This window comes from Dysidea avara, chromosome 11 (assembly GCF_963678975.1).
Source record: "Dysidea avara chromosome 11, odDysAvar1.4, whole genome shotgun sequence".
NCBI lineage: Eukaryota > Metazoa > Porifera > Demospongiae > Dictyoceratida > Dysideidae > Dysidea > Dysidea avara.
This window is the reverse complement of record NC_089282.1, coordinates 13,993,127-14,281,484: the sequence shown is the minus strand read 5'-3', so window position 1 is coordinate 14,281,484 and position 288,358 is coordinate 13,993,127. Positions and strand designations below refer to the sequence as shown.

Here is a 288,358-nt window from a genome sequence, read left to right as displayed (position 1 = left end):
TTGGTCATTTAATTATTGTAATTTTACATAGGAAATTGTGGTACCGATGGCTATGGATTCGAGTGATCGTGAGCGTGACCGTTCCGTGCACCACTACACTGGTGGTAGACAGGTGTGTACTTCAAAATGTATACTATGTATAGCCCTTTCAAGTTGTGCAGTTCTTGGTTCCTTATGTTGCACAGCAGCATAACATGTGAAATTATGGATGCTGACTACTGTCTTGTAACCATTTTAGTTGGCAGTAAGTCACACGAAACGTGGCATTTTATAGCATGGATCTTGAAAATCTGTGATAGCTGTGCAACCTGAGGTACTTTACTATTATATCTATCATAAACGTAGCTCTATTAGCATTAGGATTATTAGTATATTTGAAACTCACTTGAATACTTGGCTAATAATATAATAGTTTGAGCTAACTTTATTACTCAGTATGATAGGTGCAAGACTTGCATAACCAGTCATACGCTAAACATCATGGATGTATAACTTATTCTCCCTTAGAAAATTACGTATAATTTCTCTAGATGCTTAATAAGGTTACTAAATCCAATAGAAACCTGCGATGGGGTTACTAACCACTTAGTAACCTGTGGTCTCGCCAGTGGTTGTTTACTACATTCATCAAACAAAAGTCGGCAAAAGCCAAATACACAGTACCTTCACTGTTAGCTTACTTTATGGACAAGACACACAATATTTGGGCTGATCGTTCTATTGCCACATGGTGGCGTGGCTGACACTTACTATCAGCAACTCGACTCTGACAACTACAGCTACAGAGTTTGCTACTTTCTTTTACTCTCCTGTACTCACTTCACTCGATCAGAAGTTTCTAAAGGCTTACAATACTGGCTAGCCAACACACCACTTCAGTATAACTGGGCACAATGCGATGTTAGTGTGGCGCTGCCGATTAACAAACTTAACAGATATCTCATAATGCTAACAGCCATTTTGCCACTTGTTATAGCTTACTTTCTACACTAGACAATCATCATTGGCGCCGTTCTTCTAGGCATAGTAGCTACTATGGTATGGTGTTGACACCTCGAAAAAATCTCGATTCGAGTACCCTTAGTGCCACTTTCTCTCAATCTTTCTTTGCCTGCTACGCTCAGAGAAACTTTCTAAACTACTTAAAATGGGCCGACTTCAGTTTCTATGATTTAGTGCCCCTCTGATGATGTGGGCTCAACTACCCATAAATCAGGTCATTAAATCACGTAGAAACCTTGTCGGCTCGTTCTAACTATAACTGTGGAAAATTTGAGTAGTCCTAAAATGCTTCCATTTACATAGTTACTTTAGTTACCGTTGTTAATTTTAATTTTTTCCAGCAGGAATTAGATATTCATGAGCTAAAGAAGGAATTAAAAATTGAAAGCACTGAACAGGTAAGAAATACATACTTGTGCTAATGCTTGTGGGGAATCAAAAGTATGCATATAGCTACAATAAATTTCACTGATGTCATCCTGAACAACATCAGTGCTTAGAACAAATACAGAAAAAAGCAGAAGCTAACAAATTTTTTTTGTATGTAAAGTACAGTCATGACTACCTTCTTATTGCATATATTTGATTCTCTACATGCATTAATAATTTTTGTATAGACTCACCCATTCACTAATATTAATTAAAAGCATAAATCATGACACAACTTATAATATTGGCACACTAATGTAGTTCAGTTTAAGTAGCTAAGTCTCTGAAAAAATCATAAAACTTTTTCTTTTTTATAGAAGAAGTCTTTAGTGGAGCTCAATTCAACTGTTGGGAAGCTGACAAAAGCAGTAGAGGATTCGCAAAAAACTCTTGCGTCTATTCTTACGAAAATGTTCAATCCCACCGATACCATATCAGTTGGATTCAATTCGTCAAGTGTACAAGTTCCATCCCCAACAGAGTGTATTATGATACCACCAAGTCACCAGTCATCACTTAGTCCACTTACTACCACTGCAGAGCCTTATCAGGGGGAGCTACCGCCAAATGCTGAAGAGAATATGATACCACCTAGTCATGAGTCAACTATTGCTGAAGCCAACCCTACAATTGATCAAGGGACGAATGTTACAGTGCCTGTGGTAATTACACCAAATTCTGTGAGGACCCCTCCTACTCCTAATCGTATGGTACCAGCTGGAGTACTACTTGATCAAGGGACAAATGCTACGGACCCCATTGCAGTGAATCCGAATTCTGTACAGCCTTTAGTGAGGACCCCTCCTACCCCTACCTGTATGGTATCAGTACAAGGGACAAATGCTATGGATCCCATTGCAGTGACACCAAATTCTGTACAATGTTTTGTGAGGAACCCTCCTACCCCTGCCTGTTTGGTACCAGATCAAGGGACAAATGCTACAGATCCCACACCAAATTCTGTGAGGACCCCTCCTACCCCTAACCGTATGGTACCAGTTCCAATGCCCACTACGGCTTTATCAAACATGGAGCTCACATCCATTTACAATACTAGTTGCTCTAGGCGCAACTTTTCTGTCAACTTAGTCAGAAGATTATTCACTGTTTCGGTGAGGTGCTCATCCAATGTGTCTGGAAAGGGTAGAAAATCACAGTTAAATCCTCAAATGATTCAATATATCCGATCTTTGACATTCCAGTTCTTTCCTCTCCAGGGGTATGAAAATGAAAGAAAAGAGTGGGCTGCCTGCGTCGTTTCTATCGATGAAAGTTGTAGGAGGCTGATAAACAAACCTAGTAGACAACAACCACCACAGTGAATACTTCAGAAACGTTAGTAATAACTATCTAGATGATTACTGTTATCCCAATTAATAAGTGATTACTGTTTCCTTTTCATGAATAATTCATTTCTGCTTAATTATTACTGAAGTCAATGCATAAAAAATGTATATAAAGTATAGCTATGTAGTTAAGTATTCTACAGAACTTAATTGTATCAATATCCACTTGGATTTCCCTCCACCTCTATAATCCTTGGTATCACTTTATGCAAATGCCCAATGTACTTTTTACAAACAGTTGGAGTCAGTGTCTGCCAAAATTGCTGAATGCCCTCCTTTAACTCTTCAAGGTTTAATGGCTTGTAAGAGCTTCTTAAAAACTGTTTCAGTGATCCCCATACATTTTCGATGGGGTTAATGTCAGGAGATTCTGCAGGCGTTTTCCACCAATTAATCTTCTTAGCTGCAAAAAACCTTCCAATGTACTTGCTGGTGTGCTTGGGGTCGTTATCTTGCTGTAGTCTATGACCCCGTGGATAGCACTTTTTCAAAAATAACAGCAGTGATGATTCCAATACCTTGCGATACCTGCACAAGTATAATATTATGTTAACTAATACCTGCAATTGTTATCTACAGCTATGTAGCTGTACATACCTCACAGCGTTCATAATCCCAGTAAAGATAACAATTTGGGTTGCTCCTCTAACCGAAATGCCACCCCAAATGTGAACCTTTGCAGGGTGTTTTGGTCGTTGTTTCAGTATCCTCTTTTGGTTTTGCTTTCTAAAGCACAGTCTACCATGGTGATCTAATTGAACTGTGCATTCGTCACTGAAGATAACATCTTCAAACTGCTCACAGTTTTCTAATTGCTTTTTACACCACGCTACTCTTTTTGCTTTATTAGCTTCTCGAATCAGCTGGCAATAATGGGGACGAGTACATACCCAACCATTTTCTCTACGAGACCGCTTTACTGTAGCTAGAGAAACTCGCAAAGATGGAAACTTCTTTTCTAACTTTTCACGAATCTGTCTAGCAGTAAGTTCATCATTGTCCTGTAGCATACTATCAATCATCTTGCTCATATTTGCGGTTATTTTACGGGACTTATGTTGTCGAGGCAAGTCGGTGATAATGTGATGCTTCTTAAATTTTTTCAGCAACCGCTGCAAGCTTCTGAGTGTTACTTTAATCCTTTCTTGTTGCAGTCGTTTCCAAATGGTTCCTAGGGTATATCCAGCTCTATGCAGTACAATTACTCTCTTCCTGGTTGCTACATCCATACGAGGCATTTTGCAAGCTACGCTTGAATTATTATAATTGTGCCATTTATATAGTCTGGCGGCGCCCGACCACTCTATGCAAAGGGGCGGGCGCCGACAGACTACCATATAGGTTGTACACAAGTTACTTTATTGTCACGTGTGTTTTCTACTGTCACAGCGTCGAGGACTCACTCAATGGGTAGCTATAATATTTTGTAACACAACCTTGCTATTCGTAAATATTGATGGTTTCTCTCCCTCTCTTATAGGCTAAGAAGTGCGGTATTGGATCACGTTCCCCGGCCAGTGGCTAGCCACGCCCTCGGCCACGCCAACGCAAGAACATTATGCTAATTAAAAACATCCTGCTCTATGATTAATATAGAATATAGGTTATACGTAAACACTTAAAATCACATTATACAACGTTGAAGGTTCTTCTTTGGAGACTTCACCCGTCGTCTGGCTAACTTGTAGACCGTCAAGCTATCTTCGCGTCCTCAGGCATGGCTAGCAACACCTGTAATATTGATGATACGCAACAATAATTATATTTGCATGTCAAGTCTATACATATAGCCTATATAATATAAACAACTTGATTAAAATCCGCATGGTAGCTTAACATACGTAAAGACTGCGGCTTTTAATCAAAACGTCGTAAGTGAACGCGTGTGAAAATAAACCAGGCTACAAAATTGTTTCAGCTCTCTTGAGCACTGGCAGCCTAATTTTCCTGGTAAGTATAAATTTATGTTCAATAGTTGTCGTTATTATAATGTAAGTTAATAACATTAGCTGTGCTTTTGTCAACCACCTGCTGGGTTTTCCCCACGGAGAATTATAATTAGCTAGCTGAGAGCACTCGAGTGGACTCGATCGCCCGGATAGTGACTCAACACGTGACGTTCTTGTTTGCTTTTCAGTAGTCCAGGAATGGTCCTTGAAACAACTTGAAGCATTTGTGGCGGTCGACAAAGGCGCAAAACCTACTATATATTCATGCTATACTAAACGTAAAACCTACTATTCGTGCTATACGCAAAACAACCGGTATTGTTGCAATGGCTCTGTTTTCGCTAACATGCTTGCATGGAGTAGCGATTGTGCAGCTAACATGCAAGTGTATTAATTATTAAGAAAACCGCTGCCATTGACGTGCGAGTCTGCGCTGGGGCTGTGTAAGCTTGTGCACGAAAGTACTCCAAAGTCATAGCGTAGTCGCTCGCGTGCACCCCAGGGTTTCGTGCGACGTTGGCTTTGAGCGGTACCGTACATACAGTATGTGTCTGCCTTGGTTGAGAGGTCAGCAACCAAGTAATTAGCTGGAGTGAAAGATTTCAGATTTCAAGAATTGAAGTACAAGATTCAGAGCTTGTTGCTGACCCCTCAGCACTGAGTAGTTGCAACTGATCACACAAGCTGTGATAGATGCGATTGTAATGCTGTGTCAATTTCATTATCCTCCCGAACTAGTGATTTTTCTGTAACTATGAAATCAATTCTAAGAGGGAATTCAACAAATCCATCTATGACATGTCTACATTTCATGGCTGTTCCTTAAGAGTACATGGCTATATTGATCTGAATAATATGTCAGGTTTCATAACAGAGTAACAGCATCTTAAACAGCAATTTGTATTATTGTTACAACAATATATAACCATGCACTGTTTGTCACTTTTCTAGCATTTTTTACAGTCTACAAAAGGATGGAAACATGCTATCAACAATAGTTGGTATGTGGTTGTGCTATTCAGTATACTGTGCTTATTTTGTACTGATACAGAGTCTGAACTGCAGTGACCAATACTGAACATGATGTGCCGAGGTAGTATCAGGCAAACTCATTTCGGTTCATGGCTACTAAATAACAGTTATTGTATTTGTCTATAATGTATGGTGTGTGTATACATTTTGTTCATGATTGATACTGGCGATGCCAGGTTTGTATGCTACCTTCAGTGTGACATGGGTACATCAATTCGATATCCAGTGGACCAACTATATCAATGTAGGCTCTTGATTGACTACTGTATGCACCAATATAAACTACGTTGATGTCTCACATATAGTGTGCTTCACTACTAGCAGCTTCATTTTGCTTCCATTACTGTCTCCCTCACTGCGTCTAGATAAAATGACCATCTCAACCAAGTGGTGGATGGCTATACACCAATGACTGTGACTTCAGGGCAATACATTGAGCTGCTGGATCACATGTATTGATGGCTAATGCCACATCTGAATTTGAGCTCATGCATGTTTGCATTCCATTACCATAACATTAAGCTCTCTTTTGCTGTATAGTAACTTACTGTTTCTTCTCCCACTACTACGACAAAACTCCACAAATCAACATAACGAAATGACTTCAAAATGAGCTTCAAATCACAACTTAGGAAATAATTTTAGCCTCTATGAAACAAAGCAGTACACTTTACTAATGGTTTCAAGTATTCTCTTATAAATTGTGTTCAACAAAGCGGTTGTGTTTCTTTGTAAAAACTCCACAAGTGTGAATAGCCATGAGTTTTGGAACTTCTTTACACGCTAGGTTGATGTTTTAGGGTGTGTTACGCTATTTTCCTTTATCAGTTACTCACCTAGTAGTGCTGGGCTCTTTTGAAGAAGGTTGTACGTCAATAGAGATAACTACCCGTGCTAAGGAAGAAGAAACTAAGAATCTTGTGCGTCTAGTAACCGGGCAGAGGGCGCGTAAAGACCATAACGAGGATTGGATATGACGTCACTATTGTTTTGATCGCGCGTTGCCAATCCTTTGTAAGTATAGTATCTGTGCTGACATCCAGCGCTGCAGTGTAGCTAGGTTATTAAAGGAGCACTCTAATGACTAAACGCTTACAAAGTGCGTTATTATTTTGAGGCGCCACATCAAGTTGGGTGAATATACCGTACGCAAGGAAATTTAGACGTCACAAAAATTTGACGAATTCAGACTTCAGCAGATTTGACGAATAAAATGTTGACGAAAATGAAGAAATTGTAGGCAAAACCTGTACTTTTAAAGGCGCTTATAAACATTTGACGAATTTAAATTTGATGAATTAAACCGATTCGTCAAATTTGTCAATTTTTTTTGACGTCAAAATTCCTTGCGTATGGTAGCGTTACCCTAAAAGGTAATAGGCGCTTCGCGCGCGCTGGCAGCGCGCAAAGCGCCTATTACCTTTTTGCGCGCGCGAAGCGCCTATAGTTTTGGACATTGGGATTAAGAGTGGCGGAAAAGTACACGGACCCTGCACACTCTCCTTTTCTCTGTTGCACTCGACAGTAGTGTGTATCCGTGGTAGCAGATCCATCTTGCTATGATCTGCTGACATCTCTCCATAGATGGGCCACTGTGATGAAAACAGGGACTACTGAGTCCAACCTTCTCTCTCAGTTGTCCAGCACATGCCAACTAGTGTTGGGGGTGGTGGCAAGGGCAGTCCATCTAGCCCGGGAATAACAATAAAAAACAATAGTACTATAAGTAACACTTATTTACGTTCCATTCAGCCCAATTCGGGTTAATTAATTACCTTGCCTCAAGCGGGCAACTCCGAAAGTAACACATCTAATAACTTGGTTAAATACCTTGTTGATGAAGTAAGAGCCGAAGAGAAAGTGGTTGTGGAAGCAACTCAGTATGGCCGAGTGAGGGTGGACATCAGAGTCAAGGTCGACTGTTGGATCATGGATCCAGTCTGTTATGCACACTGTGACGTAGTTGGTCCTGCGCTATAGCCCCAGCGTATGTTAAAAATGCTTTGTTCCAAAGCTTGTGTGACCCGGTAAGACCCGCTTTAAAAGCTACACGTGCAAAGCTTTATTCTACACGTGTGCAAAATTATTTTATCGATTACTGAAAATCGTTACCAAACGATAATATCATGTGGTCGTGATTGCTTATTGAAATACTAAATGCCTAATAAATCATGTTTATAAATTATGTTAATAATTTAGAAATTACGTGTATGATTTATAAAGTATATGCATGATTTGTAAAGTATAAGTATGATTTATAAAGTATATGTCTATGATTTATAAAGTATGTGTATGATTTATTACTTTATAAAGTAGTGTATTGATTTATAAAGTATGGTTATAGTTTATAAATAAGGTGTTTTTGTACTATTTTGGCACAAATGGCACCCCATATAATAACAACACACAAGTACTGAGCTACAGTAAACAAAACTTTGAGTAAAATCAGCTCCTTAAGCGTAACTCCACCCTAACTAGATCCATTGGAGGTGGAGTTCTGTCAAAGTGACCAGATGATGACCGAGCACCACGGATACATGCAATAGCAGAATGCAGCAAAGACAAGGAAAGACAGCAACGGAGCCAGCCCAGAGTAACCTATTATCTGATATGTTTAGCTATCAACTCACACTTTAAGTATTAAATTTAGCTACGTATACCACTATGGTGCCAGCTTCCTAGCTAGCATACAGTAAAACTTTGATTCAGCCCCCAAGCACCCCCGTCTTTCATTAGTGACTCCATCTTCTTGCTAAAACATTAAGTAGCTACTAAATTCCGGTAGCTATTTAAAAAAAACATAGCTAGAAGAACCAGCCCTAATGGCACGGCACCCATGACCCATCCACACTGTTAACTCTAAGCTAAGATGTACTAAATCCGCCAGGTGCATGGTCTTCCATTTTGTGACTGTTCTATTTTTTTTTCCCCGGGCTTGATGGACTGCCCTTGCCTACCACCCCCAACACAAACCATTTCGTCTTGAAGTCTCCCTTTGCCTGAGTCTTGTAGACTAGTGTATTTAGGGGTGGGCGTGGGAATTGAAATTTCATGACGTCGTAGCGAAACTCAGTACGTCGTCGCAAAACTCAGGATGTCGTCGCGAACTTTCAGGACGTCATTGCAAACTTTCACTACGTCGTGGCAAGACTCAGGACGTCGTCGCGAACTTTCATGACGTCGTCGTGAAAATTATGTCGTCCGGTACCGATGGGCACTTGATCCGAGTAACCGAGTAATTATCCCCCCACTTATTGGACAAAATAGAAGCCAGACGTTTGTAAAAGATAGTGGCTTCATGAGCCAGACCTCCAGTAGCGGAAAACATTAACTTTGTACAATTTTTCGACACTCGGTCGTAGCCTTCACTCGCGTACCTCACAAATGTCTGACAAGCAACGGTTGTTAAGCATTTTACGAAAATACGTCACAATGCATTACGCGCGCAATCCCTCTATGGGTGGATTCAGAGGGTGGATTTTGTTTTCCTAAAGTTGATCACGTGAGCACTGACAGGAAATAATATCTATGACGCGGGACGGGCGGAGGACAGGAAACGACCTCATTTGGAAAGGCCCAGCTCTTACTGTACAATTTATGAGAGCTGAAGCTGAGTGTTGCGATAAACGGTGTCGATGTCGTCTTTCTTCTGTTGTTGCAGTGCCAAGTATCGGGCTCTTCAGAACGAGGAATCGGATGAGGAACTCAACTGCGACGATGTTAAGTCGAAATTTTTATCCGAGTTGGACGACAAACTGAATGGGACGGATGAGAATGGACAGGTAATTACATTTCAAAACAAAGGGATTGCGTTTATAGTATCGAACGACGACAATGGAAATCTACACTCTGCCAAGAGGGATGCAGAAACAATGAAAATGCTTTTTCAAGAGCTAAAAAATTATATAGTGATAGTAAAAGAAAATTTATCTGTAAAAAAGTTTAATAAGATTTGCACCTATTTGGCCAAACCAGAGTCGCCGCCACATGCATATCCTGATGTATACAAAAGGCTTGTTTTTTACTTTGCTGGTCATGGTGGAAGTGGGTATATTTGTATGAAAGATGGAAGGGTACAAATCAAAGATATACTATCAGAGTTTGGCCAATCAAGCTGTTTAAAGAACATGATCAAGCTACTTTTTATTGATGCATGCCGTGGAGAAATTAAATCAAAGAACTGCAGAGGAGGAAAATCAGAAATTTCATTGAGTTATGACAATATGTTAGTAGCATATGCAACACTAAACCACCAAGTGGCTTACAGCTTTGATGATGGCATTTGGACAAAACAGTTGTATGAGTACTTGTACTATTCAAAAGATCACTTAAGCAATTTGCTCCGTTTGGTGAACAAGACCTTAAAATCAATTCCAATTGAAACAAATAATGAAATCTTTTACCAAGTTTCAAATCATATGACGTCACTTGGTGATGATATTCACTTTTGGAGAGAAGCAGGTAGGCAGTATGCAAGTATAAGAAGTTTGCAGATTAAATCCTTACTTTATCCTGCCTTACTAATTGTATGGTCTAAAGTAGGGATTATATATTTTATTTGTGAAAGACACAAGCTTGAAGTAGAATTCACACCGCAGGTTTAGCTGTTGTGATGAGGACCAAAGAAGGCATACAAATAAATTATAGTTGACAATTTATACATAAATCATAGGAATCACCGTGGGTACGACTAGAACTACCAAAATCATGCAGTAACTAAACAATTGTTATGTCATGTGGCCTCTGCTGACGGCCTATTCTATCATACTCGTGCTTTGTTTTAGAAATCGCATACAGCAAACAAATAGAAAATTTAAAATCTACATGGTACAAATCTCAGCCTCACTGAAAGCATTCTGCCTTGATAGTATGGGCTTGTACTAGTAACTATCACATAGAACTTCAGGCAAATTGGTGGAGTAGATTAATTTGTTGAATGCTTGGGCATTACCTACACTAGTAGATAATTATTTAATCTTTGCTATTGCATCCTTTTTGAGCAATATATATATATTCCCAAAACCTGTCCCCAAATTTTACCAATAATATTTTATATATGGACTTTATAACATTTATAAAGTAAGAGGTACTGGCCTATAGTAGCACTTCCATATACCACCACTATACTCTATAATACTAAAAAACCGGTTTCAGATTAATAATGTTTCCTGTTAAGCAAGTGGGAACATAATTTGAATAATTATTTCGGGGGAGTAGTTTCTTCTGATCATTGAAACAATTGTTGCTGATGTAATATAAAAATATGCTTGAAGGGGCATATAAAATTCTTTGGCACGGAAGTGATTTTGAACAAAAACCTTATTTACATCACTCATGTAGTTGGAAAGGTAAAGGTGGTTCACATCGGTAGTCATCGGTAGTCACAAAGTTGCTTGGATTTGACCAATTAAATGTGAGGAAAATCTTATTTCAGATTTTGTTCTCATTGGCTAGCTTGGCCAACAATCACTGCCCTATGGAGATAGCAAGTAAAAAGGTTTGGAATGTTTACAACAAAACCATGCACAGAGCAACAACCATAAAAGGTGATTGTCTACTTTGAAATGTGAGGTAAACAAGAAAACAACATCCATATTTGGGGTAAACAGGATGATGTGTAAAAACCAAAATATGCACAGGTGTGACATTTCTGTAGTCCAAACATGCACACTCGATTTCAGGTTTGTTGTCAACATAGGCCAAATGCAGAGGAGATTGGTCACGCGTCATAAGCCTATGATGTAAAATTATGCAACCAAACATTGTTCTAAGTGTTAAGACTTGTGGAATGTTTACAACAAAACCATGCACAGAGCAACAACCATAAAAGGTGATTGTCTACTTTGAAATGTGAGGTAAACATGAAAACAACATCCATATTTGGGGTAAACAGGATGATGTGTAAAAACCAAAATATGCACAGGTGTGACATTTCTGTGGTCCAAACATGCACACTCGATTTCAAGTTTGTTGTCAACATAGGCCAAATGCAGAGGAGATTGGTCACGCGTCATAAGCCTATGATGTAAAATTATGCAACCAAACATTGTTCTAAGTGTTAAGACTTGTTTAGCAGCTAGGAAAGCAGTGCATTGCACTGAGAAGGTTTTTAAGGGTGCTGGGACACTGGTATGGATATAAAATCTGTCTTTTAGAATATTAAAAGGTGTGAAGGTTGAACTAGTTCAACCCTTTCTTTGAGATCACGAGATGAATGATGATGCGTGACCAACCTCCTCTGGGCCAAATGAAATATCATGTAAAAAGAAACCAATGAAATTTCATGTGCTAGTTTAAACTGAAGGTTACTGATCTCATTGGTTACTTTTAAGCATGTGACTTTTAATGCTTCGTTTCCATAGTCAACTAATTGGATAGACTGTATACATGACGTAATCACTGGACTGGTGGACAGGACTACGTACTTCTGTTTTGGCACATAGTTAGGCAATTGGTTGTAGCTATTGCTACATTTTGCTACATTGAATGTAAAATATGCATGTGAACCTGTCTACTTGGTGCTGCCTGTTCATCTTAAGATTATGTGTAATTTTCCTTTCTTGGCATAACCTATATTGTATATATGACTACCACTCACCTTATCTTGAAGTACAAACTATACAGTACATGTGTACGTAGTGTTGTAGTAGCCATGGATCCTAAATACAAGTTACAGCTAACTTGCTGGTCTGAGTAGTTGGAGTAATGAGTGGGGTAGAAATCCCCTTTTAGGACCTATAGTAGATGCCATAAACTTCCTTGCTGACTTTTCCTCTCAAGGTTACCAATATCAGTCTCTTAATTGGTAATTACCGCTCAGCAGTACATGAAGTGGTGGATGGAGTCAGTGTAGGATCACATTCTGTGGTTGCGAGGCTGTTGAAGGGTGCTTTTCATGAATTCCATTGAACACCATCCATGCCTAGATATTCATTCTTTTGGGATGTAAGTAGTATGTCTGGTACACTAATTAACTACCTCAAGAGTTTGGGTAACAATAACAGACTGATCCTTAAGCAACTAACACTTAAGACTGTTACGTTTTTAGTTCATACTGCCTGACAAACGATCTCGAAGAGTCATCCTTGAAGCAGCATACTGCTCTGAAGCACGCTTAATGTTGCTATGCTTTTGTATAGACTGGTTTTTAGAGTGCACTGTTGATTGAATTTCGGCAGCAGGAAAATGCCCTCTGCCAAGCTGTGTCTTATCAGTATGTCACCTCATAAATAAAGCATAAGAAGTGTGGTTGAGAGATCAAACCTCATTAAATTTTGTTTTCACAACACAAACTTGAAGGCATAAATTACTGGGTTTCCTTATTTATTCATGTTGCTGTCCATTACACTTATAGCTTTCCTGGCCAAACCTCCAAGGAATCTTTGATGTAACCATTTCAACAAAGTGCCTGACTTTGAATAGTTTTGTGAATAGTTTACCATCATTGTTTTGTCTCTTGAGTTATCAGCCAAGTGTAAAAAGTTGATGAATTTCCTCAAACTGTATGGATTGTGGTCATTAATGATACATTTCCTCTGAATGTAAGTCTTGCAGCATGGGAATTAATGGGCTACAATGTGGGCAGAACTTGTCCACAAACTCTTACGACATTGACATTATATATAAACATAGGCTCCAACAGTATACTAATTTTGTGCTTTGACTTGCCAATCAACCTTGGTAGCTTTTCTCCCATTTAGTGCAAGTACTATATATCATTCTTTCAGTATAACAATCAAAAATTACTATTGTTCATACAAGATGGAAAGTCTCTCATTTTGTACATACCTGTACATGCACAATTGTTGCAACTTTCTCCAACTTATTATTTGAAAACAGAGTAGGGATGGTCATTCTAGTGTATTATTTTTCCTTTATGGTATGTGTTTTATTAAAGTGAAATTCGGTATCATTCTAATGTGTAAGTCATTCTGCTTTTTACCCGGTTTGAGATGTAGAGTGTTTGCTTAGCAGCTGCTTGCAAGCGGTTAAATGGTAAATACTTCTAGAACCAATGCTGCATTATCTTTACACGTAATATTTGTGTTTTTAAAGGTCAGATGCCAGAAAAAATTGATGATAGTAAGTTTTAATGTGTGTATAATATTATTATGTGATCATATTGTAGTCCAGCTGTTAAAATGTTTATGGGCAGTTGAGCCACAGTTATCTGAACAGCAGTTATATACTAATTTACAGTTAACCAAAAGCTGTTTCTATTATAATACAAAAATCGTATTTGTTTACAAAGACCTTAAGACTATTCAGCTTTGGCTCAAGTTTGTAAACATGTCTGCAAAGATAAGGTCTATAATTTAGTACCAGGGATGTGCTCACAGTAGACAGTACCCAAATAAAATAGCCACCGCTACCACTCAACAACCACTACAGAATCACCTCTAACAGTACCCAAATAAAATAGCCACCATTACCACTCAACGACCACTACAGAATCACCTCTGACATACACAACTTGAAGACTCATGCACCATTTCTGGGCTCAACCTTATTTCTTGTAGCCACCACTATTCTAAACTTGTAGTATAGTGTATAAGATTTTAGTGCAATAGATACTCACTCTGTGTGCGCGTGATAGCCTCTTCAACTTGTATAGTGGAATCTGAGTATTCTGGTTCACTCTGCTTCCCGTGTCTCTGATCATTCATATGAAAAAGTGATTGACCATGCATCATAATCCCTATGGATGTGATTGCACAACTAACCTAGAATTGACAAAAGGTTTGCAAAGGTTCTGGGATGCATATATGGCATGGTTACATATGTACATGCATTTCACACATCGGTATTATTGATGTGAATTTTAGACACACAGTAGTGTGTCATGCGGCCCAAGAAGCCGACGCGCCACACCGTGAGTATATTTACAGGAAGAAAGAAAACGCGATTTTCACACCTTTGTAGCTCCATGATCCCTTATCCAATTGAAATCCAATTTACTACAGAAGTGCTGGCTAAGTAGGGGAGTCAACATTCCAAATTTGAAGAAATTCGCTGCAGCCATTTCCGAGATACGAGCGGCCAAAGTTTGGGTTTTTTTTCTTTTTTTTCTTCTTCATTTCGCACACTTTGCAAAATCCGTCATAAAACTCGAATGTGTTCTCCAATCGGGCTGAAATTTGGCACACTCAAAGGACTCATTACGGCGTATCTCAGTACCAAGTTTGGTAGGAATCCGATGAACATTCACGGAGTTATGACCGATTATGTGCGTAAAATAAGGTCAAAGGTCTGTCACGCCCACAGGGTAAACCCTTTGAAGGAATGAGCTGAAAATTGCTGTGTAGATGGAGTAACTATCGTAGGAGTGCCTTTTTGTGGTTTGAAAGGAATCCAGTTAAAGGTCATCGAGATATGACACTAAACCCAACCTGTGTCACAATTACGCGATCGATTTTTATAAATAAAAAACTATTAGTTTTCACGCCTACCAGGCAAACCCCTTAGAGCAATGAGCTGAAAATCGGTGTGTAGCTGGAATAATAATCATAGAAAGTCCTTACAGTAGTACAGAAGAATCGGATTGCAGACCACTGAGTTCTGATTCCAAAACCAACTACGTGTAGCATATGCGAGATCGAGATACTCTAATAGAACAGTCACCCTGTAGAGAGATCAGCTAGAAGAAGTCCTTCTAGAGAGTTTAGCTACATACAAATCACCCTGCAGATAGTTCAGCTACAAACAAGTCACCCTGTAGAGAGATCAGCTAGTAGAAGTGACCTTGTAGAGAGTTCAGCTACAAAGAAACCATCACGTAGAGAGTTCAGCTGCAAACAAATCATCTGTAGAGAGTTCAGCCAGAAACAAGTTCACCCTGTAGAGAGATCAGCTACAAAGAAACCATCCTGTAGAGAGTTCAGCTACAATCAAGTTACACTATCGAGAGATCAGCTAGAAACAATTCATCTTGTAGAGAGTTCAGTTGCAAACAAATCACCCTGATGTAGATAGTTCAACCACCCTGTAGAGGGTTCAGCTACAAAGAAACCACCATGTAGAGAGTTCAGCTAGAAACAAATCATCCTGTAGAGAGTTCAGCTAGAAACAAATCACCCTGAAAAGAGTTCAGCTACAAACAATGAGAGTTTCAGCTACAGTTCAGTTATGTAAGAAGTCACCTTATTAACTACAGTATATATGTGATAATCATCATTCAATGTTAAATATACAAATATTTCATCAGACAAAAGCTATACACACAATTACTTCCTTTGTTCCACAATTCTTGTAGTAAAGAAAAAAAAAGTTAAAAGGAAACACCAAAGCCAGTTTATATGGCCAGCTTTGTGGCTTGCAATACAAAAAGAAGTGATATCTAAACCAAAACAGCCAAGCTGTAAAAAAGAGTGCGGCCCCCAAAAAGGCCAAGGTAAAAAAATATGTGAAATCCAAGGTTGCGGCCAAGAAATGGCTGTGATGGTAGGTTAATGGCAAAATTTTAATTACAACAATTCAGGTAAATTTGGTGCCGAATCCTAGTGGAGGAGGCAATGTAAGAATTGTCGTAATTAAAATTTTTGCCATTAACCTACCATCATAGCCATTTCTTGGCCACCACCTTGGATTTCACATCTTTTTACACCTTGGCCTTTTTGGGGGCCACAGTCTTTTTTTACAGCTTGGCTGTTTTGGTTTAGATTCTTAAAATCACATAAAATTGATAGCGATACATGCCCAATGTTATCTGGTCTTACTGATTAATCATAAACATGTAGAGGGCAAGAATAGCTGATTTTATGGTTGTTAGCTTTAGTTACACACACACACACACACACACACACACACACACACACACACACACACACACACACACACACACACACACACACACACACACACACGCACACACGCACACACGCAGTGCCATGGCCGTAGTACATGGTCAGGCCAGTCAGGCCAAAGCCTGACCACTTTTCCAGATACGTACTACCAGTATATATATTCTTAAAACTGACAACATATAGTACTTAACAAATCATTCACTACACTACTACAGTGTAACTCACAGACTAGTGCTACTATATTGGCCTTTGGCACGAAGCATAATGCCTTGTCACGTGATCCACACGGATATATTATTAGAATTACATGCTTGAAAGTTGGCGGCTAGTGACGGTACTGCTTCGAATTCAAGAGCAGTATTCTCTACGATTTCACTCCCAGACGTTGGGGAGTAGTCTGGCGCCGCCCGCCCCTTCGCATAAAGTAAGGGTCTGGTGAAATACAGATACTAAATCATTTTCTAGCACCCAGATTCGGCGCTAGCCAATTAGTGCATGCCAATGACGTTCACACAGAAATCGCCTTGGCAACACAATGCTTTTGTTTGAATTGAAGTGCAATCATCTGACGTAACAAGCATTACGTACGCTGTCTAATTGAATTCCTTTTGAAATGATTAGGTATTTGTATTTCACCAGACCCTTACTTTTTGCGAAGGGGCGGGCGGCGCCAGACTAGTTGGGGAGATGCCAAATCAACCTACCCGCTGGGCGTTTCCACAATGTCAGTTTGGTAAGAAAACTGTAGTGAAGCATTCGTTTCAACAGCAGTGGTTTCAGAAGTGGCGCTGGCTCCACTATGATGTAACTAATGACATAGTGTTTTGCCACACATGTGTGAAAGCTGTTCACCTTAAAAGGCTAAGTTCAACAGGCAGTGTTGACTTTGCATTTATTAGTCGTGGCTATTCTAATTGGAAAGACGCTGCTGGAAACACAGATACATTCTACAAACATGAGTCTAGTAGCTGCCATAAAGAGGCTGTCCAAGTTATGTATACTTTGCCACAAACAACAGGAGATGTAGGAAAGCTTATATCATCCAACCATGCTAAGTCAAAAGAAGAAAATAGAAAATACTTGCTAAAAGTAGCACAGAGTATATGTTACTTAGCAGGGCAAGGGCTACCACTTCGTGGAGATGGTAATGAGGTTGACGGTAATTTTAACCAACTTCTACTCCTTCGTGGAATTGATGTTTCAAGGATTTTAGATTATCTCGGGAAGATAACAGATAAATACAACAGTCCACAAATCCAAAATGATATTATTGAAGCGATGGCAGATTCAGTCTCTACTACTATATCAAAGCCCATTCAAAAGAGAAAGTATTTTTCACTTATGGCGGATGAGGTAACTGATTCATCAAAATTTAATAGAGAACAAGTAGTAGTTTGCCTCCGTTCAGTTGATGACACATTTGCTGCTCATGAAGATTTTGTTTGCATAGAGAAAGTTGACTCCATCAAAGCTAATGTTTTAGTAGGCTTGCTGAAACGTGTGTTGAAGGATATGAAATTGTCTCTGATGGACTGTCGAGGCCAGTGCTATGATAGTGCAGCTAACATGGCAGGAGTTAGGACAGGGGTAGCTACCCAAATTTGTGAGATTAAGCAGAGAGCTGTTTTTACTCATTGCTACGGTCATGCTTTAAATCTGGCAGCAGGTGACACCATGCGACAGAGTAAGCTATTGTGTCATGCTTTGGACACGGTTGGTGAAATCGCTAAACTCTTGAAATATTCACCACGGCGTGACACTTTGTTTGAAAAACTGAAAATGGATCTTGCTCCAGCTGTGCCAAGTTTTCGAACTTTGTGCCCAACCAGGTGGACTGTCAAAGCAATGTCTTTGCAAAGTGTCATTGATAATTACAGTGTATTTCAGGAATTATGGGTTGAAGCCATGGATATGACCAAGGATTCTGAGGCACGCTCTAGAGTGTGTGGAGTTGAAGCACAGATGACAAAATTTGAGTTTCTTTTTGGCCTCCTGCTTGTAGTGTGTATCCTACACCACACAGATAATCTTAGCAAAACATTGCAAACTCCAAAGCTCAGTGCATCGGATGGTCAACATGTGGCTGAATTAACTTGCAAGACCCTTGATAAAATGCGTACAGATGATTACTTCCACCTATTTTGGGAAAAAGTACTTCATTATCAAAATGACTTAGGTGTGGATGAACCAGTACTTCCTCGAAAAAGGAAAGCCCCAAAACGATTTGAGATAGGCACTAGTGAAAGCAGTTTTTCTACAACCCCAGAGGATTTGTATCATCAAAAGTATATGGAGGCAATAGACTTAGTAACAAAATTCATCAGAAGTCATTTTGATCAGCCAGGATATAGAATTTATTGTAACCTGGAGAATCTACTATTAAAAACTGCCAAAGGAGAAAACTACACCATTGAGATTAAATTTGTTGTCCAGTTTTATGGCAGTGACTTTGATGGTGCTCTTCTTACTACTCAACTTGAACTTTTTACATCTAGTTTTTCCCAGGGTGACGATCATGATCGGCTTACATTGCATGATGTCAAGGCTCACATATGCAGCTTTTCAACAGCAGCTAGATGCAGCATGTCAGAAGTTTGTAACATTTTAAAAATCCTTATGTTTATGCCTGCAACTAATGCTGTGAGTGAAAGGAGTGCCTCAGCCTTACGTTGAGTTAAAACATTTTTAAGAACAACAATGAGCCAAGCATGTCTCAATAATTTGATGTTATTACACATTCACAAAGAGGAACTGACAAGCTATGCTTAGAGCACTGTCTTAATGAATTTGTTACAGGTAATGAACACAGACTGACTGTCTTTGGTAAATATACATTACAGTGATGATACACTCTATGTATGTCTTGTTTATATACTTTGTAATCAATACAAGTTCAATATTTCAGTACAAAAATTTTACATGCAGTGTTGTGCTCCAATTCGACATCCTCTGGTAGATGGAAAAATTAATGATGGAGATATGATTATATATAAGGAGCCAAGGGCAAGGGGCCCAAATTTCATTTATACATTATACTACATACATGTTTTGTTTTACTACAGTATACATCATTCAGTAAGGATCACATGAATGTATGCATATTCTTTATTTAATATACAGTAACAAAATTAATTTGCTGAAAATCACTCTAGATGCTATCTTGATACATGTAAATTTCAAAATTTTCCTTGGGGGGGGGGGGGGGGGCATGCCCCCAGACCCCCCTAGAAAGAGCTGCTTTGCAGCTCCATTGTCATTGGTATTTCAAACTTTGAAAAAGGTAATGCCTAATTTTTTGATAGTTCTCTCCTCCCCTGTTGTGTGATGGATGGCCTGACCACTCCTAAATTCTCTGCTATGGCCCTGCGCACACATGCACACACACACACACACACACTAGTGCTGAAACAAGTATTCGAATATTTGACTATTCGGTCAGCATAACACGCTATTGGAATATTCTTTAGCACTGTAGTAAGCTGTAATCAGATGAATAAAGCCAACCTAGAAGCTTGAGATTGTGAACAAAGTGGCATATTCATACTGAAAATTTTCATTTTAGAAAAGATAGAAATAACTCTCAGGTTTTACCTTACTGCCCAACAAAAATGTCAGTGTTTATTCATGCTTAACAAATAGTTGGTCATTTTGTTCACAACTAATCGAATACTAAAAATTGCTATTCGTTTCAGCACTAACGCACACATGCACACACACACTCGCAGACACAGACACACACAGTCATATTTATGAGGCATTATCATAAAAAAGGAGAAGTGTATGCACACAAGGCATAAAACTAGCTGTGCTATCATGTAAACAAAAGCTGGTATGCATGCAAATCTCTAAACACAATATACCTACTTGTAGGAGTCATCCCTGTAGTTGAACATCATTACATCCTGTGAAATCAAATGAACTTTCCACAAGAGCAAACAATTCATCATATGTGACTGGGTCCAAACAAAGGCATTGCATTGCCAAGGTGATTTCTGTGTGAATGTCATTGGCATGCATTAATTGGCTACTGCCGAACCTGGGCAGTAGAAATGATTTAGTATCTGTATTTCACCAGACCCTTACATTTTGCAAAGGAGTGGATGGCACCAGACTACATAGCTTGGTGGTAAAATCCCTACTTTGGTATTCAACAAAATGATTATGTAGGGATTTTATCACAGTAATACCATCATTTATCTGTTTCACTAATTTTTATTTCATTTTTAAATATTATTTTTAAATATTAAGAATAAGTAAGGACCCCCTAAACAAAATAGAACTCTGCTGTTTAGAATTATCATTTAATGTCTTCTGCAACAATGAATATCTGTCACAGAAGCATCTCATTGTATATAAACCTACATGTAGCTTTTACCCAAAGCACTATTGTTGATTGAAAAAGAAATGAATTTTGGTCTGCTATAGCCTATCCATAGTTGGCCACAGCTGAAAAATTAGATGTTTACTAAAATTAATGTTGCATTGCTGAGGTATATACTATCTATTGTACAATTAAGTGTACATGTTGTGACAATTGTTGTGTGTGTAATTAAAATCAGCTGCTCATATTTTCAATATCTACTATCACAGATATAGCTGTAAAGAACACCAAAATTCACTTACAATCTTGTTATCTTAAACGACCAGCTGATCCTACCAGGTGGCCTAATTTAAAAGGACCTGCACAGTACTTAGATGTTACCATAGTAAAGTCAAAGGAGGACTTAGGTGCAGACGAAAACATAACAGTTGATACTATACTAACTAATGGGAAACAAAACATCATACTGATTGAGGGAGATCCTGGAGTTGGTAAAACTACATTTGTAATAAACATTTGCAAACAGTGGGCTAAGGGTGAACTGCTGACAAAAGACTTGGTGTTTTTAGTTTCCCTTCGTGACAGTGACTACCAAAACGTGAACAGTCTGTATAAACTATTTACTAAACTTGGTTGTCCTGATATAGAGGGCTATGCTCAACACAATCATGGTAATGGGTTAGTTTTTATACTAGATGGATGGGATGAGCTTCCTGTTCACTTGCAATCAAAATCTTTCTTTCATGACATGATCTTTGAAAAGAAGGCACTTACTTGTTCTACAATCATAGTTACTTCTCGACCCTCTTGTTCTAATTGCATATCTGAGGCAGCAAAAGATCACTATTACCAGATACTGGGATTTACTGAACAAACTGTTAATGCATATATCAATGAATACTATAAAAGTAATGCGTTACGTTTGCAGTGTCTCCGTGAAACATTAATTATTACAAGACAAAAGTTTTATATTCCCATTATTGTGACCATATTTTGTTTTTTATATAGTAAAAATGCTAACGAATTACCTAAAACTGCTAACAAATTACCTAAAACTGCTAACAAATTACCTAAAACTGCTAACGAATTACCTAAAACTTTGTCAGAACTTTATGGGAAGTTTGTATTGCACTGCATCCGCGCTAATATTCCTGACAATTTAAAGGAGAAATTTACAAGTTTACAATTTATACCTGTTGAATTGAGCTCAGTTTTCACTAAGCTATGCAGAAAAGCTCTTCATATGTTAACAGTAACAGATGAAACAAAAATAAAATTGGAAGATAAAGAATTGGCAAAAGAATTAGAAGATCTTAAATTTAAAAGCAATGATGCATTTGGACTTTTAAGTATTGAATATGTTTCAAATGATCTTGATGACCAGGAAATTCGTTACAGTTTCCTTCATCATTCAGTGAAGCAATTTTTGGCAGCCATGTCAATATTGAGCCCAGAAAACACTGTTATAAACCATATCGATGACTATTTTGATCAAGCTTCTTGGACAAATGTGTTCCAATTCATGTTTGGTTTGATAAATAAACCACTCCTGAAGTCGTTGTGTTTAGCTAAAAAGTTACAAGAAGTATTTGCAAAAGATAATAAACTACTTACCATCATATTGCACTGCTTATTTGAAGCCCAAGATAAAACTCTTTGTCATGAATTTGGTCAGGTACTCGATGAAAAAAAGGATGTTAACCTAACATTAAAATCAGATGTAGAGTATGAGTATACTGCTTATTTCCTTTCAGTCTGTGGATGCAAAGGATTGAATGTGACTGGTTTATCATTAACAGATAATCGAATAGAGATAATGGCTAATTATTTAAGCAGCAGGTCAGATGGAATAGCATCCTTCGGTTGTAATCTTCACTTATCAAAATCTGGGTTTAAAAACTTGGGTAAAATTCTTGCAAATCTAAGTGAGACTATAACTGAACTACTGGTGAGCTATAACTTGACAGTAGACAACCTCGATTTTATTGGGTATCTCACTGAATCACGGCGTCTTAGAAGATTATCCATTGAATGTTGTGCCTATGATAAGGAATATTCAACTACTTTCGTTGATGCATTGTGTAATACTACATCACTTGAGGAATTAAGTATTGATCTTCATCATCTTGACAATGGCAAAACAATTTCTAAAATATTGAGATGCAATAATAGTATTAAAACTTTTTTGGTTAGGGCGGATTTTATTTTACAGCTACCAAACATTTTTAATGGGCTGTCATCAAACGGATCGGTAAAAACATTTATAGCAAGTTTTATATGTGGTGTTTCCAATAAACTTATGAATAGCATTAAAACCTGTCTTAAAACTAATCGATCATTGACCTACATAGATTTTACTACTGAAAAACCAGAACATACACGTGATGCGAAATGGGGACAATATGCGGTGCAGTGTTTCTGTCTTGGCCTAATGGATAACAACACTTTAGAAACACTGAACATTTCTGGTTGCTACCTAGATGAGGTAGCCAGTAATAATGTGTGTACAATGTTAACACAAAATGCATCATTAAAACACCTAATCCTTAATCCCTTTCACATGGAGCAAGGAGCGGCTGCTGATATTATTGAAAACTACAACCAAAATGCTACACTAGAAGTATTGTCATTAGTTCAGTGGACATGGCAAAACAATCCATTTACATTTAGTCAGGAAATTAATACAACTAAACAGGTTATCTGGTGAGTATACTATAGTTATGTGTATAATTTTGTAATTGCTCTTGTGTAGGACATATGAGGAATACCTTATATTAAGGGAAAAATTACCCAAGACAATAGGGTATTACTGGAAGAAAGGTTATAAGTACGAAATGACAGTACATATTGTGTGAAGCTGAAATCATAATATTTGTCATTTTTGTAAAAGCACATACACTGTAGTTAATGGTACACAGTCATATATTGGAAATGATCAATTACCATCAATGCTGCTAAGAGAGTATATAACTGCCAGCTAGGGAGACAAAAATTAATTATAAACATATCTTTGCCTCTGGCCATGAACATGTACAGTAGTTACATACTCAAAAGTGCTCTAAGCACAAACGCAGAGCATGTTTTGGTGCTGCCAAACTTCAACATCCACTAGTAAAGCAGCTTCTAATTAATGAGTGGAAGTATAGAGTCCAGACACAAAGCACCATTTTTTTCTATGATTATATGTCTGCAACTTCCATTTTTTGTAGGAGCTACTTCGTAGATTCCCTAATAGAGAGTTGTGTAATACCCTGTACTTAGTGTTGTTTTCAAGAGAAACCTTATTCTCAGATTACAATTGCAGTGAATTCCGTTAAAACATGAAAGCTATGACTGAAGAAGGCTGTGGACAAGTTGAAAACTTTCTATAACATAGCACAATGATAGAAGCTCAGGACAATCAACCAACAACAGAACTTGATGATAACTTATCAACAACAGAACCTGACGGCAACTTATCAACAAGAGAGACTGAGACTGATTCACCAATGATAGATAATTAAGTCACCAATCATGTGCACAATGATAGACTGCCATTAGTTTCAATAACAAAACACTTCTCATCAGCTTCTATCATTGGTGATATGTGACCCAGTCTGAGAAAATCGGTCTTATCGCCCATGTCAGCAGATTCAATTTTTCACCCAGGACACAAAGCTACATGAATAAACTATCTAATTCCACAATCAAAATCAGCTGGTCTGGTTTTGCTGGCTGCTTTTCTCAAGCCCAGTGGCGATCCGTACGTGCGGTGTGGGGCCTTAATGGAGCTCTGGTCAGCCTGGGGATGTCTGTACAGCTCTGTGGTGTTGAATAAGCACCTCTGCTGTGAATTTCCTTTCATTTTAGCCAGTTTTGAGACCTAAATGGCCCAAAACTTGACCTAATTCATCCCTTGGCCTTCCCTTTCAATTTTTGAACACCATCTTGCCCGCCTTCCAAGGCTCCCACCTCCCACCCAATTTGCAGCTCGCCTGATAAAGTCAACCTCGGTTTAAAAACTATCTAAAATGGCAAGAAACTTAGTTGTTGGCTACTTGCACAGTGGATGCTCTGGAAGGTAAGGAATTGGGATAAAATGTGTGAAAATTTGGTACACATAACTTCAACCATTGGCGAGCTACAACACACTAAATACTTAAAACTGGCGGTTCTTGATACTTTTAAATAGGCGATAAGCCCGGTTTTCTCAGACTGGGTCACATATGTTGTCAGTCTCTGTCATTGGCATAATGAGGTCGCTGCCTTGTCATCCAATGTTCTTTGCCACTTGTCATCACCAATTTTTGTCGGTGTCATTGTTGACTTGTCATCCATTGAAGTATTGTCCTTTGTCTCCATTACTGGTGACTCGTCACCCTCTGTCATTGACTTGTCACAATCAATCTTTGTTGTTAGTGACCCTAAACTGTTCTTGGTCTCTAATGTTGGTGACATGTTATCAACTTCGATCATTGTTAACAGGTCCCTGGCCTCCATTGTTGATGGTTCATCCTCAGTTTCTATCAATGGTGAAATGTTTTCAGTTTCTGCCATTGGTGGTTTACCAGCACTAATCTATGTTGTCAGTAACTTGACCCCTAGTTCCAATGTTGATGACTTTTTGTCAATCTCTGCTGTTGGCAATTTGTCTCCCTCAATCTCTACACCTGATTTTTCATCAGTTTACACTGTGGGTGACTTGCCAAGAGACTTTGAAACGTCCTATCAATACTTGATTCCTTGTAGGTAAAGAATCTTTCTCATTGCCTGTTGATACATGTCAAGCAATCATAATCAGTTTACTACAGCCAATTACTGAGGTACATAGCTGATACCGAACCCTCAGTATACAGCATTCCACCAACAGGCTTGGCAGCCAGAAGGCCTCAAGGACTGAATAATATTGTAGCACATGTGCACTCACTTCTAGTACATGATACACTTGTAGTCAGTAGGATTTCTCCTTTTGGGGGGGATCAGGAATTTGGGGGGTTGACCAGGTGAAAGCTAGCTAAGTACATGTTCAAGTTCACAACTATGTAAAACAGTTGCTAAACTATTTAGTCATATAAAGCTTGTCAAGAATGTTGATTTTAATTTGTGATTAGGTGTAGCCAGATCAGTAGAGCTTGATACATGAGTTTTGTGTAATGATGGCAATAATGTTATATTTAGGAAAAGTATGGTGTATTGTAGGCAGATCTCTTATATAATTTTTACTTTTTAAGTCTATTATGACATCAAAATGAACAGAAGAGCTATAGCTATTATGTGCCAATTGCATACTGTATGTGTAAAATTTTTTTCTTTGAAACTTAGGTTAGTAGATGCTGCATAACATATCCCATGATAATCTGTTTTGCTGGGCTTTTCTGTCAAAACATACAAATCAGTCCCATAAAAATTTCCAGCAGCTTGTAGTTCAACTTGAGTTGCCCAAGTGCTAGGTTTGGCAATATGTTTCAAGTGACAAGCCATGGAATTATTGAACAAAAGGGTGCTGTACACCTTGATTGGCAGTGATATGAGAGCATAATTTCTTCCGCACATTCATATGATAATCTTCATTTCCATGTACATACACTGCTACAATTCAAAAAAAGCACCTTACCTTCTGTTAGCACTGAAGTTTCTGGTAATATTAGATACATTTGCTGATGACAATATCTGGGTGGAATTGGATCATCAGGACAGTTTTTAAAAATCAAACAGTATAAACTGCCAATAAATTTAGTAAATTAAGGCAATGTTGAAACTTTATAGTAAAACACCTTCATGATCTCATCTTTAGAGAGTGAAACTTCGCCTGCTTTAATTTGTTGCCAGAAATGCTTTATTCCCTACAGAAAAATAATTTAAATATGCACATATAGACCTTACAATTAACTTAAGAAGATTTTCTATTTATTTTCAACAGATGCAAGTGCTTCAGTAGCATGTGGTTTACTCTTTTGAATCACATTCTGTTTTTCATTACTATTGTAAGGGCTTCTGGAGGTAATAAATTTACACTGTCTCTGAATACAGCACTTAAGACATTCTGGTTCCCCAATTTCTTTTTTGTCCTGGAACTTTCCACAATCAATAAACTTTTATAGATATGCAATTAAATAATATGCACACAATGAAAGCAATGCCTTTAGCTACTGTTTAGGTGTGGTCTAGCCTGCCCAGTGAACCAACAATGGGACATCTGTGCACTACTCAGGTGCTCTTGGGGTAGGGCTTGTAACCCAAGGAGGCTGTACCATGTATATATTAGGCTAGTGGGACACAACACCCCAACGTTGGTCACATTGTTTAGAACTAAGTCTAACAGTTTTTCATGAGGACAACCATTGAAAAGTCTGTAAGATAATAATCAACTTATTGGCACTTTTGTATATACATGTAACACCCCATTTAGACCACTCGGATTCGACGACTACATTCATTTAACACTGGATGTAAGTAGATTAACTACAACTAGAGAACTTTTTCGTGTGCCTCTCTCCTCATCAGCTCCTGGATATGTATATATATATATTCTTGTAATATCAGTTACAAAAGTCTAGAGTTTTTTTTTAAGCTCTTTTGAAATTGATTTCAAATTTTTAATGTACAAAGAATGGCATGTCAGATTGTTTGGTATACGTTTTAATATTAATATGGATAGAAGATAAAACAAAAACTACAATTAACCGTTACCTACCATGCTTGTTAAGCCATCCGGAGTGAAGGATTTGATTATCTTCTGCATATAGTCAATATAGCTAGCGGAATCTGATCTATCATCTCTTGTTGCATTGCTGTGTGTTTCATCATGTTCATCCGTGGTCTGGTTGGTAAACTGCATGAAAGGATGCAGGTTGCCTTTACTGTGTACATATACAGTAAATGACCTTCATTTTAGCAGCACAGATACTCTCCAGCCATTTCCTAATCAGAAACCAGATTTTTAATAATTAGTACTAAACAATCGAAACAATCTTACGTCTTTTCTTCCTCAGTTTCTGCTATAAAGTGGTACTGGTTTTTACGTGTAGCTACCACAAAACAGCTCTTCCCATCTGCATCAACTGGCCAGTCAGAAAACAGCATGGTTTCATCATTCCTGCTCTTAGCAAACGCTAGATGATTACTAAAGAAGCTAACTCTTGTGAATGGTCTCTTGCCAAATTTTGGTGGTTCGCCTGAGTATACCCGAAACATTTTCCCCATTTTGTCTAGTGATACCCAAACATGGTTCCATGTTTGGAAGAATGGAGTACCACCAATCCCACCTATCAAATAGATACTTACAATGACTACAACAACTTCAATCCATCACATACACATGTAAATGAATGTACATAACATTATTTGAAAAGTAGTGCAGATTTATTATATACTGGTATCTATTAACATTTTTACTATATTTTCCAGTTTGAAAATTGTACTGACTGATTATTCAGCACAAATTGCCTGCTACAGCTGTCAAAAATCAATTCATAGAGGTAGCTACTATATATTCAGTAAGATACATATTGCTATATAGACGACCAACCATATTTTTTAAGCCAGCCAGCATGAAGAGGTTGCTCTTCTTCCTTTTCTGATGGTGGCTCATCACTCTGTGTTGACAGCTTGTCATCTGTGTATCCAGTAGAGGACTTGTCATCACTTTCTGCAGCTGGTGATTCACTCTTCTGTTAGTGGCTTACCATTGACATAATCTATTCAATGGCGGATCCAGCATGGGGCATTTGGGGCAAATGCCCCCCCCCCCCCCCCCCCCCCCCTTGTGGAGGAGGAGCCATGCAGCCATGTTTCTGATTAAAATAGCTACTAAACTTGTGTCAGGCCAAAATCAGTTTAACTCATGAAAATATGCACATTTTACTAGCATTTATTACGAATTAAAAGCAAACCAGTCAAACTGGCTGTGAAATTGCCACCCAGCACCTTCGTTCGTGTTAAGCGCCTCTAAATTTAATTATCGTGTTGCTGTTTTAAAGATATTCAGGGCCTTTTAAACAGCCTTAAGACTTCACAACCATCTGAAAAGGCCAAAATGACGAAAATCAACTGTGAGACACTACTAAGAGGTGATTATTTGTTGCTTCAAATATGCAGCACTGAACTAGAGAATCTGGCTCTCCCCAATCACCTACAACTTAGCCTGTGTGTGCCCCTCCCCTTGCCAGCTCCTGGATCCGCCCCTGCTATTTGTGACTCATCTTTTGTTTCTCCATTAAGTAAGCTGTTTATATTTTTATTATCCATGTCTGCAGTTGATAGTTTGTCATCAGTCTCTCCTACAACATTCACATATACAAACATATGCACATCACTAAATTCTGCAACACACAAGGCATCCCTCCAATTCATGATCAACACTTGATGAAAACTAGTTATCTACTGCTAGCTGTCATGTTTGCTTATCCATTCACTCACCATTAAGGGGTTGTAATTTATCAAGAAGAAGTTGTGGATCATTTTTCATTTCTTTTGTTCCTGCAGTTTTAACCATATAATTTTAAGCATTATTTTGTTTGCCTTTCTAGCTAGTTCACCTATTACAGACAGATGGCTTGTTTTTGGTTTCAACCTGTCTTCTATTATTTCTCCATCTGTTAGCAGGGAGTCCTCAAAGTCTCTTGGTTTAGTGTTGCTTTCCATTTTATCAGTTTTCTCTGTCTGCAAGGTTTAGCTACGTACATTACATAACAGTAGCAAGCTACAAACATCAGTACATTTGACATATACAGTAACTATCTGTGGTAGCTAGCTAAGAAAACATACGTACCTCCAAAACTCTGAACCAGTGAGCACTGCTTCAGTTGAGTTGATAATTCAGTTACAGTGACTGAGACGATTCAGCGCACTATAGCTATAGCTAGGTCACACAGCTGCAGTAGTCTATAGCTAGACTATAGCTTGCACTGCATACCCCGATTTTATAGCTTTGAGCTCATGGGTGTGGACGTGTCATTACGTCACAGTTTAGTATTTCTCATGTGATCACCAAGTAACGTGAGATGCAGTACTTGTCACGGTAAGGCCATACCTATTTGAAAAATTGTTGCTCGGATTTTTTAAGGAAAAGTTAGGGTCGGTAGGTCGGGAAAAAAAGAAAAAAAACCATTCCAAACGTGTCACTCCATTGTTGACAACGAATTGTACGAGGGTACACAACAACAGCTCCTTTCTTCGCTATAACAGATAACCACGCATTAGCCGCCATTTCGGCTACAAGTCAGCCAACATAACAATCACGTGAGTTTTTTTTTTTTTGGTCTTTTATGAAAGGCCACTCCAAGTCATACCTTAGTTTCTGGTCACTCCCTAGCCAACAAAAGGATTCGGGCGGGCGGATGATCAGGACTTCAGGACTATCATAGACTCTTACATATACACCACTAATACTGTAATGTTATTAATTTTGCTAAATTTACCCATTTCATATTGTCAATGAGTTTACAACCAACATTCTTATAGCATAAGTAGTTAATTATGCTTCTGCAAAATGCACCAGGAAAATTGTTGATGGCTAGCTACACTGCTGAGCACAACAATGTGTAGCTAACACTAAGGAAAGGTCTGCTCATGTAGCTACTTTTGCTTTACAAATGAAATGTTTCATTAGCTATGTCAGGAAATTATTATTTATTAGCTAGCTAATAATAATCCAAAACTATATTAACACATCATCAGAAACTCTTTCAAATGTGAAGTCTTAGCCAACTATATATGCATGCGTTTCCAGCCTTCTATACAATAACCCTTGAGTAAAGTAGCTGTCAAAGTTTTGAGTTGAGTTGTTGAGTGCTCCAGGCTAGTGTTTTTTAATGATCGTGTGGGAAAGCTAAGTTAATGTTTTAACTAAGGGATGTCATGCACTTGCTAATTTAGGACCATACTTGCAATTATGTAACCATGGAAAAGTTGAAGTTTGAGCTCACCAAATGTTACCGGATTTCTAGTCAGTATATCAGTGATCAGTGATAAGGAAGTCCAAGTTTAGATCCACTATAAGAGTTACTAGACTAATCATTAGTGGTGAATTGTTAGGAAAGTTTAAAGCTATGGTATATCTGATCATTAGGCTAGTGATCAATGCTACATACATACTGTACTGAAGTCACTTACTGGCAACAGAAGCATTACTAATAGCTAGCTATATAGCTAATCAAGGACAAGTCAAAAACGTTATAGTAGTATCTGTCTATTCTAGTATTAGAGTTAAGGGTAGTGTGACTGCTCTATTAGAATCCCTGAATGCTCTATTAGAGTATCTCGATCTTTTGCAGTGTTTAAAAATCACTGTCCTTGGTCACGTACACTTAAGCGCTTGTAATATTAATAATAGTCCTCATAAACTGGGGTTCCAGTTTTCCATGCGGGCGGGTGACCAGAAACTAAGGTTTGACTTGGTGTGGCCAAAAGAAGGTCGGTCGGGTCCGAGCAACAACTTTTCAAATAGGTATGGCCTAACCGAGACAAATATAGCACCGGTAAACTGAGTGTGCATGTGAGTTTGAATATATGCCAGTAGCTATGTGAATATGTGAGAAATAATTGCTGCTATTCCACAAGGGGGACACTTTTAACACAGAGTAGCTATCGAATGTCTTCACATCAAAACTCAATGCAGAAAAATCCAGACCAGGGTGATTTAGCTAACGCATCTATTACAACATGCAGTCTAGGTACATATGCATGTAGCTATTAAGGAGCTGCAAGTCACTAGCTGGGATTTGTAACCACATATGCTGACATACCCCACAGAGTATATATAGCATTCCACAAGTTTTTGATGAATTTATATGTGGGTCCCCAGTGAAATTAGCTATATAACAACTTTCTGAATCATCTCTACACCAAATGAAGCATTATTGTGCACGCCTTTTTTAGACATAGTGCTTCTAATGGCTGAAATATGAGGAAATTTCTAGAGAACTGTACAAATTTTTGTAAAGTAAACTTTGAGCTTTTGAAATACAATACATGTACATAGCAAGGATATTGAATTACTTAACTGTCACTCTCCTTTGCAACATGCATTAAACAGCAATAGTAAATAGTAATTAAAAACAAGTAATGGTGTATAATACTATGCCAATCAGTTAACTTTCCATGATAATCAATCACACACTATACAATTTGATTTATCTGATCAGTTGTGCATAACAATATACCATGGCTAATTTAAATTTCAATACAATCAAGACTAGCTGTATACTATTGAGCAAAATACAAAATATTGGGAGTAGCTATGATAAGATTATCTCTTAGCAACACTTACAACATATTTTATTTGCATGTATATATCCTAATGATAAAGAGCTTGTGGAGAAAATATGTGACTGCATGGATTTGCAAAATGGTACCTTTTACATGTGAACAAATAAAATGTTATAACAGTAGACTCCTTATGCTGAGTAGGCTGCTTTTGTATCAAAACATAGCCAGATATACTGTAGCTTCACTCATGAAAATTTCAGACAGTTACATGCAGTGATAATAAAGTAATGAAGTTTCAAAACTCAAACTATGGGTCTAAATTTTGTGTGTGAAAATGGTACATTTAGTCACATGTGCATATAACATTATTAAACTGTTAGCTATTGCATACGATCAATCATACCTGGCAGTATATGCTGGGATTGCCTATATCTTGCACTGCAAAGATGATTATATTGTTATTATGTTGTACGTATGACACACAATATGCATGTACTGGCGATAGTAAAGATGTTCTTGCACCCAATGTACATCTTAGTCCAGTGTGCTCAGAAATACACTGTGATGACGTACCTGACCATAATATGTTATATCATGTGATGCACAAGAACAGGATTAATTTGTAATTTATTAAGGCTTTACAACACAAGTGCTGAAGGTCTGTAGGACACCTGGTCCTACAGTGAGCCTGTTTAAAGTTGTTACATAAAGTATGTTTGAAAAGGTCACAGGAGATAGGAGAGAAAAAATCCATGACTGGGCCTGGGCATTTGTGGTTCATGTAGCTAAGTAACTTGTAAATAGACAATTTTATAGTTGCTGTGCACTACAGTTGTATGCATACTTAATTACTCAACGTCTAGTTCAAGGATGGTTTCAGGAAAAGGTAATTTTTACAACTTTCCTTAAGGAAGCCTGGTGTGCATGTTCATCAAGACACACGGTAGTGTGCATGTTCATCAAGACACACGGTAGTGTGCATGTTCATCAAGACACACGGTAGTGTGTCGTTCGGCCCAAGAAGCCGGCGCGTAACACCCGTGAGTATATTGACAGGAAGAAAGAAAACGCAATTTTCGCACCTCCGTAGCTCTGTGCTTCCTTGATGAAACAAGACGATTTTTGCTGTGGACATGCCCTCCCACTGCAGTACTCCACATTCCAAATTTGAGCGAAATCGCTTTGCGCGTTCCCGAGATATGCGACTTCAAAAATTGGTTCAGTTTCTTCGTTTTTTTTTCTTCTTTTTCTTGTCGCACACTTACAAAAACTGCTATAAAACTCGAACGCCATATCCGATTGCCTTGCAATTTGGCACACAGAAGGGGGATATAAAGGCGCATCTCGGTACCAACTTTCGTTGAAATACGATAAGCAGGCAAAGAGTTATGAGCGATTATTCACGAAAAATAACACCAATATGTTGTCACGCCTACAGGGTAAACCGCGTATGGGAAGAAGCTGAAAATCGGTGGGTGAATAGGTTAACTATTGACCCTCAAACCTTTTGTGGTTTGAAAGAAATCGAGTTAATAAACAGGAGGATACAACGAAAAAACCAACAGTGTGTAACAATTACACAATCGAGATTAGCTAATAAAAAAACGACTGCTTGCCACGCCTACCAGATAAACCGCTTGGGATAATGCTTTGAAAATCGTTGCACAGATGGAGTAATCATCTTAGAAAAGCTCATCAATGGTGTAGAAGAATCAGACTTAAAGCCACGGAGTTATAACACGAAATCCAACTTGGTGCAGCAAGTGCGAGATTGAGATACTCTAATAGAGCAGTCATCCTAATAGAGCAGTCACCCTGAAGAGAATTCAAGAGATCAGCTAGAAACAAGAAACCTGTATAGAGATCAGCTACACACAAGTCACCCTGTAGAGAGATCAGCTAGAAGAAGTTACCTTGTAGGGAGTTCATGCAACTATGGAAAGGGATAATTCAGCTAGAAAAAATCACCTTGTAGAGTTCAGCTACAAAGAAACCACCATGTAGAGAGTTCAGCTGCAAACAAATCGCCTTGTGGAGAGATCAATAGAAGAAGTTACCTTGCAGAGAGTTCAGCTACAAAGAAACCATCATGTAGAGAGTTCAGCTACAAACAAATCTCCCTGTAGAGAGATTAGCTAGAAGAAGTTACCTTGTAGAGAGTTCAGCTACAAAGAAACCATCATGTAGAGAGTTCAGCTACAAACAAATCTCCCTGTAGAGAGATCAGCTAGAAGAAGTTACCTTGTAGAGAGTTCAGCTTCAAACAAATCACCCTGTAGAAAGATCAGCTAGAAGAGGTCACCTTGTAGAGAATTCAGTTACAAAGAAACCACCATGTAGAGAGTTCAGCTACAAACTAGTTACCTTGTAGAGACATCAGCTAGAAGAAGTTACCTTGTAGAGAGTTCAGCTACAAACAAATCTCCCTATAGAAAGATCAGCTAGAAGAAGTCACCTTGTAGAAAGTTCAGTTACAAAGAAACCACCATGTAGAGAGTTCAGCTACAAACTAGTTACCTTGTAGAGACATCAGCTAGAAGAAGTTACCTTGTAGAGAGTTCAGCTGCAAAGAAACCATTCTGTAAAGAGCTCAGCTGCAAACAAATCACCTGTACAGAATTCAGCTACATACAAATCACCCTGTAGAGAGGTCAGTTAGAAGAAATTACCTTGTACATAGTTCAGCTACAAAGAAACCACCAAGTAGAGAGTTCAGCTGCAAAGAAATCACCCTGTATAAAATTCTGCCACAAACAAATTGCCCTGTAGAAAGATCAGTTAGAAGAAGTTACCTTTTAGAGAGTTCAGCTACAAAGAAACCATTCTGTAAAGAGCTCAGCTGCAAACAAATCACCTGTACAGAATTCAGCTTCAAACAAATCACCCTGTAGAGAGATCAGCTAGAAGATATTACCTTGTAGATAGTTCAGCTATAAACAAATCACCCTTTAGAAAGATCAGTTAGAAGAAGTTACCTTTTAGAGAGTTCAGCTACAAAGAAACCATTCTGTAAAGAGCTCAGCTGCAAACAAATCACCTGTACAGAATTCAGCTACAAACAAATCACCTGTAGAGAGTTCAGCTACAAACAAATCTCCCTGTAGAGAGATCAGCTAGAAGAAGTTACCTTGTAGAGAGTGAAGCTACAAACAAATCACCCTATTGAAAGATCAGCTAGAAGAAGTTACCTTGTAGAGAGTTCAGCTACAAACTAGTCACCTTGTAGAGACATCAGCTAGAAAAGTTACCTTGTAGAGAGTTCAGCTACAAAGAAACCATTCTGTAAAGAGCTCAGCTGCAAACAAATCACCTGTACAGAATTCAGCTACAAACAAATCACCCTGTAGAGAGATCAGCTAGAAGAAATTACCTTGTAGATAGTTCAGCTACAAACAAATCACCCTGTAGAAAGATCAGTTAGAAGAAGTTACTTTGTAGAGAGTTCAGCTACAAAGAAACCGTAAAGAGCTCAGCTGCAAACAATCACCTGTAGAGAATTCAGCTACAAACAAATCACCCTGTAGAGAGATCAGCTAGAAGAAGTTACCTTGTAGATAGTTCAGCTACAAACAAATCTCCCTGTAGAGAGATCAGCTAGAAGAAATTACCTTGTAGAGAGTTCAGCTACAAAGAAACCATCATGTAGAGAGTTCAGCTGCAAAGAAATCACCATTGCCCAAATTTCAAGGCAATAGCTCTTTCCAATCTGAAGTTATCAATTGTCAAAGTTGGAACATTGGATGTGTTGAAGGCCCCTTTTCGCAAATCCGGTCACATATGTATTATATGTGACCGGATTTACGAAAAAGGGTCTTCCACACATATCCAATTCTATGGACTTGAATGACCATACCTTTGTGCTCAAAGAAGATACTAACCTGACATTTTGTTCATGTATTAACCTATGTTGTTACTCATCATTGTCCAAATTTCAAGGCAATACCAATTTCCTATCTGACATTATGAACTGCCAAAGTTCGTAAATTGGATGTGTGTGGAAGACCCCTTTTCGCAAATCCGGTCACATATATATAATTTGTACATTTACTGATAAAATATTTAAAGCACATCTACTTCATCTTTTCTTCTTCCTGTAGTAAAGAAAAAAAACATAGGTTAAAAAGTTTTAAAAAGTCCCAAAGCTGGCCATAGGCCGGCTTTGGGGTATACAAATACAAAAAGAAATGAAATCTAATCCAAAACAGCCAAGCTGTAAAAAAAGTGTGCGACCCTCAGAAAGGCTATGGTGAAAAAAGATGTGAAATCCAAGGTGGCGGCCAAGAAATGGCTGTGATGGTAGGTTAATGGTAAAAATTTTAATAACGACAATTCAGGTGAATTTTTGTGCCGCTTCACAAAATTTACCTGAATTGTCATTATTAAAATTTTTACCACTAACCTACCATCACAGCCATTTCTTGGCCGCCACCTTGGATTTCACATCTTTTTTCACCATAGCCTTTCTGAGGGCCGCACACTTTTTTTACAGCTTGGCTGTTTTGGATTAGATACCAATATGCTTACAATAACAGACATTTTAAAACACAAACATGCACATAGCAGGATTCAGACATTATATGTGACTGAATTTGACAAAACAAGGCTTCGACGCACAAAGCTTTGTTAGGAGATATGGCGATTTTAAGGAATCATCGTGTAATAACTTCCTAGTGCCTACAGCTGTGCAAACAAAATTTGCACCAATTGTTCATCTGTTCACTAGCTATCACTGAGTGGGTGTATACATTTCTGATATGGGGTGCCATTTGTGCCAAAACTCCACTTTTTTAAGACATTGTGTTTTTCATGGTTATTTACAAACAACTGTAGAACATGCATGGTTATTTACGAAAAGCATGATTATTTATGAAAAGCATGGTTATTTACAAAATCATGGTTATTTACAAAAGCATGGTTATTTACGAAAAGCATGGTTATTTACGAAAAGCATGGTTATTTACAAAACCATGGTTATTTACGAAAAGCATGGTTATTTACAAAAGCATGGTTATTTACAAATGCATGGTTATTTACAAATGCATGGTTATTTATGAACAGCATGGTTATTTACGAAAAGCATGGTTATTTACAAAAGCATGGTTATTTACGAAAAGCATGGTTATTTACAAAAGCATGGTTATTTACAAATGCATGGTTATTTACAAATGCATGGTTATTTATGAACAGCATGGTTATTTACGAAAAGCATGGTTATTTACAAAAGCATGGTTATTTACGAAAAGCATGGTTATTTACAAAAGCATGGTTATTTACAAAAGTATGGTTATTTACGAAAAGCATGGTTATTTACAAAATCATGGTTATTTACAAAAGCATGGTTATTTACAAAAAACATGGTTATTTACAAAAGCATGGTTATTTACAAATGCATGGTTATTTATGAACAGCATGGTTACTTACGAAAAGCATAGTTACTAAGTTTTTCGTGCGATATCGATACTACAAACTAGCAGTTATATATATCGATAACTTAGTTAATAACGGTGCGTATATATTTGCACCGGATGCAGTCTATAACTAGCGTTCCCCGGCATGGGCTAGCTAGCTGTCTGTAATATTGGTAGTTTCAGTCTGGTGCAAATACACTAAGCGCGGGATCGGCATACACCGAAACTGATGGCCAGTAGACTACATTCAGTTAGGAGTCAGTTAGGAAATGTTTTGCTGGAAGCATGGATGCATGGAAGAACTGGATACTTTTTAGTTTTGATTTCTTTATACTTAGCTAATCAACAATGATAATAATAAAGGGTGGGCGCTGCCATACCAGTCTCAGCTACGCGGCACCGAGTAGCATAGCTAATGAGTGATTTAGTGACCCCTCAGTGGCTAGACAGCCATATATATAACTTAGCTATACGTAACTACCTACAATTTTACCTTTGATCACCATTGTCATCGTCATCATCCATAGCAGTGATGAAGCCTCTTCTCACCAGTTCTTCCATACATGCTTCCAGCAAGCATTCCCAACTGACTCTTAACTGAATGTAGTCCACTGGCCATCAATTTCGGTTCCGGTATGCCGATCTGCTTAGTGAATTTGCACCAGACTGAAACTAACAATATTACAGATAGCTAGCTAGCCCGTGCCGAGGAACGCTAGTTATAGACTGCATCCGGTGCAAATATATACGCACCGTTATTAACTAAGTTATCGATATATATGATATATAACTGCCAGTTTGTAATATCGATATTGCACGAAAAACTTAGTAACTATGATTTTCGTAAGTAACCATGCTGTTCATAAATAACCATGCTTTTGTAAATAACCATGCTTTTCGTAAATAACCATGCTTTTGTAAATAACTATGCTTTTCGTAAGTAACCATGCTGTTCATAAATAACCATGCTTTTGTAAATAACCATGCTTTTCGTCAATAACCATGCTTTTGTAAATAACCATGCTTTTCGTAAATAACCATGCTTTTGTAAATAACCATGCTTTTCGTAAATAACCATGCTTTTGTAAATAACCATGCTTTTCGTAAATAACCATGCTTTTGTAAATAACCATGCTTTTCGTAAATAACCATGCATACTCTACAGTTATTTGTAAATAACCATGAAATGTATGTAAATAACCATGAAAAACACAATGTCTAAAAAAAATGGAGTTTTGACACAAATGGCACCCCATATTCTGATACCCAAAATTTGCCCTGTTTTGAGCAGCTTTTTTCGAGCGGGTAATAATATCACAGATGGTAGTAATAGGGTGGGAGGGTGGGGGTAGTAATAGGGTGGGAGGGTGGGGGTGGACGGTGGTCTTAATATACGGGTATAAAATGGAGTAAGAAGACGATTGGAATCCAGAGGCCAAGTTTGGGCTCTCCATGACCCTCCATGGCCCTCAAATTACTCCAAATTGACTGAGAACACTATTGGCGAGCTCTCTGTGAAGTCCCAGCTCACTACACACTATTATCACAAAGCCATGGCCATTTAATGGTGCCAATCTCACACTCGTGGCTTTGACAGGGTCGGAAGAAAGCTGCTACAGAAACCAGACTTGTCAGTGCTGAAGGAAGTACAGTGTGAAATATGATAGTGTATTAGACCAGCAATCCATTTCTGGTAAAATCGTAAGTTTGATTTTGTGTGTGTGGAAGCCTTGTTATGTGAAATCCGGTCACATATCAACAATGGCTTTGCTTATGTACATCTTGATGCAATCTCAGTTTGATGCTAAGATAACAGTGCTATATATATACCTTTCTCCTGACATTAACTGTGTCTACTCTTTAGGACTACTTCTTTGGTTTTCTTGTATATTTCTGCTGATTATTGTTCTCTTTTGTGATTGTTAATAATTACAGTGTATGATATGTGCATGTGCTGTGTATCTATACACGTTGCTCTATATAACACTTACTGTTCTATACATTCTGTGAATGGTACCCCACTAGGTACATGTAAGATGAATACAGGGAGTCTTGTCAGTCTGTTATGTATACTGCCACATGCATGTGTAGAATTGGCAAGTCACTACACTTGTGTACGTACTCCAGTCTATAGCTAAGTCTAGTCTCTTCACCTTTACTGTAATCAATAAGTACTACCATGCATGGAAGAAAAGCTCTACCAAAATGTGCTAAATCTGTACACCCTCATATCTTTTATATATAGCAGATGTGAATATTGTACTTATTGGTCATGGTAAAGGTGAAAAGCAGGAAGGAGTAAGCCTAAGTGTGCATTGTACACTTAGGCTGGAGTACACAAGTGTGGTGACTTGTCTATTCTATAAAGTGGTCAAGATGGCAACCCAGGAAAGCTATGCCTAGAACATGTATGGCGCACTAACAACTGTTTGCTCTCAGATTATGATGAGTGTTTAACTCACACACTTTATACTTATGGATATTTTAATAGTGTGGGCTAGATAGCTACATGTTTAGGCCATTCATATGAGAGGATTCTACTATGACCAGAACATGCTATTAACCTTGTTATCATTTCTGCATACTGATGTAGTATATAAAGCCCAGTGTTATGCTTTGTGGTCTAAAAATTAAATGCACCACCATATCTGCATTCCAATTACCAATCCATAGTACAAATCCTGTACATGTAATTTGATAATACTGTAGGATTTATTCTGGTGAGACAAAATGTGCATCACATTACCTAATGAGACTATAGCACTGTACATGAATAACATGCTGTATGGTGTTGATGGGCACTGACCTGAATAGAGTTCTACCAATATTTGGATTGGTAGCTGATAACTGCTTTACCATAATCAGAAATTTGGCTGTGCATGGTTAGCTGAATATTAGTCTATTCAGCTCCAGCAGCTGCAGTACTGCTGAAGGGCTGGTGACAAAGGCTCTGGCATGTACCACCACCATCATCATCATCGTTCGGTTCAAGCCTCTAGGGACCTGCAGGGAGGCAACAAATTAGCCTGTGGCACAGGGAGTTAGAAACCTGAACCTGAAAACTATGCTGAATGCACAGACCAGGTGGTGACTTGATCCACAGACAGCTTGCAGTCTAGGCAAGTGTCTGAGGAGCCACACAGCCCGGGATCCAGGATCTCCTCTGCGTACTTAACAATTGTGACTTCACGTTATAGGGTTTATCATTGTTCAACTATCTATGTACATGGATAATGTTGATGGTTTGTGGTAACCACAAGCTATAGACAACGACTGCATGTTTGAACCCTATTCCATTTGCCTGATCTGCAGCGTATGGCATGTGCACATGCAATCTCATAGCATTAACATCACAAGCATTACTTTAATGCACAAGTAAACCTTGTAGAGTCCGACAATCAGGCATCGGTTAACTATTGGTAAAACAGAATAACAAAATATTGGATATCAGCTCAGCCTTAAAGTGCATCAGTACAATTTTAAAGCCAAAAGCATCAACCCAGAAATGGGTTAGAAACTCAACAGTATCCCATCCATCCATTGTTCATACATACACAGCTCAAACAATACAACGTGTACAGTAGTGACTACTACTAGCAATAAATTCTGACCATTTGAACAGTTGATTAGCATTTCAAAAGTAAGCTTGAGTCCTCTGCAAACTTCAAATGTTGTACATACTGTACTATACTGTATACTGTACTGTGCCCATGCACAATACATAGCTAGATAGTGGCTACAATGCAATTAATTTATTTAGAAAGAAAAAGTACTATAGTTATACATTGCTCCCTCAATTATCTGACCCTCTTGGAGCAAGGCATGTTCAGATAATCAATCAAAGCCCATTCAATTATATACCAGACCCCTGTTCAAATACTGTAATAGTTAGACAAAATACTCTAATAGAGCATTTATTTCTACTGTTTGGATAACTGAGGTTTCGAGATTCAGATAATTAGCCTAAACTGTAACAAAATAGCCCTCACTGCTTGAAGTATCTAGTTTACTACAGTGGTATATCCCCAGTACATGGAACAGTTAATTGTTTGTTATTTTAGTAGTTTTTCAGTAAACCCGCATTCACTGATGTTTTACTGAGAGTTTAAAACTTAGTAAAATAATTATGTTCCATATACTTAAGTCTACTGACACTTTACTATCAGTATATCTACAGTAAGACATCTTAACAAATTAGTAAACTAAGAACCTTCAAGCAGTGCCTGTTGCTTCATCATTTGTAACAAACAGTACATGCAAATATAACTTACCTATATACAATAGACCTAGTTCTCAATTTGCATTGTGCATAGATACACTCCAAGGTTCATGTATGTTCATACATGCATACCATTTTCTCAGTGTTTGATGCGCAGCAAGAGTTTACATTCTTGTGGTATTTATTACATATTGCTAGCATGATACAAATCTATAGTATGCCTGGAAAGTCAGTCAATTTTTGAGTGAGCACTTTAAACCAGTATGGAGATCAAGTTCAGTTCTTCGGATTTTTACAAATAAATTTAAACCATAATAGTTTGTACATATGTATATACAGCAATAGCTACAGAGTCTCTGTATTTCAATGTGTCTGCAGCCTTAACAGCAATGCATGTTCATTAGGGTTCTGTATACATTAACTATGTATATTATGCTTCACAGCACAAATATATGTACTTCTATATAAACTAATAGCATGTAACATATAGGCAGTATAGCTATGCTATAAAACAATGAAGTTACATATATGTATATATGTTTAAAGTTTTAAAGGGATAAATATATAAGTTGCATTATAAAGTACAACTGTTAACTGCTTTAGTTAATCACTGTAAGTTATACTAGTTGCTGGCGTTGCTGGCTCCTAATCCTATTTTTTGTTATAACATGAGAGGTAAAGTGTACAATAGTAATTGGCTAACCTCTGATGATACACTGCTGTCCAAGTCACTGTGTTCTTCATCCTCTGCAGTGGGTTGGCTATTCACAAACTGCATGTATAAAGGCATGCTATATAACTGTATACTGAAGCTATTATCAAAATGCTGACCGTTGTTTTAGCTGTGCTGATGCTCATGAGCCATTTGCTATTGAAATGAATTATATTCAGTTCACTACCAAACCAACAAAATATATTTACTTCTTTTCTTCCTCAGTTTTTGCTATGAAGTAATATGTACTTCCATGAGTGGCTACTACAAAGCACCTCCTCTCATCCACATCAACTGGCCAGTCAGAAAATGAGATGGTTTCATCATCACGATCTTTAACAAATGCCAGACGATTGATGAAAAAGCTGGTCTTAGGTCTTGTGCCAGGTTCTGTTGGTTCATCTGAGTATACTTGAAACATTTTCCCCATTTTGTCTAAGGATACCCACACTTTACGCCATTTTTGAAAGAGTGGTATACCTAATCTTCCACCTATCAGGCATATAGTTGTATAAAACAAATAGAAACTCAATGCATAGCAAAATTCTACATACCAAGTTTTTCAAGCCAGCCAGCATACAGAGGTTTCTCTGGATCCAGTGGTTGATCTGTTTGTGTACATATGGTGTCTGTCAGTGGTGGCTCATGCAGTATGAATTCCAAGATGGTTGGTTGCATATCTGGAAACTGCACATGTACATATATAATATATAGGAGTTAACAATAATATTTCTATGTTATTTAATCTATAGATTCTGTACTTGTAATATGTCTACATACCTTTTCTATACCTTGACTAATTTTTTCCACCCATGTACCATTAAAATGAGCAAGTACATCATGTAGTGTACTACAGTGATTTATTTGCCCTTACTGTTTATCTTCTTCTGTTTCTGCTATAAAATAGAATGAATTCTCAAGTGCAGTGACCACAAAGCATCTGTTTGTATCAACACCATCTGGCCATGAGAATGATGCATCTTCATCACTTCTTTTCTCCACAGACAACATATAATTCATGAAAAATCTTCCACTTGTGAATGTCAGCTTGTTGGATTCAGTTAATGACAACTTGCTGGATTCTGGAGGCTTGTCTGGGTATATTTTTAACATTTCCCATGAATTGTTTAATGATACCCACACATGATGCCATGTTCTACCAGGTTGAATACCACCAATTCCACCTATATAATTATAATTTGTTGACTTGACCACTGCAGACAACAATCACTTACAGCTTTATAGTATTTGGGCCAGCCAACATGCACTCTGTAAGCATACAAACATGTATAGGGGCGGATCCAGGGGGGTTCAAAGGGTTGCATGGAACCCCCCTTTTGAAAGAGCCTCTCTTACTCGAGATACTCTAATAGAGCAGTCAAATCGAGATACTCTAATAGAGCAGTCACCTTAGTCTTTTGAGAAGCAGTGTAGCAAGCTATGTATACAGTTATAAATAAGGAAATGTAGCTGGTGAGGGCATCTATGGTGAGGGGCAGCTATTGCAGGTGATGACCTTTGTTTTTTTTTGGTCTTCAACTTACAGCTAGGCTGAAGTTGCAATTCCAAAATGGAACCCCCCTATTTAAAAGTCTGGATCCGCCCCTGATGTATATATGCACACCACAGCAAGAACCTATATATTTCCTATATGCTGTAGTGTTGGAGATTCTATATTAGTCAGATTAAGAGGTTTTAGTCCATACTGGGAAAAATAGTGGCAAACTTTAAGTGTTTCAATAGACTTTTGTGGAAAAGATAACTGTAGCTATATATTTTTTCGTTTTATTTATTATTGCTTTACAACACCAAAAATGCATCAAGATTACAACAGAATTGTTGGGTACAAAAATATGGGTGGTGTTGAGGATCAGTGCCATCTACCCAAACTAATCACCTACAATTACTGATTACTTAATTACTTAACTACTGTATGGGTGTATATGTAACAACATACAAAGACACTTATGTAGCTATATACAATGACATTAAAACATTAAATTAACAGGACAGGAGAGTTAAGAGCACTTGAAACAGGGACACAAATAATGGAGGGTACAATTATTGTTTGAGTACATCAAAGTTTGTAACAAAATGATTCCAAAGATATGTTTTTAGCTTTTTCTTGATTTGATAAATAGGGAGGGAGATGTTAATCACTGGGAGAGAGTTCCATAATCTGGGTAATCTGTGAAAGCAAGAATTATTGAGAGAGTTAGTACAAGAAAACTTGTGATAAAGTTTGGAACCTGATGATCTGGTATTATAAATGGTATGAAACTGAGGATGGTAAAGCTACTATCAAAGGACTTTAAGTAATTTGATTAAAAAAAAAACAGGATATTGGCAAGTTCATACACATACATTAAAGGCAACATTGTGCTTTACAATATCACATTTACAACAACATTTTAATCTAACCACATTTGTTCAGCCAGCCGCCATGGAAGATTTGATCTTTCTCTCCTGGATCAGTTTCATCATCTGGTGCAAATATTCCCTTAGCAGCATTGATCTTCTTTAGCCATTCACTATATAATAATACATAAAGTACAGACATATTCAATAGTAAAGAACAGAACACAAAGTTATGAAATGGAACTACACAGGCATATAGCTATACAACATGAGTAATATAGTAAGCCATGCACTGAAGGCTAGCCATTAGGGAATGATTGAACAGGAGGTGTAGAATGATGGAGTATTAACATACGGACGTAAAACAAAACTGAGGCATCACTTTTCTCACTCGGGCCGAAACCCTCTTACAAATCACATACAACTTGCTTTACAATTTTAATTAGTTATAAGAAATTTTCCAACTGCTATAATTTGATAAAATCTCACAAATTTCCAAACACTATATAAAAATTCTATGCTGGTGATCTAGTTACATTCAGTAGATATGCACAGTGACAGCACTATAGTGTGGTGTAAACACCTCAAAATTATTTTTAAGAGCTTAATAGAATGACTCCTAACACTAAGATACAAACCAATCTCATAACCTAACAATTTATCTGAGTTATGACACTAGTTAAATAGCCAAATATGATGAAAGCCTTCAAAATATAATTATAATGCATGCAGGTGCTGGGTGACAGGAACAAGCAACATAGTAATTATCAATGCATGGCCTGACTATTATAATGGCTTAGTTGTAAATCAGGTTTCTGTATCCAGTTGAAAATATTTATACAGAACTTTTACAAGTGCTTTGACTTGGCCCCTCCCTTTAGCAGTGTATATTGCTTATCAAAAAGTAGCTAATCCCACTGGCATAGCTTGTGCATAATATTCATATAGCTAATGGAAGCTAGGAGTCAGCATTAAATTTTCATTGTGTAAAAAGAATATTTTGTGAACATATCAGCTGTGCTGCATATACACTCAGTATAATAATTTATAGTACATGACATAATTACGTAGTCTGTATAATAACATTATGAACACTGTGCAACTTATACATCATGGATATATAGTTGTAATCAAATGAATGCCACCATGCAGTGTCTAGCTACGTATTTGATAGTGCAATAATAAGTGAACATATATCAAGACACACGGTAGTGTGTCGTGCGGCCCAAGAAGCCGGCGCGCCACACCGTGAGTATATTGACAGGAAGAAAGAAAACGTCATTTTCACACTTTTGTATCTCGGTGATGGCTTATCCGATTGAAACCAAATTTGCTGCAGAGTTGCCCGCCAGCTAGGGGAGTCTACATTCCAAATTTGAAGGAAATCACTCAAGCCATTTCCGAGATATGAGCGGCCAAAGTTTCGTTTTTTTTTCTTCTTCTTCTTCTTCGTCTTTTCGCACACTTGCAAAAATTGCTATAAAACGCAAACGCGTACTCCGATCGCCTTGAAATTTGGCACACAGAAAGGGAGTCCAAAGGCGCATCCTAGCATCAAATTTGGTCCAAATCCGATGAATGGTTCAGGAGTTATGACCGATTATTCGCGTAAAACAAGATCGATTTGTTGTCACGCCTACAGGGTAAACCGCTTCATGGAATGAGCTGAAAATTGCTATGTAGATGGAGTAACCATCGTAGGAGTGCCTTTTGGTAGTTTGAAAGGAATCGAGATTAAGACCACGGAGATATGACACAAAACCCAACCTGTGTCACAATTACGCGATCGATTTTTATGAATAAAAAAGTATTAGTTTTTACGCCTACTAGGCAAACCGCTAAGAGCAATGAGCTGAAAATCGGTGTATAGCTGGAACAATCTTCATAGAAAGTCCTTGCAGTAGTATAGAAGAATTGGATTACAAACCACTGAGTTATGATTCGAAAGCCAACTCTGTGTAGCAAATGCGAGATCGAGATACTCTAATAGAACAGTCACCCTAATAGAGCATTCAGCTAATCTATTTACTCCATTATAGAATTCTATTACATTACAAGTTATTCTGTAGGGACTTCAGCTGCAAACAGTTAATCTTATAGACAGTTAAGCAAGAAGCAAGTCACCCTGTGGAGAATTAAGCTACAATTATATCACTGTAGAGATTCAGAACATTACAAGTCACACTAAAGAGAGTTCAGCTATAAACAAGTCATGCACCCTGTAGAGAGTTTACCTACCATTAAATCACTCTCTAGAGAATTCAGCTACACACAAATCACTGTGCAGAGAGTTCAGCTACAAACAAATTATCCTGTAGAGAGATCAGCTACAAACAAAACACTTTACAGAGAGTTCAATCAGCTACAAACAAATCAATCTTTAGAGTGATCAGCAACAAACAAATCAACTTGAAGAGAGATCAGCTAGAAACAAATCAACCTGCAGAGAGATCAGCTACAAACAATCAGCTTGTAGAGAGATCAGTTACACACAAATCAACCTGTAGAGAGATAAGCTAGAAAAAAATCACCCTGTAGAGAGTTCAGCTAAAACAAATCAACCTGCAGAGAGATCAGCTACAAACATATCACCTTATAGACAGTTCAGCTACAAACAAATTACCCTGTAGAGAGATCGACTACAAACAAATCAACTTGCAGAGAGATCAGCTACACACAGATCAACTTGTAGTCTAGAGAGATCAGCTAGAAACAAATCACCCTGTAGAGAGTTCAGCTAAAACAAATCAACCTGCAAAGAGATCAGCTACACACAAATCAACTTGTAGAGAGTTCAGCTACAAACAAATTAATGTGCAGAGAGATCAACTACAAACAAATCACCCTGTAGAGAGATCATCTAGGAACTAGACACAATGTAAGGAGTTCAGCTACAAGAAAATCACCCTTTAGAGAGTTCAGCTACACACAAATCAACCTGCAGAGAGATCAAATCACCTTATAGAGAGTTCAGCTACAAACAAATTGCCCTGTAGAGAGATCAGTTACAAACAAATCAACCTGCAGAGAGATCAGCTACACACAAATCAACTTGTAGAGAGATCAGCTACAAACAAATCACACTGTGGAGATCAGCTAGAAACTAGACACAATGTAAGAAGTTCAGCTACAAGCAAATCACCCTGTAGAGATTTCAGCTGCAAACAAATCACCCTGTAGAGAGATCAGGTAGAAACTAGACACCATGTAAAGAGTTCAGCTATAGAAGAGGTCACCTTATAGAGAGTTCAGCTACAAAAAAACCATCATGTAGAGAGTTCAGCTGCAAACAAATTACTCTGTATAGAGTTCAGCTAGAAAAAGTCACCTTGTAGAGAGTTCAGCTACAAAGAAACTGCCATGTAGAGAGTTCAGCCTCAAACAAATTACCGTGTAGAGAATTCAACAACAAGCAAATCGCCCTGTAGAGGGATCAGCTAGAAGAAGTTACCTTGTAGAGAGTTCAGCTACAAAGAAACCATCATGTAGAGAGTTCAGCTACAAAGAAAGCACCATGTAGAGAGTTTAGCTGCAAACAAATCACCTGTAGAGAGTTCAGCTAGAAACAAATCACGCTGTAGAGAGATCAGCTAGAAGAGGTCACCTTGGAGAGAGTTCAGCTACAAAGAAATCACCACCTAAAGAGTTCAGCTACAAAGAAATCACCCTGTAGAGAGTTCAGCTAGAAGAAGTCACCTTGTAGAGAGTTCAGCTACAAAGAAACCATCATGTAGAGAGTTCAGTTACAAAGAAACCACCATGGATGTAGAGAGTTTAGTTGCAAACAAATAACTTGTAGAGAGTTCAGCTAGAAACAAATCACCCTGTAGAGAAATCAGCTAGAAGAGGTCACCTTGTAGAGAGTTCAGCTACAAAGAAACCGTTATGTAGAGAGTTCAGCTACAAAGAAAGCACCATGTAGAGAGTTTAGCTACAAACAAATCACCTGTAGAGAGTTCAGCTACAAAGAAAGCACCGTGTAGAGAGTTTAGCTGCAAACAAATCACCTGTAGAGAGTTCAGCTAGAAACAAATCACCCTGTAGAGAGATCAGCTAGAAGAGGTCACCTTGTAGAGAGTTCAGCTACAAAGAAACCATCAGGTGGAGAGTTCAGCTACAAAGAAATCACCCTGTAGAGAGTTCAGCTAGAAGAAGTCACCTTGTAGAGAGTTCAGCTACAAAGAAACCATCATGTAGAGAGTTCAGTTACAAAGAAACCACCATGGATGTAGAGAGTTTAGCTGCAAACAAATAACCTGTAGAGAGTTCAGCTAGAAACAAATCACCCTGTAGAGAAATCAGCTAGAAGAGGTCACCTTGTAGAGAGTTCAGCTACAAAGAAACCGTTATGTAGAGAGTTCAGCTACAAAGAAAGCACCATGTAGAGAGTTTAGCTACAAACAAATCACCTGTAGAGAGTTCAGCTAGAAGAAGTCACCTTGTAGAGAGTTCAGCTACAAAGAAACCATCATGTAGAGAGTTCAGCTACAAAGAAAGCACCATGTAGAGAGTTTAGCTGCAAACAAATCACCTGTAGAGAGTTCAGCTACAAACAAATCACCTGTAGAGAGTTCAGCTAGAAGAAGTCACGTTGTAGAGAGTTCAGCTACAAATAAACCGTCATGTGGAGAGTTCAGCTACAAAGAAAGCACCATGTAGAGAGTTTAGCTGCAAACAAATCATCTGCAGAGAGTTCAGCTAGAAACAAATCACCCTGTAGAGAGATCAGCTAGAAGAGGTAACCTTGTAGAGAGTTCAGCTACAAAGAAACCATCAGGTGGAGAGTTCAGCTACAAAGAAATCACCCTGTAGAGAGTTCAGCTAGAAGAAGTCACCTTGTAGAGAGTTCAGCTACAAAGAAACCATCATGTAGAGAGTTCAGCTACAAAGAAACCATCATGTAGAGAGTTCAGCTACAAAGAAACCACCATGGATGTAGAGAGTTTAGCTGCAAACAAATCACCTGTAGAGACTTTGTAGAGAGTTCAGCTACAAAGAAACCATCATGTAGAGAGTTCAGCTACAAAGAAAGCACCATGTAGAGAGTTTAGCTGCAAACAAATCACCTGCAGAGAGTTCAGCTAGAAATAAATCACCCTGTAGAGAGATCAGCTAGAAGAGGTAACCTTGTAGAGAGTTCAGCTACAAAGAAAGCATCAGGTGGAGAGTTCAGCTACAAAGAAATCACCCTGTAGAGAGTTCAGCTAGAAGAAGTCACCTTGTAGAGAGTTCGCTACAAAGAAATTATCATGTAGAGAGTTCAGCTACAAAGAAACCACCATGGATGTAGAGAGTTTAGCTGCAAACAAATCACCTGTAGAGAGTTCAGCTAGAAGAAGTCACTTTGTAGAGAGTTCAGCTACAAAGAAACCATCATGTAGAGAGTTCAGCTACAAAGAAACCACCATGGATGTATAGAGTTTAGCTGCAAACAAATCACCTGTAGAGAGTTCAGCTAGAAGAAGTCACTTTGTAGAGAGTTCAGCTACAAAGAAACCATCATGTAGAGAGTTCAGCTACAAAGAAAGCACCATGTAGAGAGTTTAGCTGCAAACAAATCACCTGTACAGAGTTCAGCTAGAAACAAATCACCCTGTAGAGAGATCAGTTAGAAGAGGTCACCTTGTAGAGAGATCAGTTAGAAGAGGTCACCTTGTAGAGAGTTCAGCTACAAAGAAATCACCACCTAAAGAGTTCAGCTGCAAACAAATCACCCTGTAGGGATCAGCTAAAAGAAGTCACCTTGTAGAGAGTTCAGCTACAAAGAAACCATCATGTGGAGAGTTCAGCTACAAAGAAATCACCCTGTAGAGAGTTCAGCTAGAAGAAGTCACCTTGTAGAGAGTTCAGCTACAAAGAAACCATCATGTAGAGAGTTCAGCTACAAAGAAACCATCCTGTATATAGTTCAGCTATATTTTAAGTCACCCAGTAGAGAGATCAGCTGCTAAAAAATATACTGTGGGGAATAATGGGCATGTAATAAATATATGTATATAATTTGTATAATTACTAATAAAATCAAAAATAATTGAAGTATTAAAAATCTTCTATAAGTTCTTTTCTTCTTCCTGTGGTAAATAAAAAAACACATGGGTTAAAAAAGCCCCAAAGCCAGCCATAGGCTGGCTTTGCAGTATACAAATACAAAAAGAAGTGATATCTAATCAAAAACAGCCAAGCTGTAAAAAAAGGTGCGGCCCCCAAAAAGGCCATGGTGAAAAAAGATGTGAAATCCAAGGTGGCGGCCAAGAAATGGCTGTGATGGTAGGTTAATGGTAAAAATTTTAATAACGACAATTCAGGTGAATTTTGTGCCACTTGGTCTTGGCATCAAATTCACCTGAATTGTCGTTATTAAAATTTTTACCATTAACCTACCATCACAGCCATTTCTTGGCCGCCACCTTGGATTTCACATCTTTTTTCACCATGGCCTTTTTGGGGGCCGCACCTTTTTTTACAGCTTGGCTGTTTTTGATTAGATATATATACCTATATAATAATGGTATAATACTCACATCTTTTCTTCCTCAGTTTTTGCTATGAAGTAGTATGCACTTCCATAAGTGGCTACTACAAAGCACCTCCTCTTGTCCACATCAACTGGCCAGTCAGAAAATGGGATGGCTTCATCATCACGATGTTTAGCAAATGCCAGACGATTGATAAAAAAGCTGGTTGTAGGTCTTGTGCCAGATTCTGTTGGTTCATCTGAGTATACTCGAAATATTTCCCCCATTTTGTCTAATGATACCCACACATCACGCCATGACTGAAAGAGTGGAATACCATAAAATCCACCTAACCAAAATTTATACACAACTTCAGTACATAATAAGAGATGCTACATTGATACAGCTAGCTATAGTTAGCATGCATGCATTGCACAAGGTTGTAATTTCTGTAAGGATCACCTATTTTGTAGACATTGTACTTAAGCTTCACTGAAATAGAAAATTCACTTGCCATTTTATTATTTTATTTATTTATTTTTTTTTACAAATTAATGACATAAGATAAAACAGTACATAATAAACAAAAACAAATTATCTTACATATGGGCCTCAGCGACCTGCACAGCAATCGGTGCCTCAGCAATGGGACAGCGCAAACTGGACCTGGCACCGCGAATGCACATAATTGCAGACCTCAACAAAGAGAAGCTCAATTTACATCTCAGCCATCCCATCACTATTCCATAGGAAAGACTGTGCTTTGCACTCAAAAGGTTGGTCAATCTCTTATAAAACTGAGTAGCAGCATCACCCATTCCACCATTTATAGAATATATAGGTACCATGCCATTTTATATAGGTACCATGCCATGCCATAATATATAGGTACCATGCCATTTTACCATGCCATTTTACCATGCCTCCTTGCCATTTTATTGAATATATAGGTAGTTTATATAATGCAATGCACAAAAACACCCTTTTAATTAATAATTAAATTTTTTCTGCATTCTTCATATTTTACTTACACGTTTCTGACTCCCTGTATTCACAGGCTTTAAACCTTTGGCCCTTAGTGGGCTATATAGCACTCACAGAACAGAATAATCGTTCATTATACACTTATTCAATTATATATAATTATTCATCGATCAGTTCAATAATTCAATATGCATTAACAGCTGCCTGTATGATTGACTGACCATAATTTTCAAGCCAGCCAGTATGAAGTGGCTGCTCCTGTGATTGTATTAATGCATTAGTATCTTCTGCTGGTTGTTCAGTCATCCTATGCCAAAGATCCTGAGTTCATCAAGTCCTTTTTGAATTGGTATCTAATATTAGCTGGCTATGTAGATAGCTACGTATATCAAACAGAAAGTATGCGTTAAATAGATATGTATGTCAAATTCTATGCCAAACTAACCATGCAAGCTGTGAAAAAGGGTGTGCATGGCTCTGCTCATGATGAAAAGTTGTGAAATCAAAGGTGCATGGTGGCCAATCAATGGCTGTGATGATGTATATCAATCAATTTTAAATGCTGTCATGATTGGCACTAGCTAATATCATTGCAGCCATTTCTTGTAATTTTTATAGCTTTTCGCCTGGATTTTTCGGGGGTCACACCCTTTTTCACAGCCGGCTTTGCTGTTTTTTTTTCTTTCTTTGAGGGAAAGACTGCATCATTAGAAAAGCTACTTTTCCAGCAGTGCCTTAATTTTGGCTTAGATATCACTTCTTTCTGTATTTAGAACTTAGAAGCCCCAAAGATAGTTTACAAAGTGCGCCCACTGCACTTATAATTAGTCATCAATCAACACAATTGAATCACCGAGTCCGGTTTGAACGATGCCATAGGACTTTACGGGCTCATTTTTCACAGCATATAGCGTAGTTCGATACTCTCCCTCCCCATTATAGTACTCTTGGTAGCATTGATTACTGAGAGCTAAAAACAATGCATGACTCGTTTCAGTTTGTGCATCCAAGCCTGGCGTAAACATGTATCACAGTCTCGCACAGTTTAGCTTAATAAGTATAATATTATAATTATAGCTAGGCTAGCTACCTAACTTAGTATGGTCACTTACAAAACTCAGAAGAGTGCCAGTGATGCAGGGTTGTTTCTATGACGTGTAGCTATACGGCTAGTACAAAGTTGTATACGCAGATAGCTAATAGACACTACTTATATACTATTGCAGTGCGTGTTTGGCCTTGTGAAGTCATATAGCTACTGTGACGTATACATACCGAGACACTGCATGAATAACTGGAATGTACATTTTCTTACTGTCGCCTATATATACGAGGTAAACTGTGACTAGCTGCGTATTATATAGTTATAGCTACGTTCAATCAATCAGTTACACAGTAGCTATAACTCACTGTAAAAAACAGGTATTGAAAATTTGAATTTATGACAAGATAATGCATGCATGATGTTACTGCAAAATTTAGTGACCGTACAGTGACGGGACCTGTCATGCGACAATTGGTCCCCCCAAAATCAGTCCCCCCGGACTAGTTAAAGCCGCGCTATATGGTCCTCCCGGACCACTTGAGACACTTCAACTTGTCCCCCCCGGACAACCTAGAACGCCACGGTTGGTCCCCCTCTGCTACAAGTGGTCCCCCACGCTGAATATGATCCAGGCGCGGCAAGCAACACGGCCGGATCAGTTTCTTCGTACAGCTTGTTTTTAAACTATAAAGCTACAGTGCCAGTGATCGGGTATGAGGCTACAGGCTGTGCCTTGTATGCTCGGCTAGGCCTGTGCTTCGTGGATTCTCAGCCATGATGCCGGTGATCAGTCTATGTTGTCAATTCACTACTAATGTATTCACTGACATGCGTCATGCCAGGCTATATAGCTAGCCATAAAAGCGATGCAGCTAGCATAATTAATGTATGCCATGAAATAGCTAACTAGTTAGCAAAGTTTGCCAATATACATCAACAATTGTTAGTCATTAGCTAATGTGTAAAGTCTTTACGTTGTTTGACACAATCAATACAGTTAAATTCATAAGAGGGTGCTGAAGGGTCATCCACAGTTACTCCTGAGCAGATTACATGCACCCACGCATTACAGTTACCACACTGGATCTACATACACAATAAATATACATAAAGTTCTCACATGAATAATATATGTGTATAGCATACCCAGCGATCAGTATAATCTTCATGCTGAAAACTTTCTTCAGATCGTCCACACATGATGCAGCGCTCAGTCATGTCAACTGAATTTGAAACACACGTATATATGCACACTTTAACGCAGAGCAAATTATTTGAATTGGTGAGGAGTGCTGTGCCTATATCTATTCTGGCTTTCTTCATATTCATTTGCAAAATGGCATCTTCGTCGATACGGTTAAAATTTAACAATTGTTCAGCAATCTGTGTATAATACACAAACTTTATAGCCTTAGCTACAAAAGCGAGATGTTATACCTTTAAATTCAAAACACCACAGTTGAAGCTGTCTCCTGGCTTTTGCACACTTTTCTTGAGCTGAATGAGCTCAAAATTGTCCAATGAGATGTTGTCTTGACCAACGCAGTTATATCTCATAGCAAAGAACCTTCTATGGAGCATATAAAACTAGGTGTAAAAGTGCATTGCATCAATTTAGTTCACAATGATGCACTGTATAATTATGTTAACAGTCAATGTTACAGTATTGAACATACTTCAAACCTGTGTATGCTCCACGTATGGCTCGCGATGGTCCAAGAGGATCGATGTAGTAAAACTTTTTTTCTTCCATGTTGATTGCCTACAGAGCAGCACAACAAGTGTATTGGTATCACCCTATGCAAATTGCTTACAATCAATATCCAGTGGTTTTCTCCACGATTGTACATTCCAACAATAAACACTTTGGTGCTTAGCGTCTCCTATAGTATGAATAAACTAACTCCTCCACGTAGCATTTGTGATCTTACCTTGCTTAAAAGGTGCGATGATTTCCCAGATTTTGAGCGATTAACCCAGGCAGTGATGGTTTGTGACAAGACAGCAAAACTGTCATTCCTCAATTCAACTAGCATGCGTAAATATCCATTCACTATCTATAACATTAATTTTAGTGCATCAAATTTAGAGGTATATAATACAATGCACTGACCTCATCATTTAACCAGTTATTTCCTTTCAAGTTGTGAAAGCTACCTTGATGTATAGCCAAATGTCCAAACCTAGCTTTAATTACATAGCACGGCTTTCTTTTCCAGATAGCTTTTAGCTGATCCTGTATGTATATATATGAGTCATATGTACCACAGCACAAAAACATACATAGGCTGTAAGTGGTATGATGCTTCCATTGTTGGCTCCGGCTGTATTAATCATTCCTGTTACTGCTGTAGACATTGTAGCTGTTACGTTAGGTGTGGCTGTTATCTTGGATTCCACTGTCTCTGTTGTTGTCGCAATCATAGGTGCTACCACTGATGGTTCCGCTATTGTAGGAGGCTTTGTTACGGTGTTTTTCTGAAACTCCTCACATCTCTGTGTAATGGTAAGCACACAATAATTACAATAGCTGTCAAGGAATTATCACAACAAAATACAACCTTTATAAGCTTGCGACGTCGTCTCAATGGCTTAACTGAATTCGTATCAGGACTATCAGAGAAATTCAGCTTTCTCTTGGTAACAATGTGCTTTGGTGGTGAGAATATCATATCAACAACCCTCTTTCCTATTGGAACTGTTGTGATGTTTTTCCAGCTATCACAATTTACCTTTATCAGATGTAGGCTTTATTTTAAATTCATTGTGTTCCAGTTTTTGGCTGTAAATAGGTGATAGCGCAGGTGCACTAAAACTGCCAAACTCTGGGAAGTAGCCTCCTGCTTGTTTGGGGGAACTGTAAACCAATGGGCAATTCTGAAAATAGACATTAGTAAGATATGTGAAGAACGAATTGGAGGAACCTCTAACCACATTAATAGCAACTGATACATTGTGCCCTTGCTCCTTATTCATTCATACTAGATCTTTACAGTGAGTGATATCTTCCTCATCCCATCGTGATATCAAACTGGGATAGCTGGGTTCCTATTACATGTACTCATATAGAATTCCACGTGGGTGTATATAGTATGCTACAGTAGCTATGTAACCAGCAAATCAGTGAGCTTATTAAAACTACTCAAAGTATGTATGCTGGCTGCACTACAACCATAGTTACCATGCTTGGCAATAAGCCTATACATTACTTACTTTGTCACTCATGATGCTGCTAGGATCATAAGAAATGGACGTTCTAGAAGAAGAGTCACTCTGATCATGAGATGTACGAGCATGTAGGAGCACTGATATGTTGCCATCATCCATTTGGTCCAAAATTTTGGTCTTAGTATCTTCATCACACTGAGATGTCAAGATGGGATCCTATAACATGTACATGATATAAATATTACAGTATAGTATCAAATAATCTTACTTTATCACTTTTGGTGGCACTAGGTTCATGTGAGATAATGGACACTGTTGGGTTGTGAGATTTTGAAGTATGTGTACAAGTATTGTGAGTAACAACTGATGTGTTGTCCTCCTCTATTTGGTCAGTCTTGATATTGTCATCATACTGGGATATCGAGTTGCATGGTTCCTATGTATTGCAAGATAATATTACATCAATTAACATGCAGTTATAAGTTCTTACTTTGTCGCTCACACTGGCACTAGGATCATGTGAAATGGATCCTTTTCCACTTCTGACAGATGTGTTGCCACTATTATCACTTTCGTCATGAGATGTTGAGATACAACCAGTTGCCTATACAATTATAACTTACATAAACACACACCTGTGTGCCGCACATACATGCATGTACCTTCTTGGGTGGATAGAACAATTTCAAATGTGTACCATGGACTTTTAAAGTCTGTTTAATGTCATTAGTATTTAGGATCTGAAAAATTCCTTTACCAACAGACTTCACAACTTTATAAGGACCCTGCCACTTATAATCCATTTTTCCACCAGCCCGCTTTTTCCTCTTCATATATTTTCTACGAACCAATGCTCCAACTTTGAATGTAGCTGGGTTATGGTGCTTCCTGTCATACACTTGTTTTTGACGCTTTTGAGCGGTGAGTATGTTCTCCTTCACAATTTGTGCTACTTTTGTTTGATGAATGAAATGTTGTTCTATAACTTCATCATTATGATCCAAGTGCTGTACAATATCTTCTTCTTTGGGAGATTGAATTTCAACAGGTAACAGAGCTTGTCGTCCAAACATCACAGCAAAAGGGCAATATTTTGATGACTCGTGTTTAGAAGTATTGTAAGCAAAAACACAGGTGTCTAAATAATCTTCCCAGAGTTCCTTTTTCTCATTAACAAACTTTACCAGCATATTCTGGATGGTCTGGTTAAAACGCTCAACCAAGCCGTTTGCCTACAACAGACACATAATACAGTTGTATCTACTTAAAGTGCATAAGGTAAATATGCATATTATAGCACTATGCATTTCTTTACCATGCAACTATTAATGTTGATTAGTTACAACATAGCATATAATATAGGATAGTAGAGTAGTAGTTACCTGAGGATGGTAAGGGGTAGTCAAACGGTGGTCAATTTTCATCATCTTCATCAATTTCTTGTCAAGGCGATTGTTAAATTCACTTCCTTGATCAGAAGTAATTACTCTTGGTAATCCAAACTGCATGAATAACTGTAAAGTATGTAATATGCAAGTAAATAACATGGTACACTTTGAATTGCATGGTTCTGGTGGCTGCTTGGGTTATAATGACTACTTCATTCTGTTAGTATTTAATTACATTTTTGCAGCACACTATAATACATTGCTTTGTCTTGGGTGTGTGTGTGTGTGTGTGTGTGTGCATGTGTGTGTTCATGTGTATGTGTGAACTTTTCCGAATGTATTAGTAGATTTTATTTTGCATTGTTTTATTGTTACTGCATGAAAACAGAATTAGATGCAACATACAAAAGTATTCTTTAAGTCAATTTGGACACCTGTGGATGTTATTAACTGCATGCACAGTTTCACATTAATGACAGACAATCAAAGTACATGTATTACTTCTGCACGGTTATTCTGTATTCCGTAATCTCCCAAATATTGTGCAGTTGTTTTACATACTCCTACATACAATAAGCAATCAAGTTGAAATTTTCAGCACCTAGCTGCTTCTCTACCATCTCTATCTAGCTACTTTTCTACCATCCAGTAACCAAGTCAAAATATTTTGGTGATCATAGCATAGGATTGTGATAGGCTTAATTATAAAGGATCCTTTATGATGAAGCTATGACAAAATTAATAAGTTTCAGCAGCCGCGTGAAAGGATAGGAATACTAAAGCTAATCTATTGACATCCAAGTAAGCAAGATTCACATCTTGCTAAGATAAGTGATTTAGCCAAAGGTTTTCATACAGCTATACAAAATGTTTCAATTAGACGTAGAAAATGAATACTGGAATTGGTATGCTGGGAGAATACAGGTTAAACGGCCCACATAACTGGCTATACAACTCTTTTCCGACCCATATTATATAGCTGCTTTAACAAACATATACTGTAGTTCTGTATTAGTCTATACGTCCAAGTGTTTGCAAACTGTAAGTAAATATGTGCATTATACACACAACATATATATATATATACCTTAAACAAAGCACTAAACACGGTTGAGGATTCCTTATTGCTGCAAGCAAATGCCTGCACAAACTTGCTAAAGTAGTCTGCTACTGTCAGAATATAGCAATTTCCTTGAGTGGACTTGTGCTTTAGTGGTCCGACAAAGTCTATTCCAATGTGGTACCAAGTTGCTACAACTGGAATAGGGTTAAGTTCTGGTACCCCTGTGTCCATTTTCTTTGTCATCCGTTGGCACACATCACATTCCTTCACCTTAGATGTATAGAAAAATGTGATGATGCAAGTTTATTACTGATGAAATATTTTGCATCTTGTGCAAAGGCATTATGTATACGTGCATGGTAAACCATTGTTCTTTACAACCTGAAAGCATATAAAATTAATAGAGTTTTGCAGTACAGCTCTATAGCAACTCCAACATGTTGATTGATATAATTGGGTCATTTTTCATTTATGTAGCTATTTAGAAAACAGAATACTGCAGTTGCAAGTGGTATAGAAGCATGCAAGCAGGATAAATTTTCAACATAATCATAATTATTATATATGTCTACAACATTATCATAAAGTAAAACTGACAAGACCAAAAAGATGTAACAGGGGCATCATACTGTAATAAGCAACCAAATTACATAGCTGTTTGGTATACGTATTGTGAAAGCTGAGTATTAGTCTGCTATTCTAAATTGCAAGGCATCAACTGCATGATATACTTCCGCATATATGTATACCCCCAAGGTATAGCTGTATAGGTATGTACTTACAAATGCTTTTACATCCTTTCCTACTCCTTGCCACATGTAGCGTTCTGTAATCCTTGCCTGTGTCTTCTTTGTCCCCATGTGACCTGATGTAGGGTGTACATGACAACCTCGCAATATCCGCTCTTTCTCTTTCGGGTCTAGTATGTATCTGACCTATACAAACCATACACTTGTATTACCAGTCACATACACTGCATTATAGTATGCTGAGTCAGCAGCTATATATGGCCCTACAGCTCTATACAACTTAGAATTAGAGAGTCAATAGGGTCTTGAACTAAAAGAGAAATTATCACACCAAGCAATTTGTCCATGTAGACAACAGCAGGCCATGCAAACTAGGTGGCTACCAAGTACCGGAACCATAACATCCTGAACGAAAAGAACTTCTTATTTCAGTGGAAACTGAATCAGTTCTGTTTCATTTACCAGAGGTTGCACTATATGTATGTTTTGCATTGATTTTGCAAAAGTTCAGAAATACTCTATAGCAGCCAGCCACTCCAACAGAACAGTGACAATTTTGTTTATTCAGCTGTGCATAGCAATTCACTAAAATGGTCCAAAACTTTATTTCAGTTGACCCACCCTGTTTAAGTGAAAAGTTTGGAAGCCATATAGTCACTGCTGCAAAAGTTTATTCTTGACTCATAGGTTTGCTTTCTGTACTCAGGGTTACTGTGATTAAACAAATAATAAATATGGCAGGGAGACAGAAACATAACTGTATGTTTCAGTTTTCATAGTACAATTATCTGGAAGCTAGCCAGATGTAATAAATAACAGAAAGGAACCATGGGACACATGGTAGACTGTAAATACAATGGCTTATACGTTGGCAGCTGCATTCGCAGTTTCTAAGTGTGACTGCTCTATTAGAGCAACTGACTGTTCTATTAGAGTAAGTGGCTGAGCCACTTTCTTTCTACAATTATAGAAAGTAAGCCCGACTCGGGGAGTCTATGCCACGGCCTCCTAATGCTGGCTTCTCCACCTCCATCCTATGCATACATGATGCATTATAATAGTAAATCTTTACCTTGGTCTTGTCCTGTTTGGTGTACAGAAGCGCTCCATCTTCTAAAGTGTACCTCATTGCCTTTCTTCTAATACACCTCTTCTCGTTCTTTGTACACTCTTGTCTGTACCTCTGCTCTTGAAGAAACAGTAAAACATCCTCGTGCAGTTGTCTCTCAATCTCTCCACGACTATCTTCCGACTCCGTACATTGGCTGCTGCTACTGTGACCAGCAGGGTTAGCGGAGCCATCCGCCATCATCCTTAAACTGAACTGTTACAAATACTGCTCTAAGCGTCCTTAAAGTGCGAGTTAAAGTGACGAGCCCTCAGCCGAATCAGTACAGCTATAAACTTGAATCAAGTAAAGTCACGCCAACAGTCGCTGTTCAGCAACTGACACGTGTTTAGACTGTAGATCAACCGTATCAATATAAAATATGGCTGAGTCGACAGCTGCCAGTCACCTTTGAACTCCTTTCGACACGATCATCAAAGGCAGCGGTGTGCCGGAAAGCTACTGATAACATCCACATAACTGAGTTTTCCGGTAACGAACAAGTAACCCATATCTAACCGGCCTCTATACAGCTGTTTCATTGGGGGGACCAATTGAAGCAGGGCGGACCACTTGACGCAACTTCACATGGTCCGGCCGGACAGCCTGAAGTGCGCTAGTTGGTCCGGCCGAACCACTTGGGGCGGGGGACCATCTGTAGCGTGACAGACCACGTGTATTACCCCATATCAGGTGTCTAAACAAAGCGAGATTTTGCAGGAAGCTTACTGCCAAGTTCAAAACAGAATGGGATTACAACAAGATAGACAGAAGGAGGTGTATGATAGAAGGAGACATGGAGAGCCCTTTCAAGAGGGTGCCAGTGTGATGCTGTACAGCCCTGTTGTTCCTCGTGGTCGTACGCCGGCGTAGTAAGAAACTTCACTGTCCCTAGAGTGGACCGTTCAAAGTTTTGAAAAAATTGTCTGAGGTGACTTACAGAATTCTCCGTTGTCAGGGTAGTAGGCAAAGAATGGTAGTCCACTTTAATAGGTTGAAGTTGTGTCCTACTAATTTGCGTAGCCAATTGCAATCATCACAGGACAGTACACATTATCAAGTTGATGATGTTGCCAGTCACCCAGAAAGAAGTGGGAGTGCTGGGACACGACTTAAAGTGCTGGGGCAAGAATGTGGAGAGGAGGCTTCTATTCTAGACACAGATGAAGAGATGCCAGCTGAAGAGACAATAACTGAAGAGACATTGGACACTGCAGAGCAATTAGTTACTGATCAGGAATTATCTAATGAAGAAACCCTTACTGCTGAGCAGGAATCGATTACCCAAGAATCCTCAACAAGGAGGTAGTCTACCCTAGTAGAGAGCACCGACCACCTCATCGATACGATAATTAAATTCCACAATAGTATGCTGATTTCAAAAGGAGGGGATGGTGTAATGATGTAATCATAGAAGATTCTGGAACTTTCGAGACTGTGATATATGACGTCATTAAATTGTAGTATAAAAGAACTGTTTTTAACATAATGCTCTCTAGTCACTGTACGTGCTGTACAATACTCGCTTGTTTGATATTGAATAAAGTTGATTTAAGATATAACCGACCTGTTACAAGTTTACAAATGTCTAGCTTCCCTCATTTCAGAGAAGAGGAGTGGTTACTATGTTGCTGTAATGTAACTAATTAGATGTTGCTTGTCATTTTCTCTACTACGCTCTGCAATTAGATGTCTATGTGGTCCCCGTTCTTCTGCTGGCAGATTCATTTGTGAGAATCCAGTTGCTGCTGTTGATTTGATCCAAGCAGAGACTGGGCTCTCTCCATATATAATTATTAATTGTATTTAATAGCAATGGTTGTTATTATTACTAATAAAAAAGAATAAAAATATTATGTAGTTGTTGACATCAACTGTACATGTGAAGCATTACATGAGCTGCTTATCAGTAATTAAGCTGGCCTTTTAGTGCTTCTGTAATGGCTAAAATATGAGGAAATTTCTTAAGAAATGCTAATTAAATCCCATATCTCCATTACATTAAACTTACGCTATCATAACAACTCTACAGATTGTTTTTACTAGTGAGAAAACTGTGAAATTCATACAACCAAAATAAAGCTAGATCAAAAATCAGATAGTAACTCAAGAGTTCTTATTACCCCTCCTGATAACACAGCAATTTTTAACACATGCATGCAATCATGTATACAGAAAAACAGAGAGAGAGAACCATCATCTTATAAATGAGAAAACACAATAAGTAGAGTTAGCTTACAGTAAGTGCGACCTCGGTCTTGTGCGACCACAATCAGATCGTAGTAAAAGATCTGTGTGGGCACGGCAAGGTAAATACAAGAACAAATGTGACATACATACATACAGAAAACAAAAAAAAAGTGATTAGTAGTTACAAATTTAAAGAGACCACTCACTGCAGTTCCTAGCCAAGATAATTCGTTGTGAGCATGTAATGCAAGTGTTGGCTGCTCTATCTATAGAGTCTGTCTTATGTTAGATCACCCACGATGTGAGAAAATTGTTCAGCAGCTTCACTCGGAGCCAACACATCACTGCCAAGTGAGTGGTGTAACCAACCTAAACGATCACGAAGAATCTCATCTAAACGTATGCAGCAGGGCGTTGTAGCATATTGCTCATCGGAAGTAAAAAAAAATACGCCATACTTCCACGTCACGTGAGATTTAGTTCATCTTTAGTCGTCATAGTTTTCTTGTAACCTCGCTAAGGCCACTCCAAATGCGACTGTAGTTTCCCGTCCTAATGTTTTCATTATTCAGTGCGGGCGGGAGGCTTATTATCATTATTCATTGTTAAAGGTGTGACTGCATGTTCTATTAGAGTATCTCGATCTTGAGAGGATTTCAAGGCATGAAAATGACTTCTTTGCAAGCTAGCAACCACCAGAACCATTCATTTTTAAGTTTCGTTGTGCTTTTTAGCATTGCTAAATAAAAGGCTCCGTGAGAAGTTTCCAGAAAGCAGCACAGGGAGCGATTTTGGAAAAATAATGACAATAATGACATGTAATGCGGGTTCCCAGACGTGACGCGGGCGGAGGACGGGAAACTTTTTTCTGGCTGTGGGCACCAGTTGCCCACAGACCCTTGCCTGCATTAAAAAGCAGTTAAAATAAAATAAAATAAATAAAAATAACTACAATCTCATTTGGAGTGGCCTAAAATAAAAATATATTTCCGTATTTAGGCATAGCTATTTCACTTTATTTCTCTACCTTGTGTTACACTTATCGTCAGTCAACTTATCCGTATTTGTACTGGCCATCTAGGCCCGACACTATTATCTAGCTAGTTCTGGTTGGCCCTACGCGTATTTTCTCCATTCAAACCTGTAATCCCTACAATAGGAGTCCACAATGAAAAAATCGATAATCACGAAATTACTCCACTGCTATTCAACGTGTAGGGTATGTCAAAGTATTTTCTATGTACCACTAAACCTTATTTATCTTTCTCCATACGATGGGAATTGCGATTGTTTTGTGCTGGAAATCGTGAAAAATTGCGCGCTCTCCGGATGAAGTATGGGTTCCTTCCCATACTTGGCATATATTTTTTTCAGGTCTATGCCTGACTAAAACCCACAGCAGAAATAAGTTGATTTAGTACAGAGCTGTTCTTTGCCGAAAATCGGCTGAAATCACGTATTTTTGGATTCGGAGCGACCCAGCAACCAACAAAAGGAAAGCCAACAAATCTTCACTATACAGCAATCTAGTTTGGTTGTCACTTTATGCACAGCGCAAGTTTCATATAGATCCGAGCTTTCCTTCCATCAAACTATGCGGCATGAAATCTCTTTTTCTCGTCTGAGACTAAAATTGGAGGCGTGGCTGTAATAGCTCCAAGTTTTGGACCATCTAGCAATTTAAGTTATTTAGACTTCAACATTATGTTATGATCACCCAGTGGTATTGGTTTCCAGCTAGAAGTGGATCACGTGATCATCGATTTATTTCCGCGCATCATTAGCTACATAGTGGAAATATTGCAGGAAAAATTTTACTAGCATTTTTATGGTTAGTGTCAATAGCTTTTGGTGGTGTTTTTGACACCGACGGTCAGTGTCAGTATCCACTGTGTATAATCTACTGTGACACCACTGACAGGTAGAGCTAGGTATAGTTTAGTAAAACTTGGGTCCTACCATAAAACGCCAGGGTTATTTGTATGCAAGATCTAATAGAATAGTCATGCAAACAGTCTCAGTCTTTCTCCAATGGCGGATACGGGGGGGGCTCTTGACCCCTCCAAATTTTTTTAGTATACCAAGATCGAGTAATAGCAGTCATTCTAATAAAGCAGTCATGGTATTAGAGCAGTGGGTTGCGAGCTATGTAAGGAATTTATGTACTTTATCAGTGATAAATGCATAGTTGGTGGGGTGGGTAGCTATATTGTCAGCAGGCTGAGGCCTTTTTTGGTCTCACCTTACCAAACTAAATGTAATGCCATTTCATTTTGACCCCTTTTTTCATGAAAAAGGTATACATCCAGTCACATGTGCATATAACATTATTAAAATTGTTAACTATTACATACAATCAATCATACTGTTAGCTATTACATACGATCAATCATACTTGGCAGTATATGCCTATATATGCATATGTGTGTGTGTGTAGTAGTAGTAGTAGTTGTAAGGCCATCATCATTAAATTCCTTGTTTCCTGTCACTGCCTGCATCAATTTTTTGGTAGCCGCACCAAATATTGATTATAGATCACGTGAATGCACTATTTCATGATAGAAGGAGGCACAGAGTGACCAAGTTTTAAGGTAAATGCATTAGCTGTGCATATAAACATAGCAAAAGAGTGGAAGACCCTCCACAGCCTTCAAGATCAAGATACTCTAATAGAGCAGTCAGAGACTGAAATAACAAGAGTCAAGTGTATAATCAATAATTATCTCCCGCCCGCATTAGTTTTTGTTCCATTGGGTGACGGAAAACAAGCAATATAATAATGATGGCCTAACATGGGCACAAGTGATTTGCCTGAAATATACGCACGAGCACAAGGGCCCGCAGAGCCCAAGTGCAAGTGCGTATATTTCAGGAAAATCACAAATGCCCATGTTACAATTCCTCTTGGGTGAGGCTCACCTGCAAGTGTGGGAAACTGCAGAAATGCTTTGCGAGTGTGTTTTATGGGACCATGTGATGGATAATGTCATAAGAGCAATTTCAAGGCATTGCTGAGAGGCCGAGCGTACGTAAGTGTATCAATACGAGCATGCAGATAACTTCAATTGTGGTAAACGCAGGAAGTCCAAAAGCAAGCTGAACAGCTTCATAATGAATAAACTAAAGCAGTGAATATGTTTACATTGCTATAATAGCTTAGTCATTAAGTGCCATGCCCAGTCACTACGTGTGTGACATCATGCCAGGTGTCAAAACAGCAATATAAAGGCAATTCGAGTGCACTAAAGTACTTACTTTACTAGCCATGAATAAGCTAAAGTGATGAATATGTTAACACTATTTATGGCCAAATAAATTAAGCGCTACGCCTAGTGTCTGGACATCGCCACACAACTACAATACAATCAAAACAGCAATATAAACTAATCTGTGACCTTCTTCATTCAGTAAAACAATGAACTCTATCTTCTTCCCCAAGCCCATGATCTATGCTTTGGCTCACTTTACAAAAGTAAAACCCACCCACTATTGATCCTGTGAAGTGTCACTATATCAAAGCAGAGGAGACCACACAGTTTCATCAAAGAAATAGGATGATTTCTGAAAATGCTTGGAATGCATTAATGAGAATAGGAGGTAGTATATATAAGTTATATGGGAGGTATTATATACAAGTTATATCCCTCCTATAAATGGAGGTAGCAAGGGCGGATCCAGGAGCCAGCAAGGGGAGGGGTACAAACAGGCTAAGTTGTAGGTGGTTGGGGAGATCCAGATTCTCTTGCTAGTTGCTGCATTTTTGAAGCAGCAAATAATCACCTCTTAGTAGTGTCTCACTCATGATTTTTGCCACTTTGGCCTTTGAAGATGGTTGTGAAGTCTTAAAAACTGTTAAAGGGCTACAAATGTCTTAAACAACAGCAACACGATAATTAATTTTAGAGGCGCTTAGCACGCACGAAGGTGTAGGGTAACAATTTAACAGTTAGTTTGACATTACTTTGCTTCAGTTTCATGCGAAATGTATCACCACAATTTATATCACAATTATCACCTCTTTACACTGGTGCTGTGCCGTTATATCAACTGGTCTTCTTGTTCACTATTTACAGCACACCATGTGCCAGTTGACTCACTGATGTTCTCACTGACACAACAATCCAATTGCCTGCACTTCATGATCACATAGATACAACCCACAGTCAATTCACCATTGGGTAGTATATACAAGTTATATCCTAGGAGGGATATAACTTGTATATACTACCTCCATTTCTCGTTAATGCATTCCTGAGCACTGGTAGCAGTGCTATTATACCTACTTATACACCTTCTCTTCCCTTTGAAGTGAGGTGTGAAAGTGATATATATGTAATAGTTATACCACGGGCACGAGTGCTTTGCGGCCCTCGGGCACGTGTGTATATATCAGGCAAAGCACAAGTACCCATGGTATAACTAATATGCTCTACTTTAGCATGCAGACTTACCTAATTGGCAACATCTCTAGTTGTTATACCCTCCTCTTATATAAGGAACCAAGTAAGCTGTGATTGTGGGATTGAATTTTGCCAAACAAGCTGTGATTGTGTGATTCAATTTTAATTGCTAATATAGTAATTTTAAGAGATTAGTGTTAATTATGTTTCTTTAATTTACAAAAGTAAAAAACAACTACAGTTGATGTATTAAAATTGAATCCCACAATCACAGCTTATTTGGCAAGTTCAATCCCACAATCAGAGTGTACTTGATTTCCTATATAAGAGAAGAGAGTAACAGTATAATATCAAAGAAATCTAATGATTTCTGGATCTAGTGTGCACTCTTATTAGGTGTGCAATGTCTCGAGTTAACAAGATATATGCACTGGTACCAGTACGTATATCTCGTTAAGGCAGTGCATTTATCTCTATAACATTTTGAGTCAGTACAATATATGATATATATGTACTGGCTTTCCTTTGATCTGAGGTGTTAAAGTGGTACACATATATTATATATATGTAATAGTTATACCACAGGCAAGAGTGCTTTGCCTGATATATGCGCACAAGCACGAGGGCTGCAGGCCTGAGTACGAGTGCGTATATACAGGCAAAGCACGAGTGCCCATGGTATAACTAATATGTTCTACTTTAGCATGTAGACCCACCTAATTGGCAAAATCTTTAGTTGCTATACCCTTCTCTTATATAGGGAACCAAGTAAGCTGTGATTGTGGGATTGAATTTTATCAAACAAACTGTAATGAGTGATATCCGCAATGACGTTTTTGACGTTGTGATTACAAAATTTGATGTCATAATTGACAAAATGGCCGTGTTAGTGTGGGGGATTTAAAGAATTTGGCACACATTCGAAATGAATGTTGTCTGTAGACTTTTACACATGGAACCACGAGATAATAAAGGTAAGAAGTAGTACACACACCGTGACAGCACAAAATGAGCTCCAACAAGGAAAGCAGACCGAAAATTTTAAATTCGCACACAAATAGGCTTCTTTGTATTGCCTTATATACTATAAGCCTCACCTTTGGCCTTATTCAAATATATAAACGCTATCATAGGGAAACACCATCTTTCCCAATACCTCCATGTACAAAGTCCCCACACTACGGCGGCCATTTTGTTTTGTGACATCACAGACAATGCATGCTATGTCAAGAAACGTAATTGCGGTTATCGCTCATTGTGGGATTCGATTTTAATACATCAAACAGTAGTTTGATTTTATTTTTGCTATTATAGCAATTTTAAGAGACTAGTGTTAATTATGTTACTTTAATTGCTATACATTTACAAAAGTAAAAAACAAGCTACTGTTGAGGTATTAAAATTTAATCCCACAATCACAGCTTTTTTGGCAGAATTCAATCCCACAATCACAGCTTGCTTGATTCCCTATATAAGAGAAGAGGATAACAGTATAACATCAAAGAAATCTGATGATTTCTGGATATAGTATGTACTCCTATTAGGTGTGCAATGTCTCAAGTTAACAAGATATATGTACTGGTACCAGTGCGTATTTAATAGTTATAACATTGCCACAAGGGATTTGCCTGATATATATGCCCAAGCCTGAGGGCCGCAGGTCCGAGGGCGAGGGCATATATATCAGGCAAATCCCGAGTCGCCATGGTATAAGTAATATATACCACTCTGGCATGCTCACCTAATAGGTGAAGGAAGACAAACCTGCACCCACCACATTACTTTTAACATTACTTTTATATAGAGGTTTGCAAAAATCGATTGTGGGTTTAAATTGTGGGCACAAAAAAGAATTTATTGTGGGTTTCACTGGTTGTAGTGATACCATTTTAAACCAAATAACCACTTTGTAGATGAATAAAGTTACCTAAGGTGCTAAAATAAACACTTAGACATATAGGTTGTGAATGTTTGAGACATTTGTTCATGCAGTTGAAATGTACTCTGTAGAAAAACAATCCCCACATTGCAAAAATGATTATTTAGTGATGCTTAGTAACTGAACTATGCAATGCTGACTCACTCAATTCTTTTTACTTCACAACAATGCCCCTACCTAAATCAACATGTTTAACTCAAACCCACAATGCAAAACTTTAAGCAGCTCTAATTCAAACCCACAATGCAAAACTTTAAGCATCTCTATATAAATAATCAAAGGGAACTGATGCTTTGTAGCTACTTCAGCATCAAAGGCAGTTGTGGTCAAGGCTATATCATGATATCACTCTAACCATAGCAATATCTAGATATTGCCATGTGGTCAGGGCAATATGTGATATATAACCCTGTGGTTTCCTTTGATCTGAGGTGTCAAAGTGGTATACATCTCGTTAAGGCAGTCCGTCTAGCTCTGTAACATTTTGAGTCAGTGCAATATATGATATATATGCACTGGCTTTCCTTTGATCTGAGGTGTGAAAGTGGTACATATGTGACCCGGTCTGCGAAAAGGGCTCTTATAGCCTTTCCAATTATCCATGTTTGGCTAATCGTACCTCCTAATCTACTAACGCTATCACCATGTAATTACACCCACAGCTACTGCCAGGTTAGGGTTGTTGAGTGACCAAATTGTAGGCTTGTACCATATTCACCAGTCAAGTTATGGGTTACCGTATATATGCAATTGGAAAGGCTATAAGAGCCCTTTTCGCAGACCGGGTCACATATATATATATCAGGCCTGCCAACCCTCATGGATTTACCGTGAGACTCACGATTTCACTACCAAGCTCAAGGTCTCACAAGCAGTAGCTCTAAACTCATGGATTTTTAGTTAAGCCTACCAATTCTCACTGATCATCACCGTAAAACTCACCGGATTTCTTTCACTTTCAAGCTCAGGCCAGAGTTAAAGCTCTCAGAATGCCCTTTCCTAGCCTTTTCCAGTTCTCAGGGGATTTACCCTGGTACGTAATTGTGGTACAACTAATAATAGAGGCAAGATCACGTGATTATAAAGGTGGGCATTGTGGCAAGGATTCGCCTTCAGCCTTCTATTCAATACCAATACATTGGAGAGTATATTTGGAGCAAGATCTGGAGTTGATTTTAAGCGGTCAGAACTCTGATCAGAATACCAACCCTGAAGCGCTTGGTTTGCACATCACACAAGAGGCTCTCCATACAAAAGCACCTGCTTTCCTGGGTTTGTAGCCTATACAAATGGTATGTGTTTGGAGTATTGTATTTGCTTTCAACCTCTAGGATGAAATTTACACATCTCTAAGTCATCATGTGATATTATAAGCACCTAGTGGCTTATATCAAGAATACTCCATAGCCCAGTTACGTGTTGCAACTTCACAGCAATAAAAGAGTAACTGTTTCAACACAGTGGCCACAGTGGCTTCAGAGTAAATACATTTAGCTAGCTGGTAAAATAAGACTCGTGCACACGTTTATTGCAGGTCTAGCTATTCCATGCATAGATTAACTAGTGATGCACAACATGTTTTAAATACTGTATAGTATTGATGCCCAGTGTTGGGAGTAACGCGTTACATAAGTAACGCATTACGTAATATTATTACTTTTATGGCAACTAAGTAATATAACGGAATACGCTATAAAAACGGGTAATATAACACAAGTTACTTTACTTACAAATGTAACGCGTTACCTAAGTAATATAGTTACTGTAACAAGTCTAATATTACATATTACGTAATATTATTACTACAAGTAACGAAGTTACTAATTTCGTTAGTTATCCTCTGAGTAACGCATAGCCACAACGAAGTAACGAAGCCTACTAAATGAAATTTATTCACCAGCTTCTTACTTAAAACCAAGATTTGCACATTGTCCCACAACGCAATTATGTCACGTGATAAAGTGGTACTTTCACACGTGACAGCTTATGGCTGTGGACACATAGTAATATAATATGTAATATTATTATAGTTACTTTATTTTATGAGTAATATGTAATATGTAACTAGTTACTTTTACATAGTAACTTGCCCGGCCAACACTGTTGCTGCCCATATGAAGATGGGCATGTGTATATGTGTTACATGGTAAAGGTGGCCTACCTGCCCATTGTATGGGCGTGGGGGCTGTTGCAACTTGTTGTGTCTGCCTCATAATGTGCAGATACAGCAGGATGTCAAGACCAGATCTCAAGGTTTTTCTGTTTCCTAGGTTGGCAGGCCTGATATATATTTATAATAGTTATACCATGGGCACGAGTGCGCATATATCAGGAAAAGCACAAGTGCGTGTGGTATAACTAATATGTGCCATGTGGGTTAATCACCTACACGTGTGAGAAACCGCTGGCATGCTTCGTGAGTGTATTTATATTAGGATTTGTGAATTTCGATAGTGGACACTAGAAACAACGTAAAAATAATGACAAGGCCAGGGGCGTAGCCAGGATTTTTTGAAGGGGGGTTCCAGCACCAGCATTGAATTGCTGTGCTAAGAGTTCAAACGTACGCGCAACGACACGAACATACGAAAAGTTCGATTGTGGCTTTTAACGCTGTTATAAGTGCTTCCATAATAATCGTGAATAAATTGCAACCATGAATAAAATTACAGTCGCGCATGAATATCACTTCACCTCTAATGGCTCAATTTACTTAACGAGCATTATGTAACATTGAGACAGGTGTCTAGAACTTATCAAAACAGAGCTCACTTGCATTAGAAACAGCTCCATTTCAGTCAGAGAAATTGTTCAACATGCTTTTGAGAAACTACAAATAAACCTAATCCCACAATCAATCTTAATATGTGTGACTATAATTATAATGGCACAAAGAGATAGCAAAGGACATCAAAGAAATCTGAGGATTTCATGGAATGGGTTAACGAGATATACGCACACCAGCGTTGAAACCCGGTCGGTTCATCCGGGTCATCCGGGTCTGACCCGGTTTACAATTTTAACCGGGTCTGACCCGGATTGGATCACGTGAGAAACGAAATTGTTCGTTTGACGACGTGGAAACTTATAAACGTTATCGCGTAGCTCTTTCGTGAGCCACGCCCACTTATCGCATTACCAACATACGCTCAGCCACGCCCATTTGTTAGTAAGTGCAGCATGTAGCACGAAACTAAGCCGGGTATCTATGGTGAGGGGTAGCTATTGTCAGTAGGTGAAGACCTTTTTTTTGGTCTTCAACCTACAGCTAGGCTGAAGTTGCAATATTTACTCAACACGAATCGAACGCTCAAAATGTAGACTCGTTCGCTCGCTCGAGACTAGCCGAAACACGTCTCGGCTTTAATTAATCCGGGTCAAATCCGGGTCAGTGGGTCATCCGGGTCAGCAGTAGTGACCCGGTTTCAACGTTGACGCACACCTAACTGTGCAATATCTTGAGTTAACGAGGTAGCAGTGCGTATATCTCGTTAACATTTTGAGTCAGTGCAGTATGTGATATATCAGGGGTTAATCTAGGGGGGGGGGGGGCACAGGCCCCCTCTGGGTTAGCTATTACCCCCCCTAGGTTTATACTTAAAGCCTTGAGAAATGGAAAGGTTTAATTGATCCCAAAGTTGTATAATCCAATGGTCAATATTCAATAGCATCACAGTAAAATTTCACCAAAATTGAGTATATTTACACCTAAATTTTCAAAATTTTCCTGGGGGAGCATGCCCCCAGACCCCCCTAGAATCCAAAGCGACTTACTTCGCCCCCTCTAGGTTTATATTCTGGGTTGAGCCCTGTATATATGCACTGGCTTTCCTTTGATGTGAGGTGTGAAAGTGGTACATATATATTCCACTGTAAAGATGATTATATTGTTATTATGTTATTCGTATGACACACAATATGCATGTACTGACGATAGTAAATTTCTTTAAGGGATGTTCTCACACCCTCCCCAATGTATATCTTAGTACAGTCTGCTCAGAAATACACTGTGATGACATACTTGACCATGTTATATCATGTGAGCATCACATGCACACATGTGTATGCACAAGAGCAGGATCAATTTGTAATTTATTTATTAAGGCTTTACAGCACAAGTGTTGAAGGCCTGTAGGACACCTGGTCCTACAGCCAGTTGTTACATAAAGTATGTTTGAAAAGGTCACAAGAGAAAGGAGAAAAAAATCCATGACTGGACCTGGGCATTTGTGGTTCATGTAGCTAAGTAACTTGTAAATAGACAATTTTATAGTTGCTGTGCACTACAGTTGTATGCATACTTAATTACTCAATGTCTAGTTTAAGGATGATTTCAGGAAAAGATAATTTTTACAACTTTCCCTGGTGTGCATGTTCATACCAACATGCTTACAATAACAGACATTTTTAAAACACAAACATGCACATTGCAGGATTCAGACATTACCTATATCAACAATTGATATAGCTAATGTCTGAATCCTGCATGTAAATTAAACTTTGACCTTTCGAATGATTGAGCTTTGAAATGATTAAACTTTGTGCTTTGAAATGATTAAACTTTGAGTTTTTGAAATGATTAAACTTTGAGCTAGGCATTATTATATCAACAATGATTGTTGGTATAATGTCTGAATCCTGCAATGTGCATGTTTGTGTTTAAACATGTCTGTTATTGTAAGCATATTAGTATGAACATGCACACCTCAATGGCTTTGCTTATGTACATCATGATGCAACCTCAGTTTGAATGCTAAGATAATAGCGCTATATACCTCTCTCCTGACATTAACTGTGTCTACTCTTTAGGACTACTTCTTTGGTTTTCTTGTATATTTCTGCTGAGTATTGTTCTCTTTTGTGATTGGTAATAATTACAGTGTATGATGTGTGCATGTGCTGTGTATCTATACACAATGTTGCTCTATATAACACTTATTATTCTATACATTCTGTGAATGGTACCCCACTAGGGAAAATACAGGGAATCTTGTCAGTCCATTATGTATACTGCCACATGTGTAGAATTGGCATGGCAAGTCACTACACTTGTGTACTCCAGTCTATATAGCTAAGTCTAGTCATCCTGTTTTACACTTTTACTGTAATCAGTAAGTACTACCATAGAGGAATAGCTCTACCAAAATGTGCCAAGTTTAAATTTATCTGTACACCCTCATATCTTTACATATAGTTTAAATAACAGATGTGAATATTATACTTATTGGTCATGGTAAAGGTGAAAAGCAGGAAGGAGTAAGCCTAAGTGTGCATTGTACACTTAGGCTGGAGTACACAAGTGTGGTGACTTGTCTATTCTATAAAGTGGTCAAGACAGCAACCCAGGAAAGCTAATCCTAGAACATGTATGGTATGCTAACAATACTTCGCTCTCAGATAATGATGAGTGTTTAACTCACACATTTTATACTTACGGAATAGTGTGGGCTGGCTAGCTGCATGTTTAGGCCATTCAGATGAGACAATTCTATAATGACCAGGACATGCTATTAACTTTGTTATCATTTCTGCATACTGATGTAGTATATAAAGCCCAGTGTTATGCTTTGTGGTCTAAAAATTAAATGCATCACCATATCTGCATTCCAATTACCAATCCATAGTACAAATCCTGTACATGTAATTTGACAATAGGGTTTATTCTGGTGAGACAAAATGTGCATCACATTACCTAATGAGACTAGTACTGTACATGAATAACATGCTGTATGGTGTTGATGAGCACTGACCAGAATAGAGTTCTATCAATATTTGGATTGGTAGCTGATAACTGCTTTACCATAATTAGAAATTGGGCTGTGCATGGTTAGCTGAATATTAGTCTATTCAGCTCCAGCAGCTGCAATACTGCTGAAGGGCTGGTGACAAAGGCTCTGGCATGTACCACCATCATCATCATCATCATCATCATCGTCATAGGACCTGCAGGGAGGCAACAAATTAGCCTGGCACAGGGAGTTAGAAACCTGAACCTGAAAACTATGCTGAATGCACAGACCAGGTGGTGACTTGATCCACAGACAGCTTGCAGTCTAGGCAAATGTCTGAGGAGCCACACAGCCTGGGATCCAGCATCTCTTCTGCATTCAGCAAGTACTTAACAATTGTGACTTCACGTTATAGGGTTTATCATTGTTCAACTATCTATGTACATGGATAATGTTGATGGTTTGTGGTAACCACAAGCTATATAGACAATGACTGCATGTTTGAACCCTATTCCATTTGCCTGATCTGCAGCGTATGGCATGTGCACATGCAATCTCATAACATTAACATCACAAGCATTACTTTAATGCACAAGTAAACCTTGTAGAGTCCTACAATCAGGCATTGGTTAACTATTGGTAAAACAGAATAACAAAATATTGGATATCAGCTCAGCCTTAAAGTGCATCAGTACAATTTTAAAGCCAAAAGCATCAACCCAGAAATGGGTTAGAAACTTAACAGTATGTTCTGTGACTCCCATCCATCCACTGTTCATACATACACAGCTCAAACAATACAACGTGTACAGTAGTGACTACTACTAGCACTAAATTCTGACTATTTGAACAATTGATTAGCATTTTAAAAGTAAGCTTGAGTTCTCTGCAAACTTCAAATGTTGTATATACTGTATACTGTAGTACTGTACCCCTGCACAATACATAGCTAGATAGTGGCTACAATGCAATTAATTTATTTAGAAAGAAAAGGTGCTATAGCTATACATTGCTCCCTCAATTATCTGACCCTCTTGGGGCGAAGACATGTTCAGATAATCAATCAAAGCCCATTCATTTATATACCAGACCCCTGTTCAAATACTGTAGTAATTAGACAAAATACTCTAATAGAGCAGTTATTTCTACTGTTTGGATAACTGAGGTTTCAAGGTTCAGATAATTAGCCTAAACTGTAGCAAAATAACCCTGTTGCTTCATCATTTGTAACAAACAGTACATGCAAATATAACTACAATAAACTTAATTCATTGTGCATAGATGCACATCAAAATTCATATATGTCCATACATGCATATCATTTTCTCTTAGTAAAACTGTTTGATGTGCAGCAAATGCAAATGTTTGCATTGTTGTGGTATTTATTACATATTGCTAGTATGATACAAATCTATAGTATGCCTGGCAAGTAAGTCACTTTTTGAGTGAGCACTTTAAACCAGTATGAAGATCAAGTTCAGTTCTTACAAATAAACCGTAATAATTTATACATATATACAGCAATAGCCACAGAGTATCTGTATTTCAATGTGTCTGCAGCCTTAACAGCAATGCATGTTCTTAGGGTTCTGTATACATTAACTATGTATATTATGCTTCACAGCACAAATATGTGTACTTCTAAAGTAATAGCATGTAACATATAGGCAGTATGGCTATGCTGTAAAACAATGAAGTTACATATATGTATATATGTTTAAAGTTGTAAAAGGGTAAATATATAAGTTGCATTATAAAGTACAGCTGTTAACTGTTTAGCTAAGTTATACTAGCTGCTGGCGTTGCTGGTTCCTGATCCTGTTGTTTGTTATAACACCTGAGGTAAAATGTACAATGGTAATTGACTAACCTCTAGTCTTCATAACTCGGTTCTGTTTCACCTGCAATGACATAAAATAATTTATGCTCACTATTATTTTAGAGTATAGATAATACCTATACTGAAATCAAAGACCAACCTCAGCTAGTGTTTCCTCTTGTTTATTGTCTTTGAATTCTGAAGATAATCTAATTCTCTTCGAGCTGACGCTAGCAAATGAGGTGTCATCTGATACACTGCTGTCCAAGTCACTGTGTTCTTTAATTCTCTTGGAACCGGCAACACTAGCAAATGATCTATCACCCGATGATATACTGCTGTCCAAGTCACTATGTTCTTCATCCTCTGCAGTGGGTTGGCTATTCACAAACTGCATGTATAAAGGCATGCTATATAACTGTATACTGAAGCTATTATCAAAATGCTGACCGTTGTTTTAGCTGTGCTGATGCTCATGAGCCATTTACTATTGAAATGAATTACATTCAGTTCACTACCAAACCAACAAAATATATTTACTTCTTTTCTTCCTCAGTTTTTGCTATGAAGTAATATGTACTTCCATGAGTGGCTACTACAAAGCACCTCCTCTCGTCCACATCAACTGGCCAGTCAGAAAATGAGATGGTTTCATCATCACGATCTTTAGCAAATGCCAGACGATTGATGAAAAAGTTGGTCATAGATCTTGCACCAGATTCTGTTGGTTCATCTGAGTATACTCGAAACATTTTCCCCATTTTGTCTAATGACACCCACACATCACGCCATTTTTGCAAGAATGGCATGCCTTTATATCCACCTATCAGGCATATAGTTGCATAAAGCAAATAGAAACCCAATAACAAAATTCTGCATACCAAATTTTTTAAGCCAGCCAGCATACAAAGGTTTCTCTGGATCCAGTGGTTGGTCTGTTTGTGTACCTATGGTGTCTGTCAGTGGTGGCTCATGCAGTATAAATTCCAAGATGGTTGGTTGCATATCTGGAAACTGCATATGTACATGATACATACATATATGCATAGTGTATACATACACTATACTTATCAGTCATTAAGGGGCCTTACTTTGGCTCCTTTTCTGTTACACCTTAAGTCAAGTCAATAAGTCTGAAATTAGGTTAGGTAATCCTAAGGCTATGTTGCTGTCAGACCTTCAATGCTGGTCACTGTAAAGTGTTAATAATAAATACTTTAGGTTTAAGGAAGAAAATCTATCTCTCCTGGAGGAAGACTGAGTGTGGCCCCGACTAGACATTGGGTGACCTGCAGTTCAAATCCTGGGGTTGGAGTGATTTTTTTTCCTTCCTTTTCTGTTACACCTTATCAGTCATTAAGTCAGTCACTAAGTCAAGTCAATAAGTCTAAGTCCTTGAAATTAGGTTAGGTAATCCTAAGGCTGCAACACATGTTGCTGTCAATGCTGGTTACTGTAAAGTGTTAATAATAAATACTTTAGGTTTAAGGAAGAAAATCCATCCCTCCTGGAGGAAGACTGAGTGTGGCTCCAACTAGACATTGGGTGACCTGCAGTTTGAATCCTGGGGCTGGAGGGATTTTTTCCTTCCTTTTCTGTTACACCTTATCAGTCATTAAGTCAGTCACTAAGTCAAGTCAATAAGTCTAATTATAAGTCCTTGAAATTAGGTTAGGTAATCCTAAGGCTGCAGGCACATGTTGCTGTCAGACCTTCAGTGCTGGTCACTGTACAGTGTTAATAAGAATAACACAGGAGTTGACATTACATACATTATCACCCATACTTCAAAAAATTTACTTAGACAATATGGTAGTTATTGCCCAGGAAATAACTGCCATATTGTCCAGTAAAGTGTTAATCACCAAATGTGCAATGTTGACACAAAATGCAATGTCAGCATAACATGTTTATGCAAACTGAACATGAAGCCATATACATCAAAATACTTTATTTGGTCAGTTATATCACAGTAGCCTTAGATATTAATAGTCATCCTTGGCTGTATATGAAATCATATACATCATCAAAGTACCAACAATCTTTTACTTGGATATAAGTCAGAGCAATCATAGAATATCTTAGTTAATAACACTCATCCTCGGCGTCACCCTGGACTCGACTAAGATATTCTACTCCTGCTGTGATACAACTATATGTACTTGTAATATGCCTTCTCACCTTTTCTATACCTTGACTAATTTCTTCCACCCATGTACTATTAAAATGAGCAAGTACATCATGTAGTGTACTACAGTGATTTATTTGCCCTTACTGTTTATCTTCTTCTGTTTCTGCTATAAAATAGAATGAATTCTCAAGTGCAGTGACCACAAAGCATCTGTTTGTATCAACATCATCTGGCCATGAGAATGATGCATCTTCATCATATCTTTCCTCCACAGACAACATATAATTCATGAAAAATCTTCCACTTGTGAATGTCAGCTTGCTGGATTCAGTAAATGGCAACTTGCTGGATTCTGGAGGCTTGTCTGGGTATATTTTTAACATTTCCCATGAATTATTTAATGATACCCACACATGATGCCATGTTTTACCAGGTTGAATACCACCAATTCCACCTATATAATTATAATTTGTTGGTTTGAGCACTGCAGACAAGCCCTTAAAACAATCACTCACAACTACATTATAACTATAGTATGTGTGCCAACCAACATGCACTCTGTAAGCATACAAACATGTGTATTATGCACACCACAGCAAGAACCCAGCTTGATTATATTTTCTATATGTTGGTAATGTTGGAGATTCTAAGTCAGATTAAGAAGTTAAATGGCCAAGCTAAAGTGTTTAAATAGAGGAGAAAATAACTGTTACAGTATATAGTTTTTCTTTTTTAAATTTATTATTGCTTTACCGGCAACACCAAACAATGCACCAAGATTATAACAGGATTGTCGTGTACAAAAATAGTGTAGAGGGTCAGATGGCCACATGTGCCATCTGCCCAAACTAATTACCTACAATATTATATACTGATTACTTAACTACTGTACACGTAACAACACTTACTTAGCTACACAAAACATTAATATATTGTGGGAAGAGTTTAGAGCACTTGGAACGGGGACACAAATAATGCATGGAGGATACGATTATAAGTTGTTAACAAAATGATTCCAAAGATACGTTTTTAGCTGTTTCTTGATTTGATAAATAAGAAGGGAGGTGTTAATACCGGGAGAGAGTTCCATAATCTGGGTAATCTGTGAAAGTAAGAATTATTGAGTGAGTTAGTAGAAGAGAACTTGTGATAAAGTTTGGAACCTGATGATCTGGTATTATAAATGGTATGAAACTGAGGATGGTAAAAAAAAGCTATTATCAGAGAACTTTAGTAATTTGAGATATCGGCAAGTTCGTATACACATATATTAAAGGTAACATTGAGATTTATAGTCGGAAGAGTAGTCGTTAAGGATAAACTTGGTAGCTCTTAATTGGCTTGACTCACTATACCATGAGACTTGATATTTAATCATGTAACATTGTGCTCTTATTTACAACTTTTTAATAACTAACCACATTTGTTCAGCCAGCCACCATGAAAGATTTGATCTTTCTCTCCTAAATCAGTTTCATCACCTGGTGCAAATATTCCCTTAGCAGCATTGACCTTCTTTAGCCATTCACTATATTATATGCAGTTTTAATCATAAAGTACTCAGTATATAGTAGGGAACAGGAAGTTTTGAAATGGAAACTACTCCCCCCCCCCCCCAAGCATATGGCTACGCAACATGGTAAGCCATGCACTGAAGGCGTGCCATTAGTATCTGAGGGGAAATGATTGAACAGGAGGTGTAGAATGATGAGGTGTAGAATGATGCAGTGTTAACATAAAACAAAGCTGAGGCATCACTTTAATACATACTTTGAGGTTCAAAACTCTCTTACAAATCACATACAACTTGCTTTACAATTTAATTACTTACTATGAACTGCTAAGCTCTAAGGAATTTGATAAAATCTCTGAAAATTTCCAAACACTATTTAATTATTAAAAAAATTCTATGCTGGTCATCTAGTTTCATTCAATAAATCTACATATCATGACCACCATGCAACTGATACATAAGGTTTGGTTAGAATATATAGTTGTATTCAAAGAATATTTGAATGCCACCATGCATGCAGTATCTATATTTGATAGTGCAATAATAAGTGAACATATTATTATGTACTGGTATGGTACTCACATCTTTTCTTCCTCAGTTTTTGCTATGAAGTAGTATGTACTTCCATGAGTGGCTACTACAAAGCACCTCCTCTTGTCCACATCAACTGGCCAGTCAGAAAATGAGATGGTTTCATCATCACGATCTTTAGCAAATGCCAGACGATTGATGAAAAAGCTGGTCGTAGGTCTTGCACCAGATTCTGTTGGTTCATCTGAGTATACTCGAAACATTTTCCCCATTTTGTCTAATGACACCCACACATCACGCCATTTTTGCAAGAATGGCATGCCTTTATATCCATCTATCCAAAATTTACATATACACAGCTTCAGTACATATCACAATAGCTTAGCTAGTAAGTATGCATGGATTACATTTAATCCTACCGCAAGACAGTAATTTTAATGATAACCTATTTTGTGTACATTGTACTTAATTAAAGGTTCACTGAAATGGAAAATTGACTGACCATTTTATTGAATACATAGATGGTTTATATCACGCAAAGGGTTAATACAAGAAGTCAGAAACATGTACGTAACTAAAACATGAATTAAGAATGCAGAAAAAATTAATTAACAAGGTAATTTGTGACCGGATTTGTGAAAAGGGGTCTTCCACACACATCCAATTCTATGAACATGGAAAACCATAACTCAGTATTCAAGAAACCTATTAATCTGCAACTTTCTCCATCCACTAAGCTATATTGGTGCTCACTACTGTCCAAATTTCAAGTCAATAGACATTTCCAATCTGAAGTTATGAGTTGTCAAAGTTGGTAAATTGGATGTGTGTGGAAGACCCCTTTTTGCAAATCCGGTCACATTTGTGCATTGCTTCTCACAGGTCCCTAGTGTGATATAATTGCTCAATACACACTTACTCAATTATTCAATTCAATAATTTCAATTCAATAATTCAATATACACTAACAACTGCCTGTATGATTGACTAACCATATTTTTCAAGCCAGCCAGTATGAAGAGGCCGCTCCTGTGATTGTATTAATGTATTAGTATCTTCTGCTGGTTGTTCAGTCATCCTATGCCAAAGATCCTGAGTTCATCAAGTCCTTCTTGAATTGGTATCTAATATTAGCTGGCTATGTAGATAGCTACATATATGAAACAGAAAGTATGCGTTAAATAGATATGTATGTCAAATTCTATGCCAAACCAACCATGCAAGCTGTGAAAAGGGGTATGGCTCTGCTCGTGATGAAAAGTTATGAAATCAAAGGTGCATGGTGGCCAATAAATGGCTGTGATGATGTATATCAATCAATTTTAATAACAAAATGGCAATGCTGTCATGATTGGCACTAGCTAATATCATTGCAGCCATTTCTTGTAAATTTCATAGCTTTTCGCCTGGATTTGTAGGGGCCACTCCCTTTTTCACTGCTATGCTTTTTTTTGTTTTTTGTTTTGAGGGAAAGACTGCATCAGTAGAAAAAACTACTTTTCCAGCAGTGACTTAATTTTGGCTTAGATATCACTTCTTTCTGTATTTAGAACTTAGAAGCTCCAAAGACAGTTTATAGCCAACTTTGGAACTTGCTTTTTACTAGAATATAAGAAAGAACATCCATGTATACACTCTAAAAATGAAGTGTACTTTGCACACAAAAACAATGTCATGGTGCACACTTTGAGGTATGCACCATGACACCATATGCAAAGCACACTTCATTTTAAATACATTATGTGTGTTTATTAGCTACATATATAATTATATTGTTTTAGTGATATTTGAAAACAATTTTACAACAGTAACCAATTGTGATTGTATTGCTGCACTATTTGTTCTGTGAATGCTATCTCACTATTGAGACCTGTGAGAAGGCTAATAATAAGACAATGAAATTGTCACTGATTTAACTGCCAATCTTAATTTTGACATAGGTGGACCATGAGGCGGGACCTCACCTCCAGCATTAGATCACAGGAGAGCAATTTCCTTTGCAAGGTTGAAACTGAGTCACTGCATGCATGCTGCTGACCCATATAACCATCTGACCCTGATGTGATCCTGTAAAATTTAACCAAGGCATGTATCAAAGGCTATATACATTTTGGCTGCTTCACTAGTGTATTAGCTATTAACCTCACATATACCTGGAATGGCTAATCAAAATTATATGATAATACTATACAGTAGGACCGTCATAGCTATAAGTTTTGGGTTACAGTGCAGTGGATGGGGCTGATTCCTCTGTCTTTAAACTACTAAAAAGTAACTATAGCTATTGCTCAAACACCAGCCTCATTTTTTCTTTCATGACAACTTGGCAGTGTTGGTCAGGCATCTAAATGTGGGATCACCTGTATGCCATTAGGCCACTCCCTCGGTCACCCCAAATAAATTCTCTGTTTCCCATCCTACACTCAGACATATTCCAATGCAGGCAGGTGGTCCATTTCCATTATCATGAACTACTACTGTGGTTTACAATAGAGATCTCCTATGTTTTTGCCAAAATCCTAATAAAATACTCACCTAAATACCACCTTAGAAAGCACAAAAAGTTAATTAGGAAGAACTATAAGTCCACGGTAAATATAAAACCAATAAAAGTACTTTTTTTAAAAACTGAAATATTATGAACCACTGTAGTGGTTCATAATAGAAATCACCTAGCTAGTCTAATCGTCCGTTGCTACAAAATTAGCTGGTGATAACTAGCTAGCTAGATCTATTATTGTTTACTGAGCATACAGTCAGCCATGCTGGTGTGCTGCAGGAATTACATAAAAATACACAAGACAAATACATCATCGGAAGTTAGATACAATACACCACACTTTATTTATTTTTATTTGTATTTGTAAGGAAATAAAAATGGATGTACTGGCTTGCACCAGTACATCCATAAAAAATTATACATTATGTACTTAGCTATACTAATTATAATTATATACAAAATCAGATAAACAATTACTGTTACTGTCCAGCAGTGTGTGGGTGCTTCGTAATTATACTAATTATTAAACCAGTTTCACCTTGACTTTTTCTTTCTCTGAGTTGAATGACCAATCGTTGATGCTTTTCACGTTCAAGTACAGTTCTATCTGGGACTACAAAAACTCTTTTAAACTGATCATGACGATGTAATAAGTACGAACAGGAAACAACACTAGCCTTGTCATCAGCAGACTCAAAACAGACTAACAAAGGTCTGTGCTTGTTTTCAGCCTTTCTTCCCAAACGTACAACTCTATTAATTGGGGTTTCAAGATCATACACAGTTTTGAGTAAGGCCAAAACAGAGAGTTTGTCAGCCACTCTGTCTTCAGCTTCTGGTAAGTCATACATGACAACATTCTTTTTCCTTCTCTCCCTGTCAGCTAATTCATCTACAATATTTTGTGCAGCACTCAACACAGATACAAGTTGTGGCTGGAGTAGTTCTCACAATAGAACCGCCAACAGGAACAGTGGAATCCTGGAGGGACTTTGAAGCTTGGTCAACTTCCATCTGTAAACCAGATTGACTTAAAGCAAATTCTCTATCTTTGCACCAAGATCTTCAATACACTTTCCAACTCGAGCTGTCAGGGTAGATGCAAGAGACTTGTCAAACCTTTGAAGCGAGTTTTCAACTACATTGGAAATTTTAGCCGATTCGTTCACTGATGATCTTACAAATTCAGCAACTATGCATTTCATTCGTGCATAATGCTTGTTATAGTTGCAGTAGTATGCAACATTTGGTATTAACTTTGCAAGGGAGGAAAATGATTTGTAACGTTTACTACCAATATTCTCACACAAAGCATGAAACCAACCCTCACACAAATCACATTGAAATGCTTCACCCTTTACACCATCAGCATCACATGTTTCATTACAATGACCACATATATCTACTGATATCTTGTTTACCGCAGTTAACTTATCTGATAGTGAAGGGAGACTCTGAGTGACAGAATTATCCAACTCCTTGGTGCTTTTTCGATTGACTGGCGTCTGGAGACAAGAATGCTTCATCCATTGTCCTCTTAATAGCTCCATTTGACATAGTTTAATCTAATACTTGCGCACCAATCACTATCACAAAATGGAGCGGACACAAACAAATCAAACCAAACATTTTCTGGTACCGTTTCCAGACTGTATCAGTTCCGACAGCTTTTAGATCTAAGAAGCAGAACTCATTTTGTATTGTTCATGCCTTTTTCATTAATAATGATGGTTTCTCTCTTATATGATTTGAGTCTAGCCTATCTACATTTTCTATTGTATAGACTCTATCAGTTGGTAGACCATGTTTCAGCTAGTTATTTATTTAGTCAGTCAATTTCGATTGTATCTGACTGCGATTTTAGTCTATCAGTTGATATAGCATTGATTACTGAAAGCTAAAGACAATGCATGACTCGTTTTGTGCATCGAAGCCTGGCGTAAACATGTATAGTCTCGCACAGTTTAGTGTATAGTTATAGCTAGCTAGCTAGCTAGCTACCTAACTTAGTATGGTCACTTATAAAACTCAGAAGAGTGCCAATGATGATGCAGAGTTGCTTCTATGACGTGTAGCTAGCTACACAGCTAGTTAATAGAACAAAGTTGTATACGCAGATAGCTAATAGACACTACTTATATACTATTGCAGTGTGTTTGGCCTTGTGAAGTCATTTACTGTGACATATACATACTGAGATACTACATGAATAGCTAACTGGGATGTACATTTTTCTATAATACTGTCGCCCATATACGAGGTAGCTGCGTATCATAGCATAGATAATATAATTTTATACCTTACACATAGTATCTATGGGTATAGCTATGTTCAATCAATCAGCTACACAGTAACTATAACTCACCGTAAAAAAACAAGTATTGAATTTATGACAAGATAGTGATGCATGACGTAACTGCAATTGTAGTGACCGTCAGCATAGTGACGGGACCACATGAACCCATATCATGTAGTTGTTGACATCAACTCTACATGTGAAGCATTACATAAGCTACTTATATCAGTAAGCAGACCTTTCAATGCTTCTATAATGGCTAAAATATGAGGAAATTTCTTAAGAAATGCTAATTAAATCCTATGTCTCCATTAAATTAAACTTTGAACTGTAACGTTATCATAACAACTCTACAGATTGTTTCCAGTATGCAGTGTGAAATTAATACAACTAAAATATAGCTAGATCAAGAATCAGAGAGTAACTCTGGTCAAGAGTTCTTATTAAAATTATATACGCAGTGGATATTCGTCCCAATCGTCCGGCAGCCGGACGCTATCCGGGGTTGTTTAGACCTTGACGTAAAAGGCACTTAATCCCATGGGGCTCCCATGGGAAGATTTAACGTGAGCATGCAGCCCCATGGGTCACTCATGGGAAGGAATAACGTCATTATACCCTTGGGTCACTTATGGGGAGATTTTACGTACTTTACACACTCACGTAAAATGCTGGTAGAAGGTAGGAGATCCACTTGAGAGCCTTACTCCAGTCCTGGGAAGATTTTACGTAACTTTGCAAATCATGTGATACTAATGTTACGTGATGCGAACTAATCACGTGAGCATTGTTAAACAATAATCGTGAGCATTGTTAAACAATAATGTTGAGATGTGTTCTCTGTGGAGATCAAGATCTACATGGATTGTACTACTGCTCTACTTTGGAAATCCTCTTTGCTTCGCGCAACCCAGTAGCTCTGTGGATACTGAGCCATTGGCTGCTGGTATCATTCTCGGAATAGCTCTTCTAGTTATTGTAGTGGCTGCAGTATACTTACATACAATTCCCTTAGTCGTGCGAGGGTAAGCTAGCTACTATTGTATTACTTCAATGCAACTACAACTAGCTATTTTTAGATTGTACACTACTTTCTACCTGACAGAAGCATGGTGAGCAGCCACTGAAACAAGTGGCGGAAACAAACCCCTACCAACACTTCTTTCATTTTTATGAATTTGAGGTACGTGTTAAGTTATAATTTTTTACATAATTATATAGCTAGCTTGTCATGTAACACCATGCATTCTGGCGGAGTACATATACCTGGAGCATGACCTAGCCTATAGCTTTCACACATTCTTATCAAGATTCACTTGAGAGTCTTACTCCTGGGAAGATATTTGTTACAAACATCTATGTAGCTTGTCATATTTATTTATTTATTTATTTTAATACTTTTTAATGCAGTTCAGGACTGCATTAAAGGTCAGTGGGTAATAGATACCCACTGCCAAAGAAACATACATACAATACAGAGCAATAACTAATAATTACAACTGTATATAACAAATATGTAATTGTATAGCTGGAGCATGGCAGCTCAATTTTGTCCAAATCATAGTTATCACACATTTTTACAAGTGCTGAGTATGAATCCAACTCAAAATTTCTCACATTTATGAGCATAATAGGTGCCTGAAAGCATTGAGCATAATGCTAGCTTAATAGGAAGAATATTTCAGCCATACTACAAATCCTTGATCAAACTACATATCATAGAAAAAGATCGATATACTCTAGTAGAACAGTCTATAACTCTAATAGAACAACCAGGTACCTGACTGTTCTATTAGAGTATATCGATCTTTTCTGTCACATGCAGTTTTGAAGAGCAAAGATGTGCTTCAGCCACTTATTATGTGCACATAACTGCAAATTTATTAGCAAAACATGGGAAATGCTTGAGCATAATTTGAGCACAATAGGTAAAAATTTTGAGCAGCACAGCATAGCATAATAGGTAAAATTTTGAGCATAATAGGCGGGTGCCTACACAAGTGACAACATTTTTACATAAGTGCTAAATCAGTGGCGTAGCTAAGGTGGGTACTGGTAGGTAGCAGGCCCAACCAATCATTTCCAGTGCCCTACCAACTCAGGTACTCACTGTACGTAGCTAGCTATAGCTAAATTGTGCAATACTGGGTGCAATATGAAGCTACGTAACTAATAATAATCATATTGTAAACAAAACATACGTACAGCTAGTGTCTTACTAGAGATGACAAATTTTAGCTGTAAAATTCCACCAAATTGAATCTCAGCATGTAATTTTCAAAAATTTGCTGTGGGGGCATGCTCCCAGACCCTCCTAGGTACAGCATGCTGGATAATGTGCTTCGCACATCATGGTTGCTGCAGCTTGTATGGATACAATGGTGCCCAACCAATCCTTCTGGGCTAGCTACGCCACTGTGCTAAATATATATCCAACCCATAGTTTAAGCATACTTTTCTTATATGCTGATAGAGGGTTGAGATTTGAAGAAAGCTTTTTACAGTTCCTAAAAACCAGGCGGATATTTTTGATTTTGCATAATGATTTGGTGAAGGATGATGTTTCATGTTGTAGGTGTGATCAGAACTTGACATTTCATGCATTTACTGAGCTATACAAGTTAGCATAAAAAGTTCTATTATCATCAATGACTATCACATATAACACTACCAGTTATATTTAATTATATCCAATATGTACAGGCACAAATCAGTTAGTGTCCTATAAGAGTATGCTGTGAAAAGGATTTATACAATGCTTATGGTACGTATGTTCCTTTCCTTGTGTAATAGCTAACAATGATATCCTGTACTGCCACTTGTACTTAGATATGTACAGTAAGTGGGGTTTAACTGACATGTACTAAGGGGCAACCACCCACAAGATGCTCAGTATTGTGTGACAGCAATGGTTGAATTGGGGATGGACAATTAGTGGTGGAGAAGACAATTACAGTTCCCTTCCCCCTCTGTTGGCTATGCTACTGTTCCTTGTAACTTATGTTGAGTTAGACTTTGGTTTCATTAGTGCTAAAGTAGTTTCACTACAGCAACAATCTGAATAAAAGTCTTTCAAGCAACAGTTAACAGGCTTGCACAAACATACAAAATACCTACTGTGTTGGCTTCAATGGCACGAATCTTGTTTAAAATGCTGCGTAACTGACAAGTCATGATACTGTGTTTCGTAGAGTAACAAGAAAGCTGGATGATAATTTATTAATATAGTCCATCCAGTGGTCATCATCTAGTACTTTCCTCCTTTGATGTGTGGCTGCCTTGAAATGATGTATTGCTATTGTATGATGTTGTAGCAGAACAAAATAATTATGGTGAATTAATTCTATTTTGTGTACATATTTCTTCTGCAGATGTGTGTATCAATTTTACATGGTCCCACCTCTGAGTTATTGGTTTGCAATCTTACATCGACTACAAATGTTTCAAGTACTATGAAACAATTAGCAGAGCAAGAATGGGGAATTCATAGCAGCCAAATTACTCTTACTAATGAAGGAAAGAAGATGCCCCATTGTTTTTACATGATTCAAACATATATGTGTCAATCAAACAATACTTATCTGGTGGTGCTAAAGAGTGTGAAATTTGTGGTGAGATGGCTCAATACAATTGTGATGAATGTAAGCAAGAATTTTGTGGTGATTGTTGTTCAACGGTGCACCAACACAAAAAAACAAAGATCACAAACCCTGCCTAATAGTATGTATGATGATAGTGGGCCTATGTTTCATGTAGTGAAAGAAGTTGATGGAATGGGAAGTAGTGGCTAGGTACATCTTTCCCATCAAAATAGTGATGCGCGCTCATGCACTTGCTTTCACCAAAATGTTTAAAAATGCAAAGCGAATCATCCCAATTTCCAGCCAACTGAAACCCTTTTGGAATAGTGACAGATTTGTCAGATGCTGAAATAAATGGATTAAAAAGGAGCGTTGGAGAAGATTCAGCCATGCAATTACTGAAAGGTTGCAAGGTGCATTGGATCAGATCCTGGCACCGTGTACGTGACAGAGTTGTTCATAGTATGCAAAAGGTTAAAGAAAAGCAAATATTCACAAAATTGCTACAGCCATTACACACTGCGATGGCCCTAGTGCACTAGAATACTTTACAGTATTGTGCTCGCAATCATCTGTAAAAACTCTACTTACTGTTATAAAAAAATGTCATTGAAAGAGGTGGAATTTCTGGACAAAAACTGCAATTGGACTGCTGCTAAGAAATAGGTTGAATGGTGGATCAGGTTCCAACACTTCAAAATGCTATATAAAAATCATTCTGACATGGATATTAATACTTGGAAGAGATGTCCATCATCAGCCAATGCTGTTAAATGGAAGATTAGAGATTGCAAAACTGTTACTCCACAATCATTACTTCCTGCTTTATTTAATCTATACAAAATGGACAAAACCATTTATACTAAATATGTTGTTGCAAAGCAGGGACATTCAGAGTCCTACAATGACCAAAAGTGAGGCTAAAAAGCAAGAGACTGCAACCAAAAGGATGACATCAGCAAGAAGCAGAATGCACCGGTCCACCAGATAAGCAAGATGACTTTACCATGACTAAAAAAAGGTCTGTGTATAGCTTCAATAGTGGGCCAATTTATACTTTACGGGGTTTTCATTGTTATAATAGACTTTAGGTAGTGGCTGCTTTTGCTTTGAGTGTGTCTCAGTCCTTGGCCTGATGACTCGATGAGTCTTGATATGCTGTGTTGCTTGATTTAAAAATAGTTACAGAGTTGCATATTATTATTATTGCTATTTATCTTACGCACAGATCTAAATCTTCGGTTTCCAGTAGACCACATAGTAGCTTGTCAAGGCATGTATATCATAAAGTATGTTTATGCATGTATATCTCATGCATGGACTTATAGTGTTCAATGTACATAGTTTGACATGGTAACTACTACATAATTACGTGAGTTATATTGTAATATAGCTTGAGTAGTGAAGTCAAGAGGGTAATGCTGCCTGCGGTCTCAACAATGAGTACTCTACAGTATCTTTTGTACAGTATCACTAAATGGTACTTTAACTGGTACATAGTATTTTTAAATGTATGATGTCTTCAATGTAAAAAAGTAAAGGTAAGCATGTTAAATAGTGTAAAGGAAGAAAATATTTAGCTTTGTTCTTCAAAGTGTTAAATATTGGGTTTATACATGATGTTTTTCAAAAGAATGCTGTATTTTGTGGAACATAAACCTCAGTCAATGCCTTTGATCCTCCCATACAAAATACTTTATAACAGTTAGCTATTATTATTCAAACTTACAATACTGAAAGTTTGAGGTTTCCTGGCCAAGACATCACCCCAAAACCTGCCCCACAAATATACCTGCATGGTGCCTTGGCGGTATTGGTTACATATAGTCAAGCCCAAAAGCCTTCAGTGCAACCTGAAACAATTCCAATAGCGTAAGCCACCAACTATTGGCACCGTTTTGTCTAGCAATTGTAATTCTTTTTTGGAGTGATGTATTATATGAACTTCCAGTTTGCACTATTCAATAGAGCTGTCTCTTAAAATTTGATGTTCCTTAGCACACCAAATTTTAATAGCTCATGTGAGTGATCATCATGTTGTGAGTGAAATTGCAAAGCGTATCATGTGCCAATTATCGGAATGGGATATGTATTATCGGCATTCTGTACTTTGGTGATTGACCAATTATCGGCAGATTTTGCAAATTCGTCAATACCTTTCTGGTGTCTTGTTGGTTCATTGTGAAAGTTTTGTGGGATATACAGTCCTAAGATAACTCTGTTTCACACAAGTTTTACGAAGATGGGGCCAGCCGTTCGAGAGATATTCAGGTAAGAATCAAAGCATACTGGTTTTCAATGCATAATTATTTTTACGTAACTTCATATATTCCATAGTCTGTATAATTTACAAGTGCCGATAATTGGTACCTGCTGATAATTGGTGACTTATGCTAGGTTGATATGAATTTTTTATCCAGTAGAACTTTCTACTGACTGGCTAACTGACTGATTCCTTCAATCAAGTAACTTGATAACCGTTAAGGCTACAAGCTTGCGCTGTTAAACATCATTTCAGCCCGACTAGCTGGTGCCTTTGGCATACCACAGTACCTACATACAATGTATGCAAACATCATGGATTATGTCCCATTTCTTTTCACTGGCAGTGCAAAATGTCAGTTTGTTAGCACATACAATTTCTTCTATGCTGATTATCATGTTTATCTTGAACAAAATGGTATGTATTTCCATAGTGGCCAGATTTACTGCAATGGTGTTTCTCGTATCTGTAAGGCTGTGTAATGGTAGAAGAAGGCATATCAGTTTGCACATTTTATACAATAATTATGTTTTGTACAACTTAATCAGTTATGTCTTATGCATATGGCTAGTTATGTACATGCATGTTTCACACGAAACATAGCAGTGTATTGTAGCAGGTGGTTTTATCTGTGAACTTACGGGCTATCATTTTAAATTTACAGCAGTAGACATGCCAGAGAAAGGGCTTCAGCCCAGATCCAGCCACATATGGCATAATTCTCAATATTGTATAATACAATGCATGTACATTTTGATAAATAATTACATGCATATAGTTCACAGAATGATATTGGTGTCATCTACAACCCAGAGTTTGGTGGGGAAAAGCATTAAAATGAAGTTTTCTATAAAAGTGATACAAAGGGACAGTAACTTCATATGATGGAAGAAGTGGGAAGTATATGGTGTATACCTTCCTTGTGACAAACAGACTGTTTTTATTTTACCTGATGATCCTGACATAGATTGCAGTAACTAAGAAGTGGCTGGGGTAGATCCAGACTTTTTAAAAGGGGGGTTCCACTCTGGAATTGTAACTTCAGCACAGTCATGAGTGGAAGACCAAAAAAAAGTTCATTACCTGCTACCCCTCACCAGCTAGCTATATTTATAACTACATAGATAGCTTGCTACACTACTCCTCTAAAGAATACTGTGACTGCTCTATTAGAGTAGTAAGAGACTTCCAAAAGCCAAAAGGGGGTTCCATGGAACCCTTTGAACCCCCCTGGATCTGCCCCTGAGTGGGGAAGTGTAGTATATACTTTCCTTGTGACAAACATACTGTTTTCATTTTACCTGATGATCCTGACATAGATTGCAGTAATTAAGTAGTAGGGAAGTGTAGTGTATACTTTCTTGTGACAAACAGACTGTTTTTATGTTAAATACCCGGTGATCCTGGCATAGACATCCAGTGTTGGGCAAGTTACTTTGTAAAAGTAACTAGTTACATATTACATATTACTTGCAACTGAACTATTTAGTTACAGTTACATATTACCCATAAAATAAAGTAACTATAATAATATTACATATTATATTACTTTGTGTCCACAGCCTTAAACTTTCACGTGTGAAACTACCACTTTATCACGTGACATGATTGCGTTGTTGGACAATGTGCAAATCTTGGCTATAAGTAAGAAGCTGGTGAATAAGCTTCATTCAGTAGGCTTCGTTACTTCATTGTGGCTAGGCATTACTCAGAGGCTAACCAACGAGATTAGTAACTTCGTTACTTGTAGTGATAATATTATGTAATATTAGACTCGTTACAGTAACTATATTACTTAGGTAACGCGTTACATTTGTAAGTGAAAAATTTGGTGACCATCTTCTAGAATGTTCTCATAGTCCTATGAGAATTCGTCGCGGCCACTGATGCTCTAGTTGACATTGTTTGTCATGCTTTGTCCCAGAGTCACTCAGGAGTTTTGAAGGAACAACGTGTTTCTTATGAAGATAATTCTCGCCCAGGTGATGTGTACCACCCTGACTTTCAGCATGGTCGTCCAGCTTATTTTGATGTGTCTGTTCGTAGCACTACCCAGCCTTCTCACATTTCTTTTTCTTCTTCTTGTGCTGGGGTAGCTGCTGCAGCTGGTGAGTTAGCCAAGGACCAGAGATATCAAGATGCTGTAGAGGAGGCGGGGTGTGACCTTGTCCCACTTGTAGAAACTTTTGGTTTTTGATCACCATTTGCGCTTCAAACCCATCGTACCATCGCTGAACGCACCACAGCCAGAAGTGGTGCATCAACCAAACAGGCTCGTAAACATTTGTTACAACAACTTTCATTTTCTTTATGGACGAACAATGCCCGTATGATTTTACGGTACTGGGCTTTGCAGTGTGAGGACTCTGATTTTCCTTTCCCCAAACCCCTGTTGTAATTAATTGTGTTTGTAGTTTAGTTGTAGAGTAATTTGTATTGTAACTGTATTATTTAATATTAGCAAATCACGTCAAAAAAAAAAATTGTATTACTTTGTTACCACAAAAGTAATAATATTACGTAGCGCGTTACTCCCAACACTGTAGACATCATTAATATAGCTGCATGCATGCAAAGCTTATATATTCAAAATAATTTCCAGCTCATTCACATGTAATCATGTTGCATCACATGACCTTTGTATCACAAGGTTTGCAACATGAGGATTTCCAAACCAGAGCAGTACCAGGCACACATCACAATAATATAATTGTTTAACAAGAAATCTTGTTTAACAATGCTCACGTGATTAATTTGCATCACGTTACCTTAGTATTATGTATCAAGTGATTTGCAACATGAGGATTTCTTAACAAAGAATCTCGTTTAACAATGCTCACGTGATTAGACTGTATCACGTGATTAGATTGTATCATGTGATTTACGAAGTTACATAAAATCTTCCCAGGAATAAGGCTCTCAAGTGTATATCCTACCTTCTACCAGCATTTTACGTGAGCGTAAAGTACGTAAAATCTTCCCGGGCATGAGTGACCCAAGGGTATAGTGACGTTATTCCTTCCCATGAGTGACCCATGAGACTGCTCACGTTAAATCTTCCAATGGGAGCCCCATGGGATTAAGCAGAGTTTGCCTCTCTGCCCACTGTTTAAGTGTTTATTTATATTATCATTGTCTTAGTATCTTAAAAAAAAAAAGGGATTAAGTGCATTTTTACGTCAAGATGGGTATGACCCGCTATCCGGTAGAAGAACGTAACCTGAAGGTGAAGAAGAAACCAAAGCTGAACTCGAGCCTAACCCTAACGCTAATGTTACTTTTCATGTCCTCTAAAGTCGAATGCTCGGGGAAACTAGTAGATGAGTCCCCTAAAGTTGAATCAGTGCTCGGGGAAACTACTAGACGCGAATATAAAAACCTTTGGGTTCAGTAACCACTTCCTTTTTTTTATTCACGTGACTGCTGGACGGATATCCACTGCCAATAATATACCCCTCCTGATAACACAGCAATTTTTAGGGACATTGGAAACAGCTGAAATGGAAAAGAAAACTGAAACTGAAAAACTAAAATTGGTCAAAACTTCATATTAACCAGTACCTTTTAACAAATACCACCTCTGTAATAAGACCACCTGTAGCTATAATAAGACCGCCTCTAATAAACCACCTCTAATAGTTATGTCGAGTAGGTCCAACAAATATGGCCAAGATGTACTCATAATGTAATAAAGTATCACTGAATCAATAAATCAGTCAGTACTTAAAACTTCATAATTTAACTATGCAACTCTTAAATCATACACAATTCATGAGAAATCCATTATCAATTCAAGTATCAGCAGAGTAAATTATGCATGCAATTGCTCCATTTTCATTTGTGACATGACCATGGACTTTAGGCCTTGGCACAGTAAGATAGTATATCCTTTCGTACAACCCTGCAGCTTTTAAGTACTGACTGATTTGATTGATACTTTATTACATTGAGTATACCTTGGCCATATTTGTTGACATAACTACTATAATGAGGTAGTTTTATTAGAGGCGGTCTTATTATACAGGTGGTCTTATTACAGAGGTGGTCTTATTACAGAGGTGGTCTTTGTTAAGAAGTACCTCTTAATATGAAGTTTTGATCAATTTTAGTTTTTCAGTTTCAGTTTTTCAGTTTCAATTTTCCATTTCAGCTGTTTCCAATGTCCCCAATTTTAACACATGCATGCAATCTCTTGTATACAGAAAAACAATTATAAATATCAAGACTCACAGTAGTGAGGCACGCGGCCAAGAAAATACGAAGCGCACGCCCAATTAAAAGACGCGCTGCCACTACTGTGAGTTTGTTAGGCGCAATCTGTGAATTTGCGCTGCGCATTTTGTGAACGTTATAATAGCTATGTAAGGAACATGGGTCAAGACACATTAGTTCCGTTTTCTATATTGACTATCTCTTTCCTTTGCGTACTCTACAGCTGGCCTGGATAAGGTGCACTGTCTTTCTCTCTGCTGCCCTCTGCTATACTACAGCATTTGTGGTTGCAGGTTCATCTGGTTTTGATCAGCTGATATCTCTCCATGTGGGTTAGCTTTGATGGGCACAGGGACTATAGCTACCGAATCCAGCCTGTTATACTTTTTCTAGCAGTTGTCCAGCACATGCATACAAACACAGTGCATGTGCTGCACCATGAAATGTGTATCAGCACATAAGGTTTGCATGGTGCATTGTAACTCGTGTCTAACATCATATATGTATCTCTGATGTCCAAGTCTTATCCAGTCCAAACGGTACATGTACTTATAGTTTCACTCTCACATTATCCCATGCATGCAGATGTAACACAATAATTATGTGGTAACATAATGCCACCTCTGTGTGATACAGTTATTAGTGCAAACATATAGTGTTTGGAATCAGGTACGTATGCTGTGTGATACATATCATTATACTCCAATACATGAGTTACAAAGGCGCAGCTCCATTTGATGAACAGCAAGGCCCAGAAAAGGTATATCCATTTTCATCTTGCCTCGCTGTAACCACATGTCTTCCTAACCATCATTCATGGTACCCCCATGAGCAACTATTGCACCCGACCTATGCATGAAGTCCACACATAAATTTGTTTATACAACTAGACCTCACCAATCAGCTCTATCATCATCCAAACTAACCATTCCACAAGAATGACAATAGTCATCCAATGATTCTAAATAAACAAACATCATCTGTTAATGCGCATGACACATCATAACTCATTGGTACAACAGACAATGAAAAGAAATTCACTAATTAACCCATAGAAATCCAACTATTCATCAAGAAGGTAGATACACATGAACAAACACAATGTGAACAAACGTGCACATGTTTACTTAATGGTACACAGAATGTGATGATAGGCATGCCCCTACAGGAAAATTTTGAAATTTTAGCCTTTCAAGATCACTTATACTGACTGCTCTAGAACAAGTGACTGTTCTATTAGAGTGTCTCAATCTTTTTGTTATCAGAAAATTGATGGTGGGCTCCATAAATTGATAGTATGTTTAAAAATTGTTAATTTAAAAATGAAGTAGGGATCTATGCAATAAAAAGTAGTGAAACAAGAGATGAATGCTGATATTACAGCATAGCTCGGTGAGAAAGTCCCTACTTTGGCATTGAGCAAACTGACTATAGCTAATGTGCCAAAGTAGGGACTTTCCCATCGAGCTATGCTGTAATACTATTATTCATCTCTTGTTTCACTACTTTTTATTTCATAGATCCCTACTTCATTTTTAAATTAATAATTTTTTTAAAAAATACTAGTTTGTTTAGTTTTTATTGTAGCACAGCTAGTTATACAGTGTAACTTGAGAGCTTGCTATTAAGTTCCTGTACAGCTTATTAAAGTACATACTATGCCAAAATTGGAAGCATAGTAGCTAGCATGCATAGGCCCATATAGTAGCATGTGTGTGTGTGTGTGTGTGTGCGTGCACGTGCATGCGTGCATGTGTGCGTGCATCTGTTACTAAGAAGTCAAGTACCTGGGTGGTGCATGGCATTCTGGTGCTGGTTTGTCAGGTGGCAGTAGAGTAGAGGCTATGCTTTTGCACTCTGTGTGTGTACTGTGTAGTATATAGTTAGTACATATCCCTACTTATAACTCATATATAGTATCATTTTTAATAGGGTTGTACAAATATATGAATCGTTAGTTGTTTGCTTGTGCTACTTTTAAACCGATTAATACCTTACACATATTTAATTTCAAGAATTAAGTGGCAATAGATAATAGATATCGTATGTGGCAATATATACTATAGTTGAATTCTGGCACATTTTGCATGATTCAAAATTTTACCAAATTGTTCAGTAATTCATTCAGTTAGACATCCAAATATCTGGGTACTTAATTTGACATTCGTTGCAGGCCTAAAACTACAGATTTAGGCACATACTGATAACAGTGGTATAATTTTAAGCATAATACTATAAGTGCTTGAAGAGTGAAGCTTAATGTTAGCTTAATAGGCAGCTTTACTATAAATTCTTTCCTGGTGTCATGGAAAAAAGAATAGCATCCTCTAATAGAACAACCAGTAACTCTATTAGAGCAGTCAGATAAGAACCATACAACAACAAATATTGGCAAGACTAATATTTGGTGATTTACTAAACATTTGCAGTGAAATACTCTTCATTTACTTATACATTAATGCTGCACAGTTGCACGTGAAGCTGTAAGCAGCTGACCAAAGGACAAAGTGTGCATGCTGTATGATCCTGAAATGTCTGCCTTGTGGATTTAGTCATGATCAGTTACTGCATGCATCAGCCTGGTTACCCTGCACCTAATCACCAACTATAGTCCATATAAGTTATAGGTCTGTCCCTGGTAGAGTAGCTATTAACAAACATTCTTGAATGCTCTATTAGAACATTAATTGAAGTGGTAGGGTGACTGCTCTATTAGAGTGTTACAGTCGTTTAGCGGAAAGATCTAAGAATGCTGCAAAGAAGCATTGTACTGTGGCATAATGACCTTTACTAGGTATTTTTTTCATCAGTTATTCCTGTTTCTGTTTTTCACTCCCATCACGTTACCATTTTTCTAGAATTCTACATACCCCACTTTACTGTCTGTAATGAGCAGTACTTCAACAAGTAATAGCTCTTTATAATCCTTAGATGCAATAAATTAAAAACTTTAATTGTGGGTTTTAATTATTGCAAAATGTTGCAGCTTTTCATTCAAAGATTCGAATCTTTCATTTATGTTATAAAATGTATATACATATAAACCACTGTACAACCTGTATGCATTAATTGCATTGAATGAAAAAAATAGTCTATCATATAGTTAATTGCAGATCAGAGGGATCTAAATTTTAAAGCAACCCTTGCATGCTTCGTAATGATACCAAGTCATTTAACATATTGGCAGTGTTGGGATAGTTGCTTTTTAAATGTAACTTGTTACTGAACTATTTAGTTACAGTTACATATTACCCATAATAAAGTAACTATAATAATATTACATATTATTATTACTTTGTGTCCACAGCCTTAAGCTCTCACATGAGAAACTACCACTTTATCACATGACATGATTGCGTTGTTGGATAATGTGCAAATTTTGGTTATAAGCAATTAAAGCTGGTGAATTAAGCTTCATTCAGTAGGCTTCATTACTTCGCTGTGGCTAGGCGTTACTCAGTGGATTACTAACAATATTAGTAACTTTGTTACTTAAAGTAATAATATTACATAATATTAGACTCGTTATAGTAACTTCATTACTTAGGTAATGCGTTACATTTGCAAGTAAAGTAACTTGAATTATATTACCTGTTTTTACAGCATAATTTGTTATATTACTTCGTTACTACAAAAAGTAATATTATTACATAATGCATTACTTATGTAGCGCGTTACCCCCAACACTGCGTATTGGAAATTATTAAATTATAATTATACATTTACCACTTAATAGGTTGATAAGAGCATTCTACATGTAAAACTGATATGGGACCAGAGCTAGCTAGAAGGTTGGGAGAAATCTATAAAAAATATTAATATTGTACACTCCATAGTACTACTGTGCTAGAAACATTTTTGGTCAAGTTGATATGACACATTTGGAGCTTTGGTGTTGTACATTTGGAGGAAAGCACACATGGGGAACAGTATAAAGCACTACAATGAGCCGTAAGGAAACTGATGAATATAATAAAGTGCTACCTCTTGTAATGTCACTCTATAGCACCATACTGGAAGGACTTTTGTTTCCAGCCGACCCAGTGAGTTGCATATAATCTCTATTACAGAACCTTGTAATGTCATCTCTAGCACCAAGGAGTTTTGTTCCCAGCCAACCCAGTGAGTTGCATATAATCTCTATTACAGAAAACCAATAGACTTTTGAAAGCATTCAGCAACACCCTAGCAGTTATAATGAAGGACAACTCAATTATATAATCCAATGATTATTGTTTTTATGTTTGTACATGTAGTGTTTCAGTATGGTTTTCTGATTGAAATGCATGGAACATTTGATTATTTAAACTGTGTTCTTTTGCTGACACCATATCTTTGTAGTAATGAAACAACACAACAGGGGTGTAGCCAAGAAACTAATGCTATATTTCCATCTGGTTCCAGCTCTGATGGGCGTGCTGAGATCTATAGGAAGGGATGAGCTTTAGCGACTGGAGAGCAGGATACTTTAGAAATGTAAGATACAAGGGGAAATTTAAAAGCTTAGGCATTAAGATCAATTGTCGTAGTGATTAGTCTAAGTTAGAATAGCTGACTGCTTTATTAGAGTTATTCTAATTTTTATCACTATCCTTATAAGCCAAATCTGTTAAGTAATCATTGATGGGTGATAGCACTCAATTGCTCAATGAGTGACAGCACCGGCTCAATTATCAGTCATTTGCTCTTTTAAATGTTTAAGGATAATGTAGTTAGCTACTAAATGATTGGGTAGATTGTTCCAAAGTTTGATTGTTGATGGTAAAAAGGAGTCTAGCAATAGGTTAGTTCTGGCTTGTGGAATTCTGTATTGTTTAAAGTACAGGTGTATCGTCTGCACCTGTACTTAAAAACATTAGAGTACCCCAAATAGAGGTAGCCATTTTTGCTCTGACGTCATTATGGAAATGCTTGTTGCACCAGACTCCTTTTCCCCCACCCAATATACGGAAAAAAGCGGTCTGGCCACTCGAGACTAGGCGGGAAGTGGATCTACCCGGGTAGTTTGAACATGGATCAAAACTTTCAAAAGAATTTAGAGCAGAGTCAAGAGCCTGTGAACAACCTTATAACTCTTTCTGCTGAGTTGTTGGCGTACATACTACCGTTTTTGAAAATCGCACGTGACTTGATGAAAATGTGTTATGTTTCAAGGTTGAATCAAGAAGATTTCGAAACCCCGTCGTTGTGGAGAGATTTCATCTGGCCACCTTTTGATAGTCGCGAGGAGTGAAGAGTCTGTTGAAGTCAAGAGGACAGTACGTACAGCGACTTTGTTTTCCTAATCACGTGATGCCGTCTAAGTTAATGTCGATGTTACGACATTGCAATAACTTGGTACAACTTAGTTTACCAACCACCAAGTTGAATCCTGACCAATTGGGAAAGGTTTTACAGTCTGTGGCGATGAGGAAATTAGAGTGTCTGGACATTCCATGGACAAAAGAAATTTATCCGCTTCTTGAGACTTGTGCAAACCTGAAAGAACTTACTGTCAGGATAGATGCATATAAACAGATTGACAACAAAATGGTTTTTCGATTTCATTGTTTAGATGTAGCACTTAATTCATGGTTGAATGAATGGATAATGAAGAACTGTCTTCCACAGATTTTAAACATTGTCTGCAATGAATGTGTACCAACAGCTACTCTAGCAAACTTGATAGATAGTTGGTTACGTTTAAACCCTAGTGCACCTGCTGACCATACTGGTTGTGTTAAAGTGTTTAACCGTTTTAAAGTCCCTATGGATCTTTTTCCTGCTCTACCAATCATTCAGTTGCAGTTTGGACAATCATGTACCCTACCATGTGTAAAAGCCGACAAATATGGATTGTTAGGAGCAAAAGAGGATATTATATTGACCAACTATACATATGGAAGTAAACCACTGCATAAGGCAGTGATGATGGATAGTATTGCTGGTAGCATACACTATTACAATGATATCAGCAATCTAAATTTTGTGACTCAATTTGATGCTGTGGATTGTAGAATGCATTCTGGACACTTAGAACAACTAGCCTTGGCTTGTCCTAACTTACAATATCTTGACTTGCAATGGAATTTTAATTGTTTACAGAGCTTACAAGGTTTACATGTGATTGCTGCTTGTTGTCGAAGTCTACGAGGGCTAAACTTGTTAGGTATTTCAATTAAAGCAGTGGAGAGTCGTGTTAAGGTGTGGGAAATCTTGGCCAGTTTAAGGCTGTCTTGTTTGGTCGTTGAATTGTGTGTTTTGGTGCCTAATGAAGAAGACGAGCAAACTAAGCAGCTGCTTTTCAACCTGTATAAAAAGTGTTCAAGTTTGATGTTACTTGAAGTACATTGTTGTACATATTGTGCTATATGCAGATTTACTGGTGGAGAGTCTGGAGACCTCATATTATTGACATTATCCAACTTTCCATCTCTTGTTCGCTGCTCTCTCAGCAGTATTCATGTGGCTGTTGGAGATATTGTCAACAGCTGTGCCAAGCTCAAGTAGTTGACATATTCAAATGACGGTTATAACAATAATTTGTGGATGTTAGTACAAAATTGCAACTTACAACAGTTGTGCATTAGATCAAATGCACTTTTGCCTGACACTTTTATGGACTCTGTATCTACTCATGGCATAGGCGGCGGAAAGGGGGGGGGGGGGGGCTAGGGGGCTAAAGCCCCCGTCGGTCTGCTGAGGGGGAGCCTAGCCCCCCCTCAGAATGATATCACACCGAAATTATCTTTCTTGGAGTGGGGCTGAAAACCGTGATAAAGATCGAGATACTCTAATAGAGCAGTCACTCTAATAAAGTAGTCAGTGTGTAGCGAGCTATGTAAGGATTTTTATGTAGTTTATCAGCTAGAAATGGTAGCTGGTGAGGTGGAAAGCTCTTGTCAGTTGGTTGTGACCTTTGTTTTTTTTGTTTTTTTTTTGGTCTCACCTTACCAAACTATAGAAATAAGTCTGGGTCAGCCCAGCCCCCCTCATATCAACTACTTCCTCCGCCGCTGACTCATAGTAGTCTAACTTATGTAGTTTTGAGTGCGAGATCAGTAACAATTGATGGTATTGCTTCTCTCATTAGAAATTCTCCAAAGCTCATGATTTGTCATGTCTATATGCAGATCACATCACTTCAGACACTCATCAGAATCTGAAAGAACTCAGAACAACACTAAAGAACAAATTTTGTGGTAGAAAACTCTTTTTGAGTGGAAATTGTTATTTGTCTAAACATCAGCTGGATCATGAGTTGTTGGTGGACACTGACCTTGGTCCATTGTGGTTCCTTGAATATTTGATCTACTAGTATCTTTAGTACTACAAGTGGCTATACAACAAAATGTTCATTGTTTAGTGGAAAGTTGGGCTATAAAACATTATGCAGGACAAATCCAAATATTTAGTTGAATGTGTGGTCATCCCATAATTAAAGCAGATATCAAGAACTCGAATGATGCATGCAAAGTAGGGGTACCCATTTTGTTGACTGTTCAAGCTATTCTAGTGTCACCTCCATGTAAAACAACATAAACCATTGTTTAGACTTCACTTTGTATCATGCATATGGTACACCAGAAGTAATATGTGACTGGGCATGTGAAAACAGGGAATGTGGGAACATGATTTTTGCCTACTTTTTCACACTTCCTTGACTCATAACTTTTTACACTATTAAGCTATGGCAATGAAATTTTTAGCCTTAGTAAGCATTTAATAATGCAAGTTCCAGAATGCAAATATTCTGTTCCAGTACTGAGATATGACCTGTAGTGTGACAGGGTGTAGTTTGTGCCCACATGCCCTGTTTTCGCAGGCCCGGTCACGTATATCAATATGTCTAATATGTGATATTTCGATACAGTTTGACTTTGTATCGATACAGCAATATTGTCTTATAACGATAAGATATGCAACATATCGATATATGGTGTATTGTTGTATCTCTAGTCTCCACTGTGGGTGACTTGTCAAAAGACTCTGAATCTTCAAAACTTCCTATCAATACTTGTCTCCTTGTAGGCAAAAAATCTTTCTTCATTGCCTGTTGATACATGTCAAGCAATCAATCAGTTTATTATTGAGGTACATAGCTGAGGGTTCTGTAGCTAGGCTACCAAACCCTCAGCACCACCAACAAGCTTGGCAACCAGAAGACTGAATAATATTGTAGCACATGTACACTGACTTCTAGTACATGATACACTTGTAGCAGCAACAACAGAAGCCAGCCAAGAGCTTGTGGACTCATCATGCATACATCTGCATTAACTATATTATTGTGTTTTATTCATGTTGTACTGATATAGCTATTTTTAATCAGTTGTGCTATACTACACTGGTTATAGATAGACAGCAGACTTGCTAAGGCGAGTCATCTGCCCAGCTATACCATCATCCTCAACGGCATACATAACAGACCACACTTACGAAAATAGTTGTGACGATGGTGATGACAGTTGTGAAGATAATAGCTAACAGCGAAAGTAAAATCTCCATGATGACTGGCTTGACTGCTACACATGCATGTTGATAAAGCACTATAATATAAGTGACAACAGGACTACACACTGCAGTAGAGTGTCACAATTGTCGACCAACATTACTAGTAGGAACTTGCTTGAGAACCGGACCAACTTCACACTACTCACATGACTGCCGCTGTCACGGTTGGTCACTGCCAGATTACTGGTTCCCAAGGATTTCAGGAAACCTCTGGATATGCAAGATAAAAGCAGTAACAGTTGGCATGTGCTGTAACACTTACTTTGGCAGTGCAGAAGCTCGAGAATAGTGAATAACAACATGTAGTACAGCTATGAACAATTTACAAAGATCATTTAACATTGATCCATATCAGTCTTGCTGCATTCATTCCTAGTGGATTGCTTAGAACTCCATGTGGCTAGTAATTTGGTCACATTTTTCAATAGCCAGTGTAGAGAAAAAGGACGGCCAAAGTGATTCACTAGGAATGCAGCAAGACTGCATAAGTCAATGTTAAGGACAAATGTTGATGATCTTTGTAAATAGCTGTTAGATGTATTGCCATTCATTCTTGGCCACACCAGATATCAACTCTTTTAATTGCCAGTCACTTTTACTTTCTTGGATGAATCTTTTTTTTACAGCCATGTTTTTGGAGTGGTTTTCATTCATTTTTGTGGAATCTTTGGTGAACTAAACCATGAATGCAATCAGTATGACAATTAGCTATAGAATAGTTTAATAATATGCACATTTAAAATTTTATGACCTTTAGTAGAGAGAAGGTTGGAGAGGAAGCACATTAAAGAAGATGCTAACAACTGGAGTAATTGTAGTTTGAAATTGGCAGAATGTCCATTGGTAGTCTTCAGATTGGTCTTTAGAGCCAAACAAAATCTGTCCATAATTTATATTAATCAAACCATTCAGTGTAGCTACATTTCATGTTTAGTTGTACTTACACCATGACTATTAATGTGTTATAGTATCAGGGTTAATGTGTTATAGTATCAGGGTTAATGTGTTATAGTATCAGGGTTAATGTGTTATAGTATCAGGGTTTAGAAGCCTGTTTTTTAAACTTGGTCACTTGGATGCTAAAGTTTACAGTAGGAACCAAACACATCCTTTAATTTGGTAAAACAAAAGTAACCATAGGCTTTTAGCTGGTAGTTGGTTGCTGGACTGCTCACATCTTGCTGCTGGACTAGTATCTACTGTGTAGCCAGATCCGTGATCTCCATTAACTTCAGGTTAATGTGACATAGGTGGTGCTCACTATAATTGTATTTCTTCCTTCCAAAGGGCGATTGGGTTATTCCCGGAACTCTCAGTAGTTCATAGGAACTAAGAGAAGCTTGCACTCCTTTGGGGTTGCTTTGAAGTGAGTGCATAAATGTTAGGAATGCTACCTAGGGGGCAGCTAGTCAAACTGGTTTAGAGACTCCAGACCTGCCCTGCTAGTTTACCTTGACCTACAGTTAAACTTGCTTTAATCGATGGTTTAAGCTGTTTTCTTTCACAACAATTATTTGTAGTAGAAATTTGAATTGTTACTCTTCCCCAACTATCTGCCATCTCCATCATCAGTAGGCACTACAAGTCTCACTCTCAAATTGAAAAGGACTTCCCAAGTTGCCTGAAGCCCGTGGTGGGGCAAGGCAAACACTGGGTTGAAAAATGTCAAGTCCTAGGTATGAAGTAACTCACCAGTGGCTGTAGGACTCATCTCCATTGTTAAGTTGGTCACTTCACTGAATCTCCAGGCTCCCCTCACCCATCATCTACAATCAGCGAGCCTGACAGGTACTAAGTGGTCTTCTCCAGTCTCAGTTGAAAGAATACTTGATTTGGAATGAGCGGTGAATCCCCCTTCTTCTGCTGCTTTGGTCCAAGTCTGGATTATCATGGACTTCATAGGCACATATTATAAGCATTATATCACAGAGGTACCTGGGATTAGACTACTCAAAGCCCACAGGTTTAATTGATCTTGCGGTTAGATGTATTATGTCTTCCACAAACAATAAATTCTGCCTAGGCATAATATCCATCATCATAAATTATGAATACACTGTGAAAGTTTAAAGGAAATATGATGATTGCATGTGGAAGGAGATCCAGTTAGCATCTTCATGAAAAATCTGCCAAAATTTTAGTTCCTGCCTATACTAGCACTTTGCATCATAAATAAATGGCTCATAGCAGTTACATTGTAACGATGATATAGGAGAGGTTGAGAAATGTAGTGCAAAATTGTATGACTTTATAATTTCAAATCTTGCGAAGAAAATGAAACCAACTAATCAGGGCATGCATGACAGCTTTCAATTGATCAAGTTCCTCAGTGCCAATTCGTCTCATATTTGTTTGATGTTGAAAGGTTGTCATAGGTCTGTGAGCTAAGGTGTTTAATATGGTACAGATCACGTGAATTATGGTGAGGATTGCAAAACCGTTGCTACATGTAAATAACTTACTGTAGTGGTCGCACTTGTTTATTGCGGTGTACGCTTTTTACTTTCTTGGCCGCACGACTCACTATCGTGAGTCTTGATAATGCCGGTGATCTGTCAAGTATATTCCAACATTTTATTGCAACTAATTGTGTCTTGCACCACAGAACACATGAAAAAATTAAAAGTGCAATTGTCATTATGTTCAGCATTAAATACACTTCATATAGGGAATTTGTTAAAGCACTGCATGTTGACAAGATAGACAGGATAGAGAGACAAGAAAGATAGATAAACGTAGACAGGATAGAGAGATAACAAACAAAAGTTAATGGATAACAAATATAAACAATTTTAAACATAGTTATAGCAGTAAAATGAACAACACACTGACAACAATTTGTCATTAAGTTTGTCTATATGCACGTTGTAGATCATAGTACAAGCTGCTGGCACACTCTAAAGGAGCACCTAGCTTCATCGCCTCTTCGCCTCCAATTTGTTTATCATCATCAGACCAGCTCAGTAGGTAACTATTTTTTGCAGTAAGTAACTTAGTAATTTGAATAAAATTTGGTCGCAGTTTTGGATCTGGATGCCTACATCATGTAGTATTTGTATGAGAACATCTAAACTAATACAAATGATTGGTACTCACCAACACTTGATTGTCAGCTTATATATTGCCCTAGAACAGCCAGGTGGAGGTGGTAGTCTGTAACCACTATCCACCTTTTCTAATGCCTTAAAATGTTAAAACAATCATGCATATACATTAAACAGGTACAGTACATATACCTCAGCATTGGTAAGGTCTTCAAATGGCTTGCGCCCCAAACTCCACACTTCATAGAGTACACATCCATAACTCCAGACATCACTTTGAACTGAATATTTTCTGTAGTGGAGGGCCTGAAGTATGAAAGGTGTACATGTATTGTATGATTCAAAAATGTGTTAATTAATATGAATTAACAGTATAATCATGGTACTTGCTGCTTAATCACAAAGCATAAGTGTTAACAGAGTTACCAGTTATGCTCTCAACATGGAAGACAGAACTCTCTTAGTGTAGCTATATGTATTCATTACTTTTGCTAGATTGTGTCAAACATAGTATGCTTTGAAGTTGAATATTGTTAATGAGGTATTTATATAAAACATATGAGTGTAGGTACCTAGATACCCGTGACAATTTTTTTTGTCATGTGTGTCACGCGCTTTTCTGAATTACAGTCACAGCTATCACCAGAATCATCACTAGTGTGTACAGTTGTCATCAGAAATCATTGCTGGCTATTGTATTAATCTAGGTAGCTTATTTAAAACTAAGTAGGTACTAATTTAATCAGGAAGCCGCCATTACTGGTAGCAATCATAGCTGCAAGAGACATATAGTATAAAGAAGTTACTACACACACCCAAGTATCGGCGCTATTTAGAAACCTCTGGAATGGTACACTAGACACCTCAAGAGTTGGGCTTTCCCTCAGCAATTGTTGTACCATTCCTCAGGTCTCTGAAATAGCAGAGATGCTCAAATTTGTGTGATAACCTTACTTGGATGAGTTGTAATATTTAATGCATACTACACCACAGCTTAAAATCTAAACTAGGGTTTTACCAATACCATAATAGAATTGGTTTCAGATGTTATGTGCATTCTGATTTTTATCAGCAAAATTAATCTTGATCCCATAAAACCAATATTTATTGTAGAAGTAACTATTTCTCTAGTTTTCTTTAGTAAAGGACAAGTTTGGTAGCAAATTAGGGCACCTAAAAATCACATACAATTCCCATTTTTACATGATAAACCAGAAAAAAATATTATATAGCATCCTTTAGCTGGCAAGAAGTCAATATGTTCAAGTCTACAATGAAGGCAGAAGAAGTTCCAGATCTCAGCTGTTGTGGCTTCTTTAATAGACTACATGTTGCTGGAGGGGCCTGCATTTACAAGTTTTATAGCCCTTTCACAGGCCCCTAGTGGGATGGTTATTTCAATAAAACTCTTAACTGGCAAGAAGTCAATGTGTATAAGTTTAGTTTGGAGAAGGTTCTATAGTAGTTCCCTTACCCAGTAGTGACAATAAACCAGCCTCACTTTTCCGCATGACAACTTGGCAGTATTGGTTAGGTACTAGATTTTTAATGTGCCTTAAGTGTGACTCAAAATGTAACCCTTCCCATATGATATTTACAACATTACCTCAGGGGCTGTCCATTTCACAGGTATTTTTCCTCCTGATGTAATGTAGTAGTTTTCATCAATCAAATCACGAGACATTCCAAAATCAGCTATCTAAATATGTATAACACATATCACTATCAAGCATCATCATAAAATTTTACCTTGCAGACACATTCTTCAGAGACAAGAACATTTCTTGCTGCCAAATCTCTGTGAACAAACTGTTTTCCATTAAGGTAAGTCATTCCTGCTGCAATCTCATGGCAAAATTTTACCAACAATAGTTGTAACTTTGGGTGAACTGACTCTCCATCTCTTCAACATACGTAAAATTTAATATTAATGCAAATATAAGCAAACACTAATACTTACGATGGTTGTAGTGTTTCTAGAAGGTTTTTCAAGTCTCCACGAGACATGTACTCCAACACAATCATAGCAGGAGTATCTGTCACTATACCATGAAGCTTGATCACATTTTGGTGATTAAATTGGCACATAATGGCAGCTTCCTGGAGAAACTGTAGCTTCTCCTTAGCATTAGCATCAGTGTTTAATGATTTTACTGCTACTTCTACATCACCATATACAGTATTCAACAAGCCTTGGGTAACAACTCCAAATTCTCCAGATCCAAGATGCTCAAGAGTCCTGTGGTCATGTAAAAGGAGCATCCAGACACATGGTAGTACTAGTGTGTTGTGTGGCCAAGAAACCGGTGTAATGACAGGAAAAAAGAAATTGCACTTTTCATGCATTCATGGCTCTGTGTTTCCTTCTATAAATGGGGGAATGATTTTACACTGCAAATGACCCCTACTTTCAACACCCTACATATGCACCAAATTTGAGCAAAATCTCTGTATATATGCATTCTTGAATTATGTGCCCCTAAAGTTTGGCTTATTTCTTTGTTCCAGGGACCTATATTTATATTCACACTTAACAAAAACTGTTATATGTAACAGGCTGGGGGCCCACTACAGCACAAGGACTGGACCACACGTTTCCTTTACTACAATTCTTATAAACGTGTCTCAATACTTCTACACGCATGCATACAATTACACACTATATTATAGTAATGTACACAGTCCAGTCTCATTATCCATCACTATTACATATAAACTATATATAAAATATTAAAATGCATAACTACTGTATATTACCTTGAAATTAATTGGTGCAAGCGAATTAACGTGAATTCATGCAATATGTTTGGTGGGAGTCCTAGTAACATTTACAGATTATTATTTGCATAAAATAACCAATTTTTTGTCACGCTTACAAGGTAAACCAATTGCAAGAGTAAATAATTGAGAAGACAGAATCCGACTGCCACATACCAGGTCAAAAATGAGCTAACTTTGCCTGTAAAAAATATCCTCAAAGAAATTAAAATTAGTCTATTAACAAGTGGTATCACTTGAATACACATGGCCTTCACTTTTATTGTGCATAAGTAACTGTTGAGTGACAATTAGTATAGATATCAGCGCTTCTTCTAAATTTAACTGAGATATGCTTAACAGACTCATTACACTCTCTTTCCATTATAAGAATTTTAAAAACTCAGTACGTATAAAAACTCAGCAACTATCATAGCTCAGAATTTTTGCTGTTTGAAAGGAATTACAGTGACAGCTACAGTTTAGGAGAAAACCACCCTGGTGTATAACCATGGGAATCCCAATAAATTCTTAACCACCGTCGTCAGCTGTTCAGCTCACTTAGTTTTAAAATGAAAGTTCTAGTTCAATAGTAGAAATTGATAATTTCATAGGCCTACCAATTGAAAATCTAGAATATTTTATGTGTGTTTCATTAGTAGTCCTCAAAAAAGTGAACTCTAACAGAGTATTACACAATAGCCAAATAAATAGACAATACAATACAACTGTAACTTCTGTCTTCCATATAATCATCACAATATTGTATCTGCAGATAAGAAGAAATGTGGGTAACACTATGAATAAGCCCCATATCAAGCTAATGGGCACATAAAATACAAAATATCCATACAAGCTGTAAAAAAGGTTTAGACTACCCCTCGTGTCCATGCATGCGTATTTATACATTTAATTGATTCCATAGATAGGGCTTCAGCCTTATTCTTTTAACATTTAAATTCTATACTGTGTTTAAATGTCTGTTTCACTGTGTATCATTATGATTATGATTATGATTAAAGTACCGGTAAAGGCACAGCCTGTATACCGGATCTGTATCATAAACTAAAATCATCTGTAACAGTTTTCTGAAAGCAACTACTGTATTGGGTGACTGCAGGTGAATCTGACATACATTAAATCTTCCAGTAAATGAGCTTGTCCTCCAAACATGAGATAAAACAGTATTGTAGAATTTATGCTGCCATGTACACTTTACAGATATGCTACTCCTAATTCCATAGATGATCTTTGCATTGTGTAGCCAGCATGTTTACAGAGTTGCATTTCAATGTTGCTACTAAGTCATTATACTAAAGTGGTTCTTTTTTTCTTTACGTGAAGCAGTTTAAAGACCTCACTGACTAGTTTTCCTCACATTGTGAGCCCTGGTCAGAGTGTAGCTGCTATATATGGGACTGAGAATCTCATAAAGACTTTATCCTAGGCAGCTTGCTACTGCAGTGACTTGGAAATGGGATGACCTCCACCCATCTTTTAAAGTAGTCCTCCCAACCACGATGTACAAGTTCTTCTGCTCACTCTCTGGTAAGGGACATTGCAATGTAAGTCAACTTGATGATTTGAGTTGAGTAGCCTGTCTGTATGATACAGAGTGAATTGGGAGACTTGCAAGTGAAACACTCTTGGCAGCAAGTAAGGCACCACTTTCATTCAGTTTACTCAGACATAATGTCTTAGCTCACTGAATAATATGTACATTTGATACAAACATTAATAATATCAATTTAACTACATACAATCCTCCTACCACGTCCGATAAAGCCTGCACATGACAGGACATAATGGTCGGTCTACTACAAAATGTTAGCTCTGCTCCATTGCATCTGTTAATTGCTGACAAAATGTTACCATCTGCTCTTGCTGCTCCATTGGTTAAACTGCTGCTATAACATTGTGAGCGTCATCCTTCATAGGAAGGTATGTATGTCTTTAACTTAATAGTTACCAGCACTACTTCAGCTATGGTCTGGATAAGCCTTGTCAACTTAACTAATAGAAATCAAGCCAGTCTTCCAACATTCTTCTATGTAGCTATCTCCTGCATGGAGGATCAAATCTTTGCTGTACAGTTTCAATGGCTTGTTGGTACGTCAACGATGGACTATGTTGGGCCAGTCTCGTGAGCATCACACATGCTTTACCGGTCACACAAATAATTAGCCAATTAATTCTATCACTGTTACTCCAACCAATTATCACACACATACACTATCAAATGTGTAACCCACTCACTTATACCTTCCCTCAAACATATCAGGAAGAATCAAAGGACACAATTCTGCCAATCCATTTACCTCATGACTAGAATTATGCATCTGCGATATACAGTGTCTATGGTCTAAAGAAACAAACTGCTCTACTTCCCAATAGTACCATCTATGGGAGTACAGTTAATTCAATATGTTTCCATGGTAATATGGCATTTCAGTTTACAGTTAAAAGTTCTCTAATGCTGGGTGGCGATGTTGCAACTGTGGTGGTAGAAATCATGTCTGCTAGCAACAATATTACTGGTAACAATTCTATCTCTCTCAAAGCTACTTACAAGAATAGTGTTAATTACATATTGTTCTGTCTGGCTTTCAGTCTTAAAAAAGCTGGCAGCCAAGAATGATGTTAAAGCCAACCAATACTAGAATTATTAATTTAAAATGAAGTAGGGTTCTAGCAATATTAAAATAAGGGTGGTAGTTATTACAACATAGCTTTGTGAGAAAATCCCTACATTGGCATGTTACCACCACCTGTTCAATGCCAAAGTATGAATTTTCCCACAAATTTACTTGACAATAGCTACCATCATTCATATATGTGACCCAGTCTGACATAACCGGGCTTATCACCTATTTATAAGTATCGAGAAATGCCGATTTTAAGTATTTAGTGTGTTGTAGCTTGCCAATAGTTGAAGCTATGTGTACCAAATTTTCACATGTTTTACACCAATTCCTTACCTTCCAGAGCATCCACAGTGCAAGTAGCCAACAACTAAGTTTCCCGCCATTTTAGATAGTTTTTAAACCGAGGTTGACTGTATCAGGCGAGCTGCAAATTGGGTGGGAGGCGGGGGCCCTGGAAAGCGGGCAAGATGGTGTTCAAAAATAGAAAAGGAAGGCCAAGGGATGAATTAGGCCAAGTTTTGAGCCATTGAGGTATCAAAACTGGCTAAAATGAAAGGAAATTCACAGCAGAGGTACTTATTCAACACCACAGAGTTATACAGCCACATATAGTCATTCCCAGGCTGACCAGAGCTCCATTACGGCCCCACACCACACATACGGATCTCCACTGGGCTTGGGAAAAGCAGCCAGCAAAACCAGACCACTCAAGTCTAGCTGATTTTAAATGTGGAATTAGATAGTGTATTCATGTAGCTGTGTGTCCTGGGTGAAAAATCAAATCTGCTGACATGGGCGATAAGACTGGTTTTCTCAGACTGGGTCACATATCTTGTTTTGGTACTTTTTATCACTGGAACCTTACTTCATTTTCTTTAATTGTGCTAGTTTGTTAACTTCTTTGCTAGCATAGCTATAATACACACAAGTGGCTATGATTGATTTTTGAGTGTCTTGAACTTGTTTATCTTGAGTGAGCTATGCGATGGATTAAGAGGTAGGGTTGCCATGTACTGCTCTCTATAGCAAAACTGCAGCTAATTGTAGCTAGATCATTAAGAGGTGTAGTAACCATCCGCTGATCATTAAGGGCATGGTGGCATGTTCTGACTGGTTAAGGGTGAGATCAGACTGTGTGATTATTACAGTAAGTGCAGTTGCAGGTATCTACTGCCTCTTAAGATTTAAGATTAGGTGCTGGGCAGTCAGCTCAGCTGGTTTGCCCAGAGGGTGAAAACCCCAAATGGTACAAACAAATACATATGTACATACAATTTGATAATTAATTACAGTACACTGTAAAAAATGCCACAAAAAGCATATTACGTTGTTTCAGCAGAACTGTTAATTGCTGTTTTAACATTCTAGATGTTTTAACGAAAAGTGACTGCTAGTGTAATGACAATTTTTTACTTTAACAAGAAAATGATGTTACAGCAACAAGATTCCCCATTGTTATTTTAATAAATGAAGTGTTTGCTGTTTTTTGCAGCAGGGATAACAAGTTTTTTGTTAAAACGAAAAATCCTTTTTACAGTGTAGTGAAGGTTAAGTACGTAAATAAATTCATCCAAGTTTCTTGATTCTATTATATTAATTGGCAACTCATTCCAGTCTTTAACAGTTCTAGGATAAAAACTATATAAAAGCTTCAAATAGTTTTGTGGCATCTAAATATGCTGCTCTGATTTTCCTAACCCTAAGGTATGGTTTCCTTGCATGAAGAAGAAGACGAACATGTAATTGAAGATCTAAGGAAAGGCAAAACCACAGAAGGTAGACAAAAAGGCCAGCACAACCACAGAAGGTAAACAAAAAGGCCAGCACAACCCACATATCTGTTTGCTATTGTGGCATGAAATGGTGGCTGTGCACTACTTCGTTTGGCCTCTAGCTTTGCAATGATGACATTCTGGGTGGTGCCCATCATTTTAGGGGAGAAACCTACTAAACAGTAGTACCGCACTGTTTGATAATAATGGCTGTGCATTATTAAGATTAAATTATTGGAATTAACATCACTGCAGCCATTTCTTGGATGCCACCATCTTTGATTTCACAACCTTTTCATTTTGAAAGCTGTACCCTTATTACAGCTTTGCTGTCTTTACATGGATAATTATACTACATGCTACTCTACATCAATTATGAAATACTTTATTTCTTTGTGGTGTAATTTCTGAAATCTCTTTCCCTCAAAAGTTGCATAAATCTTTTCCACTTCAGTTGGTGGTTCAATATAAATTGGACCGTAGTCACTTGTATCAATGCATGTAGTCTCATAAATCTTATTTTCTTCTATTGAGTCATTCAAGTGATTAGCTTTCCCACCAACCTCCATAGAAGAATAGCCAGATGTGTAGTCATAAATCTACATAAAAGTTATGATAACGCACAAAGCGTATAAGTAACCAATCACGTACCTTATTCATATCACCATTAAAATTAGAAGACATTGTATATTCAGCTTCCATAGAAGAGAACAGCTTATTAGGAACAACAAATGTGTTTAGTCCAGCTGAATCTGAAAGCACAACATTGTTGTTAACTTTCCTTTTCATATACTTGTGCAAACCTGTTTTGCTGACATCAGAGTGAGCATGCTCATTGGAGTATATTGATGTGATGGGATAAGACTTTCTTTTTTGTGATCGTTTTACACAGAATATCACAATAACACAAACTAGAATGATCACAAATAGTACAGTTCCTCCTGCTGCCCCAGCTATGACCGGAATGGATGACTGACTGCTGGAATCTCCTTCATTGGAGTTACCTACAGGTTGCATTTATTGCTTGTTTACGTTCACCTGAGTCCATGCAGATTTTCTTTAATAAGTAATGCTTGCTATGCAGGCCACCTACCAAAACATTTAGTCACCATCTAAATACCTAAACCATTAATCAAAAAGCAATTCAATAAAAGCAGTTGAGATATAATATCTTGTACAATTAGTATTGGACAATTCAGATGTAGTACATGTATATTTTAACAAGGGAATATGCATGGGTTGTTTCAGTACAAACTTATTTGGAGAAAACACATACCACTTCTTTGCTGTATCAATTTTTGCAGGGTTCAGCTACAACTTGCATATATATGCAGAATATGCTTATGTAGTTACGTACATACCGACACAACTTAAAGCATCTCCAGTACTTTTCCATTCTACAGCACTCCCTTCATCATTCACATCGCACACATATTCCCCATTTCCACTTATATTACTTGCACTGTAACCACTTGAACAATTTAGGGAACAGTGTGAGTTATAATCCATATTACAGGTGCTGAAAACTTGGCTATTTTCAATCTGCAGTGTTGGATCATCGCATTGTAGTATAGTGCATGTCACTGGATTGCTGCTCCATGTCCCATCAGCTTTACATGTTACTTGTCTATTACCATATAATTGATAGCCACGGTCACAGTAATAAGCACATGTATCTTCAAATCTACTTGTGTTAGAAACACAAGTTACATTTCCATTTATTGGGTTGGTCAGACTCTCACATGGTACTATCAAGAGTAAAAAAAAGAATAATAAACATGTATCCACTAAATAACAAATATATAATTTAGTGCATGAGTATTTTTAGCAAAACAAGCACCAAAAATACTTACTCCTTTCACACCTCCACATTTCTCCATTACTTAGCCATGATACTGATTCAGTACTCGATACATTACAAACATATGAAGGATCTCCACTACCATTAAACCCTTCTTCACACTTCAGATCACACATTGACTGGTAAGTGCTACTACAAGATTCAGCCAACATGCTGTTCATTGGTAGTGAAGATGAGGGACACTCCATGATGGTACAGGACACTGGTGATCCACTCCAGCTACCATCAGACTGACACGTTCTCTGAGGACTACCAGTTAGCTCATAACCAGTGTTACATGTGAAACTACAAGTATCTCCTTGGTAACCCACTCCTGGACTACCAGAGCTACATAACACCAATCCTTCATAGATAGATGTTGGCAAGTCATTACATCGAATATCTGTATACAAAGATAACAAGACATACAAATAGTTTAATTTACTAAATGCATACCGACAGTAATTTGGATCAAAGGCTGTCTGAAATCAAACATAGCAATTGCCTCAGTAAGGTTAACTGAACGTATACCAGAAATTTCATTAAATTGATACAACGTGTATCCCTCAGTTTGTATGTCTTGTATTATAAAATGTGCATCAAGTGTGTGATGGTATCCAACAACATCTCCTGATTGAAACTTCATTCTTCTATCACCAGTAAGAGTAATACTTGTCTCATAGTTGCTATTACCTTGAATAACTTCACTGTTCACTTGTAACAGTACTTCACTGGTTTTGTTATAAACAACTGAACCAGGTGAGGATGGTTGCCATACATGAATGAATGTACCACCATTGTTGTTAATATTTCTAGAAACTCCTACTTTAATATTGGTAATTCTCCCATTACAAGAAAAATTTAGATAAGGAACAATAGCAAGTTCTCCCTGATCCAATGCATTGTCTGCTTGTTGTAAAACATTGATACACTCAACACATCTTGTCCCACCTATAAAACCACAATCAAGTTTAATGCTTAATACAAAATAGTATACATCTTAGATGATGAAAATTACCTGGACAACAGGTAACTCCTCTACCAGTAAACGTCCATGCAAGCTCTGTACCATTTATACCACATTGATACTGCGAAGGATCTCCTGATGTGATATACTCATCCTCACACTCTACTATACATGTACTGGTGTAATATGTATCACATGGTCTGCTGTTAGCTATCAACATTGTGATATCAGGACAATGAAGGATGTTACACTGTGTACTAGTGCCACTCCACTGTCCATTAGCCTCACACTGTCTTATCACACTACCTTGCAGCTCATACCCATCATTACAATGAAACGTACAGATATCTTGGTATTGTAGCATCTGTGTGGTACTACAGTTACTACTACCATTAGGCAGTGCTCCAAGATTTTCACAAGTTACTGCAACAGCACATATATACAACACATGTAACAGATAAGGGTCAAATTAGGCCACTTCAGAATATGTACAGTTATTTTAAGTAATTACACATAACAGGTGATGTGCAGTATAAAATGTATGTAGGCCATACAGATATTTCAACTTAGTGAGTTTTACAGCAGCAAATTACGTAAATGTATATTTGCTATTGACGTGTGTGTTTGTGTTGCATTGTGTGTGCATGCATGGTGTGCGTTGTGTATGTCCTTGGTGAATGCATCTGTAACAATAGTCATGGTCATCACCCATAATTGTACCAGTAAAGGCAAAACACAAATGCCCATTCCCTATAGCCAGTGGACCTACTTTTGCATATTACTAACAAAGAAAAAAATGCACAATTATTACATGTTTGATTATAAACATCAATTTGTAAACAAACCTCTCTCACAGACCACATCCAATCCACCAATTGGTACCCAGCTAACTTGATAAGGATCATTAGTTACATTACAAACATATGTAACATCAACTCCAGTGTAACCTTCCACACATGATACTGTGCACTGGGACTGATAGGCTAAACTGCAGGACATTGGAGGTGGTCTAATTCCTTCAAAGTTTATAATTGACATGGGGATATCTGTACAGTTTAATGGTATACACAATGGTAATCCTCTACTCCAGTTTTGATCAGCTAAACAAGTTCCATTATTAGGTCCACGTATTTCATACCCTGGACTACAGAAAAATATACAAGTGTCCTCAAACACACCAAAAGCACTTCCATTTGGACATCGAATATTTCCATTGTTAAAATCTGGGCAATGAACTATTAAAAGCAGTAAACATAATATACAATGCATACATTTAGGTGACAAACCTCTCTCACACATCACATCTATTCTGCCTATTGGTACCCAGTCAACCAGAGTAGAGTCATTTGTTATATTACACAAATAAGTGACATCATCTCCTATGAAGCCTGTATCACATGATACAGTACATGTTGACCAGTACTGTGTGGTACAAGATGATTCTACCAATGAGCCACTAGCAACAGGTAGTAATGTAGAACAATTCAATGGTAAGCATACTGGATTCCCTTCACTCCAACTTTGATTAGCTAGACAGGTTCTATTACTTGATCCTTGCAATACATAACCTGGATTGCAGGAGAATGTACAAGTTTCCTCAAAAACACCAATAGTAGGTTCATTAGGACATTGAAGCACTCCATTGATCAGACGTGGACACCGAACTGTTGTAATAATTGATGCATGAACAATTTAATGATTTAGTTAACATACCTCTCACACACATCACATCTGCTCCACCTATTGGTACCCAGTCAACCATATTAGGGCTCGTTACATTACACATGTAAGTGACATTATTTCCAGTAAAACCTGCATCACATGATAAAGTACATTGTGACTGATATGACAAGCCGCAAGATGGTGTTTCAATTATGTTGACTCCTTCTGGTAACACTGTACTCCTGTTAGAACAATTTAGCGGGACACAAACTAGTTCTCCTCCACTCCAACTTCCAGTGTCATCACACACTCCACTACTAAGACCTCCTTGTAGTATGTACCCAGGATGACATGAGATGGTACAGTTCTCTCCTTCAAGGCCTATGTTCACTACTCCACTACCACAGTCCACTTGTCCATTGGGTGGAGCTAAACATACTATAAAAAAGTATTGCAAATACATTTGTTATAAAAGAAATTTCATTTTGTGCTTCAACTAGACTTGACATAAGAATATGTAGCATAACTAATCGATTATCAACCAATGTCTATTATCAGCCAACTCAACGTCTGTTGCTGTTGTATAAAATCTGGATTCAAACACAGAACTTTGAAACACTAAGTTGCCTTGTGATGTCCTGTTCTGTTGTCCTACTGGCTTAAATCAACTTCTATCACATGGGGCTCTTGGTGAATAATGAGAGTTGAGTGATTGTTTATACATTAGTTTGTATACCATAGTCTGTCATTCTTGGTATGAAAATGATGTACTGAACTTTATCTATGCTGTTTATTTCTTATGCTGTAGCACAAGCTACAAACCTTTGAAATGTTGCTGGAATTACAATTAGTATACTGGTAGATTGTTTTGTACTATTGGCAACATTTAGTAAAAAATTGTGTGGGAATGCCATCAAACAGGAAAATAATTGATTCATGCAGGTTATCGTGAACGATGATGCTTTGCAGCACTGTGTTTGGCTTGATACTGCTGAGGAACTCTGCTGCTTTGGAAATTGGTATATATATTGTGTACATCTGCAGTTAATTAAGTTGCCAATCACTTGGTATAAAGACTTGTGTATACTTTGTTCTTTTTATTTATTTAATTTATTAATGCTTTACAGCACAAGTGCTGAAGGTCTGTAGAACACCTGGTCCTACAGACTTTAGCTACTTAAGGTGTGTTTGAAAAGTTGGAGAAAGGAGAAAAAATCCATGACTGGACCTAGGTGGCCTCAAACCTGCAGCCATCCGATTTACGCTCGAACGTTTACAGGAGTCTATCAGGTGGTCAGGATGTTTTCTCCTTGTTATTTTCATGTAATTATATCCATAGGAATTCTAGAAACCTGTAGGTTGGTGCAAAACAAAGCCGATAAATGATTACTTATGCTGCCTCACAAAATTAATTGCTGTTATTACCAGTAAAGTATAAAATAATTCAGATGAGCAACACAATTAAAATTATTAAACTAATGATTCTTCCATTCAAAGAAATGGACCAATTTTCTGCAATTTTTAAACCAAGCACATGCCCACAGCCAGTCAAAGGCTGGCTGTGGGCACGTTCCTGGTTTACTGAAATTATTTTCCCAAAAACATGTGTTTTTTTTTGTATGATCAGTATGTTTGTCTTTCCGCACCCATATGAGCAAAGTGGCACATGCTAAAAGCAGCTTGTAAGTGAGAAATGAAGGCTGCACAGAACCAGTATAAACCTTCCTCGTGGGTAAGGTTTTGCTTTGAGGTGGTTTATTTGTGCCAGCTTGAAAGCGGGTGAAGCAAGTTCCTGAAGAAGTTATGAATACCTTTCACAATGGGCTATAATGGGCGCAATACAACTGAAAAACAGAGTATCTGGCTTTGTAGGCTACCAGAAATAACAAATTCCTTTGAATAGAAGGGTGTGTGTCCCGTACTTACGTGAAGGGCAGCCTTCATGTAAGTATGAGACACACACCCTTCTGTGGTTTGTTAGCCTCGTGAAATTTTACCCATTTTGAATGCAACACTTGTGGTATTTATCCCAAATTTCACTACTACCCATGCTATTCCCAGTTAATACCATACTCCTACATATACGTATGCTGTGCATTAGCATTGCTATGCACACAATTTGTCACTATGTACTAAACACGCGTCAACACTAATTGGCGCTACATTGTTAACATAAATTCTAGCCAATGAAATTGCAATTACAACATTTTCACTGCTACCAATGAAATACGGGATAAATTTCACTGCTACTATTGAGACTTTTGTATGGGCAATGAAACAGGTATGGTATTAACAATCTAATTATCTAGCTGAAGTAATAATAGCATTGAATAGCATGAATATAAATTAAATTGTATACATTATTGATAAATTACCTATTTAGTTAGAATGGGATAGTACATTAACTGCTTTGGCACCTGGTTTTTAGAAGTACCATAACATCAACTTGCTTAGATAGCTCATTAACCACTATTAGTAACTTGAACAGCTAGCCAGGGATCGTAGAAATAAATTAATGAAAAGAGGAGGTATATAGTATACACCCTGTAGCTATGTACGTATGTCAGTACGCATTATTATCTTTACTTCAACATGGCTGATCATGAAAAACTAACATGAATTTGTAATAAAATAGCTAGCTGCAGGTACGTATAAGCAATCTACTTTGTTTCACTACTCAAAACTTGAAATTCCTGATTGTTCCTTACATTCAGTTATTAACTTTTCATAACCTAATTAATGATTAGTGAGCCCATGAAATCTGTATCAAAAGAAAATAGGGTATATTCAATGTGCACCCCAATTATTAGTTAGTTATATTGCTATTTTGCTTCTTGTCTTACCCACTACAAGCAATTACGTATGGAGGAAGCACCTCTGCGATTAATCCATTCACTTTAATTACAATGAAAATTATGGATAGTAATATGACAACTCAAGAAGTTGACACGCTAGCACCCATTAATCAACAAGTAAAACAGTGAAAGCATAAGTCCATGATGGATGTATTGTAGCTATGGTAGGCAGAACGACATGCCTTGGACTTAAGAGACATGGAACAATAAATATTCAAACCTGTAGTGCTAACTGTATTGATTTATGCTTGGTTGAAGGAATCAGTCATGCAGTTAGTTAGTCTATGGATAGTTTTGGAAATTTGGAGAGGGAGGGGGTCTGATTTTGAGTCAATTCTCTACTAAAGGTAGCAATATAGTCTATCTAATTAGCTATTCTTAGCATTATAGTAAATCCTACCATTTACACCCATCTACACAAAGAATTAAAGTCCTTTTCAAGATAGTTTCAAGATGTAAGCATTGCATCTTAAAAAGTTGCTGAAATAGTTTCATGAGAAATGCATATACGCATTATCAGGGTACAACTGAACTTATTGCATAAATTGAAGGGGTCAGTGGAAAGGGGAACATGTGCCATTTCATTTTTAAAAATTCAATTATGTCTCAAAACCACATGGCCACATAATTTTTCAAATGGCATTTATTATACGTACCTTTGCCACTGACCCCTTCAATTAGGGTAAAGTGATTTAGCTTTATAATTGAGTCACAAATGAATTTCTTCTCCATTGTGAGCTGGCTAGCACTGTCATTTCATTAATGGATGGAACATAGCTACATACGTAGCAGTATAACTACATTTCAGGATTTGACATTATGCTAGAACAGGCCTAATATTGATCTGACAAAATCTGACATTGCTACGTATAAGCAATTTTGGTGGAATTCCCTGGGGTACCCAAGGAAAATATCGGAGTTCTTTGCTCTGAGATTGCACTTTCAGCTAAAATTTATTTCGATGGAATGTGTGCATGGGCTCAATTTGCAACCAAAATCTCTAATTGTTGTGGCAGGTATATAAGTGAGATAGGTTTCTAGCTCATGTTTTGGAAGAAAATTGTGATCCCAATTAATGAGAACAACCACACTTAATGGGAGACACAACTTACCTCTTCTGCAAAATGTCTCAGTACCATTCCAGCTTCCATCACCCTGACAGGTTCTTATATTACTACCAACAAAGTTATAACCAGCATTGCATGTGAAATCACACGTATCTTCATATGAAAGAACATTGTCATCTCCTATTTGACAATTTGCCATTCCGTTGTCAGGATTAGGAAGAACTGGACAAGAAACTAAATGATGATAAGTATTATGCATATTTAAATTACACAACACAAACCTCTTGTACAAATTGCATCAGTACCGCTCCAGCTACCATCACCTTGACAGACTCTAGTGTTACTACCAGTTAACACATAACCGATGTTACATGTAAATCTACAACTATCTTCATAAGAAAGAACATTATCATCTCCTAATGGACAATCAATTATTCCATTGACAGGAGTGGGAAGTGATGTACAATGTACTATAATAAGAAAGGTACAATAATTTTATGGTGAATTTAACATATTTCAACAAACCTCTTGTACAAATGGTTTCAGAACCACTCCACTGTCCATTAGATTGGCATGTTCTAGTAGTACTACCAGTAAGGTCATAACCAGTATTACATGAGAAGCTACAAGTATCTCCCTGATAACCCATTCCTGGACTACACAACATTGCTCCATTAGATAGAATGGTGTCACATCGAATATCTACAAATGAAAACAAATTAATACTGAATTTCTACTACACGTACTGCTACTCTGCAACAAGTAGAACCACACTTTAATGTGTATACACCCTGAAAAGATCTTAATACAAGAGGCCATTGATTCAAAGCAATCACAATTAAACATGTTTATAGACAAAATTCATCATTTGGGGAAATAAAATAACAATAACTATCTACAGTACTTGGTTTACTTCTATAACGTAACTCATAGAAGTTAAGTGTCAATTAAGTCTCAGCTAAAAGCCAAGGATATAGATACCACCATAACTTAGAATGATCATCTGACAATTATACAAAATTGTAAAAAGTCACTTTGAATGTATAAAATTTTCCAGAATCCAGAATATTAAGAACTGGGGTGGGGATGCAAAGCAAATGTACATGCTTTGGCTGTATTGGGATTTACGGGAAATGGAATCCAACCAGATGTATATACCCACATATATATGGAAACACAGAACCAACCAGGGATGTAAATGACCACACCTTGATACCGTAACAGCATACCTCCATGGTTCCCCATATACTATGCCCCTCTTTTAGGCCTAGAAAATGGGAGTAACTCTGCTTACCAACAAACAAGATCCAATTTTTTCCCAAAGAACAATCTTCTGATCACACACAACTCTGATTGTATGCACAGGAGTACATGAATACTATACATATGTATGTGGGTACAAATTTCAATTACCCAAATGGTTTATTATACAAATGCTAGGTAGGTATGATGTGGATTAATTTTAGTACACTGCATGATTAAATGATGCCCGGGGAAGTTTAAAACTTAGGGTGTGATAAGGAAGTGATAGTATCAGTTAGCTGAGCTCAGCAGATTTGAGCGACTATGGTTTGCTTGGTAGTACTGTCTTGTGTTCATTGGATATTCTCATTGTTACACCAGGAATATGTTGATGTAGTGGAAACATTGCCAAAATATGCCAAACAGGTTGTATACACAGGCTGCTAAACTAATACAACAGGTGAGGCATTTCAAGGAGCAATTTACTTAGCATCATGTTTTAACGGGAAAAGGTGTATGTATGTACAATACAACAAGAACATATCCTACAGTTATTAATGGAAAATATATGGTATTTTGTTAATTCTCCACCAACCATTACACTAAGAACAAGTTATGCACAAGTTGTTCTACAAGTTAGATAAAATTGAATGGATGTATGATGTGGTCATTGGACTCAAAGGTAAGTGCATCAGAAGTGCTTTGTCACAAATCATCCCACAACCACTTCTCCAGCACCTTCAAGTAGAGCTTTAAGTGCCCCTAAATATGATGACTGTTGCAGTGATTTTATCTATTGTAGCTGCTTTTTAAAGGCTTCAATTCTCCCAAAGCCTGTGAATGCATATGATTTATTGGCTTTAGCTACCATGCGTCAAAGTGGAACTCTCCTCTCCCATTAGATATAAGTGCAGAAACCACTATGTGACTAGTGAATTGTGTAGCTTGAAACACATAGGAAAATAAATTCTCATCTGCTACAGGTATTTTAATGGGAACAATGAAACCATCCACTTAAAGTGTATTTGCTATCAGTTTTAATGGGAACAAAAGACACTTCAAGTATAAGTCAATGTCATGTGTAAAATTTAATAGTAAATAAAATTAAGGTGATATTTACATCTAAAACTACAAAAGTATTGCCAGTGGTAGGGTGTTACACAAACACCAAGGTCTGCAAAATTGATGGAGATTATATTCTATTGGAGACAGTTGCATAATTTCAGAAAACAGAGATCAGGGTTGTGAAGCAGGCTGATGTTGCTGTTGTGAGCAGTTGGAATGGTGTGCAGAAAGACAAACTGTAGAATGGTTGATGCAGAAGTAAGTAGTTGCCTAGTGGCAGGTGGGCTAGACTGTTGGCTGGCAGAAGTGGTGGTGTGTTCTATTTAGAGTGTCATTCAAACATTAAGCTTACATACAATTAATATAGTGTACATCAGTTGTGGGGTTGCGGCTTTGGCATGGCTTGTGAAGACATCTTCATGCCCCTTGAGTGCTTTAAACTATTAGTTGCAAAGTAAGTAAAATGATAGAACAAGAAAACAATAATGTCAAGCAGTACAGTAGTATTCTTTAGTAGAGCTCCCCTCTAAAGTGACAGGCACTGCCCAAAATGCTGCTGGTAAAAACCATCATAAAAACATGATACGCAATTAAAATCACTTTTACGAAATAGCATTAGTGTATTAAACCTTGAAATCCAGTGTTAAAAACAAGAAAACACTCACAGACTGCTGGATATTGATTATTTTACAAAAATCACCGAAACCCGATTTCCTACCTTCCTGCCAGCCTGACCACAGTCACAAGGCTAGGGGCCAATCAAAGCAGCATATGGCCACCATTCCATTCCACCATAACTGGTGGCATGTGCTTTTTCTGATCCGACAAATATCTACTTCTCTTTTGTTTATCTTCAATTACATGGTTATCTTCTTCTTCTTCATGCAAGGAAACAAAGCATTCATTTTCTGCGTCAACACTTTCCTTTAAGGAGTGTATTCAGACGCCACAAAACTATTTGAAGCACTTAAACTATTGTAGGTGGAGTAGATGCATGTAGGTGCACTTATACAACTGAGTATAAAATGATTGCTGATCCAACCATACCCCTAAATGACCAGAGCGTGTGCCTTGCACTTAACAATCAGTGCACACCATGACTATGCCCCTTTATGACTTAACTGCAATCAGCTGTGGTTTTACTGTAGAAAACTAGACATGGCAAACCATGCCCCTCACTCTATTACATAGCTCACTCAAAACAAGCAGAAATCGAAGTACTCTAATAAAGCAGTCACAGCTACACGTGTATGACATAGCTATGCAATAACATATTAACAAACTAGTACAATTAAAAATTAATTTAAAAATGAATTAGGGTTCCAGCAATATAAAGTAGTGAAACAAGAGATGTGACTGGATCTACAAAAAACCGGTCTTATTACCCAAGACAGGAATTTTTCACACAAACCCATAGCTTAATGAATGCACTATCAAGTTTCACTGTCACAGTTGACCAGAGTAATGTGGTCTGCTTTTGTTGGCTGCTTTTTTTAAAGCACAGTGGTGAGCCATAAAAGTGGTCTGGGGCCTTGATGGAGACCTGGCCAATCAGGAAATAGTTGTGTGTGGCTGTACAGCTCAGTTGTGTTGGACAATGACCTGTTCTGTAGATTTCCTTTCATTTTAGCCACTTCTGAGCCTTGAATGGCCCATAACTAGGCTTAATTCATCCCAACATGTTCCTCTTCAATTTTTAACACCATCTTTCCCGCCTTCCAAGGCCCCCGCCTCCCAGGGCCCCCACCTCCCACCCTTTTTGGAACTTGCCTGATACAGTCAACCTCGGTTTAAAAACTATCTAAATGGCAGAAAACTTAGAGTTGTTGACTACTTCTTCAGTGGATGATCTGGAAGGTAAGAAATTGTTGTAAAATGTGTGAAAATTTGGTATGCGTAGCTACCACCATTGACCAGCTACAACACTCTGAATATTTAAAACCGACATTTCTCGATACTTTTAAATGGGCGATAAGACCGGTTTTCCCAGAGACAGTCACGTATGTGCATTGTAAGTACTGCAGCATGCCAAATGGAGATAATTAGCTTTTATTGGCATTAACGTAAGTTAGGTTGCCAGTCAGTCAATCAGTAAAGTCAGACAGTCAGTATGCAGTAAATGTTTTTATAAATTTTGTAGCAACCTATTGGAAGCATTTTGGGTCACACTGAAGGCATTTTTGGGCTTTGTTGTAGCTAAACAATATTACCAACCAAGGCTTCATGAAGGTATTGTGGGGCTAGTTTCTGGTCAATATAATGTCTGGGGAGGTGCAAATTTCATGATCCCAACTATCAGTGTTGGGACAGTTACTTTTTAAAAGTAACTAGTTACATATTACATATTACTTGTAACTGAACTATTTAGTTACAGTTACATATTACCCATAAAATAAAGTAACTATAATAATATTACATATTATATTACTTTGTGTCCACAACCTTAAGCTATAACGTGTGAAACTACCACCTTATCACATGACATGATTGCGTTGTTGGACAATGTGCAAATCTTGGTTATTAGTAAGAAGCTGGTGAATAAGCTTCATTCAGTAGGCTTCATTACTTTGTTGTAGCTAGGCATTACTCAGTGGATTACTAATGAGATTAGTAACTTTGTTACTTGTAGTAATGATACTACATAATGTTAGACTCGTTACAGTAACTGTATTACTTAAGTAACGTGTTACATTTGTAGGTAAAGTAAATTGAGTTATATTACCTGTTTTTATAGCGTATTTTGTTATATTACTTAGTTACCACAAAAGTAATAATTATTACGTAACACGTTGCATAAGTAACGCATTACCCCCAACACTGCCAACTATACAGTACTACCTTACAGTATGATATGTATATAGATAGCAACTTAATTTTGGTAAAACCTTTTCTTAGTACCTGAGTGCTTCATATGCAGATACAGTTATTCATTGGTATGTAAGCACATTAACAGGTTATGCAGGTAGCCTTACCATATGTTATTTGTATTAATGGTTGCTGATTTGCAACAGTATACTCTGCTGAACTGATATCAAACATGTCAGCTTGATCTAGAGCACTGTTACTGTAAGTGGTATAGCCAGTGGTTGAAATGCTCCATAGGCGAAATCGTGGATCAGGCCCAGGATCAAAGTGTCCAATAACATCTCCAGCTTGAAATTCAATTCTATCATTACCAGAAAATGATATATCTATGATCCAATAACCAGATTGTCGTGATGCATGAGAATTAGTTAACCGTACTGAACCAACTCTTGTGTACACATTAGGATTTGTTGATGAAGGACGCCACAACTGATAATAAGGATCTTGATCATTGTTACTATGTTGTGATGAACTTGCCCTGATACGAGTTATTCGTCCACTACACGTAAACACAGAATTTGGTACAATTGCTTGTCTCCCAAATTCAGTTCGAAGATCACCTCTCCTTTCAATATTATCAACGTTAATGTTACTATCACAATTCTGACCACCTAGCATATCATACAATAGTGAAAATCAAGCACTACATAGTAGATCACCTGATAAGGTAAAACATCGTAGCATTAATAATACCATCAGGAATACGTGGTGGTAAACAGTTGTGGCCATGATGATCAGTACTGAAGTGAATTAATCACCTGCATGAGTAGAAAGAATAGCTAATATGTACATAAAAATGAAGAAAAATCATATTTAACTTTACAGAAAAATTGTATACACTGCTAATTTGAAAGAATAAAAGACAACATACTATACTAGCTACGTACCTGTATTAAAATACCCTTGGTATAAAAATGATGAACATAACATGAATAAACTTTTAGATCCCAAGTAAACATAATGTTACATCATTGTCTGGATTATGCTAAGTAGTAATACCCGTTTCATTTTTTTTGTACCACCGAGTCTGTAAATAGGATTTCCCAGAGGAGGATTTCAATTTATAGAGTGGGAATCAAAGATGTAGAGATTGGAGGCTGTGCTTCCAGGCACTGATAAATGTTCAGTATTACTGTTTAATAAGGACCCCTTCCCCCTAAAATGCAGGGCATCCACCAAAACACTGTAATGACAGCCATTTCTAGCTGCATTTATAGTGATCTAACACAATGATCATGCTCCTTGATAACTGCATTTTCCCCTAGGTTCATAGTATATAAATTCTTTATAATAATTATTATGCTCTTAATTTACACCAAAGTTCAAGGCAATCAAGTTGCACATAAAAATATTTGCAAAGTGTGTGAAAAGAAATCTAAACCCCCATAGACCCCTTAAGAGTTAAGAAGAAACAAACGAAAAAAAATCAAAACTTTGAATCTCATACATGTATTTTGGTACAAATTTAATCAAATTTGCTGTCCTACCAGGAGGACAACCACAATGCAAAAATGGTATGCTTTGGAGAAGGGGCCATGGCGCTATGCATGCTTGAAAATTTGTCTTTCTTCCCATCAATACATGCATGGTGTGGCTTCTTGGCTGCATGACACACTACCATGTATCTTGATAACAGCAGCTTACTAAATGTTGTAATTATCTTGATACAATTCAGGCATTAAAAATTAAACTAATACTGATTTCTGGCTATAGCTATCCTTCAATTTCTGATACCCTTTCAGTTATCAATTCAACTTGTACTTGATCTATATAACTTGTTATTAAATTATGCAGGACTGATGTGTTTATTAATGAAACTTGAAACTAAAACTGCAGAAAAAATCCTAGACCAGGCAGTGACTTAATCCATAGAAAACTTTATTTTATAAAGAAAGAAATCTGTTAGAGCCTAGTGTAGCTTTATCATTGTAATGGACTTGCTATTGAGCAGTTCACTGACATATCTTTGAATGAAGAAATGCTATGCATGTGTGATAGTGAATTTGTACAATAAAAATAAAATTGTTTGAGTAGCTGCATTGTTTTGGGACATATCAACAGTTAGTTGTATATGTATAGTTACGCTGATAAATGCTGTAAATTGCAATTGACAATTATTTTATTTTACTGCTGTAATCAAAATGGCTTAGTATTAATATCAGCTGGTAAAGGGCTACAAAAGGGTTTCATCTGCATCAACACTCTAACCCCCAACCCACTTCCCCTGTTTAAGGACTGACCATATAATAACATATTTGTGCACTGCTGTATACATTTCAATTTGAGTACACATTTTATTGTGTACATTACCTTCTGTAAGTCATTGATCCTGATGGAAAACTACTGTATATGCTTTTAAATGCCTGAGAACTTATTGGAGTGGACATTCACAACATACAGTAATAACTTGTGAATATACTGCCACGACACGAACATGTGATTATTTTAAGGCTTACAGTTGTCTGTTTCAGTGATGTACAGGTATATTATTAAACCAGGCACGTGCACACAGCCAGTTGAAGGCCAGCTGTGGGCGTGCACGTGCACCTGGTTTACTGAAATTGTTTTCATAAAAGTGTGTATATCACCTACATATCTACCTGTCTATGTTTGTCTGTAGTCTCACATTGCCAGACCAATACGCAGGCGCTCATTGATATTCTGATTATAAGCGCCGGCTGTAATTGATCTGGTAACATTATGATCCATTACCAGTTCAGTAGTACAGCATACAGTGTGCAAGCAATTAGTACAAATGGCACATGTATTGGCGGGTTTACTTCTGATTGGCAACGAAGAGCCACCGTTGCTATGGGATAATATCGCTGAGTAATAAATATAATAACCTGTCACTTGTGCCAGCTGTGTTATATAGCATAGCAGTGGCAGAGGAAGTAGTTGATGTGAGGGGGGAGGGGCTGACCAGAGTATAGAATCTCTGGTGGCAGGGGGTCTGGAGGCCAGTGGGGGGTGCGCCTTCCCCCCCAGAAGCTGTAGCCATTTTAGGTTTTACAATATCACAAAGTTCACCAGAATTAAGTATAGGTATAATTTGAAGTATACCAACTAAACACAAACTATTTTAGTCAAAAGTATTTAAAATAGGCTATTTGCAGTTTATAGAATCTCTTTTGGCAATGTTGACTACAGGATTAATAAACATACAGTATTTATAAGCAGTACAAATCAATAGCCTAGAAGCACTGGTACAGTGGTAATACACCAACTCTGAGGTTGGTGGTTCGATTTCTGCTGTAGGGAAAATTTTTTATTTCATTCTTGACTACTTTTAGGAACATGTTTATGAAGCGTTTTGACTGTTATTAAGGTATTTAGAGTGTATTGATCTTTTAATGGCTTTCAGCCCACTCCAAGAAGGATAATTTTGGCAAGATATCAGCTGAGGTTAAATCTCTCCCCCCCCCTTTCCACTACCTATGGAGCATAGTCCCAACACTAGCATAACAAAATGAGGTATCCATGGAAACAGCTGCTGCCACAGCTATACTGTGCATGCCGCTACATTCCAGTAGAAATGGTAATGTCACCAGACCAATTACAGCCGGCACTTATAAAATTAGTATATTGATAAGCAGCTGGCATATATTGGTCTGGAAAAGTGAGACTAGTTTGTCTGTATGCACCCATGTGAGCAAAATCCTTAAATGGTAAAAGCAGCTTGCACGTAAGAAGTAAAAGCAAACTGAAGTCTGTATTAAACTTCTGCACAGGTAAATTTTGCTCTGAGGTGGTTTGTTTTTGGCAGTCTGAAATACAAGTGTGGTGACTCTCCTCAGATTTTGTGAATTATTTCCCTTCAGATTTTACAGGCATTTAACAACTGAAAAAACAATGGTGCAGGCCAGGAATGGCCTATCCCTTCAAGTTGAAATAGATATGTCCCCTACGTACGCAAACGAGGATGAAGAGCAGTTTTGAGGCTTTGTCAAGATAATTTGTGAAAAAATACAACATTCAAACTATAAACAGTTGAGCAAGTTGTGAAAAAAGCGCAGCCTAAAAAAGCAAAAGTTGTGAAATCAAAGGTGGCGGTCAACAAATGGCTGCAATGATGTTAATACTAATAAATTTTAATCATGTACACAGCCATTATTAAAATTTATTAGCATTAACATCATTACAGCCATTTGTTGGCCATCACCTTTGATTTCACAACCTGTTTTCACCCAAGCTTTTTACTTTTTTTTACAGCTTGGCTGTTTTTGTGCAGATATTGTTTCATTTTGCAATTGCACGTTCCAAAGCTAGCCTGTGGTTAGCCTTGATACTTCCTTTTCCCCCTTTACTATACACAGGAATCATCGAAGACTGTGTGGCTGTAGTAATTTTACAAAGAACTGAAATAAGACAAATTCTGAAGGCGCATATATCCAGATGATAGCTGGGCTATGGAGCTACGGATACATGAAAATGGAATTTTCTGGTTCCGTAAAATGAGTATGTCGCCCGCCCACACTGGCTGCATGACACACTTGATATAGGCTATTTTCATAATTTTGTAGTACTCTAATAGAGCACACATTTTTTCTGAGCACTTCAATTAATACAACACATATAAAATGTTCTAGAATTTCCACTGATAGATCTACAAGTTATCATTCTAGTATACTAAACCAGAACTTTCATTTATAAGGTAGAAATTAAGTGAGGCGAACAACTGACAGCAGTGGCAGAGTGACAAAGGGCTAGAGTGTACGTATAGGTGTGGAGGTCCCTGGTTCAAAACCTGGAGAATTTTTTCTGACATTTTTGTGCACGTTTTTACTTGCAGTGACTGTTCTATAGAGTATGTCAATCGCACTTTTATTACATGTTTGGTGTTTCTTTATATATCCTTCTCTAAGCACTTTGAAACCAAAAAAAGTTTGCACTAGCAACTTCATGTACAGACCGATTTTCAAGTTATTCCATCAAGCAGATTACCCTGTAAGCGTGACAACAGAGAAGAGAAGATTTCAGATCAGAGAAGATTGAATGCAGAGAATATCTCAGATCCTGGCTGTTGTGGCTCCTTTAGCGCATATCTTACAAGAGTTCAAGTCACCACTGGGTCTGGAATTTTTCTGCATTCTTCAACATTTTAGCTACATGTTTCTGACGCCCTGTATTGACAGGCTTCAGCCTTCTCACAAGTCCCTAGTGGGATAGCATTTAATAAACCCCTGCTAGTGAGATATTTTAAGGTAATTTTGAAGGGCAAGATAGCCGAAAACTCCATGATTCCTAATATACAGTGCTTCTACTGTACTGTATGATAATTGAAGGGGTCATGGCAAGTGCCATTTGAAAATTTAAGTGATCATGTGGTGGGCATTAAACAGAATTTTGGGACACAATTGAATTATTATGATCATATGAAAGTTTTGCTTAAAGACGGAAATTTGAAGTCAACTGCAGGTGATTCGCCTAATTAAGATCAAAGCAATTAAGCAGGTGCAAATAGGCTTATAATACTGTTGCTGTGTTTTTTAGGTTTTGAGGTATTTTTGTTTAAATGAATCATCACAGACTGGCTATGCTGTGTATAGTGTATTCATGACAGGTGTTGTGGAGCATTGGAACATTAGTACACATACAGAATTTCTAATTTAAAGCTCTGCATGTATTAATTCTCTGGAGTGATTTACACCTGTAGTTAAAGCTTTACTGTACATTACTAGTCAGACCTAACCAGATACTAAGAGTCTATGCCAAATCACAGCAATAATCTCACTTAGAATCGCTCACATATTTAACCTCCGACTTTGGCATCATTATGACGAGCAATAGTTTATGCTATAAGTGCTCACTATGGCTTATTGGAATTGGCTAAAATAATCTAGCAGCGAATCCGAGATAATCCAAACATGTCACGAAATATGAATGAATCTGTTAGAATCATCAAGATGTTCCATTGGAAATATATTGCAGACAGTTGCATTGCTGTATGAATGACGAGTGGATTTATTGTGTATTGAGGTTCATTTGGCATCATCCTGTTTGCCAAGAGTTGCTCTTTCTCATGCATAGTACTTGCAAATCTGAAATTCATATTTTAGTGAAAAAATATGTGTATAAATGTCACTACAATAGAAACTATCACTTTATAGTGAACAAATCAGTGCCGCTGGAGCAAAAACTTAGCAAATCTCCGCAAACTTCTCAGTCCATATGATTTATTTTGAGACTGCAATGAACTTTAAAACTGATTGCTTATTGACAATATTGTTCACATGGCTAAGCCATTCCAATTTTAAGAAATGAAAAATCTAGAATGGCACCGACATGTCCCCTTTTCAACTGACATACTCCTTCAATTATAGAATTTTATTTCAATACTAGCTACCTCCTGTACAATATCAAAGTTGGATGGCAGCTGCAGTAAGTGTGTCCATAAGCATTCGTGTAATTCCAATTCTGGTGTTGGAATCATCATTGGCAAGGAGGCTGGGAAGATCCTCTTGATGGGAGTGAGGAACAAGTACTGTAAAGCATGCCACAACGCAACTGGGGGTACTACTTAAACGCCATAAGGGTAAGGGAAGTTTGTACTGTGTCTGCAATGCAAGCCACGCCCTTAATTTAATTGAAAACTGTAATTCGTTGTTTTGTTATGTTACTGTGTCACACATTAATTCAAACATGCAAACTAAACATCATCCAATTCAGTACAGCAGGTAGCTATCACTCCCCGGCGCCTCGCCCGGCGCAATACAATGCCGAGCGGACTTTTCGCGCGACTCAGTGACCATGAGAGCTATAGATGCCGTAAGTGATATAAGTTTACAGTAAGTGTCATTTAATCGCTACAGTACTATGATTAGTTACTAACCTGGAAGGTTCTTAGAGAAATGCCAAGGTCGAAACCGAACAATGAAAACTTAGGCTATCGTTTTGTTCACCCAAGTTGAGTCCATAAGCGCCTCATAAAAATAATTTACGTATTTATGAGGCAGCATTAATATAGCGATTTCAGGGTCGTGACATCATGGAAGAGAGAGGCATGAACAGAAGCAGTAAACTGTCTAATAAGCTGAGTTGACTGCCATTGTTTGAGGTACAATGTGTGCACTTGTATTAATACCAAGTACTATGTTTTTTATGTTTCTTGTCTACCCCTGGGAATAGTATAATTATGAACAGAACAAGGCTTACAATTCAGCCTTAAGTGACCAACATTAGGGCTTGGACATTGTTAGGTACAACATAGTGTATTGCCATTAGGCCATGCAGGTAAACTTGATACTTGTTTCTCAACCATGGTATGGATTCTATGTGGGAGGGAGGTCATTTTATATATGTACACCTATCGATGCTAACCCTGTACTGCCCATACAGGCAGCTAGGGTGGTGATCAAGTGTGGATTTAACAAAGCAAATGTTATCTGCAGGAATACTGCCGCTACCTGTAAACCAATTGTCATTAGATACAAAATAGAAAATTTATTGCAGTGGCCCACGTGCACACCTGGCAGGATATTTTGTTGGTAGCTAACCCCCAAATCTCACCTACCAAGCCTGTACTGGGGGTTATGGATGATAGGTGTGCTGAACAAAATACTCACAAACCACTGCAAAAGCAGGTTATCCACTATGCAGAAATTAGCCTTCTTATTTAAAGTTATCTGGAAATATTTTTTTCTGTGCTGTAAGGCCAGACTTCTCTGGGTCAAAATGTGTGCACACGTTAATAGAATTTGAGGCGAGAGGATGAATAGTAATGCAGGTGGGAATGAGAAACAATTACCAAGCTTGCATGTGCGTGTGCATTGATTTTGGGGTTATGCAACTAAACAGATACATCTGCTTAATGTGACCGAATTTTGGAAAACCACCCATATGGGCACATTTGACACCTAAAGTATTTAATGATCAAATCACAAACTGTATAGTACAAATCTAATTCTTGACAGTTTTAAGTCATTCTCAATACCTTAAATTACAATAAAATACTTGAAATATTTTCAAAACTGTGTCCTCTTATTAGCAACCCATCAAACATGAAAATTCTAATTATTTCACGTGCACCCATATGGGTGATTTTCCAAAATTCAGTCACTTATTAGAGTTTATTAAAGAGCTTCAGAAGAGTCAACCCTTATAGTATATTATGTTATTATGTACCAATGTGGGAATGCGTAGCTCCAAAATCTGACTACCTTTTTATGTAAACACTTAGTACGAGGGGTTTATAAACACAAAGGCACCTAGCAGTAATTATAAAGCTCCTGGTACAATCACAGACTAACAGATTACTAGTGCCAGCATTGGTTTAGAAGATACAAAAGGCCTGTGTCCCATATAATGTAAAGGTAAATCAGACAGGCAGTCTTTCCCCTGGTCCATCGCCTTACTATAGTTTACTGCTTATGAGGCATTGTATCAGTTAGTCTGTCTGTCCAACAACTGAATGCCTCATTCACAATAAGCCAATCATCACTTCTTGGTGTTAGCCTAATGACAATGCTGATAATATTATAGGTTGTTTTGTTCATTCCATAAGAGCCTGATTGCTAGTATTGAAAGCAATCAAGTGTTTGTTATTGTACATTCTGTTGATACTAGACATCACTGAGTCCGTGTGATGAAAAAATAAGCAGAGGTAGAGGAATGAACTATAAGGATAATTTAGGATGGGACTGGATGTGCAGAACTTTAATCACATTGCCTGCTCACCAGCTACGTAAGTATTAATGTGTTCTCCAGTATTTACATGGCTGTGCCACAATCATTCCAAGCAAAGAAAATGTGTACCAGTAACATCATTGCTATTGTTTGTCTCTTCATTTTGGAAGGCTGCATGACCATTACCGGTCAACACAGTAGTTTTTTTTTTAGACCAACTTAACAGGACTTACTGTGTACCACATGATCAGGCCCTGTAGTAGCACCTTTGCTTCGCTCAGGCGCCATGACACAAGGCCATCTAGTTACTAAATTAATTAGACCCCTGTGGTGTGAAGTTTTTTTGGTGGATTTTTGGAGGTACCTAAGTTACTTAGACCCTTTTCATGTTTATTACGCACACCTGCACTAGTACTGGCAACGCATCAGTTAATTTTAAACCCGTAACTGTTGTTGGTTTAAAGTAATTTTATGGTTAAATACACTATAAATACATTTTTGTCATATCTTTAGAATGAAAACTCTTTCTTCATGATGTTTGAATGATGTACTGGCCATTTGCTGCTGTATTCGGAGTGATCATCAGTCTGACCAGACACTGCAATTAGTAAGAACAAACAAAACAACTATTGTAATTATTCTGCTCATACAAATTATGTATAATTATGTTAAAGAATAGTGAGAGGATTAAGAATTATCGCAGTGGGTTTGTAATGTCAATTAACAACAATCAATTTTAATTTAGAGTAAAACATACTGAACAACCAGTCATTCTCGACATTACGTACATGCATGTGTTTAACTCATGTTCAATGTTTCTTCAACCACACAGCTGTACTTCCACTAAAACACAAGTACCTATATATTGAGATACTCTAGTAAAGCAGTTACAAAAGTTATACAGTGGAACCTCTATTTAACGGACCTTTGGGACCAACCAATTTTGGTGAAATTTTACTGTTATAAGGAGGTTGTCCTCTTTCAGAGGTAAATTGTATTGGTAAAGGTCTATAGGGACTTCAGTAACTGTCCTTTATAAGGAGGTTAAATGTACAGTGTCCTTTACAGGGAGGGTCCATTAAAAGAGGTTCCACTGTAGCCACATTCACATATTTATACACGTAGACATGCATGTATCACGTGTAGTTATGAAAAGTACGATCTAGTATGACTACTGATATCACCATTGCACTTTAATAGTAGCGTGGTACACCTTAATTTTGCAAATACAGTAGCAATATATAATCGCACTACTATGTATGCTGGAGTTGCAGTGGTGTTCTATAGGCATATGTAGTCATGCAATTATCAGTAGCTGTAGGTGTATTGCAGTCTGCAGGTATGCATGAATCAATGTACGTAGGTTGCTGCTGAGAATTATGATAAGACTGATATTATGTATTTAACGAAGCTGGACTTCAAAAATTGTATAAATATATTATATCGTTTTTCTAGTATTGATAATATTTAAATAGGAGTGACAGCTCTGTCTTTGCGACAGTTACTGCCTGCAGGCTTATACATATGGAGCCACACCCACTAATTGATTGGTATTAAAATCCATGTGATTATATAAATGCACTGTTATCGTAAGAGTTGTAGTCTATAGTCTAACAGCAAGCCAACTTCTTTTGTGAGCTACGCCCACTTATTAGGGACGTGTGATGTTTTTGCATGGTTGGAGCCAAGCTCATTTATCAGTAAGAATTTTGTAAGTATGCATGAAGCAAAACACATTAATTTTATTTATGTAGTTTGTAAACTGACTTTGAAACATGCCTACTAACCAATCGTTAGTTATAAACCTTACCTGTTGCATAGATAATACAGATAATTTATTGCATTGGATTGGCATTCACACCAGCATATTCTTTATTTCACTGGTCAATAAATGAAAAATTCCATGATGTGTAGAATACATCTATAAATCTCTGCAGCAACTTGTAGTATGAAACTTAATGCATGACACAGTGACGCTTTATAAATTGAACTGTCATGCTCAGTATTGTCCTAATTTCCTAAATCATCTTTTAGCTGAAAATGACTGGGAGCACTTTATACATTTGCAGTGATATTAAAATTGCAGCAGGAATATAATCACACTAGACTAATTTGACCACAATAGTGGCCAAAAAAAAAAAAAAACTGGAAGTGTGACATGTACATAGATTGCACCATTCTTTTGCGATGCTATTGGCATGGATTATTACTGAAGACACACATACAAAGTCTCCTGCTGCCACACCACTATTTCAGTGCAAAGGCATATCAATTAGAGATTATAAGTGCCCGTGCTAAAAGGGTCTGGTACACTTCCAATAGGCAAATTGTGACAACACCCAGCAGGAAATGTGAAGTGTTGATTACACCACTCAAAATGGCAACAAGCACATGTATGGATTTGTCATTTCATGCTGAATGCAACTGACTGAGCAAAAGCTTTGCACATTTCTCGAATTCCATTTTTGTAACAAAGGAGTGGGTGTCAAAGTTTCAGCCTTGTAAGATGAGTGGTCTTTGAGTTATAGCACTACACAGTTGGAACAGTTGATAATTTGTACAGCAACAATATGGCAAATTAGTTACAGATGCTTAATGAATCATGACCGAAACAAGCTACTAATCTATTCACCATGAACTGACAAATAAGATATAGTACTTTTCCCGTACTCCTCCATGTGCTGAAGCGAGCTGTTTTAACATGGAAATTATGACGACAACCTATCACACTGTAAATTAGCACCCATAACTCACATGTCATTTGCTGTAGAAGTATAATATATAACTTCATGAATTCTTCTAGTGTTTTCCAATCTTACTTAGTATACACATGCATACAAAGTACACAATACTTTAAAAGTGCTTAAAATACTTATAAGTACTTTATGTACTTAGCAAAAAACTTACAAATACATTGGGAAATTTGAGATAAAGCCAGTACTTTCAAATTTGTACTGAAGTATTAGCTAGTTTACTCGTGTACTGAGACCCATGTCTGTAGCAAACCCTTTTCAGCTTGGGAGCCTTTACATTAAAACACTGGTCTGGTTATGTGAGACTAACAGGTACACAATACACACACACACAAAGCAAAACCTTTAGCTGCCACTAGCAGTCACACCCACCCAGTGAACCAGCACTGGGACACCCGTGTGCCACTCAGGTGTTTCGAGTCAGCGCCAGCAGATCTTCCTGGGGCAGGACTAGTCATCTACAGGAGGCTGTACCATGCATGTCTCACAGATGAAGGTGTGAGCACCCGAAGTCCTACCTGGACCTTCAAAGACATGAACAGTTGGTATTTGTTCTCCAGTTTAGCTGGGTGGGTTGCTACCCTAGTTGACTTTCTCATTCTCTAACTACAAGACTGCTATATACACTTAGTTTGTAAACCTTAGTCATTTCAAGAGCTTCAATCACAAGTCTAATAAAGCATGGCAGCACAGCACATTTAGCTGTAAGTTGCATGACCCCAAAATCACACTCTAAGGCCAGATTAATTGTTTCTCATTCCTAACTGCATTACTTACATCCTCTTGCCTCAAATTTTATTAATCACATGCACACGTATTTTGATCCACTAATTTCTGCATAGTGGATAACCTGCTTTTGCAGTGGTTTGTGAGTATTTTGTTCAACAATGAACACTGCACCTATCATCTGTAACCCCCAGTACAGGCTTGGTAGGTAAGATTCAGGGTTTAGCTACCAATAAAATATCCTGCCAGCAGTGCCAGGTGTAGGCCACTGCAATAAATTTTCTATTTTGTATCTAATGACAATGGGTTTACAGGTAGCAGCAGTATTCCAGCAGGTAACATTTGCTTTGTTAAATCTCCACTTGATCGCCACCCTAGCTGCCTGTATGGGCAGTATGGGGTTAGCATCGATAGGTGTTAATTTTTTATTTTTTTATTTATTAAAGCTTCACAACACAAGTGCTGAAGGTCTGTAGGACACCTGGTCCTACAGCCTGCTCAAAGACATTAGATGCAAAGACATTAGCTACATAAGGTGTGTTTGAAAAGTTGCAGAAAGGAGAAAAAATTCATGACTGGACCTAGGTAGCCTCGAACCTGCAGCCGAGTGTACATATATAAAATGACCTCCCTCCCACATAGAATCCATGGACCCATACCATGGTTGAGAAACAAGTATCAAGTTTACCTGCATGGCCTAATGGCAGTACACTATGTTGTACCTAACATTTTCCAAGCCCTAATGTTGATCACTTAAGGCTGAATTGTAAGCCATGTTCTGTTCATATACTATTCTCAGGGGTAGACAAGAAACAGGAAAAACATAGTACTTGATAATACAAATGCACACATTGTACCTCAAACAATGGCAATCAACTCAGCTTATTAGACAGTTTACTGCTTCTGTTCATGCTTCTCTCGTCCATGATGTCACGAAATCGCTTTATAATACTGACTCATATATAGGTAATTATTTTTATGAGGCGCTTATGGACTCAACTTGGGTGAACAAAACGATAACCGAAAATTTACATATCCGAGACAACCGAGAGACAACACAAAAGTTTTCCCTTTCTCACTGCCAGGGAGAGATCCTTCAGAGGTATTTATTGATTTAATAAGGTAGCCATGACTCCGGCTTGCAGCCTCTTACTATGATGCTCATAGCAGCTACTTCAGCAGCTACTCAGTTAGTTTCTTGTGTTTGTATTGTTTGAGTAGTTATGTGTCTGTATGTTTTTGTACTCTGTTGTATGTATGTGTGATCCAGTAGGGAAGAACGGCTCTGCCGACTACTGTGAGGATAAATAATAAATCAAATCAAATCAATACTCAGTCATGGATGAGACTCTAAAGGCATTGTATGACTTGAGACTACAACCCTAGCCATATCAAAACTTTTGTAAGATATTCCGGATTTTCGAATGGGTTACGCCCGTTTCGTATAAAATAACACCATCCTCTAAACAAGGCACCATAACTTCCGCGTACTTTGGTTGACAGACACGAAGTTTGGTTTATCATATTCCTTGATGAAAGGCGATTCGATTCATGTGTAAGTTCTTTGTGTGGTAACGAGGGGTAGCTAAAAAGGAGCCTTGTACCGCGAAATTTACGTGTTCCAATGCCCGTAAAAACACGTGTTTTTAAACATATTTCTATCAACTAACCTGTTTAACAATTTGTACGGTCGGAGTCTTACTAAGCATCCTTCGCTGCGTGGAATGATACCAAATTTAGCGAATTTGGTTGAGGATAACAACTTGTAAATTGGGATTTTCCCAGCGAGATAATTAAATTTTCCAATAGGTTAATGTATGGAGCGCGTATTGTCATCATCAGCAGCAAATAACTGTCGCTATGGCAACATTTTCCCATTTGTACGGCCGGAATTGATTAGAGAAATTCAAGGGCTTTCTTTTATTGTATGGTGTTCTGTAGAAATTTTGTGAGTTAAAGGTTGTAAATTAGTGTTTTTGTGTGTAGTGTAAAATACATGTATTTTGTATTGGACAGCAAAGGACAAGGAATGATGAGATTTTATGATCAGCCTGTTTTACCAAGTTGAGGTTTCAAAAAAGATATTAAACAGATATTAGATTTGTTTAATGCATAATTCTTAATTTTTAAAGGTTTAACCCAGTGTTTGAAAACTTTTAATGTTGACCACCTGAAAATGCCTCATTTGACAAATCCCATACATATGTTTTGATATGCATTTTTGTATCAATAAAATCATGTAGCTAGCATGTTAGCATGCAAAAATATATTATGAGACACATGCACGATGAGGAATTATAAAGCATCATGCTTGTAAGCAAATCAATTTAGTACAGATCATGGTAATGTTGCCAAAAATGAAAGAGAACATGCATGCACGGCTGATAGTAAACAGTTTACTTCAGCAAAAGTACCTGTATAAATATGGTTATGAGTTATCACCTGTCAAGTACATCTGCTGTACTTTCTGTTTAAATCTCTGATTCACTCTTGAGTGTTGCTGCTAATTATATGCAGATTTCTCTCCATTTTACAAGAAGACCATAATACAGTTAGGAAGCAAATAACTGATAAAAAATGGATACTCGATGTATAGGGGAACAGATTTCGTGTGGCATACTTGTAGCAGCTATAAAACAGAGAAACAAAGTTACAAGTCAAAAAGTAAACTGTTGTCATACTGTGGTCTTCTATTTGTGGCAGTTGACTAGATTTCCAAGGCAACAAAATTAATGATTATTCCATTGGCTTTAATAGCTGACTGCTCTATTAGAGTACTTTAATTTGTGATTCAGTGCTGCAGCTATCTGAATGCTATCCCCAAGGGGTATTGACAACTGAGGTCATTTCTGGAAGCAAAGCAATCCCATTGTTAATAATGGTGTAACACTTTTAGTGTCCCACATTAAAGGGCAATGTATGATTGTGCTCTAGCCAATGCTGTATAAGTACATAACTATGTAGTTTCAACTGACACTATATGTGGCAATGAAAATAAAGGTGAAATCATACCTTATTATACTCTCCCACTATGAGGCAGTGTCAAGCAAAACACTCAATATAAAAGTGTGCAGTCTCTTCATGTAAGTATCCAAATTACCCTTTGGTTGCATAGAGTGTAAGCTCCCACATCTGCTTTTTTGTTTGTTTTTTTTGGTGTACATAAATTAAATGTTGTACTAATTAAACTCCAGGGATGGGGCAAAGTCCCCCTCAGATCCACCTATACACAAATGCAAGTATATAGATTTGCCGTTCCACTGAAGTGGATTTGACACATGCAAAAGAGTGGCATTTGTTGTATACTACAAGTACTATGTAGGCTCACAGCCGCCATGTATAGGCTGGAGCTGCAAGGGCTGTAAATGCTGGTGAACACCTACTACCTAGCTGTACAAAATCTGTATAACTTAAATCACTATAGCCACATCATACAGTATGGTAGTACCATATAGTAGGGATCATGACCAGAAACCAGCCTCACAATACCTTGATGGCACCTTGGTAGTAAAGGTTAGGTATGATCAAGCCCAAAATTGCCTTCAGTGCTAGTGTGCCTTCCACAAATTGGAAAGTTTTTATTTAGTTGAATACTGGCTATACCTGATGTTTTTAGACAGATCAATAACATGTATACACTACTGTGAATTGGCACCTTGCACTGTTAGTGAAAAAATGGGACACAAAGGAGGACAAAGGCAAGTCCACATTGTATGCAGTATGCAAAAAAGCATCTGTCAGACAGAAGTGACTTCTATAACAGTTCAAGCCCACACACTTGCTCTTGCCGTTATTGAGCTACGCTTGTCTGAAGGGCAAGTGAAGGCCCATAAATTATCTATGATCTAGCACCGTTCTTTCTTTGATGTACATGGTGTTCGTTAATGATGAATAAGTTACAAAAAAGTTAACAAGCATTAGGAATTTTGCAAACGATCATTATAATAAAAAATGTTTTAAACAAGGGAACCATCACCTGAAACACCCAATAATTAGAACCTGTTAATCAGGGCACTTGAAAATGAGGACACCTGCATAATCTGGGCATTTGATAAAGGTCTCAAAGTATCCCTTAGCACATGTTTCACCTTATTGTTAGCTAAGTTAAGTAATCATTACAAAAGTCTCCAGTTCCTGTAATCCAAAGGCTGCAGCACGTGTTGCTGTCAGACCTTCAGTGCTGGACACTGTAAAGTACTAATAAGAATAAGAATAATACCAACCTGGAAGGATACCTTGATAATCAGGAACCTTTTGGTTGGTCTCAAAGCTAATAAAGTAGGGATGGCATCCCCCACTTTTCTTGTAAAGCTGTGTACCGCCATAGTCCACAAATAATAATTGCAATATCATTTCCATGTTCTGTCTGGGAATTTTTAAAGCTTCTCCATATAGTAGGCTGTTTTATCATAGATATTAGGTGTGTGCTCTAATATCTATGGTTTTATCCATGCAATAATGATGATGACATACTTATGGAATACTTACATACTTATGATGATGACATACCATAGCTATAATGATGACATACTTAGTCCTTATAATGACATGTAATTAACTACATATACCTTCAAAATTAATTAAAATTCCATCATTGTTGTCAAAGACTAATTTATGCATTGTAGCCATGGTAACTATACACAGTTCCATAACCCACATGCATGAGGCAACAGACATTTTGAACAACTCAACACTGAAAGATGCATGAAAAAATATTACACATGCCTAGATTAAAAGTGTTCTACGAGGATCAAGTTACCACGGGTTTGGGACTTCTTTGTGCTCAGCAATGTTTCAGTGCCAGGGCCCTGCTATGCATACAATATAAACAGGCCTTTAGGATTCTTGGGATTCCATAGTGGGGTAAAAATTATAAAAAACAATTAACTCTTGGTATGAATAAGTACAAGATTGAAAGCAGAGAAAATTCTGAAACCTAAGGCTGTGTGGCACCATTGAATGTTGCCTGCATGAGGATCAAAGAAGTTGCTACACCTATAGCTGAGACATTTTTGAGTTTGTGTCAAGGGCTCAAGGTCCTGACTCTTTGATAGATATACTTGCGACAGCGCTCATGGGATGGCAATTAGTAACAATTAAGGGTTGAGGGTATACATATATGTGCTTCACCAATAAACTACGTCTTTGTAAGAATGTACAGAGAATAATATACCTTTACTGACAATGTATGCATAGCAACATACTTTACCACACAAACACTGATGTGAATTTAATCACTACATGTCTGGCTAATGGTGTGTGCATTTCATGATACAAAAGTTATGTTTGTTTATACAGTTACACTATAGCTACGTCAGTTAGTTGCTTCATTAAGTAGCTAGCTACATATAGCTGGCTTCTTAAGTCCTCTTCATCATATCTATGAAACATTAATGCTAGTATTGATGAGTGATGACTAACCTATTGTAGTTACTTCCTTCAGTGCTTCATAATAATTATTGCTATTTCCAAATTCTATAAACATTATAGTCTCCAGAGTTGGTTGAATCAAAGGACTTCTGTGAATTTATTTTCTTGCCCTGTGAAGGGAAGCGTTGTCTGTATAGTCTCATCTCATGCAGTTATACCATTGTTGTCATCATTAGATTAAAATCTTTATTGTGACCGGATTTACGAAAAGTACCTTTCACACACAAAATTTTACCCATTTTTTGAACTTTGAAGCCTGTTATTGCATATAATTGTCTGAACTTTTCCATGAGTGCAGCTAAAGTATCTGGCTGCATTTTGAAACTAAATCAGTATAATAAGTCAAGTGTTACATCATTTTGTTTGCTGACAAGTAAAATGTGTAGAAGAGGTGCCTTTTCAGAAATCCAGTCACCTATAGCTAATCATGTTCAGTACCGACTATACAATTACTAATCTGCATCATGTGAAAAATGTATACACTTCAGTAGAATTTTCATAATACACACATTGTGAGTCACTGAATATGCCTTCGGTTCCTTGCTCTGTGGTTGTTTACTATATATTCAACTATTTATATTGGAGTATTTACACTACTAGTTATCCCTCTCCTCTTCTGTAGACAGGTGTATATGGTTAGCATGGTGATATTGGATGGATTCATGTTCCTCTTCTGATTCATCACTGCTTTGCCAATCATCCAGTTGAGTGTTTTCAACAAAATGTTGCATATCTATATAGCCAGCAGCAAACATAAGAAACAAGGCAATGCGAGTTGGACTACCGTATTTGTTCAGCAACTGAACATGAAGTGATGGCTCCTCCGATGATGTATTATCATCATCATCTCCCGTTAGTGACACACTGTCTGTCTCTACTACTGCCAGTGACCTACTATCATTAGTCTCTGTACTTGGTGAATTATTCAAAGTCTCCATCACTGGTGATTTACCTAAGGTAGTCTCCATTGTGCACGTGATTGGTGACTCATCTATCACTGGTGAATTGCTCTCAGTCTCTCTTGTTGATAAGTTGCCGTCAGGTTCTGTTGTTGATAAGCTGTCAGCTTCTGTTGCTGATAAGTTGTTAGTGTTAGGTTCTGTTGTTGATAAGTTATTGTCAAGTTCTGGTGTTGGTTGATTGTCCTGAGCTACTATCATTGATAGATTACCATTAGTTTCAATTACATAACGCTTCTCATCAGCTTCTATCACTGGTGATACGTTGTCAGCCTCTGTCATTGGTAATGAGGTTGCTGCCTTGTCAATCATTTCTACAATGTCCTTTGTCCTTATTTGTGACTTGTCGTCACCAATCTCTGTCAGTATCATTGTTGACTTGTCATCCACTGAAGCATTGCCCTTTGTCTCCATTACCGGTGACTCGTCATCCTCTGCCAGTGACTTGTCACAGTCAATCTTTGTTGTTAGTGACTCCAAACTGTTCTCAGTCTCTAATGTTGGTGACATGTTATCGACTTCAATCATTGATAACAGGTCCCTGGCCTCCATTGTTGATGGTTCATCCTCTATTTCTATCAATGCTGAAATGTTTTCAGTCTCCGCTATTGGTGGTTTGTCAGCACTAATCTCTGTTGTCAGTAACTTGACCCCTGGTTCCATTGTTGATGACTTTTGGTCAATCTCTGCTGTTGGCAATTTGTCTCCCTCAATCTCCATACCTGATTTTTCATCAGTCTCCATTGTGGGTGACTTACCATGAGACTCCGAATCTTCAAAACTTCCTATCAATACTTGTCTCCTTGTAGGTAAAGAATCTTTCTTCATCGCCTGTTGATACATGTCAAGCAGTTTATTACAGCTAAGCATTGAAGTACATAGCTGAGGGCTCTGTAGCTAGGCTACTGAACCCTCAGTACATACAGCATCACACCAAAGTGTACCAACATGCACCCACCAACAGGCTCAGCAACCAGAAGGTTTCAAGGACTTAATAATATTGTAGCACATGTAGCTGGGGGCGAGACTATACATGATATACTTGTAGCAGCATCAACAGAAGTCAGTCAAGAGCTTGTTGACTCATCATGCATACATCCGCATTAACCATAGCTAACATCTGTCCGCTTTTTTTTCCTGCTTTTAGCTAGGTCTCTTGTGTATACTAGCTATATGGCTATATTATATAATTTTTATCAGTTGTGCTACTACAGAAATTATAGCTTGACAGCGGACTTGCTAAGGCGAGTCATCCTCGCCAGAGTACTACCATCATCCTCAACGGCTACATTACTGAACAGACCACACTTACGAAAATCGTCGTGATGATGATGACGACGGTTGTGAAGATAACAGCTAACAGCGAAAGTAAAATCTCCATGATGACTTAATAACTACATGTCGATAAAGCACTATTTAAGTGACAACAGTAATACACACTGCAGTAGAGTGTCGCGTCGACCAACTTTACTAGTAGGAACAGTAGGAACTTGCTTGCGAACCTGACCGGCTTCACACTACTCACGTGACCGCCACTGTCACGGTCGGGCGCCGCCGATTACGTGTTTCAAGAAACCTCTAATATACAAGTTAACTTACAGGATTGGGCAGAGTTTGCCTCTCTGCCCACTGTTTGAATGTGAAAACCTTTTCTTGTATTATTGATATAAATTACCAATTAACAACCCTTGTGTATTAAAAAAAAAAATTTTTTTAAGTGAAGTTAGCACTTACTAGTTACTTTGGCAGCACAGAAGCTCGAGAATAGTGAAGTGAGTCTTCATTGTTTTTTATTATTAGTACTTTACAGTGACCAGCACTGAAGGTCTGACAGCAACATGTGCTGCAGCTTTCCAGCACTACAACTTCTAGTTCCTGACCCACTTGCTAAAAATAAAGCAAAGAATGCTACAATAACCGAATAACGGTAATACCACTTTTAAAGCATCACTCATAGGCGGTGGAGACGGGGGCCACACTTTTATTGGACAATGTTTGCAAGAAAAGATCGAGATACTCTAATAGAACAGTCAACTACTCTAATAGAACAGTCAACTACTCTAATAGAACAGTCAACTACTCTAATAGAACAGTCACTTTTACATTTTCTTTAAAATTTGAAAGTAACTACTTAATTTATTTGCAAAAGCATAGTAAAATAGTTTAAAATACTATTTCAGAGTTTCTAAAATATGAAAAATTTCCTGGGGGCAAGCCCCCAGATCCCCATGGATAGTATTCATATCTCACTGTTGTATGCTTCATACTCCATTGTGTAAATTTCAGTGTCAAAATCCCAACCCCACTCTTTGGTCTGCTCCACTGCCTCTGGCATCACTTACAAACAACAGTAGTCTCAAAAGAATATGTGGTCTCTATATCATGTAGAATGCTCTTTTACATAGTTCAATGTCTGCATGAAACCTTTCGGTTAGCTATAGTTACTGAACTAAAGCCATTTAAATGTTTAAGGTGCCTTGTTATAGTTAGGTCCCAGACCCATTAGTAACTCAATACTGTCATATTGGAAACTGGTTACCTTTGAAAAATCCTGCTTATACCCTTTTACAGCAGCGAACTAGATAAATTTGAACAAAGATTTTATAGGTTGCACCCGACTATTTTATTAGAGTAGTTTACTGGTTCTTCAAATGTTATTAAATATTATTATTATTATTATTGTTACTGAGCAGACAGCACAGCTGATATGTTCAACAATAATCCGGCACAAAATGAATTTATCTACGTAGTTACAAAGATTATAGTTTTTGAGTTCCATACAATGTTTGCAGTTCTGCCGAAAAAGAGTCAATATTTTGCACTCGATTATGGTAGATGGTAAGTTGTTCCAATCCTTAATTGATCAGGAGTAAAAGCTCTGTTGGTATGAATAGGTGGATGAGTTTGGTAGAATAAAACGATGTGGGTGATATAGTCTGGTGGATCTTGTCATAAGGTGGAGTTCCCTCTAGCTGCTGCTTTACATCAGTTCTCTCATTAATAGCTAAATTGTGTTACTTCTGGATTTGCTGTGATCTTTTTAAGAAGTTAGAAAATCTCAAAACAATATGTGAATAGAAGGGAAGTTCCCATTGAATCGAATATGTACACATGATTGTGTATAAAGACCATGAAAAAGAGTTGTTACTATAACATATGAATTCAATTTTGTAGTCTCAAACCCGGATTCAGATGTCAGCAGGAGCATGCAAACAAACATAATTATAATCCAAAGACTGAAACATCACCTGAAATCTTCATCATCATTGTATATGATTGGTTAGTGTTTCAGATGTGATCATGACTCACAAGTCATTAATACATAACTTTACTTCCCCACCTCATGACATGCAGTGTTAAACTGTTGGTGTGACATTTATGACTTATATATGTAAAAATTTCAGATTTGCTTATTTATTCGTGTGGCAGCATGCTCACAGGCCTTCCAGTAAGACTTGGGCATATTTCACATCATAGCTATGCATGCACCATATATAATAGCCAGCATAATAAAAGCATTATAGACTAGAGTGCTATGTTAGCATAATGGGAAGCAATACCCCCTAAGAAAGCAGTCAGTGGAAACACTCAAATGCATCGTAAATGGCTCCTTAGATCAATACTCTCTAATCAAATGTTAGGAGTATAATGTAAGTATAATGGAAAAACTGAAGCAAATATTTGAGCATATTTTACTCATAGGTCATCACATTTTAGCTCACTAGCAACTACAGTGCATACAATTAGGCAAAAGAAACCATTGAAACAGACGCGCTGTAAAGCATTAATAAATAAAAAATAAAAAAAGCTTGCATGGAATGTTAATTATATGGATAGTTGGATGCCTGTGATAAGACGTCAGTGACACACACACACACACACACACACACACACACACACACACACACACACACACACACACACACACACACACACACACACACACACACACACACACACACACACACACGTGCACACACCACATACCACACACACACGCACATACACACGTGCGCACACACACACACACACGCGCGCACACACACACACACACACACACACATGCACACACACACACATGCACACACACACACACACACACACACACACACACACACACACACACACACACACACACACACATAAACACACACACATACACACACACCGCACACACCACACACACACACGCGCACACACACATACATACACACAAACACACACAGTTACACATCCACAGCTATAGATATACAATTAGACACAGGGTCCTTCTCCATAATCAGTCCACACCTGCACGCAGTGGCTGGACTATTTATTATTCTATGATGATGTAATGAATGTGTGTGTGCAAAAATGCATGTGTTGTGATCTGTGATGATGGTCAATAATTGTTCATGGGATATGCATATTGCATACATGTGCATTCTAGTACTTCAGACATAGCATATACATACAACAACCATGCAGTAGCAATATATCCTGGCTAGCAATCAGCAAACTGCACCTTACACACATGAGATGCTACTAGGAGGTGATGTTGATAGTTTAAAGTTAAGTATGTGATGTTATATACTTCAGTAGTAAGTTAATAGGCATATAATGGGTAATTACATAGTTACTTTGGTTACCTGGTAACAATGCTATAAAATGGTAATATATTCCACATATTGAGCCATGCAGGGGATGATGAGAAAAGACAACAATACTGCCATTGCGGCCGATAACTAAATTCTGCTATTATATTCTCTGTACTATACTTTTATTGCTGGAACCATACTTCATTTTTTTGCAGTAATAACTTCTATCATAGCTATAAATCTATGTGTTGCTATTAGAGTATCTCGATCTCACTAATCATGAAATAAAGACTTCACCATCATCCAAAGTTGAAGCTCTCAACCTACAGTTTTATTAATAGGGAAAATAATAATATTCCATCAATTAACTTCCCCTAACATGGCCAACATCAAATTCACAACACAGGGAATTGTGAACTTATTACAAGAATTGAAGCCTGGTAAATCTGCAGGACCAGATAACATCCCTATCTATACACAATCGTACCAAACAGACATACTATCAAATGATTGGCTTACTACCAATATTGTTCCTGCATGTGTACAAGAAAGGTGATAAAAGTATCCCTGCAAACTATATATAGGCCAATATCTTTAACCTCAGTGTACTGTAAAACCATGGAACACATCATTTGCCACCATATCTTAGATCATCTGAGCACAGAATATTAACCCAACACAGCATGGGTTCAAATCTGGTCTTTCCTGCCAGACACAGTTGATACTCCTCGTAGATGAAATTCTTAGAGCAATGGACCATGCAGCATTATCAAGTTGATTTAATAATGTTAGACTTTTCTAAAGCTTTTGACACTGTAGCTCACAAAAAGACTATTAAGTTAGAACATTATGGTATATACAGTCAAATACCCATTGATGGATACCAACATGGCTTATTAATAGAACCCAGAAGGTTGTCATGGATGGAGAGACATCTACGAATTTGAAGGTTTTATCTGAGGTTCCACAAGGAATGGTTTTAGGTCCACTGAAGTTTTTATTGTATATCAACAATATAAATACTAGAATTACTTCATCTATCCATTTATTCACTGATGACGGTCTTCTATTGGAATGGATTAAGCAGTGGCAAATGATATTAAACCCTGCCAAATGTGTTACTTAAACTGTACTTGATCATTATCACCCGGCTATCCTTGGCTTCCTATTCTATCAATAATACACTCTTACTGTCACTGGAACAACCATGTGTGTTGTTACATGACATGGAGTTACATGGTTAACTCCATGTACTGGTCTAAACACATTCAAGAAGTAAGGTAAGCAAGACATTAAATTTTGTGAAATGAACATTATACAAATGTAAATCATCTGTTAAAGTTGCTGCATACACAGACCGATACTGGAATATGCAAATGTTGTATGGGATCCACACCAACTGAAATGGTGCAATGGCAAGCAGCTAGGAAGATTGCACTGAGACTAACAAGCAGTGTATCTGAAATGATGAATGATCTCCAGTGGTAGTTTAACAGATTAATTATTTTTTATAGATTTTTACATCAAGATCCACCTGACATAAGTATCCCAGAGCATTACTCACATCACTCTGTCTCACGGCCAGCTATAGCTATACACAATTAGCTATAACACCATCAATGATTAATACCACCTTTAACATCATCCAACTATCAGAAAAGCTTGTTCACTCACACCATTACATTCAGGGGCAGTGGAGCAGGCCAAAGAGTGAGGGGGCCAGGTCAGCTGTAAGCTGAAGACCCACAAAAAAGGTAACTATCTGCTGACAATAGCTGCTTTCCACTAATTTCCTTATTTATATAACTACACATACGTAGTTTAGTAGCTTGCTACACTGCTTCTCTGAATATTCTGACTGCTCTATTAGAGTATCTAGATCCTGACTGTTCTATTAGAGTATCTTGATTTTTTCTTGCAAACAGTATACCACAAAAGTGTGTGTGTGTGTGTGTGTGTGTGTGGGGGGGGGGGGGGGCGTGGCACCCCACTCCCCCCGTCTCCACCGCCTATGATTACATTCATTGGAATAATTTAACGAATGAAATAATTGAATGTTCTACCCTAGATGAATTCTCGTACCACCTAAGTATTTTTATCAGTATTAGTATTAGTATTTATTTAGGTTTACAGGTAAGGAGGCTCAAGGAGCCTGTAAAGCCTGATCTTTACAAAAATTATAGCCTATTAATATTACAACATAAAAACTATACAGATTATACAACAAGAATTAGTTTGTCCCTGTTGTAATTGTAATAAGTCCCCCAAACCTCCCAACTTTGATTATCTGTAACCCTTGCTTAATGAGTTTTTATATAATGTAAGTAACTATAACTAATCTTAATAACTACTTACTCCTGGCCACTGGCACTGGATGCCAGTGGACCTTCAGCATACACTAGATTTTAAAGACTACTAATGTTTATACTGTACGTATCTAATTGTTGTATGTATGCTGTAAAGCAAATAATAAATAAATAAATAAAAATTAGCCAAATAATTAGTAATCATACAGTAAAGTAGACCATGCGGCTACAGTCAAGTAAATTTTTAAAGTCATTCAATGGGAGCATTAACTACGTGATGAGGTAGGTTATTCTAATCATTAATAGCTTTATGATCATGTATGACTAGCAGCTGGACTGAACACTTTACTTAGACAATCATATAATTTTACAATGTATTGTGTTATTATTTGGGGTTGTACAGTTGCACCCCCTGTGTCGTATCAGCCATATGGCTGTCTGCAGTTATGATCAAATCCAAATCCAAAATCATGCACACCTTGCACGACATGTTCAATTTCTTTTCGCACAGGCGCATTCAGTTTGACCCAGGAAAAGTTACAGAGGTCTTGAGGTTGCTTGATACACACTACGTCGCGCATGTGCAGCAACTAGCCAATGAAATTTAAGCAGCATATTTGAATTTCACGAAGAGTAAATTTCATTGGCTATATCTGTTGCACATGCGTAATACGACCGTGCCACTTGACAACCTCAAAACCTCTGTAGTCACGTTCGAAGATGGTTAGACCTCGATCGCTATCAATATGCGTATTGCTAGTCTTGTCAGTTGCTGCTCAGGCTCATGTAAGTTCATTCTCTCAGCAGTTGTGATATTTATACTATAATTATTAATGGCTGATACGTGGCTCAGTAGCGGCTACTACTACGTATTAGCTGTACATAATGATCAGTAGGGACAAGTAGGGAAACATGATCAGTTGTTAAGCACCATGCACGGCGACACAAAACATAGTACAAGCACTAAAGCCCTGCTGGCTAAAGGGCGTGGTCAGAGAAGGTTCGGCTATTAAGAAGCGATTTTGTGCTACAGAGAAGTAGTTTGATCACTAGAAGTTACTATCTTTTACTAATACAACTCGTTTCAGGCTTAAATTCGCTTACTGCTTTTCGATTTAAAGTAAGCCGACTGGTTTCCGGAAAGCGGTAACCCGGCCTGGGCGTGGTTCTGAGACAAATATAGCTCGAAAGTGCAGAGGCGTGGCTACAATGTAGGCAGGTGAGGCAGTTGCCTCACCAAAATTTAATATTGGTGACTGAAGTCACTGAACTGAGAGCTACATTGGACCTTTAGATGCATTGAAAGCTTGCATTAACAAAGTTTAGAATAATGATGCTAAACTATAAATCTCTTCTTCAAAATGCATTGGCTCACTGATACACATCGATCTATTCTAATACAGTAGTCAGTAACTCTAATAGAACAGGCAGGTAGCTATTCAATATGACTGTTTTATTAATTAGATAGTAGATAAGAGATTCGTTTGCAACATCTTTTACTTATAAACAGAATTGCTGTCCATTTATAAAGGGTAAAATAAGGCATAAATTTTGAGCATATTAAATTTTTGAGCACTGCAGCATAGCATAATAGGTAAAATTGAAAGCATAATAGGCTGATGCTTACTGATTATCAACTTCGTTGTCCTGCCTATTTCGATGTCTCTGTCTGCAGCACTAGTACTATTCAGCCTGCTCATATTTCTTCCTCCACTTCCAGTGCTGGGATGGCTGCTGCAGCTGGAGAGGATGCAAAGCACCTTGCTATTGTAGAGAAGGTATATAGGGGGTCATTTCATTCCACTATAGTTGTGGAATGTTTTGGGATCTGGGCACCTTTTGCTTTGTCAGTTCTTCATTCTAGTGCTGACCGTACCACCACCTGCAGTGGTATTTCACCACAAAAGTGGCCAGAAGAAATGTACTTCAACAACTTTCTGTATGTTCATGGATGAATAATGCCAGAATGATTTTAAGGGCTTTGCAATGTGTTGATGATGACTTTCCCCTTTCCCTATACTTGTACTTTCTTTGTTGTAGTTATAGTTTGTTTTGTAGATTCTAATTGTAGTATTTGTTGTCATGTCAGTATTTGTTTTACTATTGCTGTTTGTTTTTTATCAGATGAAACTGACCCCAATTTTATGTGGTCAAAGTCTTGACCGTTTGTGACCTGTGACTAAAGTTTTCCCAATCTTTGACCTGTGACTTATGCACTTATCAATGCTAAGCCCCACTAGCTACCCCCTCCTGAGATTACAGGGATTATAGTGGGGGATCATGATTTTGGCTCCATTTGATCTGAAATTCTAGATCTGCCTCACTATAGTTGACTGTTTGAAATTTTTGGCATTTGTTTAACTTGCAATTACAAGCTACATGTTTAAAGAACTAATGTGTTTCCTAAAGTGTAGTGTAGCCATTCTATGCATGCACAGGTAATTGGAAACAATGGAAATGGAAACCGGAAATGGTCAAATCGTCATATAAATTTATCCTAGAGTAAAACCCTTGTTTAATGGCCACCTCTTAAAGACCTCAAAGACCATCTCCATATATACAAAGACCACTTAGATCTCACAGATGGCTAAAGCATTTATAAGACCACTTCATGGTCACTTTTTAATAAAGTCCACCCTCTTTTACATTGTAATAATAGCTAAGTTGCAAGCATCTATTTCATGACTTTAGCTAGGTCAGCTAAAAGAAGACTAGGCTCTTATATAAGATCATTATTTCCTTATATGAGACCTTATTTTTCTTTGATACAGTTATAGGTTACAGTGTACTAGCTATGTTTCACTTGCATCAACTAGTTTTGTATGATACAAACAAAGTGATGATAACACAGATAGGAAGTGGATCAAAATATGGTAGATGGCATTTACCCCTTCCTATGAGCCTTGAAATACATGTATGTTCAAAACTTATCAAATATTCCATGTAAAAAAAAGATGATCTTTGTAAAGAGGTGACCATGAAGTGGTCTAATCAATTAGATCAAGTCTGCCTTAGCTATTTTTAGAACCTAATTACAATGTGGCCTTTGTACAGAGCGAGGTACAGAGGTAAAAAGAAGTCTTTAAGAGGTGTTTACTCTAGGATGCATGTATATAACGATTTGATGATTACTGTTTTCCATTTCCACTGTTTCCAATTCCCCGGATTGACCACTAGTCGTGCCCCCATGGGAGGAGAATTTAATTGTTAAAAAGTCAAACTTACCCCTCCCAACTCAGGAGGGGGATAATATTGATAGGTTCATTAGCAACTACTATATTGTAGTACTTTGGTTGGAAATTTTTATGCTTGACCATTGACTTGGTTTTGCGGGGGCATAAAATAAACTTGACCATCTGGTCACTTTTGTACATGGTGTTCCATGACCATGCTACCAGAATGTTAGTAGAGCCAATCAGACAAAACTGACACCAATTATTATTTTTTATCAGTGCTCGTATCAGTGCATTCTTCACCTCAGTCTGCTCATAATTTTGACTGGCACAATTGTTATGCCAATATTGGCATAAAAGCAATACTGTGATGTAATCTAAATGCATTCCTGGTGGGGAAATGTGCAACAGTAACCAGACAGTTTATTTACTGCCCCACACAGACTGTCTGTCACACAAGATTGGTGAACAATATAGCATAGCCAATAGGCTCTCATGGGCACAAATTACAAACTTTAGGTAAGAGTATCACATCGCCAGAACTTTATCATTTGGAATGCCTCTTTAAAATACTCCGATTACAAGTGCATGTGGAATGTGATAGGTGCATGGCTATAAGTAATAACACACGATTTTCAATTATCGGCATGCATGCCTTATATTATCAGTATATACTCCATTACTATTAATGCTTCAATTATTGGCACTCTTAAAGTGCCTGTTTATCAACCTTGCAAGCCTTACAAGATCCCACATGTTTCACTAACCACACTTATTAATCACTAAAAATCGTAGCAAAAAAATGTCCAACAGTAGAGATATATGAATTTTAAGCAATGACATGATGTGCACTGATGTACAAATAATGGAAATGTATAAAATGGCAGGGGCAGATCTAGAAATTTTCAGAGGGGGTTTCTGGTTCTCTGGAATTGCTAGTTGCAAGTTGAAGACAAAAAAAAAAGGTCACTACGTGGTTTTGAACATTGTGAAGGTGATTTCAAAAGCAAAAGTATCAAGTTAGCCAATAGAAAAAGCCATAATATGTATAACTCTTTGTAATTTTTATCACCTAGACGAATCATAGGGGTGCGCGCTATTTCAGAGGGGGTTTCTGGAAACCCCAGAAACCCCCCTAAAACCACCCCTGAATGGATTTGTCCTTACTGTGTATTGTAAACTCCATATTAGTAGATATAGCTATAGGTGGCCTATATCTACTAATATGGAGTTTACAATACACAGTAAGGACAAACCAAGCTTGTCCTGACTACCTCAGAACCTCAGAATAGCAGTCTCCATGTACCCATCCTCCACAAGGTCTCTAAGTTCAAAAAAATACACAACGCTGCTTCCAATATCAAGATCAGAAGTTTCCATAATGTCATCACTACTGTCTTGTATGGTCTAACAGAATTCCAGTCTCATTGACTATATACATAGCTAAATATGATGTAACTACACCATTATGTAATGTCAGTTAGTTGCTATGCTAATCACTTCACACTTTTGTACTTGTTGATTGCATGAACAACATTGTAACCATCTAAACCTGCACTCTGCTCCTGCCATAGCAGTATCCACTGATCTTTTAAATTTTTTTAAGGCTTTACAACACAAGTGCTGAAGGTCTGTAGGACACCTGGTCCAAGGAATAGTACCGTGAACAACCAGGCATGTAATTCTATCTTAATTTCATCGTCTGTCTAATAACCTGATTTTACTGTTCTAAACCTTTGGCTGGGCTTACAACAGCATCAATGGTGCTGCACATGTTGTCTGTCCACTGCTTTCGCTTTTGGGAGCATTAATTGATGGTAAAACTTGAGCAGAGCTGAGAGTAACCAAGGTCTTCCTTGCCTAGTCACATTTTCACTTCATGGAATCTCTGAACAGAGTTCACCCATATCCTCAACACCATTACAAGTGTACATGAACAAATAATGCAAGTATTGATAAACTTTGCAAATTCATAGGGCAGTTCCTTCCTCGATTTCACTTCCTTACCATTTTAATAGACAGTAATCTAGCTAAATGAAATCTCATAATAGTTTGCCGGTAATTGAGTGCTGCTAGTATCATGACCTGGAATGCCACAGTACGTGAACAATGAGAAAACTAGTGACTAGCAGAAAATCTTTATCGAGTTTAACTATAGCTATTTGTAGTTGTTATAGTACGTTAAATTAGAAAAATTCGTGCTTAAAGTAGGCAAAGTTAAATGGATACTACATGCAGCGAAAAATGGTGCTTAAATGCATTGGAATTATTTTACAAAGTCCTAAATGTGACTGGGCCTGCAAAAATAGGGCATGTGCATGGGCACAAAAATACCATAACAGGTCATATCTCAGCACTGGAATAGAATATTCACATTCTGTAACGTGTAATATATAGTTAATTTAAAGTACAATAAGGGTTGAAAATTGCATGGCCACAGGTCTATGACATAAAAAAAGTTACGTATGAGTCATGAAATTTTGAAAGACTAAGCAATTTTATGTGTCCACTATATATCTGACATGCCCTGTTTTCGCAGGCCCACATGTACAGTATTTAGGCTGTTTAATTAAGGGTCAGAGTTTTGTGTGTAAAAATAACTATCCCATACAAAAGTGTTTAAATTCCTGAATTTCAGGTCAGTTGACTCTACAATGAAAAGTGGTCATAATCCTTTCTTGTGCCTTCTTTTGAGAGATCACGCATATTGATATTATACCTATTTGTAGTTATCTTACACAGTTATACTGATGTAATTTCTAGATATGTGACTGGATTTGCGAAAAGGGGTCTTCCACACACATCCAATTTACCACCTTTGACAATCCATAACATCAGATTGGAAAATGCTAGTGGCTTGAAATTTGGTCAGCAGTGAGTACCAACATAGTGTAATAGTTGAAGAAAATTTCAGGCTTATAATATGTTACTAGAACACTATAAGTTATGGCTTTCCAAGTTCATAGAATTGGATGTGTGTGGAAGCGACCCCTTTTCACAAATCCAGTCACACATGTGCACTTGCATACTTTTAGTTGTCTAGTTTTCTATGGAAAGTGTTACTAAAATTCATTAACTGTACTTATTTACAGAAACAATACTTCTCAGCTGAATATTTGGCTTCTAACAGATACATAGCATCCAACTGTGAGCTGCTATCTGATAAATCTATTGAGTGTCACATTCATGGTCCTTTCGAACGTCTACTCAGTATGCCAGTACTTGCTGCAGGATATACTTCTGTTGGTACCCATGTGATTGCAGATGTTAAGTTGGGTATTAATCCAAAGTATGGAAATCAACGTGATAGTGATTTTTATATACTACTTTCTGACGGAACTGATGCAACTGGATTTCTTGTCCCAGATCGTTCTAATTACAGAAACCTAGAGCCCTGTTCTCATATAGAAGGCAAACCTGGAAAATCACTGGCAAACCGTAAAAATTATTACAATGGACCAAGAATAAATAGCAACAATCCAGTCCCACAAGAGTTTGGCTTCTTTTTCAGTACAAAGCAGAAATGGGGCAGCTGTGTAACTGCTACTGCTTATGAGGGTAGTTACACTACCTCAGGTCACTACACTGCTGAGTTACATGCTAACAATGGACTCTACTTGGATATCTACTCAGATAATGACCGTGGTGAGGTGTACAACTTCAAATATATCATCGTGGACATACAGGTGGACTACTAATTCTATATGCTACCATTAATGTTGCTAGACATAGTTTGTAAACTGCTGCGTGTAGCCGTGTACACATCCTGCTGCAAACTTACGCATACATGACTGATATTTTACAAACTGAATTACTAGAAGTGTTTTAGAAACCAAATATTTAACTTGCGCAACAGTGCATTATAGTTAACAATATAATGTGGGCATGTAATTCACCTTTGTCAACTTTGAATCCTATAGGTTCCTTGCTTTCCTAAATGCTAGAAAGTTTGCATCACTGAGACCTTCTTGTAATCAAGATAATAATGTTATGATGTGATATCCGCATCCACTGACTTGCTATCATAATTAAAAATTTATAATTGTTTCCTAGATAGAGTATCTGAATATAAACAAAAGTTAACAAACAAACAAACAAACAAGCATATGAGAGTAACTAGTAACATACCTCCTAGTTACTTTGTAAAAATTAACTGTAACTAAGATAAAAGTAATGAGTAACTAGTAACTCTTAGTTACTTTATTTAACTAACTATAATATAATCCAACTCTGCTTGTTATATTCTTAAATACTCTAATAGTGTAGTCACCGTATTATAGCAGTCAGCTACGTAAGCTATTAAAGCGCTCAGCTTTGGTACAAGTCACCTAGTAGAGAGTTTTTAATTGTGCACTTATTTTAGGCAGTTGGTTTTGGCATTATATACAGCAACTTTCACCTAAAAAACTACCTGTATAATCTCTCTAAAGGTGCATGTACAAGTGGTTTTGAAATTAAGCAAGTTTTCACTAAATCTGACCTTTATATCATTCTAATATAAAGTATTTTCAATTTTAGGACAATCGCCATCTGAGGTACACTAAAAGGACAGTGTTTCCAGATGGTGAGCCAGCCAGCCAGTGGCTAGTAGGGACCCGCCGATTATGCTCATTATTTTACCTATTATGCTATGCTGCACTGCTCAAAATTTTGCCTATTATGCTTAAATTAATGCTCAATATTTACCTATTATGCTCAATATTTATACCTCAGTTCTCATGTTTTTCTAGTAAATTTGCACTTTATGGGAAAACAGTAAGTTGCTGAAGCATAGACTCTAAATCCCTGCTTGTCAAAATCCAAGTCACGGAAAAGATCGATAGACTCTATACTCTAATAGAACAGTCAGCTGTCTATTATTTTCTGACTGTTCTATTAGAGTATATCGATCTTTTTCTGTGATATATATTTTGATAAGCAAGAATTTATGGTAATGCACAAGTGTTCTGCCTATTACGCTAGCATTATGCTCAATGCTTTCAGGCACCTATTATGCTCATTATCATGCCAGCATAATCGGCGGGTCCCTAGTGGCTAGAGCAAACTGCTCAGAGGTTGAACTCGCCCGGTTGAACTAAAAGGATTACAGTTTCAAAATTACAATGCAATGGTTAAGAGCCATGCATACTTCTAAAAAACTATATAGTTGCAGCAAGAGTTCATAATACAAAAAAGGAGAGTGTCCAACTGGAATACAGTCAGAAAACACACTTCGTCAAGTAACACCTCTATCTTGTTCACAGAATAAAGGATTTACCTTATCAACACCAATCAACAGTTCTGTATTACCAGTGGAAGTGTTAATTTGATCAAAGGTGAACATGACAGAACTTGATACAGTGACTATATACAGGCTGTATTGGGAGTTGGACACTCTCTCCTTTTTTATATTATGAACTATTGGTTGCAGGAATGGTCTATATTACAGTATGTGGCTGCTCTATTAGAGTATCATCTTCTTGACACAGAATAACACGAGAACAGTGCAGTACTAACTGGAAACTTACATTGATTCCTCAAAAGTGGATAACGGGAGAATAAGAGTATGCATGTAACCACAAGTAAGAAAAATCTTCATAATACTGCACATCGAATCCTATTTGATGCACTCCTGTACTGATATACCCTAAATAAGATACAAGCAGTCATTTTTGCAAATGAGTCAAAAAGCCACTCTAACAGAACAGTTAGGGGAACATAACCATGCAAGGACATAATAGCATACCTAGTTAACTTGAAAATTATTGAACTCCACCAATACCTGTATCTCATGATCACTCATAAACCACAGCCAAGGAATTTTTGGAATCATGACTCCAGTAAAATATTAAACCATCAGCAACTAACCTCCTCCCCCAACTTGTGACTCACTAACAAAAGTGGAAACCACCATCAAAAAATCCTGGCTACAACATAGGAGTTATAAATATGTGCGTGCAAGATTCCTCAAACTAATTTTTCTTACACAACTATGGTCCATAGCACCAGTGTAGCCATGGCTAAAAGCAGCACCCTGATTACACATCTTGTTGGTTACATACCAAATGCAATGTCAGTTTGTTATTTTACAATTTGAAAAAAGTCTAGAATTGTTTTTGTCACTCATAACCAACTGCAATATGTACAGAGAAAACATATGAACTGTGTCTAATACAAATTTCTATCTAATTCTGTGTTCATTTAAAAGTACAAGTTCATAAAAATCTGTAAGGGGAGGACATTCTCTATGTACAATATTTATGCTGACTCCTGCAACAACAACAGGGTAAACAAGTATTTGTTGAACGTTATTAATGATTACCGGTTGATCCTGTTTATCCGTTGCGGCCTCCAGTGTTGCTGGTTCCTCTTGTTTATCATCTTTGTCAGCATCAGCTGTTGTCTCTACTGTTATTTCTGCTGTGGTAGTGTTGGCTTGGTCAGCTGGAGTATCTGGAAAAAAAGTAACTTAAATGTGGTACTACTGGGATTTTAAAACCTATAATGAAGTTATAGAAATTATATAAGTGCACTGTTGTATAAGTGGTATGCACTCATCGCACTGTACCATACTTCTCACTATATTTATTTTAACCTTTATCAGCTTGCATAGTCCAGAAATCTGGATCTAGACTTAATAAACATCTTTGCTGTAACTTTTGAAGCATAAGTAAGTCCAGATCCACAATATATATCATTATACTTGTGATGTAACAAGGATTAAAATGATACTAGGGTTTTACACTAAATGGTGAGGCCAAAACTAGCTGTGTAAGTAACTTTCGGTAAGGAAACACCCAACCCTTTACATAGTGGTTGCTCCTATCAACTTTTGCGACAAGTTCCATTCGCTTCGTTATTAACTTTTGCATTAGGACATGACAAAAATTTTGTAAGACAGAAACGCAAGTTGCTGCTGTTCATCACTTTATAACAAGTTGCTGTAGTTGCACTGTTCATTTAAGTATCCCAGTGAATAGTCTGTTAAGATACTAATGTTGCCATGCATGCCTGTATTGTGTTAACACGGATTCCGAAAAACTTGTATGTGGGCTTACGGATTAAAAGTTAACGACAGGGTAGGACACACCAGTATTTGCAAAATTAATTTATAAGCTCCTGTAAATCTTCACCACTTGCTACAGAAAGCTGGGAATTTAGATAATTCTTCCACATAGAAACAACTGGTTATACATATAGTTCTTCTTTAAGGACTCTCCTTTTATTGCTGTTGAGCATGCTCTACACTTCATCATCTAGACACCTCTAATGTTTGTAACATTTTGGAGACATTAAACAAAATAAAACTGGAATCAAGTTGACATAAAGCTCCAAGTGTTAGCTATTGTCTTCTATGACACACACACACACACACACACACACACACACACACACACACACACACACACACACACACACAAACATTTGACCAACCTTCTTCTTTCTTTTCCCCCTCGTCAGTTTTCTCTTCTTTCTTTTCTGCATCTTCTCCAGTTTCTTCTTTTTTGTCTTCTGCTTCCTCAGCTTTGCCATCATCAGTAGATTTCTTGGGCTTTGCCTTTTCCTTACGGCTGGATTTCCGCTGTAGTCTTTGGCTCATGACAACATCCTCTTTACCAAACTAGATGGAGATCAAATTCTAACACGTCTACAATGTTAACAAAGTTACCTGGGCTTTGGCAGCATTGATGTTTTCCAACCATTTGCTGTTGTAAAGAGATACACATATGGTTAATAAGTAAAACTCTATCCTTACTTTTTCTGTTCCTCATCTTCTGCCACAAAGTAGTAAATACTCTTGGGAGTTGCTACTACGAAGCATTGGTTAGCATCCGCATCAGCTGGCCAAGATGAAAACGACATTTCTTCGTCATTACGAGCTGAGGCCATTACCAAAAAGGATGAAAAGAAGCCACCACTTGCAATAAGTGGCTTGCCAGTGTCTGTAGGCTCGTTCTTATAATAGTGGAACATCTCTCCTGCATTGTCCAAAGATAGCCAAGTGCGTTGCCATTTTTGGAAAAAAGGAATGCCTCCAATTCCACCTAATGGATAGCAACAGTTAAAACTTTTTAAAAAAGTTAGTATAGTCTAACCACAGCAACACACACACATCACATGGTAACCACCACATTAAGGGCTTCACACATTCCACAAAGTACACCAAATGAAATCATATTATGCTATTAATAAAACCACAGCCAGGCTAACAAACTAATAGTAGGAACATCAGCAAAGAAATCTTTAACACCTCCTAGGCACCAGACTTGGTGCAAATACATCAAGAGGAAAGGTTGTAGGTTTAAAGAAGCCATTTTTATAACACCTAACTCAGCTAGGATGTTCCAAAAGTGTGTAACAGTTGTGGTCAAACATTACAAAGAGCTGTTGGCTTGTTGGCAGGTAGGAATGACCATGTCAGTAAAACATTACTCCCTCCTTACCATAGTTTCTGACCCAACCAGCATAAAGGGGAGGTTTGGGTGGAGGTGGCTTCTCCTTTTCTTTTTTGGGCTTTGCTTTTGGCTTCTCTTCTTTTGCCTTTGGCTCTTCATCTTTGTTTTCTTCACCTTTTGCTTCGTCATCGCCCTCTTTCTTGTCATCTCCCTCCTTTGTTTCTTCACCTTCTGGTTTGTCACTTGATGCAGTTATCAACTGTACATTAAGAGTAGCTGGTTCAGAGGTATCATCTTTTGGTGCAGCAGCACTATCATCCTTTGATTCTGCTTCATCGTCTTTCTTATCATCTGGTTTGTCTCCTTCTGTTTCTGTGACACTAGTTACGGTTTCTGTAGTTTTCACTTCTCCTGACTCAGTTTCTTCAGTTGTAACGGTAGTGGTGGTAATAGTGGTTGTTGTTTCAACAGTTCCATCACTTGTCTCAGTTACCTCCACAGTTTTTTCAGTTGTGGTGGTAGTTTCTGTCTTATCTTCACCATCATCATCCCCAGTAGCATTGACTTCAATGGTCATCTCTTCTCCAGCTGTTTTCTCACCATCATCAGCATTCATGTTTATATCCAAGGTCATTTCGCCTCCTGTTTTCTCTCCATCAGTCGTGTTTATATTTATGTCAAATGTCATTTCACTCTCTTTTCCACCACCATCAGCATTTGTGTTTACCTCAAAAGTCATTTCTCCTGCTGTGTCTCCACCTGCAGTGGTTATTTCGAAGGTTTTTTCTTCTGCATCTCCTCCATCGCCAGTCAACGAAACATTGATTGTTGCTTCGGGTTGATCTCCCGATGTTACGTCTACTGTCACCTCTGCATCTTCAGCCATTGTGCTCTAAAATATAAGCATACATTCAATGATTATGAGCACCACACCAAAGGTATCACGCTTTATATTTTCAGGTGTGCAATGTGATTTGCTCTTAATCAGCTGTCTATACTGTTTTCTGCATGGCGGTTGATAAAAGCACACAATAGCCAACAAAGAAACAGAATATATCAACAGTGAATCCGCAACTTTGTCCGCAACGGACCGTGGATACGCAATACGCGCACACACAAAGATACGTTGCACAGAATAACTACACATACAAAAAAAGTTATTCGCACTATTAAATTTCGTAACTTTTCCGCCTTGCAGATTAAGATACTAGGAAATGAATCACTTGCGAGCAATCGCTGCATCAAAATTTACACAATATACAATCATCCACAAACCGTTTGCTATCCGTTGCACAGAGATAAAGCAAGGCTACTGCTAAATTCAACTTCTAACCACGAACAAACTGCGCGTAGAAAACAGAAGGTAATGCCGCTGTGGCTGGAGAACAATTAGTTGACACGCAGTGGAATTCCAATTTACCAAATATGGTAATAGTCCATTTATAGTATTCACTTGAGACTGCTTTAAAAGAAGCACACCACGTAACGTAGCGCGCAAGAAATTGGCAAGCAGCCATGACAGATCTCCATCTATCGCCACTGTTCTACACCCAGGTAAGATTTTTTTTTGTCAATTTAATTGTGCATTAATTAGAAAACGAGTCCATTTTAATTGCATAAATTTGTTAATGATTTTTTTCTTCCAAGGTGGGTGTCACTGCACCGAAAACAATGAAGGTACTACCACAGACAAAGAAGGGAACTCAAAAGGTTACCTTATGCATAACAACCAACACACAAAAAAATCACAGAATCTTGCAGGTTACCATTGGCGACATCAGTGGTGTGTTAATGTGCTTTGGAGCAAAGAAAGGTGATGTTAATGTAAGTAACTTATCTTATTCGATATCAGTTATTTAAATACTGTTTACTTTAAGATTGTGTTTAAGACACTTCCTGGACAGAAGATAAGCAGATTAGAGCTTGGAGGAGCACAGGGCACCATTAAAGAAAAGATTTTTATATCATCAGGTAGTGAAGTACGTGGTTACTCAAGGAAGGGAAAACAGTTTCTTGCCTTTGAGACCAATTCAACAGAAGCTGTCAACTCAATGTATGTAATATATCAAGATTCTAGTTTTTAGTTTCTCCATGTAGGTTTGTGGATGGAAATGACTTATTTACATGTGGTAACTACACTTACAATCACTACCGAGACTGCAAGGACACCAACTATTACCTTGCTTCTGACAAAATCAATGACGTCATATCGTTACCATCTAAAGAGTAAGCGAAGTCACAGCTTTGTGTTGTGGATAACACTAGCTTGTTTCTGTAGCCCAACAAGTGTGATCTCAGTAATAGCATGCCAGGACTGTACTCTGAGGCTTCTCAAGGTATCTCATCTTAATGTGTGGGACATGCTAATGTTCAATTGGTCATTGTGTATGTATGGAACCATCTACTGTTTGAACTACGTGAAGTTTAGCATTGTGCTAGTTGTTTGTCAAATTTTAAATGGTTTGGGCTACTTTTGTGTAAACATTTTTGGTAGCATATGTCTCTATTTGTGATGTACTTAGTAGTTTGTATGTGTAAATGCTGTTAAATTAAATTAGATTTGGGTAGATGGGTACAGCTGTTGCTTGGGCTTCATACTATGTCATGGTACAGAAAACTAATTGATTAATAATTTTTACATCATTTTTCATTTTGAAGGATTCAGAGTTGGCATATGAAGTAGAAGTAGCTGGTCCACCGTTGTGCGTGGCCTTGTATAATGGAGATGGAGGTATGTGTGTGTGCGTGCATGTGTGTGTGGGTGGGTGGGTGTGAGGTAGCATAGCCAAGTGGTTAGGGTGAACAAAAGGTCCCAGGTTTGATTGCTGGTTACGCCACTTTGGTGTTGTTTCCTTGAGCAAGAAACTGTACTCACATTCTCCAGTCTACCCAGCTGTTAATGGGGACCTGGTGGCCTGGTGTCAACTGGGGAAGCAGCCCACCCAGCTGTAACATTAATGGATACGTGGTATTAACTGGGCAAGCAAATGCTTGTCTTGCTTAGCGGTGTTGAGGTTGTTGTGGAACTTTGGGTTCCGTTGCCTCTCTCCGTGAGACCTGGACAGTCCTCCTGCGGGTTACTAGCCCTGCCCCAGGAGGATTTGTCTGCAAAAGGCTCAAGTGCCTGAGTGGTGCACAGGCATCTCAGTACTGGTTTGCTGGGTGGCAATAGCTGTGCTTCATGTGGCTGCCGTAGGCTTTGCTTTGTGTGTGTAGTGCGTGCGTGCGTGCATGTGTGTGTGTGTGGTGAGTGTGCACGTGTGTATGCCTACAACATCCTGTTAGCTTCCATTCTGTAGAATATATGGTAATGTACACTCACCTGTAAGTTTGCACTACTTATGGATAAATTACCAGATAAAACTCATTGTTCAAGCCATATGCACTTATATTAGGCCATCAGTTGCTAGGGTAGATGCCATAGTAACAGTATGATCCAATGGTTGCTAGACATGTTATATGTCTTACAAGTTGTATTGTGTCTTGAGGTTGGTCATGCATAAAATCAATTTGAAATATATGAAGGGGTAATTGTGTGGCATATAAGGGTGAACAACTGGTTACATGGTGATTACTTACTGATGAGGTCATTAGAATCACAAAGCCTGATATTCAAAGGGGATCTGTAATTTGAGGTTAAAACATGGTTTATAGGGTGAAAAAACTGCTTTCAAAGACACATGTTGTTGATTTGTGAAGATACATGACCTTCAAAGATCAAACCATTACAAGAATTAGGTCACCATGAGGTCGCAATGATGTATATGTTTTCCTAACAACTTATTTTTTTACCTCTTTTCATTCCTGACCAGGCAGCGAGCAGGATGAAGTCCTTTATGGCACACAGAACGGAAAGATGGGCTTGATAAAATTAGGAAGGCAAGTGGTTATGTGTCTGTGGAATGGCCAAACTCTTGATAGTGTAATAGCTATCAGTATTAATACAGTAACCATATCTTGTCGCGTCATATTGCTGTATGCATCACAATCTGGTCATTATGTGCATGCACTAAATATCTGTTAAGCTGCACAAGTTAAGTGATATTAATTTGTTGAATGTTTTATCTCTGTAATAAAATTGTATGGTGAAATCATATTGCTGATAGTTATGATGGATTTAATGCAGACTCTCCACTGAAATCCTGATATTATGATTTTACTTAGAGCTAACTACGTCTATCTGGCTTGGTAGCTTTTCTCTGTAGGAATACTGTTACTGGGTGACTTAGTCTGGCTCTGAATGTTGGGGCAAAAAACTAAGCCACGCCAAATTAAAACCATACATTTGTAAAACATCAAGTACGAAGTTTGCTAACAGTAGAATTCCCCACATGTCCTGCCCTGGTAACCAGCATATAACATACATGTAAATAGTACAAGACTACTGAGACTCAATTCCAATGTAATCAAATTTCTCCATGATTCTATTGCACTGAAGCTCAGTGTGAAGAATTTTGATTAATGTGTTTGGTATATATATGGCTTTTGATCTGACTGGGTTGGATATTACACACATCTGCTATTCAGCCTTGTTGTGTGTGTACAATTGACAGCCTATTGTGTAGTGTAAGGAATGTGTTACAAAGTGATTGTTAATATTCCAAGTGTGATATCTGCATTTTTTTGGAGACAATTTCTTGTAGGCTTTTTTTTGTTTGTAACTCAAGGGTTGTGGCTTAAGACAACAATTTGTACCAATTATTTATGTGTGTAACAGCCATAGCAAGCCACTTATTAGTCTATTGTGTTGCTTGTACTGCTGCCATTTGCTGCTGTGCTATGTCAATCTGTAGTACTGAACCAACATATCGATGGGACCTAATCAATGAGAGGAAACTAGGAGGTGTGTGTGTGTAGTGTATGCGTGCGTGTGTGTATGCCTGAGTATCTACCTATATACATTGATGTGGAATACACCTTTGTCATGTATATAGGGATCAGCTGTATCAGCACATTTGACATGACCGGAGAAGGCAACCAAGACATCCTAGTGGGTAGAGATGATGGTACTGTTGAAGTATACTCACTAGATGACTCAGGAGAACCAAGACTGAAAGCATCACATGTAAGAAACACAACCAGTTCACAATCCCTCTCTAACTACTCCACACACACAGTGCTTCAATGAAAGCATCTCCAGCATTTGCGGCGGTTACATAAGCTCTGCTGATCACGAAGAAATCATTGTAGCCACCTTTAATGGACGGATCATGGGCCTTACTACTGAAGGTAGACCAAGACATTCAAATACTTCCAGCATTTCTCAAGAGAATCAGTCTAAGATAGACACACTGAAGTATGTGTTGTATTGTGATACTAACTTGTATGGATACGTCTTTATGAGTAACATAGTTGTAGAATTACTAGACATGATTTGCAAAGTGATGTCATCCCTGTAGGAAGTAATTATATAGTGAAACCTCTCTGTTACGGACGCTTTAGTGTTCAGAATTTGTTGCCGCAAATTAGGAGGCTGTCGTACAATATTGTGAACTCTTGGGCATATGTAGGTAAGAAAGTATGGGCCCAGACCTGGGACAAAGAGAATATTCACTGTATTAAAATTAGGTCACCTAGGCTTTCTTGTTTACAATGTTGGGAATGTACTGAGCATGTTATGTGACCTCATAAACATGGCTTTTACTAGTGTTAACATATATACTACATGTTTCATGTACAGTAACACACAAGACTTCTCTATGTACACATATTACATACTTATGACATGAATTCCAACAGGTGTGGTTGTGTTGACATGCATAATACTTGCATAATAATATAACTTTTCATTGTGGGGTTCAACATGTAGGTATCATTACATTATGATGCATATAAACAATCATGGTATTGGAACATGGTCACTGCGTGCATGTTTCATACTATGTACTACATGCTGCATGATAATACATCCACAATAACAGTCATGCTACACTAAATATACATGTGGATTGCATGGCACAGGTTTTAAACATGGGCAACATTTGTAGCTACTGTTTCACATCGCAGTACAGGAGTGTATACTGATTATGTTTGCATACCACTAGCGAGTTTATGGTGTGCTGTAAGTCAATAGTAGTGCATAAAGGAATGTACTGCGTTTGTTCAATGGTTCGAAGGGTGCATCATTCGAATGACAGAAGCGAAGTTAGAATTTTTCGCATGGACAACCTGGTCATATTAGCTAGCAAAATACCGTAATAATCCAACTGCTCATCACGCCATTAATAATTTTGCCGTGCTTGAGACACTATAGCCAAGTAATGGAAGGTGGTTGTACTAGATGTCTGACAAGTTATTAGCTCACACCACGAGTGGCCATGCCCACCACTAATCGCGAAGTATAGTTGGGACAAGCTGTAGAGGAAGAATATTGAGTTGTATACTACTATTAGGTCTTTTAGTAGCAGCTACATCTTGTTTTGTGTTTTCTCCAGCTGGACAAGTTAATTAGCTCACACCACAAGTGGCCACGCCCACTGAAGTGCAGAATATTCCCCAGTTGTGTACTACTGTAAGGTCTTTTAGCAGCAGCTTTGTGTTTTCTCCAGCTGCTATATCTTGTTAAACAGACAAATAATAGTGTCAACGTGAGAAATACCATTAGCCAAAGGGAGCCAAAACAAAAACTGGATTAATCTATATACACTCAAAATTATGCCACCTACATAATAATATGTAGCTATAGCACCATAAAATATAATGTTGCATTCATACCTTCGAAGCATAAAATCGACATTCGTTTATGCACTAGTCAATAGTGGTAATCCTTGTAAATTACATCTCACTGTGGGGTTGTATCCTGACTTATGTGGATGTGTGCGTGCATGCACACTTGTGTGTGTGCTGATTTCTGGAATAGTTGAGGAGTATGATGTGATCATGGATTTAATTGGTACAAGTGATAAAGTACTTATTTTATGATTAACCCAATCAGTTCAGTTTATACTACCACTACCTGTTATGTCTGTCTGTACCAGGTCTCTTATGCAAATAAATAGCCAGGTGCTTAGCAACAGTGTGTGATTTGTTATACCCTGCAGTCAAGCATTATAGTGTGGTGTATTTGTGTGTGTGTTACCATGTACTGTGTATATGTGACAATGTGAGCGTGTGTGTTCTAGCATATCTGTCTGTACTGCATTTGTGTGTGTGTGTGTGTGTGTGTGTGTGTGTGTGTGTGTGTGTGTGTATTGTGGTAATATGTGAGAGTGCATGTGTGCGTGCATGCGTGCGTCTGTGTAGTGTAGTAAGGTAGAGTGTGCATGTGAGACACATGTGTATTAGTGTCTAATGGAGTCATCAGTATAATTTATGGTCAGTGACATCATCACATCAAGGCTTCAGATAATTTTCCAATCCATTAAAAAGTGATTGCAGCCTTTATTGCATTTATTAAATCCCTCAGTGAGTGCTGTTACCAGGAAACACGAATATCTAACAGAACATGCTTGACAACTCTTGCTAAAATTCATTCATGTTTGTCCATGCTTCACACCAGCCTAGTGAAATTGTTATTAGTACTCACTTAATGTGGTACGTAGCTTTGTGTATATATGTTACTTAGTTGTATCTCTATGAAGAAAAAATTGCTGGATTTTTGGCAAATAATGGATCACAGTTGTCTGTCTGTAAGGGCCTATACCATTGTTGTTTCAAGACATTGAAACGCTTTGTCATTCGTCTTGGCTCCAGAAGAGATCCGTAGATTGATTATACTATAGAATAGATAATAAATGGATGTGTATATTATCCATGATTGGGTGACTGGGACTATAAAAATGTATAGAAGAAAAGGTTGTGTGTCTTTCCTACTATACTTTCAGCTTGATTGTTTTCTAATGGTAGTGTAGTTATGTGTAAACAAGGAAGGGTAGGACTACCAATAACCCAAAGCATGGCTTTTAATTGTGTTAGCAAATAATTTTTGTTGGGTACATCTGTATTATGATTGTGTCAACAATCATATGATGCTAATATTTGAGGTCATATTGTGATTTGTTACTGTACATGTCCAATCCCCCTAATTTCTTGTAACAATGTCCTACCCACCTTCCTCCCATCAGGGCACATGCACACACACACACACACACACACACACACACACACACACACACACACACACATACACACACACACGCACACACACACACACACACTACTTGTGGGGTTGCCTTATTGTCTAGGATAACAGAAGCCAAGCCAGTAAGCACACACACACATGCACCCATAAACATATTGGAACTTCCCTTTATTCCACAAGAAAAGCATTTGGTAATGTGTTGTGATATTGTATGGCTTCCTGGTTTTGACTATACATGATCTCTCATTCTAATTATCAAAAGAACATTACAAACCAGTGACCACCACAAAAGAATTTTAATGATATTTATAATAGGGTATTTGTTAGTACAAGATCAATGACTCTGGTGTTAAAAGTATTGCATTTTTTTTTCTTCGCTTGTCTATTGCTATAGAGGCCCAGGAGACTTTATTTGGATATAAGCTAGTATAGAGCACTCAGAGGTAGTCTTAATAAAGACTACCTTCACGTTTTAGCAGTTAAGTAATGTGTGTATTTGATCAAATCATTTTATGAGTTAAATACACACTGCTAGTTGTCTATTGATCCGTCGGGGATATCATGCTTGGCTAGCACCCACATGTATCTCCATCTTACTTGACTAACAATTTCTGTGCCTGGCAATGTTATTGTTTACTGTTTGTTGTAGGGAAGAGATTGCTGGTCTCACTACCCAGGTAGATGCAGCCAACAAGAAGTACCAGGAGCTATCACAGGCAGCACAGAAAGGTGTCAATGTTCTTTCTGCCCTACCAGAGGTAAAAGACACCTCTTCACTCGTAACACTAATATAATGGTGATAATTGTGTAGTTTCCTATTAACGACAAGTTTGTACTAAATCAAGATGAGGCGTGGTATACTCTGAGTATTGAAACACAAGTGCCAATTGACACAGTGTTACTTCAGGTAAAATGCAATAGTTGTATCTACATTAATTTTATATTTTCTTGTTATTTGTACAGAGTAATACTCCCATTGATTTACAAGAAGTGGAGTCCAGTACAGCAATTGTTAGCTATAGTCCTCCTGATCCTGACGTATGTGCTTTAATTGTGTGTACTAATAGTCTTTAATAGAAGCTCAGTGGCTTTTATTAGACTAACTTTTAAGCCTGTCATGTGCCTTATTCATGATCACATAATTGTTAGTTTTTAGTCCTGTGGCCTTTATTAGACCTTTATTGTATCCAATTAATGGTCACATGTATTTTAACCTTTAGCAAGGATGTTACCTGTTGGCCACTTATCGCTGTCAGGACACCACTAGACTAGAAGTGAAGGTATATATAAATGAAGTATTGTACCTTCTATCATCCATATGGTGGGCTCTATTAGATCAGATCAATTGAGGGACAACATGGGACATTATTGGCATATGTTATACCACACATGGAACCAAAGACCTGTAGACTACGCCAGTACAAAATCAAACCATTGTCTCTTCACCAGCGGGTGCACTCTTTCAGTGAAGACAAGTAAATATAGCATTCTTGAAAATATGTAATGAACAAGTTTCTTTTTAGACCGTGCAACTCTTTGAAGATCACTGGTTCGTTCAGTCTCGGTGAGGCACACTCATGGATAGTTCATTGTCTCCCAGATGTTCCAGATAGGTTAGTAACAGCATGTGACAAGGTCGTGTAATCTTTTTGTGTAATTGTAGACCCCCTGTTGATTCTGACGAATCAGTGACGCTTTACTTCCGATCAACATTTGTCTCCACACAGCTGGAATGTTCCTACAAGTAATACAACTGAATTATAGAGTTTGTTTTGTAACACTATTCTGTTTGTAGAAAAGGGATAGCAATTTTCCGCTCTGATAATATGTCAACAATCTCTGTACTAAAAGATGTTCTGTCTAAGGAAGTCACACAAAGAAAAATAACTGTTCAAATGAGTCATGGTAATGTGCTGTAACAGTTTATAACTGTCAAATTATTGGTATGATCGCATAGAGCTTGACAGCAATTCAATACCTCACATGTTGGAGCTGATATTTCCCAAACTAGAAGACCAAGTCATGCTGGCAAAGAATGTTCAACTAATTGATGCTCTGCAGGTAAGATAAACATATGTGAAGCAAGTAAAAAAGAGATTTAAAAAATTAAAAATGGGCAGAGCGGTATCATTGCACAGAAAGCTGTTTTAGGGCACTTTCTGTATATAGCTGACACATTAGGACCCTGAGTCAAAGTTGGTATCACAATAGAAAAACTAAAGACAGAACTTTTGTTTTGTCCCCTCCCCCCAATGCAATGTTATCTGATTAATTTGCAACAAATATATCTGGTAACTTTCATCAGTCTTATGTAGCCTAATGATAAATGTGGCCTGCTAAGTGTGAAAACCAGCTGTTTTTGCAAAAAAATCTATTTTTGTCATAAAACTGTGTTGAAATACACTGGGTGAAATTTGTGTGTTGCATGAAAAATTTACACACACTTTAATCACATTCGTACGCACTAAAATTAAGCTCAAATCAATAAAACCTATACACCAATGGATTTGCCCATTCATGGGGAGTAAGAAAATCTTTGTTTCATGTTTGCACAGTAAAGGATACCGGAACTTATTTACTATGTGGTAAAAACAGCATTCACCATTGTCATGTCTTAGTTGGAATGGCTTTGTCAACACAGAGGAGTACAGGGAAAGCTCTATACCTTGATTGATTTGCCAGTTCATGGTGTACAGATTGACCATCTTCGTAGCTTGTTTCAATCATAAGTTATGATCAATTATCTAAGTGCTTGTAATTTATTTCCCGTATTGTTGCTGTACAAATCGAGTTTATCACTGTTCCAACTGTCAAGTGCTATAACTCCAAGACCATTCATAATAAAAGGCTGAAACTTTGGCTGTCCACTCTTTTGTTACTATAGATTACAGAGATGCAATATAATGGAATTCAAGAAATGTGCGATAACTGCTGGTTTTTGCTTAGCCAGTCACATTTGTTTAGTTTTATTATTACTATTAATCCAATCTGTCAATTACAGGATACCGTATTTACTTGATTAAATGCCGCGGCGTTTATTACATTAGCAGCGACTATTCAAACTCGACCACCACTTGATACTCGTGAACGATGTTTAAGCCATTATTTTCACAATTAATTGTGGGACCACTCGAGTGCGGCACCTATTAAAGGTGCGGAGTTTAATCAAGTAAATACGGTGCATCCAACAAGATTTGCAAATGATAACTTACTTGTAAAAAAGAAATTCTGCTGGAAGACTAAAATTCTTTGAGTGAGCAGAGTTTGCTTCTGTAATCTTTGGAGTTTGGACCTCATTTTCGTATGACTTAGTATGTTATTTTTATGTTTTACACCTTGTACCATTTCTAAACAGGCTATCATACAGTACGATAGGTACTGTATAGTAGGGACCACAAAGGAGTAGGCGTGGCCCACGAACTAACATCACCCAAAAACCAGCCTCAATTTTCCCTGACGACGATGAGGCAGTATTGGTTAGGTAAAACTAAGCCCAAACAAGTTTTAGATCGACCCAAAACGCTTTTAACAAGTTGCAACGGAATTTAAAAAATATATATTTAACAGAATTTTCTACTGATTGAGTAACTGACTGATGCCTTCAGACAAGCGTAACTCGATATGGTTAAGGCTATGGGCTTGATTTTTTCACTGTTTGATGTTGCTTCGGCCCGACAGGTGCCTTTTGGCATATCGCAGTACATACAGTGCATTCTTCATGGACTTACCAGTGTCCTCCTTTGTGTCCCATTCATCTTTGCTGACAGTAAAAAGTGTCAATTTGGTGGTAGCACGTGATGGCTTTCCTTCGTAATGGAAATCGTCCGTATTTTTCATAGTGACTATTTTGATAGCAGAGGTGCTTTTCAAACAGTTCTCGATTCATACTGCTGTGTAACGGGTTGAACATAGCCGACAAAGAAGTGTAATGGATACTTCACTTTTCAGACGATAATTGATATAACTGGGGCGCGTGGCACCACTTCTTTCTTTCGGTATGCGTGGATTGCAGAGGTGCTTTTCGAACAGTTCTTGATTTAAAATGCTGCGTAATGGGTTGAACATAGCTGACAATGAAGCGTAATGGATACTTCACTTTTCAGATGATAATTGGGGCGTGCAGCCCCATTTCAGATGCGGTATGCGTGGGTTTACCAGTTGTAATAATTATTTACAAAAAAAAGTTAACAAACAAGTACACAGAAAAATTTGGAATTTTCAACTGGAGTAGAGACCATAGCACATCGTTAAAAAGTACTGAAACAAGCTGGAGTAATGCATGATATTAAAACAAGCTGGATTAGTGCACGATATTAAATCACAGTAAAAAAATAAGAAGTGTTGTATCCCTACTGTACTCAAGATCCGATAATGGAAATGCACAGTAGGGATATAACACTTCTTATTGTTTTACTTTGATTAAATATTGTGCACTAATCCAGCTTGTTTCAGTACTTTTTATCGATGTGCTATGGTCCGTACTCTAGTTGAAAATTCATTCCAAATTTTTCTGTCCCCTTATGTCTTCTGTTGTTAGCCTTGTATGTGCACAAGTAGAATTATGTAGATATCTTTGTACGTTTTTATAGGAGCTGCAAGTTCATGAAGAAGATTTATCATTTCTTTCTCCTCACTGTCAGTTCATTCTTGGTAGGTGCATATGTATGACTTTTGTTGCATATGTATGACTTTTAAGAATGATGTAATGTTTAACATTCGTGTGTGTGTGTGCACAGAAAATGCTGAAATGATGAAAGAAGACTTCAAACAACAGCCATGCATGGTAGACAGGCTTTATGGTATGCCGTATTTTTATTTCCCATCTTACCATTTTATTTTCTAGCTATTATCACTGACCTGTACATGGACAGAGCTAACTTCAAGGTATAAAGAATGCATTACATCACCTCATGTGTCACTGTAACTGTTTTTAGGGTGTAAATATGAGACACAAGGTACCTGAGTTACTGGAGATACTGGACTCATGTAACCTGAGTAATCTGCTTGAGTTCTTCAAGTCTTAAAAACTATGGCAACCCTATCACTTAAACTTGCATATTTATTTTTAATACATTCTAATTATCCTTACAGTACAGTCAGGGCCGCCCAGAGAAATTAAGGGGCCCAGGGCAAAGAGTTAAAGTGGGGCCCTTCACCCAAGTTGTAAGGTGAAGAAAAGGTCACAACCTGCTGGCAATGACATAACTACCCATCACCAACCATATCTCCTTTTCTATAAGCTTGCTACACTGCTCCTCTGAAGAATACTGTGACTGCTCTATTAGAGTATTTAGATCTGACTGCTCTATTAGAATATATCGATCTTTTAAACAGGTATTCAGGGGGCCCTTCCTCGGTATTGGTAAAACCGGGAGGGGAGCGGGAGCGGGAGATTGCTTGGTAAAATCGGGAATCGGGAGATCACGTGTCAATCTTTGCTGTCACAAGTAACACACATACGTAGCTAGAGCGCCTGCAGTGCTGTGACGAAGAAACTAATATAAACTAGTAAATTATGAGCTTGAGGGGAAAAATAGCTATAGCTAGATAAAGTTTGCATGATGGCCGTATATTAAAGGCTTTCATTAGAGCTTTATAGTTATTAGCAGTGAATGCATAAAATTGTATTGTGTGGGTTTTTAGCACAGTAATTCACAAAGTGGCTATTTTAGTGGACATAAAATTTCTGAAAGGTAATTTCAGTGAATACATGCAGCAGTTATTTGGCATATTGGATTGTCTTACAATAATGAATGATGAGCAACAGGCCTCCAGTCCTAGCTACATGGTTCTGCCCCAGTCTATACTAAAGTTCATGCACCCTACCAATCTAAAATCCATTCAACTAAACGTGATTAGACTTCCCATCATTGCCAGCAGACTTTCAATGGATAGACTGAAGTACAGTACACCAAGCATAATTATTCTCTGAGTATACAAAACACATTAATAAATCATAAAGTGTTAATTAGCTACAACATACAGTATGTAAAATCAAAGCTGCCTAAAGTAATATGCATATGACCCAGTTTTGTTCTGGAAATCATTAAGTTTAAAAGGTTGAATCCTGTGGATTCTCATGCCATCATAATATAATGTTTGACCATACCAGAAGCAAACTGCAGTAAAATGATTGTCACTACAAACACTGCAGCCAGCTAGTTGATATCCATGACCATATATAGTTAAAACTTTTGGAATTGTCAATATTGATCTACCAGTCAAGGACTGGATATCAATCGGGATCATCCAAGGCACTCGATTAAGAAATGACGATGCCATTACTTGTGGTACACCACGGCACTCATAAAATGTTTCTCTGTTTCTGCCAGTTAAATTTAATCGGTCAGTAACTGCATGGAGAGATTCATTTGGTGGTTGGCAATGAAATTCTGCACCACAGTAACCAACCATATCTCCAGCTATAGGAAAAATTTCATTAAAGTTATCTAATCCAGAGCTGAAGGAAAACGTAGAAGGGTATTTTGTTACCTCCGTGTTATGATTAGGGCAATGCTCAGAGGTACATTTAAGTTTAATTACCAGTTTCCAGATATGTGTGAACAAGCAAAGACACCTATTATTCTCACCACCAAAACAATCATATTTCAAATTATTCTCCTGAGAAATTGTAAGATTTAATCTTGATTGAAGCAAATGCAAAAATAGTGTTTTTCCTTCATCCAGCTTTCCTTTATTCATCAATACAATTGCTGCTTTGAGAGAGTTCTCAGCTTCACTGTCACCAAAGGTATCCAAGGAAGATTTGTACTGTTTGCAGTGGAGTGACAATATTGTCAGCAAGTTATCAGAAGTGCAAGTGTTGGTGTATTCATTGTGCATCCATGGAAGAGATTCTGGTACAGTACATGCACTGCAAAAAAAAATCGGCATTCCGTTTGGGTATGGTAATGTCACATGCACTCAAAAAATACTTATGGAACCAGTTGTCACACTTTGAACAGTTGTACATGTTGAATTCTCGCTGTGAATTGCCATATAGCGCGGCAGATGTTGATCCATCAACCCATGGTGTTTGGCAGTAGCAAAACAGCTGAACCATCTCTTCTGCTTTCCCACGATAGTCCTTTTTAACTTGTGAAATGCCATTGACTGTTCCAGTATCATCTTGTTGCAATACTGAAAATAACTGTGGCAAGCCTTTGACCAAATCAATGCGCAGTTTTCCCAAATCCGTATCCGGTTGTTTGCAAATGTGCAGGAGCAAAACTGCAGTTATAATCTCGGCTTTTGCATTCTCTTTACTGCTTTGCACTCCAACATGAATGGTATTCACAACTCCAATGTTTGAACGAGTGGCAGTTCCTGCATGATAGTTTAGTTCTGCATAATCAGGGTCACTGTAACTTGATACAACCTACAAAAATACATTGCAGTAAACGCTATCTATGCATGGATAATGTTATATAATACCTCTACTCTTGGTGTTTTATCTTCCATATCGTTTAAACGTCTCAAAAAGGCTATTTGATTACTCCTTTTCGTCTGAAGTACTGCAATCTTTCCAATGTCAAGATCAGTAACTTCCTAAAGGAATGATAAATTTTAACAGAGGCTACATATTATATGAATGAAGATATAATTACCTACCTTGTCAATGCTTGGTTGCAAAACATAATTGTACAGGAGAATATCTTGACAGACAACATTTAACTCAGATAAGAATCGGTCCCAACAAAATTCTTCATTTAAAAACTTGACTCTTCTTTCACATCTCCTTATTTTAGCACTACTGCTGGCCTTTTCCTTTAATTCTAGCAGAAACTGAGTTAGTGGATGATTTGGTACACAGGCCTCTTGAGGTGGAATTGAATCTGTCTGATGTACAAGGGTTGTGGCACCTAATAAAATTTGCATGTACAAAATTTAACGTAAAAGTGCTACAAAGTTTTTAGCATGTCTCACCGTTCAATTTCTTTTTAGGAGCACATGACATCTGTTCTCCATTGCAACAACTATTGTCTGTATCCAGCTGGCCTGCATGTATAAACATTAATAAATAACATGTGTAGTTGTTAAGTACTGTTTTGTGCACATAAACAAGTACACTTACTGTTAGGATGCTTCCGTTTCTGGGAACGAGAATGAGATTTGTTTTCTGTGCCTATAAATAGAAAAGTCACTAAATATAGCAACATAAAATAGTATCAACTGTATACGTACGTTCTTCCTTGATGCTAACAAAATCTTGGTCATCAGCAACTCCTTCAACAACTTTTTCTTCTAAGTCTTCTGGTTCTTCTGTAAAATCACAGATACTTAAAATTGAATTCATAGCAAATAAGCACATTAAAGTTCCAATTGCTACATTATTAAATTAATATGCTTCTATAGCTTTACCTTGGTTTATTTCCTCTGTTGGACAACAGTCCTTTACTCTGGGTGGTTTCCTTCCAGATGGTCGCTCTTTGTTTTTTCTTCTGATTTTTTGCTGTAGCAAGGTCATGTTTGGGTTTGAGAAAGCATCAACATTCTGCCCAATCATTATTTTGCAAGCAAGAATATGATAGCAGACACCTGAAGCTGGACAAGAGCAACTCTCTTTTGGATAAAGTCTGACTGCATATGGTGTAGTACCATCTGTGCCCATAACCATCCAACAGCCAGAATTTACTAATGAAACTTGCTTATTCTGTATAGCTTGATAAGCTAGTCCAAGTTGGCTATTTGGTGGTCTGTTAGTTGTCACATCAGCAGCATTTCTATTCTCATATCCGGTCTCTGTAGAACTGGTTTCATTGCCATTATTCAATTGACAATAAATGTCACCCTTAGCTCTAGCTACAATCTCATCTGGGTTAACCACTTTCGGTAAAATAGGCATCAACGAGGGATCTCGTTGACAAAACAAAAACTCGTCTTTCAGTTGCCACGAACCACATTGATGTGAATCTCGAACCTGTTCTGCCATTCGGATTTCTGGTATGGACTAGAAATCCGAATGGCAGAACAGGAGAGTTTTTAAACATTGTGTGTTTGAAGATAAGGGTCGACAAGTAGAAATCACCCATATTAAACACAGTGTCATAATGAAGCGTCACAGGTTCTGTGGATAATTTCAAAGCAGTTTCTAGCTCTTCGATTATTGGCTGTCCAATCATTTGGACAATTACATTAGGGTGCACAGAGAATTTTCGTATGAAATCAAGGGGTTCACCTTTTCGATTGTTAAACTTTAGTTGATGACACAAGTGGTACGTGTTAAACATTGCGTCATGGGATAGTCTGGTATGTCTATCCACTTCCTTACGAAAATTTCTAACTTGATTTTGATCTCTAGGTGTGAGCACTGCATGTCGAGGTCCACCGCTGCTTTCATTGACTAATTCTTGATAAACAGTTCGATGTGGCTTCATTGAATCTTTCTGTAATATCTAAAAAGCATATTGCATATGATCATACGCACGTTTTGTCTTTAAATCAAATCTCACCACTCAAATAACATTTGCATTCTATAACATAGGCCATTCAAATTTGTAAAAGTACTGGAATTTCATGACATAACCTTCTTGCAGAAAATTTATGTGTCATAAAAGGTAGGCAAATTTTATATGTCCATGTTGCCTCCTTTATAGGTTTGGTAACATATACATATACCAAACCTATAAGGTATATAGCTATTGATAGGTATAGCTATATACCTTATCAATTATACTATGCACATTACACTCAGACGGTCTTTACAATGCAAACTACTATAGCATATAAATGTGAGTTGATTCACAAGACTTTTTTTGCTCACCTTATCCTTCAAATGTGGTGCTGATCTCACAAAAGACTTGGAATTATTCTTACTGTTCCGATGGCTAAATCCTTGATATAAGGTGTCATCCTCAACGTATAGTGTAGCATAAAATGTTGCCCGATACCCCAGAACTCAAATCTTCTGAATCGGTTATCACCCTTTTTATCCACAGAATCAAGATCAATGGTACTACTTTTTTTCTTGAATTCACATCCTCCATGTTTGACACTGTAAGATCCTACATGTACCCATCTGTATTGATCGCACCTATAATAATTGCAATGTACAATTTATTTATTATTATTATTATTATTATCAAATTTACCACAATGGAAGGCATACACAAAAGGCAAAGCCTGTACAAGGTGTCAGCCACAAAAAAGAACACTACAACTACAAAAATATACAACAAACAAATATTACAAAACTGCACAACAATACAAAAACATCAATTAACACACACATAATGGTATAACGAATGCAGGAAGGATTTTGGATTTGGATCATTGAGGATGGATAATGGTACAGAATTCCACAGAAAGACAGTGTTAACAAAGAACGAATAACGACGAGAGTTGATGGTTGACTGTGGTGGGTTTATTGACAAGTGATGACTTCTAGTAGATGAAATTGAATTAAATTTACAGTGACAATTAAACTTGATGGATGTATGTTGGTGATAAATATTATGGAGGAAAGAAATAGAAAGGTAATGACGTCTTGATTCAAGGGTAGGGAGATTAAGCTGAGAGCAGCAATCACTTGAAGATACAGTCCATGAATTGGTCCGTGGACTCCAGCGACTGCCACAAATCCAACGTGCTGCCCTATTTTGCAAAGATTCAAGCAATTTAATTACTGTATGACTCTAGAAATATAGTTATGTAAACTTGTTTTGTTAAACTGAGACAAGCTAGCTAGCTATATTGTAACTATACTCTTTAATATCAGTAGACCTAACCTTAGCTTTTTCTTCTCTTGTTCCCATTTGTCCGAATCAGGCCCGAGGTTGTAGATATACAAGCTGCCGCCTTTTGGCTGAACAGGAGGATCTACACTAATCTGTAGCTTTCCACTGATAGCTTTCGAGAAGTAATTATGCGCCTCCGCAGATGTCAAGTTATTGACAGCGTCTTCTACTGCAGGAACACATAGCACATCTTCCTCCATTGTGCATGCGCGGCCGCACTATAGCTACGTGCAACTCTATACTTGCAACGCTATACTTGCAAAATCACGCCTGCCGTTCGTAGCAAGTGAGAGATTTAGTTTGCACGTGATTACAAGTGAGATATTTAGGAGAAGTCGCACGTGATCTCCCGATTCCCGGTTCCTGATTTTACCAAGCAATCTCCCGCTCCCGCTCCCCTCCCGGTTTTACCAATTCCCCCCTTCCTGGGGCCCCTTTCAGGCTGGGGCCGGGGAAAAATGCCCCAGTTTCCCCCCCTCCCCTGTGGGCGGCCCTGGGTACAGTGCGCAAAGCTCTTCAGTTTCGAAGACTGCGGTTCTTGCGTTACGTGTCTCGCAGATTTTACAACCGCAAAATTTGATCGCTGTACAAAAAATCTGGTGCGGTGTGAGTTCGAAAATTTACTGTTCAAATATACGGAATTGTCATGGAGGATGAAGAAAATTCCCGACGAAAACCACCATTAGATTGGTCACTTGTGAAAGCGTATGCGGCAGGAATATTCACCGCTACCGTGCTAAACCGTTACCTGTTCCTTGGAGGATTAATCGGAGTTTTTACAGGTAACAAGTTCTCGATTTGTGTATTCTAATTAATTCGGAATTGAAAATTGATTTCCTCGTTTCCTTCTAGGAGCTTATGCCCAGCAACAGTTTTCTGAACTACCAGACGTGAAAAGGAACTGGAATTATATCAAAGAGACAATTGTGAATTCTCAATCCGGCAAGAATAAATGATATATTTGAATAGAAATTGCAAGGATGATCATTGGGATATTATATCATAGATTATGCACGCTTGGTATCGTTAGATTACACACCTAAGTGTGTATAATCTATGATTATATAAAGTTATGCTGATGAATAACATTAGGGCGTATGTATTAATAGAGTAGTTAAGTATGGTGAATGTACTATTAGGGTATTTGTGAATAAGAAACTCCTACCGGTACATCTTGTTTGGCTTTGCCAAAATGGTTCTAGTTTAGAAAATATGTAATAAAATACTTTTATACTGGCCAGTCAACTAAGCTACTGTTCCAGAGTAACATGTCAAACAATTGTCTATTATAACTCCTATAGAATTCATCAAGATTGTTAATGGCATCTCTCATCAAGTTGTCTGTATGATACCTCTTCTGTTGGTAGTTATAGGTGACATTGACAACAATGTCAAGTTTGTGTTGTGTAAATGGTACCAGACGAACAAATTCCAGTACCTGTTGAAGTATGTCTGATGTGGATCTGTTAAACTCTTCTGAATTAACTACTAAAAGATTTTCTGGTGGGAAATTACACAGCCAGTTTGCAAGATGGATGGAGTATATTCCGTAGTAAAGATTGTTAGTGTTCAACTGGTTATAAAGGTTTAAACATGTTGACGGAATATTTTGATAATTCATCTTGGTTTCTTGCTTCAATTTTGAATACCACTGTCTATCAGTAAAGAGCTGTGCTAGAATTTCTTGTGATGTTTTCTTATCCATAGCAGATATATATCTCTTTATTGGATTACGAAGGAGAATGATCACTTTAGTTGATCTACCACAACTCTCAAATAACCAACGTGGGGCTTCACAAGTGATAAACATGTTAATACTTTTCTCACCAGACAGCACAGAGGTGGGGAAAAATGATTTATATCTTTCCCAAGATAGTCTTCGATATCGTCCTGTAGTAAAGTGATAGGTGTCTCCAGCAAGTGGACCTTTGTCTAGACGAATCCCACGGAAATCAGAATGTCTTGATAGATACTGATAAAGGGAAGTTGTTCCTGCTCTGTGTGCTCCTATTATAAATAAAAACGGACAGTCATCATGTAAAGGATTCGAGTTCAACTTTGCAGCATCTAACATCACTGAACCAGGTGGACAAGTATTGTAGTGGAAATCCATGTCGCTGCCAACTCTGCTCAACGTTTTCCGACTTAACAGTGATCTTGGGAGGAATTCAGTCCGGTTAGACTGTACTACGTAGTGTTCAGCGTATTTCGAAGCGTGCAATCCACACCGGCAATCGCAAAAAAAATTGTTGTTAGCTTCCAGGCGGTGGGTGGAGCTGTGTAGAGAAACCGTAACTTTAATAACGACAGTTATGGCATTCAATACGATTAGGATACAACAAATGTACACAAACGACTGAAATTCCATGTATGACTAACGATACGCCTCTGGCAGGCACAAACAACACTAGAAAAGCATACTATCCTGCTATCTTCGTTACTTAATTATTTCGTGCTTTATTACATAAATGAAATAGAATTCAAATCATTAATTAAATTATCACAAATTCCATGAAACATTTTTCCATTTTAGTAGTCTAAATAACTTATCATTAAATGGCCTATACACTGCTTTTAGCTTCTTTTTGTCAGCTGCAGTTAATATTCTAAAATCAAGTTCTTCATCTAGATTATCATTACCATCATACATGACCTTAGTTATCTGCTGTAGGCTATCATTATCGAGTGGTTTGAGACCAACAAAGCTTAACACTTGAGACAACACCTTGTTCCTATTGCTACAAAATTCTGCTGTGTTCAAAATAAGCATGTTCTCAGCTGGAAAGTTGCATAACCAGTTGTGAAGATGGACATAATATAGTCCTTCGAAGATGCTATTTGCATCAGGATTAAACAAACAAGCTAATGAATTAGGATCATCACTGATTGCATTGCTGTTTATGTTCCTTTTTCGGTGTAACAAGTTTACATATAACTGATCAATTTCTGCTAAAATCAAAGTTGATATTTTAGAAAACTCTGTATAGTGCTTCGCTCGGTGTTTTACTTTTGTAATAAAATTGGACTGATACCGAGCTGTTGGATCACGAAGTAAAACAATTACTTTGACAGCTTTCCCACAAGATGTGTACAGTCTTTCTGGCACCAAACAATTCACCAGATTTCCTACACTGCCGTCTCCACTCATTTTATCAGTTGGAAAATGAGCAACATAATTCTCCCATGGTTTACCATAATTCGCTGAAAAGTAAAAAGTCTCGCCGTCTGACACCTCTCCATCTAACAATATCCCTTCAAAATCAGGATGCTTTGATAAGTAATGGTATAATGAAGTTGTCCCTGCTTTGCGAGCACCTATTATAAACACTCGTGGACAGTTGTTGTGTAGTGGAACAGAATTTAACTTTTCAGGGTCTAACATAGTGGATGATTTCGGACAGGAGTTGTAGTCAAACTTCAAATCATTTCCTATACGAATTAGAGTTGTGTTGTGATTGAAAAGACTTGCTGTGTCCATCCCAATAGCAATTTCATGGCCATCAGTTGCAGGAGAAGAACATTGACAACAGTTTTGCTTATATTCCTGCTGGTATTCAGCTATTGTGAATTTAAATAATAAAATCCGGACTGCATTCAGGGCAACGAGCAGTACAAAACCATGTAGCACTATTTCACGTACACCCATACGTTCGTAGCATCAGTTGGTAGACTTTATAAGCTTCCAGTTTTATTATCCATGATCAAGTATCAGAAACAGCAGCAAACACTCTGAGTTGTTTACATTCTAAATTAACGCCCACCAGTTACGAAGCCTAGTCACGTGAAACTTGTACTTGTGGTATTGAATGGAAGTGGGTGTTGTATTCGAGGCTATATTTGAGAAGGAATCCTGATGTAATCTGACCAGATATTGTTGCTAAAGACATTACGATACGTCGTCAAGCATGGCTAGAATATACCTGTACTTAGAAAACCAAAAAGACGCTTCAAATCTGTGCGAACGAGTACGTAACATGAGTGGATTAAGCGATTTGACCTTGGTGCCGGATTCTTCGACGCTATACGAGATCAATCCTAGCCAGGGGTTTGATAGTTCAAGCGTACAGGCTCTTATTGAGCCGTCTGGATGTGTTTCAAGACCCGTAGGTGGTGAAAATCATGTGACAGTGTTAACAGTGATTGGAATGACTTGTAACTCTTGTGTGAAACTGATAGAGTCGACTGTAGGTCAAATGGAAGGAGTACACAATATTAAAGTATCATTATCTCAGTCTGAAGCATTTATTGAATTCCACCCTGCAATGATGACGACTGAGAATTTATGCACGACAATTTACGACATGGGGTTTGATGCAAGTGTCAAAATGGTTTTAGAAAACAGTAAGAATAACTCCAGTAGCCACGTTACTATAAATGTAGTTGGAATGGTGTGTATGTCGTGTGTCAATAATATTGAAACTAACATTGGAAAGATGGATGGTGTTGTTTCGGTAAAGGCTTCTCTGGAACACAACACAGCGACTATCCATTACAACTCTGCAACATTGACTCCACAAAACTTGTGCAATGCCATCGAGGATCTCGGCTTTGATGCCAGCGTGTCAGCAAGGCCTTCACCTCTTACAAGAACAGTTTGTGTAGGTGTTGAAGGAATGACATGTAATTCATGTGTTAAACTGATTGAGAGTACAGTGGGATCAATGGAAGGTATTGTTAACATATCGGTGTCACTGGAAAAGAAGGAGGCCATTGTGGAATATGATCAGACAGTTCTCAATGATGATGTTGTTAGGAACACCATCGATGATATGGGGTTTGAGGTGACCTATGTGAATGGTGAGATATATACTGTATAGGTGTTTGTAGTTTGAATCCTTTCGAAAAAGACCCACCTAGCTGTTCTTTATTTTTAACTGTAGAGTGTACATGTATGCAAATTTGGTGTATCTCTTGCAAAGGGACAACTTCTCTTTAAGCTCTACATTTCAGGAACTCTAAACATTTTATTGTGTGTCTTGTCCGCTGTTACATCACCAGTTAAAGCTAAATAATGCTTTCACCCACCCAATGTTTCATTGATGTCATATTAGACATGATATTTTACATCATTTGACATACTTGTATGTCCTATGACATGATATTAACTTCCTGTACCAGGAAATTGTATTTCCTGTAGATATGTACAAGTACATAATTACAATAAAATCTCCAGCTGTCAACTAAGTGTGTTTAGCATATGGTTGACTGTGATTTTTTTCCTGGGTCCTGGATTTATTCTTGGCATATATCCCTGTTATAGTCAGTTGGAGAAAACTATTTGTTATGGACATATATGGTGTTGTGTGTGTGTTTTCTTAGTCTGCTAAAATTAATGACATTAATATTGTTGTATTTTAGAACTTAGCCCACATGTGTGGGGTCCAGGGTACACAATGAAATCAAAACTCATCCTAATTTGTTGGGGTACTTGGCCATGTACTGTAACTTCACATCCCTTCACAACATAATAATATGATATTTCCTAATCAGTGTTTCTAAAATTGAATGTTCAAATCTGACAGGTGTAAATGGTGTAAATAGTAAGTGGTATTATGTAGTGGAGTCATATAATGGCTCTTGTGGCTTGTCAGTATTTGGTGTTATAGCTGTATAGTCATCTCTATCTACACGATACATTTTTAAATTTGCTATTGTATATACTACAGTATAATTTTAAGGCATCAATTCAATGGCTGTTCTTATCTTTTCTTCTCTAGTTGAGTCAGTAGCAGTGTTGGAGAGTACAGTAATCACACAAGGATGTAATAGTGGTGTAACATCACCCAGACTAGTTGCCAAGACTACTGATGACATCACTATCAATGTTGGTGATGATGTTGATGATAGAGAAGCCAGCAGAGTGCAGATTAGCATATCAGGAATGTCATGTTCTTCTTGTGTGAATAAAATAGAGTCATCACTCAGCAAAAAACCAGGTTTGTATACAAAATTTTACAAGAGTAAGACTAGAATATGGTATGGACACTTTAAGCCATGACTAACAAAGTTTGACCTTGTGATCATGGAGTCTGACCAAGTGTGTCCAACAGTGTCCATAAATTGCTACCAGCTCGTAAAATCTAAGTGCTATTATGGTATAATGTACTCCTGTGTGATTTTACAGTATGTTGTTTATGGGGTGTGGCTCTGTTGCAGGTGTACAAATGATCAGGGTGGGGCTACTTGCTGAGAAGGCTGATATCAGGTATAACGCTTCATTGGTCAGTCCTGACCAACTGGTGGAGTCTGTTAAGAGTCTCGGTTTTGGAGCTGTCCTTGTGGAAACTGTTAACACCAATGAAGGAAAAATTGAACTGAGTGTAAGTTGAGAACTATTATGTGTACTACAGCATGTATGTGCACGCACATGTATATGTATGCAGCCAACACAGCCAATTGTTTCTAGCATCAACTCGCTATTGGCAAGGTTCCATGTTCATTGCTTGGTTGAGCTCAGTTTTGCTTCCTTGAGCAAGAAACTTCCTTGCATCACTCCAGTCTATCCAACTGTTTTAATGGAGATATCAATTATCCATGTCTCTCTCATATAATGGTTGATAGTTCAGGTGGGACTTTGGGTGCCTCACCTTCACCTGTGTGACATGGTACAGCCTCCTGTGTGTTATTAGTCCTGCCCCAGGTGATATACATTTGCACAGCTCATCTAAAGTTTACGATAGCTTGTGAGGGGAAGCTTTTAAAATGAACAGCTGATCTCACTTATAAAATTTCTACGACGAATGATAAATGCATTTGTAATTCAAGAATTTTACAATACATTATCTGTTGCTACAGGTAACAGGCATGTCCTGTTCTTCATGTGTTGGTCTTATTGAGCGTACCCTGGTCAGTACTAGTGGTGTCAAGTCTGCTTCAGTAGCCTTGGCAACAGGCAAAGCACAGGTGGAATTTGATCCAAACAAGATTGGCCCAAGAGACATCATCAACATTATCAACGTGAGTTAATTGTTTGTTTACATAATGGCAAGGATGATTTCTCCATTTTTTACTCATGGTGATAGCTATAGCATGTAGCTCTTATAAATCTTTTATAAAACTCATAGTTTTAAGGCTTATTGTTGCTATATATATACAGAGGTATATTTGTGGATATGTTAGTTGTTTAATCACTACAGTATTATGCTCACCACAGGGTATTGGGTTCACTGCTGCATTGGTTGAGCCAGGAAGTGTCCACTCTAACTTGGGGCATAAGAAAGAACTGAGAAGGTAAATGAATAGTGTATAGATACATGCATATGTGATGCATAGACTGGGTATAGTACAAGTACTGTGTATACTGCTTCTTATCAGTACCAGGAGGCAACCACCTATGAATTGGTAATCTTTTCAGGTATAATACAAGTATTTTATGAATCCCTGATTGTTCCAAGTATGTGACTTACTACAAGAGAGGTTGCACTCATTTGGTGTGCATGTGCTAGTCATAAATATACCTACTGATGGGCATTGTGAAATTGGGTTTGCATTGAATGTGTTTTACTTTTATGGCATGGACATTTCCAGGTGGATTGCTACTCTCATTTTCTCAACTCTATTTGGAGTTCCTGCGTTTGTGATCCATGTGACATTCTACTACACTCATTCTACCCTAGTGGTGCTCCCTGGCCTCAGTGTTGCCAATCTGGTGTTGTTTATACTGGCCACTATTGTACAAGTATGTGTGTGTGTGTGTGTGTGTGTGTGTGTGTGTGTGTGTGTGTGTGTGTGTGTAGTGTGTATGTGTTTGTAGTATATGTGTGTGTGTAGTATAGTGTAGTGTAGTGTAGTGTTGTGTTGAATTGTGTAGTGTAATATGTGTATAAGCACAGTGTAGTGTAAGTGTATTTTTATATACCAACATTTTCCAGTTCATTGTCCTGTTATAATTACGCATGCACTGATTAATGCTGGTGGCTAGAGGGCTATTCACAGAATCTCAGCAACATGAAAAGAATTAGCTTCACCACAATTAAACAGGACACAGAGATTGCTTCAATCCACCATCACTCCCACAGGCCAAGCACATGGGGGTGCACATGCATTAATGTACATCACATAGGACAACAGAACAGAAAATCCTGGTGGCGTGTGCATGTGTAGCATGTGTGGTTATATAAATGCATGTGTACATGTACATTTACATTTGTGTACATATTGTTACTGATTGTGTCTCCGTTAGATATTTGGAGGGTACCAGTTTTACGTATCTGCATTCAAGTCACTTAAACACCATGCTGCCAATATGGACGTATTGATCGCATTGGCTACCAGTATTGCCTATGGATATTCAGTAAGCCAATCAAATAGCTACATATACTTTAGCCCCACCCCTTTTGCTTCACAGGTCATCGTCCTATTAATCAATATCGTCAATGTTGATTCTGATCATGTGACCACTTTTTTTGATACACCACCGATGCTTTTGATGTTTGTTTCCTTGGGCAGAACACTTGAACACATTGCAAAGGTTAGTTGTAGCAAAGTAGCTTGTTACAGTTGGGCTGCCATGAGAGCAGTCATTACTCAAAACTGAATCTATGTGTAATACCTGTGAATCAGGGAACGTTTGCCTGCAGTGAATTCTAGTATCTTTCAAAGTTGGACAAAATCACAAAAGCTTTAAATGACTGTTCTATTAGAGTATTTTGTCATATAGCTGGTGCATAGTTTATTAGAGTAATTGAACAATGTGTAATTGTGTATATAAATGTTCATATTAGTTTGGATAATCTACTTTCCATTGTAATGGTTGAATTGTTACCTAGAAAGTCTCGAACAAAGGCTCACGAAACAATTATTTCGTCAAATATTAAAATACGTACCCAATTCATTGCAGTTGTCTTTGTTTCAGTAGTCCCACTTGTTACATTGTTTGTTGTTTCTGGTAGGGGAAGACTTCTGAAGCTCTCACCAAGCTGTTGTCACTACAAGCAACTAACGCACGTCTGGTGACAGCCGAGAAGTGAGTATTTTCTGTGTGTCAGTGTTGATGGTGATATGTGGACTTGTTGTCATGTAGAGAGGAGTTGATTCCTGTGGAACTAGTACAGAAGGGAGATAAAATTAAGGTAATGAGAGTTACTATGGTGAAACTTCACTACTTTAAACAGCTTGGTGTTCAAGTTTTGGAAAGATGTTACACAAACAACTACACACAGTGCTCCAATACCCTATAGAAGTAAACTAATAGCAAGCATTTGGTGAAATAAACTTTGGCGAATTCAAGCTCAATGTTTAGCTATAAAGATACTAATCTCAGGCACTATGGGTAATTGGCAGAGTAAACTTTTAGCGAATTGTTAAATTCACCACCAAAGTTTCCCTCTATACAGTATAACATACTCTATTGTAACTTAGAGTACTCTAATAGAACACACACTTGGATGACAAAATACTCTAATAGAACAGTCACTGGTGATTTTGGATTATCTTTGCTATATTATTGCAATTCATATTACATGTAGTAAGGATGTGCATGCTTTATTGTGAGTAGTCAGGGATGTATCTAGCTAGGGCTTGATGAGGGATATAAGCAGGTACATTGAGCAGATAGTTCTGGAAAGCTTTCCCATCCCTTAGAAGCTGTATAAATACAGTGCCAAATTATGGTATAGATGTACAAATATCTAATCTGTATGCTTTCTGGGTGTTTTCACTAAACATGGGTTAGGTGCTGCTGTTATCTAAACTTTATTGGTATGCATAGCTCAAAAGTTCACAACAGCATGTTGGCACACTCACTAGAAAGGTTTTAGAATGGAATGCACCTGAATAAATCTTTCAGTGTTGTATATTGTGGTGACTGTTCTATTAGAGTATCTTGATTTTATATGACATCATGAAGATTATGTTGAGGACAGTAATGTAATGTTATTGACACTAATACTTGTAGTGTTTGTGCTAGTCAAACTACTTTATTTTGTCCAACTATGGCATGGGCAGTATTTCTTTCATGTAACTTTTTATCCTAGCCAACAGTGACTATACGAGACCAGAATTTATATATACCAGACCAGCAATCATGGAACGGAATTAATCATACCTTTGATGCTCTTCTTGATATTTTCATGAGCATATGATACAGATTCAAATTAGGCCAATAAATTACACCAATAAATTACACTTTTTGCTTTGTTGTTAATTTTGTTTCTGGCACAGTACCACACTAGGCATTGATTTGAGACCTAGTGTTTACTTCTGTTGAAAAGCTCTTCACCTTCCAGCAATTCAACAGCATCAGTTGTTTACATGGGACTACCTGTAATTCAATAAAATACGGTACCAAGAGTTCATAATATAGTAGTGGGGGAGAGTGTCTAACTGAAATACTTCCATGGAACACACTGTGTTAAGTTACACCTGAGTCTGTTCAAAGAATAAAGACTTGATCTTATCAGCACCAATTAACACTGATCAACAGTTCTCTATCACCAGTGGAGGTATTGATTTAATCAAAGAGAAACTTAACTTCATATTACTATATTATGAACTCTTGACCATACTGTGCAGTATAGTAGTACAAGTATTACCAGAATTGTCATCACATGAGTTGGTAATCATCATAATCATACACGATGATGCTGGTGTGCAATAATTGGAAATATTCTCATATAGCACTATGCCATTAGTGAGACAAATCAAAACCATTCCAATTGTGCAAGAAAAAATATACTAAGAAATAGACTATGTAGTTTGATGTTGTTTTTTACTATTGCCTGGAATGTTATAAACTGTTTGTGATCCGATATAAAGTATGTATGGCTAAGTATACAGTAGCTAGTATTCGCAAATATTCTATCATTAGAGTACTCAGGTATGATTGCTTCAGTTTCAGTCATACTTCTGTCACAGTGAAACCTCACTTGACAACCACTTCTAGTAAACAGTGGGGGGAAATTTTGATTAGACAATGGTATGTATGTAGAGTTTAATTACTTTAATGTGTGGAGGTATCTTATTTTTGAAAAAAATAGTTGATATCAGGTGTCTTATTGATACGACAGCTGACTCAACAAGATACCAGACTGTTTACAACCATGCCACCTTTAATATTTTAACACTCCTATAGACACTGATGCATTTGTAATGCCAGGTAATCCTTAATGCCTGTATCCTGTAGTCATTCAGATGTGTCATCATAGTTGTCTATAGAGAAGCCTATTAATTACTTCGTAGCAGTCACCATAATATAGATCACACTAGACAGCCATGCTGGCATTAATTCCATTCTCACTCATCTGACAAGCCTCAAACAATTGAGCTCATGAACTGTTATCACACTGTGACTTGCCGTGACCTCTCAAATCTTTGGGGTAGGGCTCACAGTGAAATACCCTTGGTGTTTGTAATACAAGTTCTCTATACTGTTGTATGCCATTGTCTAAAGCACTTAGACACTCATATTGTGGTGTCTTTGAAGACTTTAAAAACCATCAGTGATGTCAATAATTACCTTGACTGTGCCTCTGTAATTGTTGACCGGTTTATAACTCCTCAAAAACACCTATTCCGGTTATGTAGTGTTTGAAACATGCAAGAAGCATACATCAGTACTTGAATGCCTTTTAGCAGGTTGAGTTCATGAAAACATCAGAATTTTAGAAGTTTCAAGATAATACATGTTATATGACTGTTATAATAGAGTGATTGTGGCCTTGTTCAGTAGCTATGTTGTATCAAGTTGCCATGGTTAATTAGATACCTAAAGTATACTTCATCATCTCATTAATAGGGTCAACACATTATTGAGGTCATACTACCATTTATTTCTATAGATTAATAAGGTTTCAGTGATATGCTAAATAGTGCATTCTACAACATAATTCATGATCTTTGTTTTGTTCTAGGTTGTTCCTGGGGAAAAGATACCTGTGGATGCTGTAGTGATTGAAGGTCATTCAACTGCTGATGAATCCCTCATAACAGGGGAGGCCATGCCGGTTACTAAACAACCTGGTGACATGGTGATTGGTGGGTCACTCAATCAGAATGGTGTGCTTGTATTGGAAGCAACACACGTCGGAGTTGACACAATGTTATCACAGATAGTGAAGTTAGTAGAGGAGGCTCAAACCAGCAAGGTAACTGAACACACAGAGCTGTTTCTAGAACAGGTGCCATATAGCAATTGTACAATTAGAATTTAAACAAGCTGCCAAATGGTTTATAGAATATGGTTTAAAGGATACTGATATTTACAATATATGACAATAGGTTTCCCAAGAGTACAATGTTTTCCACAAACACTATTTTTGTACCCAGCTGCCAACTATTTTGTGTTCCCAGGGTTTAGTTGTATGTTGATAGCTGTTTCCTGAAGTTGTAATGTTACAAAATATGACATTAAAGTTTTCCCTTGTGTAGTTGTTCTGTTTAAAAGAATCTAAATATAGTAGTAACTCTTTTGTACCATACGACTTTTATTATAATATTATATGCTCTGTCATGTTACTTGATGTCAACATCTTGCTTTCACACAACCTTACCTAATGGGTGATTTCACATGACAGACTGAGTTATACCACTGGAGGAAGATATTTGGAAATTTTCTGCGTATGTCATTTTGTTGTGGTATAATTATTGGATGGGCTACTTATTTGAGTAAAAAAAACAGCAAAAGAGGCAATGGGTGCAGGAACTCTAAAACTCTAGTGATAGTCACAAAATGACTAGCCACCTGTTGATTAGCAGAGTCGGCACCAGAATAGAAAAAGTTTGTTCTGATAGTCACTCTTAGAATGCTGGGGCTTGGTACAATATGACTGCTCTATTGGAATGTTAGTATGCTACTGTACATTTTTTGTGCATAGGACATTATTGTTGACAGTATGGTACTCCACATGTCATGTCAGGGACAATGAGGTTTTGTAAAAACATGTTTTGCATGTGTGTCCTGTGTATGCCAGATATTTCTAAGTATTCACATTGTTGTGAAGGTCAAAAATGCAAATTCAAAACATCTGACACAATAACTTAATAGTTCAGTTAGTTTCGTGTCTGTGTGACCATCCCAGTTTGTCTTGCTGTGTATTATACACGATTGTATTGTGAAGCATTTCGGTCTCACACACAAACAGACTTATACAGATTGTATGTTTTATAGGCTCCTATTCAACGATTGGCTGACAAAATTGCTGGATACTTTGTTCCTGGGATTATCATGGTCTCCATGGCAACGTTTTTCATTTGGTTCTTTATCATAATGATCCTCAAACAGAGAGGGGCAAGCTCTGTTGACTGCCACCATTCCAATGATACCATGACAGAGGATAACCCAATGAGGAGAAACGATGGATGTTTTGGTCTTAGTGATGCATTTTTGCATGCAATAACAGTACTTGTGATCGCTTGTCCGTGTGCTCTGGGGTTGGCCACACCCACTGCCGTCATGGTTGGAACAGGAGTTGGAGCTCAGAATGGAATTTTGATCAAAGGAGGAGAACCACTGGAGAATACACACAGGGTTAGATCTACTGTGTCCCTATAGGGAGAACACTGTGTTCTGTAGTGGGGTCTGAGACCTGTTAGCTAAATCTACTGTAATGTTAAACTATGGCTTTTCTTCTTTTAGGTTCATAATGTTATATTTGACAAGACTGGAACCCTTACTAAAGGAAAGCCGACGGTTACACAGGCAATAATGTTGGTCGGTCAAGATGTCTTTCCCAAGAACCTCTTCCTTGCCATTGTGGGCACAGCAGAGACCAACAGTGAACACCCTCTAGCACAAGCTATTTGTAACTTTGTAAAAGAAGTGAGGAACAACCCCTTTTTGTGTGAAATGATGTCATTGTTGTGGGTGTGGTGGCTTTGATAGTAAACAATTGTGGTTGTTTACTGTTTACTCATGCTTGTGTACAAGGCGTGTAATTTTTGTGTTATCTGTGCACTTTTAAGCTATAGCAACAAGGGTGTGACATATTTCTATAGTTACGTATGTACTGCAATATTATTCATGTTAACCATGGTAACATACATTGTTTATTATTGCTACCATAGGAACTAAACACAGGTGTATTAGGGAAGTGTACCAATTTCCAAACGTTTCCTGGGCATGGCTTGAAATGTACAGTGACAGATATCAACCAATTTTTAAGTAGCCATGAAATAAGTGGAGGGACTACTAGTGTTGCCACGAAACTATTGGAGGAACTGCGACCTGTAAAGAATTTAGTGGGAGGGGATGTGGCTTCTGGTGACCAACAATTGCAAGTTGTGCTCGGAAACAGGAAGTGGATGGGGCTGAATGGATTCGAAGTTAGCAGTGAAGTGGAACATATCATCACTAGCAATGAGAGAAGTGGACAAACTGTAATTCTTGTAGGAATAAATGGTAAGAGCATTGCGTGGGAATATAGCTGTGTTACAATAACACAAAACACATCATTTCCATAGAAATGCTCTATGCTATATGCATCATATACCACAACCTTGTGAGCTGTAACATTTCTTTGGAAGCAAATGTCACAGTAGCTCACAAATATAGCTTATTTCCTTAAAGATAAGGAGAACAGGAAGTGAACACATGTTATATGGTGTACACATATAGGTGTAATGTACTAATTTGTTCGCTGAAAATGGTACAATGTGTATGCTCATCATGTACAAAAAAGGAAAAGGAAAAATAAATGTTTTACTCACACTTAACAAATCTGTCTACCTACCTGTCTGTGTGTGAGTTTCTTAGTCATTGTAACCAGTGATTTTTTGACAGACATTTTTCGTGTAGTAGAAGTATTTTATGTGAGAAGATCAAAGTACAGAAGCAGCTTAATTTTCCTCGTGAAGTATCATGGGTACTGTATGGAAAAGTAGAACTTATTACTGTTCATGTGTGTGACATGTTAAACCAGCCAAAGTACAGTAATCCAAGGATGTTTATTTAAATTGTTTTGTGATGAAAAGAATGTTTTGACAATCAGAATTCCTGAGTCCAGAAGTTAATAAGCACTGTGGACTAGAGAGTAATACCTTTAAGCATTTAGTACGCTGTATACCGAATCACATTCATGACTAAGTTCTTGACAATACAGAAGTACAAACTTGGCTTCGTATCATGCTCTTGACCTCCATACAAAATACGCATTAATTAGGAGGATAGCACCTGTTGCATTTTTTCTGATTTGTATGCTTGTCTCCTACAGGATATCTCTGCATATTGATTCTTGTAGTCTGATGTACAATTTCCTTCGTAGTAGTGTAGTCTTGTTAGTGGTATTAGTACCAATAGTAGGTGGTCAGTAGACCTGAAAATCTTTTCATTCTCAGACAATTGCTATGTTAGGTAGCACTGTCTCTTTCCACTGACTTTTCTAACTAAAACTACAGTACAATATAAACATTTGTCAGAAAAAATTCTTGAGAATTATTTCCATTAGTTAAAGTCTCCTTTTTAAACTGTTCATGTGTCTTAGATAGTTGGTGAGGATATTTGTCAATATTTGTAGTCTACAATATTTGTAAGAGAAGATTATGTCCCCACAAAATAATTCCAATGTGTAGTATGCATTGTCACATTGCTAGCTATACACTCTAAGATTTCTCTGCTCCACGTTGGACCAGGCATGCTACAAGGCATGCTACAAGTTCATGACAACAATTGTCATCGTCTCCTTTGTGATAGCAAGCTGTAGTTGGTTGACTAGTCATCAGCTACTAATAACCACTGTGTGATGAACAGAAATGTAGCTTGATATTGTCTTTATCATGCAATCAAATGGTGTAGGTTCCTAACCAGCCATGACTAATCTGATGACGACTGTTTAAGTGACAGCTAGCTAAGTAAATTGTTAAAATTTAGTTTAATTGTCTTTCAATATTGATTTTAAGTGGAAAATTATAACATCTTAGCCAGGTGTTCACTAATGACAGAATTCAGAGTCTAGAGTGCTAAAAACTACGTGTGATGATAGCATGTGGTAGATTGCACACTTCAAGGGAGTATCATTAATTTAGTCATTATCACTTTAGTGTTGTACTAACTTACGCACAATCATCACCCATTGAATTATCAGTTTGTTACAAACAAAATAGTAACGTAATATACGCAATAGTTATAAATGTTAGTTTTGTTTACATAAGAGTTTTAGATTATTAGTTATGTTATACTTTGATCTGTGTAGTAATATGATACTGTAGAACACTCTAATTTTTTTTTACTGAGATGGTGTTAATAATCTCCACTTGTGAACTTAAGTTGTGGCCATATTATAAGAATATTTATTAGAAGGAATTGTAGTAAATTCATGAAGTGTGTTAGTGAATACTACATTCATGTGAATAATATGATAGACTCATCCATTATTACAGTACTGTATGTTGTAGATATGTTGGTTGGACTGTTAGTGATTGCTGATACAATAAAACCAAGTGCTCGTCTTGCTGTCTCCATGTTGCACAAGATGGGAATACAGGTGTACCTACTAACTGGGGACAATAAACACACTGCTTTGGCTATTGGCAAGCAGGTAAGAATTAGCTAAATAAATGGTTATTTATCTTATAAATTCTTCACTCCTTTGTGGCAAAAGTGTTTTTGTGTGTTTTTAAATGTGGATACATTATTCATTATTACCTATCTTGACACTAAGTCTGTTATACTTGGTCAATCCAAACATGTATTAGAACTCCCATTGTCAATTGATAAATTGTTACTGGCTTTAGGAAGTCAATAAATCACAGTTTGAACTTGTTGCTATAATATAAAATCCCCTTTGCCTTCCCCTGTTCTACCCACACACCTGTAAATTTGATTATCAAGTTTAACTACAAATTGTCTTCATTTTTGGTATATTCTGTCATGTTTGCAGGCTGGAATTCCAGGTGATATGGTTTTTGCAGAGGTTTTGCCATCCCATAAGCAGAACAAAGTCCGTGAGTTACAAGAAGGGGTGGGGCTAGTGTGTATGGTTGGAGATGGCATCAACGACTCACCAGCACTTGCACAAGCTGACGTTGGCATTGCTATTGGAACTGGAACAGATGTTGCCGTGGAAGCTGCTGACATAGTCTTAGTCAAAGTGCGTCATGTTCTTTTATGGTTTTACACTTTCACTTTAGGTGTATACGCATGTAATAACTCACCCGTCCTACACTTTTACACATCCTAAACAATATTCATGCTTCAAGTCAGCAAATATTCTCAACCTCGTGATGATTTTCTTTTTAGGATAATTTATTGGATGTTGTCGCTGCTATTGACCTTTCCTCAAAGACTGTGAGACGAATAAGATACAACTTTTTGTGGGCAATCTTCTACAACATAATTGGTATACCACTGGCTGCTGGAGCATTCGTAACATTTGGAGTCACACTACAACCATGGATGGCCAGTCTAGCCATGGCTTTGTCATCTGTATCAGTTGTATGTAGTTCACTGCTGTTGAAATTGTAAGCTAATCACTAACTGTGTACACAATTTGTTCATGTTTTGGCTGTCAGTAGTTGAAAACATTGTGGTTTTACACTTTCAGTTGGTGTGGGATTGCACCTGTCAGTGTACTGTTAGTCTATGACAACATTTCCAAGCACTGTCAGCAGTTGTTGAGTCAATTAACTAATGTGGTTACGTAGTAATAAGTTTTGTTAAACAATTTCTACTTACCATGTTAGTTACTTGCCTTCAGGCCTAGAAGTTTTATGTTGCAAAAGTGATTGTATTGAATAGGTGTAAGTAGTTTATTCAGGGAATTTAAACATGAGTGCATTGCGGAGATGGTATTTCTTCACAGATGGCCCAGGTACAAAGCTTCACTGTATCTAGAATTTATAGTTGTGCCACAAATGTACTCCAAAACTTGTTTTTAAGGCTTTTTGTTACCTTTTATGTAGATATCGTAAACCAACTGATGATCATAATAAAGGACAGTGGCCTCACAAAGGAAGAACAAGAATATCAGACATTGAAGCTGCACTGAATTTTGATGGAATTACCATGGAAGAGTTTCAGGATGAAGAGAAAGTTTCTCTAATTGTAGCAGATGAACTAGACTCTGCAGAGAACTGGGGAGAAACTATTATATAGTAGAAATTATATTTATAAATTATTTATTGTATATATTTTCAAATGATTTTTAAATATTGATTATTTTTTGTGCCACCATCAGTACTTGTCTGCATGATAATGAAATAATTCTTGCATGTTTGGGCATTATGAACTCTTGATTTTCAGACTATTCTGTTTATGGTGCATTAAAGTATTTAAAATTCAATTATGTATACAGTATTTCATGCTAAACTGATGAAGCTATGTGATAAATATTAAGCACAACTGTTAGATCGACTACAAGTAAGATCATAATAGGTAATGTATTTATGCATGAATCAGCATGTTTTATTTAGATACTAGTTCTTCATGCATGCCCACATCTGAATGCAACATTTTAGCAAAGCTTTATCTAATAACAAGTATATAGTTCTGGAGTCTCATGCATTACTCACTTATAAGTGAGTAATGCATGAGACTCCAGAACTATATACTTGTTATTAGATAAAGCTTTGCTAAAATGTTGCATTCAGATGTGGAATTCTTGATCAGATAGCTAAGCTAATTAGCTTAGCTATCTGATCAAGAATTCCATAGGGATGACTGGTGCAACTACTAGAGAAGTGTTACCTGCCTTAAAGACCATTATCTTGTGAGACTGTTGGAGAAAGAGACATATTATACAGTGGCAAATCCAGATATTATGTAAAAAGTGGTCTCATAGTCTTTCAAGGTTTTTGACTATAACCACAACCATACAAAGAGTAATGTTTGATTTCATCATGCTGTGTTATATGCTGACTGCATAATTATAATAGTCATTGTGTAGTTTGTTATTACATAATATGTACCCGTTGAGGTGGATACTCAAAAACATTCAATAACTCATACATATATGGATGCAATACACAGTTGGCTCATTTGTAGTACTGCTTGACCTACTAAAAATATTCCAAAATTTTATAACAAGCAAAATTTTCACCATACATTCATTGCCTATGGGGATGCCATAAAGTGCAGTGTCTATTACAACCGTTTTCCGAATTTGTAATGGAGCCAAATTGTATGTGTCTTGTTTTGAATCCTTTGCTGTCACCATTAATTATCTGGTTGGCTGAAATGTTTGCTCTCTTGAGAAAAAATCCACTTTTCATTTTTAGCTGTTTTTCAGGATCCATCTCAACTTGTATATTGAGTCTCCAGACTCTTGTCAGCATGTATGAATAATTTTATTATACAACTAACTACTTAACTAAAAACTACTGTAATATAGGTACAGATTACAGACACATTACCAACTTGAAGTGTTTGTGCTCATTTCCTTCATACCACATTATGTGCACACTTAAATAAGTCCGCAAATTTAGGCTTCAGCCATGTATCATTTAAAGTGATGCACAACACACACACACACAAAGCTAAAGGCTCTGGCTGATGCAGCTGTGTATCCATTGAATCACTAGGCCATGCTCAGGTGCTATGAGCCAGTATGGACTGGGCAAATCCTCCAGGACTATAATATACCAGGTAATACCTTTTAGGAGGCTGTACAAGTCTAACAGGTGGAGGTGTGGTGTGGGTACCCAAAATGATATACCTGAGCCTTGCTCCATTGCCTGTTACGTGGGATGTGGATAGCGATTTAATTTTGCTTTCCCACTTATTAGCAGGTATCCGTTGATGACACATGTACTCAGCTGGATAGACTGCAGTTAGCTAATGTATAATTTTATGCATAATAGGATCATAGGAAACAATAATTTTATTATAATTTTTAATCTAATGATTCTGGGTGAAATGCTCTGCTTATATTATAGTATGAGTTGCAGCTCTTCTTACTGAAATAGTAAAGCCTCCACCTACCTTATTATAGTTTGTCCTGATTTAGAGTATGCAGCATCAGTCGGGACCCATACCAACAAAATGACATCTTATTCCTAGAAAAGGTCCAACATAGAGCTGCTCGGTGGGCACGGTGTGACTATAATAGACTTAGCAGTGTAACTGATATGCTAGAGATTTTGGATTGGCTGTCACTTGAATCTAGACGAAGAATTGGTTGACTACAAACATTTTATAAAGGGATCAACAACTTATCAGGATTATCCATTCCATCATATTTCTTGCCAACTCAACGATCCACCAGACACCACCACACTCACCACTTTATCCAACCCAGTACATGGTCCAGTTATTACCAACATTTTCTTTTTTTCCAAAGCTTGAAACAGCTTGCCAGTATCTGTCAGAAAACATAGATACATTTACTAATTGTGACCGGGCCTGCGATAATAGGACATGTGGGCATATGATTTTTGCCTACTTTGTTACACTTTCATCACTCATAACATTTTGTACCAGTATGCTATGGCATTACAATTTTCAGCTTGTAGTACACATTTAATTGGCATCATGTTGCAAGTTAGAGAATGGAAATATAGTTTTCCAGCACTGAGATATGACCTGTAGAGTGATGGGGTCACTGCTTGAAGGTTCTTAGTTTACTAATTTGTTAAGATGCCTTACTGTAGTTATACTGATAGTAAAGTGTCAGTAAACTTAAGTATATGGAACATAATTATTTTACTAAGTTTTAAACTCTCAGTAAAACATCAGTGAATGCGGGTTTACTGAAAAACTACTAAAATAACAAACAATTAACTGTTCCATATACTGGGGATATACCACTGTAGTAAACTAAGATACTTCAAGCAGTGGGTGTAGTTTGTGTCCACATGCCCTGTTTTCGCAGGACCGGTCACAATTACTTATAGCCCATCTAATTGTTTGCTGTATATTTTATGTGTATGTGTGATTTCTTTGGGGTGTTGATCACCCCTTAATTGGGCACATCGGCAATTGCTATCTGCCCAGTAACAATAAATAAATAAATAAGTAAAAGAGTAATGAACTGGAATCGGTGCTAGCTCATGAGTCATATACAGTGGAACTTCCCTTATCTGGACCTCTATAATCCGGGCACCTTCATTGTCTGGACAACTCAAATTAGTCATGAGGCTTGTAATTTATCGACTATAATGAAGTTGAAAGCACAAGGAGAGAGCCTAAAAGTTACTGTTTGCCTGCTTGGTGGCTTGTTTATTCTACTAAAGTTAACTATACATCTTAAATAGTTGCTAGGTGATAATGTATTTTTACAGCCTAGGGGAGTGACCATGAATGCTTTGTTGTGACTCCTCCCTCAAAAACTGCCTAATAGCATTACTTGTATTTTAAGCTAGTTACTTTAGCATAATTATTAGCATGCAATTCTAAGCTACAGAAATTTCTGCAGTAGTATGCACCAGACGAGAGGTTCCACTGTAATATCAAATGCTGTGATTGCTTGTCCGTGTGCTCTGGGGTTGGCCACACTCACTGCTGTCATGGTTGGAACAGGAGTTGGAGCTCAGAATGGAATTTTGATCAAAGGAGGAGAACCACTGGAGAATACACACAGGGTTAGATCTACTGTGTCCCTATAGGGAGAAGTTACATATACACTTGTGTGCTCTGTAGTGGGATCTGAGACCTGTTAGCTAAATCTACTGTAATGTTAAACTATAACTTTTCTTCTTTTAGGTTTGTAATGTTATATTTGACAAGACTGGAACCCTTACTAAAGGAAAGCCAACGGTTACACAGGCAATAATGTTGGTCGGTCAAGATGTCTTTCCCAAGAACCTCTTCCTTGCCATTGTGGGCACAGCAGAGACCAACAGTGAGCACCCTCTAGCACAAGCTATTTGTAAGTTTGTGAAAGAAGTGAGGAACAACCCCTTTTTGTGTGAAATGATGTCCTTGTTGTTGGGTGTGGTGGCTTTGATAGTAAACAACTGTGGTTGTTTACTGTTTACTCATGCTTGTGTACAAGGTGTGTAATTTTTGTTATCTGTGCACTTTTAAGCTATAGCAACAAGGGTGTGACATATTTGTATATACTGAATATTATTCTTGTTTTATAATTGTTAACCATGATAACATACATTGTTTATTATTGTTACCATAGGAACTAAACACAGGTGTATTAGGGAAGTGTACCAATTTCCAAGCGTTTCCTGGGCATGGCTTGAAATGTACAGTGACAGATATCAACCAATTTTTGAAGTAGCCATGAGATAAGTGGAGGGACTACTAGTGTTGCCACGAAACTATTGGAGGAACTGCGACCTGCAAATAATTAGTGGGAGGGGATGTGGCTTCTGGTGGCCAACAACTGCAAGTTGTGCTCAGAAACAGGAAGTGGATGGGGCTGAATGGATTTGAAGTTAGCAGTGAAGTGGAACATATCATCACTAGCAATGAGAGAAGTGGACAAACTGTAATTCTTGTAGGAATAAACGGTAAGAGCATTGCGTGGGAATACAGCTGTGTTACAATAACACAAAACACATCATTTCCATAAAAATGCTCTATGCTATATGCATCATATAGCACAACCTTGTGAGCTGTAACATTTCTTTGAAAGCAAGCTCACAAATGTAAGCTTATTTCCTTAAAGATAAGGATAACAGGAAGTGAACACATGACACATATAGGTGTAATGTACTAATTTGTTTTCTGCAGATGATACAATGTGTACGCTCATCATGTACAAAAAAGGAAAATAAAAAATAAATGTTTTACACAAATCTGTCTACCTACCTGTCTGTGTGTGAGTTTCTTAGTCATTTTTAACCAGTGATTTTATTGACAGACATTTTTAGTGTAGTAGAATTATTTTTGTGAGAAGATCAAAGTACAGGAGCAGCTTAATTTTTCTCATGAAGTATCATGGGTACTGCGTGGAAAAGTAGAAGTTATTACTGTTCATGTGTGTGACATGTTAGGCCAGCCAAAGTACAGTAACCCAAGGATGTTTATTTATATTGTTTTGTGATGAAAAAAATGCTTTGACAATCAGAATTGCCTGAGTCCAGAAGTTAATAAGCACTGTGGACAAGATGACTAGAGAGTAATACCTTTAAGCATTTAGTACGCTGTATACCGAATCACATTCATGACTAAGTTTTTGAGAATACAGAAGTATGAACTTGGCTTTGTATCATGCATACAAAATATGCATTAATTATGAGGATGGCACCTGTTGCATTTTTTCTGATTTGTATGCTTGTCTCCTACAGGATATCTCTGTATATTAATTCTTGTAGTCTGATGTACAATTTCCTTCGTAGTAGTGTAGTCTTGTTAGTGGTATTAGTACCAATAGTAGGTGGTCAGTAGACCTGAAAACCTCTTCATTCTCAGACAATTGCTATGTTAGGTCGTACTGTCTCTTTCCACTGACTTTTCTAACTAAAACTACAATACAACATAAACATTTGTCAGGAAAAAGTTCTTGAGAACTGTTTCCATTAGTTAAAATCTCCTCTTTAAACTGTTCATGTGTCTTAGATAGTTGGTGAGGATATTTATCAATTTTTGTATAGTCAACAATATTTGTAAGAGAAGATTATGTCCCCACAAAATAATTCCAATGTGTAGTACGCATTGTCACATTGCTCTGTAAGATTTCTCTCCTTCATGTTGGACTAGGCATACTACAAGTTCATGACAACAATTACCATCATCTCTTTTGTGATAGCAAGCTGTAGTTGGTTGACTAGTCATCAGCTACTAATAACCACAGTCTGATGAACAGAAATGTAGCTTGATATTGTTTTTATCAATCAAATGGTGTAGGTTCCTAACCAGCCATAACTAATGTGGTTTGTAAATGACTGACAGTTTAAGTGACAGCTAGCTAAGTAAATTGTTAAAATTTAGTTTAAGTGTCTTTCGATATTGATTTTAAGTGGAAAATTATAACATCTTAGCCAGGTGTTCACTAATGACAGAATTCAGAGTCTAGAGTGCTAAAAACTACGTGTGATGATATCATGTGGTAGATTGCACACTTCAAGGGAGTATCATTAATTTAGCCATTATCACTTTAGTGTTGTACTAACTTACGCACAATCATCACCAATTGACGTATCAGTTTGTTACAAACAAAATAGTAACGTAATGTATACGCTATAGTTATAAATGTTAGCTTTGTTTATATAAAGAGTTTTAGATTACTAGTTATGTTATACTTTGATCTGTGTAGTAATATGATACTGTAGAACACTTTAATTTTTTTTTACTGAGATGGTGTTAATAATCTCCACTTGTGAACTTAAGTTGTGGCCATATTATAAGAATATTTATTAGAAGGAATTGTAGTAAATTCATGAAGTGTGTTAGTGAATACTACATTCATGTGAATAATATGATAGACTCATCCATTATTACAGTACTGTATGTTGTAGATATGTTGGTTGGACTGTTAGTGATTGCTGATACAATAAAACCAAGTGCTCGTCTTGCTGTCTCCATGTTGCACAAGATGGGAATACAGGTGTACCTACTAACTGGGGACAATAAACACACTGCTTTGGCTATTGGCAAGCAGGTAAGAATTAGCTAAATAAATGGTTATTTATCTTACAAATTTTTCACTCCTTTGTGGCAAAAGTGTTTTTGTGTGTTTTTAAATGTAGATACATTATTCATTATTACCTATCTTGACACTAAATCTGTTATACTTGGTCAATCTAAACATGTATTAGAACTCCCATTGTCAATTGATAAATTGTTACTGGCTTTAGGAAGTCAATAAATCACAGTTTGAACTTGCTGCTGTACTATAGAATCCCCTTTGCCTCCCCCTGTTCTACCCACACACCTGTAAATTTAATTATCAAGTTGAACTACAAATTGTCTTCATTTTTTTTGCTATATTCTGTCATGTTTGCAGGCTGGAATTCCAGGTGATATGGTTTTTGCAGAGGTTTTGTCATCCCATAAGCAGAACAAAGTCTGTGAGTTACAAGAAGGGGTGGGGCTAGTGTGTATGGTTGGAGATGGCATCAACAACTCACCGGCACTTGCACAAGCTGATGTTGGCATTGCTATCGGTACTGGAACAGATGTTGCCGTGGAAGCTGCTGACATTGTCTAGGTCAAGGTGCGTCATGTTCTTTTATGGTTTTACACTTTCACTTTAGGTGTACGCATGCAATAACTCACCAGTCCTACACTTTTACACATCCTAAACAGTATTCATGCTTCAAGTCAGCAAATATTCTCAACCTTGTGATGATTTTTCTTTTTAGGATAATTTATTGGACGTTGTCGCTGCTATTGACCTTTCCTCAAAGACTGTGAGATGAATAAGATACAACTTTTTGTGGGCAATCTTCTACAACATAATTGGTATACCACTGGCTGCTGGAGCATTTGTAACATTTGGAGTCACACTACAACCATGGATGGCCAGTCTAGCCATGGCTTTGTCATCTGTATCAGTTGTATGTAGTTCACTGCTGTTGAAATTGTAAGCTAATCACTAACTGTGTAGATAATTTGTTCATGTTTTGGCTGTCAGTTGAAAACGTTGTGGTTTTACACTTTCAGTTGGCATGGGATTGCACCTGTCAGTGTACTGTTAGTCTATGACAACATTTCCGAGCACTGTCAGCAGTTGTTGAGTCAATTAACTAACTGTGGCTATGTAGTAATAAGTTTTGTTAAACAATTTTACGTACCTTAGTTATACTTGCCTTCAGGCCTAAAAGTTTTATGTTGCGAAAATGATTGTATTGAACAGGTGTAAGTAGTTTATTCAGGGAATTTAAATATGAGTGTATTACGGAGATGGTATTTCTTCACAGATAGTCTAGGCGCAAAGCTTCACTGTATCTGAATTTATATTTGTGCCACAAACGTACTCCAAAACTTATTGAGGATTAGTTTTTGAAGTTTTTGTAACCTTTTATGTAGATATCGTAAACCAACTGATGATCATAATAAAGGACAGTGGCCTCACAAAGGAAGAACAAGAATATCAGACATTGAAGCTGCGCTGAATTTTGATGGAATTACCATGGAAGAGTTTCAGGATGAAGAGAAAGTTTCTCTAATTGTAGCAGACGAATTAGACTCTGCAGAGAACTGGGGAGAAACTATTATATAGTAGAAATTATATTTATGAATTATTTATTGTATATTTTCACATGATTTTTATATATTAATTACATTTTGAGGCTGTGCCACCATCAGTACTTGTCTGATAATAAAGTAAACGCTTACATGTTTGGAATGACAGCTAACATTATGAACTCAATAGATTTTCAGACTATACTGTGTATAAAGTATTCAAAATTTAATTATGTATACAGTAGGTATTGTATTTCACGTTACACTGATGAAACTATGTGATAAATATTAAGCACAACTGTTAGATGGACTACATATAAGATCATTCCAGGTAATGTATTTGTGCATGAATCAGCACATTTTATGTATATACTAGTTTTTCATGCATGCCCACATCTGAATGTGACTTTTAGCAAGGCTTTGTTGTGAATGCAATGAAGATCTCATAACAAGTAGTTCTGTAGTCATGCATTACTCACTTAGCTATCTGATGAAGAATTCCATAGGGATGACCAGTGCAACTACTAGAGAAGTGTTCCCAGCTGATGGGCAAATGATGCATTGTGTCATTTAAGACCATTATCTGTTGGAGAATGAGACATGTACAGTGGCAGATCCAGATATGCAAAAAGTGGTCTCGTCTTTCAAGGTTTTTGACTAATCACAACTGTACAAAGAATAATGTTTGATGTAATTTCATCATGCTGTGTTATGTATGCTGACTACATAATGTATAGTCATCTTGTAGCTTGTTATTACGTAGTATATATATATGTACCTGTAGAGCTGGATCCTCATAAACATTCAATAACTAATGCATGGATACAATTACACATTTGGCTCATTTGTAGTACTGCTTGACCTGCTAAAATATTTCAAAATTTTATAGCAATCAGAATTTTCACCATACATTGCCTAGGGGGAGCCATAAAGTGCCGTATCCATTACAACTCTTTTCCAAACTTGTAATGGAGCCAAACTGTACGTGTCTTTTGTTGAATCCTTTGCTGTCACCATTAATCATCTGGTACCCAAAATCATTATACCTGAGCCTTGCTCCATTGCCTGTTATGTGGGACATGGACAGTGAATTAATTTTGCTTTCCCACTTATTAGCAGGTATCCATTAATGACACATGTATTCAGCTGGGTAGGCTGCAGTTAGCTACTGTATAATTCTATGCATAATAAGACCATAGGAAACAGTATATAATTATTATTTTCAATCTAAAGATTCTGGGGCAAAATGCTCTGCTTATGTTATGAGCTACATCTCTTCTTACTGAAAGAGTACAGGAGTAATGAACTGGAATGGGCACTAGCTCATGAGTTGTATACATATATACAGTGAAACTTTTGACCTCTATTATCCAGGCACCTCCATTGTCACCGTCTGGTCAACCCAAATTAGTCACGTGGCTTGTAGTTTATTGACTATAATGAAGTTTGGTTTAGATGAAAGCACAAGGAGAGAGCCTAAAGGTCGCTGTTTGCCTGTTTGGTGGCTTGTTTATTCTGCATGCTAATAATAACTATACCTCTTAGTTGCTAGGTGATAATGCATTTTTTAAAGCCTATGGAAGTGACCATGAATGCTTTATTGTGACTTCTCCTCAAAAACTGCCCGATAGCAACAACAACATTAAGTTAGTTACTTTAGCATAATTATTAGCATGCAATTCTAAGTTACAGACATTTCTCCAGTAGCATGTACCAGACTGCCCAGCTAAGAGAGGTTCCACTGTAATATCAAAATAATGCTGAAAATTTTAAGAACAGGGGTCATGTATTTATTGAACATGTTGTACATTTGATAGAGTTAATCAGCTATGTATTTTTAACCAGCAATATGTGTGTGAAGATGTCGACTGATAACGTACCGGATCTGCAAAAGGGATCTTAAAACCTATCCAATTGTATGTACCAGACATCTTATAACTTGACTCATGAACAAGTTACCAGCTTGAAATGTTGGTTATAATATATATCCCAGGGTGTATATACGAGACATGTTTCAGACTCCCTGTATTCACAGGCTTTAAGCCTTCTCACAGGTCCTTAGTGGGATAGCATTCACAGAATAAAACAGTGCTGATGTTGGTATATTTTTAGTAGAGCTATAGCTACTTATATATAGCGTGTGATGGCTTTCAAAATCAGATTTCTGTATAATTACTGTTTTATGAACACAGTTAGCTGTGCTACACTGAATTAAGAGATGCAATGGTGTATCTGTTTCTCCTTATAGAAATGGTGGATATATGCATTAATTATATAAGCCAAAAGAGGTTCCACAAAATCCCTGTTATTCCTATTCTACAACTGTAGTGCTATAATATAACTTTAAGTACTACACATTTTTAAAATTCCATTTAAAATTCTATTTGATGGGCTATAATATAAAACTGATTTTGTCACAAATTATACAGTAACTAAAATAGCCTACTCAGCTGTATGTACATGTGTCATTAATGGATATTTGGAAAAGAGGATTTATAATTAATGCAACAGCTTTTCATAATTAACAGGTGATGGAGTGAGGCTCAGCTAGGTATGTGTATCCACACCTCCACCTGTGAGATTATAGCTACAGCCTCTTAGGCCTGAAATGTATTAGTCCTGCCTCATGTGGGAGGATATGCCCATACTGGCTCATACATAGCACCTGAGCATGCATGGCATAGTGTTTTAGTGGATATGCAGTAACCAGAGGCTTTGCTTTTAGCTTTGCGTGTGTGTACTGTTTGTGATGTGAACATTCAGTTGTCTATCCTATATATATATATGTATGGGTTTGTGGCATTATTAGGGAGGCTATACACTGTTAAAATGAAGAGTAACCACAACTCTCAAGGAGTTCCCAGTGTAGGAAGGATTTAACACCCCTGGAGAGTAACCATTATACTCTAAAGGAGTAACTGGGGAGTAACACATGCTCTGAAGGTGGTGTCACTTACTCTTCAGAGTAAAGGTTATTCTCTTCAGAGTGTTGGCTACTCTCCATGGGGTGTTAAATCCTCCCTACACTGGGAACTCTCAGAGTGGTGGTTACTCTTTATTTTTAACAGTGTACCATACCACTTAGACCACACACCAATTAAATTTGTTCTATATACTTATAGAAAACTACATGAGTCTCACAGATAACACAATGATCATGATTTGTTATATGCAGTAGGCTTGTTTCAGGATAGTTTGCCTTTGTAGACACAAGGAACCTGAATGGTGCTCCTCTGGGTGTCATGTAACGTCTGTTGTGCATCACTTTAATGATAAATGGCTGAAACCTTAATTTGTGGAGCCATTTAAGTGTGCACATTTGTGGTGTAAAGGTCTGAGAAGGAAATGATCACAAACACTTCACAGTATCTAAAGTTGGTAATGTGTCTGTATCAATACAGTAGTTTGTTGTTTAATATGCATACGAGACTCACTAACAAGCTACAAGATGACTCCATACACAGTCAGCAAATAATACAGCATGGTGAAATTACATCAGTCACTTCATTAAAACATCATTACAAAACAATAGTCTATTTTTAGTACATAATAGCATGTGATGACTTTCAAAATCAGATTTCTGTATTTTATCTGTTTAAACATCCAATTAGCTGCTATAATTACAGAGGTACAATGGTGCATGCATCATGATTCTATTTCTCCTAATACACAGAGAAATGGTTTGTAAGAAATTAAAACCATAATGTGTTTTCTTTAATGTATGGATACATTGATATTTATACATTATATAAGCCAAAATAGGTTCCACATGCACAATCCAACTGTAACGCTATAACATCTCTTAATTTCAAGTATATACATTTGAATAATTAATGGATAAGCTTATTATTTATTCCAGTCTTTGCAACACTAAAACTGTGTCAGAGTCTATCAGTACCCCACATAACCCCTGCATCTGCCACAATAGAAGCCTGACCAGGGGTTATAAAAAGGATATTGAATTCGTCAAATGTTGCATATCATCGTATTATATAGTGTTATGACAAAAAATGTCATTATCTCAATATTGTGTGCTAAATTTGGTGCTGGCAATATTATGCAATCTCTGTAAGATAATTTGAAAGTATAGCATCTGATGCATATATAATAGTATATTATACAGAGTAAGATCAGAAATTGGTGCATAAAATTACATCTATTATGTTGTTAACTAGTAATATACAAAAGTTACTGTACACTATAGTTAGTACTATTGGTACTTTCTGTGGTACTTCCTGTAGTCACACGGGGAGACCCGTGTACAAAGACAAGCTCATGGTTTGAATCTGTCCATAAATGAACCGGCAGCATTTGTGGAATAATTTGTGTTGTCATGGGTAATGCAAATTTCCAGTAGAAGTAGTGAGCATCATCTTTTCGGAATGGCTACATGTATGTATATAACAAAATCAATAAAATTTTCTATTACCATCATGTATTCTTACATACCTCACAATCCACTTTCCCATCATCATGCCATCTAAGATATTGGTCAGAATATGCAGAGCTCTTCAACACCAATAAATTAGCATCAGGGCTACCATCTGTGTTTTCTAAGTATTCTGAGACCATAAAGCGGCCTGAAAAATAATGATCATAAAAGTCTTGCACTGCCACATGCAAGCATATCAAGATCACAAAATAACTTCGATGTATTAAGTAGTAGCTGCTGGAAATTTATAGAGATCAATATTATAGGCCACAGTGTATATGAGCAATTTTAGAAGTTCCATAATAATTACACTGCATATTTATTACCAGTAACCATGCATATTAAATTTTATAGTCTAGCACCAATAAGTCATATAATTGTTCACTTTTGATAAAAAAGTGCCAAAGTTCTTATGGGGTTTGTATAACATGTGTACTAAGTGTTATTAGAAGGGGAGGCATTCCTTTGGAACCCTATTTTTTAATCTTGTCAATAAAACTGGCATAGAAAACAATCATTATAAGTTCTAGTTAGGCCAGTGCAAAGCCTGCAGCTGCAACATGATGACCCACTAAAAAGCTACGAGCATATAAAATGTTTTCCAGCCCGGCAGTAAGTAAATAAAATGATGGAAATGCTATTTTCAAGGGGCCGGGTTTAATTAAAGTTTTACATTTTCCAATGCATACAGATCTATAGTATCATGTACATGCAAGAAGCATACTGATGTGTATCACTGTTTTACTGAAGGTGTATAACAAAAGTTACTGAAATTTTATGAAGAAGGTTACAGGTGGACTGAACCCCTCAGTGTACATAAATCAAGCAACTATCCTTTCAATTTTAATTAGTATTGCAGAGACACAACTTAATTGTGTGATATAATTGGCACTGACATTCCAATGAATTTATGTCCACTGTAACCAATTTAATTTTATCCAATAACTTTTGCTGTACACCTTCAATAAAGAAGTGATACACACCACAATGACCCTTGTACAGTGGAACCTTGATGAACCCCTATGTGTCTCAGGCAATGATAAAAATGTTCAGATAAGTCCATAGCTACATTGATCATACAGAGATCTGTTGAAATACTCTAATAGAACATACACCTGTAGTCAAAAATACCCTAATAGACAGATAAACAGGCAATATAAATAGACAATCTAATAGACATGATATACTATTCAGAACTTTGTGCAATGGGAAATGCAATTAACTACTCCTTGAAAATATCTGCAGTTATTTTGTTAAAAAATCAAGCCCGTTTCATAGCCTTAGCCATTATCAAGTCATGTTATGCTTGTCTGAAGGCATCAGGCAGGCAGGCATGTACATGCAGTTAGTCAGTTAGTAGAAATTAAATTCCATTGATGAATAAAAACTTTTAGCAATCTATATTGGAAGCGTTTAGGGCTGTAGTTACTGAAGGCATTTTTGGGCTTGGTTATACCTAACCAATACTGCCAAGGCATGGCATGTGAAGCTGGTATTTAGTGATATTCATTTACCCAAAACCTCCATTACCCCTATTATACAGTACAACCGTGCTGGATGATAAATCCTGCAATGGTGGCATATGAGACCACACGAGAGTTAACACATCGAGAAGTTGCTTACTTTCCTTTTCTTCAGGGTACTCTCCATTAAGATCAATAGTGTAATTGTTGCCAATTTTAACAACCCTGATTAAGCCACCTGATGGATCTTGCTCTACACTATTCTCAAGTAGTAAGAGGTTCATCTTCTTATATAGATTGAAGGTCTGATTAGATGACAGATTCATAGAGTCACTACTGTTAATCATCTCAAGCACTTGTAGATATGGATAAATTAGTATCACTGTGAAGTCTCCACCACCACTGTAATACAAGGCAACTTCTCCATGATACGTAAACTTGTTTGCATTATCAGATTGAGATGGAGTTGTTGGTGATTCTGTTGTTCCAGTAGTTGTTGGTAGTTCTGTTGTGGTTGCCGTAGTTGTTGGTGGTTCTGTTGTTCCCATACTCTTATTTACATCATTTACTAGGTCCTTAGTTTTAGTAGGACCCTTCTGAGCACCAGGAAAATCTGCGTTCACAGCAGTCGCAGCTGATGGGGCTGCAGTCACTTGTAGTACAAGTAAACAATTTACCTGAAAATAAACCAACAAACTAGTGTATCACATATATAAAAAATCAATTATTTAAAGAATTGTCAGTTGTTATTGCCATGTCAGCTATAGCTATAGATCGAGGGGTAGCCAACGTCTTGGGACTCTCGTACACCTCTATCTGAGAAATCCAATTAGAAATCCATTAAATATTTAGAAATTCCAAATGCCGCTCTATACAACGTTTCAAATTGACAGTGCAAAGTACGCCTGTGTCTCATCTGAAGTTCCCAGCTACTCTCTCATGTGTCCTTTGCAAAAACTCGAGGTAAAACGCCACCGTAAAAATCGAAAATAGAATTATATTGTATTAACAAATATATTTTAAATACAGAGAAATACTTAAATATTAGGACTCTCATACACCATGTTCGGTTTTTGCGTGGGCGCTGGCTACCCCTCCCTATATAGATGCTATCTAGCACGAAATTTTTGTATAGCTATGCAAAAAAATTTAGATATGGAAATTTTCGTTGATTATACCTAAGCCATGCATGGTCGCTTACATACGCTAAAATTAAGTTTTATACGCCAAAACTATTATAGCCGTACGCGAGGTATTTAACAAAACGACATGTGATGATAATACCATAGATATACCAATCCCAGGTTAGTATCCTTATCCGCAATTACGTCACAACGCGAAAATAACGCAAAAATGGCGAAAAGTGTGGGGGCCAAGTGGGATACTTTGTATGGAAGGGATAACATTTCGAGATGTTCCACGTGAAGAAAACATGAGAAAACTCTGGTGAGACTTATTAACTATCTTACTAAGTTATTAACTATCTTACTAAGTAGGGGCACGCATTTTCGTACTTCTCGAGTAGTCCTACGGTCTGCTTTTGGTTGGCTCTCTGTACAAAAGGCCCCCACACTTTTCGCCATTTTTGCGTTGCGACGTAATTGCGGATAAGGCTCATACCTATAGCTAATGCCCGCTATCAAGAACCACATTGACTCCAAAATAACAATAACGCGGAATGTTGGTGAGTAGCAAAAACCACACTGACCGGCTGGAACTCGCTGAACTAGCTGCGGGAACTAGTTGCATTAATTGCTCACTGCATGGGTTTAGCTGGGTTGGACCTCCTCTGTTATAGCGGTAACCTGTCAGTAACTGCTAAACATCTACAATGTTTGTACCTTGACACAGTCGAATGTCAAATGCCCCACAGTAGGGCAAACCTATTGTGTCATATCCCCACTATTGGCTCCAGTTGCAACACGGAGATTTGACACTAGCATGCATTGAAAGCTACAACAAAAAATACTTGGGTGCTTAGTGAACGATCGTCAAATACCCCATAGTGGGGCAGCAGTTTCGTGTCAATCTCCCTGTAAAGCCACAGTTACACTCGAGGGGAGAAGGGGGGAGGCAATACATTGATAGGTGCATTAGTGTGGGTGGGGAAAAAAGTCGTTATATTTTACGCGAGACTAGCTAACTAGTTATAGCTAACAGCATTTATAATTTGTGATTATTTGGGCTTAATCAGCTTTGTTGTCTGCCCTTTTCCCCCAAATAATAATAATAATAATAATAGTATACACAAAATATATAAACTATAAAGACCAAGGCTATATAGCGCTATACACCAGCGGTAGCTATAAGCACGTTATAAGTAGTAGGCAGTATATAGTAGCTAACAAGTAACAATAGAAGTAGTATATAGCAGCAGCTAACAAGCACGTAGCTATTGTAGCCGGCGCCAACTTACAAGTACAAATCTACAATTTCTAGTCTTCATTTCGGCTCCTATACGTATTCCAAGTACACCTTTACCTATATGTATAGCTAAATCTAAGGCTAGGTCCCTCCAGTCGCTATTTATATACCGCCAAAATTTTGACATCAAAAATTTTACGAATCCATTAAAAAAAAGTTGATGAATTTAATTCGTCAAATGTTTATAAGTTTAAAAGTACAGGTCTTGTCTACAATTTCTTGATTTTAGTCAACATTTTATTCGTAAAATCTGCTGAAGTGTGAATTCGTCAAACTTTTTCTTAAGTCAAATTTTAAATTTCCTTGCGTAGCTATAACATCCAGTGCATATGCAAGGTTTTCATGCATCGGGTGACGCGGCACGCCGAGGTATTGACGTTTGCATCTCTGTTCGAAGCGTTAAAGCGTAGAGTAGTGCGTAATAGTTTGCCAAGGCTCTTACGGTCACGCCCCCACGCGGACATTACGCGATTCGATCACCGCTATACTTTTACAGCAGATTAAATTTCCTTTTAAAAATTTCGTGGCGCATACCCGTATGCGCACACGAGAATGAAGATGTTTTGTTTCATGGAGCAAGTTATTGACGTCGAGGACTAAGATTTCCATTCTGTAAAGATAGTTCCGTGGAGGCGGATTGCATTTACAACTGTGTGTATTAACGCAGCGCATGCGTGACGCGATTTTTAAACGGAAATGCAATCTGCTGTAGATACGTGAAAAATCAGACACTTGATAAAAAATTGAAATACCGTGTTTTTCAGGTTTCTGGCGAAAATCAAAGTATTAATGTGATCAAACACGTGATCTGTAATTCGAACCGCTTGCAAGGCATTTAAAGTGAATATTCGCACCTTTTGCCGATCATTGTACACATTCAAGTATTGCTAGTATGCTGCAAGTTATGCAAGCCTTGCTAGTTCTAAGCACGGATAACGTGTTTGATTACGTTAATGCTTTGATTTTCGCCAGAAACCTGAAAAACACGGTAGTCTGGCCGCCTACCATTGGTCGGTTTTCACGTGAGTCCCATTTGCCGGTATACAACCATAGATTACAGGGGCGGATCCAGAGTTTGGAAAGAGGGGGGGCACCTTGCTGAAAAGTTGAAGAGCAAAAAAAAAAAAAAAAAAAGGTCACAGCAATAATAGCTAGTTATCCTTTACCAAATATATTATATCACGTATGGTATGAATAAAATCCTATTCATAGTTCATAAGTAAGCTGCACTGCCTCATGAACATTGTGACTGCTTTATTAGAGTAATTGACTGTTCTATTAGAGTATCTCGATCTTGTATACAATTTCTTGGAGGGGGGGGGGGGGCATTTGCCCCAAATGCCCCATCCTGGATCCATGCACCATTGGTAGGCATTCCAGCCCGATCTTAAAATTTTGGAAAAATGGACTATTTATATGCTCAATAGATAGAGTATTGATTGCCGATCTCAGAAATATATAGTTTGTTGGGTTGGAATTAACTACTTTGGCATGCACAGTGATTTAAAACTGAAAAAAGGTACATTTTTTCTCCAGGGCTTCCCATACATTTTAAAGGGAAAAATGGCACAATTGAATCAGGAAGCCATCTAGCAATCTGAACTGTCTTGAAACTGCAGTTGCTTCTAGCTACAAGTTTGTACATGCAATGAGAGTAACTTCAGACGTTATCGGATCTCAGTGATCTTTGTATGCTTTGTGGTGAGCAAATATGTTTCACCTACTGCACACTTCTCAATACAATGGTGTATATCCATAGGTAAGTGGCTATCTCAAGTAAGTAAAAACATCAAGTTAACAACTTATAAAGGTAAACAACTAAAGTGGAGGTGCCACAATGATGCAACAATACCTAAGGTGGAGTTGTGGTTTCAGTTACGGCATTGTTATGCTGACTTTGAAGTGGTTTGCATTATTGAGCTGATGACACAGCCATCAGAAAATTGCTCTGGAGCTGAAAATCGCTAACCCGATCGAAGTAACTACAAACTTTAAAGTAAGCACCAGTGACTACCTTCCACCCGATAGTATGTTTTTTAAAGTTTTAAATTATTCTACATACATTACAAGGCTTGAAAAGATTACAAAACAACACAAAACTTACTTATATGTAAAGCGCATGACAAAACCAAGATTTTCATGATGATTAGCGTGTGGACAAACCCCATAGCGAATTTTATCCTCATTGGAGCTCGGACTACAGAGCAATCCCAAGTTAAACGCGAGTTGCTGTTTTGTGCCAGGGTTCTATTGGGGAATGTACGGAGAAATTTTTTATTAAAAAATCTCGGATACTGGAATGCCTACCATTGGATTATGTATTAGGTAATCTATGGTTAACTGACAACCGACGTGCAATCCACTGTAGCTACCTAAGTGACCACTCCAGGAAAGGAAAAGTAACTCACCGGCCCGTATATATGGTCTCGGCAGTGTACTTTTCAATTGTAATGCAGGGGAGTATATGTAAAGCCTGATAGCTATATACATTACGCAATGTACATACTACACATGTAATTCTTTTTTTTTTTTTCTGTTTTGTTGGAGCTATACTAGTCCAATGGTTAAGCATAGAAACTAAAATACTGATGCAACTGTGTAAAGGATCTTTATGCATACTCGAATTTGAATTCCACTATACTTTATGCAAGTGGTCACGGTGTGAAGTGTTTGCGAGGAAAAAACATTTAAGATAGCTATGTTGCATTGGTATAGCTAGGTATAACACTTAACACAAAAGGGGACAGATCATGAAAGTTGAACTCTCCAGCATAGCTGAGGACATAAGACAAAAACATACTGAAGGCTGGTTGGGGATCGGAACCTTGTCACATGCATGCACCATTTCAAATAAAAGTGCCCGGAAAACTGGGACACTGAAGGGTGAAGACAATTATGTTGCAAGTCTTCTGCATTATAGGTGGTGTAACTGTAGATACAAAGCTACAGAGCTGGGACAGGTATGTAATTCCTTACTCACAGCAGTTCCATATGGTGTGGATCATGTTAGTAACAGTTCTCACTATAGTAACTCAGTTCTGATAATGGAAATACCACGCAACCCCAAACAGAAACCAATGACATAACCATCATCATCATTAATATTATAATATTTAAGCATGGAGTCCACTCAGCTTATGCTGATTTTCAGTGGAGCCCTGAAAACAACTTACGGAAATATACACCAAAACACCATACAGAAATATACAAAAACTACACAATACAGCAACTAATATACACTTACAACCACTGGGTCTGGGATTTTTCTATATACATTATTCAATGTTTCAGTTACACGTTTCTGATCCCCTGTATTCACAGGCTTTAGCCTTCTCACTGAGGTCCCTAGTGGGATAGCATTTAATAAATAATATTTTTAAAAACAACAACAATATACTTACTATTAAAATCAAGACACACGGTAGTGTGTCGTGCGGCCCAAGAAGCCGGCGCGTAACACCCTTGAGTATATTGACAGGAAGAAAGAAAACGCAATTTTCGCACCTCCGTAGCTCTGTGCTTCCTTGATGAAACAAGACGATTTTTACTGTGCACATGCCCTCCAACTGCAGCACTCCACATTCCAAATTTGAGCGAGAAAGCTTCACGCGTTCCCGAGATATGCGACTTCAAAAATTGGCTCAGTTTCTTCGTGTTTTTTTTCTTCTTATTTTTCTTTCTCTTGTCGCACATTTACAAAAACTGCTATAAAACGCGAACGCCACATCCGATTGCCTTGAAATTTGGCACACAGAAGGGGATATAAAGGCGGTGGGGACTATTCTACGGAACGGAACGGAACGGAACGGAACGGAACGGAACGGAATGATGGACTAAACTGCGGAACGGAATGCTTTCTCAGATTGAAGCTTGCAGCTTACCATTGCTGTACAAATTATCAGTGGCACTTCCAGCAGGTAATCAAACGTACCCCAAGAAAGATAAAACGAATTTAAGGATCGATTGTGGGTTCTTGTTGGTTCTTGTTGGTTGTCATTAGTAACGAAGTACTAATTGTGGGAATAGCTGACTCAGTGATTTCATCTTCGGATATATCAAGTAGGGAACTTAATGCATGACTTTTTTACTAGTATGTGAGTTATTTTTACTTACTTGACTTTAGAATGTACAGTCTGAGGCCCAGCCTTTCTAATCGGCATAAATCAGTATGTGTATAGCTACACTACAAAGGAAACAAGTATGGTGACAAACTGAATCAACTCAGTCTAAGTAGAATCTAAAGGAACTTTGTGCAGTGTGTGAGGAGCAAACATTCAGATACCTCAAGGAGGCTATATTGTGTGAACATCAATGATTCAGTAAGAGAGTAGTGGACTATTGTCAGATATCTCAGCCTGAGTACTGAGTTGAATTCTGGATGGGGTCTATTTTACAGAATGGAGTGCTTTCTGAATCAACTTGCAGCTTGGCTAGCTGCTATCATTGCTGAAATTGCATTTTATCAGTGGAACCTCCAGGAAAATGGAATATGATAATTATAAAACATTAATTTAGTGATTGTTTAGGTAATCATAACTTTATTCAGTCTAATAAACAGAATATATGGTTGATTGAGTGAGGTATCACTTTCAGAATGTTCAGACGACCAGTGATGAGATGCATGGATTCATCGAATTTTTGTTGTGGTTGGAGACATTAAATATCCAAAAGCAAACTGACTGTATAATATTAATTCACTTTCTTCATATTTTCTCAATTTTGAGCCTGTATACAAATAATTGAATTTTCCTTGTCAATAGAAATCCTAGCATAAGATGGGAGAGAAACTTATCTTTGTTTACCTATACTGTACAACCAAGAGTTCGTAATACTGATTTGTATGGGGGAGAGTGTCTAACTCTCAGTATGGCCTGTACAAACACCCTGTGTAAAGTTCACCTTTCATCAAATCAACACCTTTACTGGGGGGTAGAAAACTGTTGATTAGAGTTGCTGAAGAAGGTAAAGCCTTTGTTCTGAAATAAGGCCGAGGTGTTACTTTAAGCAGGGTGTTTGGTGAATGCATTCAAGTTAGACACTCCCCACCTTATTACGAACTCTTGGTACAACTTCAAAGGAAATGAAGAAAGCATACAGATGAATCAATAAAATCACTACAGTAAGGTGAATTACAGACTAGTGAGATCTTGGTTAATTAATGACAGTGGTTGGAGATTAAGTGTGGTAGCTTGTTGCTCTTGAATATGTTGCAAAGTGGAAGTACAAATCAAAATGGGATATCAATTTCATTATGAAAAATTTGTATACATAAATAATCTAGCATTACTATTTCATTTGTCCTCCACTTAAACATGCTACAACAGTACTAGTGTCAGTAAATTGGCAGTGAGTCTACCTTGAAATCTCAACTCTAGAGTAGATCCAACACAGGACAGCCCGCACTGTAACAAATACATGTGATCCCATTGTAATTTCATGGACCAGCTGGACTGGGAATCACTTGAAAATAGACGAACAAATTTAACCTGTTTTGTTTGAAGTGAAGCATGTGAAACGTTACACTTAAGAAATCCTAGGATTCTTAGGTGGTATGTAATTAATGTAAGTGTTCCATTTCAGGTCTGACTAGATACATTGAAATTACACACACATCCTGGTCCAAATCACGTTTGCCTGGTGGCTACGGGCATGGTTTCACATGCGGCTTATAATAGAGATTTGGCTGATCTTGGAGTTTTGACATTTAGCCTGATTCAAGGCTAGCAGTTAGACACATCCTTGAATTGTGCAACAGATAAAATCAGCTCAGTATTGAATACGGCATTAGTCCACTGCACCAGCTGTTAATATATAAATAACTCCATGCATACACTTCAGTGATGTTTGCAGAATATACCCTCCTTGCGGTCTGCCAAAATATTTGCTCCTCACACACTGCACAAAATTCTTCAAGTTTTAATTCAGCTGGCTCTTTCCTGTTACCAGTATCTTCCTGCTTGCTTTATTTATACACTGACTTATGACTTGAAAGACCGGCCCAGACTGTTTTGTAAAGTCTAAATAAGAAAAACAGCTCGCATAAAGTTCCCTTCCGTATGGATGAACATCACTGATACAGCTCATCCCACAATAATACTTCGTTACTAATGACAACCAACAAAAACCCACAATCGATCCGTTAATTCTTTTTATCTTATGTTTAACCACCCACTGGAGATGCCACTGCTAACTTATAAGGGAAGTTTCAGCAATGGTAAGTTGCAAGCTTCAGTTTGAGAAAGCGTTCCGTTCCGTGGTTTAGTCCATCATTCCGTTCCGTTCCGTTCCGTTCCGTTCCGTAGAATAGTCCCCACCTATAAAGGCGCATCTCGGTACTAACATTGGCTGGAATACGATAAACAGGCAAAGAGTTATGAGCGATTATTCACGAAAAATAACACCAATATGTTTATTTATTTATTTATTATTAATACTGTGCAGACCTCCATTAGGGAGTATAAAGCACAGATACATGCAAGAAAACAAAATGTACAACATTTTAGACTATATAGCTGGATTAATACAAAAATAGTCTACAATCCTTTTCTGAAAGTCATCTACATTGGTTGCTTCAATTGCAGTAGCTGGGAGGCTGTTCCATATTTTGATAGTGGCAGGGAAAAAAGAGTGCAAATAAATGTTTAAGTGGGCTGATACCTGTCTGAATCTGTAAGAGTGCCCTCTTGTACATGTGGTTATTGGCATAGGAAGGTGGTAACTGGAAATGGATGTTTCATTATGTAATATTTTAAAAAGCATGATAACCCGTGAGATTTCTCGCCTACACTCCAAAGATGTCCATCCAAGTGAGTTTAACATCCCTGTGACACTAGACATAAACCATAATCACCAGTCACAAATCTTGCGGCTCTACGCTGCACCGACTCAACTAAGTTTATGTTTTTATTTGTAAAAGGTGACCACACAACACTAGAATATTCAACAACTGGTCTCACCATAGATATATAACAGGCTTCTTTCACCCTAGCTGGGCAAGAACTAATGTTTCTTTGTAAAAAAAACCCTAACTTGGTTTGCTTTATTAACAATTTTCTTAATATGTTCATTAAATGTTAAATGCTCATCCAGAATAACTCCCAAATACTTTGCATTAGGCACTGATCTCACCTCCTCACCATCCATATGATAACAATACCTTGAGGGGTTTTGTTTGTTTGTAATGCGCAGTAGCTCACATTTGGATAAATTAAACGTCATTTGCCATGTTTTTGCCCATTGTGTTAGTGAATGCAGGTCTTGTTGTAAAATATCATGATCTGCAGCAGAATGTATTGCTCGATAGAGTAACACGTCATCAGCATAAAGCCTAACAGATGATTTAACATTACCGGGTAGATCATTGATATAGCAGAGGAATAATAATGGCCCTAAGACCGTCCCCTGAGGGACTCCAGATATCACATTACTAGGGCTACTGCTATATCCATTTATAATCACTTGTTGAGTTCTATTTGTCAGAAAATTCTGAATCCAATTGAGGGTATTGTTACGAATCCCATAATGTGATAACTTATGACACAGACATTGGTGTGGAACTTTATCGAACGCTTTCTTAAAATCTAGTAACAGCACATCAGTTTGCAAGCCTGAATTCAGATTTTGTAGAAAGTCATCCACAGTTGATAGAAGTTGGGTTTCACAAGAGTGACCCTTTCTAAAACCACTCTGATTATTGCTTAAGATATTATTATCCTCCAGGTGTTTATAAATGTTAGAACTAATAATATGCTCGAACACTTTACAGCATATGCATGTTAGGGAAACCGGCCGATAATTCAATGGGCAAGACCTATCGTCTTTCTTATATATTGGAACCACATTTGCATTCTTCCAATCATGAGGTAATTGACCTTGTTCCAATGATGCCTTGTAAATCACAGATAAGATGGGTCCAAACTCAGAAGCAAGTTCCTTTAGAAGTCTAGTTGGAACCTTATCAGGGCCAGGAGCTTTAGATGTATCAAGATTCTCTAAAAGATGAATAATGCCCTCTGTACTGATGTCTATGGGAGGCATTTCTGGGTATGGTGTGCCATCTAGAACAGGCACCATTGATGTGTCCTCACTTGTGAAGACCGTGGTAAAAGCCTCATTGATTAAATCTGCCTTGCCTTGTGGGTCACTAAAAACAATTCCATCATCCTGTAGAGTTGCCACACCACAGTGATCATTCCTTTGTGATTTGATAAACGACCACAATTTCTTTGAAACTGATCTTCCCTGTCCGGCCAGATTATAAATATAATTATTATATGCTCTTCGACATTGCTGTTGTGACTCCTTTTTAATTAGGTTATACTGTAACCAATCTAATGACAAACCAGATTGGCGAGCACGTTTGGACAATCGATGTTTACGACGAGATAAAGATCTGATATGACGATTAATCCACGGTTTCTTGGCACTAGATGTTATTTGTTTAGTTGGAATTGTGCTAAGGCACTTATGACATACATTCTTAAACTCTTCCCATAAACTATTGATTGGAGTAGATGGAGAATAATAATCAGTAAGAAAAATGGAGCATAAATTCTCTGTCATCTGATGGAGTTGTGACATGTCCACTCTTGACCACTGATATATGTTACGTTTAACTGGAGGACCTGTCTGAGCAGAGGTCAAGGATTTAATAAGAACCGCTTCATGGTCACCAATTCCGGGAATAGGGTAACTTCCACTAAGAAGGGAAGGTCTATTTGTACAAAAAATATCCAAAATATTATTTCCTCTAGTTGCAAACTTTACAGTCTGTGTGAAGCCGTAATCATTTATAAGCTCTAAAAATGTGTCACAGAAGGAAACGGGGTATGAACCATGCTTTGCTACATTATTTTCCCAGTCAATATTAGGCAAATTCAGATCACCACCTATCCACATAGGTACATCACTATACTGCTGCATCAAATGTTCCAAGTCCTTGCATAATGTTTGTAAATATTCAAGGGTACTATTTGGTGGTCTATATACTGCACACAGTACTAAGTTGGTTGAACCAGTCAACTCAACAATAGCAGCCACTATTTCACACTGAGAGTTGGTTGGAATTTCTCTGCTAACATACCCATCACCACATGCCAAGAAAACGCCACCAAACCCATCATCCCTGTCCTTTCTATATATATTATAATTATGTGGGAAAATTTCATGTTGTCACACCTACAGGGTAAACCGCGTATGGGAAGACGCTGAAAATCGGTGGGTGAATAGGTTAACTATTGAACCTCAAACCTTTTGTGATTTGAAAGAAATCGAGCTAAAAAACAGGAAGATACAACGAAAAAACCAACAGTGTGTAACAATTACGCAACCGAGATTAGCTAATAAAAAACGACTGCTTGCCACGCCTACCAGATAAACCGCTTGGGGTAATGCTTTGAAAATCGTTGTACAGATGGAGTAATCATCTTAGAAAGGCTCTTCAATGGTGTAGAAAAATCAGACTTAAAGCCACGGAGTTATAACACGAAATCCAACTTGGTGTAACAAGTGCGAGATCAAGATACTCTAATAGAGCAGTCATCCTAATAGAGCAGTCACCCTGAACAGAATTGAAGAGATCAGTTAGAAACAAGTAACCTGTATAGAGATCAGCTACAAACAAATCACCCTGTGGAGAGTTCAGCTACAAACAATTTACCCTGTAGAGAGATCAGCTAGAAGAAGTTACCTTGTAGGGAGTTCATGCAACTATGGAAAGAGATAGTTCAGCTAGAAGAAATCACCTTGTAGAGTTTAGCTACAAAGAAACCACCATGTAGAGAGTTCAGCTACAAACAAATCTCCCTGTGGAGAGATCAATAGAAGAAGTTACCTTGCAGAGAGTTCAGCTACAAAGAAACCATCATGTAGAGAGTTCAGCTACAAACAAATCTCCCTGTAGAGAGATTAGCTAGAAGAAGTTACCTTGTAGAGAGTTCAGCTACAAAGAAACCATCATGTATAGAGAGTTCAGCTACAAACAAATCTCCCTGTAGAGAGATCAGCTTCAAACAAATCACCCTGTAGAAAAATCAGCTAAAAGAGGTCACCTTGTAGAGAGTTCAGTTACAAAGAAACCACCATGTAGAGAGCTCAGCTACAAACTAGTGACCTTGTAGAGACATCAGCTAGAAGATATTACCCTGTAGAGAGTTCAGCTACAAAGAAACCATTCTTTAAAGAGCTCAGCTGCAAACAAATCACCTGTACAGAATTCAGTTACAAACAAATCACCCTGTAGAAAGATCATCTAGAAAAAGTTACCTTGTAGAGAGTTCAGTTACAAAGTAACCACCCTGTAGAGAATTCAGCTACAGACTAGTGACCCTGTAAAGACATCCGCTAGAAGAAGTTACCTTGTAGAGAGTTCAGCTACAAAGAAACCATTATTTAAAGAGCTCAGCTGCAAACAAATTACCTATACAGAATTCAGCTACAAACAAATCACCATGTAGAGAGATCAGCTAGAAGAAGTTATCTTGTAGATAGTTCAGCTACAAACAAATCACCCTGTAGAGAGATCAGCTAGAAGAAGTTATCTTGTAGGGAGTTCAGCTACAAAGAAACCATCATTTAGAGAGTTCAGCTTCAAACAAAACACCTGTAGAGAGTTCAGCTACAAACAAATCTCCCTGTAGAGAGATCAGCTAGAAGAAGTTACCTTGTAGAGAGTTCAGCTACAAATAAATCACCCTGTAGAAAGATCAGCTAGAAGAAGTCACCTTGTAGAAAGTTCAGTTACAAAGAAACCACCATGTAGAGAGCTCAGCTGCAAACAAATCACCTGTACAGAATTCAGCTACAAACAAATCACCCTGTAGAGAGATCTGCTAGAAGAAATTACCTTGTAGATAATTCAGCTACAAACAAATCATCCTACAGAAAGATCAGTTAGAAGAAGTTACCTTGTAGAGAGTTCAGCTACAAAGAAACCATTCTGTAAAGAGCTCAGCTGCAAACAAATCACCTTTACAGAAGTCAGCTACGAACAAATCACCCTGTAGAGAGATTAGCTAGAAGAAGTTACCTTGTAGATAGTTCAGCTACAAACAGATCTCCCTGTAGAGAGATCAGCTAGAAGAAATTACCTTGTAGAGTGTTCAGCTACAAAGAAACCACCATGTAGAGAGTTCAGCTGCAAAGAAATCACCCTGTAGAAAATTCAGCCACAAACAAATTGCCCTGTAGAAAGATCAATTAGAAGAAGTTGCCTTTTAGAGAGTTCAGCTACAAAGAAACCATTCTGTAAAGAGCTCAGCTGCAAACAAATCACCTGTACAGAATTCAGCTACAAACAAACCACCCTGTAGAGAGATCAGCTAGAAGAAGTTACCTTGTAGATTGTTCAGCTACAAAAAAATCACCCTGTAGAGAGATCAGCTAGAAGAAGTTACCTTGTAGATCGTTCAGCTACAAACAATTCACCCTGTAGAGAGAGCATCTAGAAGAAGTCACCTTGTAGAGTGTTCAGTTACAAAGAAACCACCATGGAGATTTCTGTAATCAATATATGAATTATATATATAATTTGTACATTTACTGATAAAATATTTAAAGTACATCAGATTCTGCTTCATCTTTTCTTCTTCCTGTGGTAAAAAAAAAGATAGGTTAAAAAGTCCCAAAGCTGGCCATAGGCCGGCTTTGGGGTATACAAATACAAAAAGAAATGAAATCTAATCCAAAACAGCCAAGCTGTAAAAAAAGTGTGCGGCCCTCAAAAAGGCTATGGTGAAAAAGATGTGAAATCCAAGGTGGCGGCCAAGAAATGGCTGTGATGGTAGGTTAATGGTAAAAATTTTAATAATGACAATTCAGGTGAATTTTGTGCCGCTCAAGGGCCGCACACTTTTTTTACAGCTTGGCTGTTTTGGATTAGATAATACTTACTACTAAAGCAATACTAACTGCTGCTACTTTGTAGTTTTACTTCATTTGAAGATAAACTATTCCATACACTTGTTCCACAATAAAAGAACTTCTTTTACCAAAGTTAGTGGCAATCGTTAGATGATTTGCATTATGTCCACAATAACCTGTGACATCTTTAGAAAAAACATTTAGCAAATAGGAAGGTGAATAATTATTAACAGCTCTGTAAACTTGAATGGCTGTGTGGTAAAGTTGATGCTCAGTCAAAGGCAACATTTTTAGTAAATTTAGAATGTGCTCTTTCAATCATGCTAGTAAACTTGGCAGTAGTAGGCCACCAGACAACATCGCAAATAATATAAAATTTACAGTACAAAAGCAGTATATACAGTGAACAGAGTATTACTGGTCAGTGATAATGATCCAAAACGAAGGATATTGAAGCAACTCTGGTCGAACTCTAGACACCACATTAGAAACATGTATAAGGTCACCTCAGTGTCTAATTGCCTAATCCTGATTGTGGCTGTACTTGTGTAATCTAACTTGCTTGTTATGGCAGTTTGCTTGATAACATGGCTTCACTGTGTAATCAGGTAGTTAGCTAGCACATGTGTTGTATACTGAGTCAGCTAAGGTAAGTTTCACTTAATTGGTTTGAGTCATGCATGTGTGTGTGGCTATGAGCATGCAGTGCACTTTGCCATGTGATTGCTGATTCAATGTTAGAAACCTTTGAAAGCATTGCTATATGTTGAAGTCATGTATGTGTTAAATTTATCAAAGAGGTTTTGCTTGCTTCTCAAAAATAATCTTGTTGATTAGTGTTAACAGTGTATATAGCACTATCACTTGCCTCTTTGAATCCTGACCTTGTAGATTTAATCTTTGATATGCTATTATCACTTTGCAGAGATAAAACCTCATGCCAATGTGGGATATAGGCCATACTAACTACCAAAAGGATTCATTTTTCACAAACTCTTAATACATCTCATTCATGCTTAGATGGAAAATGGACTATTTTTTGAGTTTGGAATACACCTCTTGTACCAAATTTGAGCCATCCATTTTGAGTTTCATGCCTTCAATTAATCTCTTTGTGTTTTTTTAATTCTTAAAGTAGGAAATTTACCATAACTTGTGTATGTCACATTTAATTCTCCAAGTGTGGTAAAGTACATTTACCTACTGAGTGCATGGAGTATAGCACAAATTAAAAGTGTGGTTTGTCATTGTGAGTACTGCACAAACTGATACAAAAAGCTAAATTTTCTTGTGGATGTCAGTAAAGTGTCAAGACTCAAACTATCTTTAATGGAATAGAAAATCAGGCATAACACGAAAACCATCAAAGCATTTGTAAGCAATCACATATCTGTGTCATTCTAATACAGCAGTCCCAAACTATAGTATGTATAAGTTGAGCTGGATCCTGAAAAACAACAGCTAAAAATAAAAGTGGATTTTTTTTCTCAATAAAATGAACATTTTAGTCAACCAGATGATTAGTGGTGACAATAAAATTACAAGTGTTGTAATGGATCCTGTGCTTTTGGCTTAATTTTGATTGGTCGTAAATATTGTGTCAGGGATTTGAACACAGTGATTTTGAAATAGTTAAGTAGTGCTACAAATGAGCCAAATTTCAAGATGATGTGTAATTGCATCCATGAATTATTAAATGTTTTGAGGATCCAGCTCAACGTGTACATACTATAGGCAGGCTAACTTCAACCTTGCATGCACAAATATAATTAATATCTAATCCAAACAGCATTAACAAATCCTTTAAGTTGCGCTCTGATCCCTGACACCTGTTGATTTAATCTTGATATGCTATTATCACTTTGGCTGAAGATAAAGCCTCATGCCAATGTGAGAGGTATGATGCTATCTGAAACTGAAAAAATCTTTGTAAACATCGATGTGTGTACTTAACCTATTTGTAGAAAATTATGATGTGCCTTATGGTCAAGGAATTTAATCAGTGTGGGTGTGAGATAGGCAAAAAGGCAATGTGTATCATACAGGACAAAAACTGAAAGATTCATTTTCGTACACCATATAACTCACTCATGCCTGGACTACTTTTTACAGTGCTTGGTGTAGAATACACCTAGCTCCTATACAAAGTATGAACCATCCATCTTTGAGTTAGCTACATGCCTTTAATTCTATATATAGATCTTTTTGTGTTTTCTTTATATCTACACCAGTGTTAGTCATTGTTGCACTAATATTTACTAAACCCTCACACAATTAATGCATCACTATAGCACTATAACACTGGCATTGCAAGTAAACCAGCTAGTTTAATAGGTCAATTTAGTGACATAATGCATCCTGTTTGTATTGAGTATCCTGGTAGCTAGTCTTGTCACACTATTTACAGGTAGGAACAAAATAATTTATTTCATACTTCACTTTAATTGTTGTCTAATTTTACAGCTCACCCGTAATGCCACCTTTGATATCATATCCTTTTGACAACTGGGTGGTTATACAAGGGAATGAAGGGATTAGATATATTTTTTGTGTATAACTATGCCTGACAATCACCCTGCCTGTCTTTGCGGTTTGCTTTTTTATCTTACATTTCTTCCAAAATAGTCAAGATACCATGTGGTTTATTACACAATAATAATAATGTATGACTACTCTATTAGAATGTCACAAACAACCCATAGCAAAGAAACCACCACGACAGTATTACCACAATCCTACATCAGTTAAATTGGCAAACTCTAAAAGATCGGCACAAAATAATAGACTAATCCTTTTATTCAAATTAGTAAATAGTCTACTTATTGTTCCACACCACTACTTGCCGTCTCCATCCTTTCCAAACACTAGAGCTAACCATCAATTAAAGTTTTCTCACTACCAATCAAGAACAGAAATCTATTGAAACTTGATCCTGTTTCCCCAAGACAACCATTGAATAGAATTCTTTACCCTATCCCGATCTTTTTGAGATTGACACAGACACATTTAGATTGTACTTATTTACATAATAATGTAATTGTACATTAGCGTGTTACCCCTAAGGGTATTGCTAATCAATAAATAAATAGAGACACAATTGTACATATAATATGCTTGCTTACATATGCTTTAATTGGTTTAATGTTATACCTGCATTAAATGTATAGTTTGTATTTACTTTTCCTTGTCATCGTACCGAGCTACTAACTCTGTGCTAACACCCACTGTACTACAAGCATCAATGGAATCAATCAGCAAACACATAATTATACAATTTAATTTGTTAAATTACATATCTATAGATTGTATCAGCTCTGGCCTTCCTACATGAGCAGCACATAATTTATCGTGATCTGAAATCTAATAACGTTTTGGCATGGAAGTTGCATCTGTAGCTAATGATTATAGTAATCGACTCAATCCACAATACATGCTAGCCTAGAACACCAGATATTACCATCATACACAATACACTTGTATTTCTGAATTAGTGTAGCAATTACACAGTAAATCAAAGGCATTTTCCTAATAGGAAAAAAGAGTTAGACATTTTGATTGACTAATACAAAACAATTAAGGAAGAGCACTGCAGCTGTATAAAATAGCTAACAGTACACAGACCATGATTCTATATGGATCCTCTCTGAGTACGTGATACTCACACCAATCGTTCTTCTAGTGTACATGTCAAGTGATTTCTAGAAGTCAATGCTTATAATATTACCAGTGTAGGGAAATAGTAGCATTTCAGTGTTTTTCAAACTATTATTGATTACAGAGACAGCTAAAAGCTGTGGTCTAGTTCATGATTTAAGGAAGTCATCAGGTCAATTCTGGACTGGTGAAGTTGTATGTGTTCTCTGAAGTTGTGCTGAATTCTTGATTGCTTGTACTGTTCCTAGAGAGAGACAGACAAAGTTAGATTACTGGGCTTTTTAAAAGCAATATTAACTATTGTAATGAACTCATACAGGGCACAGGGAAAGAACTATTTGCTTCTTGCAAAATTCACAAGCAGATGTCAAATATACCTTAGTGTGGGTGCATTACATCATTAATAAAATACTTGATTGCTTATAGTTTTAATTAAAGAGGCAGAGTAGCAATTTTATGAACAAATTACTATTCGTATATGTAATAGGACAGATGGCTGTGGTATTCAGGATTAATGGTGTGAGAGCATTGTAAACAGGAAGGAGTAAAATAGTGCGAGGCGAAGCCGAGTACTATTTCCTTCCTGTTTACAATGTGAGAACTGTTAATCCCAAATACCACAGCCATCTGTCCTATTGCAAATTAATCCGACAACCATAGCAACTGTTATTAGGCAACAGAAATTCAAAAATAACCACATCAAAAGACCAATCACACATAGTAACCGTTGCCTAGCAACTGTTGTTATGGTCTCAAAATGATATTTACCTTAGCAACCATTACTAAGCAGCTGTATTGTTGCTATGCCATGGGACATCTATCACTATGGTAACACTAGTTATCAAGTCAGACATTTACTTATAATAGAAACACACCACACTACAATCAAATTAGTATTACAGGTTTTTGTCAAGGAACCTAGACCAACAAGTGTAATAACAATTCTATTGGCTAATTGCTTAATGTATTTCAATATAATATGCCAAGGTGCTATTGAGAGTATTATATTGTAACACATTCACTTGTAGGATTGTGTAAATAACTTATGTATGCTGTCTATTCAGATTTGGAGCAGTCTGGGTTTTGAAGATGGAGCCCCCCCACTGTGGACCCCCACTGTGGTGAGGTTGTAGGCAGTTACTTGTATAGGTTCTTTGTATGTAGTTCTATATGTAATAGCCATAATTTAACTTTCAAATGAAGTTTAGGCTTTCTTGTAGACGGAGACATGGTGTGGATGGGAGTGCCATTAGAACCGGGAATAATTAATTATATAAATTTGGGTAAGGGCATAATGAATCACAGTAAAATAACTAATTTTCTTTCTGAGTGGATATAGGCCAGGACGCATTTTTCAAGAAATTACTTGTCATCATGAGGCGTACTAACAAAAATCAGGCAAGGTTTTTTGTGGACATCAGTATAAGTGATAAGGGAATTTGTAAATAAACAACTATATGTATAGAAAGCACTATATTTTTGAAAATAGTTTGTGACACTTTTGTCAATGGCGACCTTAAGATAATAACTTTCCCACAATGCCAAAACTATAAAATTTCTGCAGTGTGTTCAATTTAAGTCTCTGATGATAATTTTCTTTACAAACAGTGTATTGGTGCTTGAACAATGATTTGAAAGAGAGTCATGTAGTATATACGTATATATAGCAGGCCTCAACATGCATGTTATTCAAAACAATGTACATACATATATATATATATTAATACCATACCTGTTTCACTGCCCATACAAAAGTCTCAATAGTAGCAGTGAAATTTAACCGGTATTTCACTGGTAGCAGTGACAAAGTTGTAATTGCAATTTCATTGGCTAGAATTTATGTTAACAATGTAGCGCCAATTATTGACACGTGTTTAGTACATAGTGACAAATTGCCACGTACATGGCAACGCTAATGCACAGCATGCGTATATGCAGCGAGTATGGTATTAACTGGGAATAACATGGGTAGCAGTGAAATTTGGGATAAATACCACGAGTGTTGTATTGGAAATGGTAAATTTCCAATACAACACTCGTGGTATTTATCCCAAATTTCACTGCTACCCATGCTATTACTAGTATATATTAATATAACATCAATATCATGTCCTGTACAAAAACTCCAATAGCAGCTTGTGGTATATTTTTGATATACTACAGCAAACCAGCCAATAGAATCAGTATATCACTTGTACATTTGATATCCGCATCTGATTGGCTAAAAACTTTTGATAGTGTTTAGTTGTTTTACCAGTTAGGCATGTCCGACTTGACAACTATGCTACCATAGTAACCAATACCTGTTACCTAGCAACAGCATTGTTGCCTAACAAACGTTGCAAGGTAACCACTACTGATTTTAGAAGTGATTTTGACACAATAGCAACGGTTGCTAAGCAACCACCAAAAAGCATGTAAGTAGGTCAGGTGTACATTTTGTTGCCTAGCAACAGTTGCTATGGATTGTTGGACTGATTTTCAAGATTGCAGGCTGCGACACATGTGCATACTCCTTAAGCATGCTAATCACAAGGAATTACTTACCAGTACTAACAATAGTGTAAAAACGTTAGAAATTGCTGTTACTGCTTCCAAGTGGGAGATGAAATGTTGTATTAACATATTATACTACAGATATCATGGTATTTGAAATATATACCAAAAGATATACATATTTAGGAAAGGGTGCCATAGTGCGAGGCTTCACCTGAAGCCTCTCACTATAACATCTTTTCTAAGTTTGTATATCTTTTGGTATATATTTCGAATACCATGATATCTGTAGTATAACATGTACATATATGTATATATATACATAGCTACATATTTTCAATCCTGGCACTGTATTTATCATAATGGTACTTGAAACTTGAAAAATAATATGGAGTTTTATAAAGTTGATAATTATTTTACATACGTCACTATTCATACATTTGGTTTTTGGCACTGGTGTACTTCTCCGTGAAATTAAGCTAACATTAATGTAGTTGTGGTTAAGCAATTGTAATAGTATCAGGTTCAGAATACCTACATTTATGCCATGTCAACCAAACTGAGCATGTGTATACCTATATAGGAGGAGTGGAGTGTAGAGTAACATTAGAGGGTATATATAGTTGCTTGATATGAAAATAATGAAAAGTATTAATAAATGGTGTTGTTTGTTATGAGGCAACACAGCACATTTTCACTCAAAACATGACCTGGCTAAGGACTCATATAACTGGTGTATATTGATACTTTTCACTTTTGCTAACACTAAGTAATGGTATTTCCCTGGTAAATATACCTGTTGTATACAGTTGCTGTAGATCTCTTATTTCAGTGTGTAACCAAATTCCAAATTTCAGAGCACACATGCACACACACATGCATATCTACGTATCTTGTATGCACTCATTATTGTGTGTTTAATTCATGCTTGTGGAATTAAGACTTTGGCTTAGTATAATAATAATGAGTGCAGGGTTTGTGATTATTTCATGTGTGAACAGGGCTGATCAGGAGTGGGGGGTGGGGTTGGGAGGTGAGATGGTTAGCCACCCACTATGCATTGCCTTGCAGCCACTCAGACATGCAATATTTACTAAATTGATTCTATAATTGTAATGCTAATTATGAACAAATTATTTGCATGTTTTGTCAATGTGGACTAAATCCCCGCATTAAATGTCAATACCACCCAGTCCAACACCTTATATATGTGACTGGAGGCTTCCACACACATCCAATTCTTCGACTTTAATCACTTGTAACTTGATGATTCAGTATGCTATTGACCTACACTATTCACACAAATGCTTTCATTGCATTGTGCAATTACAGGTCCACATTTGAAACTGATATCATACTCCCACATTGAGTTATGGTCCTTTAAAGTAAAGTCATAAATGTGGAAGCCTGGTTTTGTCAAATCTGGTGGGTCATTTTATAGTAACTGGTAACACTACGCATTAATGAAATTATCTAAAATAATGGGCAGTATTTGTATTAGGAAGAGAAGTTCTTAAAGGAAAATATGCATGGGTTCTATACTTTAGGGCTGAGTCAATTTTACTCTTATATACTATTATTCTTTAGCAAGTCACCCTAAGGCAAGTCAACTGCATCAAAATTGATAAAATTTTAAATTTGGCTATTTAATAGCAAATGGTGAAAATATACAGGGAATATTATAGTTATAACCTTTAAGGTAATGTTTCTTCTTGTGGGGCATGTGAGTAGTGGGAGATGATAGTTTACATTTAGTTATTCAATGGAGACCTATACTAACCTCTCCTACATCTCACATACGACAGAGAGGAATGTGTGGTATGTGCACAGGTGTACTACTACATATGATTTATTTGTTTTAGCCACTGGAGTGTTAAAGTATTTTATAGTATTAGTAAACTCAAAACTAAAACTATTGTTGATTGCAAAAAAACTAATCAAAACTAAACCGAAAATTAATTTTCCATACTAAAACAGCACTAGTGTTAACTCATGATCAGCCTGTATACTGCAATTGCTGACAAAGCACTTTAAGCACTGCGCACATGCTACTGTGTGTTTCACTGTACAAGCTACGTAGATGATAACATTGTTAGCTCTTTCTTTGATGTAAATACTAAAGATATTTAGGACTCTCAACTTTAAACTCTGCATGAGCCAACCACCCACCTTGGTTTATTTTTGGATCAGCGCATGCTTGGTGCATTTGATCTTGTAAAAGTCAGCAATAAGTACACAAATACAGTTTTTATGTCATCGTGTTTGTTAAAGTGTCACTAGTCTGGTATTGACACCTTTTTGGCTCCATGTCAGTTCTATAACTACCAGTCACCATCTAACTACTAACCACAGAATTAGATCATGGTGGCACCCTATGAACTGCCATGCACCATGACACAAAACCTAATATCATACTCTTGCTACATTTGTTGAACATTAATTTCCTTGTATGAAATGAGTCCAGTAGGGAGGGGTGCTGAAAGGTATACCCTCTTCAATTTTTTTGTCATGTGGAGGGTACAGAGGTGTATTTTTAAACAACATAGACATTTGGAAAGATGGAGAAGGATCTTCTGAACATCTTGTAATATTTAATACTTTCAGTTGTTTTTATCCAAAGGGGCAAGTAATAAACTTGATGGAAATCCTTTGGAACACAAACTACAAGACAAGATGTGCAAAGGGTTTGAGAAAGGGTCTTCCACACACACACTCAATTTATCAACTTTGATGACCCATAACCCCAGAATGGCACTGGCTATTGAGTTGAAATTTGGTCAGCTAGTACTGCATTACCAAGTGTGGATAGACATAAGGTTATGATCAAAAAGGAAAAATAATGTATTGCAAACATATGGGAATGCAAATATAAGGTAACGTGGCACAGCAGTGAAAAGACTGCTGCTGTTAAATAGCATCAAAAGTTGTCAGCCATCTATTAATATATGATTTAGCATCAGAATATCAGGAAAATATTGGTGTTGTCATTTGGAAATTTCAAATATTGCACTTCTAGTACATTTGTATAAGCAATGCAATATTATAAAATACTAAAATTGCCAAATGACAACACCAATATTTTCTTGATTTTCTGATGCTAAATCATAATTATATTAATAGATGGCTGACAACTTTTGATGCTATTTAACAGCAGCAGTCTTTTCACTGCTGCACCATGTTACCTTAAGTTTGCATTTCCATATGTTTGCAATGCATTATTTTTCCTTTTTTTGACCATAACGTCATGTCCCTCCTTCTACAGACAAAGTTGGTAATGGAGCATCATCACAGCTTAGTGGATGACAAAATTTTTAGTTCATAACTATTAAATCTGCTACAGTTTATTGCAGCTGAACCTAAATCATGACTGATGAACTGATTGTACTATTAGAGTATAATCATTAATTTTCAAACTCAATGTGAAATGAAGTCATAAACTCCCCAGAGATCCTAAGTCAATGAATACAGGTTCAAAACTATTTCTTGTAAATCAATGTCATAAAAGTACTTCATATATATTTCAATCTCCAAAAAGTGCAGATAGCTAACAGGTGAGGTTCAAATGGTGCTCACACCTTTACCTGTAAGATGGTACAGTGTACCAGTCCTGCCCCAGGAAGATTTGCCAGCACTACATGAACATATCAATATAATAGTAAAGGAAGGGTTTTAGGCACAGTTGCATAGACAGCACTTAATCTTATCTCTTGTAATTGCAAAAAAGCATTTTGAATTTATTATTTTGTTGTTTTCAGTCATGGGCAGGACTCAGGAGCAAGTACTCCAGAACATGTACGTACGTATAACATAAAAAAATAAGTTATGTGATGTTACAAGGTGAGACATCAGTATGCTGGTGTCATCCCTTTATTATACATCAAAATGACTTCATACCACATGGGTACACTCCAAACACTCCATTCCTCTTAAGTAGACTCCATTGATGTACAAGTGAGTATCATAGTGGTTTATGACATATATACTGTATGCATGTTGCTACAATTTACTTACAAATGCAACTATTCAAGCTAAGTTGCCGCTGTGACTGTTTTTTGATTTTTTAAAGAGAACATATACACTCAAGTTGCTATGTAGCTGTATTTTTGAGTGCTTTTGATATAGCTAAGTATTTTTCTTATTAATGAAATTTGAAAAGCATGCAGAAATTTTATCAATATTCATGGGATACAAGCAAGAGTGAATAATAAAAGAGGTTTTATTATTCACTCTTGATACAAGTAGCTAGGTATTATTTGCAGAACATATTATTATTGTTGAAAATAATCCCTTAGTACTATATAGTGTATTTTTGAAAGTAATCAATAGAAACTAGATATCCGTGGAATTACAACAGAACCCCGTGGGAAATCCTACCTACCTTAGCATGTCATCACAATTATTATTTTGCTCAACGCAAAAATAGGGATTTTCCCACAGAATTATGTTGTAAACTGCACAGGTACAACAATCATACATATCACTACCGACTACATGTGGTATATTAATTTATAGACACTTAACTGCAACCCTTCACACTATATACTAATAGGGAAAGGTGTATATCCATAAACTAAAATTTCAAAATTTTCCTACCATGTGGTGTTCTGTATGATCATTTTTCTAGAACACTGTAGGTGTGTGACAGTTTATGAATTAAAGTATTATGAAACACGTGCTGTGCTTGTAAGTTGTCTATTTCATACTAGACAGCTAAAATGCATTAGTTGACTTTGTATTATACACTATTTCACTCCATATCTTTGTACTCCTTACTGCATAGTGAGTGGTACAAAGATAGTCATTGACATGCAGTCTCCGGAGCTGCATATATCATCCCCTTGTGGTTGACTTAAGATCACTATCTATAATGATGATCTGAGTAGGAATTTGCTCCTAAAATTGCAGAATTTAACACACTAACCTTGTTTTTAAGCTATGTGACCCATATGACACCCTGCAGGGGTGGATCCAGGGTTTGGCAAGGTGGTGCACCAAGGTAATAGGTATATAGAGCAGGGGGTCTGGGGGGTGCATCCCCCCAGAAGCTAAAGCTATTTCATATGTTTCGGGGCTAAAAAATTGATGTAGAGTGGTTTTATATGTAAATATCTAAGCATACTACCTTCTAAGTGAACTACATTGATCAAGAGTTATAAGGATAAGTGACAGACATGAGTATTTGAGCTAGCTATAGTTAATAGTTATGGACCTAAAGAATAGTGCTGCAGATGCCAGTTGTTGTTTTTTTCCATATTATATACTTGGCAACTATGATGGTAGCATTATGTTTCTGTTAGAGTATCCCATGCATGGGTACACTTAGCCAGCTAAGGATATTTTGCAAATGAAATGTTCTTAGTCTTGTTATGCCATTTGACTGACTGCCCTATTGGAGTATCTCGATCTTGTATAATGGCTTCCTTTTTGGTTGGATCCGCCACTACCCTGTCCACATAAGACTCCACATAATGTGCAGTGGGTCACAGCTATATGACCTATGCTATCGTTAATTTTCCTTCCTCATAAAATTCACATGACTATCAATAACCGGCTAGGTGCTTGACTTATGCATGTTATATTGTTGGAATTGAAGAATTCTAAGTTTACAATGTTCTACTACTGTTCAGTGACCGCTTTGTTCTCAAGATTGTCACTATCCTGCATACAACAACATGCACCTGCAGTACCTGCCAGTCCACTTTTTTATGTCTCTGTATATAACTATAGGTATGAACTAACTCAAAAATTACTTTTCTCATAATATAATACTTTACCTGACTATCATTATACCAATGCGTATGTGTGGTGGATGCATGTGTATGTTGCATGTGTAGTGCTGTGTGAAAGGCATTTGGAGATATGAATAAATGCCTAAGTGTCCTAATAGTGAGTGTGCGTGGTCTAGTTATGACTTTCAATATTTTCTCAACTTCTCATCTGCAAAATTTAGTAATATGTCTTCTTAGTTTTAGGTTTATCCCAGGAACAACACCACTAAGCCGACGAGACAAGGACAGTTGGGTATTTGCTTCCCCAGTGTACACCATGTACCCATTGATGTTACAGCTGGGTGGGCTGCTTCCCCAATTCACACACACATACACACACACACACACACACACACACACACACACACACACACACACACACACACACACACACACACACACACACACACACAGAGGTATACTGTCCTTTAAATTAATTAATGCATTATAAGAAATGTACCCAGTGATATCTAAAATCTGTTTATGCACCGTGGCTATTAAAATTCAGGTGTAGTCATAACACCTTTAAGTGTGTCCACTTGCATGTTAAAAAATAAATCAGGTGTAAATGGAGCTGAAAAGGTGCTGTAATGTGACACTTGCATGCAGGGCCTGCTAGCTACAGAGGAGTGCTAAAGTGTTATAATAAATGTAACACCAGAGTGTGCGGGTACTACACAAGAGATTTAAATCCAGAGTGTTAGGATACTATTGAAGGTAGTGATACACCAGGCATCCGTTGTAAATTTCCAAAGGGGGTGGAATCATCCCTTCACATTAATGGTTTATTCAGGAAACACATTATGACCTGTTAACTGAATACAGTAATTCAACAGGATTACAAATACATACTGCATGTAGCTACCGTAATTTGCTTTAGTTTCATGCAAAAAAATTTTCGTGATAAAAATTTTTTCGTATAAATAACTGCTGAGAGTAGTTAAATCTTGTAGATTGTTTGAATTTTTTGTTTAAACTCATAACGTTTGGCATAGCCGTTCTTCCACATCAGAGTACACAGAAGCACATTCAAATATATACAAAACTGAAAAACATACAAGACAAGACAAATATACAAAGCAGCACAATTAAATAATAAATATTATTAGCAGTGTTTATTCTAGGGCTGTTAGGGGCAAAACTTCCCCCCCCCTTCCCTGAAATCTCAGACTCTCTCCCTAAAAACAATTGAGTGATAACTACACTGTATACTGATTTTAAAATGGCACATAAAACTGTTAAAAATACCTTCAAATTCAATCTCAGACAGTCTAGATCTAATCTGTAAAATTTTCCGTGGTAAAAAATTGTATACACTACCTTAAAATAGAATTTCAAAGGGCACATGTATGACTCTCAAAAATTCCTACCAGTAGCTAAACTTTTTGACATTTGCAGAGCCTGTATTTACCTGTTTCTTATAAGCTTGTTTTTAAAATAGCACACCGACTTTCAAAACTGTACCTTAACTTCAATCTCAGTAAGTCTAATCTTAATATTTTTCTAAGCCAGTTTAGCTTTAAATACTGTAGCGTGCACAATCAGTAAAACTACCTCAAATTTAATCTCAAAAGGCTTGATCTTAAAATAATCCTTGTTTTGAGAATGGTCCTATAGCAGCAACACCTGAATGATGTACGAAACTCTAGTAGCTACTCTATACCAACCATAGAATCCGGTAAATCACAGGTTGTAAACTTGAATTGAATATGTGTAGCTAGCTGAGCTGCTATATAGACTTTCACCTGGTCACACCCCAAATTCCTGATTCCCCCCCTCCCCCAAAAAAGAGAAATCCTAGAATAAACACTGATTATTGGTATTAAAAGTTTTGTACAAATTTTGCATACGAAAATTATTCTACATGCAACAACAAAAAAAGTAAATTACAGTATAGAGCTACTTGCCTGTCTTTCTACACTTTATGATGTAAATTGTAGTATGTACTTAGCTATAGCTAACAAATAAAAGACTTTTAGTTGTGAGATTCATTCTCAGAAACACCCCCTTGACACTCATACCTCTTAAGGTGTTTATTATTTTCAGGGGTGCTACAAGAACACTCCCTTGATTTTTAGAAAAATAAAGTAAATTTATTTATCATTACTGGAGCTGGTTATGGTCACACCTAAATTTTAACATTGTGCTTGCAAAAATAATATGTACAGGATATTTTAGTATCTTAACAAGAGCCTAGACACTGACTATATGTGTAGCTGTATGAGCATACCTCAGAACGTGCAGTCAGCTGTTATATGCATAATTATATGGTACATATGAAATTACACACTACACAATAGCACACATTGTTGTGATGTTTACATTGAATGGCATCGTACATGCACAAAACAATGAAAGTGCTGACTCTATTTTTAGAATTGTTATGACTCAACCAAGGCAAAGTATTGCTATAATTTTTACGTAAAATCAACCCAAATGCCTTAATAAGTAATGTCACTAGCTATATGAATAACTTGCATACAAGTGAAGTTTGCATGTTGATTGACTTCTGACTACACATACAGTGGAACCTCTCTTAACAAACTCCCCGAATTAAGGACACAATAGAAAAACCCTCCATATTAAGGACAGAAATTTTGGTCCCAACAGGACTGGTTATCATACATTTTTTACCTCTGAAAGAGGAAAACCTCTATATTACAGCAAAAAGTAGCCAAAAATTTTGGGTTCCAAAATGTCAATAATAGAGAAATTCCACTGTAGCTATATGGATTTAAAAGTTGGTTGTAACCAAAATGAGATGTTGTTGTCATACATATATATGATAGCAGTTTGATACAACATAGTCAAGCAGTGATGAGTGCAGCAAAAAAAGATTCCAGCCATACTAAATCAACAATGTCACTATGCTTAGTCTCATCCACAAGTTTTGGAATTTTCTTTACAAACTCAAATATTGATTGATCGGTTGTCTGTAACTGCACAGGAAGCATTGGTTCAGCAACAGGTGTAACTGTTGGAAGTGTAAATTCCCAATAGAAGTGGACATCACTTTTTGGGTCCTCCTCTTGTTTTAGCTAAAGAAAAATGTGTTTATAGATAATAATATATGCTCCCATCCATACCTGACAATCAACGTTTTTGCTGCCATCATACCATCTCAGATAATGCCCTGGATATTTCACACTCTCTAACAAAAGTAAGTTTGCTACAGGGACACCATCTGAGGTTTCCAAACACTCAGACACCTTGAATTGGCCTGTAAAAACAGCATGTGTAAAATGCATGACCATCAATCGTAAACATCATACATCATCTAGCTATAATAAATTATGCAATTTCAAACTATAAACAAACTTATGCGTTCCAATTCTTTTTTTTTACATATCAATTATAAAAACACACATCGGGTTTACTTACAGGTGCTTTGCTTAATGTTGTATACGTGCAGCACCAAAAACTACCACTGGGAACAATGTTGTAATTCAAACTAAGATAGTAAAATTATGCAGCTTACAAAGCTATGACACAATATTTAACTTTTAGCAAATGGGATTCCTCTAATTCTCATTCCTTTTGAATAATTTTTTTTTGTAAATTAATACAAACTTTTGTTCAGTTTCCTACATTAAGAGCTAAAACATAAGATCTGCAAAAACGTTGTCATTACCAAACTGTTATATTAATTTGTGATTATAGTTACTTACTCTCTGTATCTTCAGGGTATTGTCCGTCAAGATCCACTGTTATAGCATCACCAGTGTCAACAACTTTCAATAGACCAGAAGACACTTCATCTATACTGTTTTCAAGCATAATGTGGTGGTTATATTTCACCTCAGGTAAGTTAACTACAGTAACATTATTACTATTAATGAGCCTTGCAAGCAGATCTTGATAAGGATAGATCAGTATCACTGTAAAAAATCCTTCACCAACATAGAACAATGCTACATTTCCATATTCTATGAATTTTTTTGCTGAATCTTTATCTTCCGCCCTTTTGCCATCACTGTTTCTTGATGCCCTACTTACTGTAGCATCTTTTCCACCTGCAAAGTCATTAGCAGTCATCGGGGCTAGTCTGTTGTTCTGCACTGGGACTGCAGTCACACCGTGGCTGCTCATATACAGGAGTACAACATTTACCTAAAAGATCAGAATGTTATACATTTAGTTACAGTAACTCTGTTCACTGTCCATCACTTACAAGAAATAAACTCAATGAAGTGTGAAAGAACATCACTGCCATGTGTTTGGCTGGAGCTCTAAAGTTAGCTACACTCACAACTTCTCACACTAGCTAGTCTGGCTATGCCCGACCCTTAAATAAGCTTGAAGCCATTTAAACGATTTTAAAAGAAGCCTTTCAATATAGCTAACGTAGGAAGCTAGCTGCATTAATTGTTAGTCTTATGTAGCCAGACCACTACTTTGGGGCTGCCACCCCCACACAAAAGAAAGTAGTGGTCTGGCTACATGAGACCAGCTGCATGCATACACAAGTTAAGAAAGAAGCCTTTGTCTGAAGACTGTTAGTCCCAATGTCACTGTCGCTAATCCATCGAAAGAAGTTAATGAATGATTTTTTGAAACTGTAGCATTAAAAGAAAAATACACATGACAACAAATGCTACAATTAGAATCTACAAAACAAACTACATAAGGCCACATAAACTTAATTATTAGTTTCTCATCCCCACCCGCATCACCATTTTTCCTACTTTATCACTGATTTTTTGCACCACTGGTGGCTAAGGAAGGCCAATTAGCACCATTTATAGTTTGTACCTTGCTAGAGCAGTCTAAGAAAATTGCATTTTGAGTCATTTTAGCTAGCTAATTCAGCTCAGTATCTAGTTAGTAAGAAATAAAATAAAAACGATCCACCCTCTTGCATTGATACTGATTTTGAGTACAGGAGGACGAGAAACTAATAATTGAGTTCATGTGACCTAATCACAATGAATAAATACAAGTACCGGGAAAGGGAAACAACCGATCGCGACAAAGAAAGAACAAATACAGGGAAAGCCGAGGGGAAAGTCATCATCACCACCTTGCAGAGCCCAATACCTTAAAATCTTTCGAGCATCATTCATCCATAAACAAACAGAAAGTTGTTGAAGTAGGCCACTTTAGATGAAATTCCACTACGGGTAGCAGCAATAGAATGAATGAAATTTTTGATTGGAGAATCGACACACCCCGGCTGAGACGTGCTACTTTATTTATGCGGAAGGGTCGCTCGGGCGCCGTCAGACTAATCCCTATCATAATAGATACCTCCAGACGTGTACTCTTGCTGAATCCATCGTTTCACTGGCACCCTTTAGCCTATGCTTTCGCGCTCTTCTTTTGAATTGTAGTCTCGTCATAGATATACAGACAAGTAACCGGGATTGGAATCATCCGGTTTTTCGTGCCGGATCATTGTTACCGGAAGTAGCGATATCTTCGAATTTATCACACAGAAGACCAGTTCTACTCTTGTGAGTACTTCCTAAAACATCAATAACTAGTTTCCGTGCGCTATAAGTCTGGTTCCCTCAATAATGGTGGCTACGCATCGAGAGACACACCTACAAACCAGGCCCTACCGTTAATTAACCACCCCCTTCGCGAGGAAGGCTTACCAACAACTAAACAAACACTCTCACATATCGACATTTTACAGAAACGTATTGTGAATGGCGTATTTTACTATCCCGCCTTTTTGGAAGGGGGTAACAATGATCCGGCGAACGCGCTTGTATTGGAAGTTAATGGCTCACGTGAGGTGATTCCAATCCCGGGTAATAGTTCTTGCGCGTCGACAAATTTAAAGTGGAAGTCACGTGTGGTAATTATAGTTTGAAGTTCAAAAATAAATCGATTTGATTGGTCGAAATCCTATGCACGTGATTTCGCTTGTTTTTGTTGTCGCGCAAGAACTATTACAAGTGTTAAAAGTCACGTGCTTGAAAGTAGCCAATGAGATCAGTAGCCTTCAGTTTAAACTAGCGCCGTCCGCCTGGCGTGAAATTTCATTGGTTATTTCTATTCACGTGATATTTTTTGCATTTGGCTTGCGTGGACAACCAACCTGAAATAGACTGTAGAAGCTGTGTACTTGTCTGTATATCTATGGTCTCGTGCCCAATCGCGCGCGCAAACCACCTCCTTAAAGGGATAGTAATCGAAACGGGAAACGAAACGAAATCAGCCTACAGTCTAGTGGAGGACAATCAATATATTATACATAGTTACACTATAATATACGCACGCACTACCTGTTTATGCATCTAGTAAGACTCCGGGTGGCAGATTTCTTTGCACAGCGCTTATCGATTAGGGATATTAAACGCCTACTCCGGGTACTCATGGGACTCCACAGTAAAGTTCTGTGCTTGGCTAGGTGAGCGTTGATTTACCACTTTCATAAGAGGTGTGCCATAATAGCCACAGATGGATTCATTCCTCTCTTAAAGGCATGGCTTCAGACTCGTCAACCCACTGCAAACGGTTTGTAATGATCAAGTAAGTTATTGCTATTTATTCCTCTTAAAGTGGTCAAGGGACAATCAACGCTCACCTACTCAAGCACAGAACTTTTCTACTGTAGAGTCCCCTAGTCTCGTGCCCAGACCCCACCCACCGGACCCTTCGGATAGGAGCAGGCGTTTGATATCCCCAATCGATAAGCGCCGTGCAGAGAAATCTGCCACCTGGGGTCTTCCTTGATGCATATACAGGTATCGTACATATAATGTAACTATGTATAATAATAGTGATTGTCCTCCACTAGACTGTAGGCTGATTTCGTTTCTTTTCGTTTTCCGTTTCAATTCCGGTTTTTATAACTATCCTACTTGAACCATAGTGTGCTGCAGATAGAATAACCCTCGGAATAACCACTACGTAGGCATTCAACATCCGCCTTATGTCACGATGACTACCAGTTTGGATCCCGAATGGGATGTAGAACGTATCAGGAAAGAACTAAAACGAGAGAAAGAAACAAAGTAATGGCGATTTATACTGAGCCGATCTGTTGTTTATTATCAACACTTTAATATGTCACTGTATGTACGCACGCACACACACACACACACACATACAAATGTTGACTTTACCATTACAGGCTAGCACTACAACATGCTATAATGGAACTAGAACACATGCAAAATGAGATGACCCACAAAGAAGACAATGTGGAAGGTTACATCACAACTAGCTCTGCTGTAGTAGTAGATCATTCTTTTGTGTAGAGAGTGAGTGGCAAAAACGCTACTTAGAACAAGCAGCTATCAATTCACAGCTGTCACAACAGATATCACAGTTAGAAGCTCAGCTGATGAATGCTAGAGAAGGTGTTATATTATGCTATACCTACAATCAAGAGTTATTAACTCTTGCTACAATGTATAGTAACTCAGACCTCAAGGTGGTGACACACTAGAAATAGTTTGCTGCAATGCAAAAGCTGTACTACATGAACTTGATCTCCAAATCACTATTTAGGATGGTTGTTGCTGTAGTAAAGAGACGTCGACTCTCAGTAGGTGGCAAAAAGAAATTAAGAATAGCTGATGTCAGAGGCATAGATCTGATTGGCACAATCTATTGCGTGTCACCACACCATCCTTGTGGTCTTGCAATAATGTTTTGTGATTACAGCCAAATTTTATCCGTGATATGTACATGAATGCAACGGTTGTATATGTATGTTACCTTTATTCCTGTGATGAGTGAATTTGCACAATTTAAGCAAAAAATTCTGTGATGCATTTCCTTATAAAGCACATTATGAGAGAGAGTTCTCTCACTGTAAAATACTGTAGGAAGAGATAAAGGATATTTTATTTGTATCATTATACTCTCCCCTATATTCTGTTCTATGCAAGGGTCTGTCTTAGTAAACTGTGACAATGATGGGATAATTTTTTTGCGATGTTTAGTCACTTTTTCCTCATAGTAGCTATATATACATATATATATATATATCAAAATAGCCACAAAATATACTTTGCCAGTTTATAGACGTAGTTGTAAGTCCACCATTTTTTAACAAGGCTTTTCATTGCACATACCTTTTCTTCTAATTTACAGTAGAGGGAGAAGATGTCAGCTTTTCTTCATATCAAGACCTTGATGTGAGATTTATTCTGTCATGATGAAGGTAGCTGATGTGATGTTTTGTTAGAACAACAATGTTCGGCAACTGCTCAAAAAGCTGGAAAGAGAGAAAACAGAATTGGAATGGCAACTGAGAGACTGTGAGTGGAGATTGGACCAGGAAGCAGCCGTAAGTAATTGCAAATTTGCCAATACTTTATACTGCCAAAGTTTATATCCTATAGTAAATGCTTGTAACACTGTATCTTTTATTACAGGCAGTGTATAAAGCTGGAGAGGATAGAAAGACAATGATGACTGAACTGGGACAGGTATACCCTCCATCACTCACAGCAGTGCCATCATAGTGTGGGTCATGCTAACACAGGCTTCACTTGTCTTTGCTGATGGTGGAAAGACAAAACCCAAAAAGCATGATTCAGCAGCAGGGTCTTCTGTAAAACAGAAACCAATGACTTCAACTTCACCACTAAAGCAAGTAAAAAAGGCAACAACCAACAAGTTAGTAGCATGTTTGTCTAATACAACATCATCAACTTTACCATGAATGAAAAGATCTGTTTTGTGCATGCAATGTGCACCATATACTTGTATTGTTATAAGGTCACCTGATATAATTTCAAATCCCTAACGTGGTTGTGCATGTGTAACCTTACTGGTAATTCAATTGCTATCAGATTAGTCAGGTACATGAGTCAGCTTGTTTCTACCTAAGTGAATTGATTTTAAGTCATGTGCAGTGTAGTGATGAACACTGCACTTCACAATGTACCATGTAATTGTTGATCTATTATTATCTCAATGTCAATATAGACCTTTGAGTAATTCTTTCCTGTGTGAAATTCTATAATCAAGCTTGAAATCATGTGTTAAATTTGTCAAAGAGGTGTTGCTTACTTCTCAAATGATCTTGTTGATTAGTGCTAACAGTGTAGCACTCTATTTGATCCCTTATACCTGTTGATTTCATCTTTGATATGCTTTTATCACTTTGGCTGAAGATAAACCTCATGCTAGTGTGGGAGTTACAAGTTATCAGAACTGAAAGTGAAAAAATTCCTTGTAAACAACAATGTGTTGCCTAGATTTCTTTGTAGTTCTGTAGGTATAAACATAGCTAGTTTTTAAACAAAATTTCTTCTAGATAGAAACATGGGGTGCCATTGGGGCCGGGATAAATTTAGTTTTAAAAAAAAAATCTAATTTGGAGACAGGTGTAGTGAATCACTTTTTTTAGAAGTTAGAAGATAGCATCCGGCAGCAAAGCTGTTTTTCAGCTGTGCCCTGAACAAAACATATACATTATGCCATACAAAAATTACAAATTAAAGCATGGCTAAATAATTCATTTTGAAACTGTATAGTAATCCTGCTTCAGATAATAAGGTGATAGGCTGTTCCAAATGGCTGTGCCACAATAATAAACTTCTCTTTCCAAAGTTCACATACAGCAGGAACATATAGACAGCAAGTATTGCACCCAGCACGGGCACAGTAGTTCGGAAGGTGCTGTGTAAATATGACGGTGACTTTTTAGTTAAAATCTTATAGATTTGGATAGCAGTGTTTACCAACTAATTCCTTTCTAATTGGATATAGCACTGGCAAGTTGCTCACAATTTTCAAAAAATTACGTGTATGATTTGTTGCTATGCGTACTGTAAGAAAATCAGCTGGCTTTACTTGTGGACATCAGTAAAATGTCAAGATAATATATACATGACAATCAATTAAAGTTTATGTAAGCAAGCATGACTTTTCTATATACGTATAAAAAGGCAAGCCCCAAAACCAGACAGGTTGACTTCAGGCTTACATATAATAGTGTCATCACACCATCCCTTAATTGTTACTTTGATCCCTGACCTTGTTGATTTAATCTTCGTCACTTTGGCTAAAGATTAAACTTTACACCACTGTGGGAGGTATTAGGTTATCTGAAGTGAAAGTGAAAAAATTCCTTGTAAACAACAATGTGTAGTCTAGTTGTAATCATGATGTATCCTGTAGTTAAAAGCTAGTGTGGGTGTGAGGCAGACAAGTGTGTGTTTTACAGGAACCAAAAGGATTCGTTTTTCACATACCATTAATGTTTGGGGGGTATATAGGACACCTCCCATACTAAACTTGAACCATCCATCTTTGGACTACATACCTTCAATTCTCTTTGTATTTTTCTTAGTGCAAAAAATTATAGCTTGTGTATGTATGTTGTGTTCAAATTTGGAGTGGTCCCGGGTTTGAAGATAGACTACCCTCCCACTGCGGTGAGTTTGGCAATCACCTGTGTAGTCCTGTAGGCAGCATAAACGATCAACTATGAAATGTGATATATTCAGGAACCTAATAAATTTTCAACAAGATGTAGTGCCTTCCTTGTAGAATGTCTTAGAACATTTGATTTTGCTTTCTGTACACCACAATTTACCGATTAACAAACACTGGTATCTACTGTCAACTGAAAGCAAGCCCCCCACACCCAGTTAGACTGACTGTCAGACTTGGTATACGATATCTATTATGCAGCTGTGGGTGGCAGCCTGATGACTTCAATTTAGAGACATCCTATAAAATTGGACAGCAAGGTGAAGTATGAATAAAGCTATCTTGTTTCTTAAATCATCGTAGACAGTGTGACAAAACAACACAAAGGTGATCTGTGACTTTAAGGTGTCTTGACAGACTTGACATCTGCTTGTGAATTTTGCGATAGGAAAATTTCCCTGTGCCCTCCATGAGTTCAGTTCCTTGCAATAATATTGTTATTTGAATGGCACCAAAGAGTCCAGTGATCTAACTTTCTTTTTTTTCCCTCTAGGGACAGTACAACTGACCAAGACATGAGGACACCTTCAGAGAGCACAACTTCACCAGTCCAGGATTGACAGGTATCCCGATCACTTCTCCAAATCATAAACTGGAACTCTATTTTAATTTGTCTTTGTAACCAATGGTAGTTTGACACACTGAAATGTCACTGTTTCCATAGAGCAATTGTAACTAGAGCCACAAGATTCCATTTGGAATATCTCTGCATGATACTCAGGCTATTCATGTCAATTGTACTTTAAGTGAGCTCTTAAAGCTGTTGTTTGAACATATACAGCAATGTACCTGTCAGTTTATATGCTCTTCATTGTTTTGTAAGTCAGTCCAGATGTCTATCTCCTTGTGGCTGTTAGAGAAATACCCATGGCTTACTATATACTGAGTCTGTGTGTCTAAACTAACTCCTTTCTCAGAAATGCAATATTAAGTGTATATTGAACATCAGTATACTGGCCATATAATGTGTCTGTATTATACTGTGTAAACTATATAAGGATTGAGTTTGAGTCCTTTTAACTAATACACGCCAAATTTATTGATACAATTAGTTCATACAAGGAAATGTGTTGTGAGTTTGTTGTGAAGTAGAAAGCAATATTTTGGAAAGGTGCATGGTTTGCAAAACTTAGTTTAGCCAACACAAAGATTACTGAACTTTCCCACAAGGCCAAACCATATATTTACAGTGTGTAAGACACTCTGACAATAGCTGTGGTACTTGAGCCAGGGTTATAATTTCATAGCACTGCATGCCTTATTTTTGGAGAAACTTTTATACGTTTGATAAATTCCAACGTTGATTGTGGACATTTAAGTATGCATGGATGGTATTTTAGGACTATTTTTGGTTGTGGTTAAGCAGTTGCGATAGTTAGTATCAGGCTCAGATTATGCCACGTCAGCAAGCTTGTACGTACCTATAGGAGGAGGAGCGTGTAGAGTTACACTATACTTTACAACAACATTTATGGGTGTAATGTGTAATGAAAATGAAAAAGTATTGTTTGTTATCAGACAACACAGTACATTTTTCACACATCTGATTCTAGTATCACGTACGTATCTTAAAGTGTGACTCAGCTAAGGACTCACATAACTGGCATGACTGGTGCATATCACTTGATAAGAAGTAAGGGTATTTCCCTGGAATAGTAACCTGCCATATATTGTTCTTCTCTTATTTCAGTGCATAACCAAACCCTGATCACACACACACACACACACACACACACACACACACACACACACACACACACACACACACACACACACACACACACACACACACACACACACACACACACACACACACACACACACACACACACACACACACACACACACACACACACACACACACACACACATCTGTGTGCCTTTAATGTTCATGATGAAAATGTGTTTCATGCTTGTAGTGAAAGGTGTACATCAACTTTACTTGTACATTTCTCTATTCATCATTTCCTAGATGTGATTCTAAATAGAACAGTCTTGGCTTTCATTGCCTGTGTACTTACTGCATGGATTATGCAACCTTCAATGTACTACAATACAATAGCTAAGTTAGGTATGCTGTTTGCCCGTAATTGCTACCTACAAATGTACCCTCTTTTATCATATACAAGATGACATACATTACATTAATGAGCCATTCCAAGCAGCCAAGTGAACAAGTAGTTATTTTTAATCAGTTTTAGTGACAACTTCATGGCGTTTGGGTTGAAATAAATTCCATTGTTGCAAAATAAAAGATAGCTATAAATCTAGTTAAATTCTAAGCATGCTTAAACATGTTCTTCAAAACCCTGCTTCCTTTAGATGTAGTCAGTCAAGCTTCATGCATGCATAATTATCTCTGTGCATAACTATAGCCAAGTGTATGTATCCCTACTACTTGCATCTTGGATGTCCTGCTACAAAGAATTTAGCACCCTCCCTCATGAAATCCTAGAGATACAAGTACATGGCATTATGTAACTGAAGCAGACATAATAATATCCCTGAAAGGCTAACACTTAAAGGAATGTTTTGTACACAATTACAGGCACATGATTGATATAGATACCTCCCTTAACATGCTAGCTGTCCATGCAGTTTAAATTAGAAATGGAGCTGTCTACCTGTTTTAGTTAGTAAATGAGATGAATAAATTGTACTATAGGTTGGTGAACTAATTGCTCTATCAGAGTATTGCGTAACTGACCATTATTTTTTTCAGAGTGAAATGGTTGAGAACCTCATATAAACCCTCAGAGACCCTAAGCTAATGATAATGAACACATAATAATTATTATGTTAAAACTAAATTATATTTCCTGGCAATTCATGTTATATAATACTTTATAATAAATAAGTTATCAGTTTCCGGCAGATAGTTAACAGGTGAGGTTTAGATGTTGCCACACCTTCGCCTCTGAGACATAGTACAGTGTACCTGTAACTGGCCATGGTCTTACCCCCAGGTGAATTTTCTGGCTCTACATGTATATAGCCAGTTTACCAGGGGATACAGAGTTATGGAAACATAAATATATCTCAACATAATAGCGAAGGGAGGGCTTTCTTTTTTGCATTATGAATAGCATTTTATTTTGTGAAAAAAGAATTATGAAGTTTTAGTAGGAGAGGATCCATTCAGGAGCAAGTAGTCCTGCGATGTTTGTCAGCCAAAGTGAGTCACATGCTGGGGTCCTCCCTTTATTATTTACATCAAAACAAAGACTTCATACAAAATGGAGATAAGAAATTCCCAATTGTACTTTGTTTACAAGTGAGTATGCCTATATGGCATGTTGCTGCAAATGCAACTATTCAAGCTGATCTGTAGCTGTCACTGATTGTCCTTAATTCCATTACCATAGCTATGCCAATATTTCACTTGTACAATTTGCATACCTGTCATACACAACTCGTCAAATCACTACACTGACACTTATCCCTATTAGTGAAAACCACTATATATATTAATTTTATACATTTAGACTAAAAACCATGCTCTTATGTATTCCAGGCGTGCAGCTCTTCTAGAGGGCTGTACCCCCTGCACATTTCCCTATAGTGTGGACAACCTCAGCTCTTTCCAATGATCCCCTAGATGGACATAGTTAGCTGTACATGTACGTTAATTAGTAGCATTTGTATATAGAGCAACACTAAACCATTTTGATCACAAATTTGTATAAACAATTTTGGTGATATTGTAGGAGTTATAGAGTCAAGCTTTGATTACCTGTAGATACTGTTTCCATGCACCTCAGTTTGCACAACACTGTGACATGTGTACATGCAATATAACTAGACAATGGTACATATTCATGGCAGCACATTAGAAATTAGCACCATTTATACCAGAGTAGTGAGAGCACTAAAGTTACATAATACTCTAATAAAGCAGCCAACTGGCCAAGATTCAAAAACAACAGCTGATCTAGCTAAACAAACAATGCTATAGGGTGTTAAGGAACTTAGACAGTACATGTAACTCAGTGATATATAGTAGACTTGATGCAAAGCTGCATGTCAGATGCAGTAATCTCTTATGACACACTGCATGGAAATTGAATCAGATAGCATACAACAGCTGAACAAAGACATGCACAAAAATGAAAATTTGTGTGTTTGTCTGTGTGTGTGTGCACGCTCAGGGATGCACAACTTCAAGTAATTACAAACAAATGAACATAAATTAAAATAATCAAAAATTCTTTAAATGTTCTGTCCACATGTATGATCACAAAAATTTCAAGTCATAGGAGCAGGGTAGTGCATTTGGTAAGTTATTCCAGCCAGCTTTTTTTGGTAGTAATTGGATGATGATAGTGGTGGTACTAACCATAGATGGTGCATGAGATAGATGTGTATGCAAATGAGGTACAGTGTGTGGTAAATAGTATTCCGGGATACTAATGTCTTGCTGCTTTAGTAGTCGATAACCTCACCTGGTTGCTCAATGTTGCACTATTTCATCATTGTCATCGATTAAGTATTGTTGGTGTGGATTCTGTATGACATTCACATATTCTAATATTGGTCTCACTAATATAGAATATGCACTAGCTTTAGCAGGTGGTTTACACTGGTATAATGTTTATTTCACAAAATTTAATGCATTGCTTGCTTTATAATTATTGATAACATCTTGAATGCGTTGGTGCCATGACATGGAACTGTGTAATAGTATACACCTGGGTAATCATGTTGTTCTACTGACTGTTGATACTAAGAGTACACATGCTTACAAGCATTTAAAGATATACTAATAACTAGTAAATATTGTATGCAGTGTGATGGGCACTATTAATAATGGTATGTGCCATTGGCAGTTGGATGGCAGGTGCAAAGATCAATGCAACTGCCATGTGACTGAAGAAACTACCTCAATGTATTGACATTAATTGTTACAATTTTGTTAAACACACATGTTGCATGATTCTGAGATGCATGCACCTGCTGGGACTCTTTTAAGCTGCACGGAGTACTTTGGTATAGGAATTAGGTATACACTTGATCAATCTTAATTCTTCCTACCAGCATGCTCATAATAACATTACTATGCTCAACATTTATACCTCAGTCCCATGTTTTGCTATAATTAAATTTGAAAATAATAGACAATAATAACTTTTGAGTTACGAACAACTGTTTTGAATTCAGAAAATATTGCACAAACTAATTTTTAATCAACTTTCCTGCTTGTGAAAAGTAGATACACTGACCATGTCAAAAATGTATATAGGCCATGTGTAGATAGAAAAAGTAGTCATAATGTAGGCTAGTAGATACTTAGATTTACTAACTATATATGTATTGGAGTTAGATTAATCTTTTACAGTAGCATTTTGCAAGCTAGTATGGCAGAATTATTCTACTAGCATTATGCTTAATGCTTCGAACACCTATTATGCTCAAATTAATCATGCCAGAATAATAGTCTGGTATCTAAATGCAAAGTTCTAGCTGTAATATAATATGATGTCTACCAACTTCAGAATTATAGTTACTCATTATGTTAAATCAGTCCAAAAAGCATGCACATGTAAAGAGAAGTTAGAATCTTGAATCTGCATATCAATTATATTCAAATGCAAAATGTGTTTCACAGGAACCAAAAGGATTCATTTTTCACATACCGTTAGTATTAGGGGTATATACGTCTACAGGACACCTCCCATACTAAATTTTAACTATCCATCTTTGGGCTACGTACCTTCAATTCTCTTTGTATTTTTCTCAATGCAAAAAATTATAGTGTATGTTGTGTTAAAAATGTGAAGTGGTCCCGGGTTACTACCCTCCCACTGCGGTGAGGTTGGCAATCACCTGTGTAGTTCTGTAGGCAGCAATTATCAAGTGTGACATACAATTTGTTATAAATATATTCAGGAATCTTAAATTTTTACCAAGATGTAGCGTCTTCCTTGTAGAATATCTCACAACATTTGATTCTGCTTTCTGCACAACATAATTTACCGATTAACAAACATTGGTACCTACTGTCAACTGAAAGCAAGCCCAAGTAGGCCAACTTGCTTGTACTGGTATACGATATCTATTATGCAGCTGTGTTATTAACGCTTTACAGTGACCAGCATTGAAGGTCTGACAGCAACATGTGCTGCAGCCTTAGGATTATCTAACCTAATTGCAAGGACTTAGACTTAATGGCTTATAGCTGAAAAGGTGTAACAGAAGAGGGGCCAAAGTAAGGAAAAAATCCCTCCAACCCCAGGATTCAAACTGCAGGTCACCCAATGTCTAGTCGGGGCCACACTCAGTCTCCTCCAGGAGGGATGGATTTTCTTCCTTAAACGTAAAGTATTTATTGTTATGTGTGATATCAAAGGTGGCAGCCTGATGACTTCAATTTAGAGACCACCTATAAAATTGGACAGCAAGGTGAAGTATGAATAAAGCTAAATAAACTATCTTATTATATTTTCTTAAATCATCATAGACAGTGTGACAAAACAACACAAAGGTGATCTGTGACTTTAAGGTGTATTGACAGACTTGACATCTACTTGTGAATTTTACAATAGGCAAATTTCTCTGTTGCCTCCATGAACTTTAGTTCCTTGCAATGATATTGTTATTTGAATGGCACCAAAGAGTCCAGTGATCTAACTTTCTTTTTACCCTCTAGGGACAGTACAACTGACCCGAGACATGAGTACAACTTCAGAGATCACAACTTCACCAGTCCAGGCCGGATTGACAGGTGTCCCAATCACTTCTTCAAATCATAAACTGGAACTCAAATTTAATTTGTCTCTGTAACCAATGATAGTTTGGCACACTGAAATGTCACTATTCAGTTCCATATAGCAATTGTAACTAGAAGTGTATAGATCAAGATCCCAATTTGGAACATCTCTCAGGCTATGTCAGCTGTATTTTAAGTGAGCTCTTAAAGCTGATGTTTGAACATATACAGCAATGTACCAATTAGTTTATATGCTCTTCATTGTTTTGCACACATAAGTCAGTCCAGATGTCTATCTCCTTGTGGATGTATGGTTTACTATATACTGAGTCTGTCTAAACTAATTCCTTTCTCAGAAATGCAATATAAGTGTATTGTACATGATGGTAACATCAGGTATACTGACTGTATATGAGTCTGTATAATAATACTATGTAAACTATATAAGGATTGAGTTGAGTCATCCTTTAACTAGTACAGATTTCAAATTTATGGATACAATTAGTTCAGACAAGGAAATGTGTTATTTGTTGTGAAGTAGATATTTTGGAAAGCTTATAGTCTAGCCAACATAAAGAATATTGATCACTGAACTTTCTCACAAGGCCAAACCAGTGTGTAAGATGCTCTGACAATAGCTCTGTGTACGTATACTGTTGTGGTACTTGGGCTATGATTTGACAGATAGTCACCGTACTAGTGTAGCCACTAGCCATGGCTGCATGTTCATGACACTGTATATCTTGGAAAATAACAGAAACTTTATGAAGACACCATGTTTGGAAAGAGATCTAAGTGCATGCGTATGAGATTTTAGGACTATATTTTGGTTGTGGTTAAGCAGTTGCAATAATATTAGATTCCAGTTATGTCATGTCAACAAGCTTGTACCTATAGGAGAATTGGTGTGTATTGTATAGAGTTACACTATGCATTTCAACACCATTGATGCATGTGGGTGTAAACAAGAGTAATGAAAATGAAAAGTATTGTTTGTTCTCAGGCAACACAGCACATTTTTCACACATAGCTGATTCTAGTATCACATACGTACCCTTAAACTGTGACTCGGCTAAGGGCTCATGTAACTGGTAATACTGGTACATTTCAGTGTTGTGCTTATGTTAATAATTGGTAATGGCATTCCCCTGGAATAGTACCTGCCATATATTGTTCCTCTCTTGTTTCAGTGTGTAACCAAAGTCCGATTACATGCACACACTGTCTGTGTACATTGTAACATTCATGATGTGTGAATCATGCTTGCACTAGTGAAAGGTACATCAACTCTACTTGTCCATTTTTCTTTTACTCATTTCTTAGATGTGACTATACTGGATTCTAAACAGAACAGCCTTGATTTTCATTGCTTATTTCTTGGGATTATGCAACTGTCAACGCGTACTACAGTACAATGGTTAAGTTAGGTACAGGCTTCTTGAAATTTTTCCTGTAATTGCTACCTACAAATGTATCCCCTTTGATCATATACAAGATTACTAAGGATCTGTGACTGTAAATAACGCTTTATCTTCATATCATATGATACTCTTCCTACTTTGAAGAGCAACCAAGTCCCTTGTATGATTAATATAAACCATACAGGAAAGGGGGTGCATCCAGTATTGAATTTATAAGGAGGGGTATTGAAGCATAGCCTTCTCAAAAATTTTTTGTCATGTGCTATCTATAGGATGTTACAGTGCAATGAGGTGATGCATAGCTACATGGTGGAAAGATGGAGAAAGGCTAAGAATAATCAGACCCTCAATATACTTTACACATGCATGTATCACAACACTACACACACTCCTTCTTAACTGCATGGGTAATGTGTGCATGCCAAACAATTCTGCTATATACAGATAGCTACATTACAGTTCTTTATTAGTGCTTTTAAAAAGCCATTCCTAAAATTTTGCGACCAAGTAAACAAATATAGTTATTTTAATTAGTTTTAGTGACAACTTCATGCATGGTATTTAGGTAGAAATGATTCCATTGTGGCAAAGCCTAAGATAACTGTAAATTCTATAAGCATGCTTAAAAATTAACAAGGCTGCATGTGCTCTCCAAAACCCTGCTTCTTGTATGTAGTCAATCATGATCAAGCTCCATGCATGTATATCTCTTTCAATATATATTGCTGTGCATGTGCATAGCTATAGCCAAGTATATGTATTCCTACTACTTGCATCTTGGATGTCCTGCTACAAAGAATTTAGCACCCTTCCTTGTGAAATTCTAGATAAATATACAGGTACATGGAGTTTTGTAATACCCTGAAAAGGTAAACAATTAAAGGAATGTTATGTAATTACAGGCACATGATCAATATAGATACCTTCATTAATATGTAACCTAGCTATATAGTTTCCCATGCAGTTTAAACATGAAATAGAGCTGCCTGCCTGCTCTAACAGTTGGTAAATGAGATGAATAAATCAAACATATACTACAGATTGATGAACTGATTGCTCTACTAGAGTGCTGCATAGCTGATCATTAACTTTTCAAGTTGATAACATCAAAACCCCTCAGAGACCTTAAGCCAATAAACACGTAACTATTTCCTGGCAATCTCCATAAAAGTAACCACACTGTAAATACGGTGACACCCTAAGTGCAATGCAGGGAGTGCCACAGTAGCACTCTAGTGCTATCACAATGCCCTGGGAGTTCTTATAACACCCTATGAGTGCTCACACTACACCCCATGACACACTGGGGTTCGGACCCGCTGATTATGCTCATTATTTTACCTATTATGCTATGCTGCACTGCTCAAAAATTTACCTACTATGCTTGAAGTAATGCTCAACATTTACCAAATAATATTATGTTCAGTATTTATACCTCAGTTCCCATGTTTTTCTAATAACTTTGCACTTTATGGGAATACAGCAAGTGGCTGAAGCACAGACTGTAAGTCCTTGCTTGTCAAAATACATGTCACAGAAAGGATCAATATACTCTAATAGAGAACAGTCAGCTACCTGATTATTTTATTAGAGTTGCTGACTGTTCTATTAGAGTATATCGATCCTTTCTGTGATATGTATTTTGATAAGCAAGAATTTATAGTATTGCACAAGTGTTCTGCCTGTTATGCTAGCATTATGCTCAATGCTTTCAGGCACCTATTATGCTCATCATTATGCCAGCGTAATCGGCGGGTCCCTATTAAACTGGGGTGATTTAGTGTGTCATAATAACACCCAAGGGTGTCATTGAGGTGTTGTGGTAACACCCTAAGAGTGTACGTAAGTGCCATGTGGCACTCTGGGTGTCATGGTAACACCCCAGTTTATTGATGAGGTGTAAGGGTGTCAAGGGGTGTTTCTGTAATACCCTTAATAGCTAGTCCTACTGCTATTAAGGGAGGACGCCAACCAATTGGTGCTGCCAAGAAGAAGACACAATGTGTGTATTGCAAAGGTGAACATTCACCTACTATCTGTTCAGAAGTTACCAACCACCAGAAACGACTAGAAATAGTTCGTAAGTCTAACCTATGCTTCAACTGTTTGGGGAATCACAAAATATCACAGTGTAACTCCAAGTTTCGATGCAAACATTGCAGACACAAACACCATACCAGCTTGTGTAAACCAATTGACAGTGACTCCCCCAAACCTAGTACTCAAGGCACTCTTACACAAGTACAACCAGCTAGTCAATCTTCACAGGTTGCACCAACTACTCAGTCTTCACAAGTAGCTGCTAATGCCGCTTCAATTCTTCATGACGCTCATAGTAACAAGAGCAATTCTTCCTCTTCCCTTGTGACCGTTAGTCTGCTGAAGACAGCTATTGCCCCTGTTGTTGGCAAAGGAATACGGATACATGGTAACATTCTCTTTGATGAGGGCTCATAACGCTCTTTTATCACTGAGAAGACAGCAGCCCAACTCAAATTAACACGAGTTAAGACTGAGAATATTGCCATAACACCCTTTGGTGCTGAATACTCCCCACCCCAACCAATATCAGTGGGACAAGTCCTTATTGAAACCAACACAGGAGACAGAGTGCCGGTATCTGTGCTAATAGTGCCATTTATCGCTGCACCATTGAAGAACTCTACGGCAATCTGTTGAGAACTTTCCTCACTTGCGTGGATTAAGGCTGGCACATCCCATCACTAATGAGCACAACTTTCAGATATCGATTTTGATAGGAGCGGACTACTATTGGACATTTGTGGAAGATAAGATCATTCGAGGTAATGGCCCTACTGCCCAACAGTCCAAACTGGGATACCTCCTTTCTGGTCCCATGTCTTCCCCAACCTTACAATTAAATGTTGCCACCCTGCACGTAGCCACCTGTGAAGAACCTAACCTTGAAAGATTCTGGTCTATAGAAGAAGCTGGCACTACTCCAACTAAATCTGAACAGATAGACACCACCTTTATTCACCGTTATCAGACCACTTGTATCAGCCAAACAACTGATGGCACTTACACAGCTCAGTTTCCATGGAAATCAGTTCATCAACCGCTTCCCTCCAATTTTACAACCTGTGAGAGAAGAACCAGGCAGTTAATATCTCATCTAACACAGACTCCATCTCTCCTACAACTGTACCACAGTATCATCACTGAACAGGAAGCACGTGGTTTCATAGAGAAGGTGTAATCCACTGACCAACCAGCTAATGTTCACTATCTCCCACACCACCCAGTTAAGAAAGAGTCGACGACCACACCAATAAGGATAGTCTACGACTGTAGCTCTTGTCAGAGTAAGGAACATGCAAGTCTGAACGATTGTTTACTGGTAGGTCCACCATTCCTTAATGATCTGTGTTCCATCATAATAAGATTCCGTCATCACAAATTTGCCTTTGCCACTGATATAGAGAAGGCATTCTTACATGTCCGACTCCACGATTCAGACAGAGATTCAACCCGTTTTCTGTGGGTTTCAGATATCAGTAATCCATTTGGGACTCTGACTACCTACCGTTTCAAGGTGGTGCCATTCAGAACGTCCAGCTCACCGTTTATGTTGAACGCTACGCTTGACTTACATCTGAGGAAGTTCTCCTCATCGGTGGCTAAGGATATGCAATCCAATCTCTACGTTGATAACCTCATTTCAGGATGTGATTCAGAACAACAACTCATGGACTACTATGCCCAATCTAGATCTATAATGAACCAGGCAAACTTCAACCTACGCTCATGGTCATCAAACAGCCACAAACTCAGAGCTACAACTGAAAGTGAGAAAACCAATGACTCCAACACATGTGTTAGTCTACTAGGCTTACGTTGGAACACATTACATGATACAATCGGATTTATAACTAAGTCATTCTCTTCACTCACATCCTCACCACTAGTAACCAAAAGACAGATACTACGTGATTCAGCCCAGATTTATGATCCACTGGGTCTTATCACTCTGAACACAGTCAAGGCCAAACTGTTACTACAAGCACTATGGAAAAAGAAAGTGGACTGGGATGAACCGGTTGATCAAGGAACTCATGACAAATGGCAGCACATAGCCAACTGACATTCAAGTGGTAATAACTAGTGTGTATCCAAGATGTTATTTCACACAACACATCTATCCTGTTTCTTCCAAGCAAATCCATGTTTTTGCAGATGCTAGTTTATGTGCATATGGTGCAGTGGCCTACCTCCAGCACAATGACCAAGCTGCATTGGTGATGTCCAGATCCCGAGTTGCACCAGTAAGGTCTATTACACTCCCTAAACTGGAATTAATGGCAGCTGTCATTGCCACCCGACTAACCCAGTTCCTCATTCAGTCTCTATACCTGGCACCTGATACCACTGTACCTTTGTGGAGTGATAGCCAGATCACTCTACACTGGATCTATGACATCAAAGAGACATCTGCAACCAAACCATTATTGCTAACCGTGTAGCAGAGATCACAGTCGTTCCCTGCTTCTGTTTGGACCTATGTACCCACCGATGACTATCCAGCGGATCTCTTGACAAGGGGTATTTCAGCAAAGCAGCTGAAGTCATCTCAACTCTGGCTTCACGACCCTTCCTGGTTAACCTCTGCAGATCAGTGGCCCACATGGTCACCAGCCAATGTGCTTCACTTACAGAACATCGATATGGATGACACTCAAGAAGTTAACAACAAACCTACTGACCCTGCTGAGACTTGTGGAATTCATCTAGTGATTGATGCCTCCCGTTACAGCCGACTTACGAAATTGCTATCTGTTACTGTACTTGTCCTTCGTTTTGGTCACAATCTAAAGCATTCCCAAGATAAGCTGACTGGTCCCATAACTGCTAAAGAACTTTCAGATGCCACCATGATTTGGATCAAAACCTCCCAAGAACTGGAATACTTTGAAGAGATCACCAATCTGACATCAAATTCTCGCAAGCGTACTCTACTTGTACGGCAACTCAGATTGTTTTTAGATAGCAGAGGATATCTATGCTGTGAGGGGAGGATCCATAATGCGCCTGTTAGTGAGCTGGCAAAGTTCCCCTATTTGCTGTCGCCCAGACACCACATCACTAAGCTTATTGTGTATGCCACTCATGAGAGAATTCATCATTCAGGAGTTAGCAGTGCAGTAACAGCAATCCGTCAATTGTACTGGATTCCAGCCATTAGAGTATATGTGAGGAAGTTATTGAGGAGATGTGTAACATGTGCAAGATTGACAGGGAAACCCTACAGGCTACCTGATCCACCACCACTTCCGAAGACTCGAATAGAAGATCCGACCCCATTCTCTGTTTGTCGTGTAGACTTCACTGGAGCCATGTACGTTCGTGAAGGAGAGGGTGAGAGGAAAGTGTATATTTGCCTCTTTACATGTGCCACCACGAGAGCAGTACATCTTGAAGTGGTACTGGATATGACAGTGGAGAGCTTTATGTTGGCCGGAAGTTTGTGGGTAGAAGATCATTACCTAGAACTATGATGTCTGACAACGCCTCGACATACTTGGCAGCAGCTGACGAGTTGGAACAGCTTCTCAATTCCACCTCTCTCAAGCAAGCTCTAGAAGGCCACGGTTTACCTGGCAGTTTATTCCTAAAAGAGCACCCTGGCATGGTGGATTTTGGGAACGATTAGTGGGATTAACCAAACAGGCACTTAAAAAGACCTTGGGCAGAAGCTTTGTCACCTTGCAGATTCTTGAAACCATTGTTGTGGAAGTAGAGGCCACCCTTAATGATCGCCCCTTAACTTATGTGTCCTCAGATGTTACTGATATTGAGCCTCTAACCCCAGTGCACTTGTTGTATGGCAAACGTATGACGTCTTTGCCCCATTCATATGAGGATGATCTAGAGGACCCAGACTATGCTGTATCAGAGTCACGAGTGAGGAAACAAGGGGGTGTCATGTCGGCTCACGCTATAGGTAGATCTGCGACTGCGGTCAAAGTCTTGACCGGGGAAAATTTCACCTTGACCCTTGACTTGCAGCGTTTATCGTCTTTGTCCTGTGACTTGAGCGTTTCTTGTCAAACTTTTGACCTGCACTTATTTCTCGATTTTCCTATACGCACCTGCGCTTGTAACCTAGTATAATATTTTCTTAGTGCGTGCTACCAGCGGCTGGGAGAGAAAGATCATTATAATTACGGCGAAATGCCTGTTGGAGCTTTAAAACATCTTCTTAGAGATCCTTACTTCTTGTGAGTTACGTATAATCCCGTAAACCTGATAATAGCTACGTATAGTTTTCGATTGTGGGTTTCGAACCTTCCGTATCGTCTTGACCCTTGACCCACTGTAAGAGCTATTTAGTGGCCTTGACCGTTGACTTAGAGTTTGACCGCGATCGCAGATCGACCTACAGCAAGAGCCTGAGTGACACCCCCTTGAGGAAACGGCTAACCAATCACGCCAGATTGCTACAACATTTCCAGACAAGGTGGAAGAAGGAATATCTTACTAGTTTAAGAGAGTTCCACAAGGCATCAGGCCTGAACATGCAGAATGTGAAAGTTGGAGAAGTAGTTTTGATTCATGATGATGGACCTAGACTACACTGGAGACTCGGCATTATAGACAACTTCATACAAGGAAATGATGGTTTGGTTCGAGCAGTGAACGTACGAACTAGTAACCGTGTAACATCCAGACCAATCAGCAGACTATATCCTCTGGAAGTCTCGCTCCCTCCTGATGATCAATCATAACACAGCAGTCCAACAGAACCAATAACCCAAAATAGTCAAGATACAGTAAGAGATCGCCCACAACGAGCAGCAACAAGGAAGGCAAGAACCCATCTGTTGGAATGGACAGCTAGATTAGGCTGCCCCCCGGAGGATGTCGAGAACTAGACACTATAGCATAATTGTATTTAGGATATTAGCTATTTAGGCTACTTTGTGTGTATTTAGGTTTTGTCATGCGCAAGGGTGTAGGTTGATGCAATAATTCAATATGGCGTGTATGTGGTGCCACGAGGCGAGTCTCTAGTCCGGTGCTCCGACGTCGCGGACCCTTCGAACCACGCTACAACCCCAGACAGGGCTTTACCGGTAGCCGGTAGCTGTTGTTTAATCAAAATGGGAGGACAGGATGGGGATATAGATAGATGGCAGTGTGAAGTTCCACAGCCAGGGCAGAGAAATCAAGCAAATCGTGTGCATAAGGATCAGGACAATGACAGACTGCTGTATGTGGGGTTCTTCTCAGTCATCCTTTTATCAGTGAGCGGGTTCATCTTTGCAAATTGGAAGCAAAGTGAGATATTAAGCAAAACTCTGGAACAGAACACTCGGCAGAACGAAGTCAACCAACAGCTTGGTAGCGCCGTGACATTTCTCATAATAATCATACTAATACTTATTTGCGTGTATGGTTGCTGCCAATTGCGGTGAAGTGAACACTACCCAGCTATTACGAACACACACACAATATCAATGTAGCTATTTTGTATTGGAGCAAGTCTATATACACCATGCAGTTTTGATTTTGCATGCGCTAGCTCTTTATGAAATCAGCACTGAGCCGGCATTTCTGACTCGAGCTACTGTAATCCGAACTATATATACACTGTCATGTGCATATCACGAGTTTTTTCATGTGGGATATTTGCCACAGATAGCACACAATTTTTCATGTGGTATGCACACATTGTTTGCTTGTATTTCACACATAAAAATTTTGGTGAGGCAAACATGCTTTTCTCGTTCGTTTTACGCATTTTCTCTGTTTCCCACAATTAATTTTTTCTTTAAATGTTTACAAAATACACAAATACAATATAATGTGTATACAATTCTGTATGCTGTAGGTGTCCAGATGTCAAGAATTCGGACATTCTCATCAGGTAACCCGAGACATTCTCACCAGAGGACGACCTTAGATGTTCTTTTCAGATGACCCGACCAGACATTAAGATGATCCCAGAAGTTTTACCAGAAGACAACTGCCAAATATTCAATACTGATGCTGCTACACCACTGCATGGTCATTTTTGATCTAAAAGTATAATATTGAATAGCAGTTGTCACAATGAAATACTTTTGCGTACCATTTAATCCACAGGAGAATTGTCCTCGAGTCATACCTACAGTTAAAAGGTGTAAACTAATGTGGTTGTGTATACTAGCAATTACCTTGTATAAAGCATGTGTGTCAGTGGCACTGGCATTTAATTCTGTTCATAGTTCCGCTTTACCTAATGAAAGTTATCAATCACTGTATCACAATTTTGATTCATCGTACCATAATCATTCTTGAGCAACATCTGTAGAATCTGCGCAGTAGCTGTAGGTAGATAACGTAAGCAGTTACGTGACACTGCAGTTTTCAGTAGACAACTTTGGGCATTCTCATCATGATCCCAGACTTTCTCACTTGATGATCCAAGGAATTCTCACCAGAGGACGATCTTAGATGTACTTGTCAGATGAGCCGACCAGATGTTAAGATGATCCCAGACATTTAACATCGATGCTGCATGGTCATTTTTGATCTAAAAGAACAACATTGAACGGAGTTGTCACAATGAAATACTTTTGCGTACCACTTAATCCACAGGAGAACTGTCCTTCAGATATACCTATAGATCAAGGTATAAACTGATGTGGTTGGGCACACAAGCACTGTGATTACCTTGCATCAAGCACTTGTGTCCATCTGTGCTATTCTGTGGTTAATAGTAACTATCCAAGACACCACACAGTTCCAATGACATCAAGTCATTACATTGTAGAATCTTCCCAGTAGCTGTAGGTATGATGTAAGCAGTTATGTGAACTGAAGTTTTCAGTACCTCTAATACTTTTCTCAGCAGACGTATTTCTCAAATCTCTAGAGGCCTGTAAACTAGGATTGGCTGCACTAGCACTGTCCATAATATCTCGCAAATTCGCTCGACGGTTCTTTCCGGCCGATTCGGGACTAAATTGTGACCACAACTGCAATGAAAATATATTAAACACGTTAAGAAAGCTGTTCTACTTACGGGTTGAAGACTGGCTTGAAGTGGCTTCTTCATTTTCGCCACAAACCGTCCACTAACCAAGGCGCCGTCGCTATAAATCCGAATAAACATGGCGCCACTTTCATTGGTGAATTCTACCCCTCTCTATGTTCGCGAAAGGAAGAGCGAAAGAAAGCTGCCACTTTCGTCAAAACCACCGCCAAAATCCATCACCAAGGTAACAACAAAAATTTTGTCGACTTTCAATGTGTATTAATTATATGAGCGACAAGCGGCTGATGCTGGGAACGGTGCAGAGTTGTTCCATTATTATATTAAAGTAAGATGTCATACTAGCAATTGCACTATTTTTGTCATTGTATGTAGTCACGTTGCGCAGTGACGCTCGCAGTGACGATGAACATCACTACACTGATTGCACGTGACAGCACGTGTCGAAATGTGACATGTTGGCTCGGTGAGTTACAGTTTGTTAGTTATGGCATAGATACTGGAGAGTAGTATCTATGACTATGGTTATCACCACTGCCAGTTCACTTAAGGACTCTGCCCAGTCTAAGGAACTGTTGTATGTGGTAGTGAGTCATTAGTGCAATGCATGTATGGTATTGGCCTGCAGAACGAAGGGGTTGGCTTTTTTCAGTGCTTGTTCTGTTTTACTTTAGGATACTAAACTCATAGATTTTTTGCTTAGGTTTCCTGGGCTAGTGGTAAGCACCTCATACAGGTTCTGCCTTCTGTACAAACCCTCCAGTGCCCAACTGGAATAATAATAAGTGCTGTTGGTTTCCTATCCACTGCCTGCACACTCTGCACTAAATGTCCTTTTTTGGTTTACCTGTACTGGTTCACTTGTAAGGGTGTCAGTGTATTTTTTATGCAGTTTGCTATTGTTGTGTCCACACAAATAAGTGGCTTGGAATGCTATGAATGATAATCGATCGAACCTGACCAAATGTAGATATACCTGAGAACGGGATGGGGAGCAGAATTTATTTGGAGTAGATCAAGCTTGACTCGGGCCAATTTTATTTTCAAGGGGCCATCTACCTGGCTGGGACCTGCATGGTGTTAGCTGGGGCCTAGGGGAACCATAGATAGTAAACTCGTTTACTGCTTTGGGACCCAGCTTACTCATTGGTCTCACAAGGCCCAACCACTAGCTGGCCATCTCCAATAGTGGATCGATGGGGAATTTTGGGGCAAATTCTGCCGCCCCTCCCTTTGTGGAGGAGCCGTACTTCTTTTGATTGAAATACCAAACCTTAATTTATCAGGCCATAATCAATTTGTGTAACTCCTAAAAACAAAAGGAAAGCAACTGTCAAACTTTCACCCAGCACCTTTGTGCATAGTAAGCACCTCTAAAAATAATTACCATGTTGGAGTTTAAGACATTCTAGCCATTAAAACAGCTTTTAACACTTCACAAAGCCAATACTACAGTAGGTGTATGAGGTGATTATTTGCTGCTTTAAAAATACAAGGTAATCTACTATTCTCAATTACCTACAGTTTGTGCCCCTCCCATTGCCAGCTCCTGGTCTGATCTCCGTCAAAAGAATTTGACGAATTGGTTTAATTCTTCAAATTTAAATTCGTCAAATGTTTATAAGCGCCCTTAAAAGTACAGGTTTTGCCTACAATTTCTTGATTTTCGTCAACATTTTATTCGTCAAATCTGCTGAAGTCTGAATTCGTCAAATAGTTCTTACGTCAAAATTTCCTTGCGTACGGTATTTGACTAAAATGCAGCACAAAGTGCAAACTGAATGGATTAATGCAAATTTAGTCACATACCATATAAGGTTACCACTTACAATTATTAGTAACAATAACACTTACCTGGATGCAGTAAAGTAAGTGGATGCAGTAAAGTAAGTCAATAAGCAATACAGCTAGTTCCAGTTAGTACAATAGGCATTAAATAGAGTGTGTACATGTGTAATGACTAATCTAGTGAAATTATATTTGAGGGATGAGAAACTGGTATGTCAATTGGAGTGGCCTTATAAGGTGTTCAATTCCTACGCTATACGTGAATTATTCCAAATCTGTAAAAGTGGCTGTAAATAAAAACTTCAAAAATAATTTACAATGTGAATTCAGACACACAAGTGTTGTATACTCAACATTGATCTGAAATCTGCTTGTACAGATGCACACCATGAAATGCAGAGTTTGTGATACGTACATACAATTTCATTGTACATGAAACATTGAATAAAAACCAGCTGCATACGTAATTTCTGCAGAGATACATGGAAAGTTGTATTTTTTTGTCCACCGTGACAAACTACAGTGTATGAATTATTGTCTTGTTTATTTGTAATTGGTTTTTTTGTATCAGGGGTGGATCCAGACTTTTTAAAAGGGGGGAGGGGTTCTAGTCTGGAATTGCAACTTCAGCTTAGCTGTAAGTCGAAAACAAAAAAAGGTCATCACCTGCTGGCAATAGCTGCCACTCACCATACTATAGATGCCTTCACCAACTATACTTCCTTATTTAATACTGTATACATAGCTTAATACACTGCTCCTCTTAAGAATACTGTGACTGCTCTATTAGAGTGTCTCAAGTAAGAGAAGCTTTCAAAAGGGGGGCTCCATGGAACCCTTTGAACCCCCTGGATCCGCCCCTGTGCATTGCTGTAGTATGTAAACTACAACTGTGTATATGCATACACGCTCAAACTACATACACAGTACGTAATCACCCATATTTATTTGTGTGCTCTATTAGAAACACACAGCATCCAAGTTTACATGTAAAAGATGGTCTGTACATAGTCAGTCAGTGTAAAGTGGCTACTGTCAAGTATTAGCCCACTGTGTTGACATAAGCCACAGACAAAAGCACCATGACAAACTGTATGTCATAGCATAGTGCTAAATGTGATCAAATACTTGAATATGTAACATATTTCATCTGTAGGTTACTTTGTTAAATCATCCACTTATACAATAGCTAGACACCAAGACCAAGGGAACTAAGCGATTTAGTAACCCTGATGGCCCGAGGCTATAGCGTCCCGAGCGCAGCAAGGGCACTACTAAGGGCCAGAGGGGTTACTAAATCTCTTAGTTCCTGTTGGTCATGGTGTTTAACTTATTTAGACTATGGTTTAAAGTACGTACCTTTATAGCCAGAGCATGAGTGTGGGGTGAAAGAGCAATGGAGAACAGCGGAACGGTTTCTTCTTACAGTGCCCACAAAAATAATTATTCAAACGGTTACCAGAGTAACAGCAGAACTACAGTAGATACGCTGCTTAGTTTACTATTTGTCCAGAATTATTCACAGAACATGGAGAAGAAGAGTATTACAGTATTATCAAGTACTCCAGTGTGCCTTTTATGTTATAATTATTTATCATGTACCAAATTGCTTGAGGGTGGGTTACTAAGTGAACATGTGTAGGTGACTAAGTGATTTAGTAAACCTGTAAATGAGCCATACCAACACTGACAATTGTTTGTGGCTGTGGAATAAAAGCAGGGATTAATGGCGAATTGGTGACCGCCTAGTATTGTCATTTTGAAACACTGGTTTCCTCATAACAGTTTTGTCTTTCTTTGCACCATTGCAAAGTACAAACACAGTAGAATTCAGAAATATATTGAACCTCATAGAACCTCTTCATCAATATTTTGTACAGGTACCATTCACTCACATGAAATTTCAAGCATTGCTTTGAGTGTATAACGTAATGTATATTGGGTTTGTCCTATCACCTCTGGTTGGGTTCATTATGGAACTTTGGTTTTGTGGTGATGAATTTTACTTATCCTGCCTTTGTAGGCTGAAGGTATTAGTAGGCTAAGTTTCTGGTAAATTTTTGTTCGAAAGAGTAACCTACATAGTACGTACAGGATTATGTCTGGTGTATTTAGTAATTAGTTTATAACAATCCCTGTTGCAGGTGGTACTAGTACGAGAGGAATTATCTAGAGCTTCAGTTGACGTCTCAACATCTGTAGACTGGATGGTGGTTTTAGATGGAAATCTCTTTAAAGGACTCTCCATGTAAAGGACACTGTATAAGGAAGGTTTTCTGTAGACCTCTACCAATACAAATGTACCTCCGAGAAAGAACAATCTTATACCAGTAAAGTTTTATAAAGTCCCAAAGTGTTCATTAAATAGGGTTTCACTGTATGTATAATATATCAAGAAACACTATCCATAGTATATGCCTAATGGTGGCACAAGTTGTAATCACTTTTCATACAAATCAATGTACAGCATGTTTACAAATATTGCAGAATACAATTAACAAAGTGAAAAATCTCACTCAAGTATTTTTACTTGTGCTATGGTGGCACTGTAGCGACAATTCTTGCTTCCTGAGGGTTAATTTGCATGCCTGTAAAGAACACAAATTACACTAGACTTCTTTTCATACTTACATACGTACCACACTGTCAATGCTAAAGTCACCAAAATTTCACAAAATTAATGATAGCTGAGTGACCAGCGAGGTCCAGGTGTGCCAAATAATGTCCTCCAAGTCTGGCTACAGTGATGATTATTTATCCAGTGCCCAATGCATCCATTGCCACAGAAATTCTGGAGATATATTTGAGTGACATAAACACTGACGGTATTAAATTACTGTACTAAGGACTACGGCACTACTTGTAGTAATTTACACACACTTTACAACTGGGATACCTATATACATAGTTCACTGATGATTGGGACACCAGTAGTTCATGGTTTTATTTGTAATAGTTTTAGAGTACACAGATTTAAAACTCTGAAATCCAGACACTCTACTCATTGTATGGTACTTTACAAAATAAAGTTTTGGAAAGTATTGCTAGGAGTTCATGAGTCTTTACAGGCAGTTCATGAACCATCGCGAACAATTCACAAAGCTTAATGAACACAATTGGATACAGTCCGTTTGTCAACAATTTGGGAAGCTTCGCAAATTTGGTGGAATTTTTTTTACATAGTACCGTAGTAATGTATACACATTCAGGCTCCTGAAATTAGGACACATCAAAAATCAGGACACTTGTCTTGGTATCATTTGTATTAGTGTGTTTGACCCCTGAAACCAGAGCACCTCACTAACAAGGACACCTTGATAATCAGGGCACTTGTCAATAGTCAGATTGTGTGCTATACATGTAGGCCCCTCCCTTTGTTATCCAACAGAACTTTCCTGTGTGGTGTGTCTGCATCAGTGGCTTCAAAAATGTCAGCCTGATCTTTGTGCAAAGTGCTATTCAACTTCAACATGCTTGGCAGCTATACTAGAAGAACACAGTATGAATCACTTGTCTATGGTCCCAGTTGTACGCACTCCTGAAATCCCACTAAATTGAGACACTTGAGTGAAACAGTATTATGCCGTGAGAGTGATACCATCACTTTATTTCTTTATACCAAAACTACAAAGCAGATACAAAATACATTACCTTTAAACGTATTAGAACCAGCCAAGAACAAAAAGACGGCTCACTCTGACCACTGATTACTGCCCCTATGATGGGCATCACCATGTATTCTTTGGTACTAGGCTAATGTACATAAACTAACCCAGACTTGTAACTGGCTGCAGTACAAATCAGTTTTGGCTAGTAGGACTTGAAACTGGATTTTTCTGTGCATCAGAGTAGTGTGGAGCCATACGTACTAAAATACATTTAAAGATCTGAAACAATTATACAGTATTCAAGTGTTATGCAACATATAATCAAGTGCTCATGAATACTACTATATGTACACTGGCCATGTAAGTGGTCTTAACAATCATTAATAAGCTCCACAGCTACATCATGCAAGCAATCAGAAAATAGATCACATAGGGTGTACATGCACAACACAATCACACACATGCATCATAGACATACGACTCTTAATAGGGATTAGAAACAACACCATGTGCCTTAACATTTCTCTTTACTGTAGACTATCAGTGTAGGTTTTAATTAGTAGAATACAAAAGTTCTCTACGGTTGAGCGATACAAGTTGCTTTGGTGGAAGTCACTGACTGTCCTTTCCCACAAAAGAAACTCGTCATATCGTGCCGTTTCAGTATTGCTTCTACACCAAGGTACGTTTCTGTTCCTGTAGTAGCTGTATACACCTTCTGGTATTGACGATACATGGCTTTTAAAAACCCCTTTGGTCATTAGAATGTAAGCCACACCTCTAGTTTAAACGTTGTGTATTTCCTTGGCTAGGTGTTGTTGTACCGTCGTGTTTCTGTACTCCTAACTCTACACAGCTGCTGTCTAGTGTAACTGTTTGTCTTTCAAGCTTTAATCTAATGCCAAAGCTGTGGAACAAAATTATGTACCACACTTCACTCGTAGGTTCTAAATCACTCTCACTAAACCTTTAAAACTTCATTAGGGGACAATTAAATTAGTATACGATACAAATTATGGAAACCACTGGTAACATTCGAAACAAGCCTATTTCTGGCTCGTAACACTGTTTTCAATCCATATTAGGAGTTGTACATCTATGTATGCATGCGCATTACAAACTCACACTACACACACACACACACAAAAGCAAGTGCAGTCACACCTACTCAGTAAACCAACACCTGTGTCATGAGGGAGGAACACAGGTAAATCCTCCTAGAGCAGGATACTCTTGGTATGAGTCTGATTTAAATTTCTACCCTTGGGTTACAAATCTCCAACCACTACCTGACCTAGCTTGGGGTCGGTGGGTGTGACATTGATAGGTACACAGCAACTAGTACCCAGCCCACACACAGTTTCATGATTGTGTAACAATTTAGTAGGCTACACACTTCACAGATAAAGAAAACAACAACTAGCTCTACCAGCAGTTATTCTAAATAATGACCTTCTTCAAAAATGACCTAACAAATATTGATCTTTTCTATCCTAACATAGATAATATACAACAGGCATTGTGTTTATGGTATTTAATAATGGCAAGGCACTTTTTATCTACAAGCATTTAAAATAAGATTAACTTAGTTGAAGATGCATTCACGTCGATATAACAATGCGCAAACCTACTAAACAACCAAAATTGATAGGATGCACCTAGTTTAGTACAGAATACCTTTGGGAATCAGGTAAAACGCCTTCAGCTCTGACGACGCTGTCACCTCCTTTCTCCAACAATAAAGGCGCGTGCTAATCACAAGCAGTATGTAATTAGCACATAAACATCGCGTTAGCAGTACACAACTGCAGGTGGCGTGAATCCCACAAACTTCATGTGACAAGTGTTCGTGTGCTACTTACATGACGAGCATGTGCTATGAACATCACTGTTTTAACAGTGTAGCTATCCCGGCTGGCAGAATCAGAACATCGAGATTCAGTGCGTAGACTATACTATGAGTATTATATATATATATAACAATGGGTGAGAATTAAAGGGCGGATTTAGCTAGGGAGCCACTGAAGTGCATGCGGGCTCAAATATTTTACTATTTTTATTTTGCTAACTAGAAAGATACTCGAGAAGCTACAATACAGGTGCTGTATCATAGTTACATCTAAAGCATACAAAATGAAATTTAATGTATTCGAAATCTCTTCTAGGAATCAACAAGAGGGGATCAAAGGGGTAAAACTACTAAGCATTGAAATGAAGTGCACCAAGACATTTAATAGCTTCCAAAATTTTGCATTTTGACCACAGTTTTAGGTCAACAGTAGCTATGTACCTTGGTTCTGTTTTTTGCATGTGATAAATGATAAATTATGATTATTATTTACAAATTTTCATTAGTTTGTACACTTGTTTCCATGGTAACCACCGCAATAATGCCATGATATGCATGCATATTAATCCAATTTCATACTTACTTTGAAACTAGTCCTAGACACTGTTGAGTCAGTTTTGTCAAACAATCATAGTTTATGAATGCTCTCATTGATGCTAACAATTTGTGGTGACAGACACTGTGAAAAATGAGGGATATAAGATGGTATTTCCAGTGGCTTATTGAATACAAAAAAGCTTGATATAACCTGTCAGGGGCGGATCCAGAGTTTCGAAAGAGGGGGGGCACCTTTCTGAAAAACAGTTGAAGACCAAAAAAACTTGCTGAAAACCAGTTGAAGACCAAAAAAATAAAAAAAAAGGTCACGACAATAATAGCTAGTTATCCTTACCAACTATATCACGTCTGTTATGTAAAATAAAATCCTATTTATAGCTTCATAGGTAAGCTACACTGCCTCATGAACATTGTGACTGCTTTATTAGAGTAATTGACTGCTCTATTAGAGTATCTCGATCTTGTATGCAATTTCTTGAAGGGGGGGGGGGGGGGGGCATTTGCCCCAAATGCCCCATCCTGGATCCGCCACTGCCTGTAGTATACTAACAATCACATGCACAGCTTTTGTTAATATGATAAACATACTGAAACCATATATGTGATGGTATAGTGTGGGAATTATATTAGATATAAGCTATTTCAGGTAATGTGGTAAATAAACTGAAACCATATATGCAGTAGTATAGTATGGATTATACTAAAGTATAAGTTGAGTATAATACAGGATTTATATTAAGGCTTATATGTATTCAATAAGCCACTGGAAATACCATATTATATCCCACTTTTTTCACAATGAGATTTTGAAAATTCGTTTTTATGGAAAGTTTTATCCATTTTTCCTATTTTCATGGCATTTTGAAAAATCGTTATTTGTTACACATTCTTAAGAGTTTGAATTAATGACGTTATCGTTTACTTGAAGAAGAAGAATGACTAGACTAAAACTTGTGGTGACAGTTTTTTTTTTTTGATATTCTGTTTAGTTTTTGTTTATGATGCTGTAGCTAAAATCAATTTATAGTTTTGGAAATGAAATTTATCATATATCACTGTTTTTAACACATGCTGTAGCTATGTTGTAACAACTAAACAATGTTAAAAACTAAAAACAACTAAAAAACAAAATAGAATGGTACGCTATTGAGCATAGCATAATATACAAGTATAATGTCTGTTGTAGAACGTATCTAGAAAATGTGTGTGGGTGGGTGAATAGAATATTTTTTGAAAGTTTTGTCTTGGAGCACTATACTCTATTAATAAAGTAGTCAATTATTCTAATAGAACATCCACAAAGATCATGCAACTCCTGAATTTCATGCAACTTTGAACTCAAACCAAAACTGCAGCATTTATACTATGTCCTTTAAATGATAGCTAGCTAGCTACCACTACTATATAGAAAATAGCTAATGATTTCACTTAGCTAGCTAAAGTGACTCACAATTTCAATAAGGTTTAGTCAATATTATTGCCAAATTCAATCTAAGAAAGCTAAATTTGCAAAATTTTGCTTGAGGGCATACCCCAGATAAAGCATGCTCCTCATGCTGTATGTGTTTCTCAGTCACACTGTACTGCACTATACTAGTTGCATCAACCAGTTGCCACATTTTTAGCCTCCACTATAGATTTCCCTAGCTTAGCATCCCCATTGAGAAATCCTAGATCCATCCCTGAAGATCCTGACTTAATTAAGCCAATTTATACTATGGCACCAGAAAAGCATCTCCCCCATGATTACTAACTTACGGAATGACATAACTGTATTATGTACCTGGATGAATTCTCCTATCACCTGAATTTTTGTGATTATGTATTATTGATGCCAAGACTGGGCCAAACGTTTAAAGAATTTACATTCATATAATCATACAATATGATAGCACTGTATAGTAGAGACCACAAAGGTGTGGGCATGGCCTATGAAAAAAACATCTCCCAAAACAATCAGCCTCACTTTTCCCTGATGACGCCGGATGAAGGACAGTATTAGTTAGGTAAAACCAAGCCTTCAGATTGACCCGAAACACTTTCAACAAGTTGCTATGGAATTTTAAATGTATATATTAAACAGAATTTTCTGCTGACTGACTGAGTAAGTGACTGACCGACTGACTGACTGATTCCTTCAGACAAGTGTAACTCGATAATGGCTAAGGCTACGCCTACAGGCTTGATTTTTTCACTGTTCGATGTCACTGCGGCCCAAGAGGTGCCTTTTGGCATACCGCAGTACATACAATGTATTCTTCATGGACTTACCAGTGTCCTCCTTTGTGTCCCATTCATCTTTGCTGACAACAAAAAGTGTCAATTTGGTGGTAGCATGTGATGGTTTCCCTTCATAACAGAAATCGTCTGCATTTTTCATTGTGGCTACTTTGATTGCAGAGGTGCTTTTCAAACAGTTCTTGATTCATATTTCTGTGTAACAGGTTGAACATAGCTGACAATGAAGTGTAATGGATACTTCACTTTCAGATGATAATTGATAGCTGGGGTGCATGGTGCCATTTCTTTTGATGTGGTATGAGTGAGTTAACAATTCTATTTTGCAAAATATGTTAACAAACAAGTACACAAAAAATTAAAACTTTTCAACTAGAGTAGGGACCATAGCACATCAATAAAAAGTACTGAAACAAGCTGGAGTAATGCATGATATTAAATCACAGTAAAACAATAAGAAGTGTTATTATATCCCTTCTGTGCTCAAGATACCATAATGGAAATGCACAGTAGGGATATAACACTTCTTATTGTTTTACTGTGATTTAATATCGTGTACTACTTTGGCCTGTTTCAATATTTTTATCGATGTGTTTTGGTCCCTACTCTAGTTGAAAATTCCTAATTTTTTTGTGTACCTGTACGTGCATGTGTTGTAATAATATTAATCTCCGAAACCACAGCATGCAATTACTGGAACAGTATGATTGTCAATCAACAAAGTTCTGCTGCTGGAGATCTGGAAGTGCCAAAACCCTCCTTAACAAGTGAGCAGAGCCAAGAACGGCAGATTTTAAAAAGTGGAGCCACGGGATGGAAGTTCCTTTTGGAGTGTAAGTTCCTACACAACCAATAACAATAGGAATATAACCTTTACAGTTCTCAGGTTCCAAACTCTCTGTAACTACTCAATACTCAGGTCTTGATATTTAACCATTAATTTTTTTAGCTTTATTATTTACATCGACAGAACATGTTGTTTACTAACTTACAGACAACTGTAATGGCTTCTTGGTCTGGTATGACATAAGCTTCTAGAAACCCATCTTGTGAAGAAGTCAACAGCTACTAGGATGTAGTGGTTACCATACTTGCTTGGCGGTAGTGGTCCCATTAAGTCACGATCAGCTGCCACCATCTGCAATGGATATCCATGCAGTTCTAGCACTCTGCAGCACACCATATGCTGGGCTTTGGGTGGGTTCTTCCTTGTTGCACATCTAACATAAGTTCTGCACCATTGTCTGACCTGTTCTGTGTGTCCTAACCAGAAAAAATTTCTCTTATGCAGTCCTGTCCTCTCCTAAATGGCCCCCCAAGACTCCCTGCATGAGGCTCCTCAAATACTGTGTCTCTCAAGCTATTGGGTACTATACCAACTGTACATAGACATGCAGTCTTATTTTCCTTTAAAATACTCAAACCTCTGGTATATAGTATCCTATTGACCACCACCAACTGATCCCAAAGCTGGAATAGCTGACAGGAGTGTCCCTTCAAAAACTCTGCATCTGGCTTACAATTTGCTTCCTCGGCCTTCAGGATAGGCCCAGTGGTGTCATTCTCAAGCTGTTTAATATGTAAAGATGCATCTGGTAGCTTGGTCACAATCATGGTAGCTGACATAGTCTGTTGATTGCATCATGTTGTGTTTCAGCTGCTTCATGCACCCCAGTTAGTAGAATTGAGAGGTGGGATTAATTGCTTTGTTGGGTGATATGTTGTCACCTCATGGGTATGTAACTGGTCTTGTTGTTCAGGTCTTCCAGACATAGGGTCAGCACTCAGGTGTTTTTTACCTTGTAGATGAATCACAGTAACATTAAAGTCTTGTAATTAATTTTCAAGCGTGCTAACTGCGTGTGCCTTTGCATAATCAACTTTTTTACAAATGTAATAATTTTCTGCGTGTGCCTTTACATAATCAACTTTTTTACAAATGTAATATTTTTTTGGCTAACTGACCTTCTGGGCTCTTTGAAGTTCTGAAAGGTAAAAGAACTATGATCTGTTTGTAACAGGAAGTGTTGCTCTGGAAAACTTAAGTATATATTACTGGAAATGGTGAACAAATGTAACTATGGCCACTGGCCAGCAACTCTTTCCTGGTCACACTGTACTTTTAATTTGTTCTGCCTTACTAAGTACTCTGCTTACATATGCTATTATCTTCTGCCATTCAACTTCTTGTGAAAGCACAGCCAGGGCTGCCCAGAGAAATTAAGGGGCCCAGGGCATAAGGTTAAAGTATAAAAGGCCCCAGGGGAAAGGAGATTTCCACTCTGAATCACAACTTCACCCAAGCTGTAAGTTGAAAGACCAAAAAAAAGGTCATTACATACTGACAATGACAACAGCTACCCCTCACCAACCATATCTCCATATTTATAAGCTTGCTACACTCTCCTCTGAAGAATACTGTGACTACTTTATTAGAGTATATCGATCTTTTAAACAGGTATTCAAGGAACCCTTGATTGGGGCCTCCTGGGGCCCTGGGGCAAATCCCCCCCACCCCCAACCTGTGGGCGGCCCTGAGCACAGCTTCTATTCCTCTTGTATAAGTGTCCAGGAGGAATGGTTTAGTGTAGTTTGGAAAAGCCAGGATTGATTCACTTGTCAAGCAATCCTTCGTGGTGGTAAAGGCTGGATCACATTCACAAGTCCTATCTCTCTGTCAAATGTTATAAGGGCCTAGCAATGGCTGCAAAATTGTTAACAAACTTAACTGGCAATAATATGATGCAAGTCTGAGAAACTGGATAGATGTAGGTCACAGTGTAGGCCAACAAGACACATTTCTGGTCTTCTCTGAGTCAGTATAAACACCTTCCCTTGAGATGTTAAATAAACACAATATTCTTGCTGAACAACAACATAAAACTTAGTTGGTTGAAAGAATTAATGAAATTGTGACAACCATGTTGAGACAAATTGATACAATTTTCTTAGATATGTCTAAAGCCATGATACTGTACCAAATAACAGACTATGCAGTATTTGTGGAAGCATATTAAGATGGATTGAGACCTTTTAACAAGCAGATCTCAGCAAGTTGTTGTGATGATGTATACAGTCAAATGTTTAAAGTAACATCAGGAGTACCACAAGGGTCAGTCAGTACTTGGACCGCTCTTGTTCCTTTACTACATTAACTAGCACATTCACTGCACAACATCTCATCAATGATTTGGTTATATCATATGCAGACGACACATTACTTTACAGAACTATTCATCTGAAAAGACATGCATGATTGCCCTCCAAAATGATTTAAACACTTTTTCACAATGGGCTGATGCTTGGTAGATATCATTTAATCCTAAGAGTTTTTGATAGAACTAATCATGTGAAACCATCCTATCACCTATCCATATTATAGTATAAGACATCTCAAGTACCTGGGCATTGTTATTGACAGAAACCTTATAATAGTGAATACAGCATGTCAACATGATCACTACTAATGCAAATTCAGTAAGGAGTCTTCTACAACATAATCTACTGCAATATAATGTTAATGCTATAATACATTTGTCCACCCCATTCTTGAACATGTACTATGAACAAAACATCCACAAATTAGAAATGGTACAGAGAAGGGCAGCAAGGTTTGTGATGAGTAATTATAATAGAACAGCTAGTGTTACAGAAATGTTGAACAGTTTATACAACGGCAAACATTGAAGTAACAAAGAAATAACTTACAGATCACATTTATTGTACAACACTTGTCCTTGGCTTTGACTCTGAAACTAAGATATTCTGTGATATAACTATAACGTAAGAGTCAACTATGTTAAGAGTTCCTTGATTACTTATTTAAGAGTGACAATGGCAGGTCTTCTAGCTACTGAAACTCTAAAACTAGTGCAAGTTCTCAGTGAAACCTTAGTCACACAAAATAGGCAGTAGCAAGTTGTCCACTAAAGTGTGAGTAATTCCTCCACGATGGGTTTCATTGCTGTCTGGTGGAGTATTTGACTCTTCTCAGTTTTTAATAATTCTTATTCCTATCTAAAATATTACTAATACTATGTGTATAATATTATATAGACCAAATATGAAATATGTGGAGATCAACGCATGCCTATACAACAAATTATAGATAGTATGTACTAACTTAAACATGTTTTAGCTAGTTATGTATATTTGACTTTGTGAAAAAAAGTACCACTAACCCTAGTCGACCACAATGAAAGAATGTCTGTATCACGCTCAACCAAAAAATGGTCAATATTATGAAATGCGTCTTTGTCACTTCTGTACAACTGGAAACTTCCACATGTAAAGAGCTTTCTGCTACCAAACTTTTTCTTAAGCATCATTTTCATATCCCTCACCATAACACTTTCATATTTGTCAGAGACTTTTATACAGAAATTGCGCGAAAAGAGGTGACATGTCAGGAGTTTTGGAGAATTTCCTATCAGAGCAGTAACACCATCACCATACACTATTCCTGTACAGAGCGCAACATGTACCAGGCCACCATGAGCTGATACTGACTGCATGAAAGTGTTAGGAATCTCTACATACCTTGGGAGGGCAGATTTAATGCACAACTGTTCCAAATTTTCATTTTGTGTGGATACCTTATAAGAGAAATGGGAAGATAAGCTTGAATGTACAAGATACTTGAGTTTTGAACAACTATTAATAACAACCTCGATATTATTATGAATATCTCCTATGAAACAATGAAGAAGAGACGAAAAGTTGGACAAAACTGATAAGTCATAGTTTTTGTGCTCATCATGGTAGCAATAACTATGGTGCACTTCTAATGCTTTTAAATTAACGCACTCTTGAAATGAGCTAACAATTTCTGGCTTATCCTCTTCCAAAGGAATTAGAGTGCATATGTTGACAGCCAAATAGGTCAGTCTCATGTCAGCCAAGATTTTCCACAACCGAACATGACTCTCCACTTCAGTAACATTTACTATATTTAATCCTTGCAGCTGTTTGCAACAAGTAAATATGGCATTTAATCCTTGCAATCTTTTCAAGCAATCACTAACTCCTAGCAAGTTGAGTTGTTGTAAGTTAGGACAGGCTATGGCTAGTTGCTCCAGGTGACCAGAGTATAACCTACATCCAGAAACATCAAAATGTTTCACAAAATCAAGACAAATAGTATCACTGTTCAAGTGGCCACGTAAAATATCATCACTAAGAGTGACGATCCTTGCCTTGTGTACAGCCTTATCACCATAAGTAGAGTCTGTCAATAAAATATAATGGTCTTCCTCTAATCCTAGCAACCCACACTTTCTGGGTTTCACAAATGGCAAAGTGCATGACTGACCAAACTGCAACTGAAAGTCTGGTAGTACAGGAAAGAGATTCATTGGAACTTTTAAAGTACTAAACATTTTAAGGCAACCGGTATGGCCAGTTGGTAAATGAGGATTTAAACGGAACCAATTTTCCAACAACCTTATTAATGGAATATTTTGTCCAGCTGCAATTTTTAATGTGTTTGGTAGAAACTCTTTCATTGCCCACTCATCCAACCATGAACCTAATACTAATTGAAATGAAGAGATTTTCCATTTTACGTCAATTCTAACTGTAAGTTCTTTCAGTCTGCTACATATCACAAGTAGAGCCGGCTGAATTGCACCTATCCACGGCACATCTAAACTCCACAATTTCTCAGTAGATTCCATCATTTTTTTCAATTTATCATGGTTTAATTTGCATGTTGGAATACAAAGTTCTACCAGGTTACTACAATGTTGTAATACCGCCATCAACTGCTTGGGAGGCATCACGTGACCAGGAAAGCATAATCGCTTGACGTGCTGTCCACACGACTTCAACACACTCTTCACACAACGTACCTCGCAAATATCCAAATGCGGCCAGACAAACTCCCTCCACAATGATGGGGTTTCGCAGACACTACGTAATCTCCTGGAAACGTATCGTAGCTTCACAATGTCTCGGACGTTAGTTAGAAATGATAGAATGTAAACTAATAACTCAGACGGAAGAGTTAGAATGTTTAGAGATTCCCCATTCGACTCTATGTTCTGATCCAAGTCTGTCCCCTTGTCGTGATGCGTCGCCATGCTCGATAAAACGCGTCTTTTCACGCCACCTGTTGGTATTTTACCTCACGTGATTGGGGTAGAAGTGGCCTGCGGCCCTGCGCACTTAGTCCTTGCGCAAACAAACCACCACTCAAAATGCATTCCATTGTTAAATCTAGTTTTTGTCATACTCTATTAGTATTAGATATGACTATTTTGCTAACCCTGAAAGCCGAATTTCACCTCACCAGCTTTCTCTCAAAATATTTCCGTATTAGAGCTTCCCATTGATTGATGGAATGCTAGCTATACCATCCACCTTTCATCCAATCATCAAGGACCTCCACTGTCATGATTATACCATGATTTAGTTAGGCTTTATAGTTTTTTGTTTGTTTGTTTGTTTGTTTGTTTGTTTCAGTAGTGTTGTCTTGCTATGTATTTTGTGACTGCATGTGTTGTTACCACTCCTTCAAGGATGAACGGCTTTGCTGATTACAAGTGAAGGAGTTAAAACAGTAAATCATACCAAATCTCAAATCAATAGGCATCACACGATGGCTAGCTAGCTAGCCACATGGTAGCTAGATTAGCCAAGGAACTAGCTAGCTAGCTAGCTAGCTTCTTTTTTTTATCCCGACAAGCTAGCTACCACCCTCGATACCACGCACTGTATGACAAACATCATGCACACCACGAATTACATTAATATGAATTACTGCATGAGGTTTTTGCTGCTCAGATGATAAATATACTCCATGGATTACTACTGAGTGCTTGTCCTCCTGTTACATATCAAAAATAAAATTCATAATAATAATTAGCTGTAAGAACTGAAGCCTGCTCAGACACTGTATGTTAATTGAAGCCATTTAGCTAGACATGCAGACAACCTGTCACTATGATGTTTATTATGTCCAAGTAGATGTTGTTATATAGCTAATTAATGTGTGATCAATTCCTTTAAAAATGAGAGAAATATGAGTAGCTAGGTATAAACAGTGGACCCAGCCAGGACCAGGAATCCAAGGATCTGAGGACCCAGATGACCCACAAATACCCAACTTTTCATGGAATTTTACATATTTCACAATGTTTATGTACATTCTGTATTTTTACTAGACACCTCTGCTAGTCACAGTGGCTAATATTACATCACCAATCCAATTTCTGTCTGTTGCAATTGTTCACAATGTGTTTAATTCAACACGTCAGCATGAGACTGCATCCAGTGCCAAATTGGTAAAGCAGATAAAAAACAACAACAACAAAAAGACCATTTCTTTTATTTGTATATAGGTGGAAAAGCACTTTTCCTGTCCACACACCAAAGAAAAAGGTAGTTGAGTGGTCTGACTATGCAGGACTAATTGTGCATCCTGCTACACACAACACTGGTTGTGGCGTTGACCAAATCGTCCAAAACATACCATATTTTTAACAATAAACTGTATGTAATAAGTTTGCACTGTTGTAGTACAAACAGTGAAAATCTCACACTGAATAGAGCAGTCACATATATAAGAACATTCAACATGTTTGCTAGCTACTTAGTCTATTTTGAATTGACTCTTCAGCCTACACTGCCTCATTATTATAATCAGCACTGCTGCAGCATGGACACACATGTACACAGCCATCAAACAGATCTCAGAAAACTAACCTTGGACTTTCAAAAGCACATACTTAAGTAACCATCAACAACTCCTTTTTAAATTTGATCACAGGCAATCTAGCAATCCTACTATAGCTAATTAGATACTATACACCAAGGTACATATGGCCAACCCCAATTATGAGAAATGGGAATAGTTTATGTACCACAGAGCTCCTCATGAAAGTTTATCTAAAGCTTCTTTCCCCCCTGCGGGTCTCATGCATGTGCCCAAAAAAGGTGTCTTCTAAATGAATATGCAATATACATGATTAGAACTAATGATTAAGAAATGATATATTATATTGACAGATAATTTCAATAGCCAGTGACCTCAGATAATCTGTGGACAAATAGTGTCATTTATATAACCCTTGCATCACTGAACAAAATCACTGATACCAACTTCATTAATTACAGGTAACTTCAGTTTAATTTAATGCAATTTCAGGAACAAAAAAGACAATAACAGTTCAGTATAGAAAACAGGAAACTTACACATTGTTTCCTCCTAAGGTAAAGGCGGATTTAGAGGGGTGCATGGGGGACTGAAGCATCCAAAATTTTACATGTGCAAGCTAGAAAGCTATAGCTACTAGAAACTGTAGTACAGGTACAATTGCATCTTTAATATGCATAAATATGCAATGAAAATATGGAAAGAGTCAGGGAATTTATTCTAAGAATTAGCAAGAGTGGTTTAAAATTATACTGTTAGGACTTGAGCTAATTAAAAGCTACTAATAGAACAGTCAACCATGTGCACTGTAATAGAACATCTATCACTAAAACCTTCTTTAAGACAAATGCAAAAGCTGAAATTAAACCTATTCTTCTTGACCTGTGCAGTGCTATCTCACCATTGTGCCAATCATTCTAGGCATGCCATATACCAATTGTGCTTAAAGTTTGGTTACCTTAAGTTTTATGTACTGAATCATAGAAAACATCAATTCAATAATTCTTCTTGAAAAGTGAATGGCACAATTGTCAAAAACATAAGAAGTCATACATGTTCCAAGCCTTGGAACTGACATCAGTATACAGTCAATCTGTTACCGGTGATCAATCATTTGCAATGGCGGATGCAGGATGGGGCATTTGGGATAAATGCCCCATCCTGGATCCAAAGTCAAACCAGCTGAAACCAAAGTCAAACCAGCTGTGAAATTGTCACCCTGCACCTTCGTGATTACTAAGCGCCTC

The 288,358-nt window shown here is 37.6% G+C and overlaps 21 protein-coding genes and 5 long non-coding RNA genes across 39 annotated transcripts in view; 13 read left to right on the top strand and 13 right to left on the bottom strand.

Moving 5' to 3' along the window:
• Nucleotides 1-2,854, top strand: part of LOC136237886 (rac guanine nucleotide exchange factor JJ-like) — a 10,145-nt gene extending 7,291 nt beyond the window's left edge. For 7 of the 8 annotated variants that reach the window (XM_066028133.1, XM_066028135.1, XM_066028131.1 and 4 more), the window contains 3 exons: nucleotides 32-112; nucleotides 1,344-1,400; nucleotides 1,749-2,854. In XM_066028133.1, the coding sequence (XP_065884205.1) occupies nucleotides 32-112; nucleotides 1,344-1,400; nucleotides 1,749-2,753 (1,143 nt within the window). In that variant the 3' untranslated portion in view covers nucleotides 2,754-2,854. The remainder of the gene's footprint in view (nucleotides 1-31; nucleotides 113-1,343; nucleotides 1,401-1,748) is intronic. The other variant, XM_066028130.1, reaches the window with a different exon arrangement.
• Nucleotides 2,855-9,310: 6,456 nt separating this feature from the next.
• Nucleotides 9,311-23,830, top strand: LOC136237879 (NACHT, LRR and PYD domains-containing protein 13-like). Its single transcript, XM_066028123.1, has 4 exons — nucleotides 9,311-10,219; nucleotides 13,814-13,840; nucleotides 21,151-23,584; nucleotides 23,634-23,830. The coding sequence occupies exons 1-4, from the start codon at nucleotides 9,394-9,396 to the stop codon at nucleotides 23,734-23,736; spliced, it is 3,390 nt and encodes a 1,129-aa protein (XP_065884195.1). The 5' UTR covers nucleotides 9,311-9,393; the 3' UTR covers nucleotides 23,737-23,830.
• Nucleotides 23,831-42,131: 18,301 nt separating this feature from the next.
• LOC136237883 (uncharacterized) lies at nucleotides 42,132-53,434 on the bottom strand. Of its 2 annotated transcripts, none has more exons than XM_066028126.1 (11): nucleotides 53,317-53,434; nucleotides 52,426-52,583; nucleotides 51,287-51,569; nucleotides 44,829-44,938; nucleotides 43,282-43,591; nucleotides 43,188-43,224; nucleotides 42,962-43,094; nucleotides 42,617-42,899; nucleotides 42,527-42,563; nucleotides 42,399-42,467; nucleotides 42,132-42,346 (listed from the first exon to the last, which is right to left on the bottom strand). In XM_066028126.1, the coding sequence occupies exons 2-11, from the start codon at nucleotides 52,508-52,510 to the stop codon at nucleotides 42,341-42,343; spliced, it is 1,353 nt and encodes a 450-aa protein (XP_065884198.1). In that variant the 5' UTR covers nucleotides 52,511-52,583; nucleotides 53,317-53,434; the 3' UTR covers nucleotides 42,132-42,340. The 2 variants fall into 2 exon arrangements, with proteins under 2 accessions (XP_065884198.1, XP_065884199.1); XM_066028127.1 differs by having other exon boundaries at nucleotides 52,426-52,571; nucleotides 53,317-53,405.
• A 23,241-nt stretch (nucleotides 53,435-76,675) lies between these two features.
• LOC136238251 (uncharacterized) lies at nucleotides 76,676-86,537 on the bottom strand. Its single transcript, XM_066028610.1, has 12 exons — nucleotides 86,437-86,537; nucleotides 81,970-82,127; nucleotides 81,029-81,311; nucleotides 80,352-80,461; nucleotides 79,078-79,387; nucleotides 78,984-79,020; nucleotides 77,684-77,816; nucleotides 77,343-77,625; nucleotides 77,253-77,289; nucleotides 76,963-77,193; nucleotides 76,854-76,884; nucleotides 76,676-76,801 (listed from the first exon to the last, which is right to left on the bottom strand). The coding sequence occupies exons 2-12, from the start codon at nucleotides 82,052-82,054 to the stop codon at nucleotides 76,773-76,775; spliced, it is 1,569 nt and encodes a 522-aa protein (XP_065884682.1). The 5' UTR covers nucleotides 82,055-82,127; nucleotides 86,437-86,537; the 3' UTR covers nucleotides 76,676-76,772.
• Nucleotides 86,538-99,536: 12,999 nt separating this feature from the next.
• On the top strand, nucleotides 99,537-100,035 carry LOC136238584 (uncharacterized). Its single transcript, XR_010693074.1, has 4 exons — nucleotides 99,537-99,620; nucleotides 99,666-99,780; nucleotides 99,836-99,872; nucleotides 99,979-100,035. It is a non-coding gene; the product is annotated as an uncharacterized lncRNA (long non-coding RNA).
• Nucleotides 100,036-106,941: 6,906 nt separating this feature from the next.
• Nucleotides 106,942-135,025, bottom strand: LOC136237878 (uncharacterized). Its single transcript, XM_066028122.1, has 22 exons — nucleotides 134,936-135,025; nucleotides 128,763-128,861; nucleotides 128,211-128,714; nucleotides 123,457-123,633; nucleotides 123,213-123,401; nucleotides 122,977-123,165; nucleotides 119,061-119,447; nucleotides 118,634-119,011; nucleotides 118,193-118,582; nucleotides 117,399-117,770; nucleotides 116,837-117,331; nucleotides 116,394-116,783; nucleotides 115,902-116,288; nucleotides 115,344-115,544; nucleotides 115,192-115,292; nucleotides 114,925-115,139; nucleotides 109,327-109,605; nucleotides 109,116-109,269; nucleotides 108,973-109,065; nucleotides 107,559-107,672; nucleotides 107,419-107,504; nucleotides 106,942-107,359 (listed from the first exon to the last, which is right to left on the bottom strand). Exons 2-22 carry the CDS (start codon nucleotides 128,830-128,832, stop codon nucleotides 107,167-107,169), a joined length of 5,364 nt encoding a protein of 1,787 aa, XP_065884194.1. The 5' UTR covers nucleotides 128,833-128,861; nucleotides 134,936-135,025; the 3' UTR covers nucleotides 106,942-107,166.
• A 1-nt stretch (nucleotide 135,026) lies between these two features.
• Nucleotides 135,027-137,329, top strand: LOC136237884 (uncharacterized). The gene is made up of 3 exons (XR_010692627.1): nucleotides 135,027-135,160; nucleotides 136,669-136,786; nucleotides 137,242-137,329. It is a non-coding gene; the product is annotated as an uncharacterized lncRNA (long non-coding RNA).
• A 7,995-nt stretch (nucleotides 137,330-145,324) lies between these two features.
• Nucleotides 145,325-148,119, bottom strand: LOC136239081 (uncharacterized). The gene is made up of 2 exons (XM_066029819.1): nucleotides 147,909-148,119; nucleotides 145,325-147,427 (listed from the first exon to the last, which is right to left on the bottom strand). Exons 1-2 carry the CDS (start codon nucleotides 147,975-147,977, stop codon nucleotides 146,234-146,236), a joined length of 1,263 nt encoding a protein of 420 aa, XP_065885891.1. The 5' UTR covers nucleotides 147,978-148,119; the 3' UTR covers nucleotides 145,325-146,233.
• Nucleotides 148,120-154,132: 6,013 nt separating this feature from the next.
• On the top strand, nucleotides 154,133-160,525 carry LOC136238463 (uncharacterized). Its single transcript, XM_066028993.1, has 2 exons — nucleotides 154,133-154,265; nucleotides 159,745-160,525. The coding sequence occupies exons 1-2, from the start codon at nucleotides 154,200-154,202 to the stop codon at nucleotides 160,348-160,350; spliced, it is 672 nt and encodes a 223-aa protein (XP_065885065.1). The 5' UTR covers nucleotides 154,133-154,199; the 3' UTR covers nucleotides 160,351-160,525.
• A 2,209-nt stretch (nucleotides 160,526-162,734) lies between these two features.
• LOC136237881 (uncharacterized protein DDB_G0286299-like) lies at nucleotides 162,735-166,463 on the bottom strand. The gene is made up of 7 exons (XM_066028125.1): nucleotides 166,303-166,463; nucleotides 165,076-165,919; nucleotides 164,388-164,676; nucleotides 164,301-164,337; nucleotides 164,066-164,252; nucleotides 162,954-163,084; nucleotides 162,735-162,901 (listed from the first exon to the last, which is right to left on the bottom strand). Exons 2-7 carry the CDS (start codon nucleotides 165,911-165,913, stop codon nucleotides 162,890-162,892), a joined length of 1,494 nt encoding a protein of 497 aa, XP_065884197.1. The 5' UTR covers nucleotides 165,914-165,919; nucleotides 166,303-166,463; the 3' UTR covers nucleotides 162,735-162,889.
• LOC136237880 (Bardet-Biedl syndrome 7 protein homolog) lies at nucleotides 166,423-178,195 on the top strand. Its single transcript, XM_066028124.1, has 24 exons — nucleotides 166,423-166,581; nucleotides 166,675-166,742; nucleotides 166,794-166,851; nucleotides 166,905-167,080; nucleotides 167,125-167,253; nucleotides 167,306-167,363; nucleotides 167,686-167,758; nucleotides 168,840-168,906; nucleotides 169,821-169,870; nucleotides 169,962-170,092; nucleotides 170,145-170,323; nucleotides 173,757-173,865; nucleotides 173,919-174,014; nucleotides 174,071-174,145; nucleotides 174,328-174,387; nucleotides 174,443-174,582; nucleotides 174,631-174,720; nucleotides 174,771-174,851; nucleotides 174,903-175,012; nucleotides 175,065-175,168; nucleotides 177,697-177,757; nucleotides 177,844-177,906; nucleotides 177,951-177,991; nucleotides 178,042-178,195. Exons 1-24 carry the CDS (start codon nucleotides 166,543-166,545, stop codon nucleotides 178,129-178,131), a joined length of 2,148 nt encoding a protein of 715 aa, XP_065884196.1. The 5' UTR covers nucleotides 166,423-166,542; the 3' UTR covers nucleotides 178,132-178,195.
• A 549-nt stretch (nucleotides 178,196-178,744) lies between these two features.
• Nucleotides 178,745-182,009, bottom strand: LOC136239589 (uncharacterized). The gene is made up of 7 exons (XM_066030351.1): nucleotides 181,469-182,009; nucleotides 181,292-181,369; nucleotides 181,182-181,232; nucleotides 181,034-181,105; nucleotides 180,719-180,969; nucleotides 180,542-180,655; nucleotides 178,745-180,485 (listed from the first exon to the last, which is right to left on the bottom strand). Exons 1-7 carry the CDS (start codon nucleotides 181,950-181,952, stop codon nucleotides 179,940-179,942), a joined length of 1,596 nt encoding a protein of 531 aa, XP_065886423.1. The 5' UTR covers nucleotides 181,953-182,009; the 3' UTR covers nucleotides 178,745-179,939.
• A 44-nt stretch (nucleotides 182,010-182,053) lies between these two features.
• Nucleotides 182,054-184,260, bottom strand: LOC136239593 (uncharacterized). Its single transcript, XR_010693529.1, has 3 exons — nucleotides 183,835-184,260; nucleotides 182,871-183,140; nucleotides 182,054-182,502 (listed from the first exon to the last, which is right to left on the bottom strand). It is a non-coding gene; the product is annotated as an uncharacterized lncRNA (long non-coding RNA).
• Nucleotides 184,261-184,928: 668 nt separating this feature from the next.
• Nucleotides 184,929-186,298, bottom strand: LOC136239590 (heparan sulfate glucosamine 3-O-sulfotransferase 2-like). Its single transcript, XM_066030352.1, has 2 exons — nucleotides 186,265-186,298; nucleotides 184,929-186,119 (listed from the first exon to the last, which is right to left on the bottom strand). The coding sequence occupies exon 2, from the start codon at nucleotides 185,954-185,956 to the stop codon at nucleotides 185,072-185,074; it is 885 nt and encodes a 294-aa protein (XP_065886424.1). The 5' UTR covers nucleotides 185,957-186,119; nucleotides 186,265-186,298; the 3' UTR covers nucleotides 184,929-185,071.
• Nucleotides 186,299-186,343: 45 nt separating this feature from the next.
• Nucleotides 186,344-187,489, bottom strand: LOC136237700 (heparan sulfate glucosamine 3-O-sulfotransferase 1-like). The gene has a single exon (XM_066027914.1). The coding sequence runs from the start codon at nucleotides 187,487-187,489 to the stop codon at nucleotides 186,344-186,346; it is 1,146 nt and encodes a 381-aa protein (XP_065883986.1).
• Nucleotides 187,490-187,618: 129 nt separating this feature from the next.
• Nucleotides 187,619-201,949, top strand: LOC136239588 (copper-transporting ATPase 1-like). The gene is made up of 18 exons (XM_066030350.1): nucleotides 187,619-188,640; nucleotides 189,561-189,779; nucleotides 190,000-190,163; nucleotides 190,639-190,800; nucleotides 190,997-191,073; nucleotides 191,371-191,521; nucleotides 192,026-192,136; nucleotides 192,191-192,313; nucleotides 192,735-192,808; nucleotides 192,866-192,914; nucleotides 195,693-195,926; nucleotides 196,949-197,308; nucleotides 197,417-197,599; nucleotides 197,845-198,178; nucleotides 200,170-200,312; nucleotides 200,655-200,864; nucleotides 201,014-201,234; nucleotides 201,676-201,949. Exons 1-18 carry the CDS (start codon nucleotides 187,749-187,751, stop codon nucleotides 201,866-201,868), a joined length of 3,900 nt encoding a protein of 1,299 aa, XP_065886422.1. The 5' UTR covers nucleotides 187,619-187,748; the 3' UTR covers nucleotides 201,869-201,949.
• Nucleotides 201,950-205,967: 4,018 nt separating this feature from the next.
• LOC136239592 (copper-transporting ATPase 1-like) lies at nucleotides 205,968-210,079 on the top strand. Its single transcript, XM_066030353.1, is given in 5 exon segments — nucleotides 205,968-206,172; nucleotides 208,123-208,265; nucleotides 208,611-208,820; nucleotides 208,969-209,189; nucleotides 209,636-210,079. Coding segments are annotated over 5 exon segments (864 nt in total). The 5' UTR covers nucleotides 205,968-206,075; the 3' UTR covers nucleotides 209,829-210,079.
• Nucleotides 210,080-213,846: 3,767 nt separating this feature from the next.
• On the bottom strand, nucleotides 213,847-221,707 carry LOC136238656 (uncharacterized). 2 transcript variants are annotated; one of them, XM_066029229.1, is made up of 5 exons: nucleotides 221,512-221,707; nucleotides 221,355-221,455; nucleotides 215,847-216,363; nucleotides 214,241-214,371; nucleotides 213,847-214,177 (listed from the first exon to the last, which is right to left on the bottom strand). In XM_066029229.1, the coding sequence occupies exons 1-5, from the start codon at nucleotides 221,690-221,692 to the stop codon at nucleotides 213,980-213,982; spliced, it is 1,128 nt and encodes a 375-aa protein (XP_065885301.1). In that variant the 5' UTR covers nucleotides 221,693-221,707; the 3' UTR covers nucleotides 213,847-213,979. The 2 variants fall into 2 exon arrangements, with proteins under 2 accessions (XP_065885301.1, XP_065885302.1); XM_066029230.1 differs by lacking the exons at nucleotides 221,355-221,455; nucleotides 221,512-221,707 and adding an exon at nucleotides 218,103-218,227.
• A 22,940-nt stretch (nucleotides 221,708-244,647) lies between these two features.
• On the bottom strand, nucleotides 244,648-247,178 carry LOC136238823 (uncharacterized). Its single transcript, XM_066029429.1, has 5 exons — nucleotides 247,135-247,178; nucleotides 246,059-246,116; nucleotides 245,556-245,997; nucleotides 244,974-245,107; nucleotides 244,648-244,925 (listed from the first exon to the last, which is right to left on the bottom strand). Exons 1-5 carry the CDS (start codon nucleotides 247,161-247,163, stop codon nucleotides 244,695-244,697), a joined length of 894 nt encoding a protein of 297 aa, XP_065885501.1. The 5' UTR covers nucleotides 247,164-247,178; the 3' UTR covers nucleotides 244,648-244,694.
• A 1,516-nt stretch (nucleotides 247,179-248,694) lies between these two features.
• LOC136239131 (coiled-coil domain-containing protein 169-like) lies at nucleotides 248,695-252,956 on the top strand. The gene is made up of 8 exons (XM_066029872.1): nucleotides 248,695-248,852; nucleotides 248,972-249,048; nucleotides 249,099-249,200; nucleotides 249,940-249,983; nucleotides 250,034-250,135; nucleotides 250,224-250,277; nucleotides 250,334-250,467; nucleotides 252,785-252,956. The coding sequence occupies exons 1-8, from the start codon at nucleotides 248,779-248,781 to the stop codon at nucleotides 252,849-252,851; spliced, it is 654 nt and encodes a 217-aa protein (XP_065885944.1). The 5' UTR covers nucleotides 248,695-248,778; the 3' UTR covers nucleotides 252,852-252,956.
• A 9,313-nt stretch (nucleotides 252,957-262,269) lies between these two features.
• Nucleotides 262,270-264,523, top strand: LOC136237699 (uncharacterized). The gene is made up of 4 exons (XM_066027913.1): nucleotides 262,270-262,291; nucleotides 262,358-262,846; nucleotides 263,178-263,522; nucleotides 263,685-264,523. Exons 1-4 carry the CDS (start codon nucleotides 262,270-262,272, stop codon nucleotides 264,521-264,523), a joined length of 1,695 nt encoding a protein of 564 aa, XP_065883985.1.
• A 580-nt stretch (nucleotides 264,524-265,103) lies between these two features.
• Nucleotides 265,104-265,934, top strand: LOC136237698 (uncharacterized). The gene has a single exon (XM_066027912.1). The coding sequence runs from the start codon at nucleotides 265,104-265,106 to the stop codon at nucleotides 265,932-265,934; it is 831 nt and encodes a 276-aa protein (XP_065883984.1).
• LOC136237697 (uncharacterized) lies at nucleotides 265,934-267,164 on the top strand. Its single transcript, XM_066027911.1, has 3 exons — nucleotides 265,934-266,068; nucleotides 266,149-266,380; nucleotides 266,791-267,164. Exons 1-3 carry the CDS (start codon nucleotides 265,934-265,936, stop codon nucleotides 267,162-267,164), a joined length of 741 nt encoding a protein of 246 aa, XP_065883983.1.
• An 873-nt stretch (nucleotides 267,165-268,037) lies between these two features.
• Nucleotides 268,038-273,719, top strand: LOC136237991 (uncharacterized). The gene is made up of 4 exons (XR_010692701.1): nucleotides 268,038-268,464; nucleotides 268,525-269,744; nucleotides 269,792-269,882; nucleotides 273,349-273,719. It is a non-coding gene; the product is annotated as an uncharacterized lncRNA (long non-coding RNA).
• LOC136237989 (uncharacterized) lies at nucleotides 268,180-269,670 on the bottom strand. 2 transcript variants are annotated; one of them, XM_066028285.1, is made up of 8 exons: nucleotides 269,447-269,668; nucleotides 269,255-269,399; nucleotides 269,095-269,208; nucleotides 269,006-269,041; nucleotides 268,705-268,954; nucleotides 268,596-268,657; nucleotides 268,511-268,546; nucleotides 268,180-268,458 (listed from the first exon to the last, which is right to left on the bottom strand). In XM_066028285.1, exons 1-3 carry the CDS (start codon nucleotides 269,534-269,536, stop codon nucleotides 269,135-269,137), a joined length of 309 nt encoding a protein of 102 aa, XP_065884357.1. In that variant the 5' UTR covers nucleotides 269,537-269,668; the 3' UTR covers nucleotides 268,180-268,458; nucleotides 268,511-268,546; nucleotides 268,596-268,657; nucleotides 268,705-268,954; nucleotides 269,006-269,041; nucleotides 269,095-269,134. The 2 variants fall into 2 exon arrangements, with proteins under 2 accessions (XP_065884357.1, XP_065884358.1); XM_066028286.1 differs by lacking the exons at nucleotides 268,180-268,458; nucleotides 268,511-268,546; nucleotides 268,596-268,657; nucleotides 268,705-268,954 and adding an exon at nucleotides 268,482-268,497 and having other exon boundaries at nucleotides 269,002-269,041; nucleotides 269,447-269,670.
• Nucleotides 273,590-276,768, bottom strand: LOC136237990 (uncharacterized). Of its 4 annotated transcripts, XR_010692700.1 has the most exons (5): nucleotides 276,675-276,768; nucleotides 276,490-276,563; nucleotides 274,856-275,072; nucleotides 273,844-274,753; nucleotides 273,590-273,792 (listed from the first exon to the last, which is right to left on the bottom strand). It is a non-coding gene; the product is annotated as an uncharacterized lncRNA (long non-coding RNA). The 4 variants fall into 4 exon arrangements; XR_010692699.1 differs by lacking the exon at nucleotides 276,675-276,768 and having other exon boundaries at nucleotides 276,490-276,668; XR_010692698.1 differs by lacking the exons at nucleotides 274,856-275,072; nucleotides 276,675-276,768 and having other exon boundaries at nucleotides 273,844-273,995; nucleotides 276,490-276,668.
• Nucleotides 276,769-288,358: the final 11,590 nt, after the last annotated feature.

Bases quoted from the DNA above. Each gene is read 5' to 3' on its own strand.
- LOC136237989 (XM_066028286.1), bottom strand. From the start codon at position 269,536: ATGTTTATTCGGATTTATAGCGACGGCGCCTTGGTTAGTGGACGGTTT. The intron at 269,400-269,446 runs GTAAGTAGAACA...TTTTCATTGCAG, and splicing joins TTCAAGCCAGTCTTCAACCC to TTGTGGTCACAATTTAGTCC. The intron at 269,209-269,254 runs GTACTGAAAACT...TCATACCTACAG, and splicing joins TGCTGAGAAAAGTATTAGAG to CTACTGGGAAGATTCTACAA.
- LOC136237880 (XM_066028124.1), top strand. From the start codon at position 166,543: ATGACAGATCTCCATCTATCGCCACTGTTCTACACCCAG. The intron at 173,866-173,918 runs GTAAAAGACACC...ATAATTGTGTAG, and splicing joins TTCTTTCTGCCCTACCAGAG to TTTCCTATTAACGACAAGTT. The intron at 174,721-174,770 runs GTTAGTAACAGC...GTGTAATTGTAG, and splicing joins CTCCCAGATGTTCCAGATAG to ACCCCCTGTTGATTCTGACG.
- LOC136238463 (XM_066028993.1), top strand. From the start codon at position 154,200: ATGGTTAGACCTCGATCGCTATCAATATGCGTATTGCTAGTCTTGTCA. The intron at 154,266-159,744 runs GTAAGTTCATTC...ACTTATTTACAG, and splicing joins CAGTTGCTGCTCAGGCTCAT to AAACAATACTTCTCAGCTGA.
- LOC136237697 (XM_066027911.1), top strand. From the start codon at position 265,934: ATGTCTGACAACGCCTCGACATACTTGGCAGCAGCTGACGAGTTGGAA. The intron at 266,069-266,148 runs GTGGATTTTGGG...GTCACCTTGCAG, and splicing joins TAAAAGAGCACCCTGGCATG to ATTCTTGAAACCATTGTTGT. The intron at 266,381-266,790 runs GTAGATCTGCGA...CCGTTGACTTAG, and splicing joins CATGTCGGCTCACGCTATAG to AGTTTGACCGCGATCGCAGA.
- LOC136237700 (XM_066027914.1), bottom strand. From the start codon at position 187,489: ATGGGTGTACGTGAAATAGTGCTACATGGTTTTGTACTGCTCGTTGCC.
- LOC136239131 (XM_066029872.1), top strand. From the start codon at position 248,779: ATGACTACCAGTTTGGATCCCGAATGGGATGTAGAACGTATCAGGAAA. The intron at 248,853-248,971 runs GTAATGGCGATT...TTACCATTACAG, and splicing joins AAACGAGAGAAAGAAACAAA to GCTAGCACTACAACATGCTA. The intron at 249,049-249,098 runs GTTACATCACAA...TCTTTTGTGTAG, and splicing joins CAAAGAAGACAATGTGGAAG to AGAGTGAGTGGCAAAAACGC.
- LOC136237879 (XM_066028123.1), top strand. From the start codon at position 9,394: ATGTCGTCTTTCTTCTGTTGTTGCAGTGCCAAGTATCGGGCTCTTCAG. The intron at 10,220-13,813 runs GTAGGCAGTATG...GTGTTTTTAAAG, and splicing joins TCACTTTTGGAGAGAAGCAG to GTCAGATGCCAGAAAAAATT. The intron at 13,841-21,150 runs GTAAGTTTTAAT...CTACTATCACAG, and splicing joins GCCAGAAAAAATTGATGATA to ATATAGCTGTAAAGAACACC.
- LOC136237883 (XM_066028126.1), bottom strand. From the start codon at position 52,510: ATGACTGAACAACCAGCAGAAGATACTAATGCATTAATACAATCACAG. The intron at 43,592-44,828 runs GTTAGATTAAAA...ATAATTATATAG, and splicing joins CGGCTGGCTGAACAAATGTG to GTGGAATTGGTGGTATTCAA. The intron at 42,468-42,526 runs GTCAGCATTTTG...TTATACATGCAG, and splicing joins TCAGCACAGCTAAAACAACG to TTTGTGAATAGCCAACCCAC.
- LOC136239590 (XM_066030352.1), bottom strand. From the start codon at position 185,956: ATGGATTTCCACTACAATACTTGTCCACCTGGTTCAGTGATGTTAGAT.
- LOC136239081 (XM_066029819.1), bottom strand. From the start codon at position 147,977: ATGGAGATTTTACTTTCGCTGTTAGCTGTTATCTTCACAACCGTCGTC. The intron at 147,428-147,908 runs GTAAGTGTGGTC...ATGTATCAACAG, and splicing joins TCATCATCACGACGATTTTC to GCGATGAAGAAAGATTCTTT.
- LOC136239589 (XM_066030351.1), bottom strand. From the start codon at position 181,952: ATGCCTATTTTACCGAAAGTGGTTAACCCAGATGAGATTGTAGCTAGA. The intron at 181,370-181,468 runs GTAAAGCTATAG...GTGATTTTACAG, and splicing joins AACAGAGGAAATAAACCAAG to AAGAACCAGAAGACTTAGAA. The intron at 181,233-181,291 runs GTACGTATACAG...TTCTATTTATAG, and splicing joins TGTTAGCATCAAGGAAGAAC to GCACAGAAAACAAATCTCAT.
- LOC136238656 (XM_066029229.1), bottom strand. From the start codon at position 221,692: ATGTGGAGTGCTGCAGTTGGAGGGCATGTGCACAGTAAAAATCGTCTT. The intron at 221,456-221,511 runs GTAAGTATATTG...CTATCCCACTAG, and splicing joins CGTGTGTCTTGATTTTAATA to GGACCTCAGTGAGAAGGCTA. The intron at 216,364-221,354 runs GTAAGTGTATAT...GTTTATTTTCAG, and splicing joins AAATCCCAGACCCAGTGGTT to GTAAATTGTTTACTTGTACT.
- LOC136238251 (XM_066028610.1), bottom strand. From the start codon at position 82,054: ATGACTGAACAACCAGCAGAAGATACTAATACATTAATACAATCACAG. The intron at 79,388-80,351 runs GTTAGTTATTAA...ATAATTATATAG, and splicing joins TGGCTGGCTGAACAAATGTG to GTGGAATTGGTGGTATTCAA. The intron at 77,817-78,983 runs GTGAGAAGGCAT...GTACATATGCAG, and splicing joins TTAGTCAAGGTATAGAAAAG to TTTCCAGATATGCAACCAAC.
- LOC136239588 (XM_066030350.1), top strand. From the start codon at position 187,749: ATGGCTAGAATATACCTGTACTTAGAAAACCAAAAAGACGCTTCAAAT. The intron at 190,801-190,996 runs GTGAGTTAATTG...TGCTCACCACAG, and splicing joins ACATCATCAACATTATCAAC to GGTATTGGGTTCACTGCTGC. The intron at 200,313-200,654 runs GTAAGAATTAGC...TCATGTTTGCAG, and splicing joins CTTTGGCTATTGGCAAGCAG to GCTGGAATTCCAGGTGATAT.
- LOC136237699 (XM_066027913.1), top strand. From the start codon at position 262,270: ATGTGGCACTCTGGGTGTCATG. The intron at 262,292-262,357 runs GTAACACCCCAG...TACCCTTAATAG, and splicing joins GTGGCACTCTGGGTGTCATG to CTAGTCCTACTGCTATTAAG. The intron at 263,523-263,684 runs GTGAGAGAAGAA...CACACCACCCAG, and splicing joins TCCCTCCAATTTTACAACCT to TTAAGAAAGAGTCGACGACC.
- LOC136238823 (XM_066029429.1), bottom strand. From the start codon at position 247,163: ATGGATTCAGCAAGAGTACACGTCTGGAG. The intron at 245,108-245,555 runs GTAAGTAACTAT...CTGTTTTTACAG, and splicing joins ATACCCTGAAGATACAGAGA to GCCAATTCAAGGTGTCTGAG. The intron at 244,926-244,973 runs GTATGGATGGGA...ATTTTTCTTTAG, and splicing joins GCAAAAACGTTGATTGTCAG to CTAAAACAAGAGGAGGACCC.
- LOC136237698 (XM_066027912.1), top strand. From the start codon at position 265,104: ATGGATGACACTCAAGAAGTTAACAACAAACCTACTGACCCTGCTGAG.
- LOC136237878 (XM_066028122.1), bottom strand. From the start codon at position 128,832: ATGGCCACAACTGTTTACCACCACGTATTCCTGATGGTATTATTAATG. The intron at 115,545-115,901 runs GTATGTACGTAA...TGCAACCTGTAG, and splicing joins AGATGCTTTAAGTTGTGTCG to GTAACTCCAATGAAGGAGAT. The intron at 109,270-109,326 runs GTAAGTATTAGT...CGTATGTTGAAG, and splicing joins CTAGAAACACTACAACCATC to AGATGGAGAGTCAGTTCACC.
- LOC136237881 (XM_066028125.1), bottom strand. From the start codon at position 165,913: ATGGCTGAAGATGCAGAGGTGACAGTAGACGTAACATCGGGAGATCAA. The intron at 164,338-164,387 runs GTAAGGATAGAG...TCTTTACAACAG, and splicing joins GAAGATGAGGAACAGAAAAA to CAAATGGTTGGAAAACATCA. The intron at 163,085-164,065 runs GTTGGTCAAATG...CTTTTTTTCCAG, and splicing joins GGGGGAAAAGAAAGAAGAAG to ATACTCCAGCTGACCAAGCC.